The following is a 286,838-nucleotide window of genomic DNA, read 5'->3' as shown; positions in this document are numbered from 1 at the left end:
AGCTCCCGGAAGCGATAAAATAACGAATGTTATGTTAAAGAAATTACCTAGAAAAGGTAGAGCCGCTCTAACAAATATCGCGAATGGAATTATGAGGACAGAACACTACCCAGATAAATGGAAAACAGCGGAAGTCATAGTGTACAATAAACCTTTCAAAGAGAAGAAGTTCCTACAAAACTACAGACCGATAAGTCTACTGTCGGCATTAGGAAAAGTAGTAGAAAGAATTATAGCCACGAGGCTAAATCAGGAAACCGAAAATCTGAAACTAATACCACCAGAACAGTTCGGATTCAGAAGAGAGCATTCAACAGGGCAACAAATATTAAGGCTCACAGAAAGCATTACAGAGGGATTCCAAAATAAACAAACTACAGGTCTTGTTCTACTAGACGTCGCCAGAGCATTCGACAGAGTATGGCATGAAGGATTAATATATAAGATGAGATGTGGTGGATATTCGCTCAAAAAATGCAAGTTGGTCCGGAATTATCTCAAAAATTGAAGATTTTACGTGAAAGTGGAAGGAGAATGCTCCACAAAAAGAGATATAGAGGATGGAGTATCCCAAGGGTCAGTACTTGGGCCACTTCTGTACAACATATACATTCACGATATTCCGAAGAATCCAATAACCATGCTAATGTTATATGCTGACGACACAGGCATAGCAACTCGACACCGCAACCCAGAAGTAATAGAACGAGTTCTACAAGAAACGATTGACGAAACAAATGACTGGTGCATAATGTGGAAAATCAAACTCAATGGACAAAAGAGTCAAGCAATATTACTACAGAAGAGAAGACTGCGAACCACAACGAATCTAGAAGTTGACGGCGAAGAAATCGACTGGAAAAATGAAGCCAAATATTTAGGAATAACGCTCGACAAAGGACTTACTTGGAAAAGTCATATCAAACAAGCAATCGACAAAACGAAAGCAGCGATGAATAGACTCTCCCCTCTAATAGGAAAAAGAAGCCACTTTTCGAAAGAGACAAAATTGAAGATAATCAAAACGGTTGCTAGGCCTCAACTGACTTAGAATTAGAGTTTTGTTGCTCTGACAAGGTCAAATAAGACCGAAACCATGGTCAGCATCTACTCTTCGTCGACGAAATGAAATTTTCTGGTAATACTTCGAGCGATGGTAGTTTGTTAGTTCGATTTAGATCGTAACATTCGTTGATTTCATTATCTATAGAAAGTGGTCATAAACCTTTGATTCCAATTTTTTCTCGAAACTTAGATAAAATAAGTAATAGATTACCAAGAATGATGCTTCGATAGTTGAAATATCAAATAACTCTTGTATATTTGCCAGGAAGAGAAATGTTAGTTGGAGGTGCATTATCTCGTTCATAAATCAAGACTTGGTTACTGAGGTTACTGATGGTTACTGAGGTTACTGATGATCCTGAAATGGAGTATATTGTCCATACGCTCTATAACAATACACCAATGTCAGAAGAAAAGAAGAATTTATTCAAAAAAGAAATAAATAATGACGAAATCTTGAGCAAAGTAAAAAAATTGTATGACGTCTTGGCCAAAAAATATCAGGAATTTGGATAGTAATTTAAAATGTTATTTCAAATGGAAAGAAAATATTTATCTTGCCAATGATCTTCTATTCTTAGATACAAAAATTATAGTTCCACAATCATTGAGAAAACAAATGTTAGAATTAATTCATGAACCCCACTTTGGAGTTCAAAAATCGAAATCTAGAGCAAGACAAGTATTTTTTTTGGCCTCATATCTCGAAGGATATAGAAAATTTAATATTAAAATGTGAAAAATGTCAAACATACCAACGGTCTAATCAAAAGGAAACTCTAGTGAGTCATGCTTTACCAGAAAGTCCTTGGCAGTATATATTCTCTGATTTTTTTAATATAAGGGTGATAATTATTTACTTCTTGTAGACTCATACTCAAACTGGGTAGAAGTTACTCAGACAAAATCAAAGACAACAGATGAAGTGATCAATTTTTGTAAACAGAAATATTCACAATTTGGTGTGCCAGATAAAATGTTTACTGATAATGTCCCATATAATTCAAAATCTTTTAAAACATTTGCGCAAGATTGGAATTTTCAAGTTTAATTCCGTAGTCCTCACCACCATCAATCGAATGGTCTTGCTGAAAGATATGTCGGAATAATAAAACAAATGCTTGAAAAAGCAAAACACCTTTATTACGGAATACAGAAATACACTCCATTACCTGATATGATATACAATTGTTTTTACAACGAATTGAAAAAATAAAAATCCCAATAACTAATCAGACATTAAAATCTACTGTATTGGATCCATTAGTTGTAGAAAATAAATGAGATAATAAACAGCGAAAGCAAAGCAGAAATATTATTATGATAAAAATGACATGGAAAAACTTGAAAAAGGCCAAAATATACTAATTCAAGAAGGCAAAATTTGGGAAAGGGGAAAAGTGAAGCATATAGTTAATGGAAGATCTTATATTGTGAAAGATTCTTGTGGAAATATTCTTAGACGTTATAGAAAATTTTTAGGTGAAACAAATTTACAATATGTAAATGATTCATTACTTCATGACATAAACCTAAATATTAGTGGTGATTTGCACCCAGATAGATGTAATATGTAATTCATCTGAAGCCAATTCATCTGAACCTATTTCATCTGAACCTAATTCATCTGAAGCTGATGGAACACAGAGTAAGGGAGATGGGCCACCGAATGCGAAGTTGAGCGAAGCTGAGAGTTTTCAATGCTAAGGCGGATCGGCCACCGAATGCGAAGTTGCGCGAGGCTGAGCATTTTCAGTACTAATATAATCGACAAGCTACGAATCGAGTGACGTAACTCGTGATTTAGCATTGAAAAAGCACAGCTTCGCTCAACTTCGCATTCGGTGGCCGATCTCCCTAATATAATCGACAAGCTACGAATCGAGTGACGTAGCTCATCATTTAGCATTGAAAACGCTGAGCTTCGTTCAACTTCGCATTCGGTGGCCGATCTCCCTAAACCTTGTAAACGCCAACGTAGACGACCAAACTACTTGGGTGATTATGAAACTAAATTGTCTTCTTTCTTACGTCTAATTTAATAACTACTTTTTAATTTTGGAACATCAATTAACCCAAAACGTCGCATTATACGAAAAAATATGAAGAATAATTTCATTTTACAAAACGTTAAAATATTCATTATATAACGTCCAACTTATTGTCAAGAGTTGGATTCTTTGAATTTTTGGCCTTTTTATGGTACCCACGTCTTCCAGTTTTCTCATTATGGAATGGGTGATATCTTGTGTTCGTAAAAGATTGATCAAAAAATGAAAAACTATATTCCGAAATTAATTAATGGTTGTATTCTGTCCGATTGACAGATCGAAAATAATGCAATTCTGGAAATGTTCCTGTAACTGTTTTTTTTACAGTGTTACTTTTGAACTACTTATCGTAAATAGTTACGGATACTTGTAAGCTACAGATCACTAAAAACGTCCAGAATTGCAACAATTTTCCTGTGAGCTTATGAAAAGTTACAGATGAAAGCAGAATACTACCATTAATAAGATAAAACCGGTTTTTCAACAGCCTGTATCTTTTAAACCGAGTCTATTCGAAAAAAATTGTAAGGGAAAAAAGTGTTTCTTATGACCTCAAAAATCTACGGTTAAAATATTTTTAAGTGTCAAACGGACAAATAAAAAGCGCCTTAGGTACTCCGTTTCTGTTATACAGTGGGTTTTCTGAAAATTTTAAAATTTTCCTTTGGATAAAACTCCTGAAATTTTCTATCTATTCAACTGAAAATTAATATTTAGGTTGAAGATGTTATTGCCAATGAAACAAAACATCAAAATTCGACAAAATCAGGACGGGACTCAGTAAGGCTTCATTTCACTTAAAACTCATGCATTATTATTGTCTCAAAATGAATGAACCATTGCTATGCCGCACTTGTGGACAGGCGCGTACCCAGAAAGGTGTGTTGGGGGGGCTCAGCTAACATCCACTTAAAGAGGAAAATGCAACAAAAACATTTATTTCTTATAACTATGAAAAATTATGAAGAACAAATAGAAAAAATATTAAATTATGTCAGAATTGACAAGTTTTTGGTTATCAAATAAAATAAAACATTGATTTCTTGTAAATATAAATCTATAAAAAAGAAAAAACGAATATTAAAAAGTTCACTAGTTTTTAGTTATTAAATAAAAGCTCCAAGCGCCTTGGGCCAGCATTAGCAAATCTGGTCACAACTATTTTTGTATCAATGACTCTCTAGTAATTTATGTGCATTAGAGCTAATCCATTCGAGCAGTTTTCTGCCATAGTGGTTCTGAAGGTCTTAAGTCTCCTTAAGGAAGAAAAACTGCGCTCTGTTTCTTCAGCTGTTGTTACGGGAAGTACACAAAGTATTTGAAGTAATATGTACAAATTTGGGTAAAAATCTTAGCAATATTTCTCAAGAGCTGAAAGTGCTGATGAACGACATGATTCGGGATCATTCGTTGTTGAAGTGATCCACTTTTTTTCCATCTTTTTAATTCACTGGAAAAAAGACCCTTGTCTCTGTCTGTTTCATCAATACCAGATATTTCTTGCTGTATTTCACTGTCGGAAAGATTATTTAACGTTGCTGGAATAATGCACTACAGCGAAAAAACTTTTTTGACAAGTAAGGAATATTTGGATGCCAATTCATTCACCCCGATGGCTCTAGAGAATTTTTCACCACCCACCCCGAAAGAAGGATCAGATAAGACAGTACGAACAAAATTCTTGCGAATTACCTTGACATTCAATAGATGGCTGTACTTGTAGCTTCATATAATAATGTTATTGGCCTTTTCTCATTTTACTTGAAAAATACTTGAAAGTTCTATGTGCTGAATGGTCATGAAGGACCTTTTGCAAAAGCCGTGGGGGGGGGCTAAAGCCCCAATAGCCCCCCCCTGGGTACGCGCCTGCTTGTGGATCATGTGTTACATGTTACAAATAATTGTTTTGTGATCAGATGCGTTTAAGGTATAGAGCATCAGCCATTGCTGACTTGAATTTAGAATTTCTAGATCCATTTTGATTTAGAAATTGTAAATTTTCATTTTTTCTGCAACAAATATTCTGTTGAATGAAATTATCCTTGTTATTCTGAGTGATTAGTGATCAGTATATATTTATTTTAAGTAAGTACCATGTATTATACATCGCGATTGTGCCTTGCACTTAGTGATGCCCACGAGAGTCTCGTTTTAGAGAGTCTCGTCTCGTCTCGTCTCGAAAACGAGACGAGACCTGATATTCCACGTACGAGACGAGACGAGACTTTTATCGGTCCCGTCTCGAGTCTCGTACGAGAGTCTCGCAGTGGTCTCGTAGTCTCGTGAATAATTCGGACGATAGAAGACTCAGAAGAGTATTGCTTTCGCATTTGAAAACTTTGGAATCATTTCGGGAGCAGAAGCTTCATTATCAAGCAAATCGAGATCGGGAATGGTTGATTAAAATTCAAAACCATCAATCGACTCTAGTAGAATTTATTGAAACATTTCACATCTGACAATACGAATATTACGTTAATATCCCATTATTGGAACATAAATGTATTTGTAATTTATATAAATGATAGATATTGGTATTTTCACACCCTTGGCCTTTTCATCATTCCTGATAATGGAAAATGAGCTCGATATAAATTATACACGCAAAAAAATTGTATACTGGAATTGCCTGTAAATTGAAATCCTGTTACATAAAAACTACTTTTGTAACAGAAACTGGAAACATACTGTCGACCTAACATTTCGATTCCTGTAAAACTGCAGTTTGTTGTGTGAACAGGAAGAAATGAATGGTTTGCAGGAACTAAAACTTTGGTATTCTCTATAATGGATTCCTGTTATAGGGAAACAATATTTTGTTGATGCAGCTAGACTGAAATGTGATCATTACAGGAACTGTTGTAATAACAAAGCGTTCTGCTTTTGTTAGAGAAACTGGAAACATACTGTCGACCTAACATTTCGATTCCTGTTAAACTGAATGGAATATGTCGTTTGAACAGGAAGAAATGTAAGGTTTGCAGGAACTAAAGCTTTGGTATTCGCTAGAATGGATTTCTGTTATAGGGAAATAATATTTTGTTGATGCAGCTAGACTGAAATGTGATCATTACAGGAACTGTTGAGTTTATAGAAGGAATAACGAAGCTTTCTGGTTTTGCGTTAGTACAAGGAACGCGTTTGGGACGCTGGTTACTTGAGATCGTTTCGCCTATGAATTAATTTTAGTGCTGATGGTTGTTCTAGAATGATTTCAAAACTTCGATACTCGGAGAGCGAGCATTTCAAACATCGATTATTTGAATAAAAATCCTTGTTTGCGTATATGTAGGTCGTTAAAAGTGATAAAGAACGAAGCCAATACCTACTACTAGTGTGTGCACTTTGAAACTTCCACTACATGACAGAATGTAAGTATACAATATTAGACTAATTTTTTTGAGCTTTTATAGTCTTGAATGGCTTTGGATGATCACCGTCTTTCATTCTTTTTTCTAGCTAGCAAAGAGCAAATGAACATTATAGCTGAATTTGAGCCACAAGCAGAAGGGGAAGAACAGTTAGTCATAGAGGCCATCTAGGATACAGGCAGCTGAGAGCTTCATGACTCACATCAAGTCCACTATCGAAATTGAAGATGTCAATGAACGTCGAGAAAAATTGACAGGTTTGAAAAACCATTTACAGTCATCAGCCGTTTATAATAATCGCGAAAAATGAGCTCAATAAAATTACCCATTATGTAACTGTCGATCAATTTTTTTACAAATCTTCCTTTTTTAATCATTTTAGAGCACTGACTAGCTGACCCGGCAAACGTTGTTTTGCCATATAAATAATTTCCATGTTGTATCATAAAAAAATAGAAATTGAAAATTTTGTCTAAAAAATAAAAAAAAAATTTAGGGGTGGACTACCCCTAACATTTAGGGGGATGAAAAATAGATGTTGGCCGATTATCATAGATAGCTGACCCGGCAAACGTTGTTTTGCCATATAAATAATTTCCTAATGATTAAATTACTAAAATGGCTATTAAAAAATAAGGGTTGATCGTAGAAGGGTGAAAATTGAGGGTTGTATGTACTTTTGTATGTTGTATCATGAAAAAATAGAAATTAAAAATTTTGTCTGAAAAATACAAAAAAAAATTTAGGGGTGGACTACCCCTAACAGTTTTTTTTTTATTTTTTAGACAAAATTTTTAATTTCTATTTTTTTATGATACAACATACAAAAATACATACGATCCTCAATTTTCACCCTTCTACGATCAACCCTTATTTTTTAATAGCCATTTTAGTAATTTAATCATCTATTTTTCATCCCCCTAAATGTTAGGGGTAGTCCACCCCTAAATTTTTTTTTGTATTTTTTAGACAAAATTTTTAATTTCTATTTTTTTATGATACAATATACAAAAATACATACAATCCTCAATTTTCACCCTTCTACGATCAACCCTTATTTTTTAATAGCCATTTTAGTAATTTAATCATTAGGAAATTATTTATATGGCAAAACAACGTTTGCCGGGTCAGCTATCTATGAGAATCGGCCAACATCTATTTTTCATCCCCCTAAATGTTAGGGGTAGTCCACCCCTAAATTTTTTTTTGTATTTTTTAGACAAAATTTTTAATTTCTATTTTTTTATGATACAACATACAAAAATACATACAATCCTCAATTTTCACCCTTCTAAGATCAACCCTTATTTTTTAATAGCCATTTTAGTAATTTAATCATTAGGAAATTATTTATATGGCAAAACAACGTTTGTCGGGTCAGCTATCTATGAGAATCGGCCAACATCTATTTTTCATCCCCCTAAATGTTAGGGGTAGTCCACCCCTAAATTTTTTTTTTATTTTTTAGACAAAATTTTTAATTTCTATTTTTTTATGATACAACATGGAAATTATTTATATGGCAAAACAACGTTTGCCGGGTCAGCTAGTATATTAGATATTTCTTTCAACTCCATCCTGCACCACATCACACATGCCCCAAGATAACGTGATATGTATAGATTACATTTACTGATAATAGTAATAAATATTTTATAAAAAATATCTTATTTTTATTATTTCCCTATTGAGTATTTTTCATTACCCATGAAAAATATGCTACATTCAATAAAATGACAACAAATTTCAGGGAATTAAACAGAAAGTACGTTGAATGGTAGAGTAAAGTCCTGGTTCATATAACAATAATTTCCTTTCAAATTCAAAAGAACGAACTGTCATAAGAGAAGTTTTACATTATGAAGCATAACTACATATTCCAGTGTAGTCTGAGCTTTCATTGCTTATACATAACAGGAATATTTTGTTGTATAAAACGTATAAAACGAATAATACTGTGAATTCAGTTCAGTAGGTACGTTTGAATTTACAAGAATTAATTCCTGTACTTTTGAAAAAGAATGAATTCCTGTATCTGCAAAAATTGATTTCCATTGTAACAGGAACTGTTCATCCTACAGGAATTGAGGTACTATAAAAGTTTATTGAACATAATAGGAAATTACTTCTGTGCCTATTTTTATTAGAATTTCCTGTTCTTTTAACTGTATTTTTGTAATGGTTACAAGATTATTTTTTTGCGTGTATTTACCCCAAAATGAAATAATCCGTATTGTTAAGAATAGTTCGAGTTCGAGGCTCGTTCCAATTTGTCATCGTCAAGGCCCCCAAATGGAGTACGCTCCACCGAAGAAAAGCAGATGCTGACCATGGTTTCGGCCTCATTTGGCCTCATCAGAGCAACATAGCATTTTTCCACGGTGGAGAACGTTTGGAATTGATGGAACTTTATTCAATGTTGTCATGTTCTCGTGGGTATTATTTACCCACAGCGCCATCCAACATGAAACGGTATCCGAATTCAATCCCCCCCAGATAGAAACCAAGACGAAGACAATAGCATATGTCCCATATTTTCCCTAATTCAGTACGCCGGTTCGCATTTGCGAACGTCGGACGTATGATGGGAAGTTTGAGACGCGCTCGGTTAGCGGCAGAGTACGATACCGGCGGTGCAATAACGAAGACTGTGATTACGCCTAACATGGCAATGAATAAAATAATGAGGATAAGTTCAGATGCATACCACCCGACGATATGAATATCGACAAGTGTTACGATCTGAATTGAGCTAGCCAATTTGTCATCGTCAAGGCCCCCAAATGGAGTACGCTCCACCGAAGAAAAGCAGATGCTGACCATGGTTTCGGCCTCATTTGGCCTCATCAGAGCAACATAGCATTTTTCCACGGTGGAGAACGTTTGGAATTGATGGAACTTTATTCAATGTTGTCATGTTCTCGTGGGTATTATTTACCCACAGCGACAGCGCCATCCAACATGAAACGGTATCCGAATTCAATCCCCCCCAGATAGAAACCAAGACGAAGACAATAGCATATGTCCCATATCGCCGGTATCGTACTCTGCCGCTAACCGAGCGCGTCTCAAACTTCCCATCATACGTCCGACGTTCGCAAATGCGAACCGGCGTACTGAATTAGGGAAAATATGGGACATATGCTATTGTCTTCGTCTTGGTTTCTATCTGGGGGGGATTGAATTCGGATACCGTTTCATGTTGGATGGCGCTGTGGGTAAATAATACCCACGAGAACATGACAACATTGAATAAAGTTCCATCAATTCCAAACGTTCTCCACCGTGGAAAAATGCTATGTTGCTCTGATGAGGCCAAATGAGGCCGAAACCATGGTCAGCATCTGCTTTTCTTCGGTGGAGCGTACTCCATTTGGGGGCCTTGACGATGACAAATTGGCTAGCTCAATTCAGATCGTAACACTTGTCGATATTCATATCGTCGGGTGGTATGCATCTGAATTTATCCTCATTACATTATATTAATATTATTAAATTTTCGTTTTTGTGTTGTGATAAATTTTTATTATTTCTCTCCTTTCAATAATTTTTTTTTTTATCGCCATACGTTTTAGGAAACTGAGTAGCTGGAATCATATACAGGGTGAGTCTTAGCCTCTTACAAATATTTTACAGTAGATTCTTGAGGTCAAAGGAAACACTTTTTTCCTATACCGTTTTTTCCGAATCGGCTCGGTTTAAAAGATACAGGTTTTTGAAAAATATAGAAAAATGTTATTTCTAGTTCTCACTAACGGTTTTATCGAATGAAATGAATTTCGGAATATAGTTTTCGACTAATTTGACGTTCAAAAAAAAAAGATATGTGTGAAATTCGAAAAATTGGATACTTTTGATCCAATGCAATTCTTTTTGAAAGATACACAGATGTCACAGATTCATTTAGTTATTCTGAAGGTAATTTTGTTTTTTCGGGGGTGGCATAGCTCATTATGAAAACTTAAAATGGCTATATCTTTTTATCAGGGCCGAATCGGAAAAAATGGCAGAAATTCTTCATTTCATTGCAATAAACTTACCAAGACGAACACACTCTTGGTTAAAACTTTCAGGGTATGTAAAACACGAGCCGGTGGTCTTTGATATATGTATCTAATAAATATTCCGTTCATTTCTGCTTTCACTCTGAAAAACTGAATAGATCGTAAAGTGATGCAGCTGGTGCCTGTTTTGCAGCAAAATCCCTTCAATCCCCTCAATAAATTGGTATAATATTACAGTATGGGTTATGATGGCATGAATGGGTGGGACAATTCTCTACTTGTTGACAATTTCCTAGGTACAGTTTGTTATTGTAATTTTTTTGGACCAAACATTTTTAGTAAGCATTCAATGATTATATACAGGGGGGTTCATAACTATTGATAGGACCAAATGTGCCTTGAAAAGCTATTAGATATCCATATATTCTAATACACCGCGCAAAAAAATTAACGCACATTCTGAAAATTTCAATTTTAATGAAAGTTAACTCTACATTGACTTTATAACTTATTTTTTATGTTCTCTCGGGAAGGATTTGAACGAAACAAGACATATTAAATGGAAGAAAAATTCAGGATTTCACCGAATCTTATGTGAAAGAAGAGAAATGAACAATTTTCAAAATACTGAAAAGCTTATAAGTGATTTAATACTTGGTATTTCCACCCCTTGCGTTAATTACAGCTCGGCAACGACGGTTCATACTCAAAATGAGTGATGTTAAAATGTTCTGATCTAATCCTTCCCAGATTTCTCCGAGTTGGATTCCTAAGTCATTAAGAGTAGCTGGATGATTTTCTGAACTTCTCAGCCTTCTATTGAGGTTGTCCCAAACCTGCTCAATCGGATTGAAATCTGGACTTCTTGCTGGCCATCCCATTCGAGAGACTTCAACCTCTTCAAGGTACTCCTGAACGATGCGCGCACGATGGGGTCTTGCATTATCGTCCATAAAAATGGAATATTCACCAATGTATGGGGCAAATGGCACTACATGCTCTTCAAGAATGTTCCTTATATACTTATCAGCATTCATAACTCCATTATCAACGACCACTAGGTCTGTGCGAGCAGTCGAAGATATTCCATACCATACCATAATCGATCCTCCCCCGAAACCAGTAGTATTCAGGAAATTGCACTGAGCATATCTTTCATGTGGAAGTCTGTATATAAGGGAACGTCGATCACAATGGTAGAAACAGAATCTAGACTCATCTGTGAAGAGAACTCTTTCCCAATCGGCCTCTTCCCAATGGATATGCTCTCTCGCAAAATCCAAACTCGCCCTTCGATGGGCTGGGCTAAGAGCTGGGCCTCTTGCCGCGACACGAGGCCTTAAATCATATTCTCTGAGGCGATTTCTTATTGTCTGAGTGCTAGTTTGCACCTCATGAGTTTGCTCAAGCTGAATTTGAAGGAGGCGAGCGGTTGCAAACCGTTGTCTCAACGAAGAAACTCTCAAGCAACGTTCTTGAATGGCAGTTGTTACCCGTGATCTACCCTGTCCTGGTCTTCGGACATTCATACCTGTCTCCTTGAATCGCTGCAACATTCTGGACACACTTTTATGGGAAACTCCAAACCTTTCTGCAATTCTTGTGTATGTCCACCCTTCTTCTCGCAAAACTACCGCTTGGGCACATTCCTCTTGGGTCAAATTGCGTGTTTCGCGTTGCATAGCGGTCGAGTGTAGAAAATCAAACGAAAGAAAAACTATTGATCACTAGAATTGATCGAGAACAACTGATTTTAGAATGGAGCCAATACATTCAAAATCTGATAATATCATCTTTTTTTATTCCTGCTGGGAAAAAACATCTGTATTGAAGAAAACCGTTGAAAGTGGATAACATATGCATGCATAATTCTGATAAAAATAATTATCATTCAGAACACCTTCAGTTGTAGAATAAATTTGAGATTCCCATAATGTGCGTTAATTTTTTTGCGCAGTGTAGTTACGAATCACCCTGTACATCTTTACTCTGTTTCTTTCACGCATTGATGTATTCAAATAGTTGCCTCAAATATCCTCAATTCATTCAAACAGTTTATAACCTCACCGATATGAGTGATATGGTTTATGTAAATAACAAAGGGTTTCAAACTAGAATTAATCGAATACAACTGAACCCATAAAAATTCAATGAGTGAAAAGATATAAAAGATAATTCGAAATTCGATTTTGATACTCTGAAACTTTTCTTCGATATTAACATCAACTCAGAATATGTCAATTAAGGCCGAAAATCTGAAAATCTTCTCCGGGAAGCACTCGAATCATTCGCCAGATATAAAAGAATTATAACTAGATATTTGATTTCTGATACTGAACGATAGACGGAAGTTTTTGCTTCATTTGCTTCTATAGGTCTTGAAACAAGTATAACAATCAATACATAAATTTCATATTATATTATAATTTATAATTATACTTCCAAAGGCAAATAATTGGAAAGAATTACTCGGTAGAAAAACTAGAATATGCGATATAATCATTAGATTTAAACCACGAGACTTTTACGAGACTCGAGACGAGAAGAGCCTACGTGATGAGACTTCGTGTCTTATCGGCGAGACGAGACGAGTATACAGTGAAGTCTCGTCTCGTTGGTCTCGTGACTACTTGCACTTTTCTATCCATTTTCGGTTAGACGGTAAGTTTTATAAGTTAAATTTACATTAAGAAGACAATTAGCCTTCTGCAAGTTTCAATGCGACTAGCATTCGCAATGACAATAAATAAATCGCTCTTGAGTGTTTGCTGTAACTTCCATGCTTTTCACTCGGTCAATTGTATGTAGCCTGTTCCTGTGTTGACAAACGCTCAATTTTATTTGTTCATGCAACAGCCAGAATAAAAAGTTCAAGACAGAAACATTTTGACTTTCCATACTATTCTAACTTATTTATTTTATCTCTCATTTGACAATTACTAAATATTCCCTCCCCATGGCAAGACAACGTCTGCTGGGTCAGCTAGTAAAAAATAAATATTGACCTGTTCGTGCATTTTTCTACAAAATAGTAAATGAATTTCGTAAGTTACCATTAATCATCAAAGGTTCGTAAACTTCGCCTCTGAACAGTGAATATTTCGGGGAATTATTTCTTAGACTTAGAGTGATTCATTGTATCATTGTTCCACTAATAAAATAAGAATATCTTATATTTATCATTCGACACAAAGTGTGTGATGAATTCTCACAAAGATAAGTGGCGCTTTCTTTACTCGGTATTCCTTAGTAGGTACTCTGGTCAAAGTACTAAGCAATTAATTCCATATTGATGAGTTTCTATTCATTAATTCACTTCCGATAATGATTATGGCGGCTTTTTCCAATGAAGATTGAAAAACTCCATGTCGTTTTTTCCAATTCATCAGGTATGGTGAATTTCTACATGAAATTGTATTCAACATATCGAGAGTCATCATCCTCTTAATAGGAAGAGCTTAACGGTAAAATAGTTGGCTATGTAAAACTACGGCTTTTTCATAACGATGCCGCCGTCCAGCAATCTGTGTCGTATGCGGTCGGCTGTGAAGCAATTTGCATTGTTGACTTTTTCATGGCGTATAAACTAGTTGTTATTGGAGTGGGTTTTATCAATTAGTATGTACTCATATTATCGTTTTGAAAATGAAGATTACAGATATAAGCCGACTTTGAACAGAAGTGGAACCAAATAGATATTCATCCATCAGTGTGTACACGAAAAGAAAAATAACTGTTAATCCTTAGGAATTTTTCATTTCATTATAATTTTAATTGGTAAAGTCTGCAGCATCAACTTAAAGGTTCATTATTGTGCACTTATATGAAAATTTTATTTCCACACATCTATAGGTACTAATAGGTAAAATTAAAATCACCGTCTGCAATTTACGAATATCTGTACAGGGTGGGCAAAATTCGTTGTCTACTGAGGGGATCTCGATAACAATAGCAGCTGGAAGAAAACGAATGACACATTCTCTTTTTTCATGACTAACCCAAATCTGAAAACAGAATCGGCCTATCATTTTTCGGTTTCGAGTTATGAACAAAAATTGAGATTTTGACGATGCCGAAAAGTTCTCATAACTTTTTTGTCTTTGAAGGTACAGATCTGAAACTTGAACCTTCTTAGGCACTTTCATAGGTAGAATCTACTGACAAAAGATTTTTTTTTCCAATTCAAAAATAACCTATTCAATAAAAGTTTGCATTTAAAAAAATGTCCCCTAATGATTAGAAATGAAAAAATATTTTGAGCTCATCAGTAGATTCTACGTAAAAAAGTGCCTGTAGAAGATTCAAGTTTCAGATTTGTAACTACAAAGACAAAAAAGTTATGAGAACTTTAGGAAATTGCCAAACTCAAAAACGATGAATCGTAGGAGGCTGCGGTTTTCACCATTCTTTGTTTCTCCGAAAAAGAGCTCGGAAATGTGTCATCCGTTTTCTTCTAGCTGCTATAGTACTCGAGATCCTCTCAGTAGACGAACGACGAATTTTGCCCACCCCCTTATGTTTGTTCGGAATAATACACTCTTCACGACACTAAAACAAAATTTTGAGATACGATTTGCCTATTAAGTATACCTATTAAGGTATCCTAAAGTAGGCGTTCCCCAAGGTTCAGTATTGGGGCTACTTCTTTCCCTTCTCTTTCCTCTAGTATTGTGGCGAGCATAATGCATAGTTCTTTTTGCTGATGGTACATCCCTGACAATAAAAGCCTGAAGTCTTGATGAATTTAAGAAGATTTGGGGATTTCTTGTCAACAGCTTTATTATCTGGTGCCAAAGAAACTCCTTGATTGTGAATATTGATAATAATAATAATCGGTTAGGTAGATAATAACTTAATGATCCTTCTATATTGACTGCATATTGACTATGCAAGTGAATAAGCACAATCATAAAGAGAATTATATAATTTATGAAATGACATCAAAGGTATCGCTTCGATTGATTGTTGCTATAACATTTTTCAATCCATAGCAACAAGAGCAACATGTCGTTTATCCATATATTCATGTTTTTTGTGAATAAAATTTTTTTTATTTCACTGACTGGGTAAACGTAAATATAAGTACCCTTGTTGCTAGGGGTTGAATTATATCAAAACTAATTTAATAATAAGATAAATTCAAGGTGATTAGATGGAAGCTAAGGGTAGATATTGAGGTGAGTCAGAATAACATAATAGGTCCTTTCGTTTGCATAAAAAGTGTAGCACTTTTCTACACTCGATTTGATTTACACCAGTGTAGATGGAGGAGTGTAGTTTATCTAGATCTCCTTTTGACTATGTGTAGATAAACTACAGTTCCTCTACACTGGTGTTAATCAAATCGAGTGTAGAAAAGTGCTACACTTTTTATGCAAACGAAAGGACCTATTATGTTATTCTGACTCACCTCAATATCTACCCTTAGCTTCCATCTAATCACCTTGTATTTATCTTATTATTTAATTCAGTTTTGATATAGAGGAAGTGTAGTTTATCTACACATAGTCATAAGAAGATCTAGATAAACTACACCCTCTCTACACTGATGTAAATTCAATCAGCAAACGAATACTAAAATCGAGTGTAGAAAAGTGCTACACTTTTTATGCAAACGAAAGGACCTATAGATATTAAAAGGGTATATCTCTGTTTGTTTGTCAAGATAGAGAGTGAAAATGTTCACCGAATTAATTTCAAAATAACATTTTAAGGTTTGTATCGATTTTGATCATCTTGTTGTCTATTTGTAGATGTAGCATATTTCATATAAACTGAGCAGTAAATGGAGTGACACACCTGAAAATTTTACTGAGTTCGACCAGCTATAACTTTGCTATTACTTCGTCGATTTTGGATTTTTAGCCAGAGGTGGAAAGCACTATCCTTTTTCTAGGCGTCGCCGGCACAGGGTATTTTTCATTACAGGGTGTGAATGTGGGGAAACAAAAAATTTCCTTTTTTTTTGAGAAGAATTTGGAACTATAGTGGGCTGGCAGTAGAACCCTGAGCAAGACCTTGACCTGTTTTTCTAGTACCAACAAGGTGACCGTCATAAGGATCAACAACATAAATATGTTGGAGAAGAAATTTTTTTAAAGAAAGACCTTGTTGCGAATCTTCTAATAAAATCCCATGACCCACACTATCATATGCCTCTTTCTAGTCCAGTCAACACAGCTCTGAAATCACTTTTCCCGGGATAAGCTGCATTTTTTATATAATTGTTCAAGTTCAAACCAAGAAATAAAACAATAATAGAATCTCTTCTAGCAAAGGCAATATAAATGAAAAAAATAAGATAAACTAACGCATCTGTCGAAGACACACCTTTCCTAAATACCATTTGCAATTCAGATTTTGACATAGTAGGTAGGTATTTCATAAAAATTTTCTATCCGATTACTTAGTCGTCAAAGACACAATAAGTTTGAGAAGACATGGTGTTAAAGAGATGGGATGGTAACTATTTGCTTCATCGGGAGATTTGTCTGTTTTGCATATAGGAAATATTATTATAGATCTGTGAAAACAGAACATGATTGAAAACTAGGAATTATGGGAGGGCATACCTAAATTCTCCAAAATACCTAAGTCTTAGTTGCTCTTTGATGATGAGTGAGTTTGAGTCCAAATAAAAATTTTTCAATTTTCGACCAAAGATCTATATTTTTGTGAAACAACTCGGAACAAAATTGTTGATATGATTTTTCTTCTTCCTTATTGAAAATTTTGATAGTGCTTGGGGTTGCTTAGCTAAAATATAGTTGTCTTCATTAACTTCATTCAAAAAATAACGAAACATTTTTTTCCTTCTTCTAATGTTCTGGGTTTATTGATAATCCCGATAATGTATTCGATGTGATTAGATTTTTGCTGGGATTTTATTGAAATAGAAAGATTCCAGCATCTTGAATCACATTCTGACAAGATTCTAAATTTTTTACTGAGTGGGATTGTAACATATTCGAAGTAAATTTCGAATATACCTCCCAATCTGTTTTTGCAGTATCAACACCAATCACGAGGATTTGATTTATGCGGAAATATTGGCAGGAAATTCATACTGAATGATATTCATATTGATTGGGAGATGGTCAGAAAATCCTGGATCACTCAGAACCTGCCATCCTATATCAGTCACAATATCAGGTGAATATAAAGTAAAGGTGCCTACAGATTACTCTGACATGACGTGGGACCACGTCATAAAACTTATGATTCAAAAAATCTAACCTACGATTTTGCGCGGGAGCGTTCAAATTGTACTGACGTGATGTTAGATTTTTGAATTATCAGCATTATGACGTGGTCTCCCCTAACGCAGAGTAATCTGTAGGCGCCTTAAAATCTGGGGCTCTTTTTTCCCATTTGGTCTGAATTCTGAGCATAGAAATGATCCGCTAAAATGAAAGGCAGAGAAGAATAAGTTATAATTTCTTTCAAAAACTTCCTTTCAAAATGTATGTAAGGAGAACAGTAAAAATTAGCGATCAATTATAAATAAAATTATGAAATAAATTATCCCAAAAATTATACGTAAAACAAAAACCAAAAGAGCCGAAAATGGGACGCGTTAAAAGTTGAGTTCGGTTTTTTAGGGAAATTATAATAGATTTATGGAATTTGGTTGGGAAGAAGACTAAGAACTAAATGAATGACATTGTTGTTGATATTGGGTTCAAATAGTTTCTTTTGATTTTCTTTTTTTTGCATCAAAATAAGATGAATTTTTCAAGGCAATGATTGCGGATACTGGATGAGATCTAATCTGTATATGCGTGATTTTTATTACACAAAATGTGACTGATTACTTTTTGAGCAGCATTATGCTTCTCCATGCCCTACTACACATTTTCTTCGTCTTGTGTTGCTCATACAATTACTCGTACAATTATTTTTTGAATGAACCTACAAATCTCAACCAATTGAAGCATTAAATAACTGGAGGAAAACAAAGCAAACTTTCAATACTTATTCAATCTGGTAATATATTGCCCTCAAACACAACTACCCAGGTTTTTAAAGGAACATTTAGTGGAGTACCGTTTCAGCTGTTGTTCTTCTGTTCAATGTTTTGACACTGATTATATTAATTATTTACCCCTCTACTGGCCATTTATTTATTATTATTATTTATTGAAGATTAAGAGTCAAGATTAGAAATCTATAGGACTCATTAAACACATAAGCGGAAAACAGACACAGAACAAAAAACACAGCCTTACCTCTCTAACTGAAGGGAAATAAAAATGAAAATGGTCCAAATTGTTTTTGAAGGAATTTACACTACCACTGTTCACTACCACTGGGGGAACAAAACATGCAATCTATATCCTCGTTTTCCAAATATTTTCCTTTAAGAAATCCATTAGCTGTAGCTGCTGAACTATCTTTTTTCCCTTTTTTCGATATATCTTCAATGCCATTTCCTCATTTTACTCCTAAATTGAATAATTTTTTTCGAATATTCATTGGATTTTTATCATTTTCAGATTCCGCTTTTGAAAGAAATGGACCCGTATTAGTTATAGGATATTTCAAAACAATTTTTGGTTTATTTTAAGATTCATTCTTTATGAAAGAATCATGGTTTTCTGCACTTTCAGTTTCCATCGATACCATATCACATTGCGAAAAATGCAATGAATTTGGAGATGATATGGTTCGAAAAATAATAACAATAATTTTCCAAATATATTCTTGTCATTACAGATTCTAACCATCGCATTTGACATTTTCATCTGTAACCATGTCAAAATCTCACATTTCATTCTCATCATCAAAATTATCGTGAAAATGCATAATTTTCGTAAACTAATTCGCATCAAACACGTCCTGAAAGAAGTTTTCCCAATAATATACAGAAATGTCCACTCTACACCGAAACCCAATAATAAGAAACCTTTTTTCATAATTTTGTCAGTATTTGGTCTCACATCTTATTACTACCTCCATCTGGTTCCAAAATGGTTGGATAAGAAAACTCTCACCGAAAAGTCAAGTTTGGAATATGACGAAGTATTGAATCAAGAAAATATTGACTCAAATATCAGATCCAAATTGTGCACTAACGAAGAAAGTGCCAAAGCGCAGTTTAATTTCATAGACAAAGTGGTGAAGAAATGTGCACCCGGAGTTTTTCATATCTACATAACGAATACAAAAACCAATACTAAGCAAGAAATTGGATCATCCCCGTTCGTTTATGGTTCAGGTTTCGTCATAAGAGAAGATGGTTGGGCGTTAACAAACGCTCACGTCGTTCTCAATAAAGATTCTTTCATATCTTGTAAAATGTCTGACGGAACAGTTTACAGTGCGGAAATTGTTGATATAGATGTGAACATCGATGTTGCTCTTCTTAAACTGGATACAGACAGAGAACTCACGGCTTTACCTTTGGAAGAACCTGGAGTTGTCGATGTTGGTGAATGGGTAGTAGCCCTGGGAAGTCCGTTATGTCTGAGTAACTCTATTTCTGTAGGTGTCGTAAGTTCTGTTAATCGATCTGCTAAGGAATTAGGACTTAAGAATTATTCAATGTCGTACATTCAAACTGATGCGCTCATCACCTTCGGCAACTCTGGTGGTCCTTTAGTTAACATCAATGGCAAAGTTATAGGCATAAGCAGTTTACGGCTCACTTCGGGAATATCATTCGCCATCCCTGTAGACTTTTGTTTGAAGTTTTTGAGGAATTGCAGAACATTCAACCCCACCAACCATTCCGATAGTTCCAGAGAGGATGGTGAGATGACACTTTTCGGTCTTACAACCATTCCGATAACTTCCGATGTGCTGATAGACCTCATGCAGAAAAAACTTTTGACATTTCCAAAAGATGTAGATGAAGGTCTCCTCGTATGGAAAATATTGGAAGGCAGCTTAGCTCAAGAGTATGGTCTCTCTGCAGGTGATGTCATAACACATATTAATGGGGTTCCAGTCAAATTTGCCGCTGATATCTATAAGCTGAAATCACAAAAGAAAAATGTCGAATTTGTTATCATCAAGAAGGCTACACAAGAAGAAATATCATTAACTATACCACTGAATAAAGATATTAACTGAAAGCGTTTTTTCTACACGAATCAGTAGCTATGAATTAGATTCTACAGCATGTTATTTTTCCTTACCCTAACCGAAATTCTATTTTTTCGTACCTTCATATGTTTTCGTTGTTTTGGACATTGAATCACTAGAATCTCTTAGTTTGCACATAAAAAATTACAAATGGGTATCAGGAATTTTTTTTTCTATTAGGTGAAATCTTTAAATGTCATTAGCCTCAGCAGGGTGAAATTACCCCAGAAAAATTCACGCGTTTTTTCTTCATGATACGAGGTTTCCAAAACCAACTTTATATCACTGTGAAATTTTCATCAGGAATCATGATTTAAAATTAAACAAAATTTATTTCTGCCAACCAATACATTGATATGAGATTTTTTTTTATTTTTTAAAATGCTATGCGACTGGAGAATATGATAAGAAAATAGTGATGAAGAACAACATTTTCTTGCAGCAGATTAAAGGTAAGGTACGTAATTTTTCGTTTTTTGGATTCCAGACTAACATATGTAGCAGAATATTTCAGAAATTCAGTAAGAAGCAGAAAAGAATTCTTAGAAAATTCTAGACAAATGCTCCAATTGGTTCTTTATACAACTTACAACTAGCGATTGTGTTTCAATTCATTTATGTCGGTATTTTTGAAATATTGGAAAAAAATTCAGATGCCTTCAAAACCGAAATCATATCAGTAAAATGCCCTCTATAGATAGCATTTGGCCTAATCGCGACCTAAATAGGCACATTTGGACCCATAACGCCTACCCCATCTCTCAACGGACGGAATTGATTCTGAGTACTAATCTTAGATTAATAAAACATCTATGATACTATTTCTTTATCAAATAGTCTAACGAAAGAGTATTAAACCAAAAGAGTATCTAACCAAAGCGTTAATACTCTTTGGTCTAACGGTCTAACCAACAATATCAAAGATTATATGGAGTTAAAAAACTCTATAATCTTTGAATAATATATTTGATGGTTTGTGGTATCCATATATGCTCGTAGGGCGACAATAAGTCCATCGCTTATTCGTGTTTCGACAAGATTTCCGAAGAGCTTAGTGCTTAGTAATTGCCGGATAGAAGTGCTTGGAGGACAAAAAGACTTCATGTGCTTCCACGATAGAGCTCTTAGTACAATGCTTTAGAAGAGCTCTGATTTGAATATGATATTATTGAATTTTTTGATCCAGCCATTTACATAACAGGGATTTCTGATTTGTCCGATGTAAACTATGGTTGAAAGTTCTTTTATCTTACTGCAAATTTTTTGCCGATTTCAAAAATGTTTGAATTCGAATGAATTTTTTTATGCATCCATTTCTTCCGGGTTAAAAATCATTCACCTGATATACCTAATTAGAAGAGAAATTTGATTCCATAATAGCCCTTTTTCCATTCATGAAAGGAACTAGTGAATTATTATAATTTAATGAAAATTCAATAGCAATGTTTCATTGGAGGTAGGTATCTCAGTATAATACATAGTAAGTAGTAAATCACCTTCAAGAGTTGCACAATATAAAAAATATTTTCAACGGTATTGTGAACCGTCTTCAGCACACCATAGGTAGGTACATCTGTTTCTCTATGAAATGCGTGTTTCATAAATTTTTTCTTCAAATACCCCCCCTGGAAAAATTTAAGTGTGAAATCCGGAGAATGCGTATGTTATCTCATAGAGCCTTTGGTGCCTATCCATTGCGGTTATTAAAATTCAGCCCTGACAAAAAGATATAGCCATTTTAAGTTTTCATAATGAGCTGTGCCATCCCTGTAAAAGCAAAATTACCTTCAGAATAACTAAAAGAATCTACACATCTGTGGATCTTTCAAAAAGAGTTGCATTCGGTCAAAGTACCCAATTTTTTGAATTTTACAGATATTTTTTATTTTTGAACGTCAAATGACTCGAAAACTATATTCCGAAATTCATTTTATTTGATAAAACCGTTTTTGAGAACTAAAAATATTATTTTTCTATATTTTCCAAAAACCTGTATCTTCTGAACCGAGCCGATTCGGAAAAAATGGTAAAGGAAAACAGTGTTTCTTTCGACCTCAAGAATCTACTGTAGAATATTTGTACGAGTCTAAGACTCACCCTGTATATGCTTCCAGCTACTCAGTTTCTACTCCGCATGGTGATAAAAAAATAATTTATTGAAAAAAGAGAAATAATAAAAGTTTAGCACAACACAAAAACGAAAGAGGGCTTCTGGCTTTGCTAGAGGAGCTTCTTCATCCCCAAAATTTGAATATCTCAAATATTTGATCAGGGGAGAAGACGCTTCTGCATTAAATATTTCTGTATGTTTGTAACTTGAAACATGCCTTACAATATCTCTTCTTTCTCCAAATGCAATATGAATTGACCCAAACACTTCGTACATTGAACTTCAGAATCAAGTTTTGTTTTTTTAAGGAATGGAAATTCTTTTGGAAGATCTTCCGTAAATTTGCACTTTTTTTTCTTATTATCCATCTCAAATAATCTCGAGAAAAATACTGAATTAAATTCAACAATTTGACGGACGTTTTCCAGTGACCGACTTCTTGGACGATTGACGGACTGTACGTCACAATGACGGACGTCTGGTCACCCTATCCCTTCCAGTTTTCTAGATGAAATATTTGGATTGGGATTGATTGTCCCAGCTCCAATTACATAAAGAATATTATCTAATTCTCGTCTTCATTTTCTTTATTATACTTTTTTGAAGGTGGTTTCTAAAAACAACCATAATATTTTTGGACTAAACCCTAAACCCTTGCAACTCCGCAATTTACCCATACCCTGCATACCGACATAGGCATCGAATTTTTCGAATTCTTAACATTTCGGGAATTGAATAATAAACAGATGGGGATTCCTAATTTCCACCCTCAATGTGAGGGTACAAAACTTTTTCTTGAAGGTTCAAAACATATAGAAAATTTGCAATTTTAAAGGGGGGGGGTGAGCCCTCCCGAACTGAAAACCGTATATTCGTCATTAGAATTAGGGGTGCAATACCTTTTTTAACGGTACAATTCAGTACAAAACTAAAACAAAATTTTTATGTCAAAAAAAGAAAGAAAGAATTCAAATGTGGGCTGGGGCCTAAGTCAATTATAATAGTGAACAAGTAACTACTGTTGGAGATTATTAGGCAACCAACAATTCTCAAAAATATATTGATCGTTACGGACTGTTCCAGCTCAGATTCAATCATAAAATTTTAATCTCCGATGTATAGAAAAAACCAGTGACCTCTAAAAGAACTTTTAGAGTTCAATGGAAAAAACTTATAATAATCCTATCTATTCATGTTGCTACATTTAAGTATGAAGCAGAAAATATAGAACTAACGTGAAAAATTACACCGACATCTTGAGTTAGTTTCTTAGAATAATAATACCTCATATGTAACAACAATATCCTTCATTTCCTCATTCTCGTTAACAATATCACTAATTGAATAGGAACAGTCAAAATCAAAACTAAATTTCAAATCAGGTATGTAACTACTGCGAAAATAAATTATTATTTTTAATTAGAAAGTGAGACTCGAATTCTGTCCAAGGCTCTAATTGATATATTTTAAACTATTATATACCTACTAACCACGGGCGTAGCCAGAGTGGGAGTTTTTTGGGTTCAAACCCCCCGAAATAAAATAGGTACATAATATTGTTTCGAACTCACTTTATATGCCAAAATCAGAAAAATTTCATTTCAAATATAGATATAGATATAGACCAAAAGTGCACTTTTTTTAAGGTAACACCCTATATTTGACCTCAAAAATGGAATTGCAAGCTCAAGTTATGACGAGTTTCTTCAGATTACTTTATAGCTCAGAAGCACCCTTTACGAGATAATGGAGAAAAATCGAAAACATGGAGTTTTTTAAATAGCAATTAATGAAGAAACTAGTTACGCCAGCGATACAGACAGAATTTTTTTGAGTAGACAAGTTGGCTACTCCTACATTAAAAGAAAATTTCAACTCTGGAATATACAGAGTGATCATAATTAATTCTCAAACATCAACTACAAATAATCGTCGAAATCTTACTCATTTCAAAAGGCACAACCGGTATTTTTATATCTATAATTCATTCACTTTTATTTTAGCAGTCGGTTGGCCATGGAAATTTGACACATTTCACTCTGTATAGTACGAAAATGTGGGGTTATGAAGCTTGTCAAAACATTTTTGGGTTTTAAATCAACGCTATGTTGCCTGTTCTACGTAAAAGTTTCTGTTATTACGTATTTTATCACAATGTCAAATCTCTTCGGAAAATATGTGACGATCATAATTGAAGTTTATACAAACTGATTGAAGTCATACCAAAGCCAGTTATTTGCATGGAAAATACAAGAGATCAGTATAATATCATAATATGCACTAGCTTGAGGAGAGTTTATGTTCGTTATCTTCTTTGGCTTACATCATTTGTAGATTTCAAAAGTACTAACTCGAAGATGAAATGCATATGATGCAGTGGTTGGGAATGGGTATCTCCCGAAAGAATTAACAGATAATTACAAGAATGTTAAATTCCTCAACAAAAATAATCTTGCATCAATATAAGTAAAAGGAATTGAAGGAAGTTTCAAGTTAATATGAACTTTACCTTTGAAAAAAAATTTCACATGAATAAACAAGTAACAGGGCAACTTGCGCGTATTTGTGGCTATTCATCTTAATACATCATTGTAATAATAAAAATTATAGGTATTTATTAGTACCTTAAGACATTTACATTGTATAGGACAAGTCAAATGAAAAATAGAAAAATCCATTTTAGGGAACTTATTCTCCGATGACATTTATCGAAAATCCTGTAGTAAACTTTTCGCATTAATTCACTCAAACATAAAATTCTCAAATGCCACCACTTTTTTGGGTCTCCCAATAGAAAGAAATTCTTTGTCATCCTCTTCATTCACAATCTTTCTGATTGTGGAAATATCCAGCTGAAATATATGTCGTTTAGATTCAGATGAAACATTTTATAAATTCTCTTACATTGAATATGTTCGCTACCGTCTGACGTATTGTGGATTTTAGAATATCAAGGCATAACTATTTGAATGAGCGGACCTGAATTCTAAATAGCACTTCCTGATACCCTGTCTCTTTTTTCAATCACTTTCGGCATTTTCGTAATAAAAATTGATATTAGAGAGTTGAAGTGCAGCCATGAACGTAAACGTTAACGTTATAATTGACATCTACGCATGCTCATTCGTCCGTTTTTAACGTTAACGTTAGCGTCAGCTTTACGGCCTACGTAAACTAGCGGTCTCCCACGTATACCTTAAACATCGACGTACGTTAACCGAACGTTAAACGAGTAGCACCGATGACTTGCGAATGGCCGAATTTTGATTGTTGAATGCAATTCTCGATAACCTCAAACTGTCATTGTTTACATTTCCTGTGTATTTTCTCATAATGAACGAAAATTATAGGAAATCAGCAGTGATTTGAAAGTTATCAAAAGGATTAAGTTAAATTACTGTGTTATCAGATTACATTCAGTACATAAGGAAATGGCTGAAACTACACTGCAATTCTCATGTCTCTTAACACATGAATATTTCATTGATAATAAAATACTTTCAAGTTGAAAATTCTCTTTATTATGCATATAATCATTAGAACATCAATATTTCAAATATTATTCCAGCTGTCGAGGCTCAATATTATAGATATTAGGGCTGTGGTCCGTATATACACTTTGGTTTCTTCTGGTTAGTAAGTGGGCGGTCCGTAAATGTCGAATTCCTGACAATTCAGTTCAATATCTGTCACCAGAGTAACCGCTCTGGTAACTTTCGGTTACCAAATGTGTATATACGGACCATACGCTAGATAAAAGAGAGTTCCAGCAAAATAAAATCATAGAAATACCAAAATCCAAATTGATAGGTTATGTTCATTATCGAGAGCATATGCGTGGCGAGTAGACGTGCGAATGCTGGGCTCCAGTTAAATGGTAGAATTTTACTATCACGAACAGCTCAGAGGTGAAAACTTAATATCAACATAACACAAAAATTGTCCAAGTAATACGGAAAATGGTTTTAACACGGGAAATGAGGGATGAATTAGAATCGGCTGTGAATAACGCTGTCCATAAATGCCTTACCAGTGATGCAGTCATAAAAACGATTGTAAACAACGTGTCCGAAGCGATAATGAAAACAATGGAAACGAAGTTAGCTGAAATGGAAAAATCCGTCAACACTATACACGATAAATTATCGAGTATGAAAGAGGAATATGATTATAAAATTTCTGAACTGAAAACCGAAACTGAAATTGCCAAGTCGGAAAAAAAACACTTTACAAAAGAAGTTCGATCAAATGGATCAATTCTCAAGGAGGTCAAACCTAAGAATTTTGAATTTCGAAGAGAATCCGAGTGAACAAATCAGGGAAGAAGTAATAAAGTTGATGAATACAAAATTGGCTATCAATCTAACCCATAAAGACATCGACATATGTTACAGAGTGGGAAAGAAAAATGAAGGAAAGGCAAGAGGAGTCTTCATCAAACTACATGACTATATGGTTAAGCACAAAATCTATAACAAAAAGAGAATGCTGAAAGGGACTGGAATCATTATAAGGGAGGATTTAACAGGTCCTAGAATGGAATTGCTGGGCATGGCTGTTGACAAGTATGGTATGCGAAACGTCTGGACTGATTCTGGTAGAATATTTATAAATAAGGATAATAAGTTACACAAGATAATATCTAAAGATGAGTTAATGAACTTACTGTAATTTTTTGTAATTTCTTGTACTAAAGAGGGCACTTATATTTTCAGTAAAAAAGATGTTGTGTTTTCTGTTCCCTGAGATTAGATGTGTTTTTTTTTTTTTTTTATTTCTCATATTTTGCTGGAGTTTAGTACTATTCGCCCCAGAAACAATTGTATTTTGATACTTTTTTTTTAAATTTTTTGTTTTTCTGAGGGATGTTGGACATTTTGGATACATTGGATAGTTATGAGGAAGTTATTACGACGACAAGTCCTAGTTTACACGATTATTTTGCGGGAAGAGACAGCAGGTTGGCGGGTGCATTGGGTGTTATACATTTTAATATTCGGAGTCTGAGGAAGCATTTTGATGAATTGCTCGTATACTTGGAGAGAAACTTGAATAATTTGGATGTCATAGTCCTGTCGGAAACATGGAATCTTGATTCGGTAAGTGAGTTCACAATACCAAATTATACGATTTATTACAACGAATCGAAAGCAAATCAAAGTGATGGTCTTGTGGTTTATATAAGGAACTCCCTAACATCAAATGTTCAAATTATCTCTTTGGCCGAAACTAAGCTCCTGAGAATAACTTTCGATATCAATGATAGAAATAAACAGACGAAATGTGGAATTACAGCATCTTATCGCCCCCCATCAATTGATGTACGAACCTACTTAGATGATTTAGATAGATATTTCTCTACTTTGAAATGGGAACCGATGGAGTTGTTTTTAGGGGACATTAATGTAGATTTGCTAGACAAAGTTTCTATAAATACAAATGGTTATAAAAACATAATGAGCCAAAATGGGTTCGTTTCAACCATCAATAAACCAACGAGGGTAACAAAAGACTCGGCAACAACAATTGACCATATTTTTATCAGACAAGCTAACTATCTACTGAACAAGATTGAACTCGACCCACTCGTTGTACATAGTAGTATAACAGATCACTATTCGACGCTCATTATGATATCACGACTAACCACAGCTAACGTTACACCCAATATAACACACAGATACAATATAATCAATTATAATAAACTGCGATCAATTTTAGAGGTGGAAAGATGGAGCGAGATTTTATCGTGTAAAGAGACACAGAGAGGTTATAGTGTCTTTGTTGATGTGTTGGGGAAACATATCGCTGAGTCAACTGAAACAATGCTACGCAAGAAAGGTAGAAACAAGCTGAAGCCGTGGATAACAGAGGGGTTGGTGAAGTCGATTCATACCAGGGATCAGATGAAGAGGAAATTTCTGAGGTCTCCTACACCTGAACTCGAACTGGAGTTTAAAAAATATAGGAATAAACTCAATAGTCTAATAAAATTTACGAAAGATAATTATTATAAAAATAAACTGGATGCATGTGATAATTGTGGGCAATCCTGGAAAATAATTAATGAAATTTCAAATTATAAACCAAAAAAAAGTAATAATGTTGAGAATGTTTCTTTATTAGAGCATGGTGATAAAGTCATTACAGATAATGAAGAAAAAGCGAATTATTTCAATGATTACTTCATCAATGTTGGAAAAAAAATGGCCAACAGAATTGAAAAGTGTGAGTTACCTGAAAATTTTTTAAAAAAATCTACAGTGGCCTCATCGTTGTTCCTTCGACCTGTTGATGAGAACGAAATAATTTTGGCAATATCGAAACTCAAAAATAATTGTGCACCGGGCCCTGACGGGATCACTACAATCGTCATAAAAAGCATTCATGAATACATAGTAACACCACTAACACATATCATTAACCTATGCTACACAAATGGCAATATGCCAACACAGTGGAAAGAGTCTAATGTAACGCCTATTTACAAGGCTGGAAATCGAAATAATGTTGAAAATTATCGACCAATATCAGTGATTAACAGCTTTGCAAAAATTTTTGAACAGACCATCAAAGTGAGGTTGATCGAATTTTTTGATAAACATCATGTAATCACTCCACAGCAATTTGGATTTGTCAGCGGTTCCAGTACGGAAGATGCTGTTTTAGATTTCATAAAATATACCGTTGAGGCTTTGGATGAGTCGTCGAAGTGCTTGGCTGTATTCGTGGACCTGGCGAAGGCCTTCGACACTGTGTCACACTCTCTCCTGTTAAATAAACTTTCTGATTGTGGTGTAAGGGGCCATACATTGAAACTATTTGAAGATTATTTGTTCCAAAGAAAGCAGAGGGTAAAAATTGGAGATAAATTCAGCACATCATCTTTTGTCACTGGTGGAGTACCACAGGGGACAGTTTTAGGCCCCATCTTGTTTCTGGTTTACATCAATAGCCTAACTCAGATAGTGAATTTCCAAGGACATATTGTATGTTATGCAGATGATACAGCCATAGTATTCAAGGGAAAATCTTGGAAAGAAGTACATAATAATGCTGAGACTAATATGCAGAAATTTCAATGCTGGTTGAATAATAACCTGTTAAGTATGAATATGGATAAAACAAAGTACATGGAATTTTCTCTGATATCTGGCGAACATCCTACTGAGATGAAATTTCACATACATAAAAATACTTGTAATAACAAAGATGGAAATAATTGCTCCTGTCCTTCTATAGAAAAAGCTGAAACTGTTAGGTATCTGGGAATTTTGATTGATCATCACTTGCGATGGGATAAACAGACTTCCAATGTTGCTGAAAGATTGCGACTTCTCCTCTATAAATTCTATAGGCTAAGAGATATTCTTTCTAGAAAAAACTTATTAACTGTATACAAAGCTCTGGCTGAGTCAATTATACAATATTGCATTATGGTGTGGGGTGGTACTTTCGACAACTCATTAAGGCATTTACAAACAACCCAGAATTCAATAGTTAAAATCATATTTAGGAAAGAAAGGCTTTTTCCAACTGACCAACTGTACCTAGAGACAGGGATACTCAATGTGAGATCTATATATAGTTATCAATGCTTAAAATGGATGTTCTCGAATATGAATAAGTACAACATTATCACAGTTAAAACAACCAGATCTACTGAAAACCGAAATGTTGGTATCCCCCTCTTCAGAAAGGCACATACACAGCGTTTCCTCCTTTACTTTGGTCCAAAGCTGTATAACCTGCTTCCTGCACATCTGAGAAATGTGAGCAACTTCAGGCAGATCAAAACGGACCTCAAAAGCTATATCATAAGTAATCCTTCGATTTTTGATATTTTCTAGACGATCGTGATGAACTTTCTTTCTTTTCTCCTTTGCGCCCACCCCTCCTTTCTGCTGTCTCTTCTATTTTTCTAAGTTGTTGAAGAGTAATTGTTTTCCTTTTGTTTCTTTTATAAAAATATGCCACATGTATTGAATGCAGCTCATCCAAGGGCGAGTGAGGGGCACAATACAGGCAATATGCCTAGGTGCATTTCACCGTCCGGGATGGTGTGAACATTTATCGTTTATATTAAAAGTTTTTTCTGTACACACACGGAAACAAATAAATGTTATTATTATTATTATGTTTAACGTCTGACGTTTCATGATGGCAGCACTTCCACTCAAATTTCATTACAACACGTAAACGTTATATTTGACGTTATTTGTCACGTTAACGTTTACGTTCAGGCTAACGTTCTGTGCGAACTTCAACTCTCTATTAGAGAGTTGAAGTGTAGCCATGAACGTAAACGTTAACGTTATAATTGACATCTACGCATGCTCATTCGTCCGTTTTTAACGTTAACGTTAGCGTCAGCTTTACGGCCTACGTAAACTAGCGGTCTCCCACGTATACCTTAGGGTGGGTTGTAACTCAGTTGGTTAACATCGACGTACGTTAACCGAACGTTAAACGAGTAGCACCGATGACTTGCGAATGGCCGAATTTTGATTGTTAAATGCAATTCTCGATAACCTCAAACTGTCATTGCTTACATTTCCTGTGTATTTTCTCATAATGAACGAAAATTATAGGAAATCAGCAGTGATTTGAAAGTTATCAAAAGGATTAAGTTAAATTACTGTGTTATCAGATTACATTCAGTACATAAGGAAATGGCTGAAACTACACTGCAATTCTGATGTTTCTAACACTTGAGCATTTCATTGATAATAAAATACTTGCAAGCTGAAAATTCTCTTTATTAGGCATACAAATCATTAAAACATCAATATTCCAAATGTTATTCCAGCTGTCGGAGCTCAATATTAGATAAAAGAGAGTTCACGCGAAACGAAAGCAAAATCAAATTGATAGGTTATGTTTAACGTCTGACGTTTCATGATGACAGCACTTCAACTCAAATTTCATCACAACACGTAAACGTTATATCTGACGTTATTTCTCACGTTAACGTTTACGTTCAGGCTAACGTATTGTGCACACTTCAACTCTCTATTAGTTGTGGCAACGGCGTTATGACCATATGACATTAACGACATTTCATGAGTGCCAACCTAACTTCGTTCTAGTTACAAAAACTTGAGAAAATTATTTCATGGCCAACCGACTGCTAAAATAAATTTGAATGCAGTATAGTTGAACGTAAAAATTAATTTCGAAACTATCTTCATAAAATTTTTCTACATCTAAACCTGATAGTTTCTGAGCAATTTTCGATTTTTAATTCAAAACTAATGACAGATGAGCAAAACGGAGCAAAACGAGGGCTTTAGCTCGAAACCAATATCGGAAAGATCCGATGTAACATTACACCAGCAGGGCACTTTGAATTGCCTATAGCTCATTGTATATGGGTGAGCAAAATGAACTGAGTGGTGAGCAAAACGGAGCAAAATGAGAGCAAAACGAGGGCATAAAAATCGTTAAAATTCTTTGAGGTGCCCTGCTAGTGTAACGCCGCTCAGATAGCCAGTAAATGATAACAAGAATTTCGAATATTTGAGCATTGGGCCATCAAATGTTAGGTTTCATTTGAGTAATGCTTGTTGAGTACACATAGACTTCCATAGATGGCGAGGTGTGTAAAGTTATGATGATATGAATGCGAATAGATAAATATCTAATTAATATATTGGATAATTTCAACAGAAAAATTAGAATAAGTTGGGTTCTAAACTGAATAACGTATGGAAAAATTTCATCGAATGACAAACTGCATTTAATGAAGTAGGTCATGACAATGTCATTAGTTTGAATATAATGAATAAACAAAGCAAAAGGGCTTAGCTTCTACTATTATAAAATTTACCTTCGTCGAGGTGTTTAGAATGTGGTTGGTGAATGGGAGAACGAAATATTGTCGATATTTATCTAGATCAAAACATAAGCAAATCGACAATTCTATTCTAACACATTCTAAGAATGTGAAGAAGGGATAACATGTATGAACTTTTCTAAATGCGGTCGGCCGCGGATTTTGAACCAATCAAGAGAGGAAAGACTGAAGCAGCTTAGCTCTTGGGGTCTCCCAGTAAAAACTAGCCGGGAGTGTCAAAAGAGGTATTATTAAAACACTTTATGATAGATCTAATTTAATTTCATCTACACCCGAAATTAGAAATAATGAAGTTGACTTCATTAAACATTAGGGATAATGCCCGGAAAATTTTATTGAAAAAACAATATTAAATTTAGAGAGAAAAATGACTAACCAAAATCGTAATAATGATCAGGAACAACCAACAAACCGTCAAGAACAACCAAATTTATTGAATGTAATTCCTTATGTTAATGGCCTTTCAGAAAAAATAAGAAGAATCGGTTCGAAGTTCAACATACGAACTGTTTTTAAAACGCAAAATGATTTAAGATCTATATTAACAAAAACTAAACCTTTGAACGAAAAACAAAAATAAAAAAATTGTATTTACAACAAACCCTGTATTTGTGGTAAAACTTATACAGGTGAAACGTCCAGACCTCTAGAAATAATAAAACGCGAACATAAAAATAATATTCAAAATAGAGAAATTAATCGATCACAGATCGCAGATCACATTTGTTCTAATACGGGAGACCACTTGATGGATTGGAATAACACTAAAATTTTAATGACGGAACCAGACCATTATAAACGAAAGATTAAAGATATCGATTGAAATTTATTTTGGGAAAATAAAAAGTTTATGAAGAAAGATTAAAGAGTCTACGTGTATTCTATTAGATCAAGATAATAATTTGGCAAATTGTTCGGTAGGAATAGATCATATTTGGATCAATTTCCTAAAGAAGGAACTGTCATCCGGTAATTTCAAAATTAAATGAATCAACGTTTCTATGCAGTCTCTGTTTCTATGTATTGACAATTAATGTCAAACAAAAGCCACAATTCAGAAGATTTTCGAAAATAGATTTTTTCTACAAGCGTGCGCGTTCAACCTTTTTCCCGCACGCATTCCAAGTTGCAAAGAGTCACTTTCCCAAAACGTGCGGGAAAAACGCCTGCTATTTCTTTCCCGCACGCATTTGCGTGCGGGAATGGATTAGCAGGGGTTTTTCCCGCACGCAAATATTATAGAGTAAATTAAATTCATGTTTCTATGCATAGAACGTCAACGATGAGAAACCCATAGTAATGACATGCAGAATTATGTCTGTCATTATATATGAATTAATCAAATGAGATATGATCTGTTTCGTGAAATGGATATATTTATATATTTCAAGCGCTTGTAGAAAAAATATTGTTCCTAACTCTGCTTCGCATCGTTCGGGCAACGGCAGTTTCGTGCGGGCAAGTATCACTTTCCGCACTTGATAGGAAAATAACTATTTTGTCTGATGAAGGAGTCTGATATAGACTCCGAAACGTTACAACTTAGAATTATAATTTCAACGTTATTTATTTTCAGTTCATTGTCAGGCAACAATTTTTTCTAGTTAATTTGCTCCTGACAAATTAGTGCAAGAATTTACGCAGGAGCAAATCGTTGATTTCATTTTTAATTGATTTTGTTTCAGAGATTGGGAGTGAAAACCCTAAAAAGTTTATGAAGAAATGCAGAATCCTCCCAGAATAAATTTCAATCGATATCTGGGAGATTCAATGTTGAATAGACTACCGGACTACCCTTTCCAGAAAAAGAGGAAAGCTTCAAAATACATAGAGGTTCAATTAGAGATGAGTCTAAGATATCCCCAAACGGTTTATTAGTTTTTGGGATTCTTATACAGGGTGTTCCTAAATTGAACGTACAAACGAAAAGGGGAGATTCCTTAAGTGAGTTTAAGAAAAAAAAGTCCCATAAACATGGGGTCGCAAACGTTTCGTTTTCGAGATACAGAGTGTTGAAGTTTGAATTTTTTTCAAGTTTTTTTCTCATATAGTATCTACACTTCACAAGATATTCAACTGAAATTTGGCATAGATATTACATTTTAGAGTTCTGATCACGTGACATGGCAATTTCGATAGAAGATCTACAGGGTGATATTTTTTCTGGAACACTGCCACCTGTTCTTCTGCAGAACTTTTTTTTGGTGAGCAACTGTTAATTTGAAAAAATGTAAAAAGAAGCTTTGTTCCAGGGGCGTAGCTGCCGCGTTATCAGCGGTATCAGTGATACGGGGCCCCCAGGCTTTAGGGGGCCCCGAATGAAAAAAATGTTATCCAAAACCTCTTACAGGTTTTACAATAGCATTTTTGAGAATAACTGCTAAGACAACCATTCATTTCAAAATCCCGTTCATTACACCGAATCGATAATTCAGATATATACGAATATACAGGGTGTCCGGGGAGTAACTGTACATACTCATACCAGAGATAGAGTTGGACTAGCTGATTACGGATTGACTATAAAAAATTAATTTCTGGATTTCCCTAGAAAGCTACAGGGTGATTTTCCAACTTCATGAAAATACTTAGACCATCACAAAATCCAAACTTATTGACGGATATTATTGAAACTTAGGAGGTTCTTGACACATGCTAAGGTTGAGTCAGAAAGATATCAATTATTCCATTATTCCAGGGCCGGACTCATTAATCTCCATTTAAAGTGTTCAGGGTAAAAAAACACTTTGTATTTCGAATTACAAATAATTGATTAGCTTTTTGAGAGAAGCTGAATTATGCTTCAATTTTTGGTACCGCTCAAAGTTGTCACATCAACAATTATTTTTTTATGAATTTTTTAATTTGGATAAAGTTCGAAAATTGCAATTTTTTTACCTGAACAGGACATAGTCATCTTGTGCAGGTCGAAAATAAATAATAAATTTTCTTAAAAAAGTCACTGAAGGTGAAGAAGACTATAATAATTTGTTGATATACTGGGTGGCCACCCCAGACGCGGACTTCACTTTGAGGGAGTAAATGAAGGTATTTTGAAAAAAAAATTGGTGATGTGTACAGGGTATACAGAAGCATATTTCAAAATTATTCTTATGTATACTGGGTGTTCGACAGCAATGATATAGACCAAAGTTACACTTCTTCCAGTGAAGAGAACAGCTGATGAACAGAATAATCAACTGTTGCGATATTTTAAGAAATAATGGTGATATGATTCGAAAGGCTGTATCCAATTTGAAAATTCGGCAAGAGAAATGTATACAAGCTATTGGTTTTCATTTCGAACCACTTTTGAAATATCGTTGACTCAGCAATTCATTCGTTCCTATTTTTATTTTTATTATGTACTCTATACTGTATTTTAGTTTTTTTCATTTGTTATTGTTTCGCTATTGAAGTGCTTATTAAAGCTCTGAACTTTTTTGTTAATTTTCTACTAATATATTCGCATTTTATATTCAAACATGACATTTTTAGTTCTCTTCATGGGGAAAAATTCAAATTTTCGAACTTTATCCACATTCAAAAATTCATAAAAAAATAATTCTTGATGTGACAACTTTGAGTGATACCGAGAATTGAAGCATAATTTAGCTTCTTCCTAAAAAACGAATCAATTATTTGTCATTTGAAATACAAAGTGTTTTTTTTTTCCTGAACACTTTAAATGAATATTAATAAGTCCGGTCCTGGAATAATGAAATAATTGATACCCTTCTGACTTGACCTTAGCATGTGTCAATAACCTCCCAAGTTTCAATAATATCCGTCAATAAGTTTGGATTTAATGATGGTCTAAGTATTTCCATGAAGTTGAAAAATCACCCTGTAGCTTTCTAGGGAAATCCAGAAATTAATTTTTTATAGACAATCCGTAACCAGCTAGTCCAACTCTATCTCTGGTAAGAGTATGTACAGTTATTCCCCGGACACCCTGTATATACAGTCCCTGGCCAGTTTATTAGACGCACTGAGGATTTTTTTTATATACTGGTATTGTCCGAGGAAAAAGCCATGTCACGTGGTGAGAACTCTAAAATGTCATATCTATGCCAAATTTCAGTTGAATATCTTGTGAAGTGTAGATACTATGAGAAAAAAACTTGAAAAAAATTCAAACTTCAACACTCTGTATCTCGAAAACGAAACGTTTGCGACCCCATGTTTATGGGACTTTTTTTTCTTAAACTCACTTAAGGAATCTCCCCTTTTCGTTTGTACGTTCAATTTAGGAACACCCTGTATATGAAAAAAAATGGTGAAAATGGGAAAGAACACTTCTTTTAATATTTCTGCTGAGGGGGTTTTTTCGAAAAACTATTGACCATTTTTAATTTTTCCATCATATAGTATTAACACTGTTGGCATTTTGGAACTAAAATGTGCAGGGTGATAATCATCAAGTTGGAAAAATCGAATTCATTACTGAAACTCAAGTTTTTCAAATTACAATCCAGGGTTTTCAATGCTTCAGTCGATTTTACTTTAAAAAAGTTATAGAAATATATCTAGGAATCTAGGTATACACCGGGTGGTCCAGCCCAAACGCGGCGCCCATTTTGAGGGAGTAAATGAAGATATTTCGAAAATCTTTTCTTGTGGTGTGTGTAGGATGTCCCAAAGCACAATTTAAAATTATTGTCATATATACAGGGTGTTCGAAAACAAAGATATAGACCAAAGTTTTTTGAGGTAACACCCTACATTTGACCTCAAAGATGGAATTGCAAGCTCAAGTTATGACGAGTTTCTTCAGATTACTTTATAGCTCGGAAGCACCCTTTACGAGATAATGGAGAAAAATCGAAAAAATGTTTTTTTTTAAATAGCAATTAATGAAGAAACAGTGATACCCACTGAATTTTTTCGAGTATACAAGTTGGCTACTCCTACATATAATAGAAAATTTCAACTCTGGAATATACAGAGTGATCATAATTAATTCTCAAACATCAACTACAAATAATCGTCGAAATCTTACTCATTTCAAAAGGCACAACCGGTATTTTTATATCTAGTTGAACGTAAAAATTAATTTCGAAACTATCTTCATAAAATTTTTCTACATCTAAACCTGATAGTTTCTGAGCAATTTTCGTTTTTTAATTCAAAACTAATAAACCATTTTCGCAATTATCTCGTAAATGTTCCTTCTAAGTTCTAAGGTATGAAGTGATCTGAAGAAAATCATCATAATTTGAGCTTGCCATTCCGTTTTTGAGTTCAAATACAGAGTGTTACATTTAAAAAAGTGTAACTTTGGTCTATATCTTTGTTTTCGAAGACCCTATATATAGTCCTGTATATGACAATAATTTTAAATTGTGCTTTTGAACACCCTATACATTTTCAAAATATCTTTATTTACTCCCTCAAAATGAGAGCCGCGTCTGATGGGGCGGGCCACCCGGACTACAGGGGAAAAACGTGTTAGATCAGCTTCTTCAACATTTTCAGGTAACCAATTTTTCTACAAAAAACGCTATAAAAGCCTTGAATTTTCATTATTTTTACTTGCAAAAAAAGTGGCGGAGTCTCCATATGCATCAAAGAACAATGGTGCAAGTAGAAATTGCAGGAAATTTACAGACATTTTTTTTATCGTAACGGTCGTTCAAAAAAATTCGTCGTCAAGTAGGCTATGGAATTTTGAACCTCGATACTTCGTGTCTGAACGTAATTCTTAGCTTTTGCTGTACTGTTTTCTAGGTGAGCTGTCAAGTTAGAAATTAGTATTTTGGATTGTTGTTGAATTGAAATTATCAGGAAATTATAAAGATGGTTTTTACGGACGTGTAAAAAGCATTTATCATTGAATCCTACTTCAAAATTGGGGAGAAAATAGGAGAATGGAAATATTCTTTTTCCAGCAATATCCCAATGTTGCTGAAATAATCAATCTTTCGAAAGTTCTGTCTTACGATGCGTTGACGGAACAGGTATGTTCAAGCAAAAAAAAAAGTAGTGGTCGACCAAAGAAGAAAACCTCAGAGTTATTCAGGAATGATGAAAATATGATGACAGAAGCTACACTAACCTCTGTTCGGGTTTTATCTCAACTAGATGGAATATCTGTTGGCTGATTTTATGCTATACGATTTTGAATGAAAGACATCAGTTTGTTTTCATAAAGATTAACATTTTATCAGAAAATTGAAAAGATTGATTACCTATATCCTTGAAGCATCCAAAAAAAATTGGAGTTCGGTATGAATCAGTCAAGGGCAAAATGTAGGACCTATTATTATTATCATTATTATGAATACAAAAGAGGAAGAGGCCGTAGCCTATAAATCTCAGAAAAAAATATAATGTAATGTGTGACTGCAACAAAAAATGCTTTACAATTAGGGTGTCACAAAAAAAAACACAGAAAAAATATTTTCCTGAAAAAAAAAGCCAATAATACCATAACACATATCAAAGTCGCGCAATGAATTGATCATAACTGTTCTTGAACGAGTTAACCGACGGAGCACAAACAATGCTGCTCATCAGGTATGATCCTATTGGAGATTAGAAAGTACAGGGTGGGCAAATTTCGATGTTTTAGCACTACAGTTTTTAAACCAGAGGAGATACACAAAATCTGATACCCCATTCTCGTTCTCTTTTTCTGAGAAACTAACAATTGTAGTAGTCATTTTTGGCCACTTTCTTTTGTTTTCGAGTTATGAGCAAAAATTGGAAAAATGGCGATATTGAAATAAATTTATATCTCCGCTAATACTGATGATAGAGCTCTGAAATTGAAACATTATACAGGCACTTTTTCACGTAGAATCCAGTGGCGTGCTCGCCTGTTTAGCAGGATTTTTAATTACGAAGCTATTACCCAAAGTTATGTTTTTTTAAATGGGAACACTAGTTTTCTGTGCAATTTTTTGAAAGCTTAATTTTTACTGATTTCAAAAATATATAACATCATATGGTTTGTATCAATATAAATGATAGAAAATGGTAAAAAACCTTTATTCTCAATATTTCTATGGTTTCAACTTTTGATGAGCACAGAAACATATAGCATCGTATGATTACCACTGTCTCCTTCTATAAGTCTTTTAATTATTATGAAAATTTATTAAATATATCTTGATTCAAATTTTGTGAAAATTGGTAGAAAGCATAGAAAGAATGACATTGCCGGAAGGAGACTGCTTTTGTTATAGGAAACTCTATTTTTCTGTGCTCATCAAAAGTTGAAACCATAGAAATATTGAGAAAAAAGGTTTTTCACCATTTTCTATTATTTATATTGATACAAACCATATGATGTTATATATTTTTGAAATCAGTAAATATTAAGCTTTCAAAAAATTGCACAGAAAACTAGTGTTCCCATTTAAAAAAACATAACTTTGGGTAATAGCTTCGTAATTGAAAATCCTGCTAAAGAGGCGAGCACGCCACTGGATTCTACGTAAAAAAGTGCCTGTATAATGTTTCAATTTCAGAGCTCTATCATCAGTATAAGCGGAGATATAAATTTATTTCGATATCGCCAAATATCACTACTACTATTTTAAGTTTCTCAGAAAAAGAGAACGAGAATGGGGTATCAGATTTTGTCTATCTCCTCTGGTTTAAAAGCTGTAGTGCTAAAACATCGAAATTTGCCCACCCTGTACATGAGGGACTTAGCAACAATCTTCTCAGCTATTTTGGAGATAACAGGCAAAATACTGATAGGCCTATAATTATGTGCATCGAATTTGTCGCCTTTTTTATGAACAGGAGTAATTCTGGCCTGTCGCCAAGAGCCAGGTAGTTGACCAGAAAAGAAAGAGTTAGACAAAATTTTAGCTATTGGCAGGGAGAGAGAGGCCGCGCAGCACTTGAGTAGGTACTCTCACTCTCACGTTATCAGCACCAGGAGAGGTGGAGGGAGGTCAGTTCATATTATCCGTCCGTCTCGGTTCAGTTCAGCTCAGCCAGAATATCTTTCAATGTGTTTTATATGGAATTCATACTATCCGCAAAGAGTAACCAACAAGAGGATGCACTCTGTCATTTTGGCCGGTTGGATTTCAATGACCTTGAGGTTTTTCTAGATATTGGTGGGGGTCAACCAGAAAGAGACAAGTATAAACTTTGCTCTCTCTCTTTTAGAATTTTGAATTTGGCGGTATATCCGAAATCATCGCCATTCCTTTTATGAACGAACAAACGAATAAGACAAGCTTTTGATAAACTTCAATTTTATAGGTTTTACCAAAGTTCAATTAATTAATTAACGAACCTTTCAATAATGAAAATTTTACATGTAGATGGAACTTATTCCATATGGATAGATAAATAAAACTTATCTCTTGAAAGAGAAGTACATTCTTCATTTCCCCTAAAAATACTATTTCAATTTATTTATTGGGAATACTTATAATTCGATATTCGAACTATTTTGAAAGAAGTCGCATTATTTTCATAAACGGAAATTGATTCGTTTCCGACAGGATACGAAAACGAAAGCCGATATCTGCCGATATTCGTTCGGGTCGCAACTCGCAACTTGATTGGACGCCCAGATTCTCCATTTGACTGCGGATGATTCTGTTCGCAGTATTCCTGGCGCGTATCGTGTCCCCACTCCAAGGTTAAAATTCCATGAGTCATATTTCGCCTTGTAAATTGACAGAGTGAAACCTCTTGTTGGTTACTCTTTGCTATCCGTCTCCGACCCTTCAGCATCTATCGGCACGCTTACGACCGTCCGACGGTATTCTTCCAGAGAATATTTTGCGGATGGACTGAAGGGCGTGGTTGGACTGAACGCGACTGAACGTATAATATGAATAAGCAACAGCTCAGTTCAGCTCAGTCAATCGCCGGTTTTCTTTTGTTGTGAAAGCTTTTTTTGTATTAATTGCGAAATTTTTCACAGTACACAGGGTGATTCATAACTATTGGGACATAGACTAAGGGCAGATTGTTTGGACCAAAATATGGCGATAGGACCAAATATACCTCAATAAAATATTGCTGTGGAAAAAGATAGAGGGCGTTAAAATTATTTTTTTTTTCGTTTTTTGCTAATAATTTCACTGTATATTTTTTCATCCGTTTTTAAGAAAAACACAATTCAACAGTTCAGAGCATCGGAAGGGGATTCGAAGTAACGATTTATTTATTTTATTTATTTATTTCGACGATAAAGCATAATTGAAAACAATGTAACATAAAAAGAATAAACTTGAATCAAATGTTCTACTACGTGGCCTCCTCCGACTTCTTTGCCTTTTCTAATTCTTTTAATAAAGGACTTTTGAACTTCGAAGAAAATATTATTCTGTCCCCTTATAAAAAATTCAACTTTAACGCCCTCTATCTTTTTCCACAGCAATATTTTATTGAAGTATATTTGGTCCTATCGCCATATTTTGGTCCAAACAATCTGCCCTTAGCCTATATCCCAATAGTTATGAATCACCCTATACAAATCGAAATGATTTCCTGTTCATTCTAAAATAGCCATGATGTGTGGACCAATTTTTTTTATAATGTCCAATATTCACCTTCAACTTTCCTCTTTTCAAATATTGGTTAGACACCCAATCTTTTACCGATTTTTGTTCCTCTTCATCTTCGTCTAACAATAATTCAAAAACACATCATCCTATAGGCAAAATTACAGCAATTTTATTTTTAGCAAAAGTTAAAGGCTACGTAAGAGAAACAACGAAAATAATAATACTAATAATTTAACAATATTTTCTAGGGTCCTTCTTGTACTGTGTTGATCAAAATGAAATGTGTCACGTGCTGGTCGATTCGAATGCAACCGAAGATTCGCGACACACGAAGCGGAAGGTGACTGAGACGATCGTGACTGATAATGTGAACGCAACCTCCGTCAACGGCTAATGATCCTTCCGTCGGCCTGAACTGAGCGGAACGTATAATATGAATCGACCTTAAGAGAGTCCAAAACGGAACGTACGTCATCGACCCCGACTGTTATGCTCTCAATGGAATTAGCAGTACGTGGAGAAGAAATAGGCGGAAGAGGACCAGCTGGTTCAGGAGTAAAGGTACCAGCAAAATGATCCTCAAAAACATCTGCACACTCACGGCTATCAGCACACTGGACGCCTTAAGAGTTTCTCACTAGAGGGACAGAAACCTTGGAGTTGAGAGAGGATCTGATAAATTTATAGAATCTCTTTCGATTGTTGGGCAAAATCAATGGTTCGATAATCGATATAAGTGTTTTTGGACCCCGCCAGTTTGGCCAACTGGAAAGTTGGAATAGGTTTTGTGTAAGTCGAAATTCTCCCGAGACCTGTGACGAAGATAACGTTGCCACAAACCTCTTTTCCTGCGAAGCATAGATAGTACAGTAGAGGAAAGCCGGGGCTTTGTCGGGAAGTGTTTTACCGTATGTTGTGAGCAATTATCTGATATGGCAGAATTGAGGATAGTACAAAAAGTCTCCCAACACTCCTCAACATCGCCCCGCAGTACAGATTCCCAGTTGACCTCCCGCAGCCGTTCATTTAGCGACTCATAGTTGATTCTAGTATAACATAACGCTTTTGTTTACATGAGTTGTGGTTGAGGTCCTATTTTCTTTTATGGAACTTTAACAGTAGAACGTTATGAATATTATGAATAAGGAAAAAGCATCATGCCTTTTCATAGCTAAATTAAGTTTTGATAAATTGTCCAATATTTATTTTCATGTAACTCAGTTCTTTAGTTAAGTCGTGGATTTTCAGTAATGACCAATATATTCAATGTTAATAGAGAATTAATGAGCATATTGAGGTTCTTACTGTGCTTTATTCATACTACTGAAATAGGCAGAACCTTCAAAAGAAAAAAACAATACCACGATCCGTTCAAGATTCATGTCTCTTACTTATGATTTTGATTGATCAGTCTTATTTCCTTTACAATTTTTCAAACTTATCTCTTGACTGGAAATCGCAGTGAAAACAAATGGAGGAGTGATGAACCCATGCAGACAACTTGTGAAGCTCTCACACGTTTTTCCCCAGGTCCCAGGATTTATTGAAACAGCACATTCTTCTAGGTACGTCCAGAGGGACGTACCTATATTTTCAATCGCTTTTTCTAGCCGTTTCGACACGTTTTTTCCTCGTTTCGACTGCACCATCGCGTTGCCCTTTTTTTTCCATATAAAGCCACCATAAACTTTATTTCGAGAAAAAAGTGAATTGACGTTTTTCCCCTGTTCCCCATAGACCCCATATGATATTATAATATACCCTTTTTTTTTTTTTTTTTTTTTTTTTTTTTTGGTGTAGCAGGGGGAAAATCTGCAAACAGACGAACACACCCTCTCCTGAGGGGGAACAGTGTGGGGATTCTCACTCTCCGAGCTCGAGACCCACTAAAAACCCTTAACTGCTTCTTCATAGGTTCCGGGCATTTTGCCTATTAACCAGTTGACTCTTATGGTTTCTGGACTCTCACACGATCATAGTCGTGTTGATATTTGTATGCTGCCTATAGCTTTTATAGGTTAAGCTCTTCTTTGGTTACATTTAAATCCTTACCTGATCTTTGGGTCTTCGGTAGTAGGTTCTTGACCTTCTAGCTTCTTCCGTTGGATCGTAGTCGACTAATCTTCGTAGTTCCTCATTTGGATGTTGTTTGGCTTTGTCGAATATCCTTTCCGCCTTTCTCTTCATAAATTCTGTAACTGGTTCCCATTCCAAGTCCTTGTAGATTTGTTTGTTCCTAACAAACCAGGGTACGTCCATCGCCATTCTAAGGAGTTTATTCTCAGTGGCCTGTATTTTCTTGATGTGGGTCTTGGCTGCGAAGCCCCATGCCGCCGATCCATATGTGAGTTGTGGTCGCGCAATTGTTTTAATCATCGTCAACTTGATGTTCTTATTCATATGACTTCTTCTGCCTATGAGTGGATAAAGTTTACTCATTGCGGCTTTTGTTTTATCAACTGCACATTTGATGTGGTTTTTCCATGTAAGTCCTCTGTCAAGCGTCACTCCTAGGTATGTTGCTTCATTTTTCCATTCAACCTCTTCTCCATCAACTTCAAGGTTTTCTTCCATCCTCAATCTTCTCTTTTGCAGTAATATTGCTTGAGTCTTTCTTCCATTGATTTGGATTTTCCATTTGATGCACCATTTGAGTAATTCATCTATGGCTTCCTGCAGTCTCCGGTGTATGATCTCTGGGCGTCGATGTCTGAACGCTATTCCTGTGTCATCTGCGTACAATGTGAGCATATTTCTAGCATTCTTCGGGATATCATAGACGTATATTACATAAAGCAGAGGTCCAAGTACCGATCCTTGAGGCACTCCCGCTTCTAATTGTCTGATTTGAGAGGTTGCTCCATCTATTTTCACATAAAAGTTTCTATTCCTCAGATAGTTCCTTATAATCTTGCATAGCTTGGTCGAATATCCTGCTTTTTTCATCTTGTAGATTAGGCCTTCGTGCCATACTCTATCAAAAGCTCTCTCGATATCCATCAGAACTAATCCTGTGGCCTGTTTGGTCTGCATTCCTTCGGTGACGTATTCTATGAGCCGTAGTAATTGGAGTTCAGTCGAGTGTTCTCGTCGAAATCCAAATTGTTCGGGTGGAATTATCTTCAACATTTCTGTTTCCTCATTCAGCCTTTTGGCGATAACCCTCTCGACGACTTTTCCTAGTGCTGATAATAGGCTGATTGGTCTATAATTTTGAGGAAATTTCCGTTCCTTTCCAGGCTTGTTGAAAACTATCATTTCTGCAGTTTTCCATCTCTTTGGGTAGTATTCGGTCCTCATCACTCCGTTTGTTATATTCGTCAAGGCTGCTATTCCTTTTCTAGGCAATTTCTTCAACATATAATTCGTTATCCTATCTTCTCCTGGTGCTTTCCGGTTTTTCAGTTTCATTATTATCTCTTTGATTTCTGTTGGTGAAGCCGGTTTTGGAATGATTTCGGTTTCCGGTGGTTCCATCATCAGTTCTTCGTTTGCCTCCACTTCTTCTTCTAGATCTTCATTGTCATCATCATTTCTGTAATTTATTCTGGCTTCTCTCTCAATTGAGTCGGCAAGTGCTTCGGCTTTTTCAAGTCTCGTATATACCATTCCGTTTGCTCCATGCAGTGGAGGTATAACTGTCCGTTCTCGTCGTAAGCGTTTTTGCATTTTCCAAGCCGAGTGATCTATTGTATTCAGTTCCCTTAATCTCTGGTGCCATCTGTTATTACGCAGTTCTGTTAAAGCATTTTTCAATATCTGACTATGCTTATTCAGTTTCTTCTTGTCTTCTTCTCTTTTTGTTGTTCTGTAGATTTTCCTGAGTCTTCTGTTCTTTTTTATAAGTTCCTTTATATCCCTTGGCGTATCTCCATGTGAATGTTTCGGAATTGGTTTCCTTATTCTCTTGGTGCTTTCTTCATAGGCTTCTTTTATTTGATTTTCCAATTTTTCAACTGCTTCATCTAATTCATCCCGGGTGTTTATTTGGGGAATTTCCGTGATTTTCTCCTGAAGTAAATTCTTATATTTCTCCCAGTCTGTGCGATCCTTGGTTTGTGTCTCTTCTTCGTTTCTTGGGCCATGTCCCACTATGAATTCTATGGGATTGTGGTCTGAAGTACCGTCTTCTATTGTATCAATGCTGATTTCTTCAGTGATGTCTTTCATTACGACAATGTCCAGTACATCGGGTAGTCCATTTACTCTTGGTATGTAGGTAGGTATATCAGGTCCTATCACAACTGCATTAAGTTTTTCAGCATAAATCTTCAGTCTTCTCCCATTGGTATTTTCCACCCTACTGTTCCATTCCTGCGATTTGCAGTTAAGATCACCAATTATGATTTTCGGGTGTCTTCCTACTAGTAGCATTTTTAGATCCTCTTCCAGCATGTCCTTATCCGGTGATTTATAAGTCGAAATAATCTTCACTTGTCCTCGATTGGTATTCACAATAATCGATATTGCTTCTACTTCTTGACCATTGAATATTTGGTCGAAATGGTGATCCATATTCCTTCTAGCCAGTATAGCAACGCCACCTGTGCTGTTAGGTCTATCATTTCTGTAGATATCGTAATTGGGAAATGCTATCCGAACGTTGGGGTTAAGTCTTGTTTCTTGGAGAGCTATGACATCCGGTTTCTTCTCTTCAATCAGTTCTTCGAATTCTGGTCTGCGGGCTCTCAATCCTTCGACGTTCCAAGAGACGATTATGAGATTGTTCTTTATCGTCGAATCAGCCATTAAATATTCTTAATAATTTGCTGCATCTTCTTTTCAATCTCTTTCTCCAGATTCTGCATCATCGTGCTGAGGAGGTTTTTCGTGAACTTATCCAGTTCCTCAGTGATTCCAGAAATTCCTTTTCTGGTTTCGGCTTTTTTGACGGTTTTTGCCTTTTCCGTCTTTTTCTCTGGTTTCTTCGTCTCTTTGACTGCTTTGGTTGCAGTTTCCTGGGGTTTCTTCACTTCCGAAGAGTTTTGGGATGGCCTCGGTGTATTTTGTGTTGGCCTCGAGCTGGTCTGGTTCGATCTTAGCGATCTCTTGGTCTTTTTAGTGACCAATTTCCATTCGCTACATCCCTTGTAGCTGGCTGGATGTCCTTGCTCTCCGCAGAGAACACAAGAGGCATTTCGCTCCTCGTTCTCCCTGGTAAGCGTACACTCCTTGGAGCTGTGATTACCGGAGCATTTCACGCACCTCCATGGAAAAGTGCACTTACTTTGGGCATGTCCATATCGCTGACAGCGGTAACATTGTCCAGGCCCAATCGTCCTTCTCTTAGGTTCAACAACACAGTTCATGTTGTAGAGCCTTTTCACCTCGAAGATATCCTTATTCTGGGTTTTAACCAGCAATAAGGGCATCGGCTGTTTTGTTTTATTTGAGGTCATCCTTATGACCTCAGCATCGACGATCCCTTGATCCTTGAGGTCGTCAAGGATCGTCGGGATATCTGCATCCAGCGGTAGGTATCTCACTACCGCGTATATTTTCTTTTCTTCCTCCCGTTGAAGAGTGTAAAACTCCCTATTTATTTTATGAAGGAAGTCCGTCATCCTTCTATGATCATCGGCGCTTTGTGGGACGATTCTTATACCGTCCTTTACTGTCGTCGCTCTTTGGTATTTAATACCGTTTCGCATTAACGCGTTCGAAATTGAAGTCCATTCGGACGTACCTCTCAGGGTCACAGGGGGGATTTTTTCTTTTCTCTCCACTGGAGTGGTTTTCTCTTGGTCTGGGGTTTCCAAGACTCTTTTCTTGTTTGTATCTTCATTTGACGAGGAGCTATCCTTTCTCACTCTTTTGGCGGGTGGGGAAATTTTGGTTTGAGGGGTTTTGACCAGCTCCATCTTCTGTTTTTGAACCGGTAAGTTCACTTCTTGGACATTTTTCAAAATAATGTTCTTCTTGAGTGCTTTGGAGTAACTTTCCTTATTTCCCTCCTGCAACTCGAGCCTCTCCCTGAGATTTTTAATCTCAGCAACTAAGCTAGATACGCATCTATCTAACTCATTCACCCTCGCTTTCAAACTTGCGTTCTCCTCTCTCAAAATATCGTGTTCGGACACGACATTAGCGATTTCTGGCGCGTCTTCTTCCATTACGGAATCGCAGTCCGAATGGTCAGACATTTTAGAATCTAATTAATAATTACTTTGCTACTCAAAGAAATTGGAAATAAAATTTTTCAAGACAAAAGAAAAATGGCTAAGTTATATATTTTCTATACTATGAGAAAAATAAATCGACTCACCAGTGATATCCGTGGAACCAGCGATCTTGGAGGTGATCTGGACTCTACACTGAACACACTGAATTTGAACGAATTTCCGCTCTATAACGCATACACTTATAGAACTTACAAAAAACTTCGGAAGTTCCGTAGACGGAATCAAAAATTCCGTAGCTTCGCTAGTGTCAACTTTCACTTCGACTTTCTCTTTTACAACACGAGAGATGACGTATCGCACTGCATCGCTAGTGTACACTTTCACTTCGACTTTCTCTTTTACAACACGAGAGATGACGTATCGCACTGGTATCATTCAACACATCTACCTGCTACAACGTCTCGAGGTGAACTTAATATACCCTCTGACGCATGACGCATCTACGGAACAACGGAACTACTGAATACTGAAAGGATTTTCATGCTGTTTTCACCAACAAATAGAATTGTTCATGAGGAAGGTTTAGATGTATAATTTGTCGAGGTTTTGTATCATAATATGACTATTCAACATCAGCAATGAATTTCTTCATGAGTGTGTTCACCTTCATATTCGATAAGGGTATGTAATAAAACACACTATATAAAATTGTTATTCCATTGGCTATCGATTTCGACGTTACGCCATCCTCAGGCCTGCTGAAATGCAAAAATGCTCTACTTTCAACTGGCCTGAGAATGGCGTAACGCCGAATCGATAGCCAAAAGAATAACAATATTATACAGGGTGGTCCAGATCGTAACCAAAAAATTTTAACCACGTATTCTACATCAAAGATAAGCCATAGTTTGCCATATAAACATATGTCGAGAAATGTTTCCTCTACGAGATACGGGGTGTTAAAATTATAGAAAAAAAAAGTTTTTCATTAATAACTTTCACACTGCCTGAAATATTTTTATGAAATTTGAGCCATAGGTTTTGAGCGTCAAGGAGCACTTTTTGCATAATATCATTTCCTTTCTATTCAACCAGTGGCGTCCGTACTGCAGCGAGACTAAATATTTTCAGATAAAAAACTGGTTTTTCCGACGATAAAAATTACTATTTGAATCATTATTTAATTTGGAGCAAATTCGGTCTCCTGACTTTTTGCTGTACGAGGCACCGTTTCCGGTTAAAAAAATAAAACACATTCTCATGCATGAAGAAATTGCCAAAATTTGATATAGCAATAAAAAGCTTACTACGGTCTTATTATTATTATGTACCTGTTACTGCTAAACATAGGTGTGAGCATAAACTTAAGATTAGCCGGCTAAACTTAGGTTTATATTAGAGGATCGGCTAAAGTTCGATAAAATATTCATCTGAGTCAGGGCATTTTATCTTTAGCCGGCTAATGTGCACATTACCGAAAACGGAACGGCTAAAAATGTATTCGATGGACACGCGGAGAGGTGATATCTCATGAATGGTCGGGTGGGAGAGGACGAACGCACACGGCCACTTTTTTGTTCGAATTTTTAGAATTGAAATATGAAATATGCAAAAGAGCATCGAATGTATTGGGGTTGTATTACATAACGCCCATGGGTTTTCAATTCAACATTTAACGTGTTATTTTCATCTGTTCTTTCGCAAAAAAAGAACAAACAAAAATTATGAACATGAACATAGTTGAAAACACTTTCTCTAGCTGATTTTGTTGAAAATTTCTTCCCGAGTCATTGAACATACGGGTTCCAAAATATGGCCTGTCGCCACCCTTAATGAATCAAGTGCATTCATCGTAAAGCTTATCAGCCAAATCAAAGGTAATAGAGTTAACTCTATAATCTTTGAGCCAAATAGTCCGGTTAACTACAAACAAGATTGGGTACTTCTACTTATATTTTTCTAGAATTTAACCTTTGGTATTTTGATGAAGAAGTCCGCGGCATCATTCTTGTCTTCATCTCCTGCTCATTCAATTCCCCTCAAATTATGAATAATAACAAGATGAAAAATAATAATAAACACCACAGTTTTCCCTCACACTCAAAATAGCATGTCATGAATTTTGTAATCAAGCGTTTAGATTTTTAGATTCGTCAATAAGAATTCGTTGAGACGCAGTTGAAACAAATATATGTTCATTCTCCAATTTCTCAACTGCTTAACAGAATGCTTCTCTGCTATTAAAATATGTGAAATTCATACAAAAAATGCATTGCATTAATAGTTTGATTACACTCGTATTACTATTTCTTTACATTCTTTTAATTGCCGAAAATTTGCGCCCCTCAAGCCTTCTACATTTTTAGCCGATGGGATGTAGTTACACTTATGTTTAGCCGGCTAAAGATAGAAGAAACTAACATTAGCAAATACCCGAAGCTAAACCTAAGTTCAGCCGGCTAATCTTAAGTTTATGTTCACACCTATCCTATCGCCGTAACAGACCTAACCAATCAAATTTTGGCGATTTCTTCATGCATGAGAATGTTTTTTATTTTTTTAACCGGAAACGGTGCCTCGTACAGCAAAAAGTAAAGAGAACAAATTAATTTGCTCCAAAATAAATAAGGATTTAAATAGTAATTTTTATTGTCGGAAAAACCAGTGGCGTATCATTTTTTTATCTGAAAATATTCAGTCTCGCTGCATTACGGACGCCACTGGTAGAATAGAAAAGAAATGATATTATGCAAAAAGTGCTCCTTGACGCTCAAAACCTATGTCTCAAATTTCATAAAAATATTCAAGCAATGTGAAAGTTATTAATGAAACACATTTTTTTTTCTATAATTTTAACACCCCGTATCTTGGAGAGGAAACATGAAACATTTCTCGTTATATGTTTATATGACAAACTAGGGCTTATTTTTGATGTAGAATACGTGGTTAAAATTTCTTGGTTACGATCCGGACCATCCTGTATAGTTTGTTTTATTACATATGTCCTTATCGAATATAATTATACAATTTTTGAAAATTTCTGTTGACGCTGAGTAAATTATGGAAGAAAAGGGATGAATAGTGTGATATTTGGTTGTTGTCTTGCGAATAACGGTTTTTATTTGTTCCTGTGACCAAAAATACCATTTGCTATTATTTTGTCTAACTAGTATAAGTTTTATCTGTACTATTGGTAAACATGGGTTTAAATAGAGATATTCTGTTGTTGCCTTGCGATTAACAGGTTTCATTTGTTCCTGTGACTAGTGTGACTGAATATTCCAGTATCTATTATTTTTAGGAATCTGAGGGTATACGTATAGGTACTATTGGTCTTTACTCTTTGACAACAAGATTTGCAATTAACTGGTTTCATTTGTTACTGTGTCCAAAAATTCCACTTATCATTTTGATTAAACGAAAATGAAGGTTTCATCGGTATTATTTGTCCTTGACAACATGGGTTTCCGTATCAATATTTTGTTGTTGCCTTCAGATTAACTAGTTTTATTTGCTCCTGTGATCGCAAACCCCATTTTCTCCTATTGTGAGAACCGAAAATAAGTGTTTCATCTGTACTATTGATCTCTCTCTGACAACATGGGTTTCTATAATTTTTTGTTGTCCCGGTACTTTTCGATTTTCGAAATAGTTATTTAATCAACTAGGTTATTAATGAAAGCGATTAATGATTGAGATATTTTAACGTTAATGTTCGAGATCATTAATCGCTCAATTAATAAACGAGTGGATTACAAGATTTTTCCGTCGACCACATTTGTTTTTTGTTTCTTGAAATGAGTGGAATAATTTGTGCTACATTTTTGCTGACTTGTGTAGGTAAATATTTACTCAAAAATTTTCGAATTCACCGGGAAATCGCGAACTCAAAAAAAATGCTATCCCAACACTTTCGTTTTTTTCTTAAAGAAAACATATATAAGGAAAAAATTGTACTACACCTGTACTAACTTGTGCCGGTGAAATTTTCACGAAAATCTCTCTAGTTTCTCGAAAAATAAAGATTTTGGAAAACATAAGCCCAGCACCTTTCTGTTTTTTTTGTTGAAAATTTTTCATATACTATATGGGCTACATTTGTTTAGTTTGTGCTGTGGAGATTTTCAGAAAAAGCTCACAACTTTTTCTTCAAATGGTGGATATTAGAAAAAATCAGTAGATTGTTTGAAACCGAGTTTGAAACTCAGTATGCAGGTCTAATATTCATCCCGTTGAGGATCGCAACTCTCCATATACTGGCATATACACCGTCTGTTCCGATATTACAGAACAGTACTGTCAGTATTTCAGAGACGATGCCTATTGGCCCAGTCGTTCGAGTTCTATTGTTATTCGATTACTGGCCAGTAAAACCAGCAATATCGGAACAGGCCCACAATAATAGAACATACAACTCGTTAAGTTTTGCATAGCGTCATAAATTATCTGAAGTGTATAACATAACAGTGTGTTGCCAGAATTTAACTTCCATAAGGAAAATCTCGTAAATTGAGCTTTATGTACTCTAGCATGGATGATTAAAGAAGTTTGCCGTTTGTCTACAATGAAAGTGCAAAAATAAGTAGTCCAAGTGAATTCTCCGACGAAAATGAAATTTTTACTTCAAACTATTGTCTGACTTACCTTCTTGATGCAAAAAAGTTTATTCAGAATTCAGAAACAATAATAATCATCGGCTATCCAAGCTGGAGTTCATTAACCTCAACTTACGAAAGATTTCTCCTCTACTCCTCTGTTAGTTAAATTCTGGCAACGTTGCTACGCTGATAATTCATGTCACTATGCGAGTCCTATATTGTGCATGGAGGGTTGCCATTCTCAACGATATAAATGTTGTACACTGATTTTCAAAGGATCTACTGATTTTTTCTAATACTAATATCCACCATTTGTAGCATAACTATATAAAATATTAAAAAAAAAAAAAAAACGAAAGTGCAGGGCTAACTTTGTTTATTTAGAAAAATGTTCGTGAAAAAATTACTACCGTGTAGCACAATTTTTCCATATGTTTTCGTTAAGAATGAACTAGCTGGGTCAGTTTTCAATTTCGAGAATATCCGGAAAATTCGATGAATTTTTGAGATTCCTTTGTTTTGTGAAACTCAGCTAAATATAAATCTTTGTGAGTTTTCCCTGAAAACTCTGAAACTATATTCAAAACTCTTTCTACTATAAAATCTGGAGAAATTTCAATGAATTCTTCAACAAAAAAAAAGAGCTGCTCAGTTATGGGCTGCAATAAACTCTTTCACTTTTTGGTCTATTTAACGGTAGCAAGTAAATATTCAAATATATTGGAACCAATAGCAAATACACTACAAGGTGTTTCTATCAATTTTGTAGATGTTCGACGTCACATAAATTTAATTACAGATATATGTGGAAAACATCGCTCCGATGACCCATGCTTCACAGAATTTTTTTCCAAGGCATCATCTATTGCTCAGGGTCTCAATTTGGAGATTTGCGGTAGACAAATGTACAGATCTAATTGTGAAGCATATTCTGCATATTCAGATGAAGATTGCTTCAGAAAATCTAAATTCATCCCATATCTAGATCATCTGATTTCACCCCTTGAGACGAGATTCTTAAAAGAATGTGAAATGCTTTTTTCTTTGTCCAACATTTTGCCAAATAATTCAAAATTACTTGATATTGAATCTTTCGCATCTAAGGACGGTCATATGTATAACACTGAAAACTTAGAATGTTAGTTGAACATTTGCAATGAGTACCTACTTATCTAAATCACAAATGGATGAAAACGTAAAAATTGAAGATCTTATTTGAAAATGTAAATTTTTTCTGCTATCAAAGAATGCCTCTATTTGTACAATAGAGCGTAGTTTCAGCACTTTTCGCAGAATTGAAACCTGGAAAAGAGCTACACATTGAACTCTAAAAGAACTTTTGGAGTTCAATGGGACAAGACAGACTTGTTGGTTTAGCATTGCTGAGTTTTCATTGGATATTGGATATTCCTAATTTTTCAAATTTAATATTAGACGAATTTTGTAAGGGTAATAGAAGACTGATTTTTAGTTTAGAATAAAATATTCCTACTCTATGGTATTACGATTAAGTATTTTGTTTTCGGAATTGATAATGTTTTTTTCCAATTCCTAATTTGTTAATTGTGATCATAAATTTATTGTTTTCACAATCTGGAGCAATACCGTGTTATTTTGAATCATATTTTAGTCATATTTCAGACTTATCTAGTTTAAAACTTTATTGTTTGCGTCATTCACTGTATATTTCGAGATTCATTATTATTCATTTATGTATTATTTTTGTAAACATCGTTTTATTGAGCGTCCATTTATATTTTTTATTCGTTATTACTCGTTGACTCTTTACTTCTTTTTTTATTAGCAATTATAATATTTATTTCATTCCGTTCTCCATATTTTTTATATTTGATTCTTTTGTAGATATTGTTTCATGGAATGCGATTTGTTTCGAAAAGAGTTACATCATCTTATGTTGTTGATGTTATAAGGAAATGTTGTTGAAACCTCATAATAGTCATCATTTTTATTTTGCACAGCCCTCTCCCCACTTAGAAGAAAACATTCACTGGACTCCCATCCATGGGATAATATCATTAGTTTTCCTCAATGAAAAATAAATGAAAAGCAATTACGAATAGAGAAACAAAAAATACACAACAAGTTCTCTGTCCAATTCCAAACTTTACAACCACTATAGAGGGGGTTTACTATGAGGGATAATATTTTTACTTGAGAAAATTCATTTAAGAATTTGAAGTATACCTATTTTTCATAGCAATGGATAATGAAGTAAGTGCGAATTTTATTCCATTCGACTGATATATTAGGTACCTAGTATTATTTGTATCCTTGAACGCGTTCGACTTGAAAAGAAGTGATATGAAATGTTTTACGATGAATGACCGTTACTTTTACGTTTAAAAAGGTTAATGGCTTCAAAATTTATGCTTTACATCTCCTATGGCTATAAAAGCGCAATAAACATTGATATATCCACCCAATTAAATAATGCCGTGATGACGAATTAATTTTCAGTATAATAATTTCCAGAAAGTTTCAGAGTTAAATGATTCCAAATTCCATACACAGTGGAATGAATTCAATTAAATTAATTAATGTTTTTTGTAGTTGTAATGATATGCTGGTTCGATAAGTTTTTTAACCCCTCAAAATAAAATTTCAACCTCAAAACCTATATTTAAAACTGTTGGATCACATTTCTCCATTTTTTAATTATGTATTTGATGTTTGTTAAATATCTTTTCAAAGACATGTGTAACTTAAAGTAGTCATACGAAATTAGGATTGCTATTCAAAAAAAAATCGATGACGTCATATCGCAAATTTGGGACTAGTAATGTGCGTTCAAAAAAATTCGGCGTCATGTAGGATATGGAATTTTGGGGGTTGATGTTTTGTGACTAAACGTAAGTCTTTCCTTGAATTACTTCATCTTCCCAACATGTAAGGAATAACGACATTAATTAACCTACCAGCGGATTTCTGCCAAGATACGAGGGGTCCGTGAAGTTAGCGAAAAGTTGAAAGCACTAATTCTGAAACTATGTTAAATATTTAGTGCCTATTAGTGCCGTATAAATCTTTGACAGCACCATTGTAGTTTTTGAGAAATTGATAATTCAAGTTCTTGGTGCTGACTTCACGCTCAGCACCAACATTTTCAAATTACCATGAAATTATTATACTAATATTTAGTGCTTAATTAGTGCCTATTAGTGCTTTTGGAACCAATTGAAAAAAATGAACGGTTTTCATAATATCACAGATTATTTCCTTTGGTGCTGAATTCACGCCCAGCATCAACATATTGGAATTTCGTGAAAATTTCTGTTGCAATAATTAGTGCTTAATTAGTGCCTATTAGTGCTTTTAAAACGGATGCGATATCATTTTTAGTTTTACAGTAATTGCCTGTTGCTTTTCTAACAAGTGTGAAGTTGGCGAAAAGTTGGAAGCACTAATTCTGAAATTATGTCAAATATTTAGTGCCTCATTAGTGCAAATTAGTGCCGTATGAATCTTTGACAGCACCATTGTAGTTTTTGAGTTACACGAAAATATCTGTTTTGATACCGAGTAGCCATCTATGGAGAGGTATGCGAGTCATTCTCTGCAATAGATTCGTCGTCAGTGCGTCATTTTATTATCACCTAAAGCGGCTCACACATATACGACTTGGGGCGCCAATCTTTTTCTCAGATACTGCCTAAACTCTTTTTCCTTTTGTAATAATAATAGTACTTTTTGAGTCATCGAGATGAAAAAAGAATATAGAGTGTATTATATGCTTAAAAAAAATATCAGAAGAACCGTATTACTTTTTCAATATGGAAGTACGAAAATTCTAACAGAAAAATGTATAGTGTTATTAAAAAAGACATATTATCCCATTATCCCCTATAATGGGGATAATAGTAAAATTTATTTTCATATATCTAACCAGACATATGAAAATGAAAATGTCTTAATACGTAGGTACATAACGAAACATAATAACAATATTTTGACAAAAAAATTCTCAAACATAAACGATGCAATTTCAGCTTCATTCAAATGATGAATGTGTGTAATTTCATGCTACATATCAATATACCTATATATATTATTCCCATTAACCATTGACCCTAATATTTTCTCTGAAGTTACCTGTCTCGTAAAATATTAGTTTCATTATGAATGATTGAGATAATTTCGATTCCATAAAGATAAATAGCTATCTTTATATCACAGTCGATAAATGAAGAGTATATTTTTGGAGTTTCGATTAATGTGATAGTCGTGAGCTGAGTTTCCTCTTCATTTTCTCGTTTGCTTAATATGATCAAGTGCCCTTGAATATTGAAGGTAAACGATCAAGCAAATCAGTGCTATACCATACCTAAGCATTAACAGGAGTTTCTGTTTGATATTCTCATTTTAAGATCAGTACGCAACATTTTACTCACTTCCGAATATAAGAGATGGTGAGAGGTGAGAGGTGAAATAGATAGTCTTCCTGGGAATTCAATATTTTCTTCATTTTCTTGTTCTTCTGTTGGTAATGATATATTTCTTCAATATCAACTGCAGGGAAGTGTTCGAGATAGGTACGGAAAGGTAGAAAAAACAAACTGATTTGCATGATCTTTAACCTTCAATATTCAAGGACACTTGATCATATTAAGCAAACGACAAAATGATGCTCACGATTATCACATTAATCGAAACTCTAAAAATATACTCTTCATTTATCGTGTGATATAAAGATAGCTATTTATCTTTATGGAATCGAAATTATCTCAATAATTCATAATGAAACTGAGTGAAGCTGAAAGTTTTGTAAACTGCTTTTCAAATGCATATACCTATGCCTTCTCGTCATCAATTTTTCGTTGTATTACATATTGAAAATTTTGCGTTTTTTCGAGTTTGTTGTCGCATCGTTTATGTTTGAGAATTGTTTTGTCAAAATATTGCTATTATGTTTCGTTATGTACCTACGTATTAAGACCTTTTTATTTTCATATGTCTGGTTAGATATATATGAAAATAAATTTTATTATTATCCCCATTATAGGGGATAATGGGATAATATGTCTTTTTTCATAACACTATACATTTTTCTGTTAGAATTTTCGTACTTCCATATTGAAAAAGTAATACGGTTCTTCTGATATTTTTTTTAAGCATTTAATACACTCTATATTCTTTTTTCATCTCGATGACACAAAAAGTATTATTATTATTACAGAAGGAAAAAGAGTTTAGGCAGTATCTAAGACAAAGAACCTTTACTTCATATGCCCATTATCTGAATGATTCAGGAAATAGTTTTGTGCCCCCTTAAATCAATAGTACAATTATTCTCTTCATAAACTTTTTAGGGTTTTCACTCCCATACTAATAGATATTTGAATTTTTATTCCAATCACCAAGTAAGTGTCAAAAGAGGTATCATTAAAACACTTTATGATAGAGCTAATTTAATTTCATCTACACCCGAAATTAGAAATAATGAAGTTGACTTCATTAAACATTTTCTTAGGGATAATCAATACCCAAAAAATTTTATTGAAAAAACAATATTAAATTTAGAGAGAAAAATGACTAACCAAAGTCGTAATGATGATCAGGAACAACCAACAAACCGTCAAGAACAACCAAATTTGTTGAATGTAATTCCTTATGTTAATGGCCTTTCAGAAAAAATAAGAAGAATCGGTTCGAAGTTCAACATACGAACTGTTTTTAAAACGCAAAATGATTTAAGATCTATATTAACAAAAACTAAACCTTTGAACGAAAAACAAAAATCAAAAAATTGTATTTACAACATACCCTGTATTTGTGGTAAAACTTATACAAGTGAAACGTCCAGACCTCTAGAAATAAGAAAACGCGTACATAAAAATAATATCAAAAATAGAGAAATTAATCGATCACAAATCGCAGATCACATTTGTTCTAATACGGGAGACCACATGATGGATTGGGACAACACTAAAATTTTAATGACAGAACCAGACCATTTTAAACGAAAAATTAAAGAGTCTACGTGTATTCTATTAGATCAAGATAATAATTTGGCAAATTGTTCGATAGGAATAGATCATATTTGGATCAATTTACTAAAGAAGGAACTGTCATCCGGTAATTTCAAAATTAAATGAATCAACGTTTCTGTGCAGTCTCTGTTTCTGTGTGTTGACAATTAATATCAGACAAAAAGCGACAATTCAGAAGATTTTCAAAAGTAGATTTTTCCGTCTGATGAAGGAGTCTGACTCCGAAACGTTACGAAGAATTATAATTTCAACGTTATTTATTTTGAGTTCATTGTCAGGCAACAATTTTTTCTAGTTAATTTGCTCCTGACAAGTTAGTGCAAGAATTTACGCAGGAGCAAATCGTTGTTTTCATTTTTAATTGATTTTGTTTCAGAGATTGGGAGTGAAAACCCTAAAAAGTTTATGAAGAGATGCAAAATCCTCCCAAAATAAATTTCAATCGATATCAGTACAATTATTTTTCGATATCAAGATTGGCGCCCCAAGTTGTATATGTGTGAGCCGCTTTAGGTGATAATAAAATGACGCACTGACGACGAATCTATTGCAGAGAATGACTCGCATACCTCTCCATAGATGGCTACTCGGTATCAAAACAGATATTTTCGTGTAACTCAAAAACTACAATGGTGCTGTCAAAGATTCATACGGCACTAATTTGCACTAATGAGGCACTAAATATTTGACATAATTTCAGAATTAGTGCTTCCAACTTTTCGCCAACTTCACACTTGTTCGAAAAGCAACAGGCAATTACTGTAAAACTAAAAATGATATCGCATCCGTTTTAAAAGCACTAATAGGCACTAATTAAGCACTAATTATTGCAACAGAAATTTTCACGAAATTCCAATATGTTGGTGCTGGGCGTGAAGTCAGCACCAAATTATAATAATCTGTGATATTATGAAAACCGTTCATTTTTTTTCATTGGTTTCAAAAGCACCAATAGGCACTAATTAAGCACTAAATATTAGTATAATAATTTCATGATAATTTGAAAATGTTGGTGCTGAGCGTGAAGTCAGCACCAAGAACTTGAATTATCAATTTCTCAAAAACTACAATGGTGCTGTCAAAGATAAAGGCACTAAATATTTAACATAGTTTCAGAATTAGTGCTTTCAACTTTTCTCTAACTTCACGGACCCAGATACGAGACGCATTTCTTTAATCGAGTGGGATCACAAGAAACCAAACGATCTGAGGTGGTTGGAAAAATTCTTGGTAAAAATTTTAACCGAAGTCCACAATTTTCATACTCACCTCGTACGCCATACGTACCTACTTAGAGACTTGAATCTTGAATTAATCGAGGTATTATGTTTTTTTGTACTTTCTATTAGGTAAAAGGGTTCTGCCTACTATTTCAGTAATCAGTAATATGTATAAATCACAGTAAGAATTTTATAATATGTTTAATTCTCTTTAAATATTAGGATTCATGTGGTCAATTCATATCTAAAATAAAGAAACTGAATTACATGACATTCATTGGAATGAGTTTCTGTCTAGGATTAAACGTTAATCCCAGCTCAACTGTCATAATTAATCTAGGATCAACTTAAATCTCGAATTAATCCTGAACTGAGCAACTGGGCCTCATGTTCTCTATAAGTGTATAATTCTCACATCTTCTGACATATTTCGAAACGTTATGGAAAATCGTAGAACTTGAAAGAATCTTGTTAATTTGATGAATTATTTTCAGTGATTCAATACCTACTAGATATTTGAAAAATAGAATTAGCCAAATGAGGCCTTGAAGGAGGATGAGGTGAATCATACTGTGTGGGATACCATGAAGAAATTATATAGGGTGTTTCATTGGGAAACGGAAATACTTAACAGGCGGATAGGTGGTACCCAGGTGGTTCTAGAGATACCACATTATTGGGTATTGGCTCTGTCTTCGTAACCGAGATACAGGATGTTTAATGAAGTTTGCCCGTTTCTTCCTGAGGCGATATCAGACGGACCACCCGGTATATTTTCTTCACATTTGGTAAACGTGTTTCATATTCAACCGCAAGCAAAATCCAGGTCCGGGTTAACAAAAAATTATGAGTTGTTTGAATCCTCGAAACAACACCCTGTAAGTAGAAATTTTGAAAATCTGTTTCAATATTTGGAAAGACCACAAAAAACTGAACTGAGAAGTGTTCTTCAAATTTTCGAGCAGACAGTTTTACTGCACAAATTTTTAACGTAAAAGTGAAGCTTTTGAGAACTTGGATTCCTGAGAGTTGTTTCAAGTTACTTCTAATGATAAATTATCAAAACTATTGAATCCATAATTATCTTAACATTACTTAGTAATTACTTATTACATAGGTTTTCCTTTTTATAGTTGCAGACCATTTCAGTTTGTGTCTTTAGGTAACTCTCTCGTCATTTCATTTGTAGAAAAAATTAAGGCCCTCTATGTACATAAATCATTATCGAAATTGATGTTGCTTGGATTCTTGGATATTGTTATTGAATGTTTCAGTGAAAGAATTGAGATGAATTAGGTCGATTTCATTTTTGTTAAGACAATTATACATTATTGATATGTACAAGTTTTCAAAATCAAGGTACCCTGATTTAAATCATTAACTATTGTTATTGTGTCTGGAGGTACATGAAATCACTAGTATATTCCCCTGATATCAATACCCGGGATCAGCTAATCATAAAAATAGAAGAAGCTAGCCAGAAAACAAAGAACATTCCGAATGTAATTCGGAAAGCAGTTCGGGATGTTCTGAAACGAGCAAGGAAATGTTAAGACCAAAATGGAAGACATTTCGAGCAGTTTATGTAGTTTTTATTTTAATTTTGTATTTATGTTTGTTTTGTTCATTTTTCTTTATTTTGAAAACATACTTGTTAAAAAAAATGAAATCTAATTCATCTAAATTCTTTCACTGAAACATACAATAACAATATCCAAGCAATATCAATTTCGATAATCAATTATATGTACAGTACATACAGGCCCTTCATTTTTTCTGGAAATGACGAGAGATTTACGTAAAAATACAAGCTGAAAAGGTCTGCAATTATAAAAAGGAAAACCAATGTAATAAGTAATTACTGCGTAAATGTTAAAATAATTATGGATTCAATGATTTTTATAATTATTCATCATTAAAAGTCACGTCAAATCAATTTCAGGAAGTTCTTTATAATTTCACTACATACAGTTATGTAAGTACCTATTTTGTTCATCAATTTCATCAAGGAATTGGTGAAATCCTGCAGAATTTAGCAGTAAAGGATTTGCTTCCCTTAATTCACGTGAAAGTTCTGTTTCGATTCATGCAATACCGAAACTTTCTTCGAAAAATCTATCAACCAACACTAAATTGTTATACCTACATAGATAAAATTGAAACTGCGATAAAAGAGCCCACAAGATCAAATTCTTGCTTGGATAATTTTCTTACGAATATTAATGGCACCTCTTGTACGACTGAAAATCACATATCTGACCATAAGGCACTTATATTCACTTTTGAAACCATAATTGAAAATACAAAGCCTCATAAGATCTGGATAATAGATATGGATGAAAAATTCATAGATGATTTTATGCTGAATATATCACAAGCAAAATTGGACGAAATTAACAGTTTTGATGAGAAAGACATATATGGTATGTGGAATCATTTCTCAGATTGTTTTACGAAGATCTTTGAGGATAGTTTCCCATTAAAATCTGTAGTTATACGAGATTCTGGAAACTCATTCAGAAATGTCCCTCAAATTAGAGAAATGAAAAATACTTTAGATAAACTCTACACTCTATCCCAGGTAAGACAAGAATTCAAAAGTGATTATAGTACTTACAAGAAAAAATATGATTCCTATATTGCAACATGGAAAAAAAGAAGTACAGCGAAACCATAAGAAATGCACAGAATACATCAAAGGCAACTTGGCAGGTAGTAAATAAACTCACTAATAGAAGTCGTAAATCTAGTTTTAATAACATCAACCAAAAAGATTTGCACGTAATGGTAAATGATTTTAATAACTTCTTCATCAATATGGCCCCTTCAACGTGTAATAATTTGTCAACTGGGGTTCGAGACAGGCATAATTCTGCACCTCTTCCGAATTCCTTTTATGTTTTTGATATTGAGGAATCTGAGGTGGTTGCAGCAGCAAAATCGATGAAGAACAAAAACTCGACTGGTTATGATAAAATTCCCATGAGTATTGTTAAGAAATCTATTCATATTATAGCTCCCACCCTTGCTCATATTATGAATTTATCATTTAAAAAGGGTATTTTTCCAGATGCACTTAAAACATCAATTATCAGGCCTATACATAAGAAAGGAGACCAAACTGACTTGGGAAACTACAGACCAATCAGTCTGCTGACCTCATTTTCCAAGATTTTTGAAAAAGTTTTAGCAACTAGAATCCTGAAATTTTTTAAAAAGTTTAATGTTGTGCACAACAGCCAACATGGGTTTATGAACAATAAAAATACTGAAACTGCAATTTTTGAACTAACACACACCATTGTCTTGGCATTGGAAAGGGGTGAAATTCCAGCTGCTCTCTTCCTTGATTTATCCAAAGCGTTTGACTGCGTGAACCACGAAATATTGTTGAAAAAAATGGAACTATGTGAAATAAGAGATAAACAACTGGATCCCATAAAAAGTTACCTCACCAACCGGAAGCAAAAAGTGTCTTCTACGGTGAATGGAATCACATACACTTCAGATGAACTCGTATCAACAATGGGAGTACCCCAAGGTAGCATTTTGAAACTTTCTGTAAAGATAGCAATTTCTAATGTGATTTTGACTTTTTTCATTTTTATTGTTGTACCTTGGGATATTACGAAGGCGTAGAAGGGCCACATAATATTTTAAAAATATTTTTCCTTAAATTCCGACTTCAAAGTCGGAATTTAGTTAAATTCCGAGTTCAAAGTCGGAATTTAACAAAATTCCGAGTTCAAAGTCGGAATTTACTAAATTCCGAGTTCAAAGTCGGAATTTACTAAATTCCGACTTCAAACTCGGAATTTTATTCAGTTCCGAACTTCTACAGGGTGTTCTACGACGACGTATATTTGTTCCTGTATTACAGTTTGCTTTTCTACAAATATTCAAATTCGTATAATACAAAGTGTTCCCACATTTATGATGAATGAATAATTATGTACACAGGGTGTACATTATTATTTGAGTTTTCTTCTATGAGAGGTCATAACAATGATATGACAACCTTTTACAGACATGACATGACATGAATATTTTTTTAGACATAACTGTTTTTTAGGTATATTCCGGATATTTTATGAAAAAATTTCCTTCTCATATGTACTCGTGAGGCTATCTCAATGTACAAGAAATCAGTACACCCCGAGGTACACCCGGTGTGCTTTGATGTTTCTTACATGAAGAGGTCATTACAACGGTGAGAAAACCTCACATAGGCAGCTATATGACGAATTGGTTCATTTCCGAATATGCGGAGATATTCATGAGAGGATTCAGATTTCACAAAGTAAACACGTTGTTCTTTAATAAATATCGAACTTGATGTATTTTATTGGAGATAATTGTCATTAGGTCCATGTTTTTGAATAATTATGAAATTATGGTCGTAGACAGGTAGAGGTAAGGTTGGGCACAACCTCCCCCCACTCCAGTACTGAAATAGTAACCATAAAATAATAATAATAATAATAATATGATAATAACGAGTTTATTTGAGGAAAAAAGTACATTTTTCACCTCCATTAGGTGTGCAAACATCGTATAAACACCATTGGTAGCAAATAAACTGAAATTCCGCTAAAGGCGAACCTTGAAAGCGGGACCACACCACAAAATAACATTGAGCTCCCAGCCCCCCCCCTCTGTATACAGGGTGTGGCGTAATGAATAGATAATATTGAGCCTGTGGGTAGAGGACTCTATGGCGGTTCAGAAAAATATATTTTACGTTTAGTAAAAGTGCCTTGGTTTTCGAGATATTGGAGATTTTCGAAAATTCAAGAGAATTACACCCTTCGCCACTCGTTTTGCAGGCAAGACTCCAAATGAAGGAATTTTTTCAAACTGTTTTTTTGGATAGTATTCCTGGATAGATGATCTATCGAATGTAATTCATTATTTTCGAGGCGCATGAATAGTTCTTCATGAGAAAAAGATCTAACTCAACTTTTCCGTTTTGCTAATTTTTTTTCATAAGTTCAACCTAGCGCGGTGTAAAAAATAATATGCTTACCTAAGAGCCAATGCAAGAAAAAACATGCCTGTTTCATTGAGATTCCGAAATGGTATAACTCCCTGTATTCTCAGCATTTAATACAAAAGAAATTCCTTTTGCAATCACTTGAGGCCTAGTTTAATGTAAACAGTGTTTCTAAAATTTTTAGCATCTATAGTGAGAAATGCAAGCAGAATGAAGCAATCGTCTATAAGAAGGTATAGAGCACTTACTGAAGCTCATAATGGCCTCTTAAAGATTCTTTTGTGATATTTAATTCAATGAAACGACACTCATTTTAAAATTGTTGATATCTATGCAATAAAGCTATGATTCATTAGTAAGTGTAGACTATAGAGTATGTATCAGAACTCATGGTGGCCAACTTAAGCATCATTTGTGATTTGTGAAACTTTATTCAATGAAACGATATTTTAAAATTGTTATTTTTTTCTCGTTTTCTTTTATTATTGAACCCCAACGTTGTGAAATCAATATTTTCAAGTTAAGCATTAAATTTCAGCATTTTTGTAACAAGGGTCTTGATTCAATGTAATAAAAATTGACTAATTTTAAGCTTTTTTTCTTAATTACAAAAGTGTTAGAATTCACTTCGTTACTTGAAATTCGCTTAAAAACTATTAACTTTATAACTATAGGGCTTAATAATGAAAGAATACGAGGAAAAAAAACCAATTTTGAAATATTGTTTGATTGAATCGAGTTTTACAAAAAGTGTTCAAAGTGTGCATCGGGAGCAGTACTAGATGCTCTACAATTTCTTATGAATAATTGCTTTATTCTGCTTGCAAGTCTCATTTCAGTTGCTAAAAATTACAGAAAAAGGCTTACGTCAAACTCTGCCTTGACTCATTTTAATAGAAATTTATTTTGTATTTAATGCTGAAAATAGAGTGAGTTATACCATTTCAGAATCTCAGTGAAACAGGCATGTTTTCTCTTGCTTTGGCACTCAGGTAACCATATTATTTTTCACACCACGCTGGGTTGAACTTAGGAAAAAAAATAAGCAAAACGGAAAATTTGAGTTGATTCTTTTATTTATGAAAAACTATTCATGCGCCTCGAAAATAATAATTTACATTCGATAGCGCATCTATCCAGGAATACTATCCAAAAAACAGTTTGAAAAAATTCCTTCATTTGGAGTCTTGCCTGCAAAAAGAGTGGCGAAGGGTGTGATTTTCTTGAATTTTCGAAAATCTCGAATATCTCGAAAACGAAGGCACTTTTACTAAACGTAAAATATATTTTTCTGAATCGCCATAGAGTCCTCTACCTGCAGGCTCCATATTATCCATTCATTACGCCACACCCTGTATATGGAGAAATAATCTATGTCGTCGTAGAACAACACCCTGTGCATCTAGCCTGTATCGGTTTCGAAGTAAATTAAATTCCGACTTCAAAGTCGGAATTTTACTAAATTCCGACTTTGAACTCGGAATTTTGTTAAATTCCGACTTTGAACTCGGAATTTTGTTAAATTCCGACTTTGAACTCGGAATTTAACTAAATTCCGACTTTGAACTCGGAATTTAACTAAATTTCGACTTCAAAGTCGGAATTTAAGGAAAAATATTTTTAAAATATTATGTGGCCCTTCTACGCCTTCGTAGGATATCGCAATAATTATTGAAAATAAATATATATTCTATTCTATTCTATTCTTTTCTAATAGGTAATCTAAAAGAAAAACTCGGAAAATAATCATAACAAAAAACTACAAATTACAACGGAATGCTTATTTAACGGTCACAACAATATATACAATAATAATTGATTCGCATCAAATATTGTAAATACCTACTCCAATCTCAGTAAAAGCTTGTTCTCTTTCTCATAGGCCATGCTGGAACACACTCAGAAAATGCCTAATTATGTATACGATTCTTAAGTTCTTCTACAGTCTACAGTGTTCACTAGGGATTTCAGATTCCTCTTTAAAAACAAATCAATATATACTAAGTAATAGTCTGTGAATCTAGCAGGCCATGACTAAGGTTCACCGCCTGCGATCCATCTATTTGGAAAGAAGGATCGACAATGACTCAAATAGCTCAATAACCCTACAATATTTTTGCTCAATAAGTAGGTATTCGAAAATAATATTTGATTGAAACTTGGTTTTATATCATGGATAAACAGATTTCAGCAGGATGTCCTTTATTGTAATTCCATCCATAATTTTCGCTTACGAGTGTCTACAGATATGCCATTTGTTTCAGAATATTATATGCATGATTTTCGCATACTGATTTTTCCTTCAAACTTTTTGACAAAATATTCTGTATGGTAACTATATCATATCTATTATTCTGTGCGGTCGACTCGGAAATTATCTTCTTCGTCGACCTGAATAAAAAATGACATTTTATGTATTTCCGAACGAAAAGTCGACTATTTTTGAAGGAAAGTAGATACTTTTCGTCCGCAAACACTTTTCGTCCGGCTGTTCGTCACTAAGCAATATGGGATCCCGGGGCGATTGAATCAACTTTGTGAATACAGAATTTGATAAAAACACAAGTGACAATTAAACTTTCATTTGCTGTCAAATTAATTATTTAAGAAATCGGCTAGATTTATAACGAGTGCAATAGTGCATTAGGTACTTGGCTTGTATGTTAATGTTCAATATAAACAAGAATGGATAATGTGATAATGATAGCGATATGGATGTCAGTAACACTTTTCAGAGCTCCGGGAATTACCAATTACGGTGACCTAGATGAGGCCATCAAACTATATAGTCCATTCAAGAATGAGTGATATCTCGGGTGGCAATGGAAAATCGAATTTAAGTTGGTAATGCCCCATATCTAAGTAAAGATTTTGTGTTGTGGAATTCAGGCTGGTATTGTGAATAAAGAATGATCTATAGATCATTAGAGATTTGAATATATGCACTGACCGAAAATAATTTGAATTTTACTGCTGTTTATGTCTTTTATTTAATCGTACCTACAAATTGGAAACATAATTGTAACAATTTTGAATGCTTCGAAGTCGAATATTTCTTCTTTTCAAATACTATTCTTGGTTATATTTATATCTTTCAGTTTTGTGCTTGAAATTATAAAAATTAATGAAGATCTTTTGTGACCAGATATTAAGCTACGTCTGGACTTCCAAGGCCTACTGGGAAGTAAATCATTTCTTGAATGGACTATATAGTCTATTCAAGATTGATTGCATTGGCGCACCCAGGGGGGGGCACGGGGGCACGTGCCCTCCCAAGCGTCGAAAAGCTAACTGATTTTACTATGGTAAAACCTTAAAAAGTACTTTCATCAAGCTTGCAGCTATAGGCGTGCCCCCCCCAAAACCTATGTTTCCCCCCCCCCATAATATCATTCTGGGTGCGCCACTGATTGATTGACATCCCAGTAGGTTTTGAAAGTCTAGACGCAGCTTAATATCTGATTACAAAAGATTCTCGATAATTTTTGTAGTTTTGATCACAGAACTGGAATACTTATATAAATATAACCTAGAAAAGCATTTGAAAAGGAGAATTATTCAAATTGGAAGCATATCAAACGGCATTCAGAATTGATACAATAATGTTTTTAATTTGTACGGATAAATTAAGGGCATAAACCAGCAGTACAAAATTCAAATTATTATGCACTGAGTAACGTGCATCGATTCACATATAATAGATTAATGTTCATTCACAATACCAACTTTAATTCCGCAACAAAAAATCTCAATTTATGGTCTATTACCAACTTAAATTCGATTTTCCATAGCCACCCGAGATGTCAATCATTCTTGAATGGACTATACTTACTTCACAGATTACAGAGTAGACTTACTTTCATGAAGGTATGGAGGTCGACATGGGCGCCCGCAGGTGGGGGCCTGTGAGGGCCATGGCCCCCCCTGACATTCTGATTTTTTTTCAGCACAACACTTTCAATATTATCCTTTGTTTTGTGAAACTCATTGGTCAGCTAGACATAAATCTTTGCGAGTTTTCGCTGGAAACTTTGAAACTATATTCAAAAAGCAATTTCAATGAATTCTTCAACAACAAAAAGAGCTGTGGTTTGTTTAACGGTAGCAAGTAAATATTCAAATATATTCGAACCAATAGCAAATACACTACAAGATGTTTTTATCAATTTTGTAGATGTTCAACGTCATATAAATTTTATTATAGATATATGTGTAAAATATCGTTCCGATGATGCATGCTTCACAGAAATTTTTTTCAAAGCATCATTTATTGCTCAGAGTCTCGATATAGAGATTGGAAAACCAAGAATTTGCGGTAGACAAATGTCTAATTATGAAGCATCTTCAGCTTAAGATTACTTAAAATAATCTATATTCATCCAATATTTAGATCATCTGATTTTAGCTCTTAAAACGAGATTCTCAAAAGAGCATGAAATGCTTTTTTCTTTGCTCAATATTTTACCCAAGAATTCAAAATTACCAGATATTGAATCTTTCGCATGTAAGGTCGGCCATATTTATAACATTTAAGATTTTATTGAGCTCGATGCAGACGTTCGGTCTTGACGATCATTTAATTGATTCCATCTTTTTGGAAATTTTTCGATAGTCAACGTTAGATTAATTTTTCTGTCAATAAAACTAACCGTAGATGATGGAAATGTGATACATATTCTGAAAGAGCAACTCATCTTGTTGAAAATCTGAAGATTTTATGGAGCTCGTTCCAGCAATTCGGTCTTGACGATGATTTAATTGATTCCATCTTTTTGAAAATTTTTCGATAGACACCGTAAGAGTAATTTTTCTTTCAATAAAACTAACCGTAAATAGAAATGTGATACATATTCTGAAAGAGCAACACCTCTAGTTGAAAATTTGAAGATTTTATGGAGCTCGATGCATCCGTTCGGTTTTGACGATCATTTAATTTATTCCATCTTTTTGGAAATTTTTCGATAGTCACCGTTAGAGTAATTTTTCTTTCAATAAAACTAACCGTAGATGGAAATGTGATACACATTCTGAAAGAGCAACTCCTCTAGTTAAAAATCTGAAGATTTTATTGAGCTCGATGCAGACGTTCGGTCTTGACGATCATTTAATTGATTCCATCTTTTTGGAAATTTTTCGATAGTCACCGTTAGAGAAATTTTTCTTTCAGTAAAACTAACCGTAGATGATATTTTGCCCCCCTGAGAAAAATTTATGTGGGCGCCTATGGAGGTCGACGAATAAAATGTAATATGTTTTTCGTCCTTGATACATAAATAACTACATATTTCCAGAATTTTCGCAAATTTCTTGTTTCTTTTACTTGTGTGTTTATAATATAAACCTTAATATCAAAAATAAGTAAATATCATGGAAAACAAAGTTCTAGCACAGTTTTTGGTAGGATTGGGAAGAAAAATCAAATTCCGTTCAATATCTTCGAAATCATTGATAAAAACAAACATGGTATTTATATTCTTGGTCTTTTTGAATTTTTGGAAAATGTATACCTACCTAATTATAATGCTTTTTCAAAATGAAATTATTTCAATAACCTTATAAACAAACATGGTATGTATTTATATTCTTGGTCTTTTTGGATTTTTGAAAAATGTATAATCATCATGCTTTTCTCAAAATGAAATTATTTCAAACATATAAAGTATAATTTATTAACTTCTCATTATTTGACAGATGTCCCATCGACAACAAAATTAGATACTGATAATTCTTATCTGGTTCTTTTTCCGATCGGTATAATCGAAAAATGTGACATTGCCTACTTTTTGCTGTGTTCACCTCGAAGAAATATAACTCGAGATCCTTACTTCTTATAAGTCGGGCCCTTCTGCGCCTTAGTAGAACACCCTGTAACCCACCACGAACCACGATATAGGTAACATATGTGAGAAATCATTTCAGGTATAGGTGGATGACATCTTATAGGCTCCTACTGAAAGAGTTTGCATTATTACGGAACAGGCTCCGAGTCTTCGGGTGAAGGAGTTGGCTATTAGAACGATATCAATCAAGGCTACCTGGTGCAACCCTAACTTAGCATCTAAAAAGCGGTACACTGTTGGCCAAAGCGCAACGAAAGGCGTGGCGTATAATTGTCGACGCCCTCCATCTTCCAAATTCAAAATAATTCCATGACCCATTAAGGACAAACGAGTCGTCGGGAAACTTCGATAGAACTTCGGTTTTATTCGGACGAAATTCTCATGGAGCATGTCCCGGTATCTGTCAGTGTACGTCTACCTATTCTGATGCGAATCGGTTTCATCGTTCCCGTCTAGTGAATACGATGATGTAATTACTGGAATCCCGTTTCCATGGGTTTTATAGCAATGTTAAGACCGAGTGGATGTGACGGGATCTTCGTTCGGATCATCGTATGTTAGTGAAGTTGGTTAAACGCAATATGTGCGAGAGGGGCTGAGTGAAATGAGCAGCGCCTCGCTGCCGCCCTTGCCGGCCCTCATTCCCATATCAGTTTTACGAAAAAGCCCCCTCAGTAACAATAACAGTGAAGTTGGAGAAGAAAATTATCGAGATTGTGTCCCCTGCATTAACCGTAAGAAGGTTATTGACGTGCAGCGCCGAACGCGGCCCGCGAGGCAATCTCCCGACGTCCTGATCGATAACTCACGATCACGTGACGCGAGCGCCGCCCCACAGTCCCGGAAAATAAGGCCTGAACGTCACCGTAAATCAAACAGACAACGCGACCGCCACCGACGTGCCAAAACGAAATCGAGAAGCCGCGACGGGGATCTGTGCCATCATCAGGATCAGCCGCCTATCAATCCGCGGGTCAACCCGATCTTCGTCTGGGTGAGGCAAGAGGACACGCGAATCGTGGAAGTGAAATGCGAAGATTACGACAAGAGGAACCGCATCCTCCTTACGAAGACGCCGCAGGGTTGGAGGGCGACCCCCAGGACGGAAACCCTCGTCCCCTCCCAGAAGGAGGAGGATGACAGAAAGCATTACCATCATCACCGCAGTAAGAAATCCAAGAGGAACAAGGTCAAACAGAAATCGGCAGCTGTGCAGGTCGAGGACCTTCATTACGAGAACGATGAGGATGTTTTGGCAGCTGACAAACAGGAAGAGTCGCAACCTGACTGGGAATCCCCGGTGAACGTTGAAACTCTCCTGCCTTCTCACACGATACACGTCCATAGAAAAGATTCGCGCCGTTCAGAACAATCATGTTCCATCGAAAACAATGTGAACAGTGCAGTTAACGAAAGTGCGCAGATTGATTTCAAGTGCAGTGCTGAAACCAGCCCGCTCGACAATCTACTAGCTGTCGCGGAGTTGGAATTCAACGAACAAATACAATCCGGGCAGTGGGAAAGTTCAGAACATCACCAAACATACGACAAAACAACGGAAAGTGATACGATAGAAAATCTGGAGATGAACGAAGAGCAAAAGGATTTAATGGAAGATATAGAACATCTCCAAAACCTCATCGAGTCCTGTAATCAAGACGTGGGAGACAAAATGACAACTGAAGATAATATCATCACCACATCTCAGAAAGAAGAATGCGATTATACGGAAGACGAAGAAAATAATTTGGCGATGAACGACATACTGAGCAGGTTGGAACAATCGCTCAGAAGTCCGGAGGTAATAGAACTGGAACCGAGTCAATGTGATACACAAGAACAAATGGATAAGGAGATACCCAATCAGTTGAACGAAGAAGGACCGAACCAATGTGATAATTTAACTGCATTAGATGTAAATACTTCCGAGATCAGTTTAGACAGAGTCGAACCTGAAGACTTTGAGAAAAGTTGCGATAACCCTCAAACAGTTGACGAACCAAAACAAGAGCAACCAACGGATTTATCTTTGAAGACAATGAGAGACTTAACAATCGAAATACCGCCAAGAAACGATTATTGCGAACAACCCACTGACTTGAGCCTACCAAGAGAGAATAAGCTCAGTCAGAGTGAAATATATAGACCACCTTCTCAAAACTCAGAAGCGTTACAATCTCCACAACCAAGCGGATTACCAGCCGTCTTACCGTCACCTGGTATCGTTTCGCCTGGGAACATTATTAACATAGCTTCAAACGTAAAAGATAAATCGGCCATTCCAGAAACAAACCATCAAATTCCAGAGCTTTCAGACAATCCAGAAATAATGATCGAGAGTCAAAAGAAACCTTTAGATTTAGGAAAATGTCGAAAATCGGCTAGTCCCACCGTTACTTGCTCGCAAGAAGTGAATAGTCCACTGATAGAAGATGAACCTCCTGTAAAAAAACCTAAAACGTCAGAACCTGTAACTTTGGAAGAACGTTTGGCTGTTGAATCCAAAACCATCGAAGACGTATCCCAATCCATGCTTAAATCATCTGATCCATCGAATAAGGATTTAGACATCACCCCTTTAACGCAACTTAATCAATTATTATTGGACGAGTCGCTAAATATACCCGATCCTATGTTGGTCCCTAAGAAGATTCTAAGAAAAATCATCTCGAATCCAGGAAAAGAAATACCAGAACTATTGAACAGTAGGCCGGAACTCAGATTACCAGAGGCTTTGGAATTCCCGCATCTTCTGCAGGACCCTGATATACTGGTTATCACCATACAGCAACTGGAGGAAATCATAAAGCAACAGAGTCCAATGCCGAAGAAATTACAAAAGCCCAACGATAAGACGGTAGACAAAAAGTCCACGAAAACAAACGACAAGGAAGATTCATGGAAAAGGGGTATGCACGAGACTGGAGAAACTATTAAATTCAACAACTATACAGAAAACAAAGAGGCGAAAAGTAGCAATGATTACGGTGATATGGATATAGCGTCTAATGCCGCTTTGAATCAGCTGCTCTGGTTGCCTTATATGAACCAGTTCGAAGCTTTGCAGTTTAGCAGGAATCCAGACCTTATGATGGCCTTAGCAAACTCTAATATGGCTAGAACAATGCCATCTTCTCCAAATCTATCTCATCTGATGTCGAATAATGGTTTTCCATCTGTACCCGGTAACTTCAGAATGCCTTCTTACAATAGTCCATTCGATATGAATTTGTGGCAGAGTTCACTCCTTCAAGCTGGATTGCTGGGACAAAAGAATGCAACAAATAGTTTCGACATGAGAAATCCTTTTAAAGATTTAATGGGAAGAGCGAATTTCGAAGATATGAATAGGAAATACATGCATAATCAGAAGTATTCGATGGAAAACAAGTACGCCATGCAAAATCAGTTCTTTCAACCACCGCCTTCAATGTCCAGCTTGTCGAATCCCTACATGAATCACTCGCAAGCCTGCCAAGCGAATATAAAAACGAGAATGCCAGTTGCTTCGCAGACCAGCTCGGGTACTTTAAAAAATTCGAATCCTCAAAATACGAGAATGAGTAATGCTCAGAGGCAACACATGCAGGAAAAACCGTATAATCAGGGTTCGATCAGGATGAAACCTGTTCACAAATTGATGAGCAACGTGAAACAGCAACAGAAAGAGGACATTCACAATCAGGTGCATCATTCGAAGGAGAGATATGTGGATGGAAAAACCGGCCATTATGCCAGCCAGCCTATCGATCTTTCAGGTGCCAGCTCAACAACAGTAGGGGGTAAATCGGAAGTGATGAAGCGCCAACTGATCGATTCCCTGAACCAGTTGAATCATTCGAGGAACGATGACGTTGGTGAGGTCGGAAGCACGACTGCCAGTATAGAAGAGATGCAGGAGGCGCACAAGCATCTTTGGCATCCCTTATTCGGCACGTGAGTCATCTATTTATTACTACCTTCAATCCGTAGCTTCCCTCGTATTCTTATAAATATTAATGGTAAATAATCGATCAGTTGACAGCACTCTGTGAAGCTTGTAGAATTACCTTGAGGTTTTCGATTTTTTTCAAGTGCAATTTAGTACAATGTTGGGGGATTTTTTGCTGTCAAATTGTAGGAGGAGTTGCGTGTTCTCTTAGGCTAAATTTAAGCTTGGAGAACCAATGAACTAACCGAATGTTTTTTAATAATCACATCATCACATTCACGGACTCACTGCGGAGTTTCTTTATAGTTTAAGGGCTAGCAACATTCACGAGAAAAATTTTTAGGAAGCCTGATTCTCCAATACATATATGATTCCTCGGAGTCACTCGGACTCGAATAAAAAATGACACTTTTTCTAGTGCGCAACGCAACTTCATACTTGGAAATGATGAATTTTAGGAGAGTTAATTTTTGGTGCATCTACTTTGGAACACAATAATTGAGAATATGAATCTTTTTTGGCAGTCATTTTGACCGTTGCTAAATGCCTGGCAGACGCCATTTTTTATGAAGAAAGAAGTGAAATTTGAAACCATTCCAGAAAAGCTCAAATTTTTATACGAGGATGTATTGACATCTATAATAGTTACCCTAGACCATGCATAAAAAAAATATTGCGTTACCATAGCAACGAACAATATCTCATTAGAAGTGCCAGTGTGAAGTTAGAGGTCATAAAAGTAAACCAGAGTTACGCAATAAATTAAAAGAAAGATGTCGACCGAAATTGTGAAAATCGAAAAATTGGAGTATCGAGCCATCATCAAGTACCCCTATTTAAAAGGGATAAGAGGTATGCAGATTTACGAAGATATGCTTAATACCCTTGGTGATCAATGTCCTTCGTATGCGACCGTGAAAAATTGGACTACAAGCTTCAAAAGAGGTAAATTTTCCATTGAAGATGATGATCGATAGGGAAGGCCAGTTTCTGTGTCAGTCCCTGAAAATATCGATACAGTTCATGACATGATTGTATCAGACCGTCGAATTGGGCTAAACGGATATCTGAAGCACTGAATATTTCATACGAACGCGTTCATTATATGTATAGTTCACGTCAATTTGGACATGAGAAAAATTGCTGCAAAATGGATCCCCAAATGTTTGAATGTTGACCAAAAGCGTGTTTCAACATTATTGTTGATGTTGCATGTATAGTCGGTTCAAAAATAGTTTTGTATAGTGATCCAGGGTCCAAAGGACAGGTTAGATTTGGCTATTTCTTGAAGAAACAGCTCTGCTTTATACAGAATCGTAAACAGTATGAAATTATCCTTTGAATAAAGTATTCAAATGAGGACAATAAAAAAAAAAATCCACAATTTCATCATGTGGAAATTTAAAAGTTGATTCACCCATTTAATCATTTGGATATTCACGAGTAAAAAACGAAATTTGCCGACATTAATTCGTCTGCTAAAAGAAGGCAGGCAGCCTCAAATTTTCAAAATACTACGTTATCGGACAGGGCATTTGTGAAGTGAATGATCGCAAAAGAGTCGAGAAACCATTAGGTAAATCTGAAAATTTGATTTTCTATTATTTTGATATTTAAAGCCCGTTTGCAACAGCCGAAAATTTTATAGAGAATTTACTCGTGAATTCATGCAGTTGCATACCTACGTACTTTCGGTAGAATTCACTGATGATCAGTTCCATACAAAATAACTTCTGCCGTTTTCTTGCCAAAATTCTGTAAAGAATTCTCCAGAGAATTTTCGGCTGTTAAAAACGGGACGAGTGGATAATGAAATTTGCAGACATCAATTTATCATGTTGCTGAAAGAATGCATAAAAATTTCCGAATATTTGACACTTGGGAATTGAATGATCGCTAAAATGCGAAGACACCATTTCAAGAAGCCAGAATTTATTACACTATATTATTCAGATATTCAAGTGTTAAACATGAAATTGGCAGACACCTATTCGGTTGTTAAAAAAGAGCAGACATCCTCAAACTTTCAAAATACAAGAGTAGGTACCTTGAAAATAGCTACACGCAGGACACCTGCGAAATGAATATTCGAAAAAGAGTTGGGAAACCCTTTCAGGAAGTTTGAAGTTTTGATACCTATTACATTATTTAGATGTTCGTGGATCAACCATGAAAATGGCAGACTCTCGGGCAGACTATAATTCTGATGTTGCATGAAGGCAGACGCCCTCAAACTTGACTAGGTACGTTATCGAACATGCACATTCACGAACTTAGTCTTTTGAAATTTTGAGGACATCTTCCTTCTTTTTGCAATCGAACTGGCGCGTCTCTGTAAGTTTCTTGTTACACTCTTGAGTGTCTAAACAATATAATGTCTTCTGCCTTCCTGAAATGGTTTCTTGACACTTTTGCGATCTTTCACTTCCCAAGTGCCTTGTCTGAATACGCGTATTTTGAAATTTTGAGGATGTCTGCCTTCTTTCATCAACCGAATAAATGTCTGCCAATTTCATGTTTTACTCTTGAATATCCAAATGATATTGAATCAGTGGCGTATATAGGGGGGGGCCCAGGGGGCCCGGGCCCCCCCCGAAATGAATAAAGAAAACTGAAATACTATAATAAATTAAACAGGCTCGAGAAGCATGGCTACGGCGTCTGATGTGAATATACAACAACTGTTTGTTCGCGTGACGATTTCTAAACTGGTTGGGAACCTATACGCAGGCTCAGATCTTAAAATTCGGAACATGCGTACCAGTTACAAATCTCCGAAGCTCTGATCATGTCTTTGAATCCGCGAACGGTTCTTTTCTATCTGCGCTTGCGTGAATAAAGCTAATCTGTAATACGCACGACACGGCTGAAGCCGCTAGGACAGTAGTTGATGATTACCTAAATCTCACGTTTGCGTTCTAATATCTAATATAATAAGTCGTAAGAGTATTTTAGTGTTCTCGGGTCGTAATTGAAAACTGACCAGTGAAAGAAAATCACAATGAAGAGACAAAGTTCAATTCAAGATTTTTTCACGAAAAGACAAAATGTGGATAGACCTGGAGTTGAAAATTTAGAAGCCCGCGTTGCCGTGGAAGGACAAAGTGAAATTGCTTGTGCCGATGTCTTTCAAACCAGCTCCTCTGGTCAAGATGTGGAAGGTATTTTTCAAGTTATTAAAAATGTAAACGATATTGGAAATTACTGTCAAAGGAGTTATATTTGTTCATTAACAAATGATGAAAAAGTTTCATTGTTAGAAAATGTATGGAAACCTCAGTCTGGTTACAAATTTCCTACCACTTCGATTTCAAACCACACGAGATCCTTTCAAGCAAAATGGCTTGAAGAATTTGAGTGGTTAACGTATTCAGAGGAGAAATGCGGAGCATTTTGTAAATACTGCGTGTTTTTCTCTCAGAGCGAACATGTAGGGAAAGGAAATCACCAATCATTGGGAATATTTGTGACCCAGCCTTTCATAAATTTCAAAAAAGCTAGGGAAATGTTCAAAAATCATCAAGATTCGAAATACCATAGGCAATCCATTTTGATTGCTGAAAACACAAAATCCTTGATTAAAAAAAAACGTGTAAGTGTTATTGATCAAGTGAATTCTCGAAGAAAATTAGATATTGAGAATAATAGAAAGAAACTGGTTGCTATAATTCAAACTATTAAGTTATGCGGAAGGCAAATGATTGCTCTCAGAGGTCATAATGATTCTGGACGAGTGAGTCTTGAAGAACCTGACGAAAATGACGGAAATTTCCGATCATTGTTGAGATACCGAGCTAACAGCGGAGATAATCTTCTTAAGGACCAATTGATCAGTGCTGGTGGAAAAACAATGTACACAAGCCCTGTCATTCAGAACGACATCATTAACACATTTGGTTCTTTGATTCAATCCAAAATTGTGGCAAAAGTAAGGAATTCTATCTTCTATTCTGTTTTAGCGGATGAAACCACTGATATAAGCCAAATAGAACAATTTTCACTTTGCATTCGCTATGTTGATGAAGAAACTTTCAAAATCAGAGAAGATTTCCTAACGTTTGTCCCCGTTCATGATGTAACTGGTGCAGGTTTGGCGAAAACTGTATTAGAGACCTTGTCAAATTTAGGTCTTGATTTGAACAAATTGAGAGGCCAAGGATACGATGGTGCTGCCACTATGAGTGGCAAGTTCAGAGGAGTTCAAGCTGCTATCAGAGAAAAACTACCATTGGCCCTTTATACACATTGTTCTTCGCATACACTCAACTTGTGCTTGTCAGATGCAAGTAGCATTTCCTCTATTAGAAACTGCATGGGTGTCATTAAAGAAATATGTGCATTCTTTCATGCATCAGCTAAGAACACAGAGATTTTAAAATCCACGATTTCAGAGTGCTTTCCTGATGAAAAGAGAAAGAAGCTGATTTCATTGTGCGAAACGCGATGGGTGGAGAGACATGACTCAGTTATTCTATTCAAAGAAATTTTAGAAGCTATCATACTCTCCCTACATAAGATAGAAGAATCTAGTGTTTCATCAACTAAAGCATTTGCTTTAAGTCGTGCCATTTGTACTTTTCCATTTATTGTTAATCTTTTCATTTTGAGCCAGATGCTGTCGACTACACACAGCTTGTCTGAGACCCTTCAGAAAAAAAACATTGACCTTAGTCAGGCTATAAGCAACATCACAACTGTTTTAGACCTACTGTCAAAACAGAGATCAAATGCCGAGCAAACGTTCAAACCATTATATGAACAGGTGAAGACAATAGCCTCCAAACTTTTTGTCACAGAGGAGCTTCCACGATTTTGTCGGCTTCAAACAACATGCAACAATGTACCTTATACCACAGAAGAAGAATATTATAGACGAGCAGTTTATGTGCCATACCTGGATGATTTTTGTGAAGCGTTAAGGGAAAGATTCCAATCTCATAAAGACACAATAATATCTTTACAAAACATTCTTCCACAATTTTGTATCAGAACAGACATCACTTCATTAGAAGCTGCATTGAAATTATATGAACCAGATTTGTCATTTAACAACATTGTGCGAAGTGAGTTTAAGCTGTGGCAAGAAAAGTGGAAACAGGAAAGACCTGAAGTTCTGCCAAAAACGGCGATTAGTTCTCTAGAAAACTGTGACAAAGATCTATTCCCCAACATTTATATCCTTCTAAAAATACTAGCTGTTCTTCCCGTGTCAGTCGCTACCGTTGAAAGGACTTTCTCTAGCCTAAGAAGACTGAAAACTTACCTAAGGAACAGCACATCTGAGAATAGACTAAATGGTCTCGCATTACTCTCTATTCACAGAGACATCACAGTTAGCGACGAGGAAGTTCTTGATAAGTTTGCTAGTGTACCGAGAAAACTGGGGTTTGTTTTGTAACCATCTATGTAAGCGAATGTTCAGCTAACCTCGTCTTCATGTCGTCAATTAATTTTTATTTTTTCCACTTATAATAAAATGAAATTTCTCATTGTCGTTTTTTTTCTTGTTCAAAACATGATGAAGCCTTTTGTGAAAACCTCACTACTCTATCAATTTCTCGTCACGTTGCAGGAGTCCGTTAAATGGGGATAGTTCACAGACGTGAGTGTTGGCTAGAAATAGCAACCCATGGTAATTTTTTTTGCATCATAACTTTTAAGATTTGAAAACAATGTGTACGAGATATTGATGAAAAACAGGGAGACTATGCCCAAAGTTATCCTTTGATTCTCAATCGAAAAATTGCATCCAACCTAATCTAACCATTGGATCATTTGATGGTGTAAGCATCTCGGGGCCCCCCCCGAAAATATTTTCTATATACGCCACTGTATTGAATCAAAATTTCAGCCTTCCCAAATCGTTCCTTGAAGCATTTGCAACTCGATTTGCATTTCATTGGATCATTCACTTCGCGAAAACCTATTAGTGTTTTGAAATTTAAGTGCGTCCGCCTTCTTTTAGCAGCCGAATTAATGTCGGCGAATTTTATGTTTTACTTTTGAATATCTAAATGATATAATATCAAAATTTTTGCCTTCCCTAAATGATTTCTTGACCCCTTTGCAATCATTCACTGCGTAAGTGTCCTGTAGTTATCGAATTTTTATGTTTGATCCTTAATTATCTAAGTAATATACAAAATATAAAAATTTCAGCCTTCTCGAAATGGTTTCTTCACCTTTTATTATTTAATACAATCGAGGTACGGTGGACCTAATTTTTACACTGCAACAGCTGCAAGAGAAGGCCTGTGAACATCAATCAAGGATCTATACAGCCTACATCGATTTAAGTGAGGCCTTCGACTCAGTGAATCGGATAGCGCTATGGAAAATCATGGGACGCCTTGGAGTACCCGAAAAATTCTTAGCAGTGTGCAAAAGCCTCCATACCAGCAATACCGCTAGAAAACAGTATAATGGCTCTACAACCGACCACTTCTTAACCAACTCTGGAATAAAACAAGGCTGCGTGTTAGCTCCTTTACTGTTCAATATTTTCGCCATAGCTGTCTCGATAATTGCTGACATAAGTATGCCTGTAAGAGGTGTTGGAATAAGATTCAGATTTGATGGAGGCCTATTTAACCTGAAGCTCCTCAGAGCAAAAACAAATTATCACGGAACTTCAATATGCAGACGACTGCGCATTTATTGCTAGCAGCTCAGAGGATCTACAGATAATGTTGGACACCTATAAACATATATACGAAGCTTTAGGCTTTAGACTCAATATCGACAAAACCAAAATCCTGGTAATTCGGCCAGAAAGCCTATAAACAGATATCAGCCTGGAGGATGAAACTTTAGAACAGGTCGAGCAGTTCAAATACTTGGGAAGCTTCATAAATACTAGGGCTAACTTTCCTATAAGAGATGCTATTGGAGCTATTCTAACTGATGATAGAAAAATTCTCGAAAGATGGAAGGAGCATTACTCACAGGTCTTGTATCAAAATAACGACTCGGATTTATCCATTTTAGACCTGCTCCCCGCGTATAGTCCGATGACATCGCTTGATGACGAAATCTCAATGTCGGAAATCATAAGTGCGATTAAAAATATGAAAAATGATAAGTCACCTGGTCTAGACGGCTTTCCAGCGGAGATATTCAAAGCCTTGGATGAAGACATTGTCAATACTCTCCTAACACTATTCCGCAAGATCTGGGAACAGGGAGATGTGCCACAAAAGACTTCAGAGACGCTTTAGTTATCAACCTCTATAAGAACAAAGGCGATACGTCGAATTTCGAAATTTCGAAGATTCTTGGTCCCCAAAAGTTAAGTCCTGGCAGAAAAATGTCGCAACTTTACGGATATTTAAGATTCCCCCGTCATTTCAAACCATTTCAAGTTTGTTAGCAATTTTTAGGAACCACAACCCTAATTTGCCTGAGCTAGATAGAAATGGTTTCTTTACCCTTCTGCGATTATCCACTTCGCAAGTTCCCTGTCTGATAACGTGTAGTACATATTTTGAAACTTTTAGGGCCTCTGCCTTCGTTCAGCAACTGAATCGATGTCTGCTTATTTCGTGTTTTATCTCCGAATATCCCAATGATATAATATTAAAATTTCACCCCCCTGACTCCTGAAATGGTTAGAAATTTTACATTTTCTTCATCAAAAATGTTGTCTGCCAGGCATTTAGTAACGGCCCAAACGTCTGCTGAAAATATTCTCAATTGTGTTCTGGAGTAGATGCAACAAAAATAAATCTTCCTAAAATTACTGCAAATTCATCATTTTCACCTCTATAGTGAACGCAATGTCTCCCAGCTGGCAGAGGTGGCATTTTCTGTTGGACTGCAAAGAATATGTTGAAGAATCAGCCTTTTTGATTTTCTCCCATACTAATATACAGGGTGTTTTCAAAGATGGCTGAGATACAACCCTAAGAAGTTCGACAAAATTTCATTGAATTTGAAGTACGGGAATGTGGAAGGTGACTCCGGCATAGCAAAAATGAAACAAAACATAAACATATGGCTGCGGACAATGAATGGTTCAGTACCAAGTTCATAGGATTAGATGCATCAGGTCACTTTTGAGAGAATCATAATTGTTGTATCGTGCAATTTAGGGTGAAAAAAAAATGTAGAAAATGGAGGCAGTTTCTTGAAAGTGCTTATGTTAGTTATGAGGAAAAAGAACTATGATGTTTCCCCATTTCATCCCATTTTTACGACGAATGACGAATGTTGGAATGTTCGAACAAGAAGATTCTGATGCCCATTGTGAAAAAATTCGTGAATAATTTAGACGAATTTTATTTGTGAGATTTTGAAGTATTATTCTATTTTTTACTCTTGTGTCCTAAGTCTCTTCTGTCAGTTTGTATTGAAATGGCCATTTCATAAAATCGTGTAAGTTTCTAAAAAGTAATGAAAATAATTCGGCAATCCTAAGTTTCCACTTTCATTACCACGTAAGTATCGAACGAGCCAATATCCTAAACGAAACCACATGGTCGATAATTTTTTCCCACTGCTTTGCTTGGTCTAGGGTCGTATTAGGGTCTATTTCAGTAATCATTTTCAATTTTTTGTTCAACTTTGTCATTTTGAATGTTTTGTATAGGTGATTTTTGGTAAAACGCTTTATTTTGACTAGTTCTACCTTCTGTTAAAAAAAAACCTCACCTTCAAATACACCCTATATACTATATATTTGTTTCAAAGCCTGGCTTCTTCCCGCTTTATTGTTTTTTTAATTGATATAGCAGGGTTCATCTTAGAACTTTTTCTGAGAAACAATGTGCTCTGCTTACTACCTATCCACTCGACCTAGCTCTAGGAAGGTTTTGACCAGGGACGGATCTACACTTTTCGTCATCCGGGGCAAAAGTGGCATCCAACAGTGCCGGCCAGCATGGCGGTTTAACAGCCCTGTGCTCGAAGGAGCACCGTCGGCACCCTTCACTGGCTGGCGCTCGGGGCAGCCTGAACCCCCTTGCCCCGTCCCTTAGATCCGTCACTGGATTTGACATCTGCCACACTGGGGATTCAATCATTATCCTGTTCAATGTCCCTTCTCGATTTTTTTTTCAATGGATCTCTGCCTTATTTTATGTTTCCCTCATTGTTTGCCTTCTTCTGTAAATTAACTCTTCCTCTGCAGAGAAAGTGAACTACGACCCATTCACTAAGTCTACTGAGTTCTTCATTATAGGATATTCCTTTGACGTTTCCAGCATGTAATCGGCTTTCCTCTTAATACATTTCATGAAGGTTTATTTAAAGTCTCTGCCGGTCTGTCTGTTCCTCAGGCTGCATCAGTCGCATATCGTAGCATCAGCTTGTTTTTTGTTGTATTAATTCTCTTGACATGGCTTTTTACCGCGAATCCATCCGTAAGGCTGACCGGCCACCGAATGCAATGTTGAGGGTTTTCAATGCTAAGTGACAAGCTTCGTCACTCGATTCGTAGCTTGTCACCTTAGAATATAGAACAGGAAGGAGCATATTGCTCATTTCAATTTGACCGGAATGGAGGAGAAATATGGCCGACTTATATTTCCGTTTCAACAGTGGCTTAGGACAATGAAGTTTCCAACAAACTAACTTCAATAGTCAGTTGATTAATCAAAAAAATTAGGAAAGCACTGACGTAAAGTCAGAAGCTTTTTCACGCTCGCGCCCGTTCAAATTGATAATCAAAGCGGAAATTCACCCCGCCTTACACTGCTTGGCTATATACTTAATGGTATTATAAGGTTAATGACTTAACATCACCTACGCTCATGGAGTGTTATTGTCATGGGATAACCTTGTTATGTCATGAAATTCAGAAACTCATAATTAATACCTGATATTCAGCTTAAAAAATCCCCTACCTATGAAGTGTAACACTGGAATTTTCATTTTTTAATGTTAAGCAATAGCCACAAGCGGCACAACTAACCATGTTTTCCGATTTTGTAATATGATGTAGGTGTACCAATAATAACAAAAAATTTCCAGCAAATTTCAAGAATCCAAATTACCAAAATTAAGTTAAAACATCACTTTGTTCATTTGACTTCCACTGCCACTTTTCAAATCAAAACTTGGAAGACCAATATTGCCGTTTCCGTCGCACAAATCCCGTCACATTTATTCGAAAAAGCTCCTTCCTGATATTCTATGTTCTAAGCTTGCCACTCATACTCCATTCAAATTTATTTTAGCAGTCGGTTGGCCATGAAATAATTTTCTCAAGTTTTTTGACTAGAACGGAGTAAGGTTGGCACTTATGAAATGTCGTTAATGTCATAACGCCGTTGCCACAACTAAGATGTCTAAAACACTGGTGTGTGCACTTGTCACTTTTTGCAAGCATCAACATTTCAGAAAATCGGGGATATGGGATCAGTTTCGTGGCGGCGTCACCATGTCATTTGCTTCGTTCTATCCTTGTTCTACCAAAGGAAGTCCAATGATCTCTCGTTTTATTTTGTTTTGCGTTGATATATCGAATATCGATCAACTAGTTCAAAATATGAACTGGCCCATTTTGTCAGCTGTTAAGGATTATTTGTGATTTACACTTTAATTTTCTTTGTAAAAAAAAATCTGTCAATATTTTCTACACTATCGAATAAGGGTTCGAAGGAGTATTTACTATTTTTCTTCAAGATAATTTCCGTTTGACAAATTGAATTCGTGAGGGGGATAATTCAATATGATATTAATAAAGCACAGTTGATTGGTCAAATATCCAATATATTCAGTTGACGGAAAGGGAATTTCCACTATATCTACTCGGGAAGAATATTTTAAGTAACAGACTCGAATAGATTTATGTATTTCTGATTCTCAATACATGCTCACAATTCACATTACGTATTTCCAATACAGTTTCTTTGAAACATTGCTGAAGTTTCCATAAAACTTAGCTATATCGGTCCCGAATATTCGTTCATCTCATTTGGTTCTGCTTCAAATTCCAACAACACCGGATTCTTAGCTGTAGTTCTTGATTGTCCATACAGAAAACTGAACGACATGTTGAATAAATGAATGTTTTACATCCCTTTCTCGAAAGTAAAATATTTTCACACACCAATAATCGCTTATAAATACAACATATTCGTAAGTTGTAGGAAAGTATTCAAATTATTTTAAAATATCAATTGACAATGCTCTGTCAAATTCCAAACAGCGCTACCTACAGTGGGAAAAACGAAACTGATCCCATATCCCCACGAAATTAAAAACAAAATCGAATCAGTGAATACACCAGAGTTTAAGACATCTTAGCCACAACTAATATCAATTTTTAATACGAAAATGCCGAAAGTGAAAAAAGAGACAGGGTTTCAGAAAGTGTTATTTAGAATTCAGGTCCGCTCATTGAAATAGTTATACCCTGATATTCTAAAATCCATAATACGTCAGACGGTAGCGAACATATTCAATGTAAGAGAATTTATATAATGTTTCATCTGAATCTAAACAACTTATATTTCAACTGAATATTTCCACAATCAGAAAGATTGTGAATGAAGAGGAGGACGAAAAATTTCCTTCTATTGGGAGACCCCAAAAAGTGGTGGCATTTGAGAATTTCATGTTTGAGTGAATTAATGCGAAAAGTTTACTAGGATTTTCGATGAATGTCATCGTAGAATAAGTTCCCGAAAATTTTTTTTCATTTGACTTGTCCTATACATTGTAAATGTCTTAAGGTACCGATAAATACCTTATTATTATTATTATATCAATGTATTGAGATGAACAGCCACAAATACGCGCCAGTTGTCCTGTTAATTGTTTATTCATATGAAATTTTTGTTCAAAGGTGAAGTTCATCTTGACTTGAAACTTCCTTTAATTCCTTTTACTTATATTGATGCAAGATGATTTTTGTTGAAGAATTCAAGATTCTAGTAATTATCTGTTAATTCCTTCGAGAGATACCCATTCCCAACCACTGCATCATATGCATTTCATCTTCGGGTTAATATTTTTGAAATCTACAACTGATGTAACGTATTCAAACTTTAGCCAAATAAGATAACGAACATTAACTCACCTCAAGCTAGTGCATATTATAATATTATACTGATCTCTTGTATTTTCCATGCGAATAACTGGATTTGGTACCTATGCCTTCAATCAGTTTCTATAAACTTCAATTATGTTCGTCACATATTTTCCTAACAGATTCTACATTATTATAAAATACGTAATAACAGAAACTTTTACGAAGAACGGGCAACAAAGCGTTGATTTAAAACCCAAAAATGTTTTGACAAGCTTCATAACCCCACATTTTGGTACTATACAAAGTGAAATGTGTCAAATTTCCATGGCCAACCGACTGCTAAAATAAAAGTGAATGGAGTATATATTAGCAGGCATTGAAAACACTCAGCTTCGCCCAACTTCACATTCGGTGGCCGGTCAGCCTAACTGATTCATAGAAGAGCTGAGGCTTGGTAACGGCGTTGATTATTTTATTTTCGACTGTCTCATTTGACGTATATGTACAGGGTGTCTGAGTTAAAGTGTCTCTATACCTTATTGTGAAAAATAAAGGAGCTAGAAGAAAAAGTTGAATACAAAACTTGTCTGTAATCGATTGAACTTCTATTTTTTTAGCCCATCTTAATACAGGGTGCTCAGTTTTTTTCCTGTTGAAATCAACTTTCTTATTTTAAATGGAACACCCTGTATATTATTGCATTCTTGAATTCCTTGTCAAATTTTAAGGTAACTTTGATTTGACAACCATGGTCTTAGCACCGATTCTGAGATATTCGACTTTTTCCTAAAATTTTGACAGCTGTAGGTGCCTACTAAAATAGCTGATACTAGTTTTCTAATGAATGTATCGAAACCAAATTTTGCCCAGCTCTTGTCAATATATTGGATCATACGTTACATCTCTATTTTTAGCAATCTGATATACAGGGCCTTCAAAAATTGAAGTTAAAAATTCAAATAGAAGTTGAATCAAAACATAATTTTTTCAAATGGCAACCTATATTTTATTCTTGTTTATCATGTAGAGCAGGTTGAAATGAGCAAAAAATGTATTTAAACTTTTTCTGTAAAGTGAATAGTTTAAGAAATATGGACGAAAAAGTGCATTTTCCCGTAAGAACACCAACGATAATTAATTAATTAAGCTGATAGAATATGGTAACTAATGAAACTAGCACTTATCTAATTGTGTATTTTTGAGTTTTTTTGTGTTGTTTCCATAAAAATTGGCATGTCCAATGAAAATTGAGAAGGTTGATTACCTCCCCTTGTAGCATCCAAAAAAGGATGCTACAGGATTAAAAAAACAATATATTTTTCTCAATCAAATTCAATTTTCACTTCGCATGGCGCACTTGTTTCAAAAGAGAAACGAACAAACGAAATAGTTATTTTCCTAACAAGTGTAGAAAATGATACGTGCAGGACGATTTCCACAAGAGTTAGGAACAATATTTTTTCTACAAGCGCTTGAAATATATATGAATACATCCATTTTACGAAACAGATGGAATTTGGTTTGATTTTCATATATAATGATAGACTTCAAACGTGATGAACGCGCACGCTTGTAGAAAAACATAGGTATTTCATGGTCATTTTTCAGAATTTCTAATTATTTAATTATAATTTTCAATGCCATCTGCGGAGATTTCAAATAATAATCAATCATTTATTATTCTGAATCATAAACACACACCAAGTGTTCAAGTACGCGGACTAAAAATTATATTTGAAAAATGTATTATTGAACTATGAATTCTTTCAAAATTAACACATCTTCTCTTCATATTTCATTAATAAATTTTTCAAGTATAACTTTTAGGCAACGTGCTTAAACACTTGCGTTGAAGGAAATTGAAGGGGGAGATCAAAAGATATTTTGGTTATCTTAATAACTGAATGAAAATACGACAATTTTTTAAAAAATTATCATGAAATATGATTTCGTTCGTTCGTTTCTCTTTTGCAAATGTACCATGCGAAGTTAAAATTGAATTTGATTGACAAAAATATCCTTTTTTCAATTCTGAAAAGGATAGTTTTTCCACAAAATATAGATTCTGATATTTGAAAGAAAAATCTCAATATTCTGAAGACTGTTCTGGGAATCTTGAAATTGCATGTGTTCATCCATGGACATATTCAGTACTCAGTAGTCCAATGATACGGTAACTAATTGTTTCGCATCACAGCATAAAAATATCCACTCTAAGAGAAGTTTTTTGCAGAGACAAGTGCCACAACAATGTTTGGAATTTGACACCTTCGATGACAATATCATCCGAATAACACCGGCCTTTGCCTCCTAATCAAAGGAGGAACACGATATACCAACAATCCCATTATGGTTTTGATAGATCCAATGGAGTCACTGATACCGCATCCACAAGGTCAGTTTTTTTAAATGATATAATGTGTAGGTACCTAACTTTATTTGAACAGCATTTTTCACCAATTACATATAATTCATTTCCATAACTGATATATGTACATAGAAAACATTAACATACCACCCAATCTATATCAACGAATTTATTAGAATACAGGGTGATCCAACGAAAACTTAACGCCTCGATTTTCCAACTTTAAAATGAAAATGTGGAAAATCACTCGGATCCGTCAATTTCTGATTCGAGGCGAAACAACTTTTCCCCTTTTTTTATCTTCAACCCCCTATCGGTGGGAACACATCCCCTTGATTTTGAATAGGGATGAGTGGTGCTGCGATAACCTGAACAAAGTTACTTTCATCGGCGCGAATTTCACAACTTTCATCTTATGGGGGACATTCCTTTCTCTCTCCCCTCAGGTCGAATATAAAATTTTACTGTGACTGATTTGGTCAAGTTGAGGATAAATCCAACTAGAAGCTTTAATCGCGATAGGAGTGTCGTCGGCAAATATAATCAATATACAGGCGATCGCATAGGCTGGCAGATCATCATCTTCTACGAGCGGTGCCCCACTGGGCTGAACTGAGGCCTAGTGACCTATTGTTCGTCCGCTTGTAGTTGCAGAGACTCAAACCCTGAGACACGCTGAGAAGAACGCCACAAGTCGACAGAGAGGAGTCCCTATCACCGTGGGTGTCAATCGTGGCTGTCGTGTTTCCTAGGGGTGTCATCCTTAACTCTTCAAGGTTGGTGCAGATGAACAGAATATGTTCAACCGTTTCATCAGTGCTCCTGCAGCAGCGGCACAGGGAACAGCCAGTCAGTCCCATTCTATAAGTGTTTATTAAACAAATGGCCAGTCTTTGTTCTAGTCACTAAACTCAGTTTTTTCTTGTTTCCTCTCAAGAGCCAAGAGTTTTTTGACCACAGGTACAGAGGACGGTCTCTCAATGAGAAGCCTAGACTGCCTGAGACCACTTCTCATATTCCATTCAGAGGTGGCAGATCATTGATAAAGAGCAGGAATAGAAGCAGGTTTGAAACGGAGCTTTGAACAACACCCAAGTCGTTGGAGAACTCGCCGGATGAATTGACGTCAGGCCAGGACTGGCCAGGTCCGCAGGTCCGCGATCTCGGAGGGCCCCCGGCCTGAGGGGCCCCCACTAACGTAGATAAAGATAAAATAGATGAAGTAGCTTCAACAAGTGAGTTGCACACAAAGAAGCTCAGGCTCAGGCCAAGGGAGTAAAATGTTGAAGCATCTTAGTTAAGCCCCTTCTATTCCAGTATAACACACCCATTAAAACCGTGGATCAATGAGCGTATTCTACACCTCGTCAGACAGAAGAAATCTTTGTGGAGAAAATACATTCGAAACAGATCAGTAGATAATTATGAGAATCATCGATCTTTCTCAAACTTCGTTTCGAAGTCTATTCATCATGCGAAATCCTCTTACGAAGAAAAACTGGTCAATTCTGGAAATAAAAAGAGACTATTCAAGTATGTGAGATCCTCAATCAACTCAAAAGTTGGTATTCCCACTGTAAGGGAGCAATCAGGGAAATTGTGTGGCACTTACGTCGAGTCTGCTAACGTCCTATCCGAAACCTTCGCTTCTAATTTTACTGTGCCTTGCCTGGATGTTGCCACTGAATATCAGCAAGTGTTGTGTACTTCACATAGGCAAAAATAATCCAAAATTGCCCTATTGGATCGACGGTGGTAGACTGGAGTCAGTGACTCGCCATGTTGATCTGGGGGTTGTTGTGGATTCAGATTTGTGCTGGTCATACCATGTGGCAGCAGTTGCGGGTAGGGCGAGGCAGGTCGGGTACTTGTTGGCTAAGACCTTCAGGAACTCCAGTATTCCGACTTGGAAGTTCTTATATAGAACATATATTCGCCCCATTATGGAGTATGCTGGACAGGTGTGATGGCCGTCGACCAAATACGATGAAAACTTACTGGAATCCGTTCAACGTTGGACCACACGCCTGCCATATTCATATCAGCGACCGTCCTATGAGGATCGCCTCCTTATATTTGGTCTGTCCAGTTTCACAGAGCGTCGGGCCAGGGGTGATCTCATTTTCACATTTCGTGCTGTACATGGCCACTTTGGGGAGGAACTCGAAAACATGTATCGCCTTAACACTAATAGTTTGAGAGGTCATCGCTTCAAGCTACAGAGGGAACCATTCAAAACATCGATTAGATAGAGGATCCTTTTCAACAGAGTGTTCAATCAATGGAATCGTCTGCCGACTACAGATGTGGAGGCTGCCTCGGTGAACACCTTCAAAAACAGGTTGGATGAAATGCGAATTTTGCTCTGATTTTGTGTTGTTTTATAAGTTAGAATTCTTCTCTCACGATTGTTAGTTACAGAATTGTAGATTTATATTTTTTTGGATTTATAGGTCTTACCTCAATCCTAGTTATAATGTAAATAAATAAATAAATAAATAAATAACAGCATTGTAAACTGTTAAACACACACATTTGTTTTTAATTTTAGTATTATTTTTCTAATCACTAAAATCCGTTTTTCATTATTTTTATTACAAAAATTATTTTCACCTAATTCATTCATACATTTGGTGTGACTACAATACTGCATTTTAGAACTAAAAACAGATCACATATATGATTTTCACATAAAATGAGTGGTAAACCACGACACATGTTTTGTGATCTTCAGGTTGTTGAGGATAAACTGAAAAATTTGGTACCGAACGAGGAGATTTATAGACAAATACAGGGTGTTTTTACGGTAAGGCTTTCACAAGCATTTTCAATGCGTTTTCTTAGTTCGTCCGCACTATCCACTTCGCCGTCACTGTACACTGATGTTTGCAAATGACCCCAAAGGAAGAAATCACAGGAGTTGAGCTCTGGGGAAAGAAATGGATGCGGCACGTTTTATCCACCTATTCGGGAACACATTATTTAAATAATTTCGAACGTTTCTTCGAAAGTGGGGTGGTACTCCATCCATTAACAACCACATTCTCTGTCGAATATTGAGAGGAACATTTTCTAGTAATCCTGGCAAATTGTTCTGGAGAAAATGGAGAAAGTCTTCAGCTGACATTCGTGGTGGTGGAAAAAAATGCCCAATAAGCATTCCACGCAGGAGTCCGATTCAGACATTCAAGAAAAACCTTTGCTGAAAATCTGTTCTTCTGATAGCGTGAGGGTTTTCTGTAGACCATACATGGGTATTGTAGAAATTGTTTACTCCATTTCTTGTGAAAGTGCTTCGTCAGTAAACAGAATGGATGCTGTTAGATATTGGTGATTTAAAAGCCACAGGCAGAATTCTTTTCTTCGAGGATGGTCTTCTGGTTGGAGTGCTTGAAGTTTCTGGAAATAGTAGGGGTACAATTGCTCTTGTCTTAGTGTCTCTCTCCGACGACCCTGGCTATGGATCTAGTACTTGTTGTCGGTTGTTCCTCAACTATGTCCAGAATCTGCTTCTCGATTTCTGCCATTTGCGATGTTACAGGCCTGCCAACATTTGCTCCCCGGGATTAGTGCAAACGTCCAGTATCCCTACATCTTTGCACCAAGTTTATGAACATCCGAGGAGTTGGGTGATTTCTTCACGGAAATCGTCTACTGTACAATCTGTACGCCGCACTGGCACTCTGTTTGGATTCACCATAAATTAAAATCATGTCAACAAGTTCATTGTTTGAGTAAACGTGAGGCATCTTTCAACTACTTTGCGATACCCCGAAAATTCACAAAGATCTTACGCTGACTCTTACGGTTTCCAGTATACTGACCTTTCGCTGGCACAAGCCTACGCATAAAGGTATGGTTTCGGTAGTGCGTCGGATGCATATAGTGGCTGCAGAATGTGACTACCCATATGCAATTACCAAACTGCAGTCACATTATGTAGCACTGTAGCATTGCATCCGAAGCACTACCGAAATCATACCTCGAGACCTGGTGGATATTTTATATAAATGATTTTTGGTACCATGACTTATTTTGAGGAATTCTATTATCTGTCAAAAAAAAGACTCACCTTTGAGAACACTCTGTATTTAACTCTCTACTCTTAAAAATATAAAGGGGGCGGGGGTAGTTTCCAGAACATCAGAACATTCAGAGCGATTTCAGGATTTTTTCGTCTGCTTAGTTGCTAATATGAAACAAACAAGCAAACCAAAAAAACTGTCAAAAAAAAATTTAAAAAAATTGTATGCGAAATTAATGAAAAATGAAATCTAGGGAAATATGATAGTTTTCGATATCATTATGCATTGATAGAAGGTTTCCTTTGCTATATTATTTAATGACCGATCATCCGATTGGTACCTATTTTGTAATCGATCTGAACGTTCCGAAAATTACCATTACCCCCTCTAGTCCGATTTTCACCAACTCTGAAATCAAATTGCTCTGAATGTTCTGGAAACTGTCACTGCCCCCTGTAGATTTTTAGAATAGAGTAAAACGCTTTTTCAAATATCTTCTCGTTTGGTACCATATATTTCAGTTTACCTTTACCCACCTAAAGATGGTATTGTGATAACGGAACGAGTGTCGTGATTTGACAACCCTTTTTTGTGAAAATCATATAATCTGTTTCAAGTTCAATTATGGATGTATCGGCCACATCCATTCAATACTCCACTTTTATTTTTAACACCTCATTGACAGTTCTACAGAATGTGTTTTCTAGTGGTATCTTAAAAATACCGTGAATTTCTAATTTTAATAAAAAATAAAGTCAATAAAAATCGAAAATCATGATATTCGCATAAATACCTAGCGTAAAAATGCATTTTCATTGTTTTCAAGCACCTAATTCGTTTTCAAAAATTTTCCGGCTAGAGCCCTGGACCCCCCGATATAGGGCCCCTTAAAAGGTCTCAGCTGAGGGCCCCAAGTGGTCCCAGTCCGGGCCTGATTGACGTCCAGTTCCCCGTTCATTCTGCGATTTGATAAAAACTCTCGACCCAGTCCAGAAAACAGGCCTCTGAATCCCATCAGGTACATTTTGTCTAGGATGAACCCATTCTGGAGCGTGTGAACTTCGCGCCATGGGTCGAAAAATATGCTATGCAGTTAACACCGTTCAGGCTGGTGTACAATACACAGCAAGCACTGAACTACCAAGCCTGAAACCGTGTTGGCGGCTGGCTAATATGGAAGTTCCCATTAACGTACACTTATTACATAATATGGAATGTTTAGTCAGATAATTACACATGCGAACATATATTACCCTCTCCAGAATTTTTGATAATTGGCATGAGATGGAGATAAGTCTATAATTTGTTCCTCGGTTTTCAAGATATTCGACATTTTCGAAAATTTAATAGCAATTACACCTTTTGCCACTCTTTTAGATGGAAAGACTGCAAATAAATAGAAGAAAACTTAGATACGCCCAAAAATCATCAATTAGATTCGATAGCGCAACTATCCAGGAGCGCTATTCAAAAAACAGATTGAAAATATCCTTCATTTGATGTTTTGCCTCCAAAATGAGTGGCAAAGGGTGTAATTTTCTTGAATTTTACTGAACAAACAACATATATTTTTTGGAACCGCTATAACGTTTCCTACTCGCAGATACCATTCATTACGCCACACCCTGTATGGATGATTCTTAACTTGTGGATTAATACCGACACAGTTAACAAGTTGCTAGTTGAGTAATTGGGGTGTGAGGGGGAAGGATGCGTTTTATAGCCTCTCCCCTCTAATGCCAATGTCACATACTCGCGGTGCACCCTGTTCTTACGAACGAGGCTCTGGCGACCGAACATGAGCGGTATCTCTTTCCCACAATTACCTAGCCTAACCATTGGCTTGAGCAGGACATGACTCTCTGCGTTGCTTAAGTTACGTCTCAGACCTTGTCGTCTCAGGTCTCAGGATAGATGTGCCACGCCACAAGATAATCCAGTCGAAACCGCAACCAAAGTTGCACTGACAGCGTTACCAGTGCAGCTTTTAAACACCTTCTAACGCAGCTCCTAGAAAATGGATCAGTCGAACAGGACAAAATTTGTATCTGGAGGTGAATTACCCTTCCAAACGGATCTCCGGGAAAGGGTGCCTGAGCGAGTGACTCATCGTACAAACATCAATAAAAAGCACACAGCTTTTGCAGCAAAAGTTCAGGAAACTGTAATAACCAAACCTGCAGAACAGGAAAAGAAGGAAGAAACTTTTAAGCCTATGCAGAAGAAAGAGGAACAAAAGAAGACTCAATTAAAACCGACTGTAAATAGTCAACCAGAAAAAAGAAAAATTTCTGAACCAGCCGATGATCTAGATATCTTCACGGAAAAAATGTTCAACAAGATAATGTTGAAATTTGAAAGAGAAATGGAGAAAAAACTCCAAGCATTATTAAGTAAACTGAATTAATGGACTTTACGGATATTGGGAAGAAATCCCTCAAGATAATCTCGTGGAACATAAACGGGATCAACACTCGGAAAGCCGAGATAGAAGAAATAATATCAGAGAGACAACCTGACATTATAGCCCTACAGGAAACAAGAATAAACCGGTACAGACGACTGAATTTCATGAATTATGAAACATATAGATGTGACAGAACTACAAACACCGGAGGAGGATTCGCAATATTGGTGAGAACAGATCTGAAACACTACTTCAAAAGCAGATCCGACGAAACACAAGGAGAAACAGAAACAGTGACGATTGTTGCCGAATTAAATCGTCAAAGAGTCGAAATTACCTCGGCATATAAGCGACCACCAAACAATTTATTGGAAGAGGAGATAAACAACATGTTGGAAGGAACAAACCCGAAAATCTGCATCGGAGATTTCAACTGTAAATCCCCATTATGGAAAAGCAGAACAGAGAATAGAAATGGCAAAAAAACTCAAGGATTTCGCCGAAAAACAAAATACCATAGTGATTGGACCAGAGTTACCGACATATCTTGCTTTTGGTATAGGAATACCAGATGTAATAGATATCGCGATATTGAAAAATATAACTCAAGAATTCTCGATTGAAACTGGCGATACGCCTAAAGAAGTAAAAGATCTAATACGAGAAAATAGAAGACTCAGAAGAATATATCGGATGAATAAAAATGATCTGAATAGAAGGAACCTCAACCGCCATAGCCAAGTTCTGAAAAATGCCCTGAAAGATCTAAGAACAAGCAGATGGAACAAAAGAGTTCAAGAACTGAATACAATCGATCATTCTGCATGGAGAATGCAAAAAAGACTACGAGGAGAAAAGACTAAAATTCCACCCCTACACGGAGAAAGGGGAATAGCGTATACCAATACTGATAAGGCAGATGCATTGGCGGACTCGATCGAACGAGAATCGAGAATAAATTACAGGATAGACGACGATAATGAAGATTTGGAAGCACTGCTTGAAGAAAATGATGAAGAAATGGATGAATTACCAGCGACTGCTGAAATAGACAAGCCAACATCGCCAAATGAAATCAGGGAAATAATTAGAAGTTTGAAGAAGAGGAAAGCTTCCGGAAGTGATAAAATAACGAATGTTATGTTGAAGAAATTACCTAGAAAAGGTATAGCTGCTCTAACAAATATCGCGAATGGAATTATGAGGACAGAACACTACCCAGAAAAATGGAAAACAGCGGAAGTCATAGTATTCAATAAACCATTCAAAGAGAAGAAGTTCCCACAAAACTACAGACCGATAAGTCTACTGTCGGCGTTAGGAAAAGTAGTAGAAAGAATTATCGCCACGAGATTAGATGAGGAAACCGAAAATCTGAAACTAATACCACCAGAACAGTTCGGATTCAGAAGTGAGCATTCAACAGAGCAACAATTATTAAGGCTCACAGAGTACATTACAGAGGGATTCCAAAATAAACAAGCTGGTCTTGTTTTACTAGACGTCGCCAGAGCATTCGACAGAGTATGGCATGAAGGATTAATATATAAGAAGAGATGTGCTGGATATTCGATCAAAATATGCAAGTTGATCAGGAAATATTTCAAAAATAGAAGATTTTACGTGAAAGTGGGAGGAGAATGCTCCTTAACAAGAGATAGAGAGGCTGGAGTACCCCAAGGATCAGTACTTGGGCCACTTCTGTACAACAGACACCGCAACCCAGAAGTAATAAAACATGTTCTACAAGAGACGATTGACGAAACAAATGACTGGTGCATAAAGTGGAAAATCAAGCTCAATGGACAAAAGAGCCAAGCAATATTACTACAGAAGAGAAGACTGCGACCCACAACGAAACTGGAAGTTGAAGGCGAAGAAATCGACTGGAAAAATGAAGCCAAATATTTAGGAATAACGCTTGACAAAGGACTTACTTGAAAAAGTCATATCAAACAAGCAATCGACAAAACGAAAGCAGCGATGAATAGACTCTATCCTCTGATAGGAAAAAAAGCCACATGTCGAACCAGATAAAATTGAAGATAATCAAAGCCGTTGCTAGGCCTCAACTGACTTATGGATCAGTTGCCTGGGGTTTCGCGGCAAAGAGTCATATCAAAAGAATTCAGGCCACTGAAAACAATCTGCTACGATGTGCAATAGATGCACCTTGGTTTGTCAGGAATAGACAGATTTATAGGGATCTAAAATGGGAAACCATAACGGAATTCATGAATAGAAAAGCAGAGAAATTATTCGAAACAGCGAAAAACCATCCGAATCAAGAACTCAGGTGACTAGTGGACTACGACCCAGAGGAAGACAAAAGGAGAATGCGAATTTACCGAAGGAGTCCAAGAGATCAATTAAGAAGAGATTAAAATAACAACAGAAACTTATTGAAATTTTCAAGAAGGTGTTAATCCAATAGAGGATAAACACATAAATCCCAGCACGATAGTGTGCGAGAAGAAAACCGACTAAGAGATGAACGGTTTATAGGCAAATGTCCGGAACCAAAATTCAAGAAGGCGTTAAGGGTTTTTAGTGGGTCTCGAGCTCAGGGGAGTGAGAAACCACACACTTGTTCCCCCTCAGGAGAGGGAGGTTCGTTTGACTTGCAGATTTTCCCCCTGCTACACCAAAAAAAAAAAAAAAAAATTGCAGCATGGACCGTTAGAACTTTGCCCCAAGGCCGACCGACCAGAGAGGCGTACCTACCGCCTTAATCGATATCGATTAGAACTGCAACGAACATCCGTTGCAATAGTTGCCTTAAGCGAGACACGCTTTTCGGACGAAGGTAACTTTGTAAAATAAGCGTATACTTTTTTCTGGAAGGGCTTGCCGGAAGACGAAATCAGACAACATGGTGTAGGCTTTGCCATAAAAAACGATCTGGCCGCCAAACTAACCGAAAATTCAGTTGGCATCTCAGAAAGTATAATGACCCTACGCTTTCCTGCAGCAAATAACACGTTTGTGAACATCATTGCAGTATACGCACTCACTTTGAACTCCTCTGACAACTTAAGGGACACTTTCTACGAAACACTCGTTGCTACATTAAGTAAAATCCCAAAACGGCAACGTTCTCCTTGGAGAACGTCTGCTGGCTCTTTGTGCAGAACACAATCTGTGTATATGTATAACGAACACCTATTTTATTACGAGACCCAATTCAAGGGGGACCTGGCGCCACCCGCGCTCATGGCATTGGCATACTCTCGACTATGTAATCGTGAAAAGAAAAGATCTCAAAGAGGTGTAAGTTATGTTCCAAAAAAGAATTACAGGAAACTACGCTCAATTTTCTTTATTTCTGATGATTATGCAAATGAAAACATGAAACCTCGGTTTTATTTGGGTTAGGACGCAAACATCTAATATCGAAAAGACGGAATGCGAGGGCAATATCATCAGCATATATAAATTTCTCATAACAAGTAGTAGGGATTTGAAACAGATATAAACTGATCCTTGTGTAAGAATATTATTCAAAGTTTTGAAAAAACTACCTACTATTATCATCAACAAAAACACGAAACCTTCTATCTGACAGCATGTTTTCTAGTAACCGAACCATCTTTCCACACTTCAGATGTATGAAGTTTGAAGATCAAACCATCCTTCCATTCTGTGTCATATGCTGCAGATAAATCCGCAAATGCTGTTCCTGTTTTAAGTTTATCAATGATGAATTGACTAATGTCAAGCTGAATTGACAGAATAAGTATCGTTTGCAGTGGACAATAGACAATGGGTAAAGTTAGAAAGAAGATAAGTTAAAATACCTTCAACTTTAGTGAGAAACGTTGTTTATCTGATAAGTCACAGGAAGGGCTGCAGATATTTTCATAAGTAAGGGGAGTTAGTATAGGAGAATGAAATTATTTAAATTTATTGCACGGTTCCACCGGCGTGAGCTATGCCACGCTATATCTTCTTGACTGGGAGAATGCCCCGACGTGTTTTTGAGTGCATAAGATTTCGTGGAGATCCAGCACATTTTTTTTTCCTACTGTTGGATTTGTTTCAAATTTAGATCGATTACTCACCTGACCCTTAGATAATGTATACCTAAAAAAAGTTGTAATAAATTCATTAATACAGGGTTTTCTGTTTTTTGTCACTATCTCCAGCAAATGGACACATGAGTACCATTAAATAAAAAGTGAAGAATCTCTCAGTGTATTCCACACCGGATTTTTCGGACTATGGAGGATTCTTTGGACATTAAACTAATCATTCAAATACTTACTAATGTTTGTTAGATTTCAAACAATTCAAATATCTGCACCTCTGAATGCACCACTATTGTCACAATAAACAGTGCCTGGAATCTTTACATGCGAAAAAACTATAGTGGTAATATAATGACAACTATATAATAAGTACAATATGATTTCAGGTTTCCTCCGTTCACAAACAGATGACGTCCCACTTATCCATAAATGAAAAGAGAAGAATGTTCCTGTATTAGAAATACTCACCCATTCTTGTAAATAAGTTCATAGTGTACCCACTCATCAATTAAGTTATAGTTAAACTCATTTCGAACTGTTGATTTTTTCGTTTTGTTCTTGGATAGAAATATATTTAATGATATTGTCGTTGTGTGGTTTAAATTCTCTGAGAGTTACTTTGTTGTTTATAAATGTTATTCAACACTATTTTTTGTAGAGAAGATTCTGTTACATTCCACATTTTTCACATGATAATCGAGATGTAATCTTATTACACTTTCAATTATTTTTATAGGTATTATAGTAAATATGTCTTGGATAAAGCTAGCAAAAATTTTTCACGTAATAATATATTCTCCTTATCAATCGTACTGTATATAGAAGAATTGAATTATTCGAAGATGTGAAAAAGTAATACAACAGTATACCTACTAAATATATGGGAATAGTAAATTAAATTAGTTTTGAAGTGAAATTGTTATATTTTTTGGGTCGAGAAAAACTATTCTGTTCTATTCATATACTTCTTAATATTACTAATAGGAAGGTTTTCTTTGTTTCGGTGCTGTTAACAGTTTTCCGAATTCATCTTCACCGCAAAAGAGCAGCCAATTTAAAACTGGTCATACCCACAATTCGACAATTCAATACTGCGGATCAAAATTGTGGTGAGTCTTCTCTTCTCCAATGTAATTGAATACATATCGATAAATTATAAGAAAAATTTCAAAATTTTTCGTGAATCTTGAAATGTAGACAATAAAACCTACTAGTAGGAATTTGTTTGAAAATTATAGCATTTAAACGCTTTTGGAAATAATATATGTTTTGATTATTTGTTCTCTGAAGAACCATTCCTCTTTAAGTTTTGTTTTATATTCAAGTATTTTTTTCTATGAAAACTACTGTATAGATTGTACTAAATAATAGTCAACTTATTGAATAAAAGAACAAATTTCGTGTTCGGAAGTTTTTTATTTGCTAGTTGCCCTGTGTGAAAATTATCTTTTGCGGTTTGAAAATAATAACTATTTATCCATTCATCCATTGCTAAAACTATTTATTTTATTATTTTACAGCGTAATTCAAGCTCATGCTTTGAATTTCGAAATTTGAAAGAATACAGGGATATCATAACCCTGAAGGAGACGTTTGACGGCTTCTTAAGAAAATAAGAGTTCTGAAACTTGATATATCGCCAGCTTTACCAGATGCCAGAAGTGGCTCTCAACTTTGGAATTTCCCATTGTTCTCACCGGAAAACCGGAAATGATTTGTCTTTCACTTTCAAATTTCCTACATTTTTTAAATGAATAAATTTTGCCCAGAAGTACTGAGCAGTCGGGGAAGCCGAAAGCCACACACAGGGACTTTTTCTGGGAATTTTTCTATGCTGGCTACCCGAAATTCCCGAAAAAACGCCTTGTGAGAAGCCGCATGAACCCTGAATATTGAGTTTTAACGCGGTAATCAATGCCTCGAGAATGGGCGCGTATCCATATTACCATATTGCAATATAGTTACTACGTCTGAACACAGCCTTCTAAAGGACTATAGACGGCTGTGGTCTGAACAGTCCGAACACTTGCCTGTGCTGAGTCGTGGTAAGATATGTCTGGAAGACTGGGCAGCATGTATGAGAGCTCATACAGCATGTATGAGTTGCAGCATAGTAAACAATACCAATACGCCGCCGATTCTCGAGGCATTGTTTACCGCGTTAAAACTCACAATACACTGCGCAAAAAAATTAACGCACATTATGGAAATCTCACATTTATTCTACAACTGAAGGTGTTCTCAATGATAATAATTTTTATCAGAATTATGCATGCATATGTTATCCACTTTCAACGGTTTTCTTCAATACAGATGTTTTTTTCCAGTAGGAATAAAAAAGATGATATTATCAGATTTTGAATGTATTGGCTCCATTCTAAAATCAGTTGTTCTCGATCAATTCTAGTGATCAATAGTTTTTCTTTTGTTTGATTTTCTACACTCCATCGCTATGCAACGCGAAACACGCAATTTGACCCAAGAGGAATGTGCCCAAGCGGTAGTTTTGCGAGAAGAAGTGTGGACATACACAAGAATTGCTGAGAGGTTTGGAGTTTACTATACAAATGTGTCCAGAATGTTGCAGCGATTCAGGGAGACAAGTATGAATGTCCGAAGACCAGGACAGTTTAGACCACAGGTAACAACTGCCATTCAAGAACGTTACTTGAGAGTTTCTTCCTTGAGACAACGGTTTGCAACCGCTGGCCTCCTTCAAATTCAGCTTGAGCAAACTCATGATGTGCAAATTAGCACTCAGACAATAAGAAATCGCCTCAGAGAATATGATTTAAGGCCTCGTGTCGCGGCAAGAGGCCCAGCTCTTACCCCAGCCCATCGAAGGGCGCGTTTGGATTTTGTGAGAGAGCATATCCATTGGGAAGAGGCCGATTGGGAAAGAGTTCTTTCCACAGATGAGTCTAGATTCTGCCTCTACCATTGTGATCGACGTTCCCTTGTATACAGACGTCCACTTGAAAGATATGCTCAGTGCAATTCATAGACAAACTCCTGCAACGCAATTTCCTGAGTACTACTGGTTTCGGGGGAGGATCGATTTTATGGTATGGGGTGAAATATCTTTGACTGCTCGCACAGACCTAGTGGTCGTTGATAATGGAGCTATGAATGCTGATAAGTATATAAGGAACATTCTCGAAGAGCATGTAGTGCCATTTGCCCCATACATTGGTGAATATTTCATTTTTATGGACGATAATGCCAGACCCCATCGTGCGCACATCGTTCAGGAGTACCTTGAAGGGGTTGAAGTCTCTCGAATGGAATGGCCAGCAAGAAGTCCAGATCTCAATCCGATTGAGCAGGTTTGGGACAACCTCAATAGAAGGCTGAGAAGTTCAGAACTTAGGAATCCAACTCGGAGAAATCTGGGAAGGATTAGATCAGAACATTTTAAGATCACTCATTTTGAGTATGAACCGTCGTTGCCGAGCTGTAATTAACGCAAGAGGTGGAAATACCAAGTATAATCACTTATCAGCATTTCAGTATTTTGAAAATTGTGCATTTCTCTTCTTTCACATAAGATTCGGTGAAATCCTGAATTTTTCTTCCATTTAATGTGTCTTGTTTCGTTCAAAACCTTCCCGAGAGAACATAAAAAATAAGTTATAAAGTCAATGTAGAGTTAACTTTCATTAAAATTGAGATTTTCAGAATGTGCGTTAATTTTTTTGCGCAGTGTATTTAACGTGTTACAGGCCTCTAACAAGGCGTTTTTTCGAAACTTTCGGGTAGCCAGCATAGAAAGAGTCTCCCGTTTGGCTTTCGGCTTCCATAACTGCTCAGGACTTCTTGCACTCGGGCGCACGATTTCGACTAACGCGTTTCATTGAATAATAAACGCAGAAAATTTTGAACGCTTAATGAAAAAATTCAATAAACAATTATTTGAATACTAAGGACGAAAAACTGTATTACAGTCGTGCCTGCAAATTGATAGCCGAGGCGCAGCAGAAGATAGTAAGCAGAAGGGACAATATAGACCAGCGTGAATTTTGGCCACATCCACACATACACTGTACGAAAAAAAAAGGTTCTATAAATTCTTACATTTAGCAAGGGAATTATGCGGAAAATATTGTTTGACTCGTGCAATTTAAAAGTAATCATAATAATAAACTCATACTAAACAAAATAACCCTTCTCTGTTTCTTTGACAGCCCATCAGAGGGGTGGGAAGGGGTAGTTTATGAGAAAAAAATCGATGACTTTTTTGAATTGAGGAGTACCGCCTTCTGCTTTTAGAATGTGTTCAAAGAAGGAAAAATGAATCGAATGACATCAACCCTTTAGTTTGTCAGGCCGTCAGATGAGGGGTGGAAGGGGGTAGTTTCTGAGAACTAATTCGATAACTTTTCTAAATGAACGATTACCACCTTCTGCTTCTAGGATGTCTTTAAAGAATGAAAAATGAATCGAATGACATCTAAATTATAGTTTGTTAACCCGTCAGGGAGGTGGAAAGGGATAGTTTCTGAGAAATAATTCGATAGCTTTTCTAAATAATTAACGGAATTCTATTTCCATAGGGTTTTTGAACAAGAACTTTGTAAATCAAAATAAAACAATAAGTTCAGATGACAATGATTGAATTTTTTATTTTATTCAGAAAAGGAAGTTTTGGCAATTATGAATGGAAAATGACATCTTTTGAATGTCCACCAGGACCACACGGTTACAGATGTCGATTCTTTCATAACAGTTTTTAATCACTTTTCGACAAAATGGTGGGTCCATTTCGTTAATAACTTCACGAATTTTGAGTTTTAAGGCTGCAGTCGATTCGATTGGCTCCGTATAGACTCCGTTTTTAACATAACCCGATAAAAAATAATCCAGCGGTGTTAAATCGCATAATCGAGCTAGCCCTCAACGGCTGAATTCAGGAAATTTGGTTTGCAATAAATCCATTGTTTCGGTAGATGTGTGACTTGTGGCACCGTCTTGTTGAAACCACATATTTGTGATATATCTCTACCTTCAACAATAAGCCAAACTTTAGTTGTTAATATCTCCCGATTATATTTGACCGATCTGTAGAACTTTTCAAAGTGAATTTTTATTATTTTGAAACGATTTTCGAATGAAATGGAATTCATTGTAACAATTGCTATAATTGTCTGCATGCCGTTAACTTATTTATTGATATTCAATTCACAGACATTAATTCCACTACTCAATTTAAAATTTCGGCTTATTCTGTTCAGTGGTCGGAGAATCCGCATCCGCTCCCTACAGATGTCGCTAAATGTCGACGATGCCATGGGTAATGGATAAAAAGGATCTTGATGATCACTGAAAGTGAATGTTGTTCCCTTACCACCTAACAATCTCTAACCCTTGCGAACAATAAAACTTTTACAAGGAGACCCCTACTAACATATGGATTCTGGTTAAGTATAGGTCCGTCAACGCAGATGGAAACCGTGACCTCTGGTAGCTTAGTTTGGAAGAGCACTTGACCGGGAATCAAAGGGGCCCGGAGGTGTACTTTTCAGAATTCAATAATTGTCTGCATGCCGTTAACTTATTTATTGATATAAAATTCCCAGACATTAATTCCACTACTCAATTGCTATAGTTTCTACTATAGATATGTCAAAAACCAAATGTCAAAACTTTCATGTATTATAGTTCCGGTGGGGCCATAGTGAAAAACAAAGTTCCTGTTGAAAAACCCTTTATTTTCTCCTTTCAGAAATAGTTGATCCACTCCACCCGAGTAGAATTGGGAGAAAGACGTAGCGGAAATTATCAGACTATTTTGCCTTTTGAGAATTCCGGAAGGGTCATTAGGGAACCAAATGGTCTCATGAGAAATCCTGAATATTACAGAAAGTGTTCTACTTCTGGAAACTATTTTGTATCAAAATTCAGGATTCACCCTATTTTTTCATTTGCCCACTCACAGAACCGCATATAAATCAATCTTTGAAACTTTCAGAAAGTGTAAAGCTGGAACCTCAAATGAGAATTTTGAAAATTTCAGTATAGTTTGTCCATCGTAGGTCCACGATTGTCCACCTTTTTTTTCATTCATCCAGGCACAGTATGGAAGATATGGGGAAAGGAATTTTTCTGTGCATTTTCTGAGCAGAGCCCCCTAATTGCGGAAAAGTGTATAGATCGTTCATTCATCGTAACTCCACTACAATCTAGGCAATTATTTGATTTGTTCATATTCACAGAACCATAAAAAACAATAAAGAAAAAGTGTGATGTTGGCACCATAAAATGCAATTTTCAAACTATATTCAGGTTCGTTTGTTTTTCGCTGGTTCATGTTTGTATATCGAAAATTCATTTTCATTTGTATAGACTTCATTAGCAAGATATAAGGATAAAAAATTTATTTTCTATCGAAATCACCCAACTATCAAAATAATAGTCCTTTAATTTTTTTTAAAAACGACAATTTGGCTGTAATTGCTGAAATATTATTGTCCCACGAATTTTGATTGGACAAACGTGAATCCGCTATGGATCAACAATTCATTTGGTGGAAAATATTCTTTAGCATTTTAGGAATAGTCAACGAGGCATTTTGATTAATGAATTTTCCATCCCAAATTGCGAATGGAGTCTAGATGGAAATGAAAATAAATTCCTGATGTACAAAAATGAAATAGTGAAATCTGAATTTTGTGTTAGTGGTGCAACTTAACCCTTCCAAAAAATTTTTACGATTGATTTCTATGTTCTGTAAGTGGACAAATAAAAAAATTGGGTGGACAAAAGTGGACTAACGTTGGACAAACGATATTTACCATCGTTTTCGCAATTTGGGAGTGCTGCTCAGAAAATGCACCGAAACAACTTCTTTTCCCATATCTCTCAAACGGTGCCCGGACAAATGTAAATAAAAGGTGGACAAACATGGACCTACGATGAACAAACGATCCTGAAATTTTAGTTCAAAAATTTTGATTTGGGGGTGCCAACTTCACACTTTCCAAAATTTTCATAGATTGATTTCTAAGGTTCTCTGGGTGGACAAATGAAAAATTTGGTGGACAAAAGTGGACTTACGTTGGACAAAGGATCTGTACCAGACAAAATAAGTTTTTGCGATTTGGGGGTGCTGCTCAGAAAAAGTTCTTTTCCATATCTCTAAAACGGTGCCTAATGAAAAAAAAAAAGGGGAAAAATATGGACCTACGATTTATGTTTCAAAATTCGCATTTGGGGGTGTCAGCTTCACATAGCTTAATAGTTGCGTGCGGAAAAAAACCCTACAACAGCTGTTATTCACTTTCCGCACGTCAATGCGTGTGGTAAGTAATACTTTCCAAACGCTAGTAGGAAAAAATATTTTTTTCAGGAGCCTTCAGTTTTTACCGAATAAAAACGTAATTATTCCTCTGCATCTGATCAGGAAACATTGGTGTTTGATCATTATTGAAATCAGGGTTATATCTCGATCCTCGAGAATATTCTGATTGTTCTGTAAAGAATGCAAAGCGAACAAATATTTTGAGCAGTTCCAAGATTTCCCTCAGAAGTATGATCAGGAAAAAGCAATACATTTGGCCAATATCAATTGGCGAAATCCTATAATAATAGACCATGTGAAACAGACGGACACTTTCAATTGTGGACTGCAGACTATATATTTCGTGAAGCAATATATCGAAGGATTATTACTTTCAGAACCTATTGATATAAATGAATTCCGAAGAACGATAAAAAAAAAACTTGTTAGAAAATTCTGAGGACAGTTACCAGTTTTGCATGATATGCGGGGATGATGTGAATGAAGACAGTTCAATTTGTTCTCATTGTGGACGAAAATTTCACAATAAGTGTAACCTTATGAAAGACCTTCAATATTTAATTCGCATATGCGAATTATGTGAAACAATGGTTGATAATAGTTTTTGTATAATATAAGTATATAAAATATAAACTTATGGATAAATTATTGATTTTTCCTTCATTCAAAAAGTCGTTCATTTAGAAGTTATGGAATTATTTCTCATAAACTACACCCTTCCACCCCCCCCCCCTGACGGCCTGACAAACTATAGGTGTATCCAATAATCAAGTTGAATACATAATTTTATTTTTATAAGATTAAAACACCAATTACAGAAGGTTGAAAATAGATTCAACTTGTTTGACACTCAATCTTATGATAATAAATTATTCCAAACATGCGTCCCGAGATCCTTTTTTCTCCACTCATAACACTCCGTTGCGATAAGAACGGGTTTTCTATTAGAATATATAGATTTTGGGCGCTCTTTTAAAATTATTCAATAGGACAATAGAACAATAGGGTTTATGTCATTCGATTCATCTTTCCTTCTTTAAACACATTCTAAAAGCAGAAGGCGGTACCCCTTCATTCAAAAAGGTATCGAATTATTTCTCATAAACTACCCCCTTCCGCCCGTCTGACAAACTATAGGGTTGATATCATTCGATTCATTTTTCCTTCTTTAAATACATTCTAAAAGCAGAAGGCGGTACTCCTTCATACAAAAAAGTTATCGAATTATTTCTCATAAATCACCCCATTCCACCCTATAATATGGCCTGTCAAAGAAAAAGAGAAGAGTAATTTCGTATAGTATGATTTTGTTATGATTAAATTGCACGAACCAAAAATTATTTTCCTCATAATTCCCTTGCTAAACGTGAGAATATATCGAACCAATTTTTTTCGTGCAGCGTATGTGTGGATGTGGCCAACTTCACGCCGGGATCTAATATATTGCTTAGTGACGAACAGCCGGACGAAAAGTAAATCGGTACAAAAAGTGAATCAGTACGAAAAGTACTCGTCTTCAAAAATCCATATTACAATACGTCTGAACAGTCCGAACACCTGCCTGTCCTGCCTGTGCTGGTAAGATATGTCTGGGTAGAGAGAGCGACCATTGGTTGCAGCATAGTAAACCCTGCCCGGAAGATTACTACGTCTGCACGCCACTAATTTTTTATTAATGATCAGATATTGCCAGATTTATTCGGTTGATCGATTGATCTTAGGTTATTAAATGAATATGACCATCATTTAGAACTAAGAAATGACAAAAAATTGTCTTGAACTTTGCACCCTTTCTCGACACAACATCAACTCTGGCATGTACCTAGATTTCAAAGGGATGTCGAAAACTTTATAGCCACCGTTGCGGGAATTTATTGTAGGCGGATAGGAATAATTAGAGAGAGTATGCGGAACATTTGATTTGATGTTATTTTTTACTGACAGCTGAATTTTGCTCTAGGTTTTGTTGCGTTTCGTTTTCGTCAGATTGTGAGGCAAATTTATTTTTTCATGTTCACTTGCAGAACGAATTTCTTTTCTGAAGAAATGTGATCGGGGGCCCTTAGGCTTAAGCATATCGGTTAATCCGCTATTGGCCCTCACCATATCTCATACCTCTCACCATAGACTACAATCATGTGGACAAGTTCAGTATTTGAACAAATACTGATTGACATAACTGACATAATTGACAAATTCAAGAAAGGAAACAACTAAACCTATCGAAAATTCATGTTAGGCCTGCCGCAGACATGCAACTTTTCAGTTGCGCAACAGTTTGATTGCAAGCGGTTCGGGGGCGCACACAAAGGCAATCGCTGCAACTTTTCAGTTGCATGTCTGTGCGGCCCCATATAAATTCATTGTGCTCAATTCTGCAACTAAACAGTTGCAAAACTGAAAAGTTGCATGTCTGCGGCAGGCCTCACCGTTTCGCTCAAATCACCATACCTACAATAAGCAATAAGTTGCAGCACTGCCTTGGGAATTATCAGTCCCTCATTCGAAATTTCAACAGAATGGCTTCAAATTCGGGGAAATAATTTATTTTGACGAGTTTCACCTCAGCCGCGCCTTTGAGAACCAATTCGTACATAACGACTTCCTACTTCCTCCCGTACTTCACTTCCACTTATTTGATGTTCGAACTTCATTATAGATTTTTGCATTCATGTTAGCACATGGCAGATGAGAAAAATCATAGTTTTGACATTTCATCGGTGCATATGTGCAAAAAAATTGCCCAAAAATCCGTATGGTCATTGTTGAGGTGCATCGATCATGTTCAACAGATTTTTATTTTTTCTAACTATACTTAGGGTTGGAAATTCAATCATGATACTTCAATTACGAGCAAGTTTAAATCAACGTAATGTTTATTTTGTTGAAGTAGGTAATGTTATTCTATATAAATACATGTAACAATTTATACATTTTAAGTGTAATTCATTCATATAATTCGCTAATAATATTCAGATTTATAAATGAACGTTACAAATGCAGCTTGAACAAAAAAATGCACACTGACTCCTGAAGTATTAATACAATAAGCTCAGGACAAGGTGTTGACCAATTTTAAACACTAGTCCAGTAAGTTATATACAGTACATTTATACTTCTGAAATTCTTCTCAAAATAATATGTATTCAAAACAAAAGTTCAAACAAAAACAACATATACCATAAAAATAAAATTTCAGTTTATTGAATTGATCGATGTATATTGATATTTACAAAATTTGATGTGATAATACGCGATTCTTTTCTGAAAAAAGAAAAACAAAAGGTGATACAAATAACCAAGACCGTTCTACGATCTTGCAAGAATTAGTTGGACATCTGGATAAAAACGCTCTCAACAAGATTATAAAAATATCATAATTTGATATTACTGCAATGTGCGAATTACAATATTTCATGAGAAAGTATAACAAGCAATTTAAATTAGAAACATAATATAAACCTAAGCTATTTTCAGAGGATATAACAATTGGTAAACACTGAAAACAATTACTTACATTTTAAACTAACATTGCAGTCTGACATGGGTTATATACAATAAAAGGACTTCAAAAATCGTTATTTAGCGATTTATATTAATGAAAAACATCGACTAAAAGCAAAATTATTTATATTGCACTTGTGGCGAATCTGATATTAATTTCATTCTATAGAAAAATATATAAATACATTATTTGTCCTTTGAATTCAACTCTATTCCTTGAGGACCAGTGTAAAGTTTTCAGAGTAGCTTTATTTAACAGCCGTGTTTTGTTGGAATTGAAAATATACTCAAAAGCTCATGCCTTCAGATTATTAACTTCCCGCTATTGTCTCAGAACTGTTTTCCACTTCCTGAAATAAAAGACGACATGACTTTATAATTATAATTATTCTATTGAAATATGATTTAATTGATTCGTGATAAGAGGCAGTCTTAAACTCTTGATTCTGAAACTCGTATTCATATGAATAATTACCTCGCTATTTTCAAGTGTAGAAGCATCTGGCAAAACAGAGGAAGAACCTGAAGAGTCATGTATAGAGAGTTGATCATGAAGCTTCTCTCTAGTTTTATACAATTCGTTTCTCAATAGACTTTTCTCATCTTCTGATTGTTTCTGCTTTTCCTGTTTAAAATATCAATATGAAAAAAAAAAACGGTTACTAATAGTTTTGCAATTTTTCATTATAAAGATTTTCGGGAAGATTTAAAAAAAGGGATGCATAGAGAAAAAAGTTATTTATATCTTCGGTATTTACTATTTTGTATTTGTTATTTGCATTTCAAAACAAATTTCTAAACTTCACCGCGCCATCAAATGGAATCGAAATGAACCCCTGAATACATTTTCTAAAAAATCTTTTTTTAATGAAATTTGTAGAATGCTTTAGAAGAATGATACCTTGACACGAATCCAAAAAAGAGAAATAGTCTCAGGAAATGAGATTTTCGGCAAAATGGGATACTTATTTATCACTCTGTATAACAGTGCTAAATTACCAACTTTTATTCAAGAAATTATTATACCTTTAAAGCAATATATATTCTTGTTTTTTTTTTCATTAAAATTTTTATTCACATTCCTGAGAAAAAAATGTTCATGAATATAAAAATGAAGATTTTCTGTACCATGATTCAATAAAATTTGTTCCAACTAAAATACAATTATTTTTAAAAATAACTCCTTCAATATAGATCTTTATTTTATCGATCTCTGATAAAAAAATCATAATGTTTGTACAAAAGATCTACTCACCAAAAGTTCAGTCAAATGTTTACTGAGTCTATTGACTATATCCTGAACCTGTGGCACTGGAATTGATGGAGTACTGTTGCTCTTCGCTGTTTGTGATGAACATGATACATGTTGTCCACCTGTGGCTTGTATTATGCCACTTTCATCAGACAGATTCAAAGAATCATTGATTATCTATGAAAAAAATCAAATTTGTACGTCATATCACAATAAATAATTGTTAAACTGCTTTTCTGGAATATTTTATTGCTAGAAAAATACTAAATTTGTTTACCTTCAGTAAACTGTTTGTTTGATAAATCGATGCCACAGTGAGGTTGATACAATCTGAGGCATGATCTTCTTCGCTAACCATATCAGCAATCGTGTGAAATTCTTGTTGCGGAATGCTCAATAGATCGGCAATAAGATTTTCTTTTTCTTTTAAGGCACGTCTTACTTCTTCATCTTTACGTCTGACTTGTTCTGTGGGATTAATTTTTATATGAAAACCTATATCAATAACGTCGTCTTGAAAATAGGATATATTTTTAGATACTCTAAGCACAATCTATTATTCACTTAAGAAATTCATGTTGATTTAAACGCATTTTTCATAGTTTGCGAACGAAAAATTATTTCTAAATGTTTTTTCAAATCGTCTAGAACCAGAGTTAACTTCATTCAACACCACATTGTCAATAAGCTTATTCGAACCAAACACTGGATACAAGCAAAATAAGGATGTGGTTTTACCAATACCAATAAGTCGATATTGTCCAAATTAGTAAATATCAAAAATTTTTGTCAAAATCAATCTGAAGAACATAGAAAGATAAAAATGAATCATGAGAATGCAAAACATATCAAAGAAATTTTGAAGCCATTACGAGCTTTTAAATAATTTAACCAAACAGTGCGTAATTTTCTTGCATCCATAATATTTGGTTCAAACCCAAATTCAAAGAGTATTTTTCTATCGAGTATTTCTCTGAAATTTTTCAAATTGTCACGCATTGAGCTGAGAGACGTAATGAATGCGGAAAGCGCTAAAAATAGTTATTTGTGAAATTAGTTGGAAAAAGCATTATTTTTCGTAATGATCGTATTACGAAAAAGAGTGTTTCACGCAATATTTTTTCTAATTTTGAATAGGATGTGACTATTTGAATTCAAATTGAAAGTAACAAGAAGCGTCCCTAGCAGATTCCTTTCAAATCATCAAGTTAGAGAAATATTTAATTTTTCACCCCGTTACTATGGAAGCAAGTATCTTTTCATCATCAGTTGCGAAATATTTTACTTCTCGTAACTGGTTGCGAAAAGTAAAACGTTTCAAAACGTCAATAATGAGTTTTAAAAAGTTTCACTTTATATGTCAAAATTAGTGCGTTTTTCATTTTCATTCATTTCAAACTGCACGCTTACCAATAGGGGTAAGTCTGGATTCAGCTGTGTGTACTGGAAGTACAGCAATATGTACTTGTGACGGCTGGATCAGTGGCCATTCCTCCGCTGTTACAGTACTTGGCACCCCTGTATTACTATCACCTTCACCTGAAACAATTTAAGTTATTAATTAACGTTTAAAAAACCTTACTAATGTGGAATTCTCCTTCATACGAAAATTAAGTATATGCGTTATCTCATATAAAGTCACTGATTACGTAGGGAAATAAAGACAGCAGATTGGTAACATTGATTAGATACACGAAGAAAGCTTCTTGAGAATTACCAGCTGCTTTTCAGCAGACAACTTAAAAACGGAATTATATGGTTTTCGAGTTATTCAACTACTAGCCTCTATCACAGTAGTATTTTTAGCTTGATTAAGGTAAACATATTATGGCTATTATCCTCTTGAATGATAATACACAAGACATAACCTCATTCTTTGACAGTTGTGCCCAAAGTTGATCCTTTCATTCAGAAGTCAATCTTCTATGTCTTAGGGTAAGTTCATATCCAAGAAGATATGGCAAAGGAGATCGGAAGTCAAACGCTACGAATCTCTAGAGCGCATTGGCATAAATATCACAAAATCCCAAAATGCCGTGCCGTGCAATAAATTGTAATCCAATTGTAATTTAATTGTTATCCAATAACTCGACTAACTCGTGAAAGTGTCTTTAGAATTTCCGAGGACGTAGTCATTAGATAAACAACGTTTACCACAAATATATTTCAAATTATCTTCTTCATAACTTCGATCATTGTCTATGCTACACCAGTGTTAACGTCTATCAGTGAGCTTGATCTTGCCACCTTCTACGTCACCACCCTTACAATCGGCTCTGAAACTGAATTGCTAACTTCTTATTTCTTGTTAATATTTATGAACAGAACTCAATAATTGAAGAGGCGCTGTTGACAATTTGTGCACAAGGAACGGAGTTAAAACCCCATATTTGCAGTGAACTTGAAATTAATGAAACTCCAAATCATCAACTTGCATTGGCAGTAATAACCCGCCTGCTTTGCAGAACAAATTTTTTTTTCGTAGAAAATATTTTACGAATTTCACTTTATCATTGCACCAGTCAAGTGATGTAACGATCAATTGAAATGTTATTCCGCCAGCAAATGGATGATGCTTACCTCAAACATCACGAAAATTTTTATGTAATAGCATTTTGGTACCATATTGAGCTTCAAGATCTCTATATATAGCGCCATCGGGCATAAACTGCATTACCAGTTATTTCAGGAAATTTTTCAAAGTTTTGATGTATTTTATAATAACTGACCGTAGACAAGCCCAACAAATCAAATTTCATAACCAACACTCCTGAGTTATGAATGTTGATGTTAATGTTATGTGCGGTTAAAAATTTGGCGACTTCCTAATATAATATGTACTAGTATTTAGGTATTAAATATGAACCACTGAAGAACTTGCTACAAATTGAACCTATAGGTTATTATTTTTAGAATATTTTCAACCATTGATCTTCCAATAGGGGAAGATGGGTGAATTCTATTATTTCCTTATAAAAAAGAATTAATTAATTAATTCATTCATAATAATGATAGAAATGATTACTCAACAAACCTTCGGCTATCTCAGGGCGATTCTCTTGTTCTTCGGATGTAGCAGCTTCACTGTCCAATTCAGCTCCACCGTTTGCATCACTAACTGATGGCGTCCTGCAAGGTTCTTCGTTTTCTACATGGTCAACTTCTTCTGCTCTCTCCGATACATCCTGGGGTTGAGGGAATTCTTGAACGCTCTCTTCATCATCATTATCCGGCGTAGATTCTGGGCGCCTCGTTTTGCCTTCTTTCTTATTATGGGCATCTGTGACATCTGAGAAATGTTTGAACCATCTGCAAAGAAAATAAACGTATAGATCGAAGATTTTTAGAAAGTTCTATTTTTAAAATATTTGTACGAGTCAAAGAATCGCCCACGGATCCAATGACACCTTTCTACACCGTGGAGTATAATAAAAAACGAAGAGGAAAATTATGAATGAATTTCTTCCGAAATGATAAACCAGTGCGCTAAATTTAATTTTTTTATTAAACTTCCTGACATGCTTGCTCCACTCGCGTTTATCAATCGAAACGAAATCGCCTATTAATGCGCCATAGTTTTACGACCCAAGAAATCTTCAGAGAAAAATAAATCCACATGTTTTTATATCAAGGACTAACCGCCAAATTGATGAATGTTACTTGGTAGCTTAGTACCTGAACAAACATCCGTTCCTACTGAAAATAGATCAATAGTAGGAAATTGGAAACTTGACTACATTCAAACATTATTAGAAATATTAATTCCAAGTTCAACGCGAAGATATAAAAATTGAAGTTAATAGTATGATGGGAATACCGGAATATTTTGTATACAAAAGTCAAATATTAGGTTTCTTTCCGAATGAAACACTTAATAACGTCTGGATATTTTCCTGGTATTACAGGTAAAACTGATGAAAAATATAAGCGGAATGTAGACAAATTATTGGATTCTAGAAAGAGCAGCTCCCTGGACAGGACCTGAATCCAATACTTCCTGATTGCAGGTAAAGTTCTCTTCCACTGAGATACCCGGAGGGCAAGTGCTCAGAATTCCTTTTTGGTAGTGTAACCTCGGTGTTCGCAATTTTTGAGGCGGTTAGAGGTGAAAAAAAAAACACACTACACAAGTGTAATACAGAAATGATCAATTGAAATTCAGATTAGTCAATTTAATTGAAAAAATGGTCATTTCGAAATGACGTCACCTGTATCTATGGCCCCTTGAAGGGCAAACAAGCAATATATGACATATTTCATAATTGCAGAATCAAAGATTATAGAGTAAAAAGATAGGAAACGAAGCGACTAAATACAGTGACTATATCAAACACAGTGGCGACAATTGTGGTCTCGTTTTTCATCGTTTTAGCAAGAATATGGCGGATTTGGTCACATGACGTGACGTGAGCCAATCCGCATTCTGAATTATAGATCATAGCATTGAAATCTGTGCTGCTAAGCCGCCATATTCTTGCTAAATTTCCAATTGTCGCCACTGTGTTTGATAGAGTCACTGTACGACTAAAGTGATGTGAGCACCATTTGTGTTTCAAAAGTGTTTTTAAGGCCCTAAGACTGGTTAAAATATTAATTCGAGGGACATTTTTGCAAGAAACATATGAAATTTTGAGATTTCAGATGGCCATTTTGATCAAAGAGGTTTTGAATGTTTTGATTCTCGTACCGTCGTACAGCCTTTTGTTTGTCTAACTCGATCTAGTTGGTGATTATAGAAATATTTGTCTAATTTCTTGGCGAAAACCTGAAAATATCGTTCGAAAATTATTGTATGGTAAAGAACTGTGGATCAAATAAAAAGAAAAATGGGAATGTAAGTATTAAAACTGGTAACAAGTGACTCGATCATTCATTGGTTTTCAGTGCTACGAAGTGGATAAAATTTTCAGGTCGTTAAAACAATGACTTCAGCAAACACTAATGACTACACCATGTGCAGTGAGGATTTTATTGCAGGTCAATTGAGAACTGTTCATCCACGTAAATTGTTGTATGCAGAAAGCATCCCTTGCATGAAGGGGCTATTTAGGGTGAATTATAACTTTTATACGCCCATTCAAAAAATCCCAATTGCTACTCCTTCAATATATTCAGAAATGAAAAGGTTTTATTGATTTCGTTTTGGGCATCGAGTGACTGTCAAATTGTTTGGAAAGTCAAAGTTTTATGAAACCTGCTGTGAGTGTTTTGTTCATTCATTAATCAATTCGTATATTGTGTCATTAAGAAACCATATCATAAAGAAATAATAAACAAACTCTACTGACGGGCTAACATACAGGTCTTGTGTTATACCTCTGTAAGGTTTTTTTAATTGTGGTTCCAAAAATTCTGTAAATATGTAATAGGTATGTGAGTAACTGAAATGTGTATGCTATGATGTTATATTGAATATTGCTTCATATTGATTTCTGATATAAATTGTACAAATTCCTTTAAGTTTATATCTAAAAAAAACATATTGCGCAGAAATAACACCTTTGACGTATAGCAGATCACAAGAGTTATCCTAGTCAAAGCTCTATTCGTTGTCCATAATTTAAAATTTTTGTAAATGTTTATAAATTACAAATAAAAATATAGCACATCCGACAGCGTATTTCATTGATATCAATTGATTTCAAACAATGTTCAGATGAAAACTAACATCCTAGTTACCATACTTTTGTTTTGTCGCTTAGGATGTTTGATTTCTGGTCTCAACAAAGTCGATATTGAAATCCAATACAAGGAATAGAATTCGAATTTCGCGTCCTTCAATTATAAAACAGAAAACTGTTATCGAACAGTTTTTCTGTATTGACAGTACGTTTTCAGCGCTATCTCATGGTCGAATGTGTTCTCACTGGCCAAAATGTAGTCGATTTTTAGTACTAGAGATATGAGGGCGTTTCCTATCTTTCTACTCTATAATCCTTGTGCAGAACTTTAAATTATAGCAGTCAATATTGTCGATATTGTCAACAATAGTCAGTTTTCCATCACACCGTACTTTTTTTTATATTACCATTGAAGGATATACAATATACAATATTATAATATTCACTTTTCTAAGAAAATTGATGAGGTTTTATGAAAACAACTCGAAATCACAACAATATGAACCTAACCAACATTTGTGTGCGCCTCAAAGGTCCTGTCACAGTCAGCTGATCCGAACAGCCTTATAGGCGAATCTATCGATAGTTTGAATAAAAATAACAACGAAGATTTCAAAGGGGAAATAGTACGGTTAGATTGCTTGCTTAAAAGAGCAAGAGCTAATTTTTTTTCCTTCTGATATGCAAAAATAATAATATTGTGTTCGTAGTAATTCTGAAATCAGGTAGGATTGCGGAAAAAGCGATTCATGATCGGTTCAGGATCGATAACATGAACGCGAAGAGAGATTTTATTATTTTTTCCACTATTATCTACACCACAATCCAAAATCGACCTTGTCAATATTTCAGCAAGCAATCGTATTATTTCAGGATATATTAACAAGAGCGACATTTAGGCACCGAGCCAAATACTCCACATTTCATTGTTATCGAATTACTTTCCACAAACTCGACTCATTTTAGACGAGGATAATCGGTAATCTAGGCTTTCGGTTCGGTTATTGATGTACAGGTTAAATTATTAACCGGTAATTGAAGTATCGATTCGAGTGGGTGATGCCGTTTCGAAATTGCCAAATAACATGTCGAGAACAAGGGTATTTTGTTAGTGAAGAATCCATTATTTTCGGTATAAACGCTCTCGCATAATCGCAGCCGCAATACCGTTGAAATCTTGTTTTTTTGTTCTCCGACATGTAACCGATAAGATAGTTTCCTGATGGTCGTTAAAATTTTTACTGTCAATATTCGGAGAAGTTTCACAAAGCACTGACGATTAGTCAGACGAAAACACGTTTTCTAACTCGTAATTCAGTAACCGTATGAAGTGAACACGTTCAAAGGACAAGGCTTAGCTAATCATCAATCTTTTCTGAAACGGCCCTTAATTTAATAATAAGAATGATGAAGAATAAAATATTTCTTATCTTTCAACAAACCATGTGGTCGTAGCTTCCAAAATGGTGTGAAATGGGGGGTTCAAAGCTGAAGTGAACCAAGTCCATTCAGCCTAGTTTTGAGATGAATGGCTTAGAAGTTGTTTATCACCAATTAATTCAAAAGTGACTTCTTTATTTATAATTATTCTTATGTAAGCATATGCTTACATTCTAACCTTTTAAAATCTAAAGAAGTCACTTTTGAATTAATTGGTGATAAACAACTTCTAAGTAATTCATCTCAAAACTAGGCTGAATGGACATGGTTCCCTTCAGCTCTGAACCCCTCAAATGTTGGTTTGTTTAGTCCTACAACTGTAGAAAACTCCAAACCTTCAAATTTGTCAAGTTATTCACACGTTTCCTACATAATTTCCTACGACTTACAAAAACGTAAACGTCATCTGAATATTCCAAATCGCCTGAACTAGATCAACTTTGATGGTTCATAATATCGGAAATAAGTTTTTTTTTTGAATAAATAGAACAACTCTCAATTGCGTCAAATTGGTAGCTAAAGAGACTTTTGAATCTTCTAAATGGGAAATATTGGGTATTTATCTAAAGATCCATTGAAAAGTTCCTTTAACGCCGATGTAATATTATAAAATCGATCAACAACATTATAAAATCGGACCTGAGAGCTTAAATTCACCTTTGCATTTTGACAAGGAATCACTCCCATAAAACTTTCGCATTTATTTGGTTACACCATATATATGGTGAGTCTTTTACTCGAACAAATATTTCAACAGTATATTCTTGAGATCAAAAGAAACACTTTTTTCCTTCATCATTTTTTTCGAATCGGCTCGGTTTAAAAGATTCAGGCAGTTAAAGTACCATGCAAAATGTTATTTTTAGTTCTATCTCACACGGATTTACCGAATGAATTTCGGATTACAGTTTTTCACTCATTTGATTAATCTTTTTCGAATACAAGATATGACTCACGAATTCCAGTTTTCCCATTAAGACCATAACTTACCATAAAAATAAAAATACCGAAAATTCAAAGAACCCAACTCTTGAAACTAATTTGATCGCTATATAATGAATATTTAAACGTTTTGTAAAATGAAAGTATTCTTCGTATTTTCTCGTATAATGCGTCGTTTTCGAGTAATTTGATGTTCAAAAATTAAAAATATCTGTGACATTCAAAAAATTGGGTACTTTGACCGAATGCAACTTTGACCCACAGATGTGTAGTGTCACAGATTTACGTCCAGTTTCATAATCTAAAGTCAATATAAGCTTCCTTTACTGCCATTTTTAGTAGGGTTGAAGAAAGCTTTAAAGTTAAAGCGGCTTTAGGTTTGATCATGAAACCGGCCGTTCGCTAGTTATTCTGATGGTAATTTTGTTTTTCCAGGGGTGGCACAGCTCATTATGAAAAATTAAAATGGCTATATCTTTCTATCAGGGCTGATTCGGAAAAAATGGTCAAATAAAACAATGTTTCTTTTGTCCTGTTAAAATATTTGTACGAGTCAGACTCACCCTGTATATCATGGCATTTGGTACATCAACCATATTGTACACCTTTTAGATACAGTCAAAGGTAATTTGTTTCTATGAAGACAGAAAAGGTAACTGCAGATTTCTGTAGTAGAAGGTTTTCTGTTTAATAATAAACCGCAGTAGTTTCAGCCGACAAACATAAATTTGATGTGACTCGCCCAACCCCAAAAATACATATAATATTTATAATACAGGGTCTTTATAAATGATTGTAACATCGCAGATGGCTTTGAATTTTTCTGTGCTGCCCCTTACTAAGGCGTTTAGAACTGAATATCATAGAATTTCAAAATTGAAGAGCACCACGATGTTACAATCATTTCAGAAGACCCTCCAGTATACTGCTTGATGAGCTCAGTATGATACACCTACTCAATTTTCCAGAAGTTTCAAGTTTATAGCATTAGCACAAACAAATGTTATAAAATATAGCGAATATGCGAAATACATAAATCATTCGAGCGAGTTGAACACGTTTTCTACTGGAAGCACAGAAGATAGCGAAATTGGTCATCTCGCCGTCCATGACTAAATTAGACAACTGAGGAGAATGAAATGTAAATAAGCTAACGAAGTATACTACCTGCAATTGGTCATATTGAACAAAGTGTTTCTGTATCAAATTGCCCATGAAAATGATAAGAGTATATTAGTCACTCTATTCTAGAATGCAATTCATGTAAAGTTTTGATTTAATATTATTTTAAAAATCTGATTTTACTAGGACTTCCACTTATATCACAAATAACTGTACTATCATAAATTACTTTGCCATAAAGACAGACATCTGATATGAGCATCTTCATCATGAACACAACGTTTTTAAATTCTCTCGATGAGGACTTATGGTCAATTTATGGAATTTTTTTTGAAAACGTTAATAACTCGGCATATCTGAATATCACATAATATGAGTGAGCAGAGTGAGTCAAGGAATAACGTGTAATGTAATAAAAATCGCGAAGGAATTTAAGGGGTGGTTCCTTGTCAAAAAATAGTGGGTATTTTATATACATAATTTTTTTTTTACACAGATGGCACTTGAAAAGCAATTTTTTCTCAGAGACCAGAAAACTGAAAGAAAAGAAATTGAGCAGTTATTTTATGAGAGCGGGAAGTCGATACAAAAAAATATATAAATTTAAGTTCGAAGGTAATTCCAGCCTATACGACTCGTTCCGTGTTGATGAATATTTATTTCTCAAAAACCGTTATCCCTTGACAGAAATCACATCTTCACTGATTTATTATGAATAAGCAAAAAAGTTCCTTGCGAAACTTTTAGGGGTAGTTTTTTCTACTGGAGAATGCTAAAAATTTTAAGAAAGACCCACACTATACTATTTTTTGACGAGAAATCATCCTCTAATTTTTTTACAAACTATTCATTCACACTCTATGTCCATGAACGCGGCGACCACTGCTGTATCTTGAGGAGTCCTCCTTACAATGACCCAAGATATATTTTCATGAAATTCGTTATTAGCGTGTGATGCGGATGTCGAAACAATCGAATATAACTGAACTAAAAACAGATGATATGATTTAAACAAAATGAGTTTTTAAATCAGGACAGGTGTTTCGATATTACAATAGCATTTTCAGCTAAACTCAGTTACCTTTACCTATTTGAAGATGCTATTGTGATAGCGAAACATGTGTCGTGGTTTGAAAACTAATTTTTGAGAAAATCATATCATATAATCTGTTTTGAGTTCAATTATGGATTTTACTCAAGTATCGGCCACATCAATTTAAAATCGAAAATATATTATATTTTCATGTTTTTCTCACGTTGGTTATACCGGAAGTAGCCTTCAACTTCTTGTTTTTTTCTATAAAAACATGCTCAGTAAGTTATCACTTCCATTTAACGTTAGAAGGATTAAACTTTCAGGAACCATTATTGAAGCAATACTGTACCCTTGTCACTATGATTTCAGAGTATTCACGCAAAAACATGCAGATTTTCGATTCTGCATTATAAATAATGTCATATCAACGATTACTTTAAAAAAACGGTCATTTTCGAGATATGCAAGAAAGAACTCGTTTATGTTTCTTTGTATAGAATTGTCCTATATTGGTGGTTTTCAAACAAAGCTACGTATCCCTAGCCAACACGTTCACTCGATCCAACGCCCTTAGATTACTATGTTTGGGAAAGAAAAAATATGGACTATGCTTACTGATGATGTTTAGGTCAACTTTGAATTATAAAAACCTAATAAATGAATTTACTAATTGAAACACCATTACAGATCTCTTTCTTCTGATTATATTAGGAGAGTAACACACGTGCAACACAAAAACATTGATTTTGTCGTGATCACAAGCGTTACCTACTTTAGAAACGTGTAATTTCTTCAATATCTCGGAAACGATCAATTTTACAAATAGGGTTGCTAAGATATTAGATATTATTCATTTCCGGGAATACATGGGTTCCTATTTAAAATAAGGGGGTTTTTGAGCAAAACCCGAAACGAAATTGGCATCTTTTGGCGAATACCCTGTAGAATTTTTTAGGCGAAATAAGAGTGAAAAACATGAATTCAATGCGACAAGCAGAAGGTAATGATCAACAAGAACAGACAACGATCTCAAATAATTCTGAAAAGCTTCGAAATATCCCTGAAGTTACAGGATCTAAAGGTCCTTTCGTTTGCATAAAAAGTGTAGCACTTTTCTACTCTCGATCTGATTTACACCAGTGTAGAGGAAGTGTAGCTCATCTACACATAGTCAAAAGAAGATGTAGATAAACTACAACTCCTCTACACTGGTGTAAATTCAATCAGCAAACGAATACTTAAATCGAGTGTAGAAAAGTGCTACACTTTTTATGCAAACGAAAGGACCTTAAGTAACATTAAAATTTGATGGAAGGAAAATGTGATAATTAATAGAATATAGATACTTTGGTTTCCAACAGAAGTTTCTCCGAATCCTGGAAGTTAAGTTTAAAAAAATGACCCTGCTTAGTACAACACCTCTTCATCGTTCCAATTTCAAGTGTTTGTGTAAATGATATGATGAAGCCCCTGATGAAAAAACTCATCTCCCGTCGAATTATGGCTGACATATTTCAATTTAAATCTATACAAATTGAAGGCGACACGCTCGGTTCCACGAAAATCCATTAAATAAACACCAAAAACTACCTCGAAATCAGGCTGGTCCTCCTCCGGTCCGGAATCATCCCTACGCTGGATCTTCTCGCGTTGAGAGCCTCCAAATCGACGGTAGTCGCCAGCGACTTCCTCCTCGGTCCGTGAGTAACGTCGCGACTCATGACAATGATCCACCCGTTTATTCGTTGGGAGAGAAAAAAAATGGAAATATCCGATCGAAAAGCGGAAACTGGAGTGAAGGACTGAGCGGGCGTCCAACTTCTCTCACGTTTTTCTGTCAAGGTTCGCCCACTACGTGATCGGACGGATGCAAAATTCGCCAAGTGGAATCTAGTTTGTGTTATACGAGACGTTTTCACGATGTCGACAGGACTACTGTTCGGGATTCCGATTCCGAAACGTAAAATCAACCGAAAATCAGTTGCACTCTTATTCGAAATCGGGTATTCGCACACAGCAACGTAACGCCTATGGAAAGTTTACACATTTATTGATCGAAAAACTGACGGACTTTCTGAAAGGTTTTATGTATCTGTAATAAAATAGCGATTATACATAATGGCTTGATACTAAGTATTATGACTGAATTATGCGGTAATAATAAATGGGCAGAAGTGAGCAAGCCAAATGTTTCTGAACCAAGAGGAGATTATGGAAAATTCATGGAAAACTTACTATCAGAACTCATGGAAAGGGCTGAGTTGTAGTTTCGCACCTGGAGTATGAAGCCCAACTACATAAAATCGCAATTTATCATATTCAATCATCCACATTCAGTTAATTTTCGATGAGTGATGGTGTGGTAATGAACTCAATACTTAAGGGTGCATATACAAGATATATTGAAAAATTGTTAGCCTACTATAGAAGCAAACGAAATTTCAATGTCAAATTTTTTTTTACTCAACATATTCTCCTCTTAATTTGGATACATTTATTACAGCAAACCTGCAACGTCTCTACACCTTAAAAAAAAAATGTTTCTTCTTGCTCTGCAAACCAGACCTCCACAGGTATTACCTCCTCGTTTTTACGACTTTTTAAACTTTTTTCAGTTCAGGAAAGAGATGATAGTCGGATGGAGCCAAATCTGGTGAATGAAGGGGGTGTTCTAGTAATTCAAGCCCTAAATCGCGAATTTTTTGAGATTGGTGTACAGGGGCGTTGTTCTGCAAAAACAAAACACCTTTGGATAGCTTTCCGCGTCTTTTATCTTTAATTTTTTCTCGTAGTGTGATCAGTAATGTCGAATAGTTATCTCCGGTTATTGTTCTACCCTTATACAAAAAATTAATCATGATTACTCTATGGCAATCCCACAAAACTGAGGCAAGAACTTTTAAAGCAGATTTTTGGACACGAAACTTCTTAGGACACAGATCGAACGCGATGCTTCTACCCTTGCACGCTTTTGGTCAACATTCAAACATTTGAGGATCCATTTTGCAGCAATTTTTCTTATGTCCAAATTGACGTGAACTATATAATGAACGCATTCGTATGAAATATTCAGTGCTTCAGATATCCGTTTTAACCCAATTCGACGGTCTGATAAAATCATGTCATGAACTGCATCGATATTTTCGGGGAATGACCCAGAAACTGGCCTTCCCGATCAGTCATCATTTTCAATGGAAAATTTACCTCTTTTGAAGCTTCCAGTCCAATTTTTCACGGTCGCATACGAAGGACATTGATCACCAAGGGTATTAAGCATATTTTCGTAAATCTGCTTACCTCTTAACCCTTTTAAATACAGGTACTTGATGAGGGCTCGAAACTCCAATTTCTGATTTTCACAATTTCGGTGGACATCTTCCTTCCCGTGAATTTATTGCGTAACTATGGTTTACTTTCTTGACCTCAAACTTCACATTGACACTTCTAATGAGTTATAGTTCGTTGCTATGGTAACGCAATATTTTTTTATGCATGAAACTGGTCTAGGCTAACTAGATATCCATGAACTGCCATGAACTGTTGTAGGAGTCTGCAGAGAAAGTGAGGTTTTGGTTCAGCCTTTGCGTGACAGGTGGCGTATCGTGATGAGATATCTCAAAGCGGCGTCCCAAGATCGCATAAGACTACCATCCTCCGCTCGAGGGATTCAGTGCTATACTGTACTGACGAGGGAAAATGATCCCGAAACCGGTCTACAGTTGCACTTGAATTTTTCGACTTCTCTGGGATTTCCTATGATAGTTCATGACTAACTCACATTATTGGAACGACAATTCCTTTGGAATTGTTGTTTCCATTAATTTTTCATTCTTCCGATGCGCCTCGTTAGGCGCTCGAATTGGAGTGCTGTACACTGTACAGTACTCCTTTTTGTATTTAACTAGATATCAATACATCCTCGTAGATTACGAAGGAATTATAACCATCCCACAAATATGATGAAAAAGAAAGCTATATCTAGGTCGAAAATTCCTCTAATCTTTTGATCAGGAATCAAGGTTTTTCGATCCTACAAGGATATACAATATTACAATATGCAGATAAATTCTAAATTAAGTCCATCCCCCATCCCAATCTTGTGTATTCCAGAAAACGTAGCTGTTGAAATGAAGCATCAGCAAGTGCTATAAAGGGCATTATTTCTCAACTTAAATTATACTGACAACTAGACTCGAATTATTTTCATGGAATTCATGGAGAAAATATTATACGGGGTGTCCCGATAGGAAACATATTAATGAAAGATAAGAGGACATGGGTAGTTTAAACAGCATCCTATGGAGCAAAGAAATAACTAAGGGTAGGAAATTCAGAATATATGAAACCATAATAAAAAGTAGTCTTCTTTATGGTTCGGAGACATGGAGGATAACAGAGAAGTATATGATAAAGATCGAGGCAGTTGAGATGGACGCCATGAGAAGAGCATTGAGAATTTTCCGAAGAGATAGAATCCGGAATGAGGTGGTGAAGGAACGAATGGGCATTGAAGGTGAGATACGTGAGGATGTAGAGAGAAGACAACTTAGGTGGTACGGACATGTGAATCGGATGGGGAACGAACGAATACCGAAGCAACTGATGGAATGGCAACCTGTGGAGAAGAGAAAAAGAGGACGCCCAAGAAAAACCTGGGGGGAAGGAGTTAAAAAGGCAATTAGTGCAAGAGAATTGAACGAGGCACTGGTACACAACCGAGAGGAATGGAAGAGGGTTATCGGACAACGTCGCAAAACGTTATAAACCGACATATATATATATATATAAGAGGACATCTAGAGGATCACGAAACATCTCCATATGTAGTTTCTAATCCTAGATACTACATACTAAACTAAGCAGCAAATGAAGTGGGACACCTAAAAATTTGGCTAAGTCTGACCAGCTATAACTTCGTCATTACTTCGCCGATTTTGGATTTTTAGCCAACCCAACGAAATAGAGGAAAATGAATGTGCGTCTTTTTTCGAGAAACTAATAATGCAATCAACTGCATTCCTCTATCTTCTTTTGTTTTTGAGTTATAGGCCAAAATTTAAATTTAGGTGATTTCAACTTTGGTCATAATATCCGTTTCTGTTTGTGCTAGGATGTTGAAATGAAAACATTTTACAGACACTTTTTTGATAGCAATCCAGTAGCCTACTATGATTTTTTCCAACAGGTATATTTGCTGAGCTATAACATAAAGATGTGTTTCTTCTTATGAAAACAGAAGTTTAAAATGACTCGGAAAGAATCGTCATTTTATTACCGTTTCAGAAATATATCATACATCGCCCTCAGTCTTTCTAAGTCATTTTAAACTACTGTTTTCACAAGAAAAAACACATATTTATGTTATAGCTCAGCAAATATACCTGTTGGAAAAAATCATAGTACGCCACTGGATTGCTATAAAAAAGTGTCTGTATAATGTTTTCATTTCAACATCCTAGCTCAAACAGAAATGGAGATAATGACCAAAGTTGAAATTTTGATTTTGACCTATAACTCGAAAACAAAAGAAGATAGAGGAATGCAGTTGATGGCATTATTAGTTTCTCGAAAAAAGACGACCGTAATGTGCCATCATGCATTTTCCTCTATCTCGTTGGGTTGAAAAAGTTGTATTTCAGGTATCACCAATTTTGCCCACCCTGTACAGGGTGGGCCAAATCGCCAAAAATTTCTCTTTTTTTGGCGAAGAAGTTGGAAATAGTGGGAAGAATTACAGAGTATTTTTTTATTTTGATTATTAGGTCAATACCTCGGTTTTTGCCATTTAGGCCCGGTACTTTCACGTGCGAATAAATAAATTTATTCGATAGATAAGTCTTATTCGTAGAATAAGTAAAAATGCTGTCTTTTCACTTCCAGTTAATGTTATTCATCGAATAAATCTGTCATTGAAACTCGTTAATAAGATTATCCTTCAGATAGGAAATTATCCGACAGATACTTATTGACAGTGAATAAAATATTTTCGAAGGTGAAAGTACCGGACCTTATTCGATATTGTGTTGCTATGGAATTATCAGCATTTCATTAGAGTCTGGTTTTTTCTTAAAATTTCAGCTAACTCCATCGATATTAAATTTTTCGCTACCGGTGTGAAGCACGATCTTTCGTCTAGACGTAACCGGCACAGGCTTTTTATTTCTCAAACACTTCTCGTTGTACGGGGTGAGAATTTAAAAAGGGAAAATTTGTTTGTTTCCACGCGAAGAATATTAAAATATGGGGTTTTTTCCGAGTGTTTTTTCATTTCGAATAGACTGTTAGGTCAATACCTCGGAACGTTTTCGCCCTTTCTTCGATATATTGGGTTGCTATGGAAATATCATCATCTCATTAAATTCCGATTTTCTCTTAAAAATAGCCTTATTTAATAGAACATTTAGCATATACGACCTCAAGGATTACCTTGTGAGGAAAGTATAAAACAACAGTGAAGTGCAAAAAGGGATATATGACTTGTAGTAAAAATGTTTTTTATATGATTTTGTTTTTTTTTTGCGTCAAAATAATGTGCGATTCTTCAATATAATCAATATACTCCTACAGCACGGTGTGAAGTATGAGATTTTTGAAAAAGAAACGTCGTTCAACATGAATTTTAATCTTTAGTCAGCGATTATCTGTTGATAGGTATCTGACAGGACAATCATATGAAGCGCCTCTTATCCCACATCACATAAATTTGTAGTACCAGATGGTTTTGCATAGAGAATTTAACCGAAGAACCAAAATCTAATCTTCATTGTAACATTATTATCTCGAAGTTGATATTGATACTTTCCTATACGTACTGACACTATCATGAGGCACTTCTAGGTACATACAACTTCCTACGCGATTCTGAATCCGTAAATATGCCATCTTTGGAATTGTAAAGCCTGTTTGCAACAGCCGAGAATTCCTTAGAAAATTTACTCGAGAATTCATGCGTCGTGAAATCTTTACCGTTACATACGCACTTTCCGTAGAATTCTCTGTCAGTTGCATACAAAATAATCTCTGCCGTTTTCTCACCAAAATTTGGTAGAGAATTCTCGGCTGTACGGCTGTTGCAAACGGGCTTAGCGCACAAACTCAATTTTTTTACTAAAAAGCAATTCGAACGCCACTGGATACAATGGAACCATAGTGAGTAAAATTAGCACCTTATCCGCTGTAACGCCCGACAAAAGTGATGAACTTTTTCAAAAAAATTTTTTTAGTACAACTCATATATATATCTCCTTAAGCACGTCACTGAAACACGCATACTTTCTCAACAAGGTATTCTTTGGGGGCATTTGATGCCTGTCGCAGACATGCAACTTTTCAGTTTCGCGATAGTTGCGCAACAGTTTGATTGCAAGCGGTTCGAGTGCGCACACATACACAATCGTTTAGTTTGTGCCGAGGCTGAAACTATTCGATCGCAAAACTTTTCAGTTGCATGTCTGCGCGGCCCCATATAAATGCATTGTACTCACTTCTGCAACTAAACAGTTGCAAAACTAAAAATTGCATGTCTGCGACAGGCCTAAGAGTGCATATGTTTATCGTTTCAAGAAAAAGACATGCCCCACATTTGTACAAAAAGTAAGTAATGAAGAAAAAATACCCTGTGCCAGTGACGCCTAGAAAAAGGATAGATCTTTCCACCTCTGGCTAAAAATCCAAAATCGGCGAAGTTATAGCTGGTCAAACATAACCAAATTTTTAGGTGTCCCAATTCATTTGCTTAGATTAGTTTAGACTCTGATTGACAGGGCGTTTCCCAGAGTGGAACGGTAATTAAAAACACTGTATCTCCTCAACAGAATTACCGATTTGGATGATATTTGGAATCAAGCTAGATGTCAGAAGACTCTAAAATACTGCAGACAAATAGCATTCGATTTGCAGGATCGTCTACCAAAAATTCATATAGTTCTATGAAGTTTGCGAAATGAATAATAATTTTATGATTTTTCGATATCTACATATATGTATTATAGAATTTATCGATTCAATTTGCTAGCTGAATCGTATGACACAATCAGAGTTACCTTACTGAATTTTTTGACAAATTTTGTCTGATAGTAGGCACCTGTGAATTATTCCCATTTTGGCGATGACTGAGACTTATTGGGTCTATTAGGATATATTGAAAGAATATGATCTAGTCTAGTATACTCCATCCACTTTCATAAAAGCACTCGGTTGGCCATGAAATAATTTTTTTAAATTTTTGTAACTAGAACGGAGTAACGTTGGCACTCATGAAATGTCGTTAATGTCATAACGATGTTGCCAAACCTAATATTAATTAACACTACAGAAATGCCGAAATTGATTGAAAGGTGAACTAGTACCCCTGACATTCTAAAATCTACAATATCTCAGACGGTAGCGAACATATTATTCAATGTAAGTAAATTCATACAATGTTCCATCTGAATCTAAACGACTTTTATTTTAGCTGATTCTTTTCACAATAAAAAATATGTATTATGATAGAAGAGGATGACAATTTCCTTCTATTGGGAGACCCAAAAGGGTGATGCTATTTGAGGACTTAATGCAGGTCTTAGAAAAGACCTGCAACGGCAAATTTGAAATTATAATTTGAAAAATGAACACAACAGTATTGACAGAGTGCTTGGTCATGAGAAAAATAATTTTCCAATTAATTTATTCTCTGAAGTACTTTCACATTGTAAAAAAACCTAATTACTGAGACTTTTACGTGGAACTGACAGCATAGCGCTGATTTAAAATCAAAAAATGATTTGAGAAGCGTCAAAACCTCACATTTACATACTATACAGTATGGACTATGTGAAATTTCCACATTCTTCTGGCACTTTGTATGAGTAATTCGAACATTATTTCATAACTTTTCGATCCATTCTCTAGATATTACAGAGATTTTCTATTTTTCAAATGTAAACTATAGTTGTAAGTTTTTTTTCATCTTGCTCTAAATTTATTGCTGATTTCAACCTAAAAATATTTCATGGGAAAAAATACAAAGTTTTTTCTGCTTTCCGTTTCACAGAAATGATAAGCCGGTTTTGTTTTCAGATATAGATTACTCAGGAAATAGAGAGTGTCATCAGTTTTCTTCTAGCTGCTATTCTCGAGGTCCCTTCAGTAGACAACAAATTTTGCCCACCCCGTATTCAAAATGCACTTCGTTATGAGATTAATAAGATTATTTTTTCACAAAAGAAAAATAATTGAGTACACAGCAATCTTGGAGGTGCCATGAGATATTTGACTAATTGAATAAATGAATCCTACGCAGACATCGAAGGAATCATGAAAATCGCCATATACGGTGATATCGCGAACTGTCCAAATTTTTGGGATACAGTCCTGCAAGTCGAATAATATTTGACCGCAGTTTTCTTGAAAACCAATCAGATTGAAGATAGCAGTTTCGAACCGAACTCACGAAGTATCATTCGTATTTCGTCAACCGCTAAAGTTAAAATTCATTTGCTAGAGGAGTTTATTATACTGCGGGACTCTCGCCATTCGTATTAGTCGTAAGGGAGGGAAGACTACCGGAATGTGGGGTGTTGCTAGATTGCGTTCACAAAATTACTCGGAGTAAGCACTGAATATGTCATACAGTGACAGTTTTGACATAAGGATCCCAAGAAGACAATATAATTTCCACTCTAGGATCCATGTTATACATTTACGACAGCCAAATTCAAGATAAAAATGCATAAAGGGTTGTCTCTGGCACTGATACTCAAACATTTATTCCTGATAAAATTGTAAATATAATTTATAACCTATAACCGTGAACGACGAGCTCGGAGTATATTTCTGATCATATGGTCATACTCTTCCTCTATTCTCAGAGTGAGTTTGAGAACGCAACCCTAGAACACTTAAACGATCAGTAGAAGTTGCGAATATTACAATAGTTTCCACTTTAGTAAAAAAAAATGGCAGCACATTACAAACTTCTTTTTTCATTTTCAGCAGATTTCGAATTGCAGCCAATGGCGAGACTTTTCGAGTAATTTTTTTATGTGAAAATTCATTGAAGAAATTATTTCACCTCGGAAAGTGAATAACATTAATGAATATTTTTGAATTTTCAATTTAGTGAACCAGTTAGAAAAAATATACATAGAAAATACACTTTCCAGTATACTCTCACAGAAGTAAACACAGTTACCTATTTGTGAGACCGGTTGTTTGAAATGAGAAAGTAATTATAAACTAAACTAAATTATACTCTTTGTATATTATTCATTATTATTTGTTCTTCAATAAAAAAAAAAAAATTCCGTTTGACGAATAGAAATATTTCTGGCTTTCCGAGATGACGAACTGTTCGAATTGAATTATAATGAAAACCCCATATATTATTTGTGATGTCTGAAGTAAGATATACCTCTTTGCTTTTTGAACTGACCTACTAACAAGAGTAGTAGTCATTTTTGGCCACCTTCTTTTGTTTTCGAGTTATAAGCGAAAATTGGAAAAATGGCGATTTCGAAATAAATTTATATCCTCGCTGATACTGATGATAGAGCTCTGAAATTAAATCATTATACAGGCACTTTTTTAAGTAGAATCCAGTGGCGCGCTTGCCTTTTTAGCAGGATTTTTAATTACGAAGCTATGACCCAAAGTTATGTTTTTATAAATAGGAACACTAGATTTTTGTGCAATTTTTTGAAAGCTTAATTTTTACTGATTCCAAAAATATATAACATCATATAGTTTCTATCAATATAAATAATAGAAAATGGTCAAAAACCTTTTTTCCCAATATTTCTATGGTTTCTACTTTTGATGAGAATAGAAAAATGTAGCATCTTATGATTACCACAGTCTCCTTCTATTAGTCCTTTCATTTCTATGCTTCTTACTCGATTTCTCCAAAATTCAAATTTTGTGGAAATTGGTAAAAAGCATAGAAAGAATGACATTGCCGGAAGGAGACTGCTCTTGTTATGGAGAGTTCTATTTTTCCGTGTTCGTCAAAAGTTGAAACCATAGAAATATTGGGAAAATAGGTATTTGACAATTTTCTATTATTTATAATGATACAAACCATATGATGTTATATATTTTTGAAATCAGTGAAAAATTAGCTTTAAAAAAATTTCATATAAACCTAGTGTTCCCATTAAAAAAAAATTACTTTGGGTCATAGCTTCGTAATAAAAATCCTACTACAAAGGCAAGCACGCCCTTGGATTCTACTTAAAAGAGTGCCTGTATAATGTTTTAATTTCAAAGCTCTATCATCAGTATTAGCGGAGATATAAATTTATTTCGAAATCGCCATTTTTCCAATTTTCGCTTATAACTCGAAAACAAAAGAAGGTGGCCAAAAATGACTACTACTCTTGTTAGTTTCTCGAAAAAAGAGAACGAGAATGGGGTATCAGATTTAGTATATCTCCACTGGTTTGAAAGCTGTAGTGCTAAAACATCGAAATTTGCCTACCCTGTACAGTATTCACAAAATATATTTGTACATAGAGAAGTTAGAATATGGACCTCAATCAAAGATTATAGAGTAGAAAGATAGGAAACGAAGCGACTAGAGTGATGTGAGCGCCATCTGTGTTTCAAATGTGTTTTTAAGGCATATGACATATGAAATTTTGCGAGATGTCAGAGTTATATGGCCATTTTGATCAAACATGTTTTGATTTTCGTATCCATAGACAACCTCGTATCGCCTTTTGTTTTTCGAGCCCGTTCTAGTTGCTGATTATTGAAATTTTTGTCTAATTTCTTGGCGAAAATTTCAGAATATCGTTCGAAAATTATTGTATGGTGAAGAACTGTGGATCAAATTAAACGAATTTTACTAAGGAAAATGGGAATGTAAGTATTAACTGGTAACATGTGACTCGGTCATTCATTGATTTTTGTTTTCAGTGCTACGAAGTGGATAAAATTTTCAGGGCGTAAAGGCCTGCAAACATTACTGACTACACCATGTGCAATGAACATTTTACTGCAAGTAGATTGAGAACTGTTCATCCACGTGAATTGTTTTATGCAGGTGGCATCCCTTACTTGAAGGGCTCATGTAGGGGAAATTATGATTTTTTCACGTCTATTCAAAGATTCTCAATTGCCTTCAATATATTCAGAAATGCAAAAGTTTTATGGATTTCGATTTGGGAATCGGGTGACTGTCAAATTGTTGTTTGGAAACTCAAAGTTTTATGAAACCTTATATTGTGTCATGAAGAGACCATACCATGAAGAAATCATGAAAAAGCATGAAGAAATTATACTGACGGGCTTGAATACAAGGCTTGTATACCTCTGTAAGGTTTTTTTCAATTGTGGTTCTGAAAATTTTGTAAATAATATGTAAGTAACGGAAATGTGTATCCTAATAATAATAATAACTGTACTTTATTGGCCATCGACCGAAGTCCTTCAGCCTAGTGAATTACAAAAATACAAAAAAAAAAAAATTCATTCTATTTCAGTTTCTTCACTGCAGCTCAGATAGTCTGTCCATCACACTTCGAGTTGGAAATTTTCTGTGTGGGTTAGTTACCGGGGGGTCCTTGTGGAACATGATTTCAACATCCTCTATTTCTTTCAATCTTTGTGCAAATCTTCTATTCAGTTTCTCTAGTCTCTCCTTGATTGGCTGTATGTTGGCTTTTTCATATAATAGTTCATTTGATGGGTTGTGGAGTTTATTAAGTGGGTGTCTCAGTCGAGTTATGATTCTTAGTGCTGATCTTTCTCCTACTTCTATATTTCTCATTACCGAGTCCGCAACGTTTGTATATAGTGGATGTCCATATTCTAAAATTGGTCTACAGATGGTTTTGTAGATTTTGATGGAATTTTCCAAACTTATTCCTTGGTCGTTATATGTGAGGCATCTGAAATGTTTAGCTCTTGCTATTGTGTTTTTTTTGGCTATGTTGGAATTCAATTTCATATTGGCCTTGTTGTCTACTTGTATGCCTAGGTATTTTATTGATGGAGATGGTGATATGATGTTGTTTTCAATCTGGATTGTTGGTGAGTTTGGACGTATCTTATGATTGAATATTATCAGTTTTGATTTGCTTGGATTAGGTTGAAGTCGCCATTTGTGAAACCAGGAAACTAGACTGTTTGTGTAGAGTTGTAGGCCTTTCAGGCATTTTTGTTCTGTTTTTTCGTGTGAAATAACTATTGTGTCGTCAGCATACTGTAGAAGGTATTGTGATTGGCTGGGTGCATTATATATATATCGCTGCAGTATATGTTATAGAGGAACGGGGACAGTGGTGAACCCTGTGGTGTGCCCTGCTCTGGGGAGAACCAGGAAGAGGTCGTGTATCCTATGACGGTAAATATGAATATTGGTTCATATCAATTTCTGATATAAATTGTAAAAATTCAACTCAGTTTATTAATTCGAAACGTTTTCACAGAAAAAACACCTTTCACGTAACTATAGCAGATAACCATGTACCTAGTATCCTAGTCAAAGCTCTATTCGTTGTCCATAATTTCAAATTTTCGTAAATTTTTTATAGATTGCAAATAAAAATTTATCACATCCAACAGCGTGTTTCATTGATACCAATCGATTCCAAACAATGTTCAGATGAAAACTAACATCCTGATCACAAAACAAAACCATCCTTTTGTTTTGTGGCTCAGGATGTTTGTTTTCTGGTCCCAACAAGGTCAATATTGAAATTCAATGCAAGGAATAGAATTCGAATTTCGCGCCCCTCAATTATAAAACAGAAAACTGTTATTAAACAGTTTTTCTGTATTGATGATACGTTTCCAGCGCCATCTCATTGTCAAATGTGTTTTCACAGTACAAAATGTAGTCGGTTTTTAGTACTAGCGATATGAGGGCGTTTCCTGTCTTTCTACTCTATAATCTTTGGACCTCAATAGTATTGCCATTGAGTATTGAGTATATTAGGGGTTGAATAAGGTATTGCTTAAAGGGGGCGCTATATAGACAGAACTCAAGGTCGTTGGCAACCGTTCTGCCCAAATTCATAGGGGAAAGCTCTTGTTGTTACTCTTTGTTAGAAGGATTAAATTTTCATGGAAACTCGTATACCATTTTAGCAACCTTGAAGTTGTAGTCTTATAAAATCTAGTGTCTGCGTCATAAGTTATTCAAAGTCAAAGGTCAAAAACATCTATCATTATCATAGTTAGAGCATGAAATTTGTAACAAATTTCAACGCGAATACGAAATACGTTTAACTTGACCGGATTATCATTTGAATAAAAAATTCAATTCTGAATATTGGAAAAACAGATTATTGGATATGTAAAACAATAAGCTGTTTTCATGAAGTAGCAATAGTGCCAAAGTGGTTCGAAAATTAAATGGGAGTACTTACACATCTCTTTTGGCATCATCTTCCGCTCTGAGGTCATACATCTGACTGTTCATTGTTGATGTATTCACTAGAAACAAGGCATTTTTACCTGAAAAAAAAATGAGACTTAGTTGAATCAACAAGTAATGTAGCTCAAATTTAATAATTCACGATAGCCTTCACCTTGATATAATTCTTTACTATAAAGCCCATTTGCATTATTATGTAGAGAATTTACTCAAGCATTCATACACCGTGAATTCTGTGAAGTTACATACGTACCTTCGGTAGAATTCACTGTTCAGTTGCATACAAAATAATTTTCTTGCCAAAATTCTGTAGAGAATTTTCGGCTGTTACAAATGGGCTTAATGTCCATAATTTCATAAAATTTGAAATAAATATGTATATTCAGATTGACAACACCTGTCATAGGATATAATATGGACATCAACAAGTGCTACGGTCTGAATTGAACTAGCCAACTTGTCATCGTTTCGACCCCGCTCCATGGAAGAAGAGTGGATGCAGGCCATGGTTTCCACTCTCGTCGATGAAAAAATCTTCAGCCGGGGTCCGAAAGATAGCAGGTTGGCTAATTCAATTCGAACCGTAACATTTGTTGTCATTCATATCAGCGGGATCATGTGTAATTTAAATTAAACTAAAAACTCATGTTTCCATTAAATTTGGTTACTTGCAGTGGAAAACCCTGTTTAGTAAATTTTAACACGACCATTACATTACAATGGATGTTCCTGCAACTAGGTTTTTTAGTTCTTAGTTTAGCCTACTAGAATTATAATTTAGTTGGCTCAGGCCCAGTTGCAGGAACGTTCATTGAGATTTAATACACCATAAAAATTTTAATCTTTCATTTTTCCTATGGAGAGTAAGAGAAGGAGAACGATCGATGCTTTGAGACCATAGATTTTTTGTCCCCTAAAATATGTACCAATATGGTAGTTCCCGTTTTTGTAAACAGGCGCGCTGGCCATCACGGGAGTGCGAAATTTTGATTTAAACTAGTTGAAGTTGGCTGAGAGAACTGTTTTCCTGGTGACAGATGAAAGGAATATTATTATTTTCGATTTTTGATAAGAGAACAACATATGACCATGGTGAAATGTTGAAGCGTGCGCTAGTGTAAGAGTGTTTTGGCATCGGAAAGAAAAGAAAAAGAGATAAAATTTCCGAGAGCATTTTCGAGAGAAATTGGAAAAAACCTCACCTCAAGAATCGACTCCGAATCAATTTGTGTGTCAAGAGCACTTTTGCGATGAAGATATCGAAAAAAGATGATGAATTCATTATAAACGAAATCGAAATTGTCATCACTCGTGAGAAGTTGACTCTTCTGAATAAGAATATCTAACCAATAAAACTACATGGTTCGGAAGTGGATATTCTTGAAGGATTTTGTTGGCATAACATAATATGTATATGGTTTATATCGGTTCTCATCTGAGTATTGGAAACAGAATCTACTCTAATACATAAGTGATAAATCTGAGATTGCTACCTTTTGTTGTCTTTATGTGTACTACTCCTCACTGCGAATTTATATAATTTTGAAGATTACGGTAAACCAACTAACATACCTGTTTTCAATAAACAATGATAAACAAAAGTAGGTAAAAATTTTTTGATCAGTGATTTCTTTTGAATTTCATTGATTTCGTCATTTATTATGAATTAATAAAGCAGATATCATAGTCCCCTTTATAATATGACTTGTATTTTATTGCATATAATTCAGAGAACTCATATTTAATATAGATTTGAAGAAAGATATTTGAAAAATCATCAGAAAAACCACGATGACACATAACCTAAAATAAAATGAAGGCTATTCATTTAAAATTGACGCTAAAATCTTCACCCGTTATCGATAAACGTAGCAATCACAGCGACTTCTAGCCTACGTTCCACGTTTTCGGGGACACATTTCTAGTACGGCTATCGTTCTCCTTCTCTGTACTTTCCATAATTTTTCCCTTCAAAAATGACAGTTTTAAAAATAAAAGATTGAAATTTGAATGGAGTATTACAATGGGACTTTCCTGCAACTGGGCGTCAATTAAATGCTTCATAACGTGAGTTGGCAATGAATTTATGTTTTTCTCGTAAATGCTAAATTTGCCAAAGAAACTTGTAGAAATAAAAAAGTTAGTATAAGAATTGGGCTTTTCATGTTTCATTAGAAAGAAAATTTCCATCCAAAAAAAGTTGTGAGAAAAAAATATCTCACAGGTTTGCTATTTCAACCCTTTCTGAGCATAGTTCAGAGTTGAAAATAGTTTCGAAGTTTAGTGTCTTCAGTTTAATATACAGGGAAAATTAAAAAGAAAAACAATCTTTTTTGTTAATCTTCGGAGGAGTGTTACTTTTCCGGGAGGAGGTTTTTCAAAAAATGTTATACCAATTACCCACTTTAATTTTCCTCACCCCTTTCATTTTTTGAGTGTCATTGAGATACACCCAGTATGTCAAAAAACAAAAATTGTTATATTGGTGACAAAAAACATTGTTATCCTGCTTTTACACCAATTTTTTCTCCTGTTTATACCATAGGCCTAGAAAACAAAGAGGCCTGATGCCACAGGCGAAAACGCATCACCAGCTCCTAGATCTGTTGCTGCAACTGTGGCAACAAGAGGAACAGAGAAAATGCCAAGCAGTTATTCATAGACGCCGGGGTGAAACTTTTTCGGTGAATAGAACTGTGAATTTTAGAAATTTGCAGAGTTAAGGTTTTTAATGGAATTTCATACTCTTCTGAATATTGTATTTTTGTTACTGGGAACATATTATGTTTTTCAAAATTGTTTTCACCTGAAAAACTTTGCGCATAAATATTCGAAAGAATGGGTTTTCCTGAAGACAAAAAAACAAATCAATTCAATATCCTGAATTGGTTGATGAGCTCTTCATCATATTCAAAATGTTTACTCAGGGGTAATCAGAAATTTCTTTCAAATGACGATCACAAATAATCAAACTGCATACTTACACACAGCATTTATCCGCACCAACAACGTTGATATTTTGATGATAGGAGAGAGGGGATTCGTTTGACCAGAGGTGCCAGAGTGAAAATTTTTCAATACATATTTATCACCCTCTTTGTGCAGAATGACGACTACCTCTTCCATCAGAAGGACGTGTACTAATACTGAACTCTTGTTCGGCCTCCTCAGGTGCATTGGACCCTCCCTTACCAATTTGTATTTGGTAAGATCGAGAGGTCGGAACTCTTGACTAATTGGATCATTAGACCTGCAAGAGACGAATTAATTAGTGACCAACAATTTGAAGCAAAGAAATGTTTTTTTTCGCTTCATTTTGAATAGAAATGCTTGTATTTCTTGAATGGGTAGATATATAGATGGTGTTTCTAAATTTATGCGAAAAATTTTAAAGAGTAATTTTTAACTCAAAATTAAGGGGCCTCTACATCTTTTTGTTCGAAACCCCTTCTCCTCCAAGTTACAGCCCTTTGAAGACCCTCCCCAATTTTGGGTATAAAATAACCCTCTGAAATTTTTCGCATCAATTTCGAAACACTCTGGGTGTAATATAAAGAGCGAATAAAAGTAATGCACGGTATTTATGTGCTTTCACTATTTTGTGTATATGATTTTTATTTGGAATCAGGCATATTTTCATGAATAATTGAGGAGAAATAGAAACCCAATGTATGAATTAATTTTTATTCGCTCTCTTTAAATTCTACGATTTTTTTGAGTCGAGGCAAATTTGTGTTTTATTTTTGTTTGGGTTTCACAAGTTTTATTATTCCTTGGCAATTTCTTATACAAATAAATGAATTGCCTCCAAGGAAAACGGACCTTTCATTATTCTTGTGCATCGAGAATTTCGATTAATGTTAAATTTTATATATGATGGTATATGAGTAGGGTAGTATCTGTATTACCTTTCGAAATTGCTTTGGTCCAAATGCCTTTGAATTTCCTCCAAACGAGCTTGGTTCAAGGCCATTTTTGCAGCTTCATTGACGTGGTTCACTATTTCTTTGGATAGCTGATAAGCTTTATTTAATTTACCGAGTTCCTCCTCGTCGCCGTTGCCCTCTTGCACAGCTCCTATCAATCGTTCCAATAAGAGAGGCAATTTTGATAGCCTGAAATTGTGAAGAATTCGATACACCAAAAATGAAACCAGTGCAAAATGTGTCATATAGTCAAAAATGTATACCGAGCTTTCTAGGGGTTCATTGAAAAATAAGTACAGTTTGGTGAATAAACAAATGGCCCAAAATGCATATTGATGGAGATATATCCCTCCAAAGTTGATAAAATTGAAAAATTTTTCTAAACGGCGAATTGCACCAGATTATTGCAAGAATTTACGCAGGAGCAAATCGGTTATTTCAATTTTGTTCCAGAGTTTGGGAGTGAAAACCCTATAAAAAGTTTCAGAAGATAATAATATGCTTCTCACCGTTCTTTGTCTCTCTGAAAAAGAGGTCGGAAACTAGCTGTTTTGCTCTTGTTCATTTAGTTTCCGAGATTCCCTCACTGGGTATATAAAAACAGCTTTCAAATGCCAGTATTTCAGTTTCTGTAATAGGTATATAAAAAAATTTTCCCCAAATTTGCCGCCCCCCTGAAATTTGCCGCCTATGCTTCAGCCTACTCAACCTCTATAGTAAATCCGCCACTGCCCCAGAATGCTCGGTACACATTTTGGACTCACCCTGTACATATTGATTGATTAGAGGTCGAATACACCTCAGTTTTCTCACCCTGAAATTATGGATTTTTTTGTTGAAGAATCATATAAGAGAATTCTGCTGGACGTAGAGGATATTCAATGCGGAAGAGGGAGTAAGTTGAAATCCAATCGCACATTGGTCGAAAGATCTACATGTTATGATAAATAATCCAGTGCTGAACTATAACAGAATGTTCCTTCTCTCTCACACATACTAGAAGGCGGTGGGGATTGGATACCTCATTCGAGTATTCGACAGAGAAGGAGCATTTTGTTATAGTTCAGCACTGGATTATTCATTATCATAACACGTAGATCTTTCGACCTTCAGAATGTGCGATTGGATTTCAGCTTACTCTCTCACGCACTGAATAATCTATACGTCCAGTAGCATTCTTCGAAATATGTCTTAGGCATAAAAAACACTTCGTTGATTTACATCTAGCTAGACTACTTGTCGAATACTACTTCTTAAATATCGACAAGCAAGAAAAACCCTGTATACATTATAGCAATATAATAGGTTTACCTTTGCATTTCTGCAGGCAGAATGGCTTGAAACTGCAACCTTCGGCACTGTCTCTTTTTCTCTCCTTCAGTCAATATACTTTCGAATTTAGAATCACGTTTTCTCCTTTCTTTTATTAGCTCCAGCGCCAACTGCTGTCTCTCGCAGAACTTTGCAGCTGCCTCTTTGAATGCTTCTCCGGTGTTACCACTGAACATGTTGAGAAGCAAATCTCCCAAATTTCTCACTATCGGATCTTCCCTTCTTTTTTGAGTCATCTCGTGGTTGAACTGCCGATGGATTTGCAAAAGTTCTTTTATATTGGGAAAGATGAGGGAGAGTTCTTCAGGCTTCAACACTTGCGATTTCTGTAGAGGTTTGTAGAATATCTTGTGGAGTACATTCAGACTTCGCATATGGGATTTTTCAGTGTAAAATAATTCTAAAAAATATAAAAGATTCCATTAGAATTGATGCCCGAAGTATAAAATATGCCTACTAAGAAATAGTCACAGCGAAAGATACAGTCAGCGTACCATATAGAGCTAAGATTCTGGCAGTAAAGAGATGTTGTTTGTTACAGGCTCTCCAGATGCCGTGAAATCAACCTTATTATTTCAGGCATTCAATTAATAAACCATTTTGAATTAGAAACTTGATACATTCAAATAATTCCACATTAAATTGAAATGAAACCATTTATCATATACAGGCTGAGTTTTAATCACTTAAAAACACCACTCAAACAGTAGGTGTATAACCTTATTTGTTTTGGACTCATCAAAGAGAAACCTGTACTGTATATTGGAACCCACCTGTAAGAAACTTGGTTGATCTCCACAAGTATAATATACACGGCGAGTCTCTAACTCGTAGAAATATTTTAACAGTAGATCAAAAGAACAGTAGGTCAAAAGAACCACCTTTTTCCTTTACCATTTTTTCCGAATCGGCTCGGTTTAAAATATAAAGGGAGTTGAAAAACATGTTATTTTTAGTTCTATCTCACAAACGGTTTTATCGAATGAAACGAATTTCGGAATATGGTTCTTCATTTGATTAATGAATCTTGTTAGAACACAATATATCACCCACGTCTTGAATGAAACTATCTGAAAAATATTTGAACGTTTTTTAAAATCAAAGTATTTTTCATGTTTTCTGGTACAATGCGCCGTTTTCGAGCAATGTGATGTTTTATTTTTCTATCGGTAGCATAGCTCATTATGAAAACTTGAAATGGCTTTATCCTTTATCAGGGCCGAATAGGAAAAAATGGTATAGAAAAAAGCGTTTCTTTTGACCTCAAGAATCTACAGTTGAAATATTTGTACAAGTCAAAGACTCAGCCTGTATAATATAATTTCATTATATTATATAATATAATAATATTCATTATATCCTTGAAGAATTCGAGAATTAATCTCATCATGTCTTACATATTCTACTCCTCACAATAATTTTTCGAATTGCGAATATGTATCCAAATAATTTTGATGAAATATTTCCGACAATTCTGAGGGAATCTATCGTTAAACTATAAAGGGCGTCTTAGACTTGTTTATATATTTCAACAGAAGCTTCCTGAGGTCAAAAGAACCCTTCACAATTTTTTTTTAATTCGGCTTGATGGAAAATATACGGGTTGTTAGAAATCCATAAGAAAAATGTAATTTTCAGTTATATCTCACAAAGAATTCAATCGTATGGAATGATTTTCGGAATAGAATTGGTCAATGATGTGATTAATCTTTTTCGAACACAAGATATCACCCACATCTTCCAGTTTCTTCATTACTACCATTACATTACAAATTCAAAAAACCAAACTCTTAAAAGTAAGTTGAATACTCACTAACGAATGTTTTACCATTTTGGAAAAGTATTCTCCATATTTTCTCCTATAATGCGTCGTTTTCGAGTAATCTGATATCGAAATTTGTTTGAAAGGTCTACAGAATTAAAAATTTTCTACATTGAATAATACACTCTTTTTCTTCTATCTTTCAAGTTATGTGCCTGGATGGCGCTATCTACACACTACAGATGTGTAGTGTCATAGATTTAGCTTGTTATTAAGATGTCTAAAAACATCTTACTTGTTATTCTGAAGGGAATTTTGTTGTCACTTCAGTATTCTATTTTTGGGAACGTTTGAACGTTCATTCTTTTATTTAAATGATAGTTAGAATGGGTTATGTTTGAATCTGGTAACTCTTGTACAAAATGAAATGAACAACGATAATAAATGATTACACATTGAAATTGAATATCAGAACAAATATGGGTAGTTGCAAGTTGAATTCGTTAGTATCGCGAACAAAATTGCGGTAAATCATTTATTTCATTATAATAACTACTTCGTTCACTAATATTTATTTCCTAGGTTAAAATTGTATATCCAATGCTTTGAAAAACTTTAGTGTCCGGTTTCCAGGGTCATTATGAAAACTTAAAATGGCTAGACTTTTTTATCTAGGCCGAATGCAGAAATTTTCAACGGAAAAAAAGTATTTCTTTCGACATCCAGAATCTACTGTTAAACTATATGTACAAGTCAAAGACTCACTTTGTATGTATAAGTCGAAGATTCAATCTTAGATTAATAAAAACTGTAGTTGAGGTTCAATACTAATTATTATGCTATGATGCATTAAATTGACTTATAATTCGAAAAGTAATGAAGTGTTCCTTGTAAGATATTCCTCATTTCGAGTAACTCACCGTTTATCACATCTTGTCTCTTCTTCTCGTGTGGTGGCAGATTGTTCAACTGTTCAGTACTGATCAGGTCCTGCCAGTTGATGTGATCAGAGTCTGCGTCCATGTCGCTATCGCCGTCGGACTTATTTCCACGCAAGGAATCGTTTGGATTACTTGGGCTTTCCGACAATCGACCACTGCAATCAAATTGAAAACTTCAATGAATATAACATTCCATTTGCAGATGCAAATTGATGAAGCCTCAGAAGAGGTTAAAGGCCAACACTACTTTCAATCCCTGACGGATTAAAAGTGCATTTTAGCAGTGTCTCTGAAATATTCTAATTACGGCCAGTGAATTTTTACACAGATGGACAGCATCCCTTGCACAAGAGCAATTACGGATCATGGTTTACAGAGCATGTTGACCTCTGTTGGTTCAATTCAATAACGAATGAATTTTCAAAGGTTCACTTACTTGAACGATATGCTGGAGTTAGAATTGGAAGAACTACCAGAATCTGTCGTATTTGACAAAGCATTCTGTTCGATGTCATGGCTGCTACTGTAAAAAAAAGAAAATTATAATTATAAATAAATATAAAAATAATTATCAAGATTATTATCGATGCGGTACACTATACTATACACCTTTCGTGTGAGCAACACAATAAACAATAAAACATCCACAATTATAATATCAAAAACTGTATGCAGTGTTTGAGATAGAAAAAATTTCAACAATAGGTTCCTGTCACCAAATGAATCACTTTTTATTTGCCATCCTGCGAATTTTACTATTTTGATAATAGGCTCGATAGGCTCTTTAAATTTCCCCGTTGACTAAATTACTTGGTAATACTAATCTTGAACAAAAGCGTACTCCAAGTATTAAATTGGGTTTTTTTTATTATCCGGTAGAGCGCTTTCGGACATTCGACATCCTCAGTACCTCTATAATTTTGAAAAATCAATACAACAAGTTGTTTTGTTGAAATTCATCACTTACTTGTCAAATTAAACACGGAAGAACACAATTATTCGATACATCTACATCGATAATACATAAACTGAATACATCAAATATTTTTAAATTTCATTTTTCAATGTCTCCAATAAGGCTGACTTATTAAATATCCGTTCGGTGTTGCCTTTTATTGTATGCCATATTCCCCAACTGAAATAACTTTTTTTCTGCTATAGAAAATATGGCCTGCTCAATTCAGAAATCCATACAGTAATTATCACAAAAAAGTCTATTGCTATTTTGTTCATTTTATTCTTTCAAAATGTCCTACCCGCAAACCAGAAAACAAAGTACGTGTGGTTCCAACTGAAAAATTATTAAAGCTTCCTAGCCCGTGCTAGCATTTGATATATTCTGTCAATTATTTGCTTTTTTTCATCGAGGTGAGAGTTGTGTTGTTGCTTTGATGAAAGTCGAATGAGATCGATAACACGACCAACATCTTCCTATCGGTGTATCAACGTTAGAATGGTTTTTCCGTTGGCAATATTTGTTGATGTTTCTGTCGACGAGTGGTATGCCTCTGAATTATTTTTATAGTGCGGAAATGAAAGGAATATCAAATGTACAATGTTTGAAAAATTGTGTTTCAATCTTCAGAACGTCCTTCTTTTGATACACAGGTCGTGCTTGAACTTGTCATCAAGTTTAATTTTTCTTTGCAAAATCACGAATCGCGGATGTGATTAGGTCAATTTGAACTAAGCCGGCCTAGTGGATTCGGGGCTGAGACAGACAGATAGACCAAGAAAATACAGCAAAGAATGATAAGTTATTTCAAATTATCTTTTTTATAACTTTACCCATTGTCTATATTATGCCACTGCTGAAGAAACTAAGTTCTATCAGTGAGCTTGATCATGAAACATTCTACGTCATCGCCCTTCCCATCAGCTTTGTACCTACTGAATTGCACCTCTTTTGCTATATTTTCTAGAGATAGGCTTTGTGTCTAGCATTTGCTCATTTCAATGCAGCAAAAGCATATTGAATTGAATGTCACAGTAAGAGCACGGATACAGGTTCGTACTTACAGGAGGACTCATCTTAAAATGGTAATATTTTACCACCTAACCCAGCAGAATACGGAAATCAAAGAAAGTGTTTTATTTGACGAGGAGAGCTTACTGTTGAAACATCCAAAGAATTGAAGACTACAGTTTTATTGAAAATTAACCCACAAATTTCAAATCTTCGGTATTTACTATAATACTTCGCAGGAAAACGTCAATTTTTATTTTAAATAGAAGAACCTCTTATGAATATTTGAGGAGTTTGGTACCATCTTCGAGGGTGGAGGTTTTAGAGTTTTTCATTAGATCGCACCTTCAACTTTTTGTGCCAGAAATGTATAGACCCTTCCTTGCTGAGGATGATTTGCTCTTCAAAGGGTTTTTTTATCAACTCTTATAATGATGAAATGGTTAAGCTTACTGATTTAGCTTATTCATTTTTATGAGTATTTTGTGTTAAATAACTTCTTTTCATCGTCATTTGAAAACTTATCGAAAACATTAATTTTCGTTTGATGGAAGAACGTATGGATTACATGTTCATTTGTTTTTGTAATTGTGATTTTTATTTTAGATAATACGTCAATTACTTACTCTTCCAAAGTGTTTTCGCTTCAAAAACACCAACCACTACACTAATGTGTAGGTCATTGATCACAAAATACATAAACAAAAGTAAAAATTAGAAATCAATAAATTTAACTGTTTCATTCTTATAATAAAAGAGGGTTGTTAACAAAATCCCATTAATGTCAAAATCAATCTCACCAACAAACGGTCTATCTCCTGGCACAAGAAGTTAGGGTTGCCTTTTAAAAAACTCAACTACCGTCTGCCCTTCGAAGAGGGTACATGACAAACTTTTCAATTATAAATGAAAAGTAGCGTAATTTACCATGAAAATTTAACTGTTCGAGCATTTTTCTTCATAACAGCAAATACCGAAGATATGAATTTTGTTCGTCACTTTGTACTCACTCTGTATACATACAAGATGAAAGTAAAATTCAAACAGAACTAAACGCTTGGAAATTTTTTCGCAAATTAAAATATTGGAATATGCAAATGATTTAGTTCAATTTGCATCGTAATTCATAATCGCGAAGAACGGTATAAAGTCCTCAGAGAATCGATTGATAAGGAGAAAACAAAACCATATCTAAGTAATTATAAAATATGTGTTTGAAGTGAACATAAAACGATTAAATGTTTCGGATAAGATTAAAAATAATTTTTTCACCATTATTCACGCGATTTTATGGGTCTACACCTACATGAAACATACATGGTAGAAGGTAGATATCGAGTATGAGTAATCGAGTCCACTTACCTTGTGTTCTGTGAAGGATCACTTATATTCCTCCTCTGCTTTCGCTGCTGAAATGAAATATTACCGTTAATGAGTATTTCAAAAGACACAATCCATTCAGAATAAAACCTCAAACACATTCATTCATTCCTTCTTGATTGACTGTTAGTGATATTCTTTTTGCCTTCGAATCTAATAAATTATGTTCCCAATTATAAGCTTTAATGGGTCATAAACGAATAATTCTCAATTTATTATTGATATTATTAAATATCAAATTGGGGGATCGACGACCCATAAACCCTAAAAATCGACAGAATTCTTTTCTGAAGCACGAAAAAAGAACGTAACTATTAGCATTCAAAGGTAAAATTTGGTTCGTGGGATGGGGGTTGGGTGACACATTGTTTTAAGGGTAATTCGATTGCTTTTTCAAAATTGCCATACTTATGCCCTTTTTTGTTAGTACTTCCGAAAAAAAAAGAGAAGAATATTTACGATAGCATCAGTTTCAATGAACCATGATTATAAATTTTCGAATTATTAATATGTATTTCATTATTTTATAGATAAAAATATAATATTTTCAAATTCGGCCCTCACGTTTTGAAAAACTTCAATTTGAATTTCTCGGCATACTTGCGTGTGTTCTCTTTCTATGTAGACCAATAGTAGAATATGGACACCTACTATTCAGCAATTGCAGAAGACCTACCTTGAATAACATTGAAGTGGCAGAACGAAGCAGTCTTAGAACACTGAGTAAAATACGTCACCCAGAGAACCCACTACACAACCCACCTAATGCCTTACTTTATGAAAAAATGAAGATCGAACCCATTCTCGACAGATTTCAGGCCTTAGGAAAGAAATTTGTAAAAAATCCCAACAACCTTAGAATACTCCAGCCAGTTGTTCTACAGAGTCCCCAACAGGAACACAACAGAAAATACCCAATCAAAACTCTAATAGAGACAATTAAAGATTTCAAATGACAGCCATCGTCGGCTGTAGTTTATATGCATATAATACATGAATTTTTTTTTTTTTTTTTACTAAACAGTGTATAATTGTATTAAGATTCAGAATGAATTGTAATATACAATGAAATGTACCTAATACTGGCAGTAAGACGCAAGTCGTTAGCCATTTGCTATAGCAATAAATTTTCTCTCTCTCTCTCTTTCTATTCTTCTACATCTCGGAGCTGTATTTTATACACAACCAACCTAGTTTGTCCCCAGAGTAAAAAGCTAAAAGCGAGGCATAAAGTGTCAAGTCCGTGGAGCTTGGTAGCCATTCAATCGGCCCTCTTTTAGCAATCCATTTCTCTTGGAAATATGTAAGCTATTGATTGGTAGAAGAGAACCAATTGAATGGCCACCACGCTCCCCAGATGTGACTCCTTCAGATTTTTTCCTCTGTTATTCTGAACTACCGTACAGACCAGAAATGAAACTTTTTTTCGATATTTGAATGGTACAGTAGGTATATTTTTGTGTACTCTCATTGTAAACATCATTCTAAGTACAACGACACAATGTGACATTTGTCAATTTTCTACATATTATAATCAATTCACTTTCATGAAAGCACTCGGTTGGCCATGAAATAATTTTCTTAAGTTTTCTTAACTAACTAGAACAGTGAAAGGTTGGCGCTCATGAAACGTGGTTAATGTCATAACGACGTTGCTACAATTAATATAAGTGATTAAGTGATTGGAAAAGATAGAAGTGCTATCTAGACTTAAGGGCTGTTCATTCAAATAGTAACCCTGATATTCTAAAATTTACAATATATCAGACGGTAACGAATATATTCAATGTAAGTAAATTCATATTATTATATTATCTCAATCTAAACGACTTATATTTCAGCTGAATCTTTTCACAATCAAAAATATTCTGATTGAACACGATGACAAAAAAGAATTTTCTTCTATTGGGAAACTCAATAGGGTGGTAGGTGGTGGCTGTAACGGCAAATTTGGAATTATAATTTGAAAACTTATGCGGAAAAGAATTTGGAATATAACGACGAACGGGCATCACTTTCAAAATCAATGAGTTATAAATATAAAAGGACGAACGAAGGCTAAATTCTATGTGAACTTTGCATGTCCAAAGAAAATTACTTTCTTTGATGAAAATATCAGATTTGTGTTCTTTGATTCACCAAAATAGATTTTGTTTGTCGATGGACACATGAATCCGATTTTTTTGAATTTAACAACTGATGTAACGTCTTCAACCTTCAGCCAAATAAGATAACTGCATATTGCATGTTATGTGTCAATAATTTCATTTTATTTCCTATCAAAATGAATATATTAAAATCATGATCTTTCCATGCAAATAACTAGATTTGGAATTCCTTCATTCAGTTTGTATAAACATTAACTATGTTCATCACATATGAGTTCATTTATATTTTGAAGTACCTAAATTTACATCGCGACAAATATGTAATCACTGAGACTTTTACGTAGAACGGCAACATAGCGCTCATTTAAAATCAAAAAATGTTTCGACAAGAATCATAACCTCACATTTTCTTAGTATACAGTATGAAATTTGTCAAATTTCCAAGGCCAACCGAGTGCTTTCATAAAAGTGAATGGAGTATACAATGGGCATTACATATTTTGAAAGAATCATTTTCAGATATGACTGAAAATTAATTTTCAGTTCAGCATGAGATATTATTTGAATGGTTGATTTGTTAAAAATACATCCAAATCGTAAGAATAATTATCAAGATGGAATCGTCAAGCTGCTGAATAAATTGTATAACTGGTTAGTATTAATTCTATGGTCTATCAAACTACGGTACTGCAGCCATAGTAGCAGCCTCTATTTTTATTAACGATACGTATCTTATGATAGATAGTTGGACAATAAAGAAGAGTTTGCTATTCAACTGAGTTGGAGGAACTTACCTTTTCTGATTGTTCTTTTACGCTTTCGGACCTATTTATGTTAGTCGTATTCCTCTTCTTATGTCCACTCGATGGAAGACTGACGGAACTGAAATTGAAACATTGAATTAATATGATTTTTTCTCTGAAACCAACTGCTAAATTCATCTGATGGAAAACTTTCGATGTAGAAAACTTAAATTGAATTCTTATGATAAATTGAACATTAACAGAAATAAAAATTAATTGTAAACAAAAAAGTTATTGAATAGAATTCATGTGACCCATATTTCATAAAAATCCGTAAGAAACTGAATTAAGTTCCGAGTTTTTTTGTTTTTTGTTATCATAATAGATTCTTCAGTTCGGCATGGGTTTTGTTTTGTAGCAGATCAAAGACGAAATTTTAAACAAATATATAAGCTGGTCGAAAGGTATGCCAATAAATAAATGGCCAAATGAAAATTTTCTGGAAGGAAATGAACTTTCTTGGAATATATCGCAAAATTCATAAGCCACTTTCAACAGAATTTTTTCAATGAGAATAACACACCTTGAAGTAATTTAACCAATTTTTAATAAAGCAGTCATTATTCTCTCGAATATCTACAATTCCATTGAATTTCCCGAGAATAGAAGGGAGATGAAAAATTTATGTTTCTCCAATCGAAGTCAATACATATAATATTCTTCAATTTAACGATAACTCATAATTGGATGAATCAACTGTTTGATGATACTGCTTCCGCTACAATTAAAAATAGAATAAAACATCTGTTTCCGTTACATCACACTTGTCAGATTGAAGATAATGATTTCGAAAATAATAATTACTTTGCTGGCTTTATTTTCTATCGACTTCCAAAACAAAAGTCAAAATGATAAAATAGGTCGCATTTATTCTCTAAATAGTCAAATTGATAAAGACCTCGTTAAGAGCTATTGGAATAACAGACATTTTCAACAATTTTTCAAAAAGCTGGCCGAAATGATTTTTGTTTATTTTTTACGAGTAGGCAAGTAGTTAGCAGTGTAGTATATATAGTTTCTGGATTCATCTTTCGTTTTGAATCAGCCCGTATATTTTTACTGCATTTAGCAAATTATTGCAGGTTGACGTCCAAAGTTCTTGCCTTTTCAAGCAAAAAAAATTCGTTTCTAAAAGAAGCTTTGAAATTAAAGAGACAAAATGGATAATGAAACTGGCTCTCATTGATAGTTCGAATCTGGTGTAATCTCGGGTATAATAGAACACAAAGAATGTCAATTCTAGGTTGGGGAAAAAATAGTATAATAATAAAGATGAAGAAATTCGTAATTTCTTCTGAGTTTCGTTATACATATGTAGTATTAATTTCTTGAATCTATGTAGGGTATAATAAAACGAAAAAAACTTGATTAAACTATTTTTACTAGGATGAGGTATTTAATCCACTACACGTGTTTCCGAGCGTGTTTCCCTATCACAATTGCTTCTTCAGTTGGGTGAAGGTACTTACTGCACATCCTAGTGAAAATCATATTACAATTCAGTTTCTTTAGTTTTATTATAATTAAGCATACTGTTGCATGATTTTTCGTCATCAAGTATCCAAAAAAAACATCACTTAGGCTTATTTCATTCGATTGAACTTCTAGTTCAATACATTGAATCAAACTAGTTTTAACCCCAAAAATAAATTAAGAAACGAAACAGCCAAATTCCATCTTTCAATAAAACGAAGCAGCATATAAAACAAAATTTAATTGGGTGAGGTTATGTTATATCGAGATGAGATAAAAATGATAATGAGATCCTAATCTGAATCGAATTCATTTTCAGGATCAAATTCGGCAAAATAGGGTGCAGTTTCCTCAGTAGAATGTATTCAATTGAAAACGGTAAAGATACGACCTAGAAGCCAAAACAAAAAATGAATTCGATCAGCTGACGAGAGCACACCATGCGTGAACTTTGACGTAAGGACACCGTGAAACAATCGAACAGGAATTACCTCTGTTTCCTGAATATAGACATATTTCAGTCACACACGGTTTCCAACGAATTCACAATAAGAACACTAGCACAAAAGCACTCGAAACATTGTTCATTCTATTCTGATGGATATTCTCGTTTATCTCCATCATCACTATCTGATTTCTATAGTCTTCCGACAAGTCTGCCCGGTGGAACGTACAGCTGATAATACTCAAATATCATTAGATAATAACGATTGCAAATTTCTTCGATAAACTTATCCGATGTCGTGCCGTTTACGGTGTGCAAAGTGGTTAGTTTTGTTGTACCCTTGGAACTTTAAGTGTTTGAAGCGGGGTTGCCAAAGCTCAGTCCCCAATTTCGGTAGCTGAGATTTTCGGTAGATTGATGCTCTTCGAAGCGAATGAAGTGACTATAGGTACATATAGTGGTTTACCAAAAGAAATATTAAATTCAAAATTAAGAAAAGATACATTAGAAGAGGGCAGTATTTAGAAAATGAAATTTGATTGTTCAGCTTCCAACTCTACTCGGATTATATAAGTCAGTCAATAGCGTAACCTAATTCTATGAGATGATTAAAAAAACATTCATGTTATTCACAATTGAAAGAGCAAGATGATGAGGTCAATTGAATGGAATTTCATTGAATTATTTATTGATCGTACCACATGGCTTTCAACACAAATGTCAAGGGGAAACAGGTGCCATTTTTGACACTTCAGGGGGCATAGATAGCGTAAACTCAAAATAAATTACAACCTGCCAATAAATATTGAGAATACTTATGTTTTGCTATAAATTAGCTGAGTTCGATTGAAGTATTTGCACTGGAAACAAAAAAAAAACAAGGCGGAAAATCTCAAAATGATCTCACAAATAGAGCCAATATTGTTAAATCTGGAAATCTTGGGGGACATCTGATGGAACCTTTTCCGTAAACCCAAGATTCGACTTTCGAGTAAAGATTTTCTCGAAAAATCGACCGGTGAACGGAGTTTAATCGATCAATGATTCGCCAAGATATCCATAAGATAATTATGAAAAACTAAATTGAACATCAACAGAATATATTATATTGAGACGGACGTAATCTATTTTTCTAAAATTTTTTTCAATGCGCTGTCACTTCCGGTTCAGGCAGAAACTAATATCTTTCATTTATGGAGTACATGAATAGTTGCGAACTATATTACTACTGCCACCTAAAAAGAAAATTTTTAATTTTTTCTCAGAATCCAGAAAACTGACACAAATGAAATTTAGCAGATATTCTTTGTAAGCGGAAAGGTAACAAAAATTTGGTGGTGTTTCGAAGGGTAAAAAAGGACACCCCTAAAATTCGTTTCGCCGGAAACTTTTTTCCTTATTAATTATACCTTTGAAAGATTAATTTTTGATAGCCTAATTCATTTTGAACGAATAAGATCTCCTGTGTTTTTTGGCTGAAAGTAAAAAGAAAGAAAAATAGATACTTGGCGTGGGCCATCCCATCCAACAACATAATAAGAGAGTAGCACTTTTTGCTAAAATATTGTGTGATTTACCAAAGTTATTGAATACTTTCATTACCATAACTAACGCAAATTTAACACCTCCATCATGTAGATTCTACTCAATTACTGATGAAAAGACAAAATATACAGTGCGAAGTACGGAACGGTGAAATGTTCTCAACGCACCCTGCAACATCGTCGCGAACTTTTTTTGATCGCGTCGGTGTACGCGACGCGGTTCGCGGCGGTATTCGGAGCATGTCTGTACCCACCTATAGAATTGTCCAGTTTCATTTTTGTCAGCTTTCTGTTTTCTAAGGGCAAAATTACTTTTAGGATGTCATCTGTAAGGGGTATTCATCATATTATTCTCAAAAAAAAATTATATGAAAGACCCCACACTATTTTTTGACAAGGAATCGTCCTTTAAATTTGTTCGCAATTGTTCATTTACATCCAGGATATCATATATAGTCTCGTACTACTAATTTTAGTACCTAAATCGTTAGTAGAGTCATTATGCGGATGATGCCTGTTTTGGTTCGACTTTTCTATGGTTCCAGATCAGTTCAATACACTCGCACATTCATTCAGATTGAGTTCGCGCGAAGCTTCCCACAACCTTGATGTTCAACTACTTTGAACCAATTCTGAACAGTTCTGAATGCAAACCAAAACCATTGTGTTTTTGAAGGGGATCTGAGATTTTCACCAAATAAATCTTTTTTTCACAGATGATAGTTTGTTCTCGATTTTAAAATTATTTGCCGAAACTGGATTCAAGTGTGTTACTGCTCAGCAATGTTCTGAATCAGATGATAAAAGTAAAGATAAGAGTAATATTTTTCAAATCCGATCTTTTTGGCTCTTCGATCATAATTGATTATATTAGAGCCACAACTATGACAAATTGCCGTCTTTGGGGAAACAGATTTGTTGCTAATCCTTTAATTTCGAGGTTATACAGGGTGAGCGTTTGACTCGTACAAATATTTTAACAGTAAATTCTTGAGGTCAAAAGAATCACTTTTTTCCACAAACCACAAACATTTTTATCGAATGTAATTAATTTCGGAATATAGTTTTTCATTCATTTGATGAATCTTTTTCGAACACAAGATATCACTCACTCCTTTCATTTTTCTCATTATGATCATAACGTACCAAAAAATACCAAAAATTCGAAGAACCTAAATCTTGAAATTAAGTTGGACAAAAATGAATATTTGAACGTTTTGTGAAATAAAAGTATTCTTCATATATTCTCGTATGATGCGCCGTTTTCGTGTTATTTGTCATTCAAAAATTAAGAAGAATCAGTGAAATTTGAAAAATTGGGTAATTTGGCTGAATACAACTCTGTTCAAAAGATCCACCGATGTGTAGTATTGCCACAGATTCAACTAGTTTTTCTGAAGGTAATTCTGTTTTTTCAAGGGTGGCACAGCTCATTATCAAAACTTTAAATGGCTATATCTTCTTATCAGGGCCGAATCGGAAAAAGTGTTTTTTTTTTTGAGTTCAAGAATCTATTGCTAAAATATTTGTACGAGTCAAAGACTCACCCTGTATATCCAGGCTATTTAATTTTACTTCTATTCTTTGTAACCAATTTCAAATGTACACAAACTGTACCCATGCTATAAGGACAAATTTATATATGTTCTTAAACATTGACTAAACGTTCATCTCATCGTGGGAAATACTGAAAACTGACACCTTTACAAGGAAGCCGTATTCGGACATTTGCTAAAAGGATCTAAATTATGAAAACTTTATCACATTATAACGAGATAGAGTAATGTATTTTCAGGAGATTAAAATATATTTGAAACCAAAATATTCTCCGTTTCTCGATATAAATGGTCCAGTCTACTAACTTTCTATTTACAAAAATTGACAGCAGGGGGCGTATCGCTCTTTTGGAATTCCGAATTGGATTGCCACTCCGTCTTAAGATATTTGGACCATAAATACGAAAGATTATTTCAGAGGTCAGTAGAGTATCCGAGCTAAACAGCTCTTTAACACTATCTTCACTTATGGCCGTATACACCTTTTAATGAAACGAAGATTAAGCTCCCAAATGAAGTTCAAGCATAAAATCTATGAAAAAAGACGCAAATAACTTGTTAGTTCTAGATTCCAAACCCTCCTTATAATTATTGGTACAAAATACTGATATCCAGTAGATATTAAAAAAGCTGCCCATGAAATTGCGTGCGCCGGTATGTCCATATGGTGTTTCAAAGTTAGAACTAACAAATGGTTCTTTTTAAGTTTCTATAGGATTACACGCAGCTGTTTTTCAGTCTATATTCTCCATCTATTCCTAAATTAGGGGTTGTTCACTCGAAGAAAAAATCAACAAAGCACTTCCCCCGGAAATGATTCTCACATTTCAGATCCAATTATGTAGTGTAATTGGCTGAGTATTGATAAATGGGGAAATGACAATTTATCGATGAAAAATATAAGAATTGTTTTTTGTCAAACCATAATGATCGTGTGTAACCAACTATTTTCAGGTCTCGAAATATCTTGAGAATTCAACACTTCTCATATCTCGCTTTGATAGTTTCAATAGTGTAACTACACGACCCCCCACCCTCTGAAGGTGAGCATGATTTTGTCGATGATGGCATCTAAAGAGTGGACGCCAGAGGGGGTTCAGAGAGACAATCTAGAGTCGATTTCAGTAGATCTACCGTGGTTTCAGTAGCCGTGACATCCCTGCATTTTATTTAACTGTTCCCCAGATGGTAGGATACGCCTCTGAAGTTCCGGTCTGACCAAAATAGATGTTGGGATAAGGCAGGGACGTATTGGAAGATAACTGATTAGCGAAACTGATTTCCACAATAACTGTCTTTGAAATAGGCTATAATTAATTTTCCTGAAACTGGCATGATCTGAACAAAAGATTAATGATCTTTCTGTGAATTTCCGAACGTATTGTATCGAATCATCATCATTTAGTGTTTGTGATTGAATATCATAATATTGTTGTAAGATAAAACCCTTTCACTTCAAGCAAATCATCGATAAGGAGGATTCCTGACTTCACACTCACCGGTTTGGCTTCTTCTGAATCTCCTGTCTAATTTATTCTTCAAACAAAAAAAATTCCCCTCATTTTACCATACCCAATCGTTATTGTATACTCTGGTTCTGGTACCGATTGTCCATGTTTTATGAATGATATTTCATTTATAGTACAAATATATAGAAAACAATACCTTCCGAATACCGACTGCTCAGTGCATAAGAAGGAGACCGTATTTCGGTCGAACTGAGATAACAACAGTTGCTTGATGAAAATACTAGAATAACAACAGAGTTTTCAATAAATCACCCAACTAAGTCATTATTCATTGGGATAAGGCAAAGTGTATTTGCAGACCCCAATATTTTATTCAGACTAGCGGCATTCCCGACACTAATAAACAAGAACTTCGAATAATGCATATTTGATGAATGAACTCCTGATGAATAATTGATAACTAGTCTTCATTGAAACTGTACCTAATAACCTTTTTCAAGATTTTTTTTTAACTATTCGTCAGGTAGTATAAAAGATCATGAACTGAAATTGTGAAAAATTCTCTAATCTAAATAGAGGGGATTTCGAAAATTTTTTGTCTGCATATTTAGGTCTGAAATTCTATTCAATGACTTAAGTACAAATTTTGAAAACAAAATTTCTCACCGAAACAATTAAATTTACATTGGAGATGAAAGGAAAACAGTCGGTTTGAATCCTGAGTACGGAACTGCTCAGAGTTCCGAGAACTTCCTTTGTTTAGTCAGACTGAGGACCTCGCCTACCTGGAAAATCTCGGTATACGTATAATAACAAAACTCTTGCGAGCCAGGCAGAAAGGTAATCAAGTTACGGCAGAAAAAACCTGGAAGGAGCCCCGAAATGTACCGGAGATGGGGTCAATGAGAGCGGTGAAAATAAATTTGGCCGTACCTTCCTTTAATCTATTTAAAAGACGTCGCAGCGTACTGCGACTGTCTCAAAGTCACGCTACCCTTAAAACGAAATTGATTTTTGTTCGGGGGGGGTGACACGTGTTTCACAGTAGCAGCGTCACAATTGTTTGAATAGGATATCATCATTTTGAAGCTCCCATTTTATTCGATTTAGCCAATTTGGCGAGACAAAATTTCACGAAAACTCTGATAAACTGTGTTGAATATGGCAAAATATTGGTAGGTTTACCTAAACAGATGTTTGTAGTGACCGATATCTTATAAACTTATAAAGTATCAATAAAACAATTTCAAATATTTATATGCTCGTTTGAAAAACTGAAACAATTCTCTTGCTGTTTTTTGTTCCAATTCCAAAGAATTGTCGTTCCAATAATGCGAGCTATACGTAGAAAATGGCAGAAAAGTCAAAACATCAGTCTTTGCTGGAAGGAGGCGCATGAGAATTTTTCAAAACGTCGTCCCGGTCTCGTTTAAAACTCCATCCCCAGTTTGGAACATTTAGCGCTACACTTTACTGACGAGAGACAATGATCCCGAAACCGATCTACAGTTGCGTTCGGATGTTTCGAGTTCTCTGGGATTCCCTACGCTGGTTCATAAGTAGCTCGCATTATTGGAACGATAACTTGAAATTGTTGTTTCAGTTTGTAATTTCCGACGTGCAGGGTTGGCACTTGAAGTACTGTGTATTCTATTTTCAATGTATTTCCCGAACGAATGTGGTCTTGCGAGCGAACCCTCTCAACTAGCCTGCGGTCAGTGCGGTCGCTTGACCAATTGCTTCACATTAGATGGTAGTTAAATTTGGGAGCCATGAATTGGAGTAGGAGTCTGCAGAAAAAGCGAAGTGTTTGCGGGACGGGTGGCGCATCGTGATAAGAATTCCTCAAAACGTCGCCCTGGTTTCGCTCCATCCTACGTTTGGAATATTCAACGCTACACTGTACTGACGAGGAACAATGATCCCGAAATCGGTCTACAGTTGCGTTTTGATGTTTCGAGTTCTCTGGGATTTCCCTACGCTCGTTCATGACTAGTCTATTCTTATACGGATGGTGAGTAGGGGTCGAGAAATGGCTGACATACGACAACTCTCTGCCAAAACCAACGTGATCAAAGCACGGTGAAATAGTTCAAACGGTGGCCAAAACAGGACTAACGTCCAAAAAGGTTCTTCTATGTAGAAAATGGCAGAAAAGTCAAAACATCAGTCTTTGCTGGACAGGTGGCGCATGAGAATTTTTCAAAACGTCGTCCCGGTCTCGTTTAAAACTCCATCCCCAATTTGGAACATTTAGCGCTACACTGTACTGACGAGGGACAATGATCCCGAAATCGGTCTACAGTTGCGTTTTGATGTTTCGAGTTCTCTGGGATTTCCCTACGCTCGTTCATGACTAGTCTATTCTTATACGGATGGTGAGTAGGGGTCGAGAAATGGCTGACATACGACAACACTCTGCCAAAACCAACGTGATCAAAGCACGGTGAAGCAGCTCAAACGGTGGCCAAAACAGGACTAACGTCCAAAAAGGTTCTTCTGTGAATTTGGTGGAATCATGAGTTGCTTCCATTTGGCCACACGCTGAAATTAGATCTCTACTGTCAACGATTGGAAACCAGCTATTGACCAGAAACTGCCAGATTGGCTCACAGGAAAGGTGTTGTTTTCAATCATGCTAACGCCAGACCACACACGTCTATAGTAACTCGCCAGAAAACCCAGGAAATTTTAACATATACAGTCCGGAACTGATACCAAGCCATTACCATGTTTTTCTTGCATTGCAAAATTAGTGAAATTGGCATCAAGAGAAGATTTTGAAAATTGATGAGAGGAGTTTTTCAAGGTTTTTATAAGAGAAGCATTATAAAGATACCTTCAAAATGGCAACAGAATATTTCGACGTAAATCGCACAATAAACATGTCGAATAACGTTTTGAAAATCACAAAAACTAATAAATTTCTTTTTCTCCATCCCATTATTTACTTTATACGTTTAAATTTGGGGGTGGTTTAATACGTATACAGGGTGAGTCGGGAGGAACGGACAAAACTCCAGCTGTGTATTATACACGTAAAAATAATTTCGAAAAACCCATATGTTCTATTACGATTCTCATTTGTTTTCAAAATATAGGGTAATTCAAATGTTTTAAATAGTTTACCCCCTCTTATCACGAATGCTGTAGTTATCTATTGTTTGGTCCGTTTTGTTGTTCTAACATTTGTTAGTGTCAGTGTGTTTGACGCAATAATACTCACAACTCTCATGTATGGTCAGACGAAAATTCACACGCAGCAGTCGAAACTAACATCAAGGGATGCTATTCTCGAGCATTCGCAATATATGCGATCGTACGCATCGAAAAACGTTGTTATGTTTTTAACAGCAAATAGCAGAGTTTTCCAGATTTCCACCAAAGAATTGTGTTTAGCCCATATGAAAGCACACAATGCTTTGGTGAGCTTTGGTGAGTTTTCCAGAGTTTCACCAGAGCATTGTGTTTAGCCCATATGAAAGCACACAATGCTTTGGTGAAACTCTGGAAAACTCTGCTATTTGCAGTTAAAAACATCACAACGTTTTTCGATGCGTACGATCGCATATAATGCGAATGCTCGAGAATAGCAGCCCAGCACAAGTTTTCGGTTAACGTGTGGTGTGGTACGGTCGATGGTTATTTAATTGACCCGCATATTTTAGAAAATTGTCTTACAGGAGAGAACTACTTATTTTTCTTGCGAAATGAATTAAAAGCATTATTAAGAGGAAGTTCCTCTAAACATCAGAATGCAAATGTATTATCAGCACCATGGAGCATATTTCACTCGTAAGGTTAAGCAATATTTGGACGAAGAGTTTCCAGGACTATGGATTAGTCGCGGTGGTCCTATTAGTTGACCTCCAAGATCTCCAGACCTCACACCACTGAACTATTGTTTGTGGGGCTGGCTTAAAAATGAAGTGTACAAAGTGAAAATCCACACTCGAGAGGTTCTAATACGACGCATTAGAAATGCTTGTCAAAGAAAGACACGAATCGCTTGAAAAAGCAACAAGAGCCCGTCGCAGACGAAGTAGAATGTGTTAAGAGGTTAATGGCGGTTCTTGAACATTTGTTGAAACAGCGCTATGATTGAAATCATTTTAATGTAGGAAATTTTGTTTGTTTGTAATTACGCTACATTTTGAAAACAAATGAGAATCGTATAAGTTTCATCATATGAGTTTTTTGAAACTATTTTTAGGTGTATAAAACACATCTGGAGTTTGGTCCGTTCCTCCCGACTCACTCTGTATATCCGACCAAATCGAATGGTTCCTCCACCGAAGCCTAGAATATATTGGGAAGAATTCATGGACAATTCTAGATCACTTGAAATTTTTAGTCTGGCATTTGGGAAATACAAAGAGAAAATGGAAGAATCCAATTTGCATATTATAAACACGAAAAATTTAATGGATGTTTGTAAGTCTGTCACGCAGAAACTACTGGATAAATTTTAATTAAACTTAACGCTAATACAGCTCAAGCCTCAGAATAGGATATAGGTTACATTAAGATATAATGTAATCCGAAACGATTACATATATATGAGATGACAAAAAATATCGATTTTTTTATAAACAAGTCGTGAATGAAGATAAGGAGATAGAAGGAAATGATAAAGTACAATTTTTTGGAGCTCAAAAATTTCGCGATGGCATGTATTTAACTACTGAGGAAACTCCACGATAAACAATTTTAACATCAGTTGAAGAGGGCTTTCGACTGGCATGGAATGGATCAATATGAAAAGGAATATGACCCTTATCTGCCTTTATTATTTACTGCTAACGGATATATCATGTTGAAGAAATACCAATTTAGGCAAGAAATAAAATCTTTCCGGGATCGTAGTCACGTGACGGCTAATTTGAGGAGAGGTAAACAGAAACACGATCGATATAATGAAGGGTATCATACGAGGTTTTTATCAGGAAGGTTGCGCGAATCTCTCTATAATTGGAGTTTGTTTTTAGCCTTCTCTCGCTTCTTCATCTTTGGATTTTCATTATATTATGCTTATTAATTATGTAATGTTGATTAGGATTGCTGATTATTTATTATTATTACATTTTCTTTTCATTATATTGAATCAATCTTAATTGTAAATATACCTTCATCGGCGTTTGACACTGAAATATTAGGCGAGCGAAGTCGAAGGTTTAAGATAGTATTGTATAACACTAACTTATTCGATTCATTTTGCAAGAATGATTATCTAATTCAACAACACGAATAATAATTAACAATTGTTGTTACTATCCTCCCATCGGCTACACGCAAATTCAACAGCTTTTCCTAGTAAGTATGCTCTTATTTCTCTCCTCTGAATCATTGCGGTGCACTCTATGATTCTGGAAAAAAGCAGTCTTTAAACGGAATTCCCGATTTATATACCGTTGTTCTGAATTCATAATTAATATTTTCACTTACCACTCAACTAATCCATCTCTTGCTTGTATAGGTACAGCATAAACAAACAAGTTCATCATTCAAAGAAACATGAAAATCTAGTGACGTCAAGTCTGGGCTCCTAGGAACCAGTGCACTGCCCCATAACGCCAGGAAAATGTATGTTTATCCATTCCCGGCCGTTATGGGGCAGTGCACTGGTCTCCTAGAATCCCAGACCTGGCGCCATTGGATTTACATGATTGGGGTACGTTGGAATCGTTTGTTTATGCTGTATCCATACAAATAAGAGAGGCATTGGTTGAGAGGTAAGTGAGAGTATTAATTATCGGTTGACTGAAACGGTATCTAAACCGGGAATTTCGTATAAATAAAGCTTTTTTTCCAGAATCCAGGACTGCATCGGGATTATGCTAAGGAAACGTTTCGAGTTTTCTCCTTTCCTTGAACATGGAGTGGATTAGAGGATATAAGTATAAGAAAATTTAATGCTTTTTCAACAGTATTTTAAAGTTTCCATTCAATGTAGCCTCTTGAGATTCTTCTTTTTCGAGTTATCAGCAAAAATCTAATACCCAACTCAAGGTTGACAAACTAATATTCACATAAAAAATACGACTTTGCTTCATAATTTGAAATCTAAAAGCATCTTAGGAGCCTACGGATTTCACCCTTCTTTGAAAAAGAAAAGTGCCTACTGGTTTGCTCTTCCTCTTCTAGTTCACGCGATCCCTTCACTGGACACATAATTTGGGATACCCTGTACATTTTAGGCCCAAACATCAAACAATGTTATAATACCACTTAATAGAAGAATTGAAGATTTTTTTGAAAGAAACCTACTCAGCAAAAATATTACGAAAAATGTGACCTCATTCATAAGAATCCCAAAAACTCATAAACCGTTGGGTTTTTTCCCAAGGTATGGCATACTATTGAAATCGCCATCAAATGAGACATCTAAGGATGTGAAGATATATTATAGGTGTCATTGGAAATAAGGAAGTAGTAGATTGTTTCCGATATGACCCGAAGTTGCAAAGTTCGGAAAATATTTTAGGGAGAATGTTCATATTCCAAAGCCCTAACATGCAAAATTCCAGCAGAGAATTGTGATAGGTCTGCATAAACGTCTAATAGGTTATCGCGGTGAATCAACCTGTATATCTGAATTGATTTCGTAAACAGCGATTTTTTAGGAAATCGAATAATCTACAGAAATGCAGATGTCAATTGGCCTATTTTTTGGAGTAGCGATTCGACCCTGTTAGATTCCTCAGGGGTAAGTTTTAGGCTAACCACCCGGAGAGAATTGACGTCTCGAAATTTGCCATTCATGCGATTGAAGCCCCAACAATCCAATGAGATAATTGCAAGCCGGCTTTGGCATTCATTTCGTAATTTTTTGTTTCCAAATTTCAATGTTTCTAATGAACTTATGACTATGACATCTTCATTAGTTTCATTGTAGTCGATTCAATTTGAGAAAGATGGCTAACCTTATTAAATGAGAATATTGTGATGTTGACGATTGAGTACTATTTTTGTTGATGATTTCGAAAATCATCAGAATTAAGATTCCAGGTCAAATTGACATCTCTTACCTTTCAATAGGACTGTCATCCTTATCCTGGACAGAGTCGACCAAACCTCCCGCCTGACCATCGTGGTTTTTTCCCGCACCACTTTCCTCTCTGACAGAATCCGGTCTCCTATCCGACCCACTTCTCGAGACCGGCTGACTAGGTTTAGATTCTCCTGAAACAAACATAAATTTACATTATTTTCAGGAATGATAGATAGGAGAAGAAAATTTCGAACTGTTGTTGTTCCGGATTCTAACCAAAGTTGGAATATATTATTTATTTATACTACAATATAATAATACTGTAAAAAACCCCTTATTTGAGGGGCTTATAACTTTTAATAAGAGAATCAGAGCGCTCAAACGTTTTGCATAATATTTCAGTTTGTATTTTGTTCATTTATGAAATAAACATTATTATTATTATTATTATTATTATTATTCTCAAGTTTTTTCTGAGTTGAGAGATAAGCCTGATCTCATAAGATTTCGATAAAAAAATTAAATTTTTCCACAAAAACTGGTTTTTCTGTATGTTCAAGAAAAGGTAACAACTGACTAACAATTTTTCCGGATTCTAAGGAAAGAACCTGTAATGAAAAATGGTTTTAGATACTTGGTTTGATCGCCTCTAAGAGAAAATTGAGTTCTAGACTTTACATGGGAAAATAACTTTGCAGACTAGCAGGCTATGCCATGTTTTTGAAGTGAATACTATTTTGTCTGGGATCCTGAGAAGGAACCGAGATCACCAGACTTAAATCCATGCGACAACTAACTCTGGGGTAGAATGGAAGAAATATTCAAAAAAAGAAGCGCTAAATTGACCAAATTGAAAGAAAGGATTGAAGCAGCCTTCAGAAGAATCGACAATTATAAAGATTTTAAATGCATTCTTGAGTGTCAAAGAAAGACTTAAGACATCGTGAAAACCGGTGGAGAGAGTGTCCACTATGAAAGAGGCCGTTTATGTAGTTAAATAAGTAAAAGTGATTGTAAATAATTGTGATTAAAAATTAGTTCATTCTTGTGTTTATGTGAAGTCTATGGGCACTTTAAACTGAATTGTCTTGTCTTAGAACTGGTCAAATCATGTATCACCATTTACCACTAATGTTTTTTCTCTAGAATCCAATTTTTTTTCATCTAGTTGTTATTTTCTCTTGGACATATTGAAAAGCGAAGTTTTGAATTTGCTTGTCAATTTCCTATAACATGAGGCTTATCTCATGTCAAAAAGGATATAAGGAATAGTATGCAGAAGGTTTGAGTACTCTATGACAGTCCTATAAAAATGACTGCCTCGCAAATATGGGACTTCATTATGCACTACACTGTATAATATATTATCCCTACAAAAAGCCAGACCCACCTAGGCAGATATGCCTGTTTGAGAGTCTCGTACAGTTAACCAGTGTTCCAAGAGGACCAGTTCACAACGCTAGGAGCTAAGCATCTGGTTTATAAAGAATATATCATGTGTTTTTGAATCAATATTTTTTACTTTATGGCTCCATGTTTCAATATGAATGTTCACTATTGCAATTGCTATGAATCTGGTTGAAAATAAAATCCGCCATAAGGCCCTCCAGATGTTCGTTAAACCATTCCATCTCTAAATTAATGAATCACTTGAATGGCTAACATCCCAATGCATTTCCTTTTCTCAGATACTAATTCCGGTGACAAAATCAGTCACCGTTATGCGGAAAGCAATTATCTTCTCAATAATTGACTCAAGTACGTTGTATGAGCGCATATTCATGCTCAGAATCCACAATAATTAAAAAGTAACAATATGGAGTTCCAGAAAATTGGTGCCATTCTATAATTGAACCACGTAATCAGGAGACGCCGCCCTTTTATTAGCACAAACGAGTGGATGCGATGAGATTAAATAGTGAATGTTCAGAGAAAAAGTGGACGATAAAACATATGTATCTTGAAACTGATGCAAAATTACACACAGAGCTAAAGGTCATTTATTTAAGAAAAATCTCAAAGCATTCTTGCTTTAATAGTTGCAAATCAAAATTGAATATTGTAGATTTTCACTCGTGGAAGGTGAGCTCAACTTTTGGGTTTCCAAAAAGAAGTGGTTTTTGTTATCACCCCAGGAAATCTGAATATGCTGCGTCCAGTGAATCACTAAAAACTATCATTGAATTCTTTGAAATTGCCAAGTGCGTATTTATTGTATCATCATTTGAGTGACGTAAGGTAGTGAAATGAATATAAGATCAAAAAGACGAATGAAAGATTTGAACATTTATTCCAGACAACCATAATATACATTTATAACAAAAAACAGAGACCATCAAACGAGAAAGTGACATCAAGAAAATGGAGCTAGTGGGATTCTTCAGACAATAGCTTCAATCACAATACTTGGATACTGTTGATATAACAGTCCCGCTTATTCGTCAATTGTCGATATAATTTTAATATTTTATTGAACCCATTCGTAATCTAATAGTCTTTTTTCCACTCCGGGAAGGTGAGTTTAAAAATACTGAACTCGAATCGAAATAATCTCAACGTAACCCAAAAGATCAACATTGATCAAACGTACGATCGCAATGAAAGAGCAAATATTAACATGTGCTATCGAATGGACTAACTCTGAAGGTTACTGAATCATTACTTGAGCCATTAAGTATTCGATTGTTCAATTCAATAATTTATACTCGATGCCTGAGCAGAACTCTTACAGTAAAGAGAACTGTATGAAGTATTATAAAAGAAATAAATGAATGAATTTAAATAAAGGTGCTGAAACCCGTAAATGGATTTTTAATAAGCCTCATATTCTAGCAATAAAATTGAGTGTTTTTTAAGAAAAACCCCTTAGCTGCAACCCTTCTTCAAATGAAAATATACATGTATGTAAACAATGTGTGGGCTTGTTGGAAAGCTTACGAAAATTGGAATCCCATTAGGACGGAAAAATGATTTTGAATTGAGCGAGGCAATGAAGAAACCATAACTCATCTGGTTAATGATTGTCCCATTTATAAACTTTAGGATGGTTTTAGCGTTCAACATGCAGTTTCCGAATATTTTTAGAATTTGGTTGAGAATTTTAGGTCAATCCGACATATAGAACTTAATTCGAGACTTAATTTCATTATCTCTACCCCCCTGAACCAAAGTTTACCTCCTCTTGCATTTTTCCTAATTTTGCATAGGGGCTAGAAATATTATTGGTGGTAACTTCTCAAATTGACACAATGTATATTTCATGTTCTGCAATAAGAAAAACCATCCCAGCCTGTCAGGATATTCTAGTTGAAACGTATTCGCACCGTTGGGTGAAGCAGAAAAATAAGATTATGATTATGGAAAACAAATAATGACGGGTCTTGTTGATAAATTATGAATCATTGAAATTCCTTCATCGGAATAAGTCAAGCACAAAAAACCACAAATGACGTCACAGTGGTCTATCCAACAGATATCGAGGAATTATGATTTTCTTTCAAAGAACTAATAAAAATAGTTATATTCCAAGATTTTTCCAATCATCCAAAATATTTTCAATTCGGAAAATGTAATATAGAAACGTGGTTTGTGTAGACTCAAGGAGGATTTTGTCGATTTCAAATGTAAAATGTCCTCAAGTTTGCAACGCTTCCGGTTAAACCGGAAATGAATACGTCACCACCCAATTTGTCTCATTGTTCTCATATAAAGCTCTTCGTTTTTGAGATAAACTGCTTGCAAAGGTTAAAGATATTGATGTTTTCTGAATATGCATATTTTCAATTACACTCTCATAATGATTATAAAAACGTTCTGATTCATCGTGAAACACGTCCACATCAAGTTAAATCATTTATTTTTCGTCCATGCGTACAGAAATGCACATTTTCCCTTCAGTCCGTTTTTCGTTTTCAATAAAATCCAATGGTCTACGCAGTCTATGCAATTACAAAGAGAATTTTTATTATGCCAAGACCAGTTTCATTCGATGCCAGCAGAGTAACCACTTGGAATTCTTCAAGCTAGTCCAACACAAGTACAAACAAATGGAAATGTTCGGGAACGAGAAGTGGTTGACCACGTGCTACAACGCCTGCAGAAGACCGTTTTTCAACTCTTTCGACCAGCCTCTCAGATATTGGCGAAAATATCGTTTTTCTGGATGATAATGCACCACAACCACATACAGTCCCTGGCCAGTTTATTAGACGCACTGAGGATTTTTTTTTATATTTACTGGTATTGCGCGAGGAAAAAGCAGAATATTTGAATTTCATTTCCACAGAATGTCAGTTTTATCTACGACTCTCATTAAATTGTTCTATTTGGCATTTATTTTTGATGTTGTAGTATTAGTACTTAAGTATGAATCAGTACTATGTCTTCCAGTGGACGTCTTGCATTCTGCAGATTCGGACGTTATTTCGATAATCCACATATGAAATCATTATCCTCGAATGCAGCAAACCGAACAATTCTGCATTGATAGTAGGAAGCTCTCAGCGCTACACAGGGTGGCTCAGCAAAATATTAGAATTTCATGTTTAATCATCAATAAATCAATATTTTTTATTGAATATGATATATTATATGTGAAAACCATTTACAGATGAAGTATATGTAACATAAACATTCAATTTAATAATTCAATATTGAGATTTTGCATCGAATCAATGCGTCTAATAATATGGCCAGGGACTGTAGATTCTACCAGGGGCTCGAATCTCGAAACTGTAGGAATTGGATCCTATAGGAACGTGATCCCATGGTGAATAGCATTGGGCAGTTCCTTTGAATTGTGAAGGGACATTTTGACATTTTATAGTTCGAGAATACATAATTTGAAATTTTCATAGGATGTGTCATTTTTTGCCCATAGGGTGACGTTCCTACAAATTCGAGAATTGAGTTGCAGGTAATTACTGCTAGAAAAAATCAGGGTATTCCACATCTAGCATAACCTCCAAGATCCCGTGACCTTAACTGAATCGAGAACGCTTGGGACCAATTACAAAGAGCCCTTGATGTTCACAGAACACAGCCGGAAACTGGAGCTGGACCTGGAGGTCCTGCTTTGTATTTGATAAGAGAAAGCTGAGTACCGATTGATTAAAAAAATAATTTCAAGCATCCCCAGAAAGCTGCAGGGTGATTCTCGAAATTCATGGAAACTTGGAATGGTACTCACACATGATGAGATCGTGTCGGAGAAATATCCATTATTTTAATATTCCAGGATCGGATTAATAAAATTGTTCAGGGTGAAACGAGTAAAAACATAACTTTGTAATTCGAATTTCAAACAATTGTTTCGCTTTTTAGAAAGAACATAAATTAAACTTCAGTACGTGGTACCACTCAAAGTTGTCTACAATTCTTTTTTTATGAATTTTTAAAATTTGACAATGTTCGAAAAATTTAATATTCACATCACAGGTCATCAAATCAGTTTGATGAAAACTGTATTATGATTTTTTTTTCTCTTTTTCTGCCCTTTTTTGTTTCAGAAATAATTTCGAGATAGAGAGAGGATAAAGAAATTTTAAAGAAGATGCCTTTCAATATTGAATGATTATTCTGTAAACAAATTTGACATCGCTAGACTACTCATGGAGCACAGACGATCTCAGATAAAAACACAACTAAGCGCTCTCCGCGTGTAACGGAATCTATTTAAAGATCAAAAACCAGAAGGTATAAACTTTCGGTGAAACTAATGCCATCCCACGATTCACCAATATACAAAAAACTTAAAACTGAGAACTCTCAGCATTAAGCTATAAAGTTCAAGGTAACAAGTGAACCGGGTTGGATTACACATTGACGTAAGTAAAGCACATGATAAACACCATTTTATGAATTCCGATGAGGAATATTCAGATCATTACAGAATTTATATCAATAAATTCACTAACGATAACGATTGTGATCTCTTCAGAGCTTGTGTTGAAGGTATAATAAACTAGTTGAAACTTTTCGTGGCGTACAGATCACGAACATTTCGTTCGGTTCAATTCGTTGACAACCATACAAATATAATTCATGTGTACATCCTTGACAAAATGCGAATTAATTACATAGGTTCACCGAATTCATGATTGGTAAAATAATGGAGAAATTCCGCATACCACAAGTGATATTTTTGCTTTTGTTTCTAGGAACGAGGGTGTCATCATTTGGACCAAATACAGGATGGTCCAACAAAAACTATTATTTTGTATGGGCATTCAGAATTCAGTACTAGGTACGCTAAAAAGCATCGCAAACCTGAAAATTATAGGCAAACTGGTATTTTTCAAATGGAACACCCTGTTTTTTATTTTCCTTATCGGTAGAGATCGATAGATTTTTTTCGTCTTTATTTAAGGCACCTCTAAAACGCCAAACTAGAGTAACCAGGGATAACAAGACAATAAAATTGTTCTGTTTGACATCGACATTCTTTTCAATTCATAATTCGAGAGTTGATACAGTGAAAATGATATATTCTGAGGTAGACATTGACATTGTGTCAGTTTTTATGAAGCCTAAGCAAAACCAACGTTTGGCTCGTCGTGATTATAGGCGACTTTTATTACGAATAAAAAGAAAGGTCAATGTCAAACCAAAAAATTTAATTGGCTTATTACCCCTGGATGCTGTCATATGTCATTCTGCTGGTTCCTTAGATTTAGACGAAAAATCTATTCATCAGTATGTCGTAGGGTGGGAAATTGGAAAGAAATGAGAAACAAATTTAGTTATGATTTTGCCGATGTTTCGGAAACATTTGATGTCTTCTCAAGGCTAGAGAAGTCTTTATTAATTACATAAAAAAATTTTTAATTTAACATCATACCTCATCATGAAATTAACAAAACATGAAACTAAATGATGAGTGACAGTCAAACGAATGAAAAACAACAAAACAAAACATAATAGGAGGGAATCCACAAAACTGTATTCGTCTTAATAAAAACATGTTACATTGAAACATATTCTCTCATCTGATGGATATCGGCTTCCTTAATTCACTCAACCAGCAAGTATACAGTACGAACACATATATGAAATTCGTTGTTTTTTTTTAGACAAATCGTTCTTTCCAAAAAATGCAACGATAGAGTAGATGATGTTACTACGTATAATTCGAACACATGGGCCCTGCTCTATTATTAGTGTAATATGAAATACGATGATTGGTATATTAGAAGAATAGAAGCTCAGCTGCCCGCATCAATTTATTCCGAATATACTACCCCTGCCGATGAACTCATGTCAACAATTAGCTAAGATACTACATTCAGTGCTCTGGTCAATATATAAGTTTATTGTTTGGTAATTTCTTGTCCCTTTGCCCTGTAGGTACTACTTTAAAATAGGAATTTGTAATTCAATGAATTCTACACAACCTTCCCTAATTTCTTCAAATTTAATTTCTCATAATGGGGCATTTCGGATGAGCTGACCTTCACAGGACCACTGAGGGGGCAACACAAGTTTTGGTTACGTTCATTATTACGATTTCGAGTGGTATTTATGACTCCCTATCAATTTTACAAGAAAATGTCCTTCAGTGAATATTATTTTATCCTTCAATGGTGATATGAAATTTTTATCATAAAAATGCCATAAATCGTTTGTTTGCCCCTCGAGTGACTGTATTCTCAAATTCCCAATAAAACTTGGTTCAATAGATCATACAGATTTCAGCGAGAGGTTTCTTATTGCAATTCCATGATTCCATAAAAATTGTTGACGGGTACCTCATCTACGGATTGGCCTAACCGATTATCATGGCGCCAAGGAAGGCTTTAGACTAGATTTTACTTTTCTACCTCCGCCATCTTGGAATATATTTTTTATTCAAAGTGAACATCGACTTTTCCATTGCAGTGTCTTTTTGTAAACCAAATTTTTCAATGTGTCACTTGCATAAACAAATGAAGTTGAGGGCTTGTCATCACAGAAATAGGCTACATACGATTGACGGAGTGGAAGGAATTTCGTTTAGTTAGATTTTTTCAGTTTCCCGACAAGTTTTCTCCTTTTTTCTTTAAAACCTTCTACAAAGTATGAGGAAGGTTTCAAAGAAAAAGTGAATAAAATCGTTTCAAAGTGATGCGATGACAACGCAAAACAGGACTCCATTTTTATTTATAATAAAGAAGATAAAATACGAACGAGAATACGAAAGAGACAAACCCCGGGTTTCATAGAGCTTGATCGGGGACACAACCCTTGATTGACCAATAGACGTCAATTTGTTTTCAATCGATAATTCAGTCATAATCATTCAGAATATCATTCTCGCATCATATTATGATGTTCATACGTCCATTCATTTATTCTCAATTGCTACTTCTTCACCATATTCAGAAATGAGAAGGTTTCAGTGATTTTGTTTTAGAAATCGAGTGACTGTCAAATCGTTGATAAGAAACTCAAAGTTTTATGAAACCCGCTGAAAATGTTTTTAGTTTTGCACGAAGATTAATATTCTGCGAAGAAAAATGTATAATGCTAACACTTCATTTCCTTCACCATTTATTCCGAATCGGCCCGTTTAAAAAAATGCAGGTTGTTGATAAAACCATAAAAAAATTAATTTCTGAATATAGTTTTTCATTTATTTGATTAATCTTCTCTCTTTTTTTTCGAACAAAAGATATCACCCAGATCTTCCAGTTTTCTCATTATGGCCATTACGCTCGCCATTACGTACCATAAAATTGAAAGAACCCAACTTTTGAAATTGAACCAAGTTGGACGCTAACTTATGAATATTTGGACGTTTGGTAAAATAAAAGTATTCTTCATATTTTCCCATATAATGCGACGTTTTCGAGTAATTTGATGTTCAGAAATTTAAAAGTATCCGTGAAATTCGAAAACTTGGGTACTTTGGCTGAATACAACTCTGTTTAAAGGATCCAGATGTGTTTTGACACAGATTCAGCTAGTTATTCTGAAGGTTATTATGAAAACTTAAAATGGCTTTATCTTTTTATCAGGGCCGAATCGGAAAAAATGTTTTATACGAGTTAAAGACTCACCCTGTATTTATGTATGCAATTTAAAATAATCTTGTATGTAATAAAATGTTTTCATACAGGGTGTAAGAGCAGAAGACTTCAGGGGGTGACCTGTATGACACTGCTGTAAACCTGTATTGTTGTTCTCGAAAGCTTCGTTTTCCGAGATAAGGGCTGTTACAAGTTTTATTAAAACTAACTATTTATTGCTCTGAAATCAAGTCTGAAACATGTTTAATTTTTTTTTGCATAAAAACAACATGAGGAATTTTTTTGTCACACACTGAAAGAGGGATTCGATATGTAATGATTTCAAGTCAAAATTTTTTTTTCAGATACTTTATTTTATTTTTTTTTTTATTTCCGCAGAATTGCTTTCAAAACGATGATTGACAGAAAATTACCAAGAAATTTGCAGGAATCATAGAAATTTTTTATCAGAAACTCCGATAATCTTTTGAATGTACTCAGAATTCCCCAAAAAAATCTGCGCACACTTCATATGACTCATCATACGGCCGTTTCGTGCTCGAGTTATGATAACGAAGAACTAGAATCGAAATGGAAGAATTTTTACCTATCGTCTCGTGAATCCAAGATGGCGGCAGCCTCCTGGACGTATCCCCCACGTATGTCTGTGAACTGCTCAATCTCTTGGAAAACAACAAGGAGTCGTGTATTGCATTTCCGAAGCCCACGAACTCAAACTCGTTCTTCGCCTCCTGGCAGTTCCTCTTCTTCACCTGTTCCATTATCTTGTTCCTCCTGGTACGTAGAAGATTCAGATTTATCGCACTGCTCGATTTCGCTTTTTCCAGGGTCGGTTTCACGAACAACGTGTCCATCGCTTTCGCGTCGTCGACTTCCTCGCAATGCCTCCTCAACGGCCATATTCCCTCCAGGTTGGAAGTTTGCCTCAGTAGCCTGAAGTCAAAGTTGCTGGTAGATTTTTTCAGTTCCACTTCGCATTCTTCCGGTATGCCGGAATCTCTGTTTTTCGTGGACTTAGCCTTCTTGTCGTTTTTGGGTGTTTCGCTCTTACTACTTTTGTAGATCTTCGACTTCACCCGTTTAAGGTATGAATTGGGAACTTCTTTCGTGCAGTTCTTGTCATTGGCACTCTTGGCCATTTCGTTCTTCTCTGTCCTCTTCAGATTGAGTTCCGAATGTTGTCTGAGTAACACTTTATCCGGGAGCAACTTGAAATCCTCTACGCTACCGCTGAACGTACTGGAAGTTTTGAACAAGTCGCTGAAACGTCTGTTTTTCCGGCTTTTATCGCAGTGCGGTATTGCACCATCGACAATATCGCAAGATTTCTTAACGTCCCTACCGTTTTCGACTATGTAACTGTCGCTGAAACGTTTGATAACGTCATCTTTGACGTTTTTCGGCGTCAGGTCTGTAGAAGGTGCCACGTTCCTCAAAACGACATTCGGCTCGGTACACTTGGTTGCGGTCTTGTTTTCCGTTTTGTTCTTGTTATTATTTTGCGCAACCTTGGCCTTCGATTTGGTAGTATTTTTATTCGTTTCATCTTGCAACGTTTTGCAGGTTGAGTTTTTACGATTCTTCTTTGATTTCTGCTTCGTTTTTTCAGTTGATTCTGGACTGTCGCTGCAGATGTTCAGCTTATTATTCACTTCCGTTGCAGCAGATGGACTGACACCATTATTATTGGCCGTGGAAGATTTCGAAACCCTTTGTTTCCTGTTCGTTATCCTATTCTTGAACGATGTCGCATTTTTATTCGACGCATCCGCCTGCTTGGACCACATTGTATGATTGCGCGAAAATACAACAGATGCAAATGAAGATTTTTATTGATTATTCCTCTGGTACATTATGAGGTGATTACGTAAGCTGATTTGTTTACGGTTGTCCTAGTAGACGGCTTCGAGATACAGAAAACTCGTTTTGGCACATGTAAAAATGTTATTGCACCACTCGCGGTATCTGAAACATTCTGGAATATGCAAGACTGGTTCGTGAATATATCGCTCGGCAGATATTGGGTAGAGGCAAAATAAATAGACAAGGTGAGGCAGTGGACACTAGAAAACGGTTTCAACCTAACGGCGAGTAAATTTCGGAATGTTTGAAATTATTTACCAGAGATCATTAGTTAGTTCTATTACTCTGGTAGCTGAACAGAACGAACAATAAAGACTTCAAACTGGAAAGAGGATATCGACTGATACATAATTATTGACTTATCGAGATGGCGAGTTTTAGTTGAGAGCCCCTGTATACCAATATACATCTCTGGTTGACATGAAATGGTTCTTTCAATTATTGCAGTCACCGTTTTTTTTTTTGATAATCAAGAATTTTTTCAATTGTAAAAATTCCTTCCTACTTTTGCACTGAAGGGGTTATTCAGTAAACAGCATTTCAATTTTCAAATGGAAATTTATGTATGATAATAATTTCTATTATTTCATGGAATGACAGGAAATCTTGCAAACTTTAGGGAGAGCGCCCACAGAAGTAGCGTAACACTGACATGGCACATACATGACAAAAGCGATGCATAATAATAACTGACACTTCACTCAGATGTTGCGATATCTGAAAATTATGCATCGCCTTTATCATATACTAGCTGACCCGGCAAACGTAGTTTTGCCATTTAAATTATTTCTAGGGTAGATAATAATAACTAACTCATCGTGATTGCTCGATTGGTCGTAAGAAAAAGGAATGCCTTTTTTTCTGTTCTGTACAATTTTTTTTGGGAATATTTTGTTATATAAACCTTGCCCTAACAATAATAAACACAACAAAAAAAGAATTGTCCAATTTGGTGCGATCGTTTGAACAATAAAGCATTTTGAAGTAAACCATAGATCCTCTTTTATTAATATAGATGTGCCATGTCAGTGCTACGCTACTTTGGTGGGCGCTCCCACTTAGGAATACTCGAAAAAACTCTTTCTCTAGAAACGTAATTTTTTCATTCCATTTTGACGTTTAAAGACGACATTATTCAACCCATAGCAACAAGGGTAAGTTAACGTTTATTCATTCAGTGGAATAAATTTTTATTCACCCACATCTTGCTCTTGTTGCTATGAATTGAATAATGCTCAAGCAACAATAATCAAAACCACACCTTTCATGTTATTCCATAAATAAGATACTTCTTTGGAAAGTGTTGTCATAAGAATGCTAATCAAAATGGAATAAAATTTCGTATACAACACGTAAGTTATAAATGTTAATCATTCGAAAAACTAAACCTATTCACCCTTCGGGCTCGTAAGTTAAACTTTCTTCTCATGAAAAAACATTTATTTAGCAATACTTGTATAAATAACTATTATTCCATTTTGACTTTTAATGACGAAATTATTCAATCCATAGCAACAAAGGTTAGTTGACGTTTATCCGTTCAGTGAAATATTTTTTTTTTAATTCACATGAACACGAGTGGATAAAAGTCATCTTGCTCTTGTTGCTATGAATTGAATAATGCCCTATAATATAAAAAATTTACATTCATTTAACTCACTTGTTGTATAAATAACTGTTATTATGTCAGTGTTTGTTGATTACATAAATTCAACAATCTTTGAAATTCCCCAGCTACTAAATCCAAGCAATAATAAAATAGAAAACTTTACTAGTGTTCTTAGGTTTTGTGACACTGTTTAAAACATAGGTATATTACGAACGAAGAGACCAGTTTTATCGCATAATAAATTGTTAAGAAATGAATTAATTCAATATATAATATATTAACATTCTGCATAGAGATTATATAAAATTTTTACACTATCAAAGAGCACCGCAGCTACTAAGGTGATCTGTGACCATAAATGCAACGCGAAAATAGACAAAAAAAAAATGCCGAACACTTGACCACCTTTGTTGGATAAATAAAATAACAAAAAAGAGTAGGATAGTTACAATAGCAAGAGTTAAAATTGAAACTTTTTTCAAAATGTCCATTATTTTGTAGACGAAAATGTAACCAATTTTCCTCGCAATTTTCAAATTTGGCCCTTAAATTTTGGAAAACTTCAACTTGAATTTCTCGGCATTATTTCGATTATTATTATTATTATTATTCTACATCTCTGGTCTGTTCTATACACAACAGACTTTAGGTGTTCCAGAGGAATGTCAATTGTAGGGAACCCGGTGGGCATTCAATCAATTCACTTGAGATGATAGTAAGAGTAACAGAAAGTTCAGAGAATGTACTTAACCAGGATAGTAATAGGCTTTTACAAAAGCTCGAACTATATGGAGCTCCACTTCATAACTTTTATCCAGAAAGGCAATGGCTCACTAATCATTTCCAAGAAAAATTAATTGGTCGAAAATGGCCAATGCAATGGGCACCGCATTCCCCAGACTTGACACCTTTAGATTTTTTCCCCTGGAGACAAAGTAGGTTGGTTGTAAATAAAATACAACGCCGAGATGTAAAAGAATTGAAAGTAAGAATACGCATAGCGTGAAGAGAAATTCAACTTGAAGTTTTGCAGAACGTAAGAGCCGAATTTGAAAATAGGTTATACATAGTAACAAATTTTTCATTGCAACTATTGTAACTAATCTACTCTGTTTTTTAATTCTTCTGATTCCTAACAAAAAGGGTAGAGTGTAGGTGTAGGCATTTTCGAAAAGGAAATTGAATTACCTTTAGAACAAGGTGTAACTCAACCCCGTTGATTTTGGGGGTTGCTGTCATCACGCTCATAGGGAGAAATTGATTGAAACCAACCGTATAAAATGTCTCCCTACGAACCGAATTCACCTCTATTTGCATGTTTTTCAATTTTGCATTTCCTTTAATTTTGCAAGGGGGCCGAGATATAAAAGATGGCATCTAACCAAATTGAGAAACAGAATACAAAAAAAAGTTTAAATCATAAACTTAGAAACAAATAACTATTTGCGCATAAAACGAAAAAATGTTATGAATTTTAAAGGAGAATCATATTTTTGCTATATCACAGGTTCACTTTGTTATGAATGCTAGAGCTTTCGGTGAAGTCGATGAAACGAAATAAATCGACTTACAATGCTGCTTGTGACAGGTCCCTACTTTATAGTGGAGGCAGCTAAATACTGCCATGAGGAACACTATTCATGTTGATCGTTCATTTCTATTCATCATGTTCAACAAGGCATGGGGAGGCTTTTATCAGTCGGCAGAACAATGAGCAACCATCAGGTTACGAATCCTTGAACTCTGGTTTGAAAGGGATAGGCAACATAAAAAAAGAACTGCAGAACTGAAATATAAAAGAAACTTGAACTTTTTTTCTTTTAAATTTTCTCTCTCTAATTTAGGGGTACTGAGATCGAATTTACTATATGTGAATTACTTTCCGATTAATTTCAAGTCCAGCGTTGCCAATCAGAAAATTTGTTGTAGCAAATTGTTTTTTTTTTGAAAATTATGACTCAATTTTATTTGGTGCATGTGAAGTTGTGATGATTTTTGATTAGAATACATTAATAAAAGTTGATTTGTTTTCGAGATGAAATTAAGAAGAATAAGGTCATCGAAGAGAGTGAATACGGGTATATGCAGATTTACTAAGAACTTTAAGTCCTAGGAATGTGGAAAATATTTTTTGTTTCCAACTGGTGAAGAAATTCCAGGCCCTGGAAGCTCGAAATCGAGCTAGCTGGACCAAACAGATAATTAAGCTGATTACACCCTATCTACATAATTTAATTTAGGGCAAATTTATTGCCCTTGAGACATCTGTTGCCCCTCAATTGTTGAAGAAATCTGTAGTTCTATTAGCTCAACGTCAAGCTAACAGGATCAAACAAAACGATAATCGATGGTTACCAGGAATCTGATCACACCATAATTTAAGGCTTACTCATTACCCAAGTTGAAAAATGTTTACTCAACAATCTGGGATTAGACTATTAGGTTCTGTAGCTTGACGGCAAGCTAGCAGAACCTAAAATCAGGACCCGCAAAAAAATCAAAATTTCAGGTGGTTCTACTAGCTTTACCAGGGTATATAATTCGTATGAAGGAACATGAAAAAAACAGTGACGTCTGTATAAATATCCGTAATATGCCTTATGAACGAATAAATTACAGATAAGCCCATCCAGTCTATTTTCGTGTGCGTCAAGTTGTTTTATGTTAATTGATCGGAAATTGTTGGAATGCTGTTTCGGCTTGAAATTGAAATCATTTTAATGGAAGAAACGTGCTTGCGTATGCCGTTATTATTAGCTGCCAAAAAGATAATGAGGAGTGAAATCTGAGCAATTATATCATATGTATGATAAGTGTATAGCAAACAGTATTGAAGATTCTGAAGATAACATGCAGGAACAAGAAAAACCATCTAAGATATAAGCTTGAATTTCCTGGAAAGAAACGTGAAATACATATTTATGAACCCTTCCTTGATTAATAAATATATAAAAAACCAACAGGGTCAAGCATGAAAAAAGTTGATATAACCTCCATTATAACATAATGAGTACCAAAAATTGATTGGGGAAATCCGAAGTTAGTTCAACTATAGTCCATTCAAGAATGATTGATATCTCGGGTGGCAATGGAAAATCGAATTTAAGTTGGTAACAGCTCAAAGTTGAGATTTCGTGTTGCGGAATTCAGGTTGGTATTATGAATAAATATTGATCTATGGACCTATTATAAGTTAATTGCATTAATTGTTCTATTTCATTAATTTCCACTTCGTAAACTTGTTGTTTAAAATGTCCCCATACAAAATAATCCAAAAGATTCAAATCAGGTGATCTTGCTGGCCATAGCACCTTTGATAAGCGTCAGAAAACACCCGGCGAGATGGTTGTCGTCTACCCTTAATGGGTATTGGTCATGGAGGACCAATACAATGGCCATCTCGTTCACCTAATCTAAATCTGTTTTTTTATGGGGTCATATGAAGCAGCTTGTTACTCATGTTGAAATCTAATCTCATTAACAATTACTTGATAGAATTTAAGATGCAGCAAACCAAATTCTAAACGACCCAAATCTAGTCCGCCGAGTAAAGGCATCTTTAGTTCGTCGATGTGAAGCTTGCATTCAAGCCGAAGGTGGACACTTCGAACAATTTTAATAGTCCTAAAACTTATATAATTTTTCAAATGCTTGTATCTTCTAAACCTAAACAAAAAAGAATCGGATATATATTCTTGGGAAAAAAATGTTCAGAATAAGCACAGCCATCTGTCAAAGTTTGTCATAGAGCTTGTAGAACACCCTGTATGTATACTTCAATATCTATAATCTGTATATATCCCTCGATATATCCTATTATATTCCGAGAATGAAAAGCAAACAATTTATAAATTTCCAAAATAGTTATAATGAAAACAGAAAAACATATAGAAATATAAACTGAAGTAGAAGTCGGAAATAATAGGTTCAAAATTTATAGAATAAGAGGAGAAAGGAGGCAATTGCAACCTCATCGAGCTTTTCAATTTTCAGAAGTTGTCCATTTATTATTCTTTCACATCCACATATTGTCACCTTAGGTGTAAATAGTGTTGTTATTTTTATTGTTAGTTCATATTTAATTTCTTGAAAGGTGAAGCCTTCGATAGACCACTTTATTTATTTATAATTATAATATTAATTATTTCAAAAATTGCACTTTCTATTTCGTATGTCAATGTTTTTTATGGTATTTAACTTGAGTATAGGGTGTGTGTGAGATGAAAAATATTAATTTTATTAATATTCAATAAAAGAAGAATGGAAAGATGAAAAAGAATTAAGGAACAAATTTTAAGTAAGGAAGTAGCTCGGGAAGTAGTATCACGTCCAGGTTTTCTGAAATACCCACACGCCCAGGATTTCTGAAATATCTCGTGAAAATGAAAAAAAGGTTTCAGTCAACAAACGCATGATCGTTAAACTTTAGTACGAAACTTACTTTCCTAAACAGGGACACACAATAATTAAAGAGAGGGCATTTATAATCAATCACCCTATACTTTGTCCACGATTATTAACCTTTCGTGACCTTCACGACGACGAATATTTTTCAAAGGTATAATTTTGAAAAAATTGAGAACCTTAAGTTTCTACCCTTATACTTAATAGTCGATAAAAGCGGAAATCCAGAAGGACTGTTGTCATATATTTTTGACTCCGATGGTTTTCGAGTAAAGAGCTGAGTAGGATCAAGATCCTTTTTAGTTTTGCAATTTTTTCAATGGATAAGATCGATACTCCCCTATCCATTTTTATTGATATTTACTATTTAACTATTATAATTTACTAATAGAAATGATAATATTTATCTTTCCGATCCGAAAAAATTTTCTCATCAATATTTATGAGGCTAGTAAATAGAAATTGAATGAATTTTTGAACCTTGAACTCATGGTCGAGTGGTATGAATGTGTAGAAGATTCCTTACGTCTTGCGTCGTTGAAAAAATAAGTAGATTGTATTACCTATCGATTTCGATCTTTCAAACTCATTACTCGAAGTTGGAATCAACAATAAAAGATAACCGAAATCAAAGTAGAAAATTATTTTTATGAAACTTCTGTGCATGACCTAAAATCTCGCATCTAGAGCGACTATAAACTCCAGTAATCTCCGCGAGTAATAACTGCTCGATCTGGTATCACGAGTTGTAGGTAGGTAGGATGGTCATCAATCAATGAGGTCAATTACAGGCTTGTATCAATTTTATAGGTGTCTCTGATTAGTTTTCGAGTTCCCAGTTTGAGATTTTTGGTTGAGTCTGGGATGCCGTTTTGATGATATCGATTGCGTTACGTGGAAACTGGAATTGCAAAATGAACTTCAATAAGTGTGTCCCAATTTAAAATCCACATACGCCAGCAAATAAATATACTGCTCCACAAAAGTTGAGGAAATTCGGAAATTTTGTGACCGCTTCAAAAGTTGCCGATTCTTGTCCACCAAATGTTAATTTATGAGAAACAAATGTTTACATCTGAATTGTTTCATTGCTTCTCATTCGCTAACTTTTCAGTTTCAGGCAAGTTCTTGTCGTTAGCGTTCCTAAGAATTTTGGATCAGTTATTATTTTTCCGTTGATTCAAAATCTGAAAATTTGTTTTGCAATAATACCTAGATGTGAACTTAGTGCGGATGAAGCAAATAGGGCTATTGGCATGATCGAGGCGGAACGTGATATGAGAGATGTTGCGAATTTCTTTCTTCAAGTTAGTGAAAGCGTAGTCTCTAGGCTAGTCCATCGATATCAAGGAACTGGAACGTGACCAAAAGACCGAAAAGTGGACGCCCAAGATCTACCAATCCTGCCCAAGATCTACCAATCCTGCACAAGATCGGCTTCCGACTGTATCTATCCCTGAGTAGACCCTTGTACTTGTTGAATACTGCAAAGCTTAATTCTGCTGTTTTGGTTTCGATTAATCGTTAATCTACTTTCTCGACGACTTTTGCGATGGATTCCACTAACTCAAAATCATATGAAGAAATGGACAGAATAATCAGTTAGATAAGTGAGTAAACATTCAAATTGCTCATATTCAAAAATGGTACAAAATAAAATTGAAATTTTTCGATACAGTCCCAAAATTTGTGAACATCATTCACATTTGTGGAGCAGTATACAATCGAGTATACAATTGACATAGTCATGGTCGATGATCATATGAAAAGACTCAAAGTATGTACAGTTTGAAAACCTCTACCGCATGGAATCTACTTGTTTTTGGAAGGCAGTCCATGCCGTTACCGTTCTCGACCCGCAAAGAAAGATTATGTGGTTTGAAAGATAATCCACTGTCATATGAAATACCCTCGGAAATACCAACCAGAGTCCTTGACAAGCAATGCTCTCTCGATGTTGAAATTCTCAACGGGAAATGGGTATGAACTGAAATTTATTGATGTTAATTGCTAAGCAATTGGCAGCACACCACCCCTTCTTAGGGTAATGTCACCGCAGGATTTTGACCGGGAAGTTTGTCGACAGCGTTCCTCTGGTCGATTTAATAGATGGCTAATATACAAAATCAAGGCGGTGCGAGGTCGTGAATCAATATGACGATATAAGGCTAGGCGCAAATAGAAACGCAGGTTGGTGAGGTGACGCAGGGTGACGCAGCTTTTTCCTGCGCTGCACGTACTATTTGACAAGTCACTATCACGCTTTATTTGCGCGATATTGGCCTTTTCTATGTTTTACAAAAACTCACGCTGCGTCACCTCACTAACCTGCGTTTCTATTTGCGCCGGGCCTAAACGGCGCGTCTGAAGCCGCGTACACATCTGAGCAAAACAGCCGAATGAGCATTCAGATGTGGACGGACAAAACACACCGCACCGAACGCGCTCATGTTGCGCGGAGCCGATCCGCAATTTGTCGGTCCATCAAAGAAAATTCGTGCTCGGTGTGGACGGGTTTAGTTGACATCTTTTCCTCGAACCGAACGCACACATTTAAATATGAATTTCTCGCAAGAAACATGTTTGAATTTAATAAAATAGTATGAAAACCGCCCCATTTTGTCGCCCTCACTCTGAATGTCGTGCAAAAAAAATGTGCTGTTGATACTACGGTCTCGACTTCTTTGTAGATATAATCGTGAAGACCATCTAGTACGCCGTCGCCTCTTCTTCTTTAGCAACTCGTACAGAATTATGAAAGAGGCACTAGCACAACACACACAAGTGTGCATCAACACAAGTGCACAAGTTTTTCATCCTTAGAACATAGAATGATTCCTTTTTTCTAAGTTTTCAGTTCGTAAGCACTGAACTGACACATCCGTTGGAGCGGCTCCGAACACATGCTCATGCTGTTCCGTGCGTCGGAAAGAAAAATTGTCCGCATAAACGCTCATTCGGCTATTTTGCTCAGATGTATACGCGCCTTTAGATGTCCCACATTTGTACATACTAGTGATGACTCTACGAAAGGCTCATGCATTAAAACCGAGGCGTATAGTAGTCCTACGACCTTTTAGAGTCGCCTGGTTTTGAAAACGCCTGGCGATTCATATCGCTACGTCTGACATCGTCCATTTGAAACCCATTGACGACTCACCGATACGTTTCTTCTCTCGAGAAACGTTTCGGTCAAAACCGTTGCGTCTGACATTAACCTCAGCCACCAATATCGCAGTCAGTCAACGACTTTAACAAGAGAAAAGCTGATAATAAAGAACAATAATGTTATAACAGTATCCATTTTTTGGACGTATACCTATATAAAAAATACCGAGGAAAATACCTAATGCCTGAAATTATATTTGTACAGGGTGGGCAAAATTGGGGATACCTGAATTACAACTTTTTCAACTGAACGAGATAGAGGAAAATGCATGGCACATTTCGAGAAACTAATGCCATCAACTGCATTACTTTATCTTCTTTTGTTTTCGAGTTATAGGTCAAAATTAAAATTTCAACTTTGGTCATTATCTCCGTTTCTGTTTAATACTGTTTATACAGACACTTTTTTTATAGGAATCCAGTGGCGTAGTATGATTTTTTCCAACAGGTATATTTTCTGAGATATAACATAAAGATGTATTTTTTCTTATGAAAACAGTAGTTTAAAATGACTTAGAAAGACTGAGGGTGATGTATAATATATTTCTGAAACAGTGAAAAAATGGCGATTCTTTCATTTCAAACTACTGTTTTCATAAGAAAAAACACAACTTTATGTTATAGCTGAGCAAATAAACCTGTAGAAAAAAATCATAGTACGCCACTGGATTGCTATCAAAAAAGTGTTTGTATTGTGTCTCATTTCAACATCCTAGCACAAACAGAAACGGAGATAATGACCAAAGTTGAAATCGCCCAAATTTAAATTTTGGCCTATAACTCAAAAACAAAAGAAGATAGTGGAATACAGTGATGGCATTATTAGTTTCTCTAAAAAAGGCGACATCATTTTCTCTATCTCGTTGGGTTAAAAAAGTTGTAGTCCAGGTATCACTAATTTTACCCACCCTGCACATTTCAGAAGCTAGAACTCAAGATTCCTCGAAGAGCAAAAATTTTTTTACTATGGTCAGGAAAATTCGACATTTCAGAGTGGTTTCGTTAACATTATCGGTGCGCGCGATGTCATTCGATTAATTTTTTCTTCATGTACACCCTGAAAGTATAATACGGTACTCTGCCATCTGGAGAAGTTATTAGCTGTATTCGGATTCGAACAAGAACCGTTCTAGAACTGTCAGGGGTTTGCGCATTAAAATGTTCTTGTTCGGGTTTTTTTTTTGGACTGTTCTAAGACTAACTTCTTCATGTTCGGGTTTTGCCAGAATCATCCTGGGACGATCCTAGAACCAGTCTCTGCTAGAACTATACAAATTCAGTACCTGAGAACTGACCTGGGATATTTTCGACGCATGTCCATAAAGGAGAATTTGTTGATAACAACCCAAACTTAATTTTTAAACAGTTAATCTGGAGATGAACCAAGTTTTGTTCGTGAAAGTTCTAATTGTGTTTTATTTATTTTTATCCTTCTGTTTTCATTAATTTTGCGAATTATGGAGTTCATACATTTATTCGATAGTAATAGTTCTTCATCGTCCTCTTCGAACAGTGCCGCATTTGCTGAAAATACGCACCAAACTTGTTGATTCTTGAAATTTTATTATATTATTATAACGAATAGTAACCTAAAAATGAAGGTAACGTTGAGGAAACAGTACCATTATATTCAAACAAACAAGATTTCAATAAGATAATTTCAACCAAAGAATTTCAACAAGAGTTTTAACGAAAGAATTTCAACAAGATAATTTGGACAAAACAATTTTTACTACGGAGTATTTTCACAAAATATTTCGAACAATGGAATGCAAAAGACCCTTGAGGATTTTCAAAATAACCAGATATAACAGAAATTGAGATTTAAATCTTTTTCATATTTTTCGCGCCATTTATGACGTTTGTTTCGCGTTCGAGTATTCATGAAATGAGAACCATCCTCGAACAGTTCTAAGTTCTAGGAATTATTCTTGGACTGTCCGAAATTCGAACCCGAATACAGCCATATAATTACCGTCCCTCCGGAGATCTGAAAGAGTAAGAGGGGGCTGTAGTGAAATTGAGAATGATTTTGTGATAGAACTGCTTGATTTGAAATGTATTTCTCGCGTTATAAAAACTTGAAACATACTGACGTACCTTCCTTAAGGAAAATAGGAGTGGATGCAATCAACTCCGCATCGATCCTTTCCAAAATGAATTGGAATCTAATGTCAGGAATGGAAAATAGAAATATGTATCGGATTTCATTGATTGTTCATTCTACAAAAATTATAGTTCATTCTACAAAAAAGCAGTTTCATCATTTGATGTATTCTGCGGCAATCGCAGGCCACGATGCAGAATAAAAGTTAACAACTAGCATATTTCAAGGTTTTCGTCGATTGGTACACTTATTGTTATGAGCCATTAACGACTCGGTACATAAAAATATGCATTATACGTGTTCCCGGTAGTTATGAGTGATAACCGATGACAAAATTCATTGTATATCAACTAAGGAAAGTCCACAAAGAGATTTCTCATTTGTCTAGTTGATAAGTGAAAAATTTTCAGTTTTTCACGGCCTTGTTGATTGTGAAGCATTCAAAGATCATCAAACAACGAACCACTCTTGGCATTGACAGAAACTGATTTGGTCCATTACCATCATTACTAATGCGAGATCCGGAATGGAGTGATTGTCCTCTATTTTTTTAAATCTTATGGCTCAAAAGGAAAACATGATTTAAAAAGGGGTAGTTATAATTTTTTTTCGGCATAATTGACTTCTTGTCAAGTTTAATTACGTATATTATTAATTCAATAAAGTAGCGTTGTACCCTCGGTAGTAACAAAATTCAACGAAGAATGTAAAAATGTGAGGAAAGTATGCGTGTGAAAATTTCATTCCTCGTTTTTTTTTGACATTTTTAAAATGATTGTTCGCTACCTGTGTGGTTTGATAGAATTATGAAGTTTATAAATTTGAAGAACATTGATTTTTCTATAAAAAATTTTTTTACGTGGACGTACACACTAAAAACAATCAACTTTAGGAGTCTAATTATAGAACATATTCCCAAAATCCAATTCTTGATACGAAAGCGCTTTTTCGTATCATTATGAGGAAATAATTAAACATATAGAACGATAACATATATTTCTCTCCTGCCACAAGCCTTGTATGCATCCAGAAGTGTAAATTCGTGTGAATTCTAACAATTTCTCATTTTATTCCAAATTTTAAAAATCAAATTTCAGGGCAGAATACGAAGTCGCCTTTAACATCATTCATCTGGAACTTGCTCTGAGCTGCTCATTTTTCTAAATTCTAAAAGAACTTCCCAACTCGTTCCTCCACCAACATAATATCCGCCGAATATAACATATACGTACTACAGAGTGAGTATAACGTAGCGGACAAAAATTACCTCCGGTATTTTCCTATAGGTCCTTCCGTTTACAAAAAAAGTGTAGCACTTTTCTACACTCGATTTTAGTATTCGTTTGCTAATTGAATTCAAACCAGTGCAGAGGAGGTGTAGTTTATCTACATCTCCTTTTGACTATGTGTAGATAAACTACACTTCCTCTACACTGGTGTGAATCAAATCGAGTGAAGAAAAGTGCTACAGTTTTTATGCAAACGAAAGGACCTTATCTTGTAGAAATATTGCAAAACAGGTAAATTTTCATTTTAAATAACGCAACTTTTCATGTACAATCTCGTGTATAATTGAGGAATGCCATCCACACTCTACGAGGGGTGGAGAGTTGTTGAGTGTATTGGAATGACAAACTTATAAATTTCTGTGCAAGAAATGGAGATATTAATTATTAATTTTTATTGTTACCGATGATTTGGTCATTGATGGGTTTCTGTTATCAACTCTTTTAATTATAAGGATGAAATGTCGGGTGAAATTGTTGAATTTTTGATGTATTTTGTGCCAACGACTTTTTGTAATATTTATTTCAGATATTTCATGAATTTCTACCCTTCGAAAAGGTTTTCACTCCTACAGAGTATGGCATTAACCTCAAATATTGAATAAGTTCAACCCTGGGTTCAACCCGAGGTTCAACCATTTCCTCCCTATTGTAAAAAAATAAGCCACCGATGAACAGCAACAAAAGGTGTATACATTTCTGTCAAAGGAAGTTCGAGTTGCCATTTAAAGAACACATCACAAACACCGCAATTATTCATGAAAAGTCGCGTAATTTGAAACAATAATCAACCTGTTCCGAGTATTTTTCTACAAAATAGTAAATACCGAAGATATGAATTTTTAGCGTTACTTTTCACTCATTCTAGAGTTATCTAACAGAAACAAAAGTTAATGGATACAACGAACAGGGCGAAAAGACCAACTCCGGGGGGGAGATTTATAAGGAACGGACATTCAACTGCCTCTGCCCAACACCTGCCTCGGCGTATTCACCTGACGCAACGCAAACCCAGTGAACAAAAGAAATCCAAAACGCCACTCCTTACTTTTCACAACAAAAGTGAAACACTTATCACGGACACAAAAACAAACGCATTTAGTAGTTGTACATCAAAACACACACACGGTACATAACCTCAAATCCGTGCAACGCCCCAACGCACTAGTCCAGCGTTTGAAGACTCACTGCCGGAGTGAATAACTTGCGGCTGGCGAAATTCCGCAAAGGTGACTCACTCCACAGCGAATTACCGAACCCGGTGCCCGGAACGGCGGATGCTACGACCACAGAGCAAAAAAATCCGGTGCAGATCTCCCCTGCGGAGCAGAGAGGAGCGTATTTTCGTGTGAACGTTAAACGGAGAACGATACAGACGGAATATAAAACGTGCACACTGGATCTGTTTGATAACAGAATGAAAACGAAGCCCTACGGCGGTAATTTCAGTATCACGCAACCGGCTCGGCTCGGACCCAGTGAAAGAGAAAGAGACAACTGCACCGCGCACCGCGGTTCGCTTCGCGGGCCACTCAGTGTGCTGGAGTAAACGAAGACATGTGGGCGGCGTTGCCGGCAGTATGCAATCCACTTACTTTCTTATCGGAAGCCTGACAAAAACGATGTGTCAGGGCGAGGGACAGTGGCTGTCCGTGAGGGTCGACAGTGCCCAAGAAATCTCGGCCAGCAAAGATGTAAATTCTCACTTGTGTCAAATTATCAAAATCGAATTGCCCATGTACAGGGTGATTCACTTACCTTGGTAACCCCAATTTTCTGGAAAATAGTCAAATATTTTTTCATTTTGGTCAAGTCAATGTTGTCTTGAGATGCGCGTAAACCTCGTCGGGGCGTTGTCAATTTTTGTTCCCAGCAACATTATTTTATTCGACCTATAATTTCATTCTGAATTTTCTTTTCAAATTCCATTTTTTTTTCAATTGAAACCGTAACTCGTGAGCAATCTGCAGCGTGTTCGATGTTAATTCTATTCCATTTATTTTTTTCTTTATTGTTACAGTATGCCTTCCTTTGGAGGCATGAGCCTTCCTTTGGAGGCATGATTTTGTTTCTTAAATTCAAGGAGGCTTTGTAACGAACAATTTTTTCCGGAGTAACAGTTTCGTGTTGTCAATTTTGAAGAACGTTTTTGGTCACAATATTAAAAAAAACGAATTGAAAAGCAATAAAAAGAAAAGTTTTTAATTTACGTAGAAGCAATCAAAAACGCTGTAGGCGCACGCCGAATTCACGCAATAAGATATCCTGAGCCTAACATCCTAGAGAAAAATTTGCGAAACAATAAAGAACCATTTATAGCAAAAATTAAGCCTCCTTAATTTTAAGATTACGGTCTCAGAAGAGGTACAGGAACAAGAGAGGCTATATTGGCTTTGACTCTGACTGCGGAAAGATACATGGAAGTCCAAAGAAAACTTTATGTATGCTTCATCGATTATAGGAAGGCCTTCGATCGAATACCACATGAGAAATTAATTGAAGTTCTAACTGAAATAGGGCTAGATGGAAGAGATATTATAATCATACGAAACTTATACTGGAACCATAAAGGATGCATCCGAACAGAGGGGGGTAACACGAAATATGTGGACATACAAAGAGGTGTTGGACAGAGGTGTATATTATCGCCATTGCTTTTCAATGTATACGCCGAATACAGTCAGGGGTTCTCTTCAAAATTTTCAAGAGAGTGCCAGAATAAATGGAACTGTTTTGAATAACATAAGGTATGCTGACGACACAGTGATATTGGCTGAATCAGAGGAACAATTGCAGGTCCTGGTGAACAGACTGGCAGGTGAAAGTGCCAAAATGGTTTAGGAGGTCAAGGCTGCTAAAACTAAAACCATGGTTTTTAGCAGAAACCCGCAGGATAACATCAACTTAAATATAACAATAAACGGAGTACAACTTGAAACAACGCGGCGATACGTTTACTTGGGCAGAGACATAAATAGACAACTAGATCACTCCAAAGAGAACAAAAGGAGAATTGAAATCGCTAGGGCGGGTTTCTTTAACCTGAGAAAGTTTTTATGTAACCCAAAATTATCAATAGCGACGAGGTTGTGGACGCTCAAATGTTACGTTTGGTCCCTACTTCTATACTGCTGTGAAACATGGACAGTAAAACAAGATGATAGGAAGAAGTTGGACGCTTTTGAAATGTGGATGTACCGCCGAATGCTAAGGATAAGCTGGACCTCCAAAACGACTAACACAGAAGTGCTAACAAGAATGAACACCTGCGCATACGTGACTGGCACACTGAAAATGAAGAAAACAGCCTACCTCGGACACATAGGAGTAGGAACAATTGCAGCTCATCATGGAAGGCAAGATCGATGGTAAACGTGGTATAGGAAGGAAAAAGAAGTCATGGCTGAGAAATATAAGAGACTGGGCTCACACCGACGGAAACAACCTCTTGCACCAAGCCCTGGACAGAGATAAATATGCCATGTTGACCGCCAACCTCACATGAGAAAGGCACTTAGGAGGGGAGAATTTTAAGAAACAAAATCATATCTATGTTTCCAAATGACGGCGCCGTTTTTTCCCAGATTTTTACGCGCATCTCATGCAACATTGACACGAAACACCGTTCACTGAATAAAAAAAAAAATATTTTTTTTCGATAAAATTAAGGTTATATTCCACCCAATAGCTATCTCAATAATATTGGTCGTACGAAAACGTTTAAATATGCAAATTTCTAGTATATCTCCCTCTCTTTTATTCCAACTCTTAGTATTTTGAACTCTCGGTAATTTGAAATTTTTCGTTGGTCCCTTGAGATTCAAATTATCGAGAGTCGACTGTAATCATTTTCATTCAGTCATCACGAGATAATAGTTATTTAATCTGTTTAATCAGATAGTTCATGTGAGAGCGACGTTTTAAGGTGCGAGCGAAGCGACAATATTACTCTCCCTCTCTCTCTATGGTAATTCTTAGAGAGATAGGGGTAGGAATATTGTTTGAGCTATCCGAATATGCAGGATTCAAATAACTTTCGAAACTTGAAGAAGGAGCTCATGTGTCCACTCCATAATATAAATGTGAAAGGTAACTTATTATCAGTTTGTTGTTTGTATAGTGTCTTAAATTTCAACACTACCGATTTTTATTCTAATAAACAACACAGATGACACAGAATTCTGTGAGTCGTGAGTCTAACTGAATTTCGTTGTAGTTGACTAAGATTTCTTCCCTAGACGAGTGTTAAAATTCTGTATTTCTTTCAGTACAGTTATTTTATCTCCCAAATCCGAAACATCCTCGAAACTAATTCACGATGAAACTTGTGTTGATTATGGATAGAAAAGACGTGGTATCACACGAAATGCCGTTAAGTTCACCCTTATATAATACTTTTTTAAAGATTTTTCATAATCTACGTATATTGTTCTTTTCGAACACAGGGTGCAACGCAAAGATCGTATCCCGACCTGGAGATACATATTTCATTCTGAAACAAAAACGAGCACATCATTTACAACCTGATGATATGGAAATATATCCACACAGTGGCATGCCAACGCTACTTGGAGGGCTAACTAAACAGTAAAAGCTTAATTCAAAGAGAGTGACATTTTCATAATTTTTTCGATGAGCAGGTAATGTGATATTTTTTATTTTAACACAATATCAAAAAAAATTTAATTGAATAAAATTGTGTGTATTACAAGTTAATTAAATTTGTTTGAAGGAAAATTGAGAAATAGAGAGAAAAGAAGTTTCAGATTCATAACAAAAATTGAAAAAATTGCTTCCTTAGCCTCGATGGATGCAAAATGAAGGTATAGTAGCAGCCACGTCATGTTAGATCCATAAGATGGCTAAATTACTCTACGACTTTCTGGAGTCATCGTTTATCTTAAATAATTTTTCATAAGTTCAGCTTACTGAAAGATCGTTGACGAAATGCCAGAGAGTCGTTAACAAGATTGATATAACAACAAAAATAGAACAAAATATTTTGAAGTCGATCTATTCATTATTTTCCTTGATTTACGTGATGAATCTATGTTATCTTGATTATCTCCGAGAGGTTCTCCACTTTCAATACTTCAGGGTACTTCTAAGCAAATTTGAATCAATACCCCTTCCTTCAGATAATTCAAAATATTTTCATATTAATCAAAATTACAGAGGAAGCCAAACCGTTCATTCAGTTACGTATTTACTTTTACTCAATAATGTATGTATTGAAATTTTTGACCTTTTTTCAATTTGGTCGGTCATCCGGTTCGCACCACCCCTCAGTACGCCACTATTTCCAGGGAAAGATAACTTGTGTTATTAAGAAATCCACTCAACATAATTATATGTAGTTAAAAAATATGTTTTTCACACTTCTACCTGTATGCGAGATATTTTTTCAATTTTTTCTTGTTGTACAGGTTGCCAAAATGTCAATTTCTTGGCGAAAAATTTGGACATAGTAGAGGGCCTTATCAAGTCGAAACCCGATACGGGCGTTTTCGCCACTTTCTGGGATACATTGCGTTGTTATGGAATTATGTAAATATCACTATTAGTGATTAGAGGAGATTTTATTATCACCTCTATTTTTCCTAGTTTCTAACTATAACTTGGACGTTTGTTCGGCCATGTTGGATTTTCCTCCAATAGTTTAGAGCACCGCCCTTGATATATATGTTACCGGCAATGTGTATAATTCAGACAATGCCTAGGCAATGTATAGAATGCCTGGGGCTTCTAGGCAATGTATGAAAAATAATTCGAATGCGTTTGACCATTTCATTCTCTACCTAGCATTGTATACAAATCCTAGATTTAGAATGCCTGTTGATCTGCCGGGAATGTGTGAAATGAATGATTCAGGTGTGAATTCATTATCTTATCTGAATGGATATGTACAGGGTGAGCACAATTCGTTGTCTACAGAGGGGATCTCGAGAACTAGGTATAAGAGCTAGAATAAAAAGGGTGACACATTTCCGAGCCTCCTACCATACCATACCATTTTTGAATTATTAGCAAAAAATGAGATTCTGACGATTTAGAAGTGACAGATCTGAAACTTGAAACTTCTTAGGCACTCTTATACGTAGAATCTGCCGACAAAAGATTTTTTTACAATTCATAAATAATAAATTCAATAAAAGTTTGCATTTTAAAAAACGAAAGTTCACCTAATGATTCGAAATGAAAAAATATTTTGAGCTCGTCTTTGGATTCTACATAAAAAAGTGCCTGTAGAAGGTTCAAGTTTCAGATCTGTAACTTCAAAGACAAAAAGTTATGAGAACTTTTCAAAATCTTCAAAATCTCATTTTTTGCTAATAACTCAAAAACGAAGAATAGTAGATAGCTACGGTTTTCACCATTCTTTGTTCCTCTAAAAAAGAGATCGGCAATGAGTCATACGTTTTCTTCTAGCTCTTATAGTTCTCGAGATCCCCTCAGTAGACAATGAATTTTCCCCACACTGTACTATTTATTATGTTTTGTAATATGTAATTGATATTATTTTATGATTAAAACATTAATATTTTTTCATTTCCTCTTCTGATGGAGGTTTGAAGAGATAGAGAGATATCCGAAAAGCCATTCTGAACAAAAATTACTTTTTCAGATCATAGATGATATTTTTAATATTGATCGGCCGCCATTTCAATGAATGCGCTCCTTAAATCGTAAACGTCTTCCCTCATCAATGCGATTCTCAACTTAACACATTACCTGCTAGGCAGTAGAATACCTAGGCAATGTATGAAATGAATAATATTTCATACATTGCCTGACTTTTTCAGGCATTCTATGAAATGCCTAAGCATTGTATGGAATACCGCCGGATTATACACATTGCCGGTAACATATACATAACTGGCGCAGGTTGGGTAACTCTTAAAGAAACTATGGAGAATTTTGGATCTAATTAAATTTTAATTTTTTTATTCGTATATTATATTAGCTCTTGAAGTTATATTCCAGCTTGAACAGCTGTAGATAATTTTCAGGAGTAAAATGGAATTTGATAAAAAACGATATTTCCAGAGCAAAGCAATGAATCGATAGAGTGAAGAAGACATTCTGAGGTGTTGACCGTTATGTCAATCCAAGGGAGATCCTAAATAGGCTGAATTACTGGGGGGAATTGATAATTGAATGAATAATTGAAATTGTAAGAAACATCAAGTTTTAGTTTTTTCATGAATTAGTCCTTTAATGGCCATACGCACTGTTTCATTAAACGAGATTAATTCCTTAAACATCTTTTTTTCAATAGAGATTCTATGCTTGAACGTAGTTTAGAGCTTAAGCTTCGTTCAATCAAACGGTGCATACGGCCATAAGGCAGTTTGCAACAGCGGAAAATTCTCTAGAGAATTTACTCGTTAATTCATGCACCGTGAATTCTCTGCAGTTACATACGTAATTTCGGTAGAATTCAGTGTTAATTTGCATACAGAATAATTTCTGCTGTTTTCTTGTCAAAATTCTGTAGAGAATTTTTCAGAGAATTTTCGGCTGTTACAAACAGGCTTCAAGGTTATAATCGGGCTGGAGGTCACAAACTTGGATTATTCATTTCATAAACAACTCTGCAAAATTCAGATCTACCTGATTTGACGCTTACTATCCCATACTTTCAGGCGACAAAGTTACTAGATTATTAAGACATAAAATGAATTCTAAAAACAATTCATTTTGAGCCCGTTTGCAACAGCCGAGAATTCTCTAGAGAATTTACTCGAAAATTCATGCGCCGTGAATTATATACCGTTGCATACGCACTTTCGGTAGAATTCTCTGTTCAGTCGCATTCAAAATAATCTCTGCCGTTTTCTTGCGAGAATTTTGTAGAGAATTCTCCAGAGAATTGCAAACGGGCTTTAGACCATTGCCGTTCCCATGGCAACTAAAAGTGGAAAGAACGCCATAAGCCATCATGAAGAAAACCTTTGCAAAGCCATCTACTATGCGGGAATTTTTGGCTGCCTTATATTCACACCCTGAACAACAAGGATATATAGAAAATAAATGTTAAGCTGTCCCACTTCATTTGTTGCTCAGTTTAGTTTAATCATCTTCAAAAGAAGAAGATTAATATGAAACTTAAATGAGAAGTTGGGAGCCTTTGCGTTCTTCTTCAAATTTATAAAGGCAAGATAACAGGCCCAACGCTGAAGATTAGTCAAATTAATCGACTGAGTTCACAATCTGGCAACTACGCCATAAGAAAACAAATAAAAATGCTGAGCTAACAACAGAGCAGACCGGTTGACGAGACGTTGCCATGTAATCACCGACGAATAATCTGAATCCGAATTATCGGAAACGGGATAGGGAAACGAGGAAATAGAGCACCCAAGAATGGGAACAAAAGGGGACCATACACGTCACGACCACTATTTAGTTCTATGTACATTGATTCGATTGATTGTAGTTCCGCATTATCTAGAAACAATATTAATATATGAAAACCGCTAAGGTGGGAATGAGGAATGTTATTATGAGGCAATTTTTCAAGAATAACCGGAACTCAACATTATTGTGTTTTTTCCTCAAGCTACCGATCTTCTTCAGTTTTTTGGCGTGCTTATCCGTAAACGGTATAATCTGAATATTTCGTTAAATGTATATGTGTGGTGACCGATATTTTTCTTTATACAAAAATATGTCATGACACCTCATTCGGAAGATCTTTTAGATTTCTATTATTTCCTACAGGTCGAGCCAGAAGAAGAAATTTAGAAGAAAGTAAGCAGTAAACGGCAAATGATGTGGGATAGACCAAAGAGAAGAAAGATGGGAAACGAAGCGAAAGTGAAGTGAGCGCCATCTGTGTTTCAAATGTGTTACTAAGACCCTAAGGTTAAATTATTAATTAGAAGGCCATTTGCAGAAACATATAAAATGAAATGTGAGAATTCAGATGACCATTTTGATAAATGGGGTTTTGAATGTTTTTATTTTCGTACCGCCCTTTATTTACCTCCTTCTAGTTGCTGATTATTGAATTTTTTGTCTAATTTCTTGGTGAAAACCTCAATATATCGTTCCAAAACTATTGGATGCTGAAGAAGTGTAGATCAAATGAAATGGATTTTTCGAAATTAAGTTTTTCACTAGAAAATGTTAAGTATTAAAACTCGTGACTCGGTCATTCACTGATTTTTATTTTCGGTGTTCTGAAGTGAAGAAAATATTCAGGGCGTAAAGACCTTGAGTCAACACTACTGACTGACATTATTATATGCAGAAAACATCCCTTGTATGAAGGGCCCATTCACGGCAAATTATGACCTTTATACGTCTATTCCATAATTCTCAATTGCTACTCCTTCAATATATTCAGGAATACAAAGGTTTTATTGATTTCGTTTTGAGAATCGAGTGACTGTCAAATTGTTGTTAGGAAAGTCAAAGTTTTATGAAACCTACTGTGAGTGTTTTGTTTATTCATTAATCAATTTGTATATTATGTCATAAAGAGACCATATCATAAAGGAATCTAAAAAAAAGCTTAAATACACTATACTGACCGGCTAACATACAGGTCTTGTATGCCTCCGTAAGGTTTTTCAATTGTGGTTCTGAAAATTCTGTAACTAATATGTAAAGAACTGAAATGTGTGAGCTATGATGGTAGATACATTGAATATTGATTCATATTAATTTCTGATATAAATTGTACAAATTCAACTAAGTTGATCAACTAAAAACATAAATAACACCTTTGACGAATAACAGATCACCATGTCCTTTTTTGTCTTATTCAAAGCTCTATATATATAGGTAATCTATATAATTTTGAATTTTTGTAAATTGCAAATAAAAATATAGCACATCCGACTGCGTATTTCATTGATATCAATTGATTCCAAATAATGTTCAGATGAAATTAACATCCTGATCACAAAACAAAACCATACTTTTGTTTTGTCGCTCATGATGTTTGTTTTCTTGTCTCAACAAAGTCGATATTAAAATTCAATACAAGGAATAGAACTCGAATTTCGCGCTCTTCAATTACGCCCGTTTGTAACAGCCGAGAAATCTCTACAAAATTTCGGCAATAAAACGGCAGAGATTATTTTGTATGCAACTGAACAGTGATTTCTACCGAAAGTACGTATGTAAGTGCAAAGAATTCTCTAGAGAATTCTCGGCAGTTGCAAACTGGCTTTATAAAACAGAAAACTGTTATTGAACAGTTTTTGTGTATTGACAGTACGTTTTCAGCGCCATCTCATTGTCAAATGTGGCAAACACAGGTCAATTTTATCTGAGTAGCTGTCTTCGAGTGGCGGTTTCTACGAATGAGATAAGGGACTACAAATTATATTGGCTTCACTTGGCTGAACTGACTTGTCGCTCTTAGGGAAGGGGTGCCCAACCGGTCGATTGCGGCTGTAAGTCCAGTCGATCACGGCAATGTTTGTAAGTAATACGTGGAATAGACAGATGCTTCTATTGCTGCCCCCTCATGTACTTTTTCTTTTACTTACAATTTTGACAATTTTATAACTGGTAGATCTCGCAGGCATTCATCAGTAAATGAGTAATTAAGTCTCATCAAGTTGGCCAACCCTGCTCTAGGGGGTTGAATACTCAAAGGTTCTAAAGATATGAGGGCGTTTCCTATCTTCATACTCTATAATCTTTGAGACAGACAAAAATAGCGAACCTTGAGGATGTCAGATTTTCATTCAGAGACGCAATGCACTCTCCTTGGTCAGTATTTTACTGGGGCAGGGTTCTACTTTTTCAATATCTTCATATCTTTTAATCAACTAGTGCCAGCTCCAGACGAGCTTACAGGCGCTCTTTATGCGTCCCCTTTCGAAGAAAATTATCACGAAATCCGTCTCAGGGGACGCCTCTCCTATTAGGTGTTTACAAAATTAGTAGGTATATACCGACAACGTCTGTCCGGTAAGCTTGGCTTTTTTATAAACTCAGTGTTTTGATCATTAGTGTACTTTTTGTGAAAGCCACCGTGAGTCATGCCTGCTTAAATTAATTTCCAACTACCTATTTTTTCACCTCTCTGGAAAACATCTGATGTCAAGAGCTCATCTCCCATCGTCTATTTTTGTATCATAATGAGAGATGAAATCGTCAAGATTTGGTACTTATAGTAAAATATATTTCAAACATTTACCTAATGAACTATTTTTCCTTGTATTATACGTAATTTGTATATTTTCTGAGGAATCTAAATGAGATCGTTTCATTTGCATTCTCGATAGAAATAACAAATGAGAATGTTTATGAATTGAGAAATTATTCTGGATTTTCCATCTCCGATTTTCATTCATTTAACTAGGGACGTAATATACAGGCTGGCTGAAATTCGATTCTCATTGGGAATCTTCAAGAGAAACAGTAGATATCGGTTAAATTGAGGAAACATTCCGGATGCGTCTTGGAAAATATTACGGACACCACACCATCCTTAAATAAAAAGGCTTTCGGTTGAATTTCTTATCATAGGGCTGACACTGGTTGGGTTTTTGCCAATTCTAGAAATTATTAAAAATTCTGACCTGAATGCCGCACCTCTAAAATAAATCGTAAGATTTTTTTTGTATCAGAAAATCTAAATCTAGAACAATAATTCAAAAAATTCATTCAGATTTCCAAAATTAATAACATCTTCATATTGCCAAATTGAGCGAATTTTCGAAGATATTAGTCGCCAGAAAAAGTTTTATGGCATATCCCAGGGTAATTTTATAAAACTTCAATTGGTTGTTAACATTAGATATACTAATGCCTGTTTGCACAGATAAGGCAGGCTAAACGTCAAGGCTTAAGCGGCATTACACTAGCAGGGCACCTCAAAAAAAAAAAACGGAGCAAAACGAGAGCTTTCGAATGATACCAATATTGGAAATATCCGTTGAGGTAATATTACACCAGCAGGTCACATTGAATTGTCTATAGCTCATTGTATATAGGTGAGCAAAACGGAGCAAAATGAGAGCAAAACGAGGGCATAAAAATCGTAAAAATTCTTTGAGGTGTCCTGCTAGTGTAATGCCGCTTAAGGCTTAGGTACTTATTTCCCAAAGTTCTACAAAAGTTACAATAACTATGACTGAAGTAAGTATGACTTAACGCTAAGAATGCTTTAAATAAATGGGTGCAAACCTCAGAACATAGATACATAGAATGGAAAATAAACATTCCAAAGACTGGTGTGAGATAGTTGCTTAGTGTCGCCAATCACAATTGAGACAGTTGACTCGGACATCATTGTCGCATCAATTTTCAGTACGAATAGATAGAAAGTATGTAAATTTTTCAATATAACGCCACTGCCTTAGTGTTGCGCTAGACAAAGAAACATCGAATGTGTGTACTACAGACATTCATTTGTAGCACTGAATGTCCATTCCATGTATCTATGTTCTAAGGTGCAACAGGCATGAAAAAGATATAACGCCTATACTATTAGTGAGATATTCATTAGATTTCAGCTGGGATAATTTCTTCTGGGATAATCGAACGCGTCCTACCTCTCCTCTTACGCATGTTGACTGCAATATGCAATCCAGTGTACTGAATCCAGGTTTGGGTTTCCATCCTGGGAGGAATTGAATTGGATCTCATTGCTTATTAGATGGCGTCGGGTACTTAATAATACTCAGTAGCTGCTACTAGTTTTTAACTAGGATCCATAGATTCGAAGCGTTTTCCAACGGGGTGGGAGTTCTGTTGAACTGACGAGGTCCGAAACCATGGTCAGTATCTGCTTTTCTTCGATAGGACGTGCTTCCTGACGGGGTCCTAGCGACGGTAAATTGGCTAGTTCTATTCAGACCGTAACATTTGTTGACATTAATATCAGCGGGTGAAAAACGTCTGAATCAAAGATTATAGAGTAGAAAAATGGAAAACGAGGCGACTAAAGCGATATGGGCACCATTTGTGTGTCAAGCGTGTTTTCAAGAAGCTAGGACTAGTTAAAATATTAATTTGAGTGCCATTTGCAGAAACATATGAAATTTTGTGAGATTTCAGATGGCCGTTTCGATTAAAGAGATTTTGAATGTTTCGATTCTCGTACTTTTTTTGTTTATCCAGCTCGTTCTTATTGCCAATTATTGAATTTTTTTGTCTTATTTCTTGTTGAAAACACCAAAATATCGTCCGAAAATTATTGAATGGTGAAGAATTATGGACCAAATAATAAAATGGATTTCCGAAATTAAGTTTTTTACTCAACTAAAGGAAATGGAAGCGTAAGTATTAAAACTTGTAACATGTGAATCGATCATTCATTGATTTTTATTTTCAGTGCTCCGAAGTGAATAAATTTCCAGCGCGTTAAGACAATGACTTCAGCAAACACTACTGACTACACCATGTGCAGTAAACATTTTACTGCAAGTCAATTGAGAACTGTTCATCCACGTAAATTGTTGTATGCAGAAAGCATCCCTTGCATGAACGAACCATTAAGGGGAAATTGAGACCTTTATAGGTCCATTCAATGATTCCCAATTGCTACTCCTTCAATTGTATTAAAAAATGCAGAAGTTTTATTGATTGCGATTTGGGAAGCGAGTGACTTTCAAATTGTTGTTTGGAAAGTCAAAGTTTTATGTTTTATGAAACCGGCTGTAAGTGTTTCGTTCATTCATTAATCCATTTGTATATTATGTCATAAAGAGACCATATCATAGGGAAATCATAAAAAAGCACAAATAGTCCGAGAGCTGGCAGCAAAAACAACTACCTCATAAGTTACCAAAGGTTTGGTTTGGCACTTTGGTTCAACTTTATTACCAAAACTTGAAACCGCCCGTCTGCCTGGCGTGAGTGGTCGCCTTATGGGATGAAAAAAAATTGAATGATGAGAAAAAATCGATTGGAACTTCCTAATAGTTACCAAGATGAATGTTGCGTCAAAATGGTCTAGGATCTTAACTGAATTGAAATCGTAAGCGTCTGCCAACAGGGGTGGTCGCTATTTCGAAACAGACGCTGTCAAATACAGGATGGTTCAGATCATAACCAAGAAATTTCAACCACGTATTCTACATCAAAAATAAGCCCTAGTTTGTCATATAAACATATGTCGAGAAATGTTTGCTCTCCGAGATACGGGGTGTTAAAATTATAGAAAAAAAAATGTTTTTTATTAATAACTTTCACACAGCTTGAAATATTTTTATGAAATTTGAGACATAGGTTTCGAGCGTAAAAGAGCACTTTTTCCATAATATTATTTCTTTTCTATTCTACCAGTGGCGTCCGTACTGCAGCGAGACTGAATATTTTCAGATAAAAAAATGATACGCCACTGGTTTTTCCGGCAATAAAAATTACTTTTTAAATCCTTAATCAATTTGAAGCAAATTCGGTCTCTTGACGTTTTGCTGTACGAGGCACCGTTTCCGGTTAAAAAAATAAAACACACTCTCATGCATGAAGAAATCGAAGTATGACCCATTTTGCTGAACACATAATTCACATCGACGTCTAATAGATCCGACAGCAGCTAATAAATTTCGATTTCTTAGTTCGTCGCAAGCATTTTAAATACGGCCAATAAGTTTTTCCTTTGAGTTCACAGAAGTCATATACGATTTCTTTCAAAAACCCCCATACGAAGTAGTCCAAAGGGGTAATATCGGGGCTCCGTGGAGGCCAACTGACTGGCCCATTACGTCCGATCCATCTTTCTGGAAAATTATTATCCAACCAGTTCCTCACATTTCTATGAAAGTGGGCTGGACAACCGTCAAGTTGAAACCAAGCCGCTAACCTCGATTCTACTGGAATATTTTCCCACATATTTGCAAGCTCTGCCATTAGAAATTGTAAAAAATTTTCACCACTAACTCGTTCTGGTAAGAAATAGGGTCCAAATAGGTCATTATAATAAACTCCAAGCCAAACATTAACACTAAATTCTACTTGGAAATTTCTTGATCGAATGGGATGTGGATTTTCGTGGGCCCATACATGCTGGTTATGAAAGTTTACCACGCCCCGACGACTGAAACAAGATTCATCAGTCCATAATATGGTATTTAAAAAGTCTCTATTCTGCTCAATTGAACAAAGAATCCATTGGCAAAAAAATAACCTTCGCTGTTCATCACCTTCTCGTAAACCTTGGACGGGTTGCAAGAATTTTTGACATAGAAAATCGTGCGAGCTGCTATTCGACTGCTTGTTGTTGGATTCCCATCAAATTCACGAAGTATCCTCCATGGCACACTTTGCTTTCCACAATAAAGAAATTACAGTCTTTTATGGTTATGCTTGTATTGAAACGAGTAATTGGAAACCAAAACTGTCATTTAAGTTTTTTAATCAAATTAATCTACCCTAAAAAAAGGAGTTGGGTGTGTGTTGAATTTATCTAATCTTAGAAAATTGCTACAAAACCGTAGTAACCTTTTTATTGCTATATCAAATTTTTGCGATTTCTTCATGCATGAGAATGTGTTTTATTTTTTTAACCGGAAACGGTGCCTCGCTCAGCAAAAAGTCAAGAAATCGAATTTGCTCCAAATTAAATAAGGATTTGAAAAGTAATTTTTATTGTCGGAAAAACCAGTGGCGTATCATTTTTTTATCTGAAAATATTCAGTCTCGCTGCAGTACGGAGGCCACTGGTAGAATAGAAAAGAAATGATATTATGCAAAAAGTGCTCCTTGACGCTCAAAACCTATGTCTCAAATTTCATAAAAATATTTCAAGCAGTGTGAAAGTTATTAATAAAATACATTTTTTTTTCTATAATTTTAACACCCCGTATCTCGGAGAGGAAACATTTCTCGACACATGTTTATATGACAAACTAGGGCTTATTTTTGATGTAGAATACGTGGTTAAAATTTCTTGGTTATGATCTGAACCACCCTGTATTTGACAGCGTCTGTTTCGAAATAGCGACCACCCCTGTTGGCAGACGCTTACGATTTCAATTCAGTTAAGATCCTAGACCATTTTGACACAACATTCATCTTGGTAACTATTAGGAAGTTCCAATCGATTTTTTCTCATCTTTTCAATTTTTTTTATCCCATAAGGCGACCACGTTTTAAGTTTTGGTAATAAAGTTGAACCAAAGTGCCAAACCAAACTTTTGGTAACTTATGAGGTAGTTGTTTTTGCTGCCAGCTCTCGGACTAAAAGTTACTATGCTGACACGCTAACATACAGGTCTTGTATACCTCTTTAAGGTTTTTTTTTTCAAAAATGGTTCTTAAAATTCTATAAATAATTCATATGTAAAGATCTGAAATGTGTATGGTATATCGAACATTGGTTCACATTAATTTCTGATATATGTACAGGATATCCCAAATCATTCAACTTTTTTTATCTCTTCATTCATTCATTTTTTTTTGGTATCATATAATCCAAAAAAAATTAGCTAAATATACGTCGACATATTACTTCCTTACTCAAGGTAAAATCACCATTCTAGTAAAATTTGCATTTTTGATAGAATTCTATGAAACCATTGACCACAATTGTCTACTGCCAATAAATCTCCATCTCTATGATATGAATTGAAACTTTGCGTTCATATAATTATATTTGTTAGCTGAAACACCTTTAACTTCAATAAAATCATGTAATTCATGTTACACTCAATTAGAATAAATAAGCAGAATTTCTATGATAACCACCATGATTGGTATTTTAGGCTGTCTAATCATAAACCTTATTAACGCATATGAGGTCGTTGGAAAACTGACACCGAAGAAACCCGAGACTCGGCAGAATACCAATAGTCATAAGAGAATGCAAAATCATTTCAACTAGAAATAAATCATAAGAAAACTGGCGCCATATAAAATGTCTGGGTAAGAAAAACTATACACGATCATGCAAAACAATATCCTGCTGGATCTGTGAGCGGAAAATGAAATGTGAAATAAAATAGACTGTGAAAACGAAACCTGTTATTCCAAGTTCGCCGATACCTTCTCTATGAAGAGTACTCACCTGAAACAAACAAAAAATATATCAGATCTAATGGGTAAAATTCACTTATGTTTTTTTGGTTGAATTTCTTTCAATAAGCAATAAAATCTGGACAAACACGCGAGGTTTTCTCGGCTGCCTCGAGAGCCAGCTATTCTTTAAAGGGAAAAATAGCAAACCGAACCTGGTGGCTTCGAGTAACAAGGTTCCTTATTTTCTAGGGTGTTATCGATAAATAATGAAAGTCAAAATCCCATTTAACAAAGTTAATTCATTGTTTCGCAATAAGGAACACAATACGCACTATTGAAAAACTCTAAAAATCCACCGATTCAGAGGGAGATAAACTGAATCAGTTAAAATCACACTGTAGTAGGTCTACTTTACACAACTAAGAGTGTTTTTTCCGAACTTACATACAAACAGAAATGCGAAGGTAGCAAATTTACGGAGTAAGATGACCGGAAATAAAAGGGGATCCGATCTCGAACGCGACACGGGCGTCACGGACTCGCTCGACAGCCATAACGAAGGTTCACACCAAACAGGCAATGATGTCGGAACTCAGCAGGATCAGAGCACAGCGGTTCACCTCTTGCGGTAAGTTCCTCCGGGTTTCCATCGTAAAAATTATTTCTATTCTTGGTAATAGTTTTTTCACCCCATTTTTATAATCTGTATAACTCATAGGTTTGTAATGCACCCTATGACGAATTTAACTTTTTTATGCAACGCAGATACGTTGCATCTTTCAAGTAAAGCTGCTTTTATTTCCATCGCTCAATAAACGGCAGAATGTCGTGAGAAAATACGTTTCAAACTAGTTTCATATCAACGTTTCCACATCAAGTTTATTCCAGGTTTGTTACATGTAGCAACTATCCTCTTCGAAACCAAAATTCTACGGAAAAATAACAATACGAATTAGTTTCAAATGTACTTCGTTGATAATTCTTTTTTAAATATTGTTTTCCATTTCGTAATCAAATGTTCTCAGTATTCATTCTTTTATATTGTTTTGTAGCCTGAGGGCAAATGTTTCCGAAGACTTGCTAGTGAGTGAGTATTAATACAAAATAGAAAAGTCCTTTTCGAGTTTAGACTGATGTGTTTTTCATTCTGAGTATGTATGTATTTTGGAACGATGTGGTTCACATTTATACAGGGTGAGTGTTTTTGACTTGTGCATATATTTCAACAGAAGATTCCTGACGTCAAAAGAAACACATGTTCCATTTACAATATATCTCACAAACGATTTCATCGAATGGAATAACTTACAATGATGAGATAAATCATATCCGAATTCCTTCCAAATCTTCCAGTTTTTGAATAACATACTATAAGAATACCAGAAATTGAAAGAACTCAACTCTAAAGTCCGTTTGCAACAGCCGAAAATTTGTGGGGAATTCTGTACAGCATTTTATCAAGAAAACGGAAAAAATTATTTTTTATGTAACTGAACAGTGAATTCTACCTTATGTAAAATATATAGGTAATGTAAAATTCAATTCAATCAGTTCGCAATCTCGGAAGGTCAGAAATTTTTTATGCGTCGAACAAAAAAATGCATTTTTTTTCATCGAAGAACAAATATTCATTCATGTTATTAACTTTCCGAGGTGCAATTATCTCTTCTATGAATTTCCACATGAAAAATTTCTCGAAAAGTCTCGCTACAATCCCTATCCTGGTGAAATTGGAAAAAGAAGTTCGGTAAGTGCGGCCATCTTTTCGACGAAAGTGGAAACTATTGTAATATTCTTAACTTCTACTCATCGTTCAAGTGTTCTGGGAACACCCCACATTCTGGTATTCTTTATATTTGATTGATTCGGTCTTTACTTGATGAAAGTTCATTTTGAATTATTTAATTAAAATATTTTGTGGAAGTTGTCTTTTAATTTAATTTTATCTAATGGTACTCTTTACCTCTTTACGCCTTATATGGATGGCGAGAAAGTCCGATGGTATAAACCATTGTGTTCTGTGGTATAATAATAATAATAATAATAATTTTATTCATTCTTTAGGACAGGTTACATCTGTATAGAACACGTCAGAAATGAAAACAAAATGAAAAATTAAGAAAAATAGATTAATACCCTAGTAACAAAGAAAAGTAAATGAAAAAAAATCCATAAACCTCAAACAATAGAAAAATTCAAAAATTCACCAACACTATAAAAACAATTCACAATCAATAATTCCTTTGTTTCTCTCTTGAATTCTCTGTACTCCAAAACTTTTAACTTCTCTGGAAGATGATTAAAAAGCTTGATACCACAGTACATGGGTGAGTGCTCAAATTTAGTTGTTCTATGTTTTGGAATACAGAGAATATCCTTATGCCTGGTATCGTAACAATGGAAATCAGAGCATTTCTTCAGTGAACCAATGTTTCTTTTAATATATAGTAAACATTCAAGTAAAAAAATACAGGGAAAACTCAACAATCTGCTCCCAACAAAGTAGGGTCTACAGGACTCCATAGGTGAAAGATTGAATATGAGTCGAATGATCTTCTTCTGTGCGATAAATACACGATAACTTGTAGACGACTCGCCCCATAATACTACGTTATAACTCAGATGAGAGAAGACAAGTGAGTAATAAATACAAATTAGAGATTCTTTTGGTAGAATCTGCTTGAGACTCCTAATGGCGAAGTATGCACTACCCAATTTCGTACAAACTGAGTCAACATGATTCTTCCAACTCAGAACCCCGTCAACCCACAGTCCGAGGAACTTTACACAATCGGAATTCTTCAACTCACCTGTCGAAAGTTTCAAGCTCAGCTGGCAATTCATATCTCGCGACTGAAAGTACAGGAGATCAGTCTTATTTATATTCAGGATTATAGAATTCCGAAAACACCAATCAGTAAAACAGCGCACTACAAGTTCACACCTAGCGGTGAGTTCAACAAGGCTGGATGCTCGAATTATAAAAGAAGTATCGTCAGCAAACAAGACTATTTTGATATGTGCCAAGATCGATGCATAAACAATAACATAAAGAGGAAGATCATTGATAAATAAAATAAATAAAAGAGGTCCCAATACAGAACCCTGCGGGACTCCTAGTTCCGTCAGATATTTGGAAGATTCTTGCTGGCCTACACGAACGTAGAAGTCTCTGTTTTCCAGAAAATCTCTAACCCAGTCGAGAAAGACACCCCTAAATCCGAGGCTATACAACTTAGCCAGAATAAAATCGAAATTCAAACAGTCGAATGCTCTAGACTCATCAAAAAAAAGTCCTGCCACATGCGATTCGCCATCCAAGCAGTCGTATACAAAATTGATCAAGTCGCAAGCAGCTGTATTGGTCGACCGGTTGAGTCGAAAGCCATGTTGGCTTTCTGTGATCAACGAAAATTTATTTAAGTAATCCAACATTCTATTGAGAATTAGTTTCTCCATGACTTTCGACAGAGTGCTCAAGAGAGATATTGGACGATAATTCGCAATATCGTCAGCAGCATTCTTCTTGTGTACGAGGTATAAACTCCTCTTAAGAGTGAGTTGGTAATTATTTGACCATTTTGGAAATGAAAGTATTCTTCATATTCTGTAGTATTGTAGTATTATACGCAGTTTTCGAATAATATGATGCCCAAAATAAAAAATATATGTGAAATTCGAAAAATTTGGTACTTTGGCTGAATGCAACTCTGTTTGAAAGAATTATCCTTAAAACATAACCCGAGACAACTCATTACAGATGTGTAATGTCATAAATTTACAGCGGGTTTCATTAAACTTTGATTATGCGATCAACGACTTGACAGTCACTCGATTTCTGAAACGAAATCGCTGAAATTTTATCATTACGAAATATAATGAAGAAGTAGCAATGGGGAATTCTCCTCAATTTGGGTCATTACAGCATATGCAAGTTTAAACTGAATAATTACGAGTTTCATTCATTAATTTTTCAAATGCACCGCGGAAACTATTCAAAATCATTCTTCAAATATGAGGTTTCAAAATTTGAATCGCCTCGTTTCTAGTTTACGATTCGGCAACAGCGCCTACTAGAAACTAAAAAGAACAATGGCTCGTTTATAAAATAACAGCTGTTGATTTACAGCTATCATAAGTCGCGTACTCACTGTCGATCCTCAACAGCAACCGGTCATAAAAATCCCATAAAATTTTACGACCTTCCTCGTTCGTCGCAGACTTCATATACAGCCATCTCATCAAGGTAGTGTACTTGTTGTCTTTTATTATCAACGCATACTTCAGCCGATGATTCCAACTTGTGCAATCGAAACAAAACGCTTCAAATTTTAAATACCCATTTTTATTCTTCATTTTCAAGTACTTGAAATATTTTTTTGGGGGAAACGGTTGAAATAGTTATTTAAAAATGTGATGTTTCAAAGATATTTCATAAAAAATACATAATTTTCGTCAGAAGGATTATTTCCTATTGGAAATAATTGAATGGACGCATGAACATCAATCAAGCGTTGATTCCCTTTATGAAACCGTGGGTTAGCTGGTTATTCTGAAGGGAATCTTGTCGTATTTAAAGAGCAACTTTTGTTTTCATAATGAAGAAATGAAATATGCGTCTTGTGTGAACTTTGTTGTATGACGTACGATTCTGAATGTTTATAATTGGAAATTACGAATATAAAAACTGATATTCATGCAATGCAAAAATAGTATTCATGTCGCATGCGTGCACTAAAGCGAATTCGATTCACGCTGCTTGAAACCAAAGAAACATCACAATTATAAATGGTAGCATACGCGACGAATTCCTACTCGTAATTAGGGTTACGTCGAGCTATTACTGCATCGCGTTTTTGAGGAAAAGTGTGCAACTACAGGAATACCCTTCACAGAATATATGGATGACGACATGGCATGCGGTTGTCTAAAAATGGAACAGTCTATCCTGCGGCTTACCTCAACGTTTAATTTTAAACCGAATCGAATACTTGGATAAGAAGCGTACTGCTTGTCTGAATATACCGTTTCATTTTTGGAAAAAAGCGACTTGTTGAGCTTTCATGTACAACCGTAACAACAAGACATCACATAATTTGAAATACATAGTTATTATTAACAACCGTGGCACACCAATCGAACGCATTCATTGATTCATCTTAATTATCGGTAGAGAAAATTACTAAAGTATCATTAATCGACATAAGGCTATGAAAAACTTTTTCTTACTCATGTTTTCTTTGACTGATTCCGGGAAATAATATGAAGAAAACGAGTATTAGCTCTCAAGACCACAATATAAGGAAAAGTTTTAAAGCAATCCGAATAATAAAAATTTGAATAAATATACGGTGTCAAAAGTCCTGAAGAACAAGGCCTATTTGAAATTTGAATATTCTATTTATGATATTGAACAAACTCAGGGGTGTGAAAAAACAACTTTTCTTGGACACCCTAAAAAAAAGGGTTCACAATTCTGAATTGTTGTGGCCGATACTTGATGAAAATCTATAATTAAACTAAAAAGGGAATGATATGTTTTCCACTTACTTTAGTCAGTGAACTTGTGTTTTGACTAGTTTCGCAGTTTTAATTTCGTTGCCTATGTTTCGGATTGCATCGCATTATCAAAACTGAATAAAATACATAAGGTGGAGCAAGTACATTATCAAGTGACAGAAGTTAAAACCCGTCACAGGCGGAAATCTAATTGGTCGTTCACTATTGGTATATTTTGTGTTTCGACTGACGATATTTCTAAAACCTCTAAAAGGTCCGAGCGTTTACCCTTCTCACCTTTGCGACTGGAGAAGCCAGTTCTTGATTTATTTTGAAGAATCGATCTTTCAAGTTCTTTAATTCTAATTCCGAGAGATCGATTAGTCTGATCTCTATAAAATGCAGGACATTCGTCACAGAACAGCATATGAACACCACCCAACTGTAAACTATTCAGCCGATCTTTACTAGGAAACATTGATCTTAAAATAAAATTGATCTTTAATTTGTACATGTAACATCAATATCATTTTGTCAATTTCTATTACAAAGTTCATCACTCAATATGAACAAAATTGATGTATAAAATTCGTACAAGCTACAAAGCTTCTGAGGGGTATTTCGGTACATACGAATCAGGATAGCATGATATGATACAAACCTTTTTTTTCAATTTGAGGTGGAAAGATAGAACGTAACGTAACGTAAGTTTATCTTTTACATGACCACCAGGGTTGCAGGAATCAAATTCAATGAACATATCAAAAATAGGCCAGTTTCAGCCATGGGCAGTCACTTACGTGATAATGAACATTCCGCTTCACTTGAGAGACTAACGAATTCAGAGATTAAACTGTCTTATTCACGGAAACAATTATTTCTGGAAGCTTACTCTTTTGGAACAACTTGAGATATTGAAGAACAGAAATAGTGAACACCTCCTCAACGAAATTAAAGATTTTCCCAACCCCAGTTCATTAAGTTGATTCGTTTAAGTTGATGGATGTTGGGTCCCACAAGGTAGAGTTTTGGGTCCAATGCTTTTTTCAATTTATGTTTCTTCTCTTGTGACTAAGACACGATGTAAGTACCATCTCTTTGCTGATGATTTGCAGATATATATTCATACGTCCGTGGAGGATTTCGAGAGTTCTGTACGGATAATTATCCGTAATCAATGAGGATTTAGCTCTCTCATCTGAAATGGCATCCACCTGTGGTCTTCTTCTAAATCCCGCAAAAACACAATCAATAGTGATTGGCATCTGTAGATCTCTGAATAGGATTGATCCCATGAGACCCGAGGTGATTGTCAATGGAAATTCTATTCCATATTCCCAAAGCGTTAAAGATCTCGGTATAATAATCGAATTAACATGGTACTAGTTTAAAGTTTAATGTCCAACAATTTCTCATTGAGGTTCTCCCAACTCTGGAATCGTATTCCTGCTGCTATTGCTCGGAGCTTAACTTTTTCGACCTTCAGGTTTGCACTCAAGAAATATTTACTCACTACCGAACTTTGATGATATGATATAATATTCAAATGTGGGCTGATCGCCTCGTGCTTCCCCCTATCCTTTCCCTCTCCTATTCCTCTCCATCCCTAATCGAATGTAGTCTGATTTTTGTTTTTTATCTATTATTAGCTTCATTTCTTGTCATATCTTGTTTCTTTTTCCCAATAATTAGGGTGGGCAGGAAGATATCGCTTAGTGATACCAAATGTAACCAACTATGTATGACATTGTTGTCATTGTTATGGCAATAAAATATTATTATTATTATTATTCGCCTTCCCAACCGGTGAACCTCTTGTACCTCCCTGTACACCAGTTTGTGCGCTTAACCACAGAATTTTGACAAGTGTCATACTGAGCTGTGCCTGTCAATCACTACTCCCGGAACGATTATGTTATATGTTTCCGTCTGCGCTGCGCATTCTATTGGATGAGAGCTAGCTCATGTGTATTTTTTAAAACTTGAATTTCATTCTTAGGAAGGACAATATAAAACGTTAACATAAATCATTGTTTCCTTACAGTTGACGATTCATGAATATAACCTATGTTTCGTAAGGGATACATGTTTCTCTTGACGGTGAGTGTAAAATACCAACTTACACCCGTCACACGTTTTCATCTTTGACTCCTTTTAAAATTTTTATATAGAAATGTCCTGTTCTTATTGTTATGTGTTTTTCAGCTGACCTGATGCTGGCCTAGAGCCAAAATCGATTGTCAAAAGTATACAATTATAAACAAAGTGTAATAAAACGTTAATTGTTCGATCATTTCAAACCATATAAGATCAAAAATATGGTGAGCTTCTTGTTAATTATATTGTAGACCAGTTCTTGTTTTAACTTATTTTTTTCGAGTCATAAGGAAGACCCAAACCAGGGTAGAAACGCAGACGAATGAAAGAGAGTGTTCAAGAAAAAGTTATTTTCTCACACCCCTTGTTCTGTTTTCGTTTCATATACTTCAGGAAATTACTTCGTTTCAATTATGATGGCGGAAACTGTGACGATTGAAGGTCATTCGCGATGCTCTGAGCGCGTGAAGGTGGAGGGAGCATGGGAGAAATTTGGTGATATCACTTTTGGGTGATTTGGGAATGGTGAATGCTCTTGGAGCCGTCGCCATTTTTTTCCTCCAAGAGCATCTGCCATTCTACTCACCCAAAGTGTTTTCACCAAATTTCTCTCGCACCCCTCCTCCTCCCACAATCACGCTCTCATAGCATCAACCATTTCTTGAGCATTGCGAATGACCATAAATCCTCACAGTCCTCTGCTACTTCAACTACTTATGATATTGTGCGATGTTCTCAACTTACTGAAATATTTTTGTAAGTTTGACGCTTCCGGTTATACGAAAATAAATCATCTTTGCTGACATGTTGAATATTCAATTCTGAATGACCTTTTCTTTTTCAGATTAGAAAACCCAATTTTTTTCATGATTGTGTTGTATTCTGAAGGGAAAAAATGTAGCATTCTGAGACGATTCAAAATAAAATATTTTCTGAGTTTTTTCGATTTTCGGAATTTGTTTGCACCGGGCTTGATTTTGGTTGTTTCTTTAACTTCTAGTTCAGATTGGAAGGATCCTAGCTCCCGATCTTCGTGAAAACTCCATAATTGAAAAACGTGTTCCGATAAAATACGTCTGGTTAAGAGACCAAATCTCAACTGATCTTTGCACAAGATTTATCATGGGTAGATACGACACCAGTAGTAATAAAGTTTTCATTTTGGATAGATTATTTTTCATATAATATATTCTTATTATTATTATTATTGCTGTAACTCGATGACGAGTATAAAACGTTACACAGAAGGATTACATTTTATTATATGATAGAAGATAGAGTTGAAACTCCCACACAGATCCTATCTTCGGTGAGTCCTTCGATGACTGAAAAGACCTATTCTCGAGGTGATCACTCTGCCAAATTCAGGACATTCAAAATTTCCTTGCGCTGATGGATTTCGACGTCTGGCCGATTCCGCGCTGTAGCTATTCACAACACGTCTCCATTGCGATCTATCCTCTGCCAGAGCCTCCCAGTCGTTCTGTACATTTAAGAGTTTAAGTTTCTCATGAAGAGAGTCTTTATATCTCTTTAGCTGCCCGCCTTGACTTCTCTGCCCGCACACCAGCTCTCCGTACAAGACGCATTTAGGAAGTCTATTTTCGGGCATACGCTGGACGTGCCCGGCCCATCTGAGTTGCGCTCGGCCAACTAAAACATCAATGCTCTGGCTGTTAGTTCTTTCGAGAACAGCTTTATTGGAGATTTTATGAAACCATTTGATGTGCGCTATCTGCCTCAGGTGCCTTTGTTGTAGTTGATTTAATGTTTTCAGATGTCGCCTGTACGTGGTCCACGTTTCGCACGCATATGTCATGGTCGGGACTACCACAGCTCGGTAAACTGCTGCTTTGGTTCTGATTGACAGGTCGTGATTGTCAAATACTCTCTCTCTTAGGCCCCAAAAAGCTCTTGATGCCGCACCGACTCTGTTTCTGATTTCGTCGTCGATTGTGGCTTTGTTGCTTACTACGCTTCCAAGATAATGAAAATATTCGACATATTCCAAATCTTTGTTTTCGATCTTCACTCTGGTCCTTTCAGCATTTTGTGGGGTACACATAATCTTAGTTTTAGCAATGTTGATTTTCAGCCCCAGCGCTTTATATGCCCAGTCGAAAGTCTCCAAAATTTTTTGCAGGCTGTCAGCGGAGTCTGAGGTGAGGCCGCAGTCATCAAGCAAAACATGAAGTACTTTTTCGTTACCTGATTCGGGGGTAGAATAAATAGAAAAAGTTCACCTATATTTTGAAATCTTTATCTTGGAATATTCTCAAAGATCTCCATCATCTATTCTATTTCTTCCTCAATATCAAAATTCCAAACTGGCATAAAAAATACTTTATTCATGATAAACAAACGGAAATCTCACTTTTTTTCGAAAGAAATAAGAACTGAAACTCATTTTTCACAGGAGTGTCACCCACCGAATTCTTTCAGAAAATCACTTTTTTATACACCTCTATTTTTTCGATTTTCCTAAGTGATGAAAAAAATTTCAAAATAATTTTTCTTTGATATCATTTTCAAATAAACCCTTACATTTTCTATAGTAACAAATGAAGGTGTGGAAAAATAAATTTTTACTGAAAATACACGTTCAGAACCGATAAAACACATAGAAAACGCTTTAAATAATAGTATGATAAAATAATTTGAGGAAACTCGTGGAAGTCTAGAGGACTATGAAAGATATTTTCTGAATAAATTAGGTGAGTGACTATTCAGAAAGAATAGCTCAGGCGAAAATCGAAGACATTTGTTCGAAACGATTTCACTCTAGGAATGGGTGCATAAAAAGGCGATTTGTTTTCAATCGATAATCCAGCTATTAGCATTCAGAAAATCAATCTTGCATCGAATAATGATCTGCAACTTTTTATTTAACGATTCTCAATTGCTATTTTTCAATATGTTCAGAAATTAAACAGTTTCTTCAAATCGTTGATCGGACGATAAAAAAACTAGGTGTCGAAAATCGAAAAGAGCTTCAGTTTCTCGCTTAACCAAAAATTTGTATTGAAACTTTGCTATATTGTCAATGGCAAAACGATAACTGAACCTGTATGTACATTAGGCTATGACGATAAATCAAGAAAAAAATATTTCGCCCAAATAACTTACCAGTGACGCAACCAGAATGTTTTTGAGAACACAAAGCATCAACTCACCTGAAAGAAAAAAAAAGATCAATCGAAGTTATTGAAAGCATATTAAGATTAAGCAGCAAAAATGAAAATATTCTGAACCGAAATTTGACAAAAATATTTTTCGAAATACTTCCATATTAAAATTTGATACTCTTCAAGTCTGACACCAAATGGAACAAGTAAATATTTTGTGATGAACTTTCGTCTCATATTGATCTGCATAAAATCATACGATACTAACTTGCTTTTCGTTTCCATAAATGAGGGGAAGCAATATTAGTCATATTTAAAAGAATAGGGTCTGTCCCTTTTTTTGTGTAATAGGGTTGATTTTAGACGTCACCATGTAGTATGCAGGTTGTTATGTTCGCAATCAACGTGGCAACGAGCTCAGCAATACTTAAGTTAATATTATATTTCAGGAAAAAAAAAACTGAATGCGTCAGTTAGAATGAGGCCATTAGGGTGAAAATATAATATTGGGGAAGGCTTAATATCAGATGTTCCACATTCATTTGAGTATAATCTTACAGATCCTCATTTATAATTCAAAGTGTATGGGAAATGTCCTGAATTTTGCACGGAGAATGAGTTATTAACTCAAAATAATTCCAAAAATATCTAGCACATACGAATTTTATTGAGTTATATACATAGCAATATTAGTTCATCCGCATATATTTCAGGTAAAACGGAAATGTTTTAATGTCCTACTATACAGGATGTGCAAAAAGTAATTTACTTTTAAACGATTTTTTTTTGGGATAACAATATAATTTTCAATGAAAAAATAATACTCAGTTAAAAAGTGGAAATAATGAACCAAGGTATTTTTAAACATACCTATTGTCAATAATGAATATTTTTTCATTTATGTCAACACAATAATTGTTGCTAATGTTCAGGATGAAATTTTCATAATTTTGATCGAACTGTATGACGTCAATAAATAAATAATTCATTTAGGTGCGTACCAATGATCAACCGAAATATGTACATACTACAGATCGTTGTGTTTACTGATAAGAAATGCAGGGTTTGTGGAATATAATGATAGGATTCGAGAAGTAGCATATATTGTTTGTTTTAAAAGTTAAGCTAGAAATACAACCATATACATCATGTTGAATTGACGTGGTCGATACTTCCAAAATGGAACTAAAAGCAGATTATATATAATAATTTTCACACAAATGAGCTTTTAAACCACGACACTTGTTTCTCTAGCACAGAAGCATCTTCAGGTATTGTTTACTTCCACCTGAAGATGCTACTGTGCTGGAGAAACACGTGTCGTGGTTTAAAAACTCATTTGTGTGAAAATCTCATAATCTATTTTTAGTTATATATCTACATGATCTTTCACTAGCAGAATTTTTTATTTCCATTACCATTTGTAACAAAAAAATGTTTGTGAATAACCTAAACTAATAGTAAAATGAAACCCTCAAAATGCGAAATTAGCATCCACATTTTCCAAAATTCTCCATTTTTTTGCTTTCAACAGAACATCGTGAGTACCTTTTTTTAACGCCAAAATTTTCGTTTGTAACTTTACAGATAATGGAAAAATGGCACCCCAAAAATATGAAGGTAGCACCCACTCTTTCGATAATGAATCTTTTTTTTGCATTCGTTAGTAACTGGTTAGTAACTATTTGTAACACCAAAATTTTCGTTTGTACCTCAAGGATAATGGTAAAAAAAACCGCATTCCGCTGGGTGATAACTTCACGGAAAAATAAAATACTGTTGGAGAGTTCATGGTTGTTAATTATATGTAAGACAAAAATTTTTGTTTGTAGCATAACCTATAATGGGAAAATGACGAAATGACCCTGAAAATGCGAAGTTAGCACTCACATTTTGGAAAATTCTCTATTTTTTTTTGCTATGCTAAGTTAGCACCCACTTTTTCGAAAACGAAGATAATTTTTTGGCATTCGTTAGTTACTCGTTAGTAACTATTTATAACAAAAATAATTAAGAAAATCACATTATTACGCTGGGTGCTAACTCAACGGGCATCCAAGAATGAAATTCATTTGTATATTCCATCGTTAGTAATTATTTCTAATACAACTCTTTTTATTCCTGATATAGCATATTTATAATGACTAATGACACCTCGAAAATGCGAAAGTTAGCACCCACATTTTCGAAAATTCTGTATTTCTCCTTTGCTTCCTCATTTACTTAGTAACTATTATGGGACAAAATTTTTCTTCTAACCAACCATTAATGGAAAAATTGCACCCCCAAATTATGAAGAGTGAGTACGAATGCTGGAAAATTATCGATTTCGCTTTTGTTTTCGGTAGTAGGGGAGAGTGGGGTAATTGGGAACAGCTAGATAAAAAATACTTCCTCCTCTGCGACACTGTCTTCAGCATTTTCATCGGATGCATCTAGCGATTCTCAGGGCTTAGTCAAAAGTTGCGGAGATAAGTTGCATATTTCCTGTTACGCATTTCAGCTATAATATTTTCGTGTGTTGTATTAGATGTAACTATCTTATTCTGGAGTTTAGAAGTGCCATATTTTGTTGATTCCATACTAGTACTATGTGTTTCCAAAACCTACGTGAATTGAAGTTGAAATAAATTGGATAAGTGAATGCTAGTCATTTTTAATTCTATTGATAACTTGGGGTAATTAGAAACGATGTCATGTAGGTAATTGGGAACGTTCCTTATATCCCTTGCATTCCCAATCACTTTTGCGCTTTGGTTGATAGTTTTGTGTGATATGGGCCATTTCTAATTATCCCATTTCATTCTTATTTGCCCCAGGACTGTTCACAATTACCTCTTAGGGTGTTTTTTGTTTTCGTTGATATTTCTTAGGAAACGTTGATTTTTATATTTTTATTGATTTTTTGTACAATTTTTCAGCGTTTGAAATTAAGTGTTCTCAATTCCCCCACTTTCCCCTACTCTGTTACTAGATGTTCGCACGCAATTTTTCATTAGTTACCTAATTTGTAATGGACAAAAATAGTACCCCTAAGGTGCAAAATTAGCACATGCACATTTTGGAAAATATGATGAAAATGAATTTTTCTATTGCTTCCGTTAAATACTTTATATTATCTGTAATTACACATTTTGACAATTTATGTTTTGTTTTTAGTTTTTTTTTTCATGAAAATTTTCATCTGGGACCCGATGTTGTGCTCGGAGTATCTTCGTATTTGTATCAATACATATTCCACATCCAATTTATATTGACTGAAGCACTTCGTTCGATATGAGAAATTCAGTATATCCGAGATTAACTATATTCGATGGATATTTGATTTTGAGCTAGCACCCAGCAGACTGCGGTGTTTTTCTACCACTATTCTTGAGGTACAATAAAAATTTTGGTGTGACAAATAGTAACTTACGGGGTACTAACTAACTAAACTAACTACTAACTAAAAAATATTCTTCATTTTCGAAAAAGTGGGTGCTAACTTCGCATGTTGGGGGTGTCATTTTCCCATTATAGGTTAGGTAACAAACGAGAATTTTTGTGTTGCAAATAGTTACTAACGAAGTGTTAAAAAAGTGCAAAGATATGACGTTGATGCGTTACTTTTACTGACATTGTATTATATAGGGTGTGTGAGTTAAGTATAGCCAAATTCCACAACTATTCTACAGAAAATTTACTCCCAGAGAGTTCGTATAGAGTACGCTCTGAGCTTTTATTATTAATTAAGTTAATATTTTGTACTGCTTCACAATTCTTTTCTACTCAAAACAACGCTTAATATCTTGAAAGCTATAATCCTAATCCGAAATATTTACTATGGTGTACAATGGATTTTTATTGACTTGATAGTTTTCAAGTCGAGCTGTTTATTTTAGTGGCGGAGATATACTATGTGTGCCATTTGGAATGAGAAAGAAGTAGGTTGCAAAGTTCCGAAACTATTTTAGGGAAAAAGTTCATTCTCGAAAATCTCAACGTGCAAATTTTCAGCCCATAATTATAATGAATCCTCCATAAACGTCCAATAGGCGTTCACCATCGCGGTGAATCACCCTGTATAACTTTACAACGGAAGATAATTGGATCATACTCTTTATAAGAACTTTTTGATGTAAATGTAGAATGTGTGAAATTTGGCAGAAATAATTTGCACACCTCGTATACACAGCCGTTTTCAATATTCAGGAAGAATTCAACCTGAATTGTTCGAAAACCTTCAAGCCAAAATTATTCAGTTAGAGCGATCCCAACCCTTCTCACAGCATTCAGTTTACCAACTTTCTCGACCTTGAGGGTGCGATGAGGAAGTACGTCACCTACGAGAATAGCTATCCGCCCCAACCTCAGTATCTGTACAGGGCGCCGTCGAATTCAGCCTGTTTTCCTAAGGTAATCTGATTTAACCGTCCCGGAGTTTCCATTTGTTCGTCCCAATATCGATTTACCTGGGCGAGGGTTTCCTCTAGGAACCGGCAGAACTGAAATCCAGACGGCAGACGGTAAAATAGAAGTCTGGTAACTGCGCTGCATATTCAACACAAGTTTTCGAAATATTCCTCTCGAGTACTGCAATTCACATTCGATATAGTATGAACAATAAGTAACGCACAAAGTTATTATTGCCTGTAATAACTACACTACTCAAAAATTGAGGATATTCGAAGGGAAACTTTTTGCACTTTGATCAAATTTTCAGTATTGCTGTACGCAGGGTGGGCAAAATTGGTGATACCTGGAGTACAACTTTTTAAACCAAAGCAGTAGACGAAAATGAATGACACATTGCGGTTACCATTTTTCGAGAAACAGATAATGCCATCAACTGCATTCCTCTATCTACTTTTGTTTATGAGTTATAGGCCAAAATTGAAATTTGGGCGATAAGAAAAACACAACTTCATGTTATAGCTCAGGAAGGATACGTATTGGAAAAAATTAGAGTGGAAGTAGAATGGATTGCTATTAAAAAAGTTTCTGTAGACTGTTTTTTTTTTTAACATCCTAGCACACACAGAAACGAAGATAATGACCAAGGTAGCCAAATTTAAATTTTGTAACTCGAAAAAAGATGAGAGGAATTCAGTTGATGGAATTATCAGTTTTCCGAACTAGAGTAACCGTAAAGTACCATTTATTTTTCCCTATCCCTATATCTTCGGGTTGAAGAGTTCAGGTTTCACCAATTTGGCCCAACCTGCACAGGATGTTTCATAGTTAGGTGTACATAGAGCTCAACTGCGCGTAGACACACAAATGATTGCAAATAACCTATAGTAGAAGGGTCTTCGAAGCCCATTGCACAAAGATGTAGGGTACTTTCTTCATTTGGTCCATATTTTCCAAAACAAGCCATAACTAAAAAACTCATTTCTAGTCATAGTAGGTATATGATATTTTTAGTGGTCTAAATGTACGATAATGAGCTATTGCACAACCTGTGGTCACGATCCTCTAATAGAAGTTCGCGAAGCTTCTGAGAGGTCGGGAGAATCACCCCACTAAAAAAATCAATAAAGTTCGGAAAGACGGATTCGTTTTTGCTACCGTGATAATTCGTTTTCCAAATTTGTGCGATTTCTTTGATTACTCCTCATTTTAGCAACTGATGGAAATTTCAATTCGCACAAATACTAGGTGATATAAAAAAAGATGATATCAACGGAAACAAGGAAGCCAACACACTCGCCACAAAGGGAGCACAAACGACACTTACTGGCCCAGAGCCTTTCTGTGGTATAAAATGTGCACCTTCAAGAAAGGTTTCTGGAGAAGGAAAAAATCAAAAGAGAAACACTCTGAAGGAATCTTCCAGGAATGAATCATTCCAAAGAATACCTCCGGAATTTTAAAACTCCAAATCCAAGAAGTATTTGGATCTGAGTAAGAATAAGTTACGACTCTTCACCGGCTTCCTCACAGTCGCCTAAAAAAGGATATGATGAGAATGAGCTTATCAGAAACTGACGAGTGCAGATTCTGTGGGGAAGAGAAGAAAACTCCTTGTTTATCTGGTTACAGAATGCCTCGCCATGGCAAGCTTGCGCAAGGAATGTCTTGGACAAGAAAATTATAGGAGGAATGAAGACTTAGCCTCTTTGAGGTACTCTCAGATATCGAACTTCATTGGAAGTCTGGAACAGGGGAGAGAGCTGTAGATGGCGCAGTTGTGACAACAGTTCCGATGGGGGCACAATAGACCTCAAGGTCTCAGTGAAATGTAATCCCCATACCGAACTATAAACTATATAATTAAACTAAGCCTGTTCAGATTGTCTGTGTGGTTAACAGCATTAGGAACATCTCATGACGCCAATAATTCTTTTCGGTGGTGACTCAGTGTACGTTTGGGGAGGCATCTGTTCTAATCGGCACACAGGTCTTATTATCGTCAGTAACGTATCCATGACAGCGGTAAGGTACAGTGATTTGATTGTAAAAACTATTATTTGCGACAACTATCTTCGTCACACCAGCAAGAATTGTCAACGACCGCATAGAAATACATGACATTAACCGAATGGATTGACAAGCTCAATTTATTAATTGAGAAAGTTAAAGAAGAATTTTAGACTCAGCTAGATTAGAAGCTACCTGTACCTACAACCTTGCAACCGCTACTTCGTGCTCTAGACTTTTGCGCCACTGCGTGCAAATGAGACTCATGCAAATTACATCAACACTTAAGATTAATAAAAAAATGCAGTCATATCATATTATATTTCACTCCTCCATTTTTCCACCCTGGAAATGTTGCATCTTATGGCAGTATATCTTTCTATCAAGTTTTAAGTTTCATCTCGTTAACCCCAGTAGTAGTAGGCTGGGCCAAATCAAAAAAATTTCCTTTCAATTTCCATTGATTGGTTGAAGTTAAAATATTCCTGGGATTTCCCAACCTTTTTGTAAAATATGCAGCGTTTAAAAATATCTGATTAAATTTACCAAGTTATCTTGTACGTTCCAAACAAAGAAACAACTAATTGCAGCAGTATCATTCCCAACAATACTGTCCTTGCGAAATAAGCTCAATTTCACCGGTCGTTTATTTATCGGCGATAGTTCTAATTATAGATCGAGATGAAGGAAAACTTCGGATATTGGCAGTATGTTCTGTTATTGTTTAGATTCGTTTCAATTAACTTCATTATTTAGAAGGAGTGATGGACATATCAGCTGAGCTTTGCGAGTTTGCGGTCAAGTATAAATATTCTGGTAACATCCAGTTACCTATAACTTCCGATCAACATTACTTCACTACTGCGTTTAATTGAAATGAAACAGGGTCAATTAGAAGTGACTGAATACACACGTGGTAATGTCTGCGAGAATCAAAATATGTACTATTAAAAAGATACATCCTGGAATGAAATTATTGTTGGACTGATATGCAATTTTTATGGTTGAAGTATTGAAAATTACTAGGCACGTTTTCGATAACACTTCAAAAACATCAATCACTCCTAAATTGTATAAAATTGGCCTGAAAATTCAAACATAAAAAAGCATAACTTCGAATGCAATGATTTTAAACATACATATAGACACTCTCTTCAGTTCAGAAAAATTAGAGAAATTGACTCTAAAAAGTAGAAGAATTAGAAGAAATGAGAGGAAATTACTTTCTTGCGAGAATTTTTGCAATATAAATCTTTGGATGAAAATATCAGATTTGTGTCCCTTGATGAAACTTTGGTTCTTCTGTTCGTCGATGCACACATGAATCTGATATATTCAATCCAGCCAAAATGAAGTATTGAGATGAACGTTTTACCGTTCTACACGCAGGAAATAAATATCAAACTTCTCCGATGTATCAGTCCATTATTATGGCCTGATTATTATGGATGATCGTACAAAATATTGTCTGCCTAACACTGTGTGTTAGTGTTGTTAGTCTTCAACCTATAGCCAAAATTAAATCTTCTCAAGCAATTGCATATTATGTGCCAATAATTTAATTTTCATCCATGGCAAAAATTAATATATTTAAAAACTGATCTCTTGTCCTTTCCATGCAAATAACTAGATCAGGAATCCCTTCAATCAGTTTATATAAACGTTAATTATATCCATCACAGACTTTCGAATTAATTTATTTTCTGAAGTAAACTCACATTATGAAAATACGTAATTGCTGAGACTTTTACGTAGAACGAACAACATAGCGCTGATTTAAAAGCAAATAATGTTTTGACAAGCATCTTATCCTCACACTTTAGTACTATACAGCGTGATAAATGTCAAATCTCCATGGCCAACCGAGTGCTTTTAGAAAAGTGCGTGGGGTATACCTAATTATTGTAAAAAATGGTTGATAAGAAAACTCCACCAGTGACAAACTCATACTGAGCAACAGAAGGTATCTCCATTTCTGGCACAAAAAGTTAGCATAAAAAAACTCGACAACCCAACCTCAAGGTTTACGACAAACTCCTCCATTATATATGAAAAGTTGCGTATTTGAAATAGAAATTTACCTGTTCGAACATTTTATTACAAAATAGTGAATACCGAAGATATAAATTTTGTCCAACAATACAGTGCGACTCATTTTCGAAGACCCACTGAGATAACTCTTTGAGAAGAGCCTGGATTGAAAAATGTTTCTGAGTTATAAAGTGGAGATCGAATGCAGGCATTTAATATGACTTTGGAGTTTGGTTACAGGGTTATTTCAATGTCAAGTAGATCTTCTCTGTAGAGTATTAATCTTCTTGAAAAACTGAAAAAAAATGTTTCCTTTTTTCCATCAAATTAATTTCTCTGGAGATATGAACTGTTTCATGATTAAAATTTGATTTTGTATTCCGTATGTTCCTCATGTCATTTCAAGTTAAACACTAGTACCGTAAAAATCATGCCTGTCCATTTCAGATCGTAATATCGCGTCCAAAATTCACATCTCTCTACCAATCCACTTTACAAATCGTTGAGAAATTCAAGTTATCAGTTTTGACACAGTTATTAAGTTTGATAACGTGAGTTCGATTTATGATTGAAGCTGTATTTTGGCTTTTCAAAAATATTTCGTAGGTTTTGGATACGTATTTTAGCGTTACAGGTCACGCGCAAAAATGTTTGAAAATATTTCATGAAACTGATTCCTAACCAGCCACCATTGGATTACACACAAAAATTTCCTAATATTTCTACAGATATACATCTCTGTCTCGGCGTTTTTTCCCAATATATAAGTTTGTCACGTACAGGGAAAGAGAGTTATGTGATCAAATATGCGTGACTATTCCGTAATAGTTTATTCAGACTTTGCCTAGCATATCAAAAATAAGTTTTTGGTTCGGTATACAGGGTGTCCCAAGATGGGTGGCCTATTAGACGTTCACAGAGAAGTTGAAAACTTGGGAACTATGATTGAAGCTTCTGATCTATCAGACTAAAATATTTTCAATGTTCCGACGTGACCTATTTTTAAAATTTCAGCTTCCTAAAATATGAAATGTCTTTTATTTGACTATGATCAATTTTTCGTGGAAAAGGGATACGGAAGCACTACACAAAAATACTCATTTGAAATAACGCAGTATTTTTTCGAATAAGCGGCAACGTCGCAACATTCTACAGGGCTACTTACTCAAAGTGTTACCAATTCAAAGGACTGTTATTTCGTCGATTTTAAATATTTTTATTTCAAAATTATTGATAATGTGGGAAACATATCGAAGTTTAAGAAAACGATTTGTTCCATATGTCTACTCTTGGCTCGAATGACATTTTTGATTCTGCCGATGAACGCATCGCACGCTGCTCGAATGCGGGCTTGAGGAATTCGATTCCGTGAAGTTGGTAACACCAACCCGGTGAATATTTTAGTCATATCTATAGATCAGAAGCGCGAAGCCTAGCACACAAATTTTTCTGAACAATCCTATGATCCATTCTCCGTAAACGTCTAATAGGCCATCTACCGTGGGACACCCTGTATATTGTTGGCTTGTGAAATCTTATGACAAAAAATATACATGAGATGCGACTATTGCAGAAGAAATGATTTTTTTTGATGCAGTGATCTCTTACATATCTTTTTGAGCTTATGAGCAAATTTGTTTATATGTATTATGTTCGCGAAATACTCTGATTGAAAGCCATAACAAAAGACGATAAGACCTGTTAACGACAATCAACATATTTGTATCGCGATATTTTTATTTCCGGCCAGAATTTGAAGATTTGAAATCAGAGCAATACAAGCAACAAAACACTAATATCTTGACGATATTGATCGACCTACAAAATAGGTCGTATTTTTTCGGCAATCAGGATTTTTTGACCGAATGAAATTTAGATGCTTGATGCTTTTGATGAAAAACTCGAAATGACGAAATATCGTAAGTTAATTCTTTCTATTCAAATAGAAATGGACCGCTACTTTAGTTATATAAAATTTGTATTGCATTGCGATACGAATTGTTGAAATTAAGAATGGATTAATGGATTACCAAAACATGGAAAATCTCCTCAGCACAGCATAATCCAAAAATGAAATAATCCAACGATGACGACGTTGAAATACCGCTCTAGCGTGGCATATTCCAAAACAGATTCGACCTTTATAGCATAGGGCAATCTCTACTTGCCTGTCGAATATCACGGAAAATGGTATTTCATTTTCATTTTCTCCATATACAGTTTGTCCCACTTTACTGATGGCTCACATAGGAATCTGCCTTCGCTGCTTTTTCGTCCAAATCTTCAGCTCTCTATCTTAAACTGTTATCGAGTTTTTCGAAAACATATATTTTTTCGATTTTATTTGCTTGATGGTAAAATTTGAAATTAGTGGATTGCCATTTTCCCCTGATTGTTAGGGGTAAGACAATACATGAAAAAATACTCTCGTCCTGATTCTTGAAAAAATCTGATTTTCGGAAAAAAATTATTTGAATCTTATTTTTTAACGCCTTTCTGAAACTGAGTCACTAAATTCTATCAAAAAATCTCTTTCACACTCCTGTAAACTCATGAATTTCTTCGAGTTTTTTGAAGTGATAGAAAAAAATGAATTAAATCAAAAATAATTTTTTTCTATGAACTAATCATTAATCCAATTTTATATATTTTTTATGGCTGAAATTATTAAATATATGAAAATGCTGAAAATATATATTCGCTAAAGAAAAAATCCAGAAAACTATAGAAAACTACGACATATCCTAATGAAAATAATTAAAGTGAGGAAAAATATTGAAGAAAATGTAAATATGAAGGAGAATAAAAGACATTCATTCCGTTTATAATTTTTCGGACATTTTTTCAAAAACTGCTTGTGTCAAATAGCTTAGGAAGACGCATTACTTCGTTCAATTATTCAAGTGTCGAAATGTGAATACATATAAGACCATTCGTGAGAATATCATGATATCTCACCTATTTTGATGAGATTTTCGAAAAATCATAATACTCAAATAAGCATGTTGCGAAAATTGAAAGTTGTATCTATGGACTTCCTATTTTCTACTGCATCCCAGAAAAAATCGGACATAAAATCTGAGATGAGAAACTTCCTAAAGCGTAGTTTCACATCCAAATGACTCGAATTTTCTCCATGACTTGAAATTAAAATCTTGAATAATTGTTGCTCTTGGAAATTGAACCATACAAAAAATACGAAATCAGTTGTTCATTCTCAAATTCTGTCTGAATTGAGAGCTCAGTTCAATAGTTTCGAAGTAATAGAATCTTAATTCATTTTCTCAGAATATGTTTCAAAAATTCTAGTCGAATGGCAATGTAAGTCAGGGACAGGGACCAACTTATGCAAAATTTGAGAACAGGAACGTGGATGGTCAAAAACTAAGCTCAACTAATGCCAACGTTTCGCGGATATATTTCCACTTCTTCAGGGCATCTACCATCCACGTTCCTATTATCCTGCGAAAAACTAAAGTAGAATATGATCTCAAAAGAAAATGGAATACAATTTTCAATAGCTTATTAACGATCCGAAGAGTTAATGGAAAAACCAAACAAAACACAACGGAGCTCCTAAACATCACAATCTCTAGAATAAGTTTACAATCCTAGTTGCACCTTGTTTCTAAACTGGTATTATTATTGAGCAAATAATACTTATTTTTTCGAAATCATGAAACCGAGAAAAATATCAAGAAGTTGTCAAATAAGATCTCGAAAAAATTTCCCCTCTCTTTTGCAGGTACTGCAGTTGTCGAGTACCTAAACAATAATGAAACGATTCACTCTTCCAAAGCAAGAGTTCATAATTCGGAAAATAACGGCATCGATTCATCAGAACGATGACACACAGGATTACCCGATTTAGCTCCGAATAACTTCTTCACGTTCCTCGCGAATATAAATCGAATGCGTGACCATCGTTTATACGTCCGGAAAGGGCAATTATTTATTCAGCTCCCGCATTTTAAGTTTGCCAATTCCATTACTTCCAAAGCATTCTCTTGCGAAAAAAATGACAATATGACTCGAGGGAAAATATGAAAATTTATTTTGAGGAGAAAATTGATATTCCTTGTCATGCTCCGATGTTTCGAGTATTATCAAGATGGAATTCTAATTTTAGAAAAAAAATTCTTGACCATGCTTGCAGATATCAACATTGAATGCCTCGATTATTTCGAGGTTGAAGACAACCGATTGGTTCAGAAAAGATTTTCCTTGAAAATTATTATGGGATTTCTGCCCCAACGTTTGAAACGCAAGGAATTAAAATGAAAATTATAAGACAAAACAAATTTCGAATAAGAAGCTTTCCAGAGAATAATTATGAGTAATTCGATATATTGCCTGAGGAAGGAGTGTGATATAAAAAGCAAAACGTTCAAATTTATATTGTTTCAATTGTTTTTGCTTCTTATAAAGAAACATTTTCTACTTCTCTTTATTCTTGTTCTTTGTGTTTCAGATTTTCCATCAATAGATCGATTGATTGTAGTATATTTGGAAGGTGATTGCATTTGTCTGGAAAATTATCATGGTTTTCTCCCAATAACTTTCGTAGTGTTATTTTAATAGACAAAGACAAGAAATATAGAAATCATAGTAGAAATATCAAAGATTAGATTGGTTCCTCTCAGTTTTCCAGGAAAAAACAAAACTGATAGGAGAACAACGATAAGGTAAAGCTGAAGATTCCTGAAAGTTCCTTGAAAGATAATATCCCTACCTATAGAAATAAACGATCAAGTAATGAGCACTCCATAAACTTCAATATGTTTCAATCGCGTTAGAAATTTTCTGTGAAAACTTGGAAATCAGCTCCAGGATTCGAGTACACAAACAGGGTGTTTCAAAAAAAGGTGACCCCGTCTCTAGGATAGGTAGAAAATTGAAAAATAATTGGAGTTTGCTTAAAAAATTTTGGTAACTTCATCCGTATTTAAGATAGAGGGCGTTGAAGAAAAAAAAATATACATATTTTTTACGATTTTGCCTTCTGCCGAAACTACTGGCAACATTGTAATAAAATTTTATACGAATATGTATTGGAAGCGGATACATCCCAGGTATTTGTTCTTATATCTGACTTTCATAGAAGGCTGTTTCCCGATCTCAAAAAGGGGAAAAGAAAGAAAAAGAATTTGTTTCTTGTTTTTTGTTTTTTTGTTTGATTTTTTGAAAGATAATGTAGGTATTAATGACAATATTGATGAGATACTGTTAATATTGTTGAACGGTAGATACTGATTTGATATTTCTTGTGAACTTTTTTATTTTTCATCTGTTTTTTCTGGGTACAATGTTTGTTATTTGTTGTGAATACTGTAGTGGGCGTAAGCCTGTTTGTATTCTTATGTATAAATAAATAAATAAAGGCGCTAGTTGCCCGGTTCGTACCAAGTAGTATTGAACATAACTTTTTTAAGGTTAGATTTCAAAATTTCAATACTTGAACAACTTAAACATCATTTGATTTTTCACCAAAAAGGTACTCTTGGTAGAAGTCGCTTCTGTGTACCGTTTTCATAATAATTTGATTTGAAAATTATGAAGTAATAACCGATGCTGATGTAAAGTTATTAATTGTTATTTTATTACTAATTAGTATGCATTATCGTAGATTCGCGTGACTTGGGACAATTACCCCTCTTGCAGATTTCTTTGTTTCCTAGCATTTATGAGTAAAGGAACAAACTTATAAGATTGTGTAGCGTCTTTTCGGTTAGTTTAACAATTAATTCCTGTTGAGTTTGCCGTGATCAGAGCGTTTGAATTGACAGGAAAAATTAACGAATTCAGGAGAATAAAAGCGCGTTTTTTATGGCTTTTATACTTTCTAGTGTCCTGATCACGTGTTCCACTTTGTGCATGTGTAATTTTTTTTTCTGGATACGTAGGTTATAAGGATATTAAATATGTCGTAAAAAAAGGTTGTTTATAAATCAAACGGCAACACGGATCTCATTCATTTATTTTGTTGTTTCATAGGTTCACTTGGGACAATGCCGAATAGATACAAGCGGCGCAGTGGCAGTAGGAAATACGCCGATTTTTACGTTATTTCTACAAAGAAATCAACAAAGAATGAAAGAAGTCAAAGTTCCCTTGTTTTGTTTAGTTTTTTTACATTTGAGTTGCAATATATTTACTTTCTCTGTAATAAGTTTTTATCATTTAATTTCCTTACCGAATTTCAGCTATATAATCACAAATTCTAATTTGTCAAAACTATACACCGTCCCAAGTCACCTATTTCATTTGAGTTGAGAAATCAATAGATTTTAACTCCAAAAGCTTTCCAAATTGGTGAGTGCCTTGGGACAAGTATATTTTATTTTTTTCAAAATTTATATCCGAATTCTGAAGCATGGTATAATATATCCTAATCAATAGTCTGAGTCATTAAGTATATTCGAACCTTTTTTTTAGATAAAAATAGGTCACCGTTTTGAAAATATCACCCGAATCTACCGGTATGTGAATCAAAATTTTTTGTCGCGTGAATGAGACTCCATCGATATAACGAATATATGTTAAAAAATTGGGAGGACTGGCTTTCGTTTCTCCTAATTTTTTTTTCAATTCCCTTTATCTTGAATAAGAACAGCGTTGCGAAGATTTTTTACTAAACAATTCTCAATTATTTTTCAGTTTTCTTCCTATCCTAAAGACGGGGTCACCTTTTTGAAACCCTGTACAACTATTACTGCTTCTCAGTTTGAACCGTTCAGATGACCGAGATTTCTTGGATGATGTTTCGATTTCATATAAGATAAAGAAGGAAATATGTCCCAGGGAAATCCGATATCAATCAGATGTAAGATGTTCTCTGGAACAATTTCTCAGATAAAAAAATGCTTATTGATGTGAAGATACCAATGACACTTCCATTAGGTTAAGCTGTGTATCCTGACAGATTTTTTTTACCTCGTTTTTTGCTTTGCCATTTGAACCGAGGCGGCTTGAAATGTGACGAGCATTAGAGTCAACTCTCCACTCACCAACCGCTCTCGAAAAACATTTTCCCTGCCTGGTTCATAAAGCCTTCTTGAGTAAGTATTTACAGGGTGTTCCTAAATTGGGGATACAAACGAAAAGACGAGATTCCCTGAGTAATTTTAAGAAAAAAAGGTCTCATTAACATGAGACCGCAAACGATTCGTTTCGGGATACAGGGTGTTATTATTTTCCTATTATATATCTCCACAAGATGAAATTTGACATAATTATAATTGATACTTCACAACATGTGACATGCTAATTTGTCTTGTCCCTTGTGTTCTGGAGGAGAGTTAGTAAGCTGTGGTGAATAAATTCATTGTTAGTTATGACACATCGAATTGAACTCGGCATTTCTAATAACGAATGTGTTTTCACAACTTGTTTTGTTACCAATCCAAAAATTCTAACTTCATGGGATCAAAAAATCCTTTAGACCGTATCAAAAAATTTGTCCAATGAATGTTTCCAGGAGGACATCGAATGCAAATATTTAATCTAGCCTTGGAGATCGATTTCAAGGTTATGTAGGTAGATTTTTTCTCAATATTATATTAATCTTGGTGTAAGAATGAAAATTTTTCGTCTGTTCGTCTGTTTCATAAAATGAATTTCTCTGGAGATACGAAGTGTGTCATGCTTAAGGTCATGGAGGAGTTATTTCTCATAGAATCATTATTTCAACAGGTTTACCTACATCCACCTGAAGATGCTATTGTGATAGCGAAACACGGGTCGTGGTTTAAAACCTCATTTTTTGAAAATCCTATAAATAATCTGTTTCAAGTTCAATTATGGATTTTCATCAACTATCGACCACGTCAATTCAATATTTGAAGAAAGCTTAAACCAGCTTTTTGGCCACCTGGTATTTCAAGTTATTGGTACGTAATGCCATAATTTATCAAAATATTTAGTTCTTGAATAATTATTGGTTTGTGTATTCTGTATATGAACATATTCAAAAAGATTTATTTTTCGACCGCACACATGAGTGTTGACATTGCGATAATATCTCACCGCATGCAGAATTTTGAAATTGTTACCACGGCAAACGGATACATTGCCACATAATTTTGCTTTTATAAATCGTCCGAAACTTTGAACACAGGATAGAAAGAAGTTGGTAGCGTTTTTCTAATAACGCGATATAGTGATGAAACCTTGGATCTTTTAAAATGAGTCACCCTGTATATTATGATTTCTATGGTTAGCAAGGAGCGTTCGAAAATAATGGTCAAGTGAGTTAAGACATTTTGAGAGTGATATTTTGTGCCGGAACATAAAGCTTAGCTTTCTCTATATTTTGTGTTATCTTTTGAATTTTATAGTTCTATGAAATATTGACAGTTTGTCAGGTTAACTCGGAATTCAAGAACCTGCTAGGGATTTTTCTCGCAATATTATTCAACATAAAAAATTGCTCTAAATTAATGTCATTGACATGTAAACTTATATTATATAATTTAATGGACATATAGAAGGTGGGTGGTTATTGAATGTTTATGGAGAACTAATCACAAATTACTGCTTACTAGGATTTTCGACAATAAACTTTAACCTAAATGTTCCTCTGCAACAGGTATACCGAAAACACTCTTCTACTTTCTAATTTCAAATGGCACATACACCAGTATAGCTGATTGGATGGCAATTTCAACAGTATGCCATACCTTGGTTAAAAACTCAACGGTTTATGAGTTACAGGGATTCTTATAAAAAATTTTAATATTTCTGCTGAAGAGGTTTTTTCAGGAAATTCTTTACCGTTTTCAATGTTTCTATTGTTGCTGTTTGTACATACATTGTGTTACAGTTCGATTTTTTCATTCTATAAAATATCGTATTTGGTTTATACATCAATTTATTCTTTTTTAAATTCAATTTCATAAAGGTCATTTTTTTGGTTATTATATTGTACCTGATGGTAGTTTCCACTTTTTCTTTCTCATCATTTCATTCATTATAGATTTCATTTTCAATTTTCACATCTTCACAACTTAATATTGTCACCTGCCATTGGAGAGTTCGTCAATGCGTGGGTAGATGTCATGTTGGTCAACCGGTTTGTTTTCCTTTAGAATTTTTGTGCGTATTATTCAGTTTTTATAGCTTCACTATCAACTTCAACTTTTCAAATCTGGCAATTTAAATTAGGAAATGATTATTATTCTTCGAAGACCTTCTTGAGTTCAGATATACGACATATACCCAGTATAAAATAGTAATTTGCAGGCGAGTTATTCGAAGTCATTTTTGATAGTATAGAATAATTTAGTTTGGCTTATTTATTTGGCTGTAAAAGCATTATTTCCAACGATTGAATTCGGATAGCCTTGAATTGCTTTTTATGGTTTCTGGACATAATTATTTTTTGGATGCCAACTTCATCTTCGATTTCTGGACCAACTTTGAATGTTAACACCAACGACCTTCCCAAAATTCAGGAATATTTTACTGAAAATCATATTGGTACAAACCAGGACGACCAATCGAGCCCAACCTACATCGTACCAGAAATAGGTCAAACAGCAAAATCAAGATTTGGCATTCGCTCCAAGTTAAGTCCTTTCATATGGTATTTTTTCTCATTGAAATTTTTCAATTTCATTCTTTCAATTTTTCTCAAAATTAACTCTTTCCATTATCTAAATTTTTCATAATCTTTCCTTGCAAATTCTGTTACATAAATTTTACATTCTGTTTGATACGTTTTCAATTTGATAATTCAGGCAATGATGAGAGAAGTCTTCGTGCAGTCATTCTTCTAAATTTGTAACTAACTTTTGACATTTGAGTACTTGTAACCATTTTGAAATTTTGATGCTTGTCTTTATCTAGTTTTGTAGATTGTTGATTCACATTATGATATATTGGTAAATTTGAACTGTGTTGTAATGAACCAATTGACGAAGCATTTGTTTTAACTTTAGCCGCATAGCAATCTATGGGGTAGAGTACCCTGGCCTGACCCGGACTGAGCCAGAATTTTGATATATTCACTTAGTTTTAAGAAATTCAGCCTTAACTAATTTTAATTTCGAATAAGTAAATTTGACTTTGAACGTGGCAATTGGGCAGGGTATTCATGAGAAGATCGAAGTACACCAAAATTATGTTTTCATAAACATAAAAAAGATTATGTCTGAAAGTAAAAATTGCAAATCTAGAATCCAATTGGAGTTTCAAGAAGATTGTCATCAATTATATTCAATTAACATTAAAAATGTGTGCAATACATAAAAATAGGTATTTCATGTTGAAATATGTTCTCTATTCACAAATAAACACGTATTAGCATATTCATGGTTAGACAAGATATTTAAAGATTTCTTGTTTTCTTGACAAGAAAAGAATCTTGGTATTGACATACACTTTCTTATCTTGAAATTCTAAAATTACTTACTTCGTGTCTTGAAATCAAGACAAGATTTCGAAATTGTCAAGAACTCAGCGAAAGGTTGATGAATCACTAGAATTTTGTACTCAATAGACTAGAGAGCCGTGATTTATTGATGAGTCAAAATGTCATCAGTGGAAATTCAGGAGGGGATCAAAATTTCTTTTTCGTATTTAATTATTTTCAATTATTTAAGAGGTGAATAAAGCAAAAATGTGCACATGTTTATTTCGGCGATTAATTTCAGTCGTTCCTCATTGTGAATAAAATCTAAATATACACCGATATCAGGGTTCTCATTTCCCCATGAACCGAACTGACCTTCCTCTTGTGTTATCGAAACACGTGTCGAAATGAAAACCGAAAATTTTCATTCGTCGATTTACCTGATGATCCCCAATTGGGCAACTTGAGTAACTTCTTGAAGCTGGACGACCTCTTCAGGCTACCCGATCGCGTGGTGTAATCCTGACCGTCCATGTCGCCTCAGCCGCGAATTCAAGGCACATTATCGTCAACGAAACCGGGAAAAGTCAATACTGGCGCGGCCAAAATTATGGCAAGTCGCGACACACGAAAACGGCGGCTTATCGAAGGACGGCGGGCGTAACTGACGGAAAGCCGCGATAGCAAGTTACTGACATAACAACGTTCGGCGGCGGTGACGACCGGAGGCGTCCCGGCGCAGGATCGGGAGATGCGCTTCCCGTCCTACCGTTGTCGAAAAAAACGCCGAGGATGACGACCGCCCGAGGGAGCAGAGATACCGGAACCCCCCAGACACAATGGGATTTCCGCTAGTCAGGGGAGTAATCTTGAGGAATGCCACGTTGGTTCGGAATGGTTTCCACATTTTATCTTCGATTACACTGGCCAACAATAGTTCTCCCACTCAAGCGAGTTTTATTATTTTGTTAGGAATTCTCATTTTACCTCGAAATTAATATCACCTCAATCACTTTCATCAAGATATCGCGTTATTCTAAAAAAGCTAGTTGGGCAAATGAACCTGATTATTGTTGGTCTATCATTAGAGTATACGAGTAACACGAAGTCGTCCTACACCAGAAAAACCAAAAAATCTAAGCAATCAGGACCCTTTAATTTACACCATCACAAATAATTTAATTTGTAGATATTAATTGAGAATTCCAAACAAGCGATGCGCCCTCTGGTGTCAATTTTTGTAAATAAAAAGTTAATGCACTTTTGTTTGTTTACATCGAGAAACTAAGAATATTTTGGTGTTTCAATGAAAATTTCCATACAAAATATCTCTTAATCTGTTGCAAATATCTTAATCTATCTCGTGACAATGGGGAAAGCTTAGTGAAGTTTTCATAATTTGCATCTTTCGAGCAAATCTTCGATTACGGCTTTCTTGTGAAGATGTCAGTTTTTACTATTTTCCGAGATGAAATGAACGTTTAGTCAATGTTCAAGGACATATGTATTCCGTCCTTATAGCACGGTAAATCAAATTGGTGACGAAGAATAGAAGGTGAATTAACTAACCTGGATATACAGGGTGTTTCATGAGTCGTTGGCACATAGCCCAATGGTGAATGCAGGTCATCTAGGCCTTTCAGAAAACTGGCTTATTTTGTATCCTAAGGCTATTAGTTTCGGAGATACGGGGTGATTCATGAATACTGACCTATATTTGCGATAGTCATAACACTGGAATGCAATGTCCGATGTCGATCAAATTTTATGGGTTTGTTCATTTCAGAAATCTCTTCCAAACGGTTCATCAAATATCAATATTTTCTCGGCAAAGGACAATAAATATTAACACCGAAGGAATAAAAACAGGACCTCATTTCTGTAAGGGATGTAAAAAATATAGATTTTGGAGCTTGAGTGAAAAATCATGTTATTCTGAGTACTGCCCTGAAAATATTGATATTTCATGAGCCTTTTGAAGGAGCATTCTGAAGTGAACAAACCTATAAAATTTGATGAAAATCGGACCTTGCAGTATAGAGTTATGGCTATCGCTAATTTCGGCCAATTTTCATGAATCACCCCGTATCTCCGAAACTAATAGCCTTAGGATACAAAACAAGCAAGTTTTCTGAAAGGCCTGGATGACCTGCATTCACCATTAGGCTATGGCCAACGACTCATGAAACACCCTGTATAACCTCAAAATGAAAGGATTCCACACAAAAAACACATCTGTTTCCCCCAGAGAGGACTTTTTCCAACTACATAGTGAGTGGATATACATATAGTCCATTCAAGAATGATTGACATCTCGGGTGGCTATGGAAAATCGAATTTATGTTGGTATCAACCCATAAGTTGAGATGTATTGCGGAATTCAGGTTGGTATTGTAAATAAACAGTGATCTATAGACCTATTACATGTGAATCTATGCACCTACAGATGATAATTTCAATTTTGTACTGCTGTTTATGTTCTTAATTTAATCGTACAAATTGGAAACATAATTGTATCAATTTTAGATGCTGATTAATATGCTCTGAATGTGAATATTTCGTCTTTTCAAATACTTTTCTAGGTTATATTAATAAATTCCAGTTCTGTGATTGAAACTACAGAAATTATTGAAGATCTTTTGTGACCTGATATTTTTCTTGATATTTTCCTTCAGAACACGATGTGAACTTCTCAAATATGGTTCAACGGTCAGTGTTAAGCCATGATACTGGTTGACAGTCTCTCGTCCTGGTTCCACCCTGGAAGGTCTGCTCTGGTAATCGTGCACACTCAATTGATATGATCTACTCATTATACTTTGTACTCTCATTGATACATTCTCATATTCTTTCATGGTACTCGATATACATGTTAGTTTTCAACCTTCTGCACTTCTCGAAGCCATCTATTAGTGGTTTCCCTTATTAATACTCTCGATTTGTACTTCTCATAATTCATCAACTGTATCTTCTATTTTTCTGATGAACGTTCTAATCGTGCTTACTTGTAAGCACGTCTCTGTGAATGTTGTAATCATTGATAAATTTTTGCACTCTTCAAGACCAACGTTATGTATATTAATTATAATATTATTGTTCTTCTCAAATTAATTATTCTTGCTCTACTCATTTAACTTATAATATTCATGCTTTGCTCATATTCAAATTATAATTATTGCTCGACTCCCATAATGTACAATCTCTGATTGATGACCAGACTTAGACAATTTGGTTCACCTTTTAGCCTATTTCACTATTACAACTCAGTCTTCTCATTAAAATTCATTATTCCTTCTGTTTTTCTGATGGAATAAAGAGGCTCCCGCAATCAATTTTCATTGATTGCTCTGTTACTGTAAACGTTGTGTTAATTTATAGAACTTTTTGAAGTCTGAGTCTGACCTCGAGTGACTTCTCATTTGAACTACTCTGGATTCTCTCTGCTTTTAGTTGAATAATGTCTCTCTGAATAGATGTTGTTAATATTTGTTTTTATTAATGTATTAGCTTCATGGAGGTGACTTATTCATTTCATGATTGTGAACGATATACAATAAATGTTTTTACAATACCATCTCCAACTCAATTATCTAGTAATACAGTCCACTATTCTTTTTCTGCAGAATCATAACACCCCTGACTCTCCTCTATATCTTTGAAATGGTGATTAATTTCTATGATCCGTTACTAGTATCCATAGACATAGAGACATGGACTGAGCAATGTCAGCATGAAATTGGCTTTTTTTATAGAAAGAGAGAAATGATCGTCGGGAATTTACCTGTCTCTTTTTTGTTCACATAGAGGTGAGTGTAGACCAATCAAAATTCTAGAAAGAGACAACTGCATTCCCGACGTGCGTTTCTCTCTGTCACTTTTTTGACCGTATTTCATGCATAGATAGAAAGAGAAGGCACAGTCCATGTCTATATGTCTATGCTAGTATCACATGAAACATAAAAATGACTGAAAAAATGTTTTTCGGGTATCTCGAACATCAATCAAGATATAGCGAAATTTTTGAAACAGTCATTAAAAATTTCTATTCCTGAAATGGAAACTTCCAGAGTTTCAAAAAAATCTTGAAATAAGGGAGAAAGCCATTTTGAACTGCTTGATTATTCTCTGATTTCCGGACATAGAAAAACACGAAAATTCTACGTTCCGATAAATAATTTTTTCTACATTTTTCATTTTATGATTTGTTGATGAATTCTCAACAATCCCAACAAAAGATCAATTAGATAGAATTAATGCAATGTCGAAATTATTTATCGGAACTCAAAATTCCAGTTTGCTCTGTGGTGGCCGGAAGTCACAGAATAATCAAGCAGTTCGTAATGGCCTTTTCAATTATTTCAATTTTTTCTTTGTTAACTATTAAAGTTTGCATTTTAGGAATCCTTTTTTACGTCTGAAATAATTTAAAATGTAGGTGGTATTTTGAAAATCGTGAGTTTCGATTAATTTCATTTGACAACTTGACAAACACAACACAAACACACTGTACATTTAAGGTCCAAAGAGCGAACAGTGTTATAATACTGTATATTGGAAAATTTGAAAATATCTTTCCAGCAAAAATATAAAGAGTGCGACTTCCAATTTCAACCACTTTTTTCATAAGAATCCCAGTAACTTATGGGCCGCTGGGTTTTCACGCAAGGTGTAGTGCAATGTGTTAAAATTGATATCAAATCAGCTACCTTACGATGTAAAGATATACTGGGTGTTACATTTGAAAGAAAGGGAAGAACTAGGTTTCTGGTATAAACGGAAGGTCTGGAAATATTTTGGGGAGAAAGTTCATTTTCGAAAATCCCAACGTGCAAATTTCCAGCACAAAATTATGACATTTCTCTATAAACGTCTAATAGGCCATCCCAGTCAATCAGCGATTTTCGAAAATAGAGAAATATGTATTTATACAGGGTGAGAAACTGTACACTGTGATTCCCGTTAGCGGGTCTTGGATATTGGATTTTGTGCCTGATTCATTGAATAACATCGAAAGATGATTGTATTTTTCGAGGGCTATGTCTGATAGATAGGCCATTCACAATTTCTGACTTTTGCTTCATTGCTTCATTGCAACCTTTCTATGATTTCAATGCAAAATTTTCCTTGCACTCTATATTTAGAAAAATTTTGCTCATATTTCTGAATGCTCAATTCAAATAAATGATTACAGCGGTGCTGTTGTACTCATTTGGAGCAATTTCATCGAAAATTGTCCTAAGGAAATTTCGAAATGTTAACTATATCAAGTATTCATAGAACCATAGACATCCGAATATTCATTTTATTTGTGTAATTAAAAAAAGGATTGAAATAACTGAAAAACTTCATTACTTATATTTATAATATTCGAGTTTAGAATTTATTGAAAATTGTCGTTTTCGGGAATGAGGTGAGTGAAGGTAAACCTATACTATGTCAGTGAAAATCAGGTACTCAATTCAGTTTTCAGTTCAATTATGGATTTTCATCAATTACCGGCCGCATGAATTCAATACTTCGTTTAAGCCTTGAATATCCATCTCTCCTCCATATTTGCGGTACAATCCTCAACCGATTCGGAATCAAAGGGAATTTCGAATTTCCAGCAGTGAAAAATAATAACAATGCAGTATCGCTGGCAAACAGAGGATTGTTTTTTTTGCATTGGTGGAAATGTTAAATCCCATATTGTGAACCATGATTCACGATTGATCCTAATGATCCCCACAATATGACAGGAACCCAGAAGTCAGTTCTTAGGCTTATGCGCCCTTTAGATCGTCTACCAATCCAACCTGGGAATAACCATTTCCCCCAATGCATGAAAAATAATCCTTTGTTTGGGTGAAACCAGAAGTCAGTTCTTAGGCTTATGCGCTCTTTCGATCGTCTACCAATCCAACCTGGGGATCAACATTTCCCCCAATGCATGAAAAATAATCCTTTGTTCGGGTGAAACTGGATTGCTTTGATATCTTCGCATTGGTGGAAATTCGAAATTCCCCCTGATTCAGAATCGGTTCAGAATTGCACCGCGAAGCGATTATTTAATCGGCAGCAATCCTAAAAAGTACCTTAATGTGTGTGTTTGGAACCTATTGTCTCACTGACTTAATCTTGTTTTATTTCATGATGGATAATACGATAATGACTTCATTACCGTCTAGTATGCGTAATCCAGAACATCAAATGTTCTTATGGAATTATTCATAATTAAACCAGAACAGTTCTTTCGATATTTGAAAAGAAATGAGTAATCGTCATAAGTTCACATACTTATTAAGGGCCATTCAAGGCTAATAAAAGTTGACTGTTTTGATGCAGAATAATATGTTCAACTTATATTTATGTTAGACTTATTTTGCGAACCGAAAGCAAGATTCTCATATCACGAGTATCGGTTTTCCAGACCTTACTTAACCACTAGGTTAATCGTTATTGGTTATCATTTTAACAAGTGAAATAGCAAATAACAAACTAGTATGTTATCTTATCTGGATAAATATAGAAATAAATGACTGTATATTTGTTTGTTCCTCATAAATTCACAAATTTCATACCATATCGGTGTATCTGTTGGTTATTTGCAATAAACCGCCAAAACAAAAATACAAAAATTCACATGACGTGAATTGTCGATCTAATTTTCTGTCAAAAGTTGCCAAAAGATGCGAAATATTCGTCGAAAGATATGCTCTAAGGACATTTTTCATCATCCATAAATGGCGAAGACACATATCATATTAATTTATGAATTCATTTCAAGCCAGTTAAAAGACCGCTTCAAATGAAACATTATTTCGAATTATTTTCTCTACAAAATTGTAGTTATTCTCTTTTCTCTGTCCTTCGTTCAAAGTTTAATCAGCTTCGGCCATTAAATTTTGAAAGAAAGGGTTCATTCACGACCTAGTTACAAAACATCGATAGTTCTTCTCATTTCTTTATCATGGTGGACTAAATCGTACACGAAAACCTTCACGAATACATCTATACTTACTATAGGGAATCCGTATCAAAATCTGACATATGTTTTTTTATTTACTTTTACAGGGTGTTTCACGAATGATTGTACATGCTTTCAGGGCAGATGCAGGACATTATTAGTCCGGAAGGCAGGGGCTTTTTTTTCAAGGAATTTCATCCCGGCTGAATTTAATACTGTATGTTGTAGTCACATTGCAAATGACGAAACTGACCGTCAGCTGGTCAAGTAGCGGTGGGTGTGGGCGTGGGAGGCGGCGGATTTTGGGAAAAAATGCAAAATTTCAAGTGATTTTATCCCGGCTGAAATTTTCTATATGTAATATTGATATTGATTAGAAACAAAATAGTGAAATCAGCCGATCGACAGAGAGGGGAAAATACGTCAGTCGAGCGCGTGAACTTGGGAAAAAAATTTAAAAATCAAGTGATTTCATCCCGAATGAAAACACCTCCATATGATTTCTTACATATATTATTATGTAAATATAAAAATGTCCGTCAGCTGCGTGTCTAGCGGGGGAAAGACCGTCATATAGTCTGATTAACTAATGAGATAAAAAGTCATCAATCAGACCATTGAAAACTCCGCGCGTCGTATAAATGCATGAGCGCGCTCATACATTTTTGCTCTGACTGACAATCTTTCACCTGCTAGTCACGCAGCTGACGGTCATTTTGATTTTTCCATATATGTGAAAAATCATTTGGAAATGTTTTCATTCGGGATGAAATCACTTGATTTTCAAATTTTTTCCCAAGTTCACGCGCTCGACTGACGTATTTTCCACCCTCCGCCGATCGGCTGACTTCACTATTTTGTTTCTAATTAACATCAATATTACATATAAAAAATTTCAGCCCGAATAAAATCACTTAAAATTTTGCATTTTTTCCCAAGTTCCGCCGCCTCTCACGCCCGCACCCACCTATGGTATTGAAGCTGATGATCGGTTTCGTCATTTGCAATATGGCTACAACCTACAGTATTAAATTCAGCCGGGATTAAATTCCTTGAAAAAAAAAGCCCCTGCCTCCCGGACTATATGGTGAGTCTGAATCAGTGTTCGGAAAATGTCCTAACTATATTTGTTCAAGAGATAAGTACAGGATGTTTTATGTATTTTGTCAAAAACTTTCAATCAGAATAACTCTTGATCGCCTGCATGGATCTTCATGAAAATTTCAGGGTATGAGTTCGGCCAGTGCCAAATATTTGCACATTACGACTAGTGGATAGCCCAGGTCCGGGCTGAGAAAATTATATTTTTTATTTCCCTTCTTGTGAAACACCCTGTACGTATAGATTCGGAAAATGCTGCTAGACATTTAACTTATTCTATGCTGAAGAGGGAATTAATTGAAATCCAGTCGCACATTATAAATCTCAAAAATATGTGTGTTATTATAAAGGGGCGCCATAAATGACGTGAGATGTGTTTTCGACTTTTTGACTCCCTCCCACCCCCTGGTGAGATCTGGGGAGGTTTCACTCGACCCCCTCCCACCCTCTGTAATCTCACGTAAGATTTTTCATAAATAAGGTATGCATTCGTTCAATCCATTCCGATCTATTCTGATTGCATTAGTTCAAAAAGAAAACGTTCCAACTTTTTTAATTATAAAGGGTTTATAACTTATGCATATGTATACATATAATTTTAGTGGTATATTCCCTAAATTATTTTAAGACAAAAATTTCATACAAACTAAATCCGAAAACTCTTAGTTATGGAGCTACAGGGTGTAGAAGTTTGAATTTTTTTTAGTTTTTCTTGATAGCTCCTACAGTTCGTGACATATTTAGCAAAAATTTGAAGCATGCATTGATCTAATAATCGGCCTTGCCAAACAATATTAAACATCTACATTTTTTCAAGAGTCATTCCCACTTACCCCCCCCCCTGTATTTTTACGTAAACTGCTGATATCTTAAGAAACACAACATGAATTTCTCGTTTTGTTTGCAAACTTTTGAACCCCTGACATTCTTCCGTATCCCTTACCAATTCGGAGGAGACGTTAACCATTTGTGACATTTTTTTATTGAATTTGCAATGTTGAAATTGGTTTTGATGGTTATCATCAAAATTTTGATATACAGGGTGTATTTAAAGTTCGGGCTTTTTTCAACAGAAGGTGGAACTGGTCAAAATAAAGTGTTTCACCAAAAATCACTTATACAAAACTTAGAAGATGACTAAGTTGAAAGAATATTCAAAAATGATTACTGAAATAAATCCTACTAGGACACTAGATCATTAATTTGTTATCTGAAGTATTTCATAACAATGGGAAAAAATTTATCTCGTAATGACTGACTCAACTACAGGTGTTCAAAGGTGAGGCTTTTTTTTTGACAGAAGGTAGAAGTAGTTTAACCAAAAATTGTCTTTATAAAATATCCAAGATGGCTGAGATACAACCCCTTAACGAAACAAAACATAAACATATTGCTGGACAATGAATGGTTCAGTATCAAGTTCATCGGATTGGATGCATCAGGTCACTTTTGAGAGAATCATAATTGTTGTATCGTGCAATTGGGGGTGCAAAAAAAAATGTAGAAAATCGAGGCACTTTCTTGAAAGTGCTCATGCTAGTTTTGTTGAAAAAGTGCTATGATGTTTCCCCATTTCATCCCATTTTTACGACGATTGTTGGAATGTTCGAACAAGATTTCCATTTTCATAACCATGTAAATATCTAACGAGCCAATATCCTAAAAAATAGAATACTAGTTCAAAATCTCAACAATAGCCCTTCTTCAACATAAGCACTTCAGATAAACTGTCTCCATTTCCTATTGCCTCAATTTTCTACCCGAAACCGCCCGAGACAACAATTTTTTCAAGTGACCTGATCTGATGCAACTTATTTATTTTATTCATTTATTTATTTAATGCTTACAAGGAATACAAACAGGCTTAGCCCACAGAACAGTATTCACCTATTAAAAACTACAAATACATCGCTTCAAACTATCACAAGTAAAAGGAACAATAGAGTTGTTTTTGCTTTATGAAAGAGTATTCCTGAGACTTCGCTTTAGATTTTTAAGTGTTATATTGAAGATGTCCAAGTCAATGCAAATGTTATTATATGCAGTGATCATCCTAAAAATTGGAGCATTCTGTGCACTGTTCGTCCTCCGAAAAGGAGCATAAAATTTGTCTCTATTTCTCAATCTAATATCAGGGACTCTGAACGGAATTGACTGCAATATATCCGGTACACGAAATATACCATTGACAATTTTATACAGAATAGTAATGTCAGCCATTTGTCGACGATTTCTTAGGTCCATTATACCAAATTTCTCCCGGATATGTGAGTACTCATGATTACTATAGACGATATTATTCTTGAAGGCTAGGAATCTGAGAAATTTGTTTTGTATTCTCTCAATTCTCTCTATATAGCATTTGTATTGAGGATTCCAAATTGTTGATGCGAAATTCAGTCGACTATAAATATACGAGTAATATAACACCAAAAATGTTTTATTATTTTTAAAAGTTCTACAGTGCCGAAGAACGTATCCGAGCAACCTATTGACATCCCGTAGAATATTTTCGACATGCTGATCGAATAAGAGCTTTCTGTCAAACGTTACCCCTAAATCCTTAATATGGTCTACCTGCGAAAGAGAATAATCCGCCATGGTGTATTGATGCTCTATAAGTTGTACATTTCTACTAAAAATAACCTTGTGGCATTTGTTATAATTCAGGAAAAGATTATTCTCTGCACAATAATTTAATAATCTATCAATGTCCTGCTGTATCAGAATAATATCCCCCACTCCCTTAACTCCTCTGAAAAATTTTAAGTCGTCGGCATACAACAGAAAAATGCAATTTCTGAAACATTTTCCTATAGTGTTTAAATATATAATAAAAAAGAGTGGTCCCAGGTGAGAACCCTGGGGCACCCCTGAAGTATTACAAAATGTGGCAGATCGAACGCCATTTATTGTCACAAATTGAGACCTCCTACTTATATAAGAGGAAATCCATCTTAAAAGATCCCCGCATATACCCACTTCAGCGAGCCTCCGAAGCAATTTCGCATGACTTATTTTATCAAAGGCCTTCTTAAAGTCCGTACAAATAACATCAACCTGAGTTTGTTGGTCCATGGTTCTCTGAAGATACTCAGTAAATGTCAAAAGATTAGTTTCGATGGTCTTTCCTTTTTGAAAACCATGTTGTTGATCGATTATCATATTCTTAGTATGATTATAAATATATTTATAAACCAACGACTAAAAAATTTTTGGGATAATGGATATTATGCTTATTGGCCTATAGTTTTTAATTTCATTAATCGGGCCGCTTTTATGTACTGGAGTTATAGATGAGATCTTCCACTGTTCCGGAAATGTTGCAGTACTCAAGGAAAAATTAAAAATGTGGAGTAGAGGGAGGGCTAAAGATTGTGCACAACTTTTCAGCAATATTGGAGGAATACCGTCAGGTCCAGTGCCTTTAGAGACATCAACAGATCTTAATGCACCCATTACTTCGTCCAATTCGAAAACCACACTCGTCAGGTAATCACTACTATATAAATTTTGAGTGCATTCAAAAGCTGAACCACCCTGATCTTCCGCAGTTTCATAAACCCCATGAAAAAATATAGCAAAGAGCTCAGCTATGTCCCCCGAGTTATTGCCTCTTTCACGCCCGAGATTCATCTCGACAGGAAAACGAGAATTTTTATTCTTACGAGCAACATGCCTAAAAAATTTTTTCGGACAAATAGTAACCTCATCCTCTATCCTTTCCAAATAATACTTGTGATCCAAAAATATAAGTTTTTTACATAGTGATCTCAAGTTTCTGAAATGACGAAAATCATCCAAGTTCTGATATTTCTTCCACTTTTTATGAATTCTTTGTTTTGTTTTGATTAGTTTAATAGTTTTCATGGAGAAAAAAAGAGGAAATTTTTTATTTCTTTTTGTCTGAGGAACACTCTCTCTTACAATATCGTTCACAATTTGATAAAAAATATCCACCCTGAGATTCACATCACCCCGGAGAACATCAACCTAATCTACCGCTTCAAACCTTTCATTTATCAAATCGTAGTTGGCTTTCTTAAAGTTGAACGTGAATAAGTTCGCTCTGTTTTCTAAATAATGTGTAGTTTTAACATTAAAAGTAAATTCTAGCGAGGGATGGTATTCATCCTCCCTTACAAATGGGTTTTCATTTCTCATCAAATGACCAACATTATTTTCAGTACACAAAACAAGATCAAGCAGTTTCCCATTTTTATTTAATACATTATTGAATTGAACTTGTTCCATGAAACAAAATGTATCAACTATACGGGAAGAATATACATCAACATTAGTTGCAACCAATATATTGTCTCTGTCATTCTGACTTACCCATCTGACGAAAGGGCAGTTGAAATCACCACACATCAACAAAATATCCTTGATGGTCAATTTATTCAATTCAAGTTTGGAGAGAAATGAAGCAGTAGCAAGTTCATCGCCCGGTGGTAGATAGACACAGCACAAATACATCCTTATGTTATTTAACCTAACCTTAACCCATACATCCTCCGCTTCACTATTAAAGTTCACCAGCACTTCAGGTCTTAGACTATTTCTCACCGCAATGAATACTCCGCCACCCTCCTTCTTGAAAGAAGATGCAGAGCTACGATCTCTGCGGAAGATTGAGTATTGGCTCTCATCAATTAATTCGGAGTTAACCACAGTATCATTTAGCCATGATTCCGTTATAAAAATTATATCATGAAAATTAGATATGACATTCAGTTTGAAAGTACACAATTTAGTTCGTAATCCACGAACATTTTGATAGGCAATACTTAGAGACATAGTGATCCGTGTACTTCAGATATTTCATGTTAGCTTACATTTGTTAGGAAAGCTATTTTGTTATCATCTTCAAATCAGATTCAATCATTATGTGTAAGATCTTTGAGGTGTCATCTTTTCGTGCGAGTATGTTTCCATTCTGAACCCAGACATATTTAAAATTGTTGTTATGAGCCGCTTCTCTAGCACTTTTATAAAGTATTTTATTTACTGTTGTGAGATGTTCGTTGATGAATCATCTTGGGGAAACATTATCAATTTTGAACCCTTGTTTACCTCCCTGTTCAGTACGTTTCAATTTAACAGCTGCTAAGAAGTTTTGCTTCTCAATTTTGATCTAAATTTGACAACGATGTTCTTGGGTTTATTTGTTAACTTGGTTGGTACTCTAGTTATGAAGTCCAGTCCTTCAGGCCGCACTTCGTGATTCACATAAGAGCTAATCTTAGTCATTATCTCAAACAAGTTCTCATTTTTTTCTCAGGTACATCCATTATTTCTATGTTATTCTCTCTCGAGTGTTGCTCTAACTTGTTCATACGATGATTCAGGTCGGAGATTTCTTTTTTCATTGATTCATTTTCCTTCTTTAACTGATTAGTAAGTTTAATCGTGTCATCCAATTTCGACAATTTTTTCTCGAAGTCGGTGATCTTGCCCGAGCAGAATTCCACAGATGTACGTAGTTCGCGTACATTCCTATTCAAGTCTGCAATTATATTCGTTAGATTCTCGATACCCGCGACTTCAGTGCGATCGCCGTCGATGTCCTCCCCATCTGATTCGACAGGTAAATCTGTTATATCCCTCATTGATCGGCATTTGACGCACAACCAGTTTCCACCGGGAAGATTGTTTATTAAAGACAGATGGTTTTTCGTCACATCAGAGCATCGATTGTTCGCATGGAAAAACTGCTTGCATGCACCGCCACATTGCAGACCTGGCGACTTTCCAGTGAGAGAATTAGTACACTTTCCACAAATTTTCATTGTAGGAGACGAGTATAAGAGTTTCTCCAACAAAAATACGAGTATCCACAGAACTTGTATCGAATTATATGGAAGTTGAAATTTGTTATTCAATATTTCCACGATATATTCACTTCTTTGAAGAGCACAACAACGAGACGTCCGTCATGTGTTTGCGCACGACGACAACTTATTATTATTATTCATTGTCCAGCCATGTTAATGTTTGTTTTGTATTTCTGATACTGGTGTCACCTTCTACAGTCCGGTACTTGAAAGTTTAGGTTAATTCGTACTGCGAAAACGAAAAACTTATGGGCTTTAACAATGACCTGCACAAATTGCCAAAGTTTGTTACACATTTTGAAAATTATTTTCACTGAAACCTCCAACTACACACATAAATAAAAAATGAAGAACTCACCTATATCGTTGCCCTCCAGATCTTTTTCTTCAGCTTGCCTTCTTTCCCTTTCCACTGAAAAGCAAAACACATCATATACAACGTGTCTTCGTCATGATATTCAGTTAGAATAGAATAGAATAGAATATAATAGAATAAGAGTTTATTCAGGAAAATGTCTACAATAAACTCAGTAATACTGTAGAGTTAATTTTTGAATATTAACTGTGAACAGTAGTGAAACATAATATTTTTTCTTTTAATCCGCCGCAAATTAATTCATTTTCTGTTTATGTATACTCCAAAAAAAAAAAACATGTGTTCCATCGCGATACGTGATACAGATATAGGTCAGCGTGTCGAAACCATTATACATATAAGTGTCCATGTCTATCCTTCTTCTTCGTCAAGTCCGCGTGAGTGTCAAATCCATTTTTTAAGATGTCTGTCAAAAAATTGCGGGAATTCATTACTAACTTTGATTAATTAATTTATGTATGTCGGTTCTGTCATAATCCATTATCCATTTTTTTAGTTTTCTCTTGAAAGATCGTTTATTTCTTAAATTATTTAATTCTTCGGGTACCAGGGGGAACACACTTGGAGCCATGTAGGAGCAGCATCTTTGGCCAATTCTTTTTATGGATCTTGGACGTTTTTATCAGCAGCTCTGGTAAGATATTGGTGGCTCATGACAATCTTCATCGCAAATATCTGCCTTATATCGGGTACTTTGGCCAATTTATAAAGTTGTTTACCAGGGAAGGTGATTTTTTACGATGTATTATTTTAAGGAAATACTTTTGAATTACGTCCAGTCTTCTTTTGTGACTGTCCAGTACTCCGCCCCAACCAATTACACCATCCGATAAATGCGGTTGCACGAGAGCATTATATAAAATATTCATGTGTTCAGTACTATTTATGTAATCTCTTATATATTTAAATTTGTATAAGATACCACGTAGTTTCCGGGTCAAATAAATCATTTGTTGTTTCCATTTATCGATTTCAATTCCTAAACGGAGTCTGCTTTGGGAATAATCAAATCTTCGTTGATATGTCTCCAAGATTCAGTTCCTGCTTTACTGGACGTGAATGGTAAGTATTTTGTTTTACTCTGGTATAAGGTGAGTTTATTTAGCTGTAACCATTTAATTAGTTGATAATATATCTTTCATATTTAGCGCATGGAACCAGAACTTCTTAGCATATTATTTTCAAGAATAAAATACCAGAATAATACATTATAACCCCTCCGAAAATACATTTTCGAAACATGCAGATTCGAAAAAATATTAAAATGAGAAAAGCAACGAAGTGAAATGAAAAAAATTGAGATAGACTAATCTTATATTGAATTTTGTATCGTTTTTAAGTACTGAAAAAAGTTAAATATACATATTTTAAAATAGCAAAATGTGTTTTCTACTTTCATCCATTTGGTTGCATCTACTTAGTGTTGAGCGCTTGGATTTTCCCCATACATAGTTATTACAACGATTTTAGATAAAAAAGATCTATATATTATTTCCACAGCAATATAGCAGTGTACCCAGTGAATTCATGTTCACCTTAACCCTCTAATACCCAACTCCGCCTTGAGACTGGTTGCATATAAGTGGATACTATTCCCTGTGAGCAGTTTAGTTCAACTGCCCATGTCCGCCTTCAGTATAGGTTCATTTTGTGAGAACAGGTGTTAATGTAAATCAGTTAACTATTTGCGAAAAAAAGATGTAGATTATACATAAGCTAACTTGAAACTATACGGAAATAATTTTAAAAAAGAAAAAAAACTTGGGCATTAGAGGGTTAATACTTTTATTCACTTCCCTACATATTAAAATTAGACTAAACCACAGCTAACAGACCGGTTTCATTAATACGAATGGTGGAGTTTCATCAGCTCTTAAGAAACTGCAAAATGTGCGCTCATCTAACCCAATTCCAATTGGAATTACAATTTGAAAAATGACCGCGCAGTACTGAATTATGGATGATTTGGAATATAACTGGGGACGGAAATCACTTTTCAAAGTTTTAAAATCGATGAGTTATAAAAAGAAAACATTCCATGTGTAGTATCTGCCACGTACGGTTGGTTCTCTAAGGATTTGGTACCATATACAGATTGCGAAAATTCTACTCCAAACATAGGGAATGGCCATGAGACTTCAGAAATGCAATCGCCCAGTGCGTGAATAATTTCACTACAGGTGATGAATTATCGAATGTTCATATGAACAGCGCTCCGAATCAGTTCCTTCTACGCTTTGTCATCAGATTGGGGACTGCGTTACTGACAAGAAAGGCGGAGCTCACATAAATATAAGTAGGGCAAATCAAATATGAAGGATGAATATTGAATAATTCATCACCTGTAATAAAAAAAAAATTCGCACTATTGCGATTGCATTTTGGGGAGTCTTGTGTCTTGCATCCTCAGAATGTGGCCGCTCCATCTGAGTCGGACCCTCGTTACTTTAGTCTCAATTGTTGTACAGTACAATATTGAACAGTAAAGGCGCTAACAAGCAGCCTTGTTTTATTCCAGAGTTGGTTAAGAAATGGTTGGTTGTAGAGCCATTATGCTGTATTCTAGCGGTGTTGTGGGTATGAAGGCTTTTACACACTGCTAAGAATTTTTTGTGTACTTCAAGGCGTTCCATGATTTTCCATAGCGCTCTCCGATTCACAGAGTCGAAGGCCTTACTTAAATCGATGTAAGCTGTATAGATCCTAGATTGTTGTTCACGGGCCTTCTCTTGCAGCTGTCGCAGTGTGAAAATTAGGTCCACCGTATCTCTATTTGGTCGAAAGCAGCACTGGGATTCAGGTAAAAGCTTTTCTAAGAGTGGAATCAGACGATTAGCCATAATCTTCGAGAGAACTTTGCCGGCCACGTTAAGCAACGATATGCCCCTGTAATTGTTGCAATTTGACGTATCACCTTTGTTCTTATAGAGGTTGATAACTAAAGCGTCTCTGAAGTCCTGTGGCACATCTCCTTGTTCCCAGATCTTGCGGAATAGTGCTAGGAGACTATTGACAATGTCTTCATCCAGGGCTTTGAATATCTCCGCTGGAACGCCGTCTAGACCTGGTGACTTATCATTTTTCGTATTTTTTATCGCACTTATATTACCGACATTGAGATTTCGTCATCAAGCGATGTCATCGGACTATACGAGGGGAGCAGGTCTAAAATGGATAAATCCGAGTCGTTATTTTGATTCAAGACCTGCGAGTAATGCTGCTTCCATCTTTCGAGAATTTTTCTATCATCAGTAAATATAGCTCCATGAGAATCTCTTATAGGAAAGTTAGCTTTTCTGCTTAGACCATAAATAGTTTCAATAGCTTTTCCTTTCCACCAGTTATCCTTGATTTTTCTTATTTCTTGACGGACCTCGCGTTTTATGTTTATAAAACTGTTTTGGGCTGCAACATCGCCAGGCTTGTTAACTGCCGTTTTCATCGCTTTGTGTTTTGCCTCCAAAGAGGTGCGATATGAGTTTCGTTGTCGGCGAACCAGTCTGGGTTTTTTCGGGAGCGTTCTGTGCCCAGTATTTCTTTTGCTGTATTTGTAAGAGATGACTTGAAGCGGATCCAATGACTCTCAATATCATCGTTATAATCCGGTGGTGTTAGGCCACCTTTCTTTTGTAGTATGGAGATTTGAAGGCGCTCTCTTAGATACTTAGAGGCTTGCGTTGGTGTTTTGGGAGCATTGAGATTTTCATTCTCGTGATTACCAGCCTATGATTAGTCCAGCATTCCAGATCTGCTCTAGGTTTAGTGACCAACACCTCTCTCAGATCCTTTCTTCTCACGATCACATAGTCGAGAGTATGCCAATGCTCTGAGCACGGGAGGCGCCAGGTCCCCCTTGAATTGGATCCCTAGTAAAATAAGTGTTCGTTATACATAGATTGTGTTCTGCACAAAGAGCCAGCAGACGTTCTCCGTTCGAATTGATGCTGTCTGTGCCATTTTTCCCTATTATTGCCGGCCACAGTTCTGAGTCTTGACATCTGCCCACTCTGGCGTTGAAGTCTCCAAGGAGAATAATTCGTCCCCGTTCTGGGATTTTACTTAATGTAGCAACGAGTGTTTCGTAGAAAGTGTCCTTTAAGTTGTCAGAGGGGTTCAGAGTGGGTGCGTATATTGCAATGATGTTCACAAACGTGTTATTCTCTGCAGGAAAGCGTGGGGTCATTAAAAGTTCTGAGATGCCAACTGGATTTTCGGTTAGTTTGGCAGCCAGCTCGTTTCTAATGGCAAAGCCTACGCAACGTTGTCTGATATCGGCTTCCGGCAAGCCTTTCCAGAAAAAAGTATACGTTTGTTCTACCAAGCTACCTTCGTCCGAAAAGCGTGTCTCGCTTAAGGCAACTATTGCAACGGATGTTCGTTTCAGTTCCTTATCGATTAGGGCAGTACGCCTCTCTGGTCGGTCGGCCTTGGGGTTGTCTAGCAAGGTTCTGACGTTCCATGCTGCAAAAGCTATGTGATTTTTATTGGTGGTTGTACGACGATTCACTCGCTAAGGCACCCTCCCCCGGAGATCCGAATGGGAGGGTATTTTACCTCCGGATACAAATTTTGTCCTGTTCGACTGATAACGCAACTTTGGTTGCGGTTTCGACTGGATTATCTTGTGGTACGGGTATCCTGAGACGACAAGATCTGAGACGTAACTTAAGCAACGCAGAGAGCCATTTCTTGCTGCTCAAGCCAATGTTTAGGCTAGGTAATTGTGGGAAACAGAGTTATACCGCTCATGTTCGGTCATTTTTACAGTCCTCTCATTGCATTCCCTATATGTTCGGCGCAAAAAAAAAAATCACATCAACTCTACCAAGCAAAATACCATCACAAGAGCTATACACTTCAGGGCACCCTCTCACTTATCAAGACCAAGGCATAGATACAACTACAGTCTGAGGCTACCCATCTACAAAAGGATCTGCAAACCTCTTATTGATTATGGACATAAAATACTGCGTTAATGCAACAGAAGTACAGTGAGAAATATGTGGGAAGCATTCTATGGAAAACAACTAAAATGAGACATCCCAACAATCCACTTCACAATCCCTTGAACCAGCACCTATATGAATGAACCCACATAAAACCAATGGCCGACAGAATACATCCAAATATTTTATTAGTCAACATATTCTCCTCTCAATTGTATACATTCATTACAGCGAATCTACAAGGTCTCTAGACCTTTAAAAAAAAAATGTTTCTTCGTGCTCTGCAAACCATCACAAAACACCTTTGTATAGCTTTCCGCGTCTTTTCTCTTTAATTTTTTACCGTAGAGTAGTCAGTAATCTCCGGTTATTGTTCTATCCTTATCCAAAAAATCAATCATGATTACTCCGTGGCAATCCCAAAAAACTGAAGCAAGAACTTTTCCCCAAATTCGACGGTCTGATAAAATCATGTCATGAACTGCATCGACATTTTCGAGAACTGTCACAGAAACTGGCCTTCCCGATTAGTCATCATCTTCAATGGCAAATTTACCTTTTTTGAAGCTTGTGGTCCAATTTTTCACGGTCGCATACGAAGGACATTGATCACCAAGGGTATTAAGCATATCTTCGTGAATCTGCTTACCTCTTAACCCTTTTAAATACTTAATGATGGCTCGATACTCCAATTTTTCGATTTTCACCATTTAAGTGGACATCTTCTTTCTTTCAATTTATTGCTTAATTCTGGTTTACTTTTTTGACCTCAAACTTAACACTGATACTTCTAATGAGTTATTGTTCGTTGATATGGTAACGCAATATTTTTCTTATGCATGGAACTGGTCTATGCTAATTAATTATCAATACATCCTCGTAATTGAGCCGCTTATACACAAGACGTCCCCCCCAAAAATACTCTACAGTTACTAGAGCGAACACTATTCGAACACCTTCTGAACAAACACTGAAAAACTTGAAACTCTCTCTTTTATCATAGAAATGATAAAAAAAGATAAATTGTTTTTTTATACTATGTAAAATTGCAATCTGTATATGGACAGGAAGACCTAAATCATTCGCCATTTGAAACATTGTTTTAATAATGTTTATTACTACTACTATTATAAATAGAAAAGGGTGAGGAAACGCAATATTTTATGTGACAAGACTATTTGATTGCAGCCAAAATTACAAAATTATGTGCCAATAATTATATTTTTTTCTAATTTTGATCGAAAGTGACACTTTTTAAAACTCATTGATGTTTTGAAACGTTTTACTTTTCGCAACTGATAATGAAACGATACTTGCTTCCATAGAAACAAATAGTTATTTGTGCAACCAGTTGGGAAAAGCATCATTTTTCGTAATGAGCGTATTTCTACGCAAAGAGCGAAGCGAAAACAAAGCAAAATACGAAAAATAGTGTTACCCAACGTGTTTCATAAAATATTTTTCCTAATCTTGAATAGGATGTGGCTATGAATTCAAATTAAAAGTACCAAAACCGTCTAAACAAGCGTTCCGTCACAGGTTCCTTTTAAATCGGCTAGAGACGGGAATATTTAATTTTTCACTCTGTTACTATGGCAGCAAGTATCATTTCATCATCAGTTGCCAAATATTTTACCTTTAGTAACTGGTTTTAAAAAGTCAATGAGTTTTAAAAAAGTCACTTTATATGTCAGAATCAGAAAAAAATATTTCCTTCAGTAAAACAATTCAAAAGAAATCTGCGGGAGACGATTACAAAGACTTTTTTGTTACATTTAATTTGAATTCAAATGGTCACATCCTTTTCAAAATCAGAAAAAATATTGTCTGAAACACTTTCATTCGTCATTCGCGTTCAATACGAAAAATAATGCTTCCCCTAACTGGTTGTACAAATAATTATTCCTCCATTGCAAAAATAAATACATAAACATTGATCTCTTGTACTGTCCATGCAAATAACTAATAAGGACTCCCTTCAATCACTTTATATGAACGTTCATTACGTTCATAATATTTTTTCGGATTCCTCTATTTTGTAATGTGTGGAAATACACATGATGAGAAATACACAACTACTGAGACCTTAATGTAAAACGGACAACATAGCGCTGATTTAAAACCAAAAAATGTTTCTACAAGCGTCTTATCCACCCATTTTCTTCCAATACAGTGTAGAAAGTGTCAATTTTCCAAGGCCAACCGACTGCTTTCATTTAAATCAATAGACTAGATTTTCAATTCACCATCAATTTGAAAACTTTTTACCAACGCTGGGAAACTTACTATGTATGAAGTTGTTGGTGGATTTTCGTTTTTGATCCGACTCGTGCGGTCTTATCCTCAGAATTTTCCCAAGTCCCCGATCCTTCTTATTCACAGGTCCTGGACAAGAATCGTCGTAGAGTTTAACACACTGACGATGCAGATTAATGTTGCAATCGCTGCATCGATAGCCCTGTGGTCCAATGCCATAAATTACTTGATGACAATTATTGCACAGTATAACTGTGTAATATTGTTGAGCTGTAAACTGATGTCCTTGAATGCTTAGCTTTCTAGAATAGCGACCGGCTGTAACAAAAATATAATGGGGACTTATTGATTTATACATAAAATAGGTACAAATAACCTATCATGTGGGGAATTGTTGGGAGACTGGTTGAGAAACTATTAGTTTGATTATTTTTGAGACTTTCGAGACTTGGAGTTTCAGCGTTTTAAATTCGAGTTCTTGGTTAAAGAAATAATAATTAAGTAAATCCCTGTGAAATATTTATGATTATCCATTATGAGGAACATTACATTCTGAATCAGATTTCAATTATTGATAAGGGCCTCTAAACTCATATTTCTTGGGTTTATCACAATCAGTTCTTTTCAGAACTACCAATATTTCATATTGAAAAGTTCAGTTCCGATTCCGAAGAAAACATGCTTAAAGGTTTAATCAAATAAAGCTTGAAATTTCTGATAGCTTCGTAATTGAATTATGTTGAGGATAATCATGATAAATATTAATTTTTTTATAACTCACTGTAAGTTTCAAATAAATGTCTGCAAAAATGTCATTACTTATTTATTACAATATCAATAAATTATTTATTTATTTACAGTGAGTTGCTGGTGCCTTGTAAATAAATTATAATGGATATTGTTTGCAATATTGCTTCTAAAGTAAATGGTGATTTACTCAGACTACATGAAAGAAAACATACAAAACCAGCTGTTGCTATCAATGACTTTGACCAAACGGCTCTATTCAATCTTGATATATGATATGGACAAAAACATTAAGTATTTAACCTTCTTCTATGGTTTTTATTCATGAGTTTGCATTTGTTTCAGAGGAACATATCACTGTGTCAATAATAAAAAATGAATGATTGTCGTACGTCTTTGTCGAAGATGTTACACACAGCATTGGTTCAAATTTTCTGAAGAAGATCGAGGAAGAGGTTGAAACGAAATGCCTCCAGAAGCTTCAAGAAGAATGAAGTTTTACAGATCCTTCAATCGGTAAAGAAATTAAAAATTTTAACTATTCATTTTCTTCGGAGAAACTTGAACTTCCAAGAATGTACACTCAAAATATATACATTGAGCGAAACTCAAATGGGAAGAAACTAGAGACTTTTGGAATTCATAGACAAAGGATAATTCAGCGAGCTTTGCCCAAGCAGGGGCAACTCAAAAAAAATTATAAGGGCAACACAATTAATTTTTTAGCAAGGAATTCCGCCTTAAATTGTTTCTCAACTATCCATACAAACCCTGCATATTAAATTGCGAATTAAATTCATTATGAAACAATGAAGAAACTTACGTAAAAACTTATTTTTGAACGATTTTTCCTTATTAACAAAAACAGGACACCTCTCGAGCATTGGAAGAGTCAACCGTAAACCAAATACTCTCTGCAGTACGGTAGTCAGCGCAGCCGCAGTGTAAAACTTTTTTGGTTCATAATTTTCCTTATCCAACTCCGCCAAATAAGGCTCCAATTTCTCTACGAATAGAGATTCATAGAGCCTTAATTCTTTGGATTTATCATGATACAATTCCGACAGCGCTGCATCAGTAGGTCCATAGATCGTTCCCAATCCTGCTGTTCTTTTCTGTTTGAAGTCGGCTAATTGTCGACCCAATTCCTCTTTGGCTCTAGCTCTGGCTTTCCAGAAAATTTTCCTCAAGATTTCTTCCTTGTCGTACTCCTTCATAAGAACATCATCGATCTCTCGTGCAACATTCTCATCAACATTTCCAAGTCTGAGAGGCTGAAAAAAGATATTCATAGGAATGTATGTTTTTACATTATGATACAAGTGTATCATACCATAACTTTTATCATACCTGCATCATAACTTAAATACCAATGCTCGAAATGATTTTCAGATCAAGGCGTTCAAAATCCATTAATCAAATACAGTTCATTTATACAGGGCGATTCAACGCGATGGGATATTACGCGTTTATGAAGAACCCTGTATGACGGTGCCAAGCAGAGATTAGAATGTTCATTTTGAATCAATTCTTTGTGGTTACGAAAACGAAAAAAATTTACACGTAGGTACAGGGTGATCCAATATTCACGAAAATCGGAAAAGTCTAAAATTTTTGCCAGTAGGGATCTGATTTATTCGATTTCAGAAATATTGAAGAAAGGCGATAGTGAGAAGGGGTGGAAAAATTTGAAAATTTGAAATAATTCGGTCGATTTGTTCGAGAGTTATTGAACTATAAAATTCCACTCATAAGATGAACATCACCGTGTATATTCCAAACAAAGGCACTCAGGCCATTGAAACCTCTTGATACAAGTCCAGCCTGATGTAATTTCTGGTATCCGTTTATTGCATTCTTTCCGGGACACCTGTATAAAAGTTAATTATGTTCATCAAATTTTCGAATCCATATTTTCCGAAGTAAATTCACATTGTGATAAAATGCGTAATAACCGGAATATTTACATAACATAAAGCTGATTTAAAATCCAGGTTATGACAAGCGTAATAACCTCACATTTTCGTACTATACAAGTACATTGTGGAATGTGTCAAATTTCCAAGGCCAGCCGACTGCTTTTTATGAAAGTGAATGGAGTGCCTATGCATAATCTCTGTAATGCAAACTGTAACGATTGTATCGGCTTGTTTTCCGGGTAGTTTTGATTAAGGGCTATTTCGGGCACTATAGAGGTCAAGAACTTTTGAATATGAAGATCAATCACATTGATTATGTTGTTGACATGAGGTGGTTGACATTCCCGAAAGTAAAACAGATCCGTAAGAAATTTACAATTGTGGAAGAAACGAGTTCTCTGCATTGGGTCTAGTGAGAAAGTTGTGTCTTTGCGTCCGTCGGGCCCAGGAAGATTTTCTTCTAACGTATCGCGAAAAGCATTGCATAGTTCGTCCAGTTGAAATTGAACTTTCTTATGCTATCTAGCAACGTTTAAAACAAGGTGTGCTTTATTCATATTTAGCACACTTTTTAGTTCATAGATGCAGGTATGATAAAAAATAAAACTTCAAGCATACTCACAGCTCCAGGAACAAGAAAAGTCGAGTGTATCTCGAAAGCCCATTTTTTCATTTCCTTAGCATTTCCTTCTTTGTATAGGTCTGTCAATAAATAAAATAACAGACTGTTCGGATCTGCATTAGATAAGATATAATTCGTGAATACAGCAAGATGAGGTGGATTCTCCCAGAGGCGAGATAAGGATTTAAAAGGGCTATGCTCTTCTGGTTGTTCCTGAAAGAAAAATTATATATGGACTTTTTTCAAGCGCTGTGAACGTGTCGAAACGATAGTCAGAAGAGCATATAAATAGCATAATCCTGTCGTCGTCGTATTGTTTCGGTTCATTTTTCGTTATGATTAATTTTGAATCGACCCATTTTAGAAATTCTTTATTCGCCGTTTAGGTCAGTCATTTGAGACACTGGACAAGAAAAGCATCATCTGAGCTACAAATAGAACTCGAAGTAATTTATTGGTACTACGTGTCCGTCCTATCCTCGTTTTAAAGATGTGTGAGCTCAAAGCACTTACCATTTCAAGGTCTGAAACCTCATCATCCTCCATACTGATGATTGGCTGTTGCGCAACTTGGGAACTGGCCGCATGAATCTGAAAATTGATCAACTATTAACTGATTTCTTGTTGTATCATTATCTATCCTACAAATATAAACAGCTCCTTTAACCACCCTTTCTGGTTGCTGTCTGGCGCCAAACAATCTAGGCAACCGTATAGTGAAAAAGAATAGTTTGTTACAGACGTCATAGGACATATTTAGCCTTATAATGATTAGCTTTACAATGAGGCGTCGCCAGTCGGCACATCTTTCTTACTCAAGTTGTCGGGGGAAGGTTGCCTTTTGTAGTAGAACGAGAGAGTATATATTTAAATAAATATATACTTCACTTTGTACGAATTTTGTGATGAAGAAATTTATATTTTAATGAAATACTGTTATTGATCAATTTTTATACATACTTTCATTTCCTGAATGTTTTCGAAGTACGGTTATTGTTAAGACAATGTTTTCAAAAAATTTTTAAACTGTAAAAATATTGGTATCAGTGAAGTTTGTTGGGTACGACACGAAATGGACCCTTTTACATCAACTCAGACAACATAGGTCATTCATTGATAAATTCATCTTGAAAGAATTGATTTTTTCGTTTTTTTTTTCGCTATTTTTCTATTCAACAGTTTGCGCCCGAGCGACAGCGAGAGGAAGCAATTTAGTCCGAGTCTGGTCAAGAAACTTGCCTCCCGAGTTGTGTATCATATTCATTCTCATACACTACAAAAATTGATTTTTAATTATAATCCATTCAAGAATGATTGACATCTCAGTAGGCCTTGAGAGTCCAGACCCAGCTTAATATCTGGTCACAAAAGATCTTCAATAATTTCTGTAGTTTCAATATAACTATGAATATAACCTAGAAAAGTATTTGAAAAGATGAAATATTCTAATTCCGAGCATATTAATCATCATTTAAAATTAATACAATTATATTTCCAATTTGTTCGATTAAATTAAAAACATAAACAGTAGAACAAAACTCGGTCAATGCATAGATTCACATATATAAGTCTATAGATCACCGTTTATTCCCAATACCAACCTGAATTTCGCAAAACAAAATCTCAACTTAGAGGCTATTACCAACTTAAATTCGATTTTTCATAGACACCCGAAATGTCAATCATTCTTGAATTGAATATAATTCTCTTTTGAAGAATTTAATTTGAAATTTATTTACGGCCGGTTTCATTATCAAACCTAAAGTCGCTTTAATTTTAAAGCTTCCTTTAACCCACTAACGGCCGGTTTCATAATCAAACCTAAAGTCGCTTTAATTTTAAAGCTTCCTTTAACCCTACTAAAAATGACATTAAAGGAAGCTTTAAGCTTAAAGTGACTTTAAATTTGATTATGAAACTGGACGTAAAAATGACAGTAAAGGAGGCTTTAAGCTTAAAGTGACTTTAAAATTGATTATGGAACTGGACGTTATTGTTAATAAAATATCGCTTTGCCTTGGGTTAGCAAGGTGTTCATGAGTTAAACAAAATATTTGTCAAAACTCTTCAGAATTAATTCCAAAGAAAATCATAGACTAGTTGAACAGTTGATTTATGAAGAAGATGAAATAATTCAATAAGCATCAAATGCTGCATCTGCATGAATTTCTTTTACTGGAGAAGTCTAAGAAACGTTACCAAACGACATAATGTAAGTATTTCACAGTGTGGTACCCAAAAATGAATTAAACCTCAATATCGGAAACAACAGTGCTGAAATATTTCATGGAAAAGGGCCAAACCATCCATGTTGAAGTCAATACGGATATTCCGAAATTTCAAAAGCTCACAGGTTTTTTGAAGAGAAGAAATGATTTGTATAAACCTAAAAAATCGAATGTCTTTTCTCGTAAAGAAATACCTATACTGCATTCACATTTATTTTAGCAGTCGGTTGGCCATGAAATAATTTTCTCAAGTTTTTGTAACTAGAACGAAGTTAGGTTGGCACTCATTAAATGTCGTTAATGTCATAACGCCGTTACCACAACTAATATCAATTTTTATTACGAAAATGCCGAAAGTGATTGAAAAAAGAGACAGGGTTTCAGGAAGTGCTATTTAGAATTCAGGTCCGCTCATTCAAATAGTTATACCATACCCTGATATTCTAAAATCCACAATACGTCAGACGGTAGCGAACATATTCAATGTAAGAGAATTTATGTAATGTTTCATCTGAATCTAAACGACTTATATTTCAGCTGGATATTTCCACAATCAGAAAGATTGTGAATGAAGAGGATGACAAAGAATTTCCTTCTATTGGGAGACCCAAAAAAGTGGTGGCATTTGAGATTTTTATGTTTGAGTGAATTAATGCGAAAAGTTTACTACAGGATTTTCGATAAATGTCATCGGAGAATAGATTCCCTAAAATGGATTTTTCTATTTTTCATTTGACTTGTCCTATACAATGTGAATGTCTTAAGGTACTAATAAATACCTAATTATTATTATTACATCAACGTATTAAGATGAATAGCCACAAATACACGCAAGTTGCCCTGTTACTTTTTTATTCATGTGAAATTTTTGTTCAAAGGTGAAGTTCATCTTAACTTGAAACTTCCTTCAATTCCTTTTACTTATATTGATGCAATATGATTTTTGTTGAAGAATTTAACATTCTTGTAATTATCCGTTAATTCCTTCGGGAGATACCCATTCCCAACCACTGCATCATATGCATTTCATCTTCGGATTAATATTTTTGAAATCTACAAATGATGTAAGCCAAAGAAGATAACGAACATTAACTCTCCTCAAGCTAGTGCATATTATGATATTATACTGATCTCTTGTATTTTCCATGCAAATGGTATGCCTTCAATCAGTTTGTATGAACTTGAATTATGTTCGTCACATATTTTCTTAAGAGATTCGACATTGTGATAAAATACGTAATAACAGAAACTTTTACGTAGAACGGGCAACATAGCGTTGATTTAAAACCCAAAAATGTTTTGACAAGCTTCATAACCCCACATTTTCGTACTATACAGAGTGAAATGTGTCAAATTTCCATGGCCAACCGACTGCTAAAATAAAAGTGAATGAAGTATACATATACCTATTGTCAATTCCAAACAGAATTGCAAGTTTTCTGGGATTGTCAAATAGCGAGACACTGGATATAAAGGCACGAATCACACTGTTTTCAAAAATAATTAGTCCTATGTAAGTTTATTTATGATTGATATTTTGGTATAATAAATAAATTCAACAAAATAATACATGTATATATTATGTTCTCTTTTTCATCTTGCACGCTCAGTTCCGTTAGCACCATTGTATTTTTCAAATGACACATATTTTTGTTGCTCCTAAAAATTTCAGGACCGTTTCAAAATGACGGGTTCAATTAGTCAACACTGAAGACCAATAGGATTTTGTACAAGAATAGTGGTCAAATGTCGGATATGAAAACAAAAATATCCCGAAACTCAACGTATATATCATTATCATTATTATTTAAAGTGAGTCCGAATTGTGTACAGAATTCGCATATTTAGAAAAGAAAGGAAATGAGGAGATAGCGCCAAAAATTTCGCCTGAATTCAAACTTAAAGTTTGAAAACTGTAACATAAGTATTAATAAAATATAATAAAATAAAGTTGTGATTCAGTTTTTACTCACTTCCCATTGTCAATACTAACCCAAGCTAGACCTTACTTGAATCAAATCAATGTCGCAATAAGCTACTTACTATGTCAGTAATGGAAAAAAAAATGACATCTAAAAAGGAGCACCTCCTCCTGTTCCCGAACTCAAACGAGTTCCTTTTCATCTTTATTCATTTACTTATCATTTAAACTAAATTTTCCACCAATCACATACTGCCCTTGAATTCGAAGGTAGCAGTAGCTTTTTATAAAAATAGTTGTTTTCGAACTCCATCCAAATAACAAAAATGTTTGATATTCACAACGTTGATTTTAATACAAACCTACCTCCACAACATTCCTTCCATCACTATCATCCGGTGCATTCTTCCTCTCCATCCTTGGTGATGGATAGGGAGGAGGAGGTGTACCAGGAGGGGCTTCCGGTCCATCCCATGATTCTGGTTTACGTATGTCAATCATACTTTCAGAATTAATCAGTCTGGCGGATGCCTCAGTGGCGGGACTTAAATTAAGAAGAGACTCTGGACTAGATTTCGTACGTTGATGAGAACTATTACCAACCTGAAAAATCACAGGAGTTTATTTTTTGCTTTTCTCATTAGCGGTTCAACAGAAAGTCTATATAGTAGCACATTCTGAACAGAGATCATTTTGATATCCATCTCTGAAATCTTTGTCTAAACCATTTATGGAAAGAATAATTTTTTTGTGAGTAAAACTGCACAAAGTACACTCACCAGCAAAATAATCGATCCACCCAATGAATCGATGAAGTTTGTTCTTTTCCTAACAATTTAATTTTTTTTTTTTATTACAATAGCTTAATTTTTTTGGAAGATATAAGGTTTTCAGTAAAACATTACATTTCACAATTTCTTGTACCGTCAGCAGAAGTAAAGTCAGCATATGAGATTTGCCGACTCTGTAGATCAGAAACAGAAACAGCTGAACACATGGAGCAAGTGTCCAGAGCTGGCTGGCCTAAGAACCATTCATATGGGGAAACCGCTCCTGGATGCGGTAACGGCCAAGGCATTTAAGGATGTTGTCGGTTTTATCAACACCCTTGACGACCTCCTTGGGAACCAAATCGACCAGTCTTTCATTCAAAAATTCAAAACCTTATTGAATGCATGTCAAGACGAATTGAAACTGTTATCCGTGCACGGGGAGGAAACACTCATTAGGTCTTTTATGTTTTTCACTTTGTTTTCAGTATTCTTCCATTATTCGGATCAGAAGTTGAATTTGTAAACGTACTGCTATAGCCACAGCGAAATTGTAGAAATGTAATGTTTTTCTGAAAACCCTGTATCTTTCACGAATATTCAGCTATTGTAATAAATGAAAATTGTGGAGAAAATATGCGTCTTGATAACCAAATAAAAAATCACAAGGTGGAACAACTGGAACACTCCACAGGTGGTTTGAAAGTTAATAGTAAGAAAAGAAATTTCTTTTCACGCAGTATAAAATGACGTACGCCTAATTTTTTCGAAATTCAAAACATGTGATTTCATATAAACTTACCTACAATTGAAAAAAAAATGAATCATATCGGACTCAAAATACCACATTCATGAATGAACAAACTTCATCGATTATCGAATGGATCGATTATTTTGCCGGTGAGTGTATGATAAATATCAACACCGATGAAATTCTTACATGTACGACACTTTATTTCTGGTTTGTTTAAAATATTACTAAGTAAATGCTGCCTACTCTACATACTGCAAGATAATTTTCGTCCGATATTCCGAATATCTAAAATAATATCTTTGCACATTGTCACCTCAACACGCATTCAATATACAGAGCGGGCCATTGAAAACTAAACAACTCTGTAGGCCGTCAGAACAGAATTATATTTGAAAGACCTTTCTATTCTGAGTTCAGCATATTCTATTATTTCAATCCATTCGTTTTTGAGATATTCAAATTTCAATTTTGTACAGAATTGGTAATTTCGTAAAACATCCTGTGTGAATTAATCAAATTTTCACTAATTTATTCTATGGTTTCAAATATAATCGAAGACATCAAAATATTACGTTTTGTTTCTTCTATTAACAACAAAAGTATAAATGGCAGAAAGAATTGAAATAATTTCTTTATTTTTTATCGGAATTGCAGAATAAACATTGAAAAATCGATTGATTTACACAGCATACTTGAAGGGAAAGTCATCATTCTTTAAAATTCAAATGTGAATATCTCTAAAACGAACGGCTTACATTTAAAAAAATTTAATATGCTGGACTCAGAACGGAAAGGCCTTTCAAATGAGGTATAACTGACCCCATCTTCCCTATTCCAAATATAGGGGTTGGTATTGTAATACTAAGGGTTGAAGAGATACGGTTTTGAATTTGATCTCAGAAGTTTTTCCTTTAGAATCAAAAATCGACGTGTTCTAGTTGATGTTTACCTATATAGAAAAAGATTATCGAAATCCAAATTCCATAGTACTTCCGACAAATACAAAACTTCAACGGAAGGCATTGATGAAAAGGGGATTTAATCGGATCTCGTTTGATACTGGGTGCCGCTTGAGTACTACTCGATAATACACAGTAGCCTCTGCCAGTATTCAGTCCATCAATTCCAAACGTTTTTCCATCGGAGAAGAAGCTGTGTTGTTCTGACCAAGTCAAATGAGATCGAAACCATGGTCAGCATCTGCTTTTCTTCGGTAGAACGTTCTCCATTAAGTGGACCTGTCGATGGCAAATTGGCTAGTTCAATTCAGATCGTAACACTTTTTGATATTCATATCAGCGGGTGGTATGCATCTGAATTAATTCAATTCTTATTATTGTATGCAAAGCCTCCCTGTTTAGGCGTGATTCTTCTTCATTATTCCATATAGTCTTATTTTCTTTCGAAGATGAAGGTATCAATGCCTTCCGTTGAAATAATCTATTTGTCTGAAGTATTATGGAATTTAGATCTAACAGGTTAAGCGATCCAATTCAAAAAACTCCCAATTGCTTCAGAACTCAAAAGTATCTGTCAAAATTATCCGAAATAATAATAAATTTATCGGTAATATGTTTTCTGTTCGTCGATCCCAACATAAAATGAAATTTTAGGTACTAATTCCCGAAAAGTCGACTGTTTTATGGCAATTATTTTTCGTCCGCTTCAGACACTTTTCGTTCGTAAACACTCTTCATCCGCTCTGTTTGTCGCTTAGAAACAAATACCACAGTGGCGATTAATCAATTTCGATAGCCAGGATTGATAAACATAAGTGCCTGTGGCAATAACCGTCGTTTTCTCTTGTCAAAGTAATTTTTTACGAAATCAGCTAGATTTAACGAGTGAATTAAGAACGTGGTTTGAATATCAGAATTCATTACTCCTCCAGAGATGAGGGATTCTGAGTGAATTGGCAACTACGGCCAGGTTGGATTAACAGTACACTGCACTGTATTGTACATGTACTGTGTACTTACTCTCATGTAGGTATGTGAGGTCGACGAAAAAAAATAATATGCACTTCGGCAAAAACTGTCTATATTGTCTTGGTTGCTTGCCAAGACTCGACTGTAATAGACAGTTTTCCGTTCTTGGTACATAACTATTTTCAAACGTACATATTTTAACTGGTAGGATTATCGAGAATGTTCTACTTCTCATCCGCAAGGAAATGCGTTACTATGTAAAAGATGATAATTGTAACTAGCCACATTTCCCAGTTATCAGTCAATTATAACGATTGTAGAAATAAATATAATCCCAAGGTTGATACACAGATTATTATGAATTTCAAAAGATTATCCTTCAATTGCCCAAACACAGGCTCGCCAGGAAAAGAGACATTTTTCCTCCTAATGAAATAATAATATCTTTTTTACATTTTGTCGATAGCTTTGGTATATAATAGTAAGCATAGTTATTCAATGGACTATTCATTGCTATTTCATTGTCTGATACTTTGCTGTTCCACAGGGTAGAAGACGTTTCTAACTTCAACACTGTCAACGTCAACGGGTCCATGTTTTTCTGATTTTTTATTCTCAGTGTATTTGCTATTCAACATTGCATGTTTGTCTTTCATTTTTTTGAATTGTTGAATGATAACAAAAAATGTTTGTATTTAGTCGTCCTATGTAACAAAATTCGATTGAGATAAATATGGTTACAATGGTTCAGGATAATATAATTTTAGAATTTGATTCTTTTTGGCATTCTTCCATCATTGAAAATAACTCATTTATCCAACAGTATAAAAAAAATTCTTTTTTAGACCCTTATTAAATTCTAGAACAACAATCGTACGCATGTAGCATTGTATAAAAAGAGGAAAAAATTGACATTTCACTATAATACAAATCAAAATTGATTGCGCTGAAAACCGAAATATCGAATATATTCAGGTTTATGAACAAAGTGCCTATAAAACAATAACAACTGTGCAAACCACCCAATCTTCCATAATACGTAAATAGAATATTAAGTGAACTTTGTCCGGGATTTGAAACTTGTGCATATAATATGTGAGTGACCAGTGCAAATAAAAGACACATACATTGTTAGTTATTAAATGTGTAGGCTTGTGTTTGTGTTTGGTTACTTACATAGTTATTAACCAGAGTCGCGCAAGTAGCCACAAGAGGATATGACATTTGTTTGTTTATGGAATTGGCAGCATCGCCAGAAGGATTCTGGTCAGCGGAAGGCATCGAACACCGTCTTGGCGGCAAAGGAGGTGGAGGTTCATTGGGAGGTGGGTAATATATTGGATTATCCACTTGAACATCGTTCGCATTTAGATTTTTATTGGGATGAGAGGGAAGAGGGAAAGTGTTACTGCGTTTGTTAGTTGCACTGTTGCCAAAAAATCTGTTGTTCCTCTTCGGCAATGGCGGAGGCTCCGAGTTACCGTTCGACAAGGCCCCAATTTCGGGAGAAATAGGAGAGGAGGTAGAATCACAGTGTGGCAGCTGCAAGAGAGAGATAGTAAGCGTGGTTAGTAAGGGCATGGCCCTGTATAGAAATAAATCTGACACCACATATGGATGAAATGAATCAAATTATGACAAAAAATCTGCAAAGAGTAATTAGTCCTCACTACCCATACTTCTAAATTATTTTATATATTTACAGCATCAATATGTATTATGTACAATGAAAATGGTTTATGTATTTGGCTGCAAAAATGTTTGCAATGTGACTAGGCTAAGGCGGCTCCACAAGTCAGTTTATTTGCCACAAATATCTAAATATTTGGCCCTTCGACGAGTATATGTATGAATTATTCAAGGACAAATATTCGCTAAAGAAATTTATGTATACTGACAAATGTGAGTGTATTTGCTATACCCCAATGTACCGCCGCCTCTGCAACATAATTTAACCGGTTATAAAATATCATGTGTTTTCAAATATGTTGTTGGTTGAGTGTTATTCAATTCTATGACGGAAGGTCCCTCTCAACCAAAATATAGAAGGGTTGCGAAATAGGATTATTCGGGATAGCCCAGAAGCTACGTCACACTAGAGGAGGGGTGCCCAACCGGTCCTTCGCGGCTGTGATTGTAAGTAATACGCGGAATAGACAGATGCTTCTATTGCCGCCCCATTATGTACTTTTTCATTCAAAATTTTGACAATTTTATAACTGTCAGACCTCTGAGGGTTTCGTTAGTAAATAGTAGATCTCGAGTCTCATCAGTTGGCCACCCCTGCATTAGAGTGAGTGCGACGTAACTGGTAAGACAAATCATATTTATTACGAAGCGACGCAACGTAGTTTTTCGTGTTTTCGTTTATAGCTGATCGTATTCCGGTTAGTTGCTGTCAATGGAAGTTACTTACAAGGTAATACCTGAATAAGTTCGAATTTAATTTAAAGGAAAAAGCTTATGTTTGTCAAAAGAACCGTTAATATTGACGTTAGGTCTACGATATTCTTCCATATTAAAATGTGGTTTCGCATTCTACGCTTCATACATGGAATATAATGACTACAGCATCATTCTACCTACTAATAAATAGTTACGAATAGTCCCAATCATATTTTTTCCTTATTTCACCCCAAATTTTGTTTGCTTTTCGAGGGCGATATAATTTCTTCCCAAACGTCTGTAATTTTCGGATTTTGAGCAAAAAATAGTCTCAAAATGAATGAGATAGTCTCAATGGGGAATACGTGGTTCAATTCAATTTTAATAATCACTAATAAGTGATTATCCTCCTTTGGGATGTTTTTTCGACCGATCAAAGCTATTCAATATCACCTTCACATCCATTCCGTTGTCTCCCATTGCATTATATTTGAGCTTTTTGCCATTATGGGCAACCCATTGTAATATATAATAACCCTCTCAGATACTGGGGTTCATTGGAACTCTGGAGCTGGAGGGCGAGCTGCAGATGGAGCAGTTGTGAGAACAGCTCTTATAGGGCACAGTAGACCTTGAGGTCGCAGTGGAATGAAAACCCCTCACCAAACTACAAACTGCTACGTATAACTCCTTCACAGCATGAACCGCATTCAGCGTTTTTTTGCGAGTATACCTCTAGGTATCCTATCTCAATTAATGCTTTCTTGAAGATATTCTTCGCATACCACCACCCAAAATCCAATTTCTTTTTACAAATATAGGCCCAAAAAATAGAGGTTACTTATCAATCGATTCTTCAAAAATTTGTATACGGGATGTTGGTTTCGCACCAAAAATATAAGGCACATATTTTTTTTCTGGGTCATATACTGATTTCTGGTTTAAAGATGGAAGTAGAGGCTGACATAATTTTCCAAAAACTGAAATCAAATAGAAAAATCTATTCAATTTTTGTATCTCTGTTATAATTTATTCGAAAGAACTATTCTTGGCATTTACTACCTGAAAATATTTTTTTTTTTTAGTGTAACATTGTCCATTCTCAGAGCGTTGAAGCATTTCGTGTGATATATCCCAAGTTACACGAGTATTGTTGGACTCCAATGCATCTATGGTAGCAGGCGTATGCACATACACTTTTGACTTGACGTAGCCCCAAAATAATCAGTCCAGGGATGTGGTGTCCCACGATTAGGTGGCCAATTCACTAGCCCGAACAGTGATACCTATGTATTGTTGGCCGGAACTTTCTTTTAATGAAACCATAGTTCCCGAGCAGTATATTGAAAAACCTAAACATTCTGTGGAACTTTTCATATTTTTTCTAGTTCTAGAATGTAATAAAGATCATTACAATGAGGTACAATCCATCTAAAATATTTCAGATTGTATACATATAGTTTAAGAATCAACCTCGAGGCCTAAAATCAGTAAACTTAGGATGAAATAATAACTAAAAATATGAGTCGTCCAAATGTAAAGGGAAAATTGGTAACACTTCATTTGTGCAACCTTTGTATTCTTATTTATACATATATTATAGAACAAAAAAAAAGTTTAGGAGGTAGTAGGTCTCTATTAGTCTTTGCAAAATACTAGTTTTTAAAGAAGCGACTGGTTCAAGAAGAACGCCAGAAAATTATCAAGTTTGTTTACTCACAAAAAAATTGAATCCTTCGGAAATGCAAAGAAAATGATTTCGAAAGTGAATAAAGGTGAACTTAAAAACCTCCTTAATCGAACTTGATTCGTTATCGAATGGTTCTTATGTAATGTGTCAGGGCAACATTATTCGAACGCAATATTTTTTTTTTCATTATTATTCATTTTAGAGAGAAAAACACGTTTCGAAAAAAATGCAGGCATCATCCAGAATATCCTTCAATCAACATAAATTCCAGTTTATGGAAAAACTGGAAAGTGCTATTATAAAAAACCAGATACCAATATAAAACTTGCAGCAACACCACACTGAAAGGATTTATGGACGGAGGAAAAAGTAGTATGAGGAATAAGAAAGATGAGAAACCTGAACAATCCGCTACACAAATGAAATGATCTATAAAAGGACGAAGATCTACGTCTTAGAACTAAGGATTAAAAGGCTTCATGGAAAATTGATCAGGCAAACAGAAAACAATTCATATTACCACTGTTATATTTATAGATTCGACGAAAAGTTTCTTAGCTAGGAACCAAAACATTGAAACGTTGAAAAACATTAATTATTGTGTTGTATTCAGTTTAATATGTATATTTTTATTTCAATAATCATGAAAGGAATATTAATTTTATTATAAACATGTTTTTATCATATGGTGGTCCTTCCAGGACAAACATTGAATCGTTCACGTGTACTACGGTACACACTATTTCCATACTGTGGTTCGGTCTATGGAAAGAACCACAGTACGAAATTAGTTGAAATAATTGTTATTTATACAAAATGGAATAAATTTTTTTATCCCATTTTGACGTTTAAAGACGACAATATTCAACCCACAGTAACAAGGTTAAGTTGACGTTTATCCATTCAGAAAAATATTTTTTTTTTTACTCTTAAGTGAAATAAAAAAACATGAATATAAACGGAATCTTTTTCTTGTTGCTAAGGATTGAATAATGCCCTAGCAACAATCAATCGATTAGAGTCTTTCAATGTCATGTCATAAATTAGATAATTGCTCTGGAAAGTGTTATCATTCGAATTCTGATCAAAATGGAATGAAGTTTTGCATACAACACGAGAGTCATAAATGTTTATTTATGCGAAGAGCTCGCCATTCGGGCTCGTTGATTAAACTTTCTCCTCATGAATAAACATTCATATAACTCATTTGTTGTATACTAGTAACGTAGTATAACTTATTTCGATCAATATGACGCTCTGTTCGCGTCGAATTATTTGATTTCAAAGTTCTTTTTCATTTTACTATGCACCATACATCCTTAAACTTATCATGCTAGGCCGGCCAGCCGATCAAGCGCTTCAAGTTATGGTACTATAAAACACCCACGACGCACGCAGTTGTCACCAAGTCGAACAGAGCAATACCTGGTATTACGTCTCTGCTTGATACATAAAAGGTCGGCTAGCACGAGCAGGGCCTACCTCGCTATGGTTTGGGCGGCAACGTTTTAGTTTTCAGTTTCTTATAGTCTATTCTAAAAACCAGCATTTATCTTATTAAAAGCAGAACTTTCATACATTGAGATTGTTCAAGAAAATCAGACTATACAGTCTGGAATAAAATTATTTCTTCAACCAATAACCCTGAAACCCGTTAATTGATTTAAAATTGTCCGAAATACAATTCTAGTTTGTAATGTTTTATTTTAATGTTTAACAATCTTTTCGCTGGAAGAGCAGTATATTTAGTAAATAGCTCTGTAAGCCATATCCCTATCAAAGGGTATCCTTGAAGGATAATTTTTGGTACGGCCTTAGAAATCGTTCGGTACTAGTGAATATTGTACTATCCCGAATTCGAATTTTCCCATATATGGATAAGATTTTGTGTGATCGATGCTACTACTAAGTCCAGATACATTTGGCCCATTTTGGATTCGACTCAAAATCCGAAAATTACAGATATTTGAGCAGAATGCTTACGCTCGAGTTCAAGAATAAGCGGGCAAAAAAAAAGGTACAAAATATTTCAATAAATTTCGTTCCATATCTGGCGTTCTTCTTTTAAAGGTATGGTAAAAGAGAATGAGTAGTGAGAAATATAAGGTGAAGTGATTTAAACATACCTCACTTTGATTTCTCTGCAACATTGATTGCAAAGTCTGTAGATTTTTTTCGGTTTTTGTGAGTTCCAAGAACTTTTTCTCATCGGGCGTTGTTGCCAACTGGCTTCTAAGAACATCGATGTATCTTTGTTCTTTTTCAATCATGAGTCGATAGTGCTGTTCCTTTTCTGCTTGCAACTGCATTTGTATAATGTTCTGTGAATTAAAAAACATGAGATATGAACTTATACGTTATTGAAAACAATAAGACAGATTAACGCCACAAGGCTGGCAAAAATCTACACTTTCAGTATACCATGGAGAACGTGCCGACATCGATGGTGAGTAGCGATAGACCGGTTTCGCTTTTGTTTGAGCTCGTCAGTATCACATAACTCAACCAAACGATGCAGACTGAATGAAGCATAGGACCTTTTGTTGAAAGCCAGCAGCCGCGTCGAAGTATTAAATAAATCGGTGCGACACCTGGCATTCAACGACCGAAGCTTTCTAATACATTGCTACTCTAAGGTAGCCATTGTTCTTAAATTGGAGGTTTAAACGAAGAGAAGAGATTATTTGAGTAATTTTGAGAAAAAAAGGCTGAAATCTCATAAACATGGGACCGCAATCAATTAGTTTTAGAGATACAGGAAGTTTAAGTTAGAATTTCATGTTTTTCTGCGCCGTAGACAAAAAACCTGCCATAGGTCCAAAAAAATTGCAAGAAGCTGAATTTTTGGTATGTTATTAGGACATAATCGAGTAGTATTATACCAGTTCTGCAACTTGAAAAGCCCCTGAGAAAATTTTTGGCAGTCAAAAAAACCATGAAATTTTCGAACTTTTGCCAGTTTTCAGCTTATAACTTGTGTCAAGTCCCCTTTTTTACGAAAGGTCACTCTTACCTTTTTTTGAAGAATCTCGAAATGTTCAACTTAAAAAATTGGTAATTTTTTTCAAAATGTTCGAAATTTCAAGTTTAGTCATGTTTTGGTTAGAATATTGGCACTCGTACTCATCCCACGAAGATAGTCATAATGAAAAATGATGTGGAGCATTTATATACCTTTAATTTAAGGACAAAGCGAAAGTGTAGGTCCAATAGATCTTAAGTTATTTATAAAAAACTAAAAGTTATGAAAATCTGATTTTTCAAGAAATTAAAACCGTTCACTTATTGAAACTGATATTATATTGTAGATTATATGAATTACATGCTTGCTCATATAAATGAGTACCACTACAATTAGAGTGCAGAAGCAAATTTCTATAGACCCCTTGACAGTTTTACGAAGGCTGTATATTACGAATTTATCAGATGAAAACTTGAAAAAGCACTTCACCTTTGAGTTGGCTCCATATCGCATAGCTCTGTTTTCCGAAGAGAGTATGCACAAAATCAACCTTCTACAGCGCTTTCACCCCTCTACCTGAAATATCTCTATAAACTTTGAGTATTCACCCTTAATGTATAATACTCAATGCCATAACACAAACTAGGTTTGTTGTTATTGACGGGGGTCACCTGCTTCACACGGTCATCTGGCAACGTGACTTCTCTATCCGCGAAACTGTTTCCTACCCAGAGGAAGGGGCTCGAAACAGCACAAAATCAGTAGAGTAATTACGTCATTATGCGATATCTGGATGTAGCGACATCATTTTTGAAAACGGAACACTTCTCAAAGTTGCCCAGGAGAAAATTCTTTCAAACTGTAACAACAAGCGTTTGATCAACTTTATCTGCGTTGGAATGCAGAGCCAAGTTATTGAGACAAAGCAAGCGCTGGACGACGCAGACTGCCTTATTTATTGGGAAAGAGCCAACAATATGAGAACGTCAAATAAATTGCAGGAGATATCGATTTGTTAGTTCTCCTCAATAGACTTGGCTCCAGCATAAAGAACGGCAGAGGAGAGGAGAGGCTGATTGTCAACATTTCTCTTCATTTAATCGAGGACAGGTTTCCCTTCCTCCTGGATTAGAACTATTCCTCCACGCCTTAACTGGTTGTGACACAACCTCTACTCTTTTCGGACAAGGAAAAACTATCATCCTTGCCACCATGGAGAAACAACCTCAGCAGGCTGGAGGAGCTACTAACTTCCTCAACTTTGACGCTACTCATGAAGAGATATCATCCGCTAGCAGTAAGTGCTTGTTTGCCCTATACGGTGGTCAAGAGGATGATATTCTTGAGGCCCTCCGGTACAAGCTATTTATTAGGTCTGCTGCTGGTGCCGGAGTCCAACTTGCTCGTCTGCCCCCCAACCCGCAAAGCAGCATTCATACCGAACAGGTTCAGAAGTGGTTAGGTGTAGACAAAGAGGCAACCAACTGTGGTTGGAAAAAGAGCCTTCCTCATGCCTCACATCTCTCGTTGTATGAGCATTAGTGCCAATATTCTTCTCCATAAATGACTAAAACTGAAATTTCGAACTTTTTGAAAAAAATAACCCATTTTTGAATATCTAAGGATATACTAAACCTACAGAGATCCGATTAGCCCAAAATAGCAAATTTTTTATACTTTCAAAAAGAAGAGAATGATTTTTCGTGAAAAAACTAACTTTTCACTAATAGTAAAAAGCAAAAAACTGAGAGTCCGAAATTTTCGAGGTTATTTGGCCACCAAAAATCCAGTGTATTTCGAAGTTGCGAAATTGGTATAATTCTGCTCACATACATAATATATGCTCTAACAACATACCAAAATTTCAGCTGCAATTTTTTCGGACTAATACCTGGCGCCTGTTCTATTATAGTATCTACACGTCACAAGATATTCAACTGAAATTTTGCATAAATATTATAATTGCATTAATTCACCACAACTTACTAACTAAATTTTTATGAAAATATGGATTTTTCTGAGGATTTCAAAATTTTTTCCTTCTAATCGATAGCAGATACGATAAAACTACAAGAGACCATAAAGTTTAGTATAACAAAGCTTCTTTTTAAATTTTTTCAAATTAACAGTGGCTCACCAAATTAAAAGTTCTGGAGGAAAATAGGCACAGTATTCCAGAAAAAACATCAGATTTGCTAGCGAAATTGTCATGTCGCATGGTATGAACTCTCAATTGTAATATTTAAGCCAAATTTCAGTTGAATATCTTGTGAAGTGAAGATACTATGAGAAAAAAATTCAAACTTTAACACCCTGTATCTCGAAAACGAAACGTTTGCGATCCCATGTTTGTGGGACTTTTTCTTAAAATTACTTAAGGAATATCCCTTCTTCGTTCGCACCTCCAATTTAGGAGGTGTCTCTGTATATCTAATATACTTTTTTAATTGTCTATGAATGAAATAGTCCTTTATGTTGACGTAGATTTAGCTCAATAGATCGAGGTCCAAAACCACCAGTTTTCCCAAAACTTATGAAGGACAGTGTATCTCAATCACCCTGTATAATAATAGAAAATCGCGTTATTTCAAATTGTTATCCGAACACATTTTAGAAATGGATTGATCTCTACAGAAATACGGGATTTGTCATTGTAACATGGCAGTGGGCTTTAAATTATACTTTGCCACTCCTCACGTCACGTACAAAAAAATATGCATTTTTATAGACGTGAATTACTTACGTCTACTGGCTGTGGGTTTGTTATGGTAGTGGAAGCGTGAGCTGTCGATGGACGAACATGAGGACTAGATAAGGGGCTCATTATCGATCTGCTAGTCCTTTGTTGAACAGTAAGCACCACTTGAGAAGAAGCTGAAAAAATTTCATGCAGTGTTATTGAGACTACAAAAAATTCAGATTTTTCGGAATATGTAATAGTATGAATAGTACCAGAATTTGAAACTCCGGAACTGAGGTATGTATGTAGTTCTTTTAGCCCTCCCTAAAGTCAGCCAACTTTCTTTTTGTTAATGAAACAACCTACCCATGGTTAACCGTAAGATTTTGAATGACCAAGAGAGGTTCTGCGCATGAACCGTTGTTGCGAATAGTTACGAAAAGATTTGAGGTATGATTCCTTTTCAGAAAAATGGTGGCCGAGCAGCTCGAAAAAAATTTTTAGTGTCTTTTCATTCCCATAGAATTTCTGGTCTCAGAAAAAAATTGAAATTGCTTTTCAGCTGCCATCTTTTTGGGAGCTATAACCAAGCAGAGGCTGCTCAATAATGAAAAAGTATACGTATTTAAAAATACGTATAAGGGTGTCGCACGAAATCTCTTCGTAGACATATGTTTGGGAAGAAATTTCGCGTTTTCGATTTCGGAGTTAGGGAGATCGGCCACCGAATGCGAAGTTGAGCGAAGCTGAGAGTTTTCAATGCTAAATGATGAGCTACGTCACTCGATTCGGAGCTTGTCGATTATATTAGTACTGAAAATGCTCAGCTTCGCGCAACTTCGCATTCGGTGGCCGATCCGCCTTAAGCTTGTAAATTTCCGTTTCAACGTAAGTGACATCTACTTTCGTTTTTCGAATTTATGATTCCTCATAAAATTCTGCCTTGTTTGAATGCTAAATTTTAGAATTTTCGCAGGAAAATTGTTTTTCAACGTGAAATTACGCAAATAAATTTTGAAATGAAGCTCTGCTGAAACATGAACAACTTGAAAGTCGAGTTGAAAGTCCTCCATTGTAAAATGGTCATTTTTGAGCTTGGATGAAGTAAAGAATAATCACCCAACATTCAAAATCATATGTATAAATCATGATACAGGAGGCCACAAAATCGTTGTCCAAGTTGGCAATATCGAAAATGTGAAATTTCAATTTTGTCAAACTAGAACCTTATTATTTATAGCCTTGATGGAATCTAAGTTAAAAAATAATGTAGGTATGGGAAAAACATCATAGCCCCTAAAATTTTCTGAGATTATTTTCTCGATTATATTTTAAATTTTATTCTCCCCAAACTAGGAACAAAAGTGGAAATTAACTATTTCCATAAGTCCCATTCAAAATGGGCCCTATTCGCCCTACCGACGTTGAAGACCGTCGGTAGGGTCGTAACTTCTGATGGATTCTCCTACAAATGCGGTGACAATCTGTATATGTGGCAACCAATGAATCATTACTCAATATATACTTTTATATTAGTATATAATATACTCTTAAGTAGTTGTAATTAATTCAATACGATTGGTCAGTATGAGAACACCGAAAACGTAAATGTTTACAACAAATTTAGAAAGCTGTCAGCTTTGTGCTTCATTCAATAAAGCGGTGACTAAAGATTATAGAGTAGATGGGAAACGAGGTGACTAAAGCAATTTGAGCGCCATCTGTGTGTCAAGCATGTTTTCAAGACGCTAGGACTAGTTAAAATATTTATTTGCTACAAGTATTTGTAGAAACATATGAAATTTTTTGAGATTTCAGACGTCAATTTTGATCAAACAGGTTTTGAATGTTTTGATTCTCGTACCGCTTTTGGTATCTAGCTCGTTCTAGTTGATAATTATTGAATTTTTTCGTTTTATTTCTTGGTGAAAACACCAAAATATTGTTCCAATGGTGAAGACCTGTGGTTCGAATAATGAAATGGATTTTCCGAAATTAAGTTTTTCACTCAACTTAGGAAAATGGAAGCGTAAATAGTAAAACTCGTAACATGTGAATCGGTCATTCATTGATTCTAATTTTCAGTGCTCCGCAGTGGATAAAATTCTCACGGCGTGAAGTCAATGACTTCAGCAAACACTACTGACTACACCATGTGCAGTGAACATTTTATTGCAGGTCAATTGAGAACTTCTCATCCATGTAAATTGTTGTATGCAGAAAGCATCCCTTGCATGAACAGTCTATTAAGGGGAAATTATGATCTTTATAGGTCCATTCAATGATTCTCAATTAATACTCTTTCAATATATTCAGAAATGCAGAGGTTTTATTGATTTCCATTTGGGAACTGAGTGACTGTCAAATTGTTGTTTGGAAAGTCAAAGTTTTATGAAACCTGCTGAGAGTGTTTTGTTCATTCATTAATCAATTTGTATATTGTGTTATAAAGAGACCATATCATAAGGAAATCATAAAAGAAGCACCAAGAAACTATACTGACATACAGGTCTATATCTCTGTAAGGTTTTTTTAAGTGTGGTTCTGAAAATCCTATAAATAATACCTACATATTATGTAAGTAACTGGAATGTGTGTGTTATGAAGGCATATTGAATACTGGTTCAAATTAATTTCTGATATATGTATATTTTACAAATTCAACTAAGTTTATTAATTCAAAACAATCTATTGCACAGAAATAACACCTTCGTCGTATAGCAGATCACTATATACTTTTGGGTCCTAGTCAAAGCTTCATTTATTGTCCATAATTTCAATTTTTGTGAATTTTTTATGAAATGCAAATAAAAATATAGCACATTCAACAGCGTTCTTCATTGATATCAATTGATTCCAAACAATGTTTAGATGAAAACTAACATCCTGATCACAAATCAAAACCATACTTTTGTTTGGTCGCTCAGGATGTTTGTTTTTTGATCGAAACAAAGTCGATATTGAAATTTAAAACAACGTCAACAGAATTTGAATTTCGCGCCCCTCAATTAAAAAACAGAAGACTGTTATTAAAAAGTTTTTCTGTATCGACAGTCCGTTTTGAGCGTCATCTCATTGTCAAGCGTGTTTTCACTGACCAAAATGTAGTCGGTTTTTAGTACTAGAGATTTGAGGGGTTTCCTATCTTTCTAATCTAACGGTGACGTTTGCAAATCTAATCTACCGCTGTGACGTCATGCCATTGCTAAAATTAATGAAAAATAAACCTGGACTGTGTTTTCTGTACTACTCGAAAATCGTGTAGGTACGTACAAAACTACAAAGGTAATCCTTTCTACTCACATTTTATCAAGTCCACGACATCGGTATGTGTGAAGGTTATAACAGTAATGCCGTTAACCTGCGAAATGAAAAAAATAATTGATATATCGATCCCATTCAGTAGCATATTGACCTACCTTGAGAATTTTGTCTCCTGCATGTAAACCTGCCTTCTCTGCTGGACCACCTGTAAAAAATATAAATTTATTACATCATGAAGTATGTACTTTCCAAACCAAGATGACCAATATGTTTATAGGTTCTAGATTTCAAAAACTGCCCTCCAGCCCTCGTAGAGAACGCATAATTCCTCCCCAATTATAGATGGAATGTTGCGTAAGTCGAAATAAGAATTGACTCTACCAGCATTTTTCTTCAAAATAGTAAATACGGAAGATTTTGATTATGTGCGTTACTTTTTACTCACGCTGTAAAGTATATTTTCCAAATATCCGAATGAGTGGAGCCGCCTTTATAACAGAATTTAACCGATTATAAATCAAATTAAGCAAGTGATTATAACACCCAAAAACCAAAATTCAACTATTTGCTTATAAGAGATTACGAAAATTACTGAAATCAGACTAACAGCAGAAGGAGCTAAGAACACCTCGGTTTGCTGACAGTGGAGATGGGGTTAGTTTTCAGTACGATAGAATAGGGCATCAACATATTTATTTTCCTAGCGATTCAACGCAAAAAAAGTAGCAAGAGTAAAAAATCTAAATTAGCTACTCAAATTATAAATTCACTAAAAAAATAACTGCTTCAGCGAAATACGTAAACTTTTTTATTACGCAAATAATGGTTATAATAAAGAAATGTTCCGATGTGAAATTGTATTATGGATTCCCTACAATTCCTTTCTGAAGTATAATAAACCTTACAGGCAAATATTTTACCCCCTATGATTGAGTAGTTTTCACAATATCACACTAGTTATGGGATACACTGTATATTAATCAATTTTACTTCAAGTTTACTTTCATTAATAAATTATTGATGGATGGAAAAGAGTGCATTTTGAAACTTATAAACCAGGATCTGAAATTTCCTGACTGAATGTAATAACAAATCCTTCAACTTTCTGTTCTATCAAAAGGTAATCATCATTGATTTGATTAAATGTAACATGATACGAAATGAACAATATATCCACTATTTGAAATTTAAAGCGTTTCGTTTCTATTGCACATGTTGGCAACATCGACTGAAATATGCATTGATAATAAAGGACAACAAATACACTATCTAGATCAGATAGACAAAGATGGCTGTCTATGAGGTCTGCGACGAACGAGGAAGGTGGTAAAATTTTATGGGGTTTTTATGGCCGGTTGCTGTTGAGGCTCGCCAGTGAGTACGCGCCTTATGATGGCTGTAAATTAACAGCTGTTATTTTATAAACAAGCCATTCTTCTATTTATTTTATAGTAGGCCCTGTGTCCAAATCGTAAACTAGAAACGAAGCGATTTAAATTTTAAAACCTCATATTTGAAGAATGATTTCGGATAGTTTCCGCGGCGCATTTGAAAAATTCATTAATGAAACTCATAATTATTCAGTTTAAACTTGCATATGATGTGATAACCCAAATTGAGGAGAATTCCCCATTGCCGAAATTTTCCTTTTGTTCGGATACGAAATACGTGAGTAATATTTTCGATATTCGGTTCAGAACGGGACGATCCAAAATCCGTAGAAATTTGTTTCGTTCAGAACATAAAGAAGTAAGAAGATATATACGTAAAAAAGTCCTTGAATACAAATAACTAACAGGATCTAGTTTAAGTGAAAGAAAAACGAATCAAATCAAATTGTTGGGCGGCTCTTCGTAGTTCGTAGCGGAAGATATTACCCCACAAGGGTAATATTACTACCCCAACAGTCAAACGTAATATTGCAATGCAATATTGGAAATATGGACGGTTATTTTAATTCCAAATCCAAGATTTCCACAAGAAGTTTTAGTAAATAACCTCTATTTACGCACAAGCTATTCGGCATTCAAAAAATGCCACAAAATGAATATTCGAGAACGATTCAAACACAAAAAAAAATGAGAACATAATGCAGGCAACACATATATACAACCTACTTAAACAAATTGGAGTTGCAAATATTCAAGGGGATATTCGTTGAACAATTGTTTAACGAAAATTTTTTGTGAGCCAAGACGATCCAGTTTACCCACCTGAAGATGCTACTGTGACAGCGAAACACGTATCGTGGCTTAAAAACTCATTTTATGAACATCGTATAATCTGTTTTAAGTTTGATATATAGGAGGTGTAAGGGTTGCCTACCTCCCACCCCTCGTAGATAGTACATAGAAAATCCCTCCATTATACAGGAAAAATTCGGTATTTAAAATAAAAATTGATCTATTCGATCAATTTTCTTTTTCAAATACTGTAATTTGTAAACCAATTTTTAGTATACCATTATCGTTTCAAGCTTAACTTATCGATCTACTGAACCTACCTTCTTTGACACTCTGCACGTACACAGGATTGTCACCTGAAACTTTCATGCCGTAGCCCTTCTCATCACGGTGAACTACCAGTTGGACGATATGAGCGTCAACCACTGACATTGGCCTAGCAGACCCTGGCGAATGAGTGGCCATTCTTCGGGGGGAGCCGTTGACAGTGCTTGTAGGAGACCTGAAATTTGAACCAAATATATAAACACACTTTCGATACATGAATTAATAATGAATCATCAGAGAAATAGACAAAGAAATTAATCAAACCATCCATTTTTTATTTGATATTTGCCTTTCCTTTTTTACTTCATTCCAATTTTTTTAAGGCGAGTTTTTGACTCTTGGGTTCATTGAGTCATATCGAGTCATATTCTGTTGATATTCCTTTTGGTTCATTATTTCCAACTCTTGGGGATCGAGTAAGAAGAAATACTCCAACTCAAAATTGTGATTCGTATTGACGTTGATGTTTTGTGTTGTAATAAAATTTTTATCGGTATGTACAGAAAGACCCCGAACAAGAACAAAACTTTTATTCAAAAGCTTGGCAAAACGAAGAAGTGTAGTACGTTCTTTCTCCAAGAACAGGCCTTTATATCGCATTGAAAACGAAACTTTTATACACTGCGGTTGTATAAAGAAAATCATACCACATATATCTACAGGATGGGTCATAAGTCTGGAATGAAATTAATACTCAAAATGAAGACGTTGAAACCCAGCAGTTGATTTTCAATTACCTTCTCTTTATGTCAATTAATAGTTTCTCAACCGAGTTCTCAACCAATAACTTGACATCAAGATGCTAAAAAACATGTCAATTGAGTTCGGATTGGACTTATTTTTGGGAAATAAAATTGAGTATTTTTCTTCAACCCCTTAGCCGCAACCCCATCCAATTTATCGTTAGAAACTCAATTGACATTTAATTTTAGAAAAATAAAGATTAAGGTGGGATTCCGCGTTTTAGAGTTATTGGTTGAAGAAAAAGATATCAATTTTATTCCAGGATATTCCCTTGCTCGTTCCCTTGTATATCCTGGGTCTAGCCGACCCACACCTATGGGCACGAGCCGTCACTGAATCATATCAAGAAGTTTCTATCACCTGAGGACTGAAAATCAGATGTTAAATGTAATTTCAAAGTTCATTGAGTCTTGAACAAATCAACAGGCTTATTTCAAATTCTGCAGTTGTTCAGCCTTTCTGACCGCCTTCGTTAAACATTTTTGCAATTGAAAAAACGAAAATGAAAAAATTTTGACTTTTTTATATTCCTTAACATTGGCAGAATTGTTGGTTAATTTCATTTTTGTTATTGGCTCTATTGGTATTTCCATTCATTTTTTTGTAAAATATCACTATATCCTTGTTTTATTCAGCAGAGATCTACCCTCGGATCTACCCATGGAAGCAAGGTGGTTTCAACATAACGGAGCCCCACCCTACTACCAAGTATGTGGCCTCCTCGATCCCCTCATCCACCTATTAATTATTTTCTAAATAAATGTGAATGGAGTATACTATATGCGTGTGTCGAGAGAAGAATGAATAAATTGAATGAATTCAAGCTGAGATGTGCATAAGAAAACTGAAAGTAGTCGAAAAAGAAACATGCATTAGAGGGTTTTCAACGAACGAAATCAAAAAAGGGTCCAGTAACATGTGATACTTACCACACGTTGGCGTTGTCAATCCGTACAAGCCTAAAAAAAGACTCCGCACGAAAACATAAGGGAAATTGGCTCCCGGTCGAATTCGCTGAAATTTAATTATGTTGTAGTGGAGCAGGTCTTTGGAAAATATACGCTAATTTTCTATGGTACCTTGAGTTCGTGAAAAGTAAGTATTGATGTTGACAAAGAAAAAATAAATGTTTTCTAAATCAAGGATAGGACTAGATATTCAAATGAAAATTTAGCGGCCGTGGGGCTATACTGCAATACGTGCTGCTCGGTGTGTTGCATATTAATTAAAGGAGGCTATTCCTATTCGGCAATTTGACTCCGCCGACAGCGTAAAGCTACATTCACAATTCACTTCGCGGGCCGAAGTGCACTCACAATTTTCATAAGCTTGCCGAGCTTTCAATAGGGCAAAGGGGGAAAATCCTGTCAAAAAATAACTCTCATCTCCACGTTGGACGATAATATTTATTCTGGAAACCATTTCCAAACGAAATCAATTTCAAAAAAAATATAAATGAGAAGATATATTGAAAAAATATAATTGGTTGACTGCTAATACTTGAATCCATTGCTCAACATTTTAGCCTCAAATAACCACGAGCCGCCACTGATTCGGTATATGTGCTTAAAATGTTTAGACAAGCTGAAATTTCGAATAGGAGATGCTTTTGTGCTCTAGAATAAAGATAATTTATTCGCAGGCCCTCGAAGAAATTTTTTTCACAGAGAGTAATATCGGTAAGATATCAGGTGAAAACCTGAAAAATTCGAAAACGTGCTAAGAATGCTAGCGGAAGTTTGGAATAGGAGTTGCTTTTATCCGTTAGAATAATATCCAAGGAAATCCGAGGAAATACAAGGAGAGCCAATTTACTATCTTTTTCATGCGGAGTTCACTGGAATCGTTTTCGACACATCGGCAAAAAGTAATGCTAATTCATTTTTAATTAAAAATTATCCGGACCAGAACTTTACAAGTCCTTACGAACAATACATCACAATTGAGCAGATTGCCCCAACAGAGGGCAAAAGGAAGTTCCTTAGAAAGAAGTAAGAGAAGAATATTACTGATAATAAAGAATACTCCCTAGGTAAATTAGGAGGAACATGAAATTATAATATTGAGGGATGAAACTACAAAAGAAAGAAATCCAGGATATCCGACGGTCACGATTGTTTCATCAACGGTTTCATTATGACAACGCCGCGCTCTTTGACGAACTGTACTTGTGTACTTTCTAGTGTTTAGTAGTTCTTGCAGTTCTGAGGGATAATGTGCACTTTGAAATTTGAGTTGCAAATTGAGAAAAAACTGAGATATAGCAGAGTTGTATATCATTTTCATAAATAGAAAACAACTCGGAAAATAATTACGAGATCCTGAAAAAAATAAAAAATAGGTTTTGGATAGGAATATGTCAAAATCTGAAGAATTTATCAAACATTTCCGGCACATTGTGCACTATGATGAGGAATTTCAATTCATTTTTTAACATTCTTTACAAGGAGAGGATATCGGGCGTTCGAGTTCATTGTCAGCCCGTTCGGGGAGGCTTGGATGGAAATAAAACTGAAAATTTGAAACCTTTCTAAAAATTTTTTCGATAGGCGTGCCTTCTTCCTTCTCAAAAATTATTCAACTCCCTTCATTAAAATTCATCAAATTTCACCTGGCCTAGATTAGTCTAGCTAGACAGTCTAGAGAGATATGAACTTGAAAATTTGAGTATTTGACTCGGTATTTGAGTAATAATTTAATGGAGACCTGTGCGTCATCGAAATGCGTTAAGTTCGGTTGTGTTGTTTCCTTCTTCTTATCATTTACAAAGGTCAAATTTACTTTTCAGGCAGTACGTGGAGGACAAAAAAAATATAAAATTTGAAATTTCCTAAAAATGCACATGTATCTCTCAGAACTGCAAAAACTATTCTGAACAGTACAGTTCAATGTAGAGCGCGGTGTTGCCAGATTGCAACCATGGATGAATTTTCCGCTAAAACATCGAGTTTTCGAGTTATTCGTGAAAAACTATTTGATCTCAGACTTCAGTCCTCGCTTCAGTCGCATATTACTCTTAAAGTATAAAAGTAAGGGATTCCTAACAATGAAAGTTGATTGAGAAATGATCTCACCAAGCAGTCACAACCCATACGCACATTTAAAAGGTTTCCAAGAATTACGTCTGTGTGAAAAAAAATTGAATCGTTCAAAAGAATGTAAACCTTCGAGAACAGGAAAAGTTTTCTTCGATAATGAAATGAATACTATGCAGATGTAAAAGCGAAATGAATTAATAAATTGAGAGGAAATGAAGTGTCAAAACATGAAAACCAAAACAAATACAGTGGAGATGGGACAACTAAGAAAGGAATCAGATCTGCCAAATATGTTTGCACCTATGTGTCGGTGGCGAGGAAGGACCACCTTCAAAATAGACATTTTATTACTTATTATCTCATTCATTGACATTGAAAGTCTTTAAATAACGATCATATAGCTCCATTGGGGTATGGAAAAGGAAATGCCAGGTCAACTACATAACATGGGGACCTTAGGATTTTCTCTAAGAATCTTGGTCTTCAAGTTGGTCTAAATCAACAATACTTTCTGAATTAAAGACAAGTTTACGTCTACGCATTTCCCACGCAACAGGTGAAAAGCAAAACAATGACGTAAGTGCATAGACTAAATAATATTAGGTCTATGGTAAGTGAGAGCTGCCATAGGAGCAATGAAATGAATATAGGGTAACAACCCTTGGCCTACCTTTCTGCTATCAATAACGGAGTATTTTTATCCATAATTCCAAATGATAAGAGGAACTAACAATAACCATACACCTGAAGATTTCAACGAAAAACATGAAAATTCACGAGAGTTTTCATCTCAAGAGTATTTAACATAACTATATTTTGCACTTTCGTCTCCGAGACAACACCGAAACCACACTAAATTCACATGTGAACGAATCACAAATTACAGGATCGGAATATCGGATTTTTGCTGTGAATTGGACGATCAGGTGATTAAATTTTTGTTCATAGATTCATAACATACCAACAAGTGTCAGCCATTTTGCTATAAACATTAAATTGTGACAATTGTCTTCTGTCTTTGGGCGCTCCTGCGCATACAGAATAATAGACAAAGTAATTCTAAGCAATGTTGCCTGGTTTCATTATTTTTAATTATTTTATGGGAAAAGAAGATATTTTAACGTGCGAGCGAAGCGAGTTCGAGATCATTAATCGCTCAATTAATAAACGAGTTGATTACAAGATTTTTCCGTCGACCACATTTTGAATTGAATATAAATTCTTGATTGCAAAAATTTTCTATCGATATATACCTAGTCAAATTTGATACCATATATATTTTCCATGTTCATATCGGAATGTGGATATTTATGCGGCCGATCGAACAATTCGAGAAGTTCATAAAAGGCATATTCGAGTTGTTACATTTTGAGTAAATCACATTGATATCTGTTAAAGAATGTGTGGAGCTTGTGGAAGCTGGAGTTTTAGTACATACAGGATACAGGGTGTCCCGTAAAGACCACGTCAAACGAAAACGGAAAGTAGATCAGAATGTGCTCTACATGATGTGAAAAAATCGTT

At 35.2% G+C, this 286,838-nt stretch overlaps 4 protein-coding genes and 1 long non-coding RNA gene across 8 annotated transcripts; 4 read left to right on the top strand and 1 right to left on the bottom strand.

The window, feature by feature from the left end:
* The first annotated feature begins 19,290 nt into the window (after positions 1-19,290).
* Positions 19,291-20,565, top strand: LOC123322973 (serine protease HTRA2, mitochondrial-like). Its single transcript, XM_044911099.1, has one exon. It carries the CDS (start codon positions 19,291-19,293, stop codon positions 20,563-20,565), a length of 1,275 nt encoding a protein of 424 aa, XP_044767034.1.
* A 6,029-nt stretch (positions 20,566-26,594) lies between these two features.
* Positions 26,595-29,006, top strand: LOC123311708. Its single transcript, XM_044895781.1, has 3 exons — positions 26,595-27,284; positions 27,551-27,786; positions 28,409-29,006. Exons 1-3 carry the CDS (start codon positions 26,936-26,938, stop codon positions 28,541-28,543), a joined length of 720 nt encoding a protein of 239 aa, XP_044751716.1. The 5' UTR covers positions 26,595-26,935; the 3' UTR covers positions 28,544-29,006.
* A 42,196-nt stretch (positions 29,007-71,202) lies between these two features.
* LOC123311648 lies at positions 71,203-100,947 on the top strand. Its single transcript, XM_044895719.1, has 3 exons — positions 71,203-74,745; positions 88,948-89,109; positions 99,929-100,947. The coding sequence occupies exons 1-2, from the start codon at positions 71,414-71,416 to the stop codon at positions 89,006-89,008; spliced, it is 3,393 nt and encodes a 1,130-aa protein (XP_044751654.1). The 5' UTR covers positions 71,203-71,413; the 3' UTR covers positions 89,009-89,109; positions 99,929-100,947.
* Positions 100,948-109,697: 8,750 nt separating this feature from the next.
* LOC123311621 (rho guanine nucleotide exchange factor 12) lies at positions 109,698-286,312 on the bottom strand. 4 transcript variants are annotated; one of them, XM_044895693.1, is made up of 29 exons: positions 285,985-286,312; positions 283,206-283,290; positions 281,526-281,707; positions 279,178-279,227; positions 279,062-279,119; positions 275,822-275,952; positions 272,243-272,437; positions 267,218-267,583; positions 262,956-263,192; positions 258,954-259,031; positions 258,441-258,653; positions 256,723-257,173; positions 255,183-255,470; positions 247,933-247,986; positions 163,852-164,005; positions 150,328-150,415; positions 147,408-147,454; positions 144,516-144,602; positions 144,059-144,234; positions 141,356-141,776; positions 140,027-140,233; positions 139,103-139,368; positions 136,111-136,198; positions 114,630-114,904; positions 113,006-113,134; positions 111,873-112,063; positions 111,599-111,772; positions 110,819-110,968; positions 109,698-110,693 (listed from the first exon to the last, which is right to left on the bottom strand). In XM_044895693.1, the coding sequence occupies exons 3-29, from the start codon at positions 281,668-281,670 to the stop codon at positions 110,655-110,657; spliced, it is 4,758 nt and encodes a 1,585-aa protein (XP_044751628.1). In that variant the 5' UTR covers positions 281,671-281,707; positions 283,206-283,290; positions 285,985-286,312; the 3' UTR covers positions 109,698-110,654. The 4 variants fall into 4 exon arrangements, with proteins under 4 accessions (XP_044751628.1, XP_044751615.1, XP_044751624.1 ...); XM_044895680.1 differs by lacking the exon at positions 283,206-283,290; XM_044895689.1 differs by lacking the exon at positions 283,206-283,290 and having other exon boundaries at positions 147,408-147,451.
* LOC123311766 lies at positions 267,229-269,767 on the top strand. The gene is made up of 2 exons (XR_006537509.1): positions 267,229-267,366; positions 269,512-269,767. It is a non-coding gene; the product is annotated as an uncharacterized LOC123311766 (long non-coding RNA).
* Positions 286,313-286,838: the final 526 nt, after the last annotated feature.

This window comes from Coccinella septempunctata, chromosome 1 (assembly GCF_907165205.1).
Source record: "Coccinella septempunctata chromosome 1, icCocSept1.1, whole genome shotgun sequence".
Lineage (NCBI taxonomy): Eukaryota > Metazoa > Arthropoda > Insecta > Coleoptera > Coccinellidae > Coccinella > Coccinella septempunctata.
The sequence above is the reverse complement of the archived record's forward strand: the minus strand, read 5'-3'. Positions and strand labels throughout refer to the sequence as shown.

Coding starts and splice junctions, on each gene's coding strand:
- LOC123311648 (XM_044895719.1), top strand. CDS start 71,414: ATGAGCAGCGCCTCGCTGCCGCCCTTGCCGGCCCTCATTCCCATATCA. Junction 74,746..88,947: donor TGGCATCCCTTATTCGGCAC/GTGAGTCATCTA, acceptor AGTTTTTTGCAG/AGACAAGTGCCACAACAATG.
- LOC123311708 (XM_044895781.1), top strand. CDS start 26,936: ATGGATCAATTCTCAAGGAGGTCAAACCTAAGAATTTTGAATTTCGAA. Junction 27,285..27,550: donor AAACGTCTGGACTGATTCTG/GTAGAATATTTA, acceptor TGTTTTTCTGAG/GGATGTTGGACATTTTGGAT. Junction 27,787..28,408: donor AAACATGGAATCTTGATTCG/GTAAGTGAGTTC, acceptor GATCAATTTTAG/AGGTGGAAAGATGGAGCGAG.
- LOC123322973 (XM_044911099.1), top strand. CDS start 19,291: ATGCATAATTTTCGTAAACTAATTCGCATCAAACACGTCCTGAAAGAA.
- LOC123311621 (XM_044895680.1), bottom strand. CDS start 286,019: ATGGATAAAAATACTCCGTTATTGATAGCAGAAAG. Junction 247,987..255,182: donor CACCAACAACTTCATACATA/GTAAGTTTCCCA, acceptor TTTGCTTTTCAG/TGGAAAGGGAAAGAAGGCAA. Junction 111,773..111,872: donor AAACAAACAGTTTACTGAAG/GTAAACAAATTT, acceptor TTTTTTTCATAG/ATAATCAATGATTCTTTGAA.